The sequence below is a fragment of the Halichoerus grypus genome, chromosome 8 (genome assembly GCF_964656455.1).
Source record: "Halichoerus grypus chromosome 8, mHalGry1.hap1.1, whole genome shotgun sequence".
Classification (NCBI taxonomy): domain Eukaryota; kingdom Metazoa; phylum Chordata; class Mammalia; order Carnivora; family Phocidae; genus Halichoerus; species Halichoerus grypus.
Genome location: NC_135719.1, coordinates 125,479,712 through 125,739,303, shown reverse-complemented (window position 1 = coordinate 125,739,303; position 259,592 = coordinate 125,479,712). Strand labels below are relative to the sequence as shown.

Below are 259,592 nucleotides of genomic sequence, written 5' to 3'. Positions count from 1 at the left end.
AGTTCATTATGATAAAGAGCTGTGCCCTTTGGTCCTATTTGCATTAAGCAGGCTCCCAATTTCATTCACATTTCCGAAGGAAATTGTAGGCTACAAGCTGCCTAAGGAGTGGCTTAGGGAGGACAGTTAGCAAGGGTATTCACCAGAGCAGATAAAGGGGAAAGGAGGTAGTGGGCTAAGATTAAAGCAGAGAGAACAGATGCCCTTCTTATCAATTCCAATCTATGAAGGTAATTTTGCTTTCTTGTTTTTAACTTGAGGTTTGCATCAGTCTCTCTCTCTCTCTCTCTCTCTGGGTTTTGAAAACATATTATCGGGTCATCTAAACCTTTTATGAAACATTTCAGACTTGTATGTGCATGAGCTGGTGAAGATTTATTATATTTGACACCATAACTAAAGATTTTAAGGCATTCTTTTAAGCACAACTCGACTGAAACCCCTGAGGCTAGATCCCTATCTCTTGCCAGATGTTAACTTGGTTTCACTGGTGGGAGCCCAGGGTAAGGTTAAAACTGTTTCTGGAGACATTATTTGTGCCTCAGAATGTTTAACTCCATCAGTATATATTATTATATATCAAGAAATCTGGGATTCCCAGATCGGAATTCTCCCCACCCCATCCAGGCCCTGTCCTCAATTTATTTCTATTTCTTTTGGAGAAGTCGTGGCCTCCCTCGTTTTGAATTAAAATAGGCAAAGAGAAAAGCATAAGATTCAATGAATCCATGAACAGAAGTACCAACCCTTGTCCTTTGGGATTCTCTGATATTTGCTCAAGCAATCTGGGCATCTCTGGGTAGGAATACGGATAAATGATGTCATTCAGCAGAATTAGGACCAGACGGAAAAATGTAGCCAAATCCTGCAGGGGGTAGCACTGAATCCTGGCTTAGGTAGGAAAGGTCCGGACTGCTCTGGAGAGGGCAAACAAGTGTAACTGTGAAGGCAACACAGTCTCTGGGATGAGGCTGAGAGGGTAAGAGCATTTTTGAGATGTGCAGTGGGGTAGGGTCGGGGATGTAACACCAAATACTGGACTGTGACAGCCGCCAGGCCTGAGGGCCGTGACTCCCACAATGGACTTGGGTCACAAAGGACTTTTGTCATCTTGAGGCTGTATAATCGGTAGATGCAAGCTGCACGTTGAGCACGTTTTCTCCTGGATCCCATCCTTGGCGACGGATCCAGACCTCAACCTCCAGGATCTTTTTGAGAAATAAACAAATAGGAGACAAACAACCAAAACAGCAACACAGTACAGCGGGCGCGGGCGACGAAGCTCCGCCTCTGCAAGCCTCGGGCCAATCAGAAGCCTGTTGCTGGGGCCTGGTGTTTGGCCGCCTGACGTTCCCATGGAGACGGAGGAACGTTACACACTAAACACGGGGCGACGTTGACGTCTATGCATTATATCCATGGAGACGACTGAGTAAACGTCATCCCCCCCCTTCCCCGCCCTCCCGCCACGCCAGGGGCGGAGGGAGCGACGCAGACGCCGCCGTCACGTGCCACAGGCCCGCCGCGAGGCCGGGTGGGCGGGGCCTGTTGCTATGGCTGCAGCTGCGGCGGCTGTTGTTGTTTGGAGCTGGAATTAGAAAGTGCTGAGACTGCAGTGGAGCCAGAACCGATTCTGGAACAGCGTCTCCCGCCCCCGGGCCAGAAAGGGTTCCCCAGCCACTGGAAAGCCAGGACACCCCCTAGGCTGTCCCAGCACGCCTCAGCCCCAGGTCCTGAGCCAAGATCTGTGAGCTGCCTGGGCTCCCCACTGAGGGCCAAACCTAGACCACTCCCTCCACGCTTAGTTGGCGGTTAATTGTCAGGGTGACCTCCCAGACGGCGGTCTCCTCCAGACAGCAGCAGCCCACAGAACAACCACTGACCAAACTGCCTGGCCCGTGGCACAGGAGCAAAACCCAGCGTAGAAAACTTTCCCACTCTCGGAGTAAACTCCAGAATCAAGGGGAATCAGAAGTTTGGGTGTCTTTTAGACTTTAAAAGCGGCACGTTAGACATTCATTCCTTTAGAGCTTTGTTGGAGACTTGAGGGAGGGGTGCCTAATAACCCCATTCAAGAGCCGTCCTCCCAAAGGGAGAGAAAATTTAGAAATCCCTGAGGACTGGATACTGAAAAGTGGGAAGACCTGAAGAACCCAGGTCGGTAGGAAGTGAAGCTTTGATTTCTGTATCGCTTCGTTCTTGAGTATACAAACTAGCGGAGTGTGAGAAATCTCAGGGTGCCAGGCTCCTTTTTCCTCACGCAATTCTGGAAACAGTTATAGGAAGGTTGCAGCAACAAATTGCAAACAAAACCAGATCCAGTAAGAGGAGTGAGGAGTTGAGATGACTGCGAAGACAACCGCCCTGAACAGAATGTAACATTTGAATGATAAGGCACAGCTGAAGGGTCTAAGACTTTGAATTTTCTCCAGATATCACAGTCTTCCAGCCTAGCTGAATTTATGTCGTGTCTTATTTTTGAGAGAAAGCAGAACTATTATTTGAATGAATTAAAAATAAGCCATGGGAGGGGTGGCTGGCTGGCTCAGTTGGAAAAGCACACCACTCTTGATCTCGGGGTGGTGAGTTTGAGCCCCACGTTGAGTGTAGAGATTACTAAAAAATAAAAAATAAAAACAGTAGTATACACAAAAAAGTAACAAAAATAAAGTGAAATGCTTTAAAAAAATAATAATAAGCCGTTGGGGTGAGCACATGGTGTCTGTTCCCAATGGCAGAAGCATAAAGAAGGATTTCATTAAAATGAATGGCATCTGGGGTTGATCCGGGATCCCTCCATTCCTCCACCAGTGCCTACTCAATCCCATTTTCCATTTCTTACAAATCAGCACCTCAGGGTTCCCTTCCTATTACTCCTTGCTAGCCCTCCCTGGGCTCCCATTCAGGTATTTTACCACCTGCCCACAGAGCATATCCGTTCCCTTTCAATATTCCTTTGCTCCATCCTCTGACCTACCTATTACTCACTTCCCTGACACCCTTCTCTAAACAGTTCTCCCTTAATTCCCTTCCCACTCTGTTGCCACTCCCCAGTTGATCAGCACTCCCCAAACCCTTGCCCCATCCACTCATCTCCACCATAATGTTTTTCCTGTCTAGTCCTTATTAAACAGAGGACAACAGCCTTTTGTAAATATAGGCCAAACACAGGAAGAAAGGTACAGTGAACTGAACAAAGTCATCATCTGCACTTAAAAAAAGAAAAAAAAAAAATCCCCGGATAGTAGTAGAGATTCTTACTACATATCCAAGCATTATGCAGATTTTGCTTATTACAGGACTATGGGCAAGGCAGCAACCTACTAATTCTGACATTTTCAGGGAAGTATGATAATTTCTACTTTTTTCTGACAACTGATGATCAAGCTAAACCCCTCTGGGAGTGTCAGCTGCCCTCTCCCCACCCCCCTGTACTCCACCTAGAGCATAAGGCAGATGGAAGAGAGAGAAACCTCAAGTTCAAGGAAATGGGAAGGCCTGACTTGAGGGTAGATTAGATTGAATCAGTCTGGGCATGGGAATGAAGTGGCTTGTGTTTTGGTTTAGATGGGAAAGGAAAGCATTGATATGATTTACCCCCAGGCATATAAATAACCTATCTTACCATCTAGAAGAAAAGTGGAAGAGCAGTCCTTGTTATCTTCCCTACTTCAAACTCAGGAGTTAAGTTAGAATAAGACAGTTTTGTTTACGGTGAGATTCTCTCTCTCTCTTTCTAGGTTTCTCTTCCAATCCTTCTGGCCAACCAGGGTCCCAGCAAGCCACTGACAGAGAGTGGCGGGGGGCGGGGGGAGGGGGAGTGAGGGAAAAACTGAAGGCAAGATTTATCTAGTCCTTCAATGTACCAGGACTGTATAGAGTGTCCTCGTATATGTTATCTCATTTTATCCTCCCTACATCCCTGTGAACTAGGTCTTTTTGCACCCATTTTGACACCTGAAGAAACTGAGGCTCAAGCCTCAGTTAAGTAACACGCCCACAGATGTAGTACAGAGCCAGGTTTCCAACCCGGGTGTCGATGTCCAGAGCTTTTGCTCTTCCTACACCCCAGGATGAAGTGGAGTATGCAGCAAACCTCTACTTGGATCCCTTCACAAGTTCACTTTCCACAGGGAGACTCTAGCCCTTTTTTTCCAAATGTATTAAAAAGAAAAGGCACAGGAGGGATTGAAGATCTTTTTGCAAGCTCTGCTAGAACTTCATGAAAAGGTGCTGACACCACAAAGTAAGAACCTGGATCCATCCCTGCCTCCTGGGATTAACCTATATTTCCCCATTGGCCCAGGAGCCAAGAGACAAAGAGAGACATGCTCCAGAGAGCCCCGGCAGCAGAAAAGTTTGGGCGAGTTCTGGGAGACTCTGACTTGCCCCAGGCTAGGGAGGGCACTACCTGGAGAGTCCTGCCAGAACTCTCTGTCTGAAGCTGTCACTTGGGCCCGGCGCCTCCTCCTTCCCCTCGCTCCTCCCCCATGCCTGACCCTGCCGAGGAGCACGTCCAGCACGAATTCCTCCAACCCTCAGATGCCTTTAGGATTTTATGTGTCTAAAGAGTTCCCTCCTTGACAAGCGGCATTAGTCAAGTTGAGTGGGTGGGAAGGGCATTTCCCTGGTGATCCAGGGCTGGAAGGACAGGGAGACCCTCCTCCCTCCCGGCCTTGGCAAGCAGCTCCTGCAGAGACCCATGTGGGTGGCAGTGAATCCGGAGGAGCCAGAGGGTCTCTTGCTGGGCAGGAATGCCCACAGGCCCCACCTTCTTCAGCCCTCCTAGCAACTCATCCTGTCTGGGCCCGTGAACGGGGTGGCAATGCCAGGGAGTGGGTTCTCCCGTGTCTGACTCCAACAACCAGTTTATTGTGATGATTCTATTTGTGTTCCCTGTGTTCTGTTTGACTTGGCAGCACGGAAGGGAAAGGGCAGCAGGTTCACTCGGGTTTGTACTGGGTGGTTCCTGCAGACACACCCAGGCATTAATGCCCGCGGCTTGCGCCGGGGATGCCTTTACCTGGGGGCCCTCAGTGTGCAAAAGCCAGGTGTGGGAAGTAGTTCCTTTTTATGGACCAGCCAGGTGTGGTTGGCATTTCGTCTATTCCTGTATTACTAACGTCATTCAGAATCAGGTCAAAGGGCAGGCTGGCCAGACTCCCATCAGCCTGGGATCCAGGACCAGGGGATGGTTGATCATGTCCATTTGGGCTGGATTACCCTGAGTACCAACTACCCACGGGCACCGTAACTCCTGGATCTAAAACAAAAATCCAAAGCCTGACAATTGGGTTCTACTCTGGGGAACTCATGTTCCCAAAGTTGAAACCTGGACTTTCCTAAAGCATCCAAAGTAAGGATTCTTCTCGTACAACGTGATCCCATTCAAAGAGAACAGACTTCACGGTCAAATAGACTTAGTCTAGAACTCTGGATTTGCCCCCTTATTTACCTGAACCTTTATCTAGAACTAACATCTTTAGCACGTAGGAAATAACAGCTAACGCTTCTGCTACCACATGCCTTTCTACCAAGCCTAAAAGCTGCCCTCGCTCTGGACTCTGCACTCAAGGAAAGCCAGTCATTTCCTGGGTGAAGGTGACAGCCACGGTCAGCTGGCGCGCCTGGAAAAGGGCCTCAGAAGTGCACGAGCTTCAGTGGGATCCCCGCCCACCCCAGGAGCCAGAAGGAAGCCTTGCACAACCACACTCAGGCCTGTCAGGAAAGAGCATTCTGCTAGGCAAGCAGGCGTGGGCCTCTCTGTGCTCCTTCGCACACTGGGGGGGGGGGGGGGGGGGGGGAACGGGCGGTGGTGATGGCAGAGCCGGGCGAGGGCGCAGGCGTAACCACGCATGTCCAGCAGGCAAGGCTACAGAGCCCTTCCCTGAAGAAAGTGGCCCTGACCTAGACAGCCAGGTGATGAAACCATTTCCTCTACTGCAGAGGCCTGAGCACATGGCTTCAGGGCCTGGCAAGGCCACGGGCTTTGTTCACCAAGGCTGCCACTCCCTACCGGATGTGATAATGTACACTGTGGACTTGAGACACTTACAATTATTTCTTAAATGGAAGCAAGGTGTAGACAATTACCACTGCCCACATTTATTGAGCTCTTAGCGTGCTTTATGGGGCTGATATGGATTCATTTATTCAGCCCTTAAAACAACCCTATGAAGTACATTCAATCATCTCCATTTGTCAGATGAAAAATGGAGCACGGAGAAGTTAACTTCTCCAAGTCTGCCTAGGCAATAAGTGACTATCAAACCCAGGACTGGCTGACTTCCAAGCCTGTGTGCTCTTATCTAAAGCAAAGTGGACGCCCTTCCTCTGAATCAGTGGAGACATGGGAACAGGGAGAAGTCTTGAGACAGGTCCCATATCGGACTGGAGGGTTCAAGGCCCCAGAGTCCAGTTTACTGGGGATCCTTGGGTCTATGCCTCCAGAAGTGTCATCTGATTTGGGCCCCCAGGTTCTCACTGGCCTCTCTAGAGCAACATGGGCCAGAGACAACTCTAGTAATTCCCTTAGGCTAGCTAGATCCCATATACAAGTCTAAAACTGGGCTGGAACCTTACTGACCCTACAAGAACAGAACAGGATGGAGGCAGAGACTAAGGACAAAACTATGACTCTCTTCTAGGTATCTGTACAGACAGGGCTTGGCTTCTGTGCTATGTCTGAGAGTGAGACTTGTCCATCTGGGTTTGGGTTCTATTCTGTGACTAGGATGGCATCATATAGGGCCAAAGACAAAGCCCTCAAGGCACCTTTCTATTCCTGGCCCTTTTATGGCATCTCCTTTCCCTCTACCTCCTCCAATAACACACACACACACACACAAACACACACACACAGACATTGGTATTATTAAGTAACACTGGCCCTGGAGCCAGACTCTCTGGGTTCTAATCCTAGCTCTGCCACTTATTTGCAGAGCATTTATCTTTCAAATTATTTAAGCTTTCTGTACCTTAGTTTCCTTATCTGTAAATGGGGATGACAATAGTACCTTCCTTATAATGTTGTTAAGAGGCCAATGAGATAATGTATGTGTACAGCAAATGCTCAATACATGTTAGGCGTTGTTATTGTTGCGGTAGTTTGTTACTTCTTTGCACCCTTTTTTCTCTGGATATGAGATAAATTTGTTGAAAATTGGCTCTAAGCTATCACTTACTGGGTTACTATTTATATTCCTCCTCCCATATCCTCTTGCTGTCAATCCTTACGGAGTCCTTTCTGAAGAGATCCAGGAATGGGTGCTCTTAAAATGGGGAAGAAATCCCATTAGATTAGGTCAGGGATCTTTGGGAAATTCCTTAAAGCCAATTTCTTTGAGAATTTTAATGGGTCAACTTGGGAAGGCAGCCAAAGCTATTAATTTGTAACAGCTGCTGAGAAATCACTGTCAACACCTCGGTATAGATGCTCTCTGTTGCGCACAGAGGTTAGGTCGAAAGTCATGAAACCTAAAATAATTAATGAGCAACAGCAATGTAGGGGATTACTAATGGCAAAATAAATAACTCTTTAAAACACACACACACACACACACGCACGCACGCACGCACACAGCTGTGTCCCCCTGGAGACTCTCACCTCCTTTTCTTAGATTATCATCTCAGTCTGACTATAAACCACATCTTAATAGATTTAACTTCTGGTTGACTTTTACCGTAAGGGCAAATACAAACCCATGTGCCCTACTAAATGTAAGCCGATGATGATACGGGCCAAGGATAGAAAGTGAGCGACCCAGTGGGCGAGTAAGTGCCACGAAGCAGAGTCAAGGTGAAGGGGTACCTTATCTCAAATCTGAACAAAGGAGTGTATTTCCTGTGAAGTCTGATGAGAAAATACAAAAAAAAAAAAAGTGTGGTTTGACTCCATCACACAAAGTTACAGTGGGTCTTGCCCTGGCGTAGAACTTTAAAGACCTGAGCAGCACATTTGTGGTTTGGTTGTGTTATCCGATTCTGGGGCTGATACCTGCTGCTTTTAGTTCATGGCTGTACAGTTTCCAGTCCTCCTCGGGGCTCTTACGTTATGGTTTCGGGTTGGCCACACATCTCTCTCCACTATTCGGATGGAACAGAAGCAAGGAACCCCCACAAAGAGACCATAAGAGACCAAAGAGATAGGGACTCACCATATGCCAGACACTGCTTTATCTACCTCATTTCACTCATGTTGCCCCCTTCACAGGTTAGGAAACTGGGGCTTAATACAAGTTAAATAATCAATCCAGCATCATACGAGTAGAAAGGTGTCGAGCCTGGATTCACACATGAGACCATACCAGGTGATTGCCCAAATTGCGTCCTTACACACCAAATTATGCAGCATCACCATGGTCTTTCCCCCATCCACCTCTCTGCTTATGCTGTGCTTTGGCCTTTTCTCCTGAACAACCACTGAGGATGGCATGTCCAATTTTTCATCCCTCAAAGACCTTCTCCTCTCTTCTGCCATCCCACCCATTGCAGCCCAAAGCTGTCTCTGCCCCCTCTGAACTTTTTATCTGGATCATTTACTTTGGCCGTGAAACATGCATTACCTTGCGTTATTATTCAAGTGTTGTATTACGTAGGCTCCATCTCTCCACCTAAATTACAAGCCTCCAAAAGTCGCTCCCCCCAGCTCAGCCTAAGACCTGTGGGCACAGTAGGGGCTAAGTGTCTGAACAAATGAAAGAAAATTCAAGGTAGATATTCCAAATGGAGCCTCTACCCAGAGATCATTTTCAGCAAGTTAGAGTCATTTTGTGCTCAGCCACTTATCTATCCATCTCTTTGTAGTGCCTGGCCCAATAAATAGGTGACCAATAAATATTTGGGAATAAAACAAAAACCTTTGGAGTGACTTGGGCGTATTATCTTAACTCCTCCAAGTCTCAGTTTCCTTATCTGTAAAATGGGGCTAACGCTTGGAGTGCTTACATGCGATCGGAGACATGTGAAGCATGTCCCCTCAGAGCCCTTAGCTCCCGCGACTATCATCACCACCATTATAATTTTCTAAACCTTCCACAGGAAATGGTTCCAGCAACTCAAAAATAAAGGACTTTGGTCACTAGTCTACTGGGTAAGTGGTGGAAAATTGCCACAGGAGATGATCAAAACAATCCTGAGCAACCCTAAGACCCACAGTCTTCTGCATATTGCTATTTACCAGGTTCCGGGGTTTACGTTTTGTTTTTGCTTGTGGCCAAGTCGGAACCCCCATGGTGTCTTCCTATGGAACTCAGCGAACAGTGGCTGCAGGGAGGGGCCTGCTTTTCCTTTCTTTATTAAGAAAAGGAAACAGGAAATCGAATGTAAAACCCTCCAACGGTTAGTGTCACACCGAAGTTGTGAATTTAACCACACCCCCGCCCGGAAATGAAAGTACAGTTCTCACTGTGATGTTCCCTCTCCTTTGTGGCCCACACGGTGTTTTTCAGATTTTAGTTAGATAGTGTAGATCAAAGGGCTGAACTTGGGGGTAGGGGGCTGTCACTGGTATTTGTTGATTTGGGCATACATTAGCACACAGATTTGAAATTGCACAAATGGAGACGGGACTCTCCCTGGCTCTGTGACAACGTGGCTCCTATCAGACGTCACAACCTAAGGGGTCCGCAGACTAGATTCTGAGCCCTGGACATGTTTTTCTGTGCCAGCCCACATCATGTATTTTAAAATGCGCTCCGTTGCCAATGTTGAAACATGAAGAGGTTTCATTGCATGCACATCCAATCTGGATTTACAACCTCCCTTGGGGGGAAATAGGGTAATAATGGGGGACAGCTGCCCCCTTTAGGTGGGTGCTTGTTTCTGGTTCAGTGCAGCAGTCCACTGCAGTCATCTGCCTTCCCTGCCCTGCCTGCCCTGGGGGCATGTGAAATGCCAGGCTTCTGTCCTGTGTATCAAAGGCCGTCGCGAAGCTGCCACTCCCAAGGAGGCAGGTGTAGGTTTCTCCTCTCCAGTGTATGCAAGACTTCATTCTCACCTTACTCTTCCCTACACAAGTCTCCTGCTTCCAGGTCACTAGTCCTGGCTACTCCCAAAACAGACGATTGTTCATAATCTGCCTAGCCTGAGCATAAGGAGAGTTTGTCATTTCTTCGCTCTACTCTAGGGTTAGTCTGGATGGGAGGGATACCTACAAGGAAATTCTGGAGGAGCAGATCAGTTGAGGAGATATGGCCCCATCAGATCTTCCTCTGAACGACACATTTTCCTTTAATTGATGGGGTGGATTTCTTGTTTGGCCACCCAACACTCATTCTTGCTTCTTCTGGCAACCAAACCTCTCCTTCCATAGCTGGGTCCTAGAGCTCCTAGATGAAACCTTGCCTGACACAGGCTCGCCCCCGGACTTTCCGGTTTCATGAGCTGCTCCCTAGAAACTAGCCCTAAACTTTTCTACATGTTCAGTCTATATGTTTAAACCACCCCGGTTCATGCTACAGATTCTTTTCACAATTGTCTGTCTTTTTTTTTTTTTTAATTTTTTTTTTTTTTAAAGAGTTTATTTATTTATTTGACAGAGAGAAACACAGCGAGAGAGGGAACACAAGCAGGGGGAGTGGGAGAGGGAGAAGCAGGCTTCCCGCCGAGCAAGGAGCCCGATGTGGGGCTCGATCCCAGGACGCTGGGATCATGACCTGAGCCGAAGGCAGACGCTTAACGACTGAGCCACCCAGGCGCCCACAATTGTCTGTCTTGACTACCATCTTTGCCATCACTCCATGTCACTTCCCTGATAAGAACTTCAAGCTCTCAGAACTGCTGGGCAAATACTTCTGGACACGGGTGACTTTCAGGTATGGCAGCCCAGTGAGGTGGTGTTGAGTTGGCTCCAAGGTCTCCAGCAAACGGGAATTACCGGCACAGCTGAGGCAGGTAACAAGTAAACAACAGGTGATCATTAGCCTTTAGGATACTGTACTTTTAACCTGTCGGCTATCGGCAGAGAGGTGTCCATGCACAATGTGCTCCTTGAGGACAAGGACTAAGCCTTAGTCCCAGTTTAGTTCCAGAGCCTCGGCAGTGTGCCTGGCATGCGTGGTACAGAATAATTTATAATAATTTATATTAGATAATCATATATTGAGTAAATAAAGAGAACACCTGTTGAATACTTTGGGTCAGGGCATCTAGAAATAAGACTCACTCTGAGTCCTCTGTGGAGTTGCTGCTAAGCCCTGAGTAACACGACTGACCTGGATCCATAAGCTTTGTTAATAATGATGTCATGCTGACATTCATACAGGATTTCCACATAGTTTCTCTCATTCTTATATGCTGAGGTAAAACACACACTTTGCATGCCATCAACAGACAGTTTGAAGAGGGAACACAGTGGTATAGAATAGTGGTTACCTATCTGGGAGCTAGAGCCAGACTGCTTAGGTCTAAATACTAGCTCTTCCAGGGGCGCCTGGCTGGCTCAGTCGGGGAGCATGCGACTCTTGGTCTCGGGGTCGTGAGTTCGAGCCCCACGTTGGGTGTACAGATTACTTAAATAAAAATAAATAAATAAATCTTCACTCTTCCATTTACTAGCAGTGTGGTCTTGGGCACGTTATGTAATCTGTCTGTGGCTTCATTTCCCCATCTGTAAAATGGGGATATTAAGAATACCCATCATGGGAGCACCTGGATGGCTCAGTTGGTTGGGTGTCGGACTCTTGATGTCAGTTCAGGTCGTGGTCTCGGGGTCGAGGGATCGAGCCGGCGTCGGGCTCCACACTCGGCGAAATCCGCTTCTCTCCTTCTCCCTCTCCTCTCTCTCTCTCTCTCAAATAAATAAATAAATAAATAAATCTAAAAAAAAAAAAGAATACCCATCATAAAGTTGTAAGGATATAGAACATTTAGAAGAGCAACAAGCATGCAGTTAGCACTCAGTAAACTTAGCTAGTGTCCTCACTCTGGAGAGCCCTATCATGTGACTTTTTTTTTTTTAAGATTTTATTTTTGGAGTGCCTGGGTGGCCCAGTCAGTTAAGTGTCTGCCTTCGGCTTAGGTCATGATCTAGGGGTCCTGGGATGGAGCCCTGCGTTGGGCTCTCTGCTCAGCAGGGAGTCTGCTTCTCCTTCTCACTCTCCCTTTGTGCTCTCCCTCCCTCCCTCTCTCTCTCTTTTTCAAATAAATAAATAAAATCTTTTAAAAAAAAGATTTTATTTTTAAGTAATCTCTACACCCAACATGGGGCTCAAACTTATAAACCTGAGATCGAGAATTGCATCCTCTACTGACTGAGCCAGCCAGGCACCCCCCTGGTCAGGTAACTTTTAAAAAAGAAACCAAAACAAATGACAAATATGAGATCCTCTACAATTTCTCCCTCATCGTGCCCCATAAACCTGAATGCACTACTGATTTTGAAATATCTTATATACTGAGCACAGAATATATTGTTTTAACTTGTTCTGCTCCCTGGAAGGTGTTCCAATTCATTATCCATTTCTTGGCAGGGAAAGCACATGCCTTTTGGGCGATGGTAAGAGTGCCTAATACAGATAATCTCTTGACTACGCACCCACGGTGTAAACTGAGTCCCCTCTCCTCCTCGTCCTCAGCTGCGGCATCTGCTTCCCCGTTCTCCTCAGTGGCCCAGCGTCATCTCATTCAGAGGGAGCTCCTCTAACCTCTGCAGCTGTTCTAAACTTGTGGGCAGGCCAACAGCCAGCCTTTCTTCTCTGCCCTCCCAGCTCCCATTCGCACAGATTCTCTGCTGCCCTGCTCTGCCACGGCAGGGGGAGTGTCTGTCAGGATTCAGGAGCCTAAAAAAGGCACTGTTTGAAATTCCAAAAGTTTTCCCCAAAATGCCAGTTATGGTTGCCACCTCCCCCACAGCCAATTTATGCCTGGGTTAATAGCATTGTTATTCTATCACTGGACAATTTTGAGAACAGGGACAAAGGACTTAGGACAACCAATGCGCGCGCACACACACACACACACACACACACACACACATCATCTGTCTTCTCGGAAGATCCGTAGGCAGCTTCCAACACAGAGTTAAATGAAAATATTTGGGGCAGTGATGCCTTGAGAGTATAGAAAAGCTAGACTCTACTTTAAGAAAGCCCAATAAATGAAAATGTGAGCGTTAAAACAGATGAATTAAGTGGTAATTAACCATCTTTTAAAACAGTATTTCCTGGGGCACCTGGGTGGCTCAGTCCGTTAGGCGTCTGTCTTCGGCTCAGGTCATGATCCCCTGTTCAACGGGGAGCTTGCTTCTCCCTCTCCCTCTGCCGCTCCCCCTGCTTGTGCTCTCTCTATTGAATGAATAAATAAAATCTTTAAAGGAAAGAAAAATAATAAAATAAAACAGTATTTCCTATATGAAATCTCTTTCAGGGATGTCATGAAAGAGCCTCTCTCACTACATTTGAAGTCTGATTTACAGTATGGGGCCTCCTCTACTGTCTCTGTTTCTTCAAAAATACCAAGGGCCAGCTATCACCAGAACTGCCGAGCTCAAGTCCCTGACCGAAGCTGGCTTATCCTCATTCCGCCAGGTACGTGCGAGGCGCTCAGCGCACTGCCTTCTCGCCTGTGCCGCAGGCGGGCCTCTCCCGAGGGTGGCCTAACAGAGGAGCAGCCCCCCGCTGGGCGGGAGCTGTGAGATCCTGAGGCTCGTGCTAGAATCACAGCTATCTTGGCAGTTCTTGGTGTGACCGTGCGGAGGGCAGGGAGAGGGGCCTGAGGCCCTCCCGGAGGGGCACTGAGGTTCCAAGGCAGTCCTCCCCCTCTCCCACCATAGGCACCTGGCAGAATGGGGTGCAGAAAAGGCAGCGTGTGCAGACAGCCGGCAGGAAAGGTGCTGAGCACTGAGAGACAGGTGCCACCCTAATCGCTCTAATTGAACGGCAGCCCTACCTCGGTGACAAGGCACTGAGGCAGGACCTGCCCTCTGTCTTCGGCTTTGGAGACAGACGACCGTAGGGCCCACTGTTGATGTTCATGGTCAGATTTCCCAGGACCCGCCCTTTCCTCCTCAACTTCATTGACATTTCCTACCAGCCCTCTCCCTATCTCTCCACCTCATGACATTTGAAGAACTTGTAGCTCTGAAATGCAGCTTCTGCTCAAATTCAGTCATTCCTTCAACAGACTTTTGCAGGCTGAGTACTGGGCCAGATCAGGAGCTGTACAGTCCTGGTCTTCTAGAAGCCCATGGTCTGGGCAGAACAGACAGCGGAGCATTTCAACACCACGGTGGAGGAGAGCCTGATGCCTGATCCAGGCATGGAGGGGTTAACACAACTTCCTGGAGAAGGTGATGCTTGAGATGAGGCCTGAAGGGAGCTGGGGGGGGGGGGGGGATGACTGGAAGAGCATCCCAGTTAGATGGAACGGTCCATGCTAACATACAGAAGACAAGAGAGTTTCACACATTTAGGGGATTGCAAGCTGTTCAATAAGGTTTAAGGCGTCAGGGGGTGGAATGAAAGAGGTGAGAGGAGACCCACTTCCAGGGAGGGTTGAGAGGGTTGCTATGTGACCCAAGCCAGAGAGATAAGCAGGCCCCAGATCACGGAGAGCCTTGTCTGCCTGTGAAAGCATATGTGTTTTCTCTGGAGAGAGAAATGAAGAGGATTCAAAGAGGTTTGCGCAGTGGGGTGACCATATACAGGTTTTAGAAAGGTCACTTTGACAGTAGGGGGTTGGGGGGCAGGTAGGGGAGGTTGGGGAGCAGTGAGGTGACCACCAAGGAGCTGGAGTAGTGAGCTCCTGCCTTCAGCCAGGGGTGAGGGTGGGGGGGCAAGAGTGGTGAGATTCTGCTTAAGTCAATCATTAACAAACAAGACACCCAGTGATTCATTTACACCTTCCCCATTCCTAGCTTCGTTTCCCCATCAGGCCCCTACCAGCCTCATCTCTGATTCTGGTCCGGTTCCCTTTCCTGCTTCCTTAGCCACTCCCTTCACTGGCAAGCTCGAAGGTGCAGGTCTCATGCAGCAGGCTTCCCAGATCCTTCTGGTTTTCTACATGGAAAGCTCCTGAGCTGTTTCTCTCTAAAGTCCCTTAGAAGTGCTTTGGCCAGTGGGAGAGAAGGGTCTTCAACACCTTTCAAAGAGCAGCACAGAAACAGTGCCACGGTCAAGTTACTAGTAATGGGAGCCCCACCTGCTATGGTAGCTGCCGGTGACGGGAAAACTCGAATGAGAAACATCAGCGCCAGCCCGAGGTCTCACATTTTGTCGGAATCCAAGAGCCAAGCTGCATGCATGCCAAATCTTCACTCCCCTGGGTAATGCCTGATGAGCTCCATCATGTCAGCCAGAATACACCCTGGAGATTATATATGGGAAACACGTCGCTCCCCAAGTACAGAACATCTCCTTTCCCTGGCTTGTGTTGGGGAACAGGACAAACACCTGTGTGATAAGGTCATTGAGCTCTGTTAGGCTTGTTCTGTGTGAATAATTCATATTTTGGGAAACCTGGCTCTTTCAAATTCATAGACTAATAAGCTACATTATATTAGGATTTTGTCGTATGTTCCTTATTCAAAATTGAAATATCTAAAAATATTTATTAAGGTTCAATACTGGGAGATACAAAGATAAATTAGATACCACACATGACTAACTTCTGCAAGCACCTGTCTTTATACAATGACCACAATACCAGCACCAGAAGCGTTTTGGGATCTATAAGGAAATTTTTTTCCAGGTAAAATTTGTCCCCAACGATGTGGGAAATAACCACCTTCTGTCATCAACCCATCCCTAAATTCATGCTTTCACATTTGTGCATCTAGCTGCTGCTCCTGATTCCAGACAAAAAATCCCTGCCATTCAGAGGCCGAGCTGTTTGTGTATAATTTATGAAACTCTTGGGTTCCTTCAAAATGAAAAGAGTTACTGAAATAGAAGTTATCTTATCACCGCGCCAGCAGCAGACCCATAACATCATCTCACAAACGCGCTCTGTCCTAAAGCCCAGAGCACACACGGTCTTGTTCCTCCATCAGAAAGATCTTTCCATTTCCTTCCAAAACAATCCATCTTCGAGCGCAATCCTCCCCTCCCAGTTATATGCAGGCCTCCTCCCCCAGTGAGTTGGCAGGAGCACGCGTGCACACACACACACACACACGCACACACACACGCGCGCGTGCGCCCTGCCAGCACACACCTCCCTCCTCATTCCCCAAGAGCCCCGGGGGTGTGTGTGTGAATGTCTGAGCTGATGACATATTGTGACAGAAGGAGCGAGAGGGAGGCACAACCACAAAGCGATGCAGGTCACAGCAATAGGCTTTATATAACCCAGAGCCATGGAGAGACCCGAAATAGCAGCCTCCCTGCTGCTCGGTTAGTCTCCTCCATCAACCAGGGATAAAATTAGAGCAGGCACTGACGTGCACCTGCGTCTGCACTGGGACTCCAGGGAGACGGGGAGAACAGGCTCGACTCCCTGCCATCGGCCACGCAGACTGCCAGATCCTTCAGGCCCCATCTGTCACCATCCAGAGAGGGGCGTGTGTGTGTGTGTGTGCATGTGTGTGTGTGTGTGTGTGTGTGTGTACCCGGGCTGTACGTGCACACCATGTGGGGCCCTACTCTGAGAACATTTCAAGGGAATGGCAAGGAGCTGGTGCAAGGAGCTTGGTTCGATGGGGCTTTGAGAAGGATGTTCCAGGCCTTTTGCAAGGAAGTCAGTGTCCACACCCTCTTTTACTTCATAGTTCCTCTTCACTTCCTTCCACACCACCACTGTCTGGCCTATACGGGGTCAAGGTCGGCTGAGGTCAAGGATATTCCCCCCCCCCCGCCCCGCTTTTGAACCCCATTCTGCAAAGCAAACAACAAAACCAAAATCTTACCATGTTTATTTCAGTTCCACCAAACACACACAATCTGGAGGTAAAAAGGTGGTGCCAAGAAGTCAAGAGAAGGGACAAGGCTGAGTGATTTAGCTGATTGTTCTGTAGGCCGCCTCAGGGCCTTGACCTTATGTGGAAGCCATGATCCTGCTCACAGGTGTGATGGGCAGAACTGCTGTCCAGCCGAGGCAGCTGGGTGATTTGTTTTCTTTTTCTGCTTGAGGGAGGGCAGGGAGGTTGATTCCCCTTGCCTCCCCCCCAAAAAATATATGTATATATAGTTACAGGTTTGTTATCTTGATCCCTGAGGACCATATATAAATTCCAAGGGAGAAAATGCAGCTGTCCCCAGGAACCAGAGACCAGAAAAATGACATGAATAGTACAGAAGAATAAGACAGAATGAAACTGGGTTGCGATTTTTTGAAGGAAGTCATCTCCTGTACTAGTACCTCTGAAATTCTGCTAGTACACGTTCACCTCTGGGGGGTGAGGGTGTTTCTGACCTTTGATCTCTCTTTTAAGTAAATACTTCAGAGAGAGGTAACATGTTCAACTATTTCACACTGAGGTATCAGTGATTTGTCAGATTCTTTTCCTCTCAAGGTAAACTGAATATATCCTGGAGCTCCCATGTGGCCCAGGATATGCACCGTATCATCTCCCAAAACAAAACCACACATACACAGGAGAAATCATCTAAACTAATTAAAAACGAGTTTAAAAATTCATTCCCATTTTTATTTAAATATCAAGAAGAGAAAAAAGGGATCTGTTCGGTAAACATAGCCACACTTCTGAACCTCCCCCTTCTCTTCTCTAAACTTTATAGCTGCTCTGAACCCCCTAAAACTTCCAGACACCCAGCCCTCATGGATGTTTCTCTCCCTCTCCCAACTTCTTCTCACTTAGCTCTTCATTTTTGTGTGGATTGCCTAGCATCTCGGGCTTCCTCTAGTCTTTCCAATATGTCCACTGTTTGGCTTCTCCACACACACACAAAGGAACATCCAGAAGCTGACTCAGTAAGCAAGAATCCGGTCCCCCTTAGAAGCCTGGGCACAAGGGTTCAGTGTGGATATTCATCCTGTTAGACCAACATGACTATGAGGCACAGATGGGTAAGGTCAGGGATCCCTCGGGAGAGACCTTCAGGGAAAGGACTTATTTTTTGACAGTTTTTGTCTCTAGCCTACCTTGTCAGGTTTCAGGAATTGAGGCCCAGAACTCGTTGAAAGAACAAGGTGTTCATGACTTAATATTATATCTACTTTTTCTCCACACCCCACCCCACCCCACTATGTATGGCCCCACTAGACAATTCCTTTGCCACTGAACAGACTTCTTCATACCCTTGTACCTTTATTTATAGTCTTCTGTCCCCATAATGTTCTTCCCACCCTTCTCTCTTCCCTCCCCAACAGCCTCCCTTCCTTGGAACACTGAAGTGCTAGAGCCTGTAGCCCTTAAATCCATTCTTCGGTACTTGACATAATGGTTGCCCACCCTGGCACTTTCCTCTCCCTGCTCCCTCCCCTACTGTTGGTAGGCAGAATTCTAAGGTAGCCGCCAAGATTCCTGCCCTCTTGCATACATGCCTTGTATACCCCTGAGTGTGGGGTAGGTAGGACCTGTGGATATGATGTGATATTACCCCCTTGATTTTGGCAAAAGGGATTTTGCCGATGTAATTAATGGCCCTAATCAGTTGACGTTGAGTTAATCAAAAGGGGGATTATCCTCAGTGGGTCTGGCCGAATCAGGTGAGCCCTTCAAAAGAGGGGTTGGGACCCTCCCTGAAATCAGAGAATCTCCAACTGGCCTTGAAGAAGTAAGCTGCCATGTTGTGAGAGGGCAATGGAAGGGGCCATGTGACAAGGACTTGAGGGTGGCCTCTGGTTGCTGAGGATGATCCCCACTGACAGCTAGAAGGAAAAGAGGGACTTTTTTTTTTTTAAAGATTTTATTTATTTATTTGACAGAGAGAGAGACAGTGAGAGAGGGAACACAAGCAAGGGGAGTATGAGAGGGAGAAGCAGGCTTCCCACCGAGCAGGGGGAGCCCGATGTGGGACTCGATCCCAGGACCCTGGGATCATGACCTGAGCCAAAGGCAGACGCTTAACAACCGAGCCACCCAGGCACCCAAGAGGGACTTTAATCGCCTTTCCAACCAGGGCCCGGCAGAATGGCTCCTGAGAAGAAGGGTGGCGAGAAGAAGGGCCGTTCTGCCATCAACGAGGTAGTGACCAGAGAATACACCATCAACATTCACAAGCGCATCCATGGAGTGGGTTTCAAGAAGCGTGCCCCTCGGGCACTCAAAGGGATCTGGAAATTTGCCATGAAGGAGATGGGAACTCCAGATGTGCACATTGACACCAGGTTCAACAAAGCTGTCTGGGCCAAAGGAATAAGGAATGTCCCATACCATATCCGTGTGCGGTTGTCCAGAAAACGTAACGAGGATGAAGATTCATCAAGCAAGCTCTACACACTGGTTACCTATGTACCTGTCACCACTTTCAAAAATCTACAGACAGTTAATGTGGATGAGAACTAATCGCTGATTGTCAAATAAAGGTATAAAACTGCAAAAAAAAAAAAAAAAAAAGAGGGACTTTAATCATACAGGCACAAGGAACTAAATTCTGCCAATAACCACATGAGCTTGGAAGAGTACCCAAGCTCCAGAAAGGCATGCAGCCCAAAAGACACCTTGATTACAGCCTGATGAGACCCCGAGCAGAGGATCTAGCTAAGCAGTGCCTGGACTCCTGACACACAGAAACTATGAGGTAATAAATGTTTGTTGTTTAAGCCACTAAGTTTGCGGTGATTTGCTAGGTGACAAATTAGGAGAAAACGAGTACCAGCCCCCTCCTGAGAATGAATGAATCATTCTCTGGACTCCACTCTCGCCACTGTTATAACCCCAGCTCCTACCGTGCCTGGGTGGCTCAGTCGGTTAAGCGGCTGCCTTCGGCTCAGGTCATGATCCCCGGGTCCTCGCATCGAGTCCTGCATCGGGCTCCCTGCTCTGCGGGGATCCTGCTTCTCCCTCTTCCCTCTGCTGCTCCCCCTGCTTATGCTCTTGCTCTCTCTATCAAATAAATAAATAAAATCTTTAAAAAAAATCCCTCCCCCTCACACTATAGCATGATCTTACCCGCACTTCTGTCAACCCCATTATCACTGCAAGCCCGGTATCAGTCCTCTCTGGGCCTGGCACCCACCAGGATCTGGAAGCCAGTAAGTAATAGTGGTAGTGAAGCTATACATGTTTGTTGAATTCCCATCGTGCAAAACCAATCGCTTTCATCTCCATTCACCGACTATTTTAAGCAGCAGCAATCTTTTTGACCTCATATGTGAGCAGGCCTGGCTCGATTCTCCATGACAGTTTGTATGAATGTAATGCATCTCATAATGGCCCCTGAAACAATCTATTGTTTCAGAGCTCCCCTCTAGCTTTAGGCTATCATGTTTCCCTGGATGTGCTGGGAACATCAGATCCTCCGTAACAGCATCTTTGAAATTGCATGTAATGATGCTAATCCTTAGCAGGCTGTGGGCCCCTGGCAAGATTGTACTTAAATTCTCAGGTCTCAACTCTTAGCCAAATCTCATCTCGCCCGGGGGCCTCTAGGACCTCCCCCAAAGCACGCCAAAGCATCTCTGCTTAGCCATTAGCCAACAGCCTCGGTATCTCATGTGGATGGTATGGGTTTCATTGTTGCAAAGACGCTGACACCGGCCCCTCCATGGGTCCTGACGTTGGTTTAGAAATTACTGTCACTGAAGCCCACATATGACCATAGAAACAGGGGACAGGTCTATGAGGTTGATTTGCCTAATTCCTAGCCTGCCTTATGTACACACATAAACACATACCCAGACATGCATCACATACGCGCCTTCTTTATTGACTCCACCAATAATATAAAATACCTGTAACAGGGGACAGAGCTTTATAGTTCTCTTTGTGTAAAAAGATTTATGGAGTAAAAAGCTCCTGACTGGGACTCTGGGTACAACCAAGGCACACATTTCCATTACCACCATTTTGCAACCCTGGCCAGAATTTCCTTTGGCCCTAGGAAGAAGAAGGAGGGATTTCTCACGGATCAGGGAATCCAAGCCTAGGACCCTGGGGGCAGGGACAGAAGAGGAAATGAGTGGGGCAGGGCAAGCAAACTCTGTGCCTTTGTTTTAGACATTCCTGATGCTTACTGGGTATAGACACCTTTCTCTGAGTGGTTCCCTTGCATGCAAAATGGGCATAATAATCACTTACCTCATGGGATTGTTTGAAGGGTGACGGGAAAAAGTGAACGTGAGGCACACAGCCTAAAGCCTGGCGTACAGAAAGCCACCCAGTGCCCTTCAGCTAGTATGATCATTTGGCCCGTAATCAGGCTCAAAGGGGGTCTTCTAGGGTCTCAGACATTGGATGGTAATTGGCCTGCTCCCAGAGTTGTTGGTTGCTCGTTTGGGTCTTAGGGTCTGTCTGGAAGGTGAGCAGGTCTGACGGACACCTCATTATAGCCTGTTCCCCAGTCACCTCACCCCCACGGCGGGAGTGGCGAAGAAGGCATTGGGCAAGAACCCCAGTGAGTGAGACAATAGGTGTGAATGATGAAACAGGAAGTGTGGTTTGGAAGCAAGTACCAGCAGAAAACCACTCATGGAGAATACCTACCTCAGGCCGCTGATTGGGTCTGAGCCATCACTCGACTCAAGCTTCTATGGGAAGGTTTGTACCGTGCCCAAAAGTTAAAGAACGCGGCCCTTAGGTCACCAGGGAAATAGATTTAGTTGGAGACCAAGGACTCATTTGAGACAGCACAGGCTTTGGCCTTCTGGGTTCAAATCTTGGGTCACCCCGTTATTATGTGACCTTGGGCCCATTATTCAACCTCTCCGAGCCTCAGCTTCCTTATCTTTGAAAGAGGCAGGGCTTTGGGAAGGTTCATTACGATAACATGCGAAGAGCCTAGCACAGGGCCTGGCCCACTCCATAAACATGTGCTCCCTCCCACTTCCCCTCCCAGGTGTCTGGGACACCTCCACCCCTTCCGTGTCTCCTGGCTGAAGACAGTTGACCACTACCTGCTACCCGGGATGAAGCCGGTTCTGGATTATTTGATATTGCTACACATCTGGCCTTATCACCGGTTCTTGACTGCAATGCCCGGCTGCTCTCTGCTCCACCTGGCTCCTTCCTGCCAGGTGGCTTCTCCTGATGCCCTGGGACAGTGATGAAGGGTTGGGCCAGATCGCAGGGTGGCACGAGGATTGATGTGAAAAGGTTTCTGCTTAATATTCTGAACTTATGGGAGGGAATAACTTTAAAGATTTTTATTTATTTGCGAGAGAGAGAACGAGCTGGGGGGAAGAGCAGAGGGAGAGAGCCAAGCAGACTCCCCGCCGAGCAGGGAGCCCGATGCGGGGCTCGATCCCAGGACCCTGAGATCATGACCTGAGCCGAAGGCAGACGCTTAACCGACTGAGCCACCCAGGCGCCCTGGGAAGGAATTACTTTAAAAATGTATATGTATACCCGTGCCTGTAATACGCATCCCCTGGACAAGTCCAAGGTGCCCAGGCCCCATCCTCCTTATAAAAGCCCTGCCTGGTCCTCCCTCCACCATTTCTGTGGTTCCCAGGCTTCTCTTCAGGATTCTCTGCAGTTCCTCTTCCTCGGCACATCTAAGTGTTGCAATTCCAAGGGTTCCACCCTCAGCCCTCTTCTCATCCTCCTCCACATGCTCCCTGGGTGATCTCACCCATCACCACCACAATTCCCGCTTGATTTCCTAATCCATCTGTCCCATTCACACTCCCTTTCTGACCACAGATCTGTATATGCAGCTGCCCTTGGAACATTTCCCCCTGTGCTTCCACAGCCCCTCAGGCTCAATCCCCTCAACACCCACCTAATTCTTCTATATTTTGTGCCCCAGTAAATGGCGCTCCATGAAAATCCAGAAGCCTAAGCAAACCTCCCATTATGGTCCCCAACTTCTGTCAATTCTATTACCCTAGTCTCTCTTGAGTGGGTCCTCTCCTTTCTATCTCCATTCCGCAGCCCACACCCAGGCTGTTGTCCTTGGGGCTCCCCCATACCCCCCGCCCCAGTACTGAGACCACTGCCTGAACAGGCTCTTTGCCTCCCAGCTTCATTCCCTTTAATTGTTCCAGCCTATACGGGGCTGGTGTGGTCAGTAGAGCATGTGACTCTTAATCATGGGGTCGTGAGTTCGAGCCTCATATTGGGTGTACAGATTACTTAAAAATAGATTAATAAAAATAAAAATATAATTGTTCCTAGAGAGATCTTTCCAAAATGCAGATCTCCTCCTCAAATCCCTCAAGCCCTCTAGGTCAGTCAGGGTCCAGCCAGGGAACTGAAATCACACCAGCAATTCTAACAGAGCTCGGTTAAGATTTCAGATTAGTCTTTCAGATCAATCGTTTAGGAAGTCTAAAGTTATCAGCTAGGACACTGAAAAGACAGAAAGAACTCAAGTACCAAGGAGGTGGCGACCATCGGTAGGGGGCACTGCCCCCCCCCAGGGCTGAGAGAACGAACTGAAGAGGTTGGGATAATTTATTCCATTACCTTTTTTTTTTTTTTAAAGATTTTATTTATCTATTTATTTATTAGAGAGAGAGCGAGCGCACAAGTAGGCAGAGCGGCCGGCAGAGGGAGGAGGAGAAGCAGGCTCCCCACTGAGCAGGGAGCCCGATGCAGGACTCCATCCCAGGACCCTGGGATCATGACCCGAGCCAAAGGCAGACCCTTAACTGACTGAGCCACCCAGGTGTCCCTATTCCATTACCTTAATGATGAGAAACAAACTAGTTTGATACGCAAAACCCTCCTTATGGTGCCCACTTATCTCCCTGGCCTTCCCTCTGGGCACAGCACTGCCGCCCCCATCCTCAGACCAAGCCTGTGGTCCTTCCACTCTCAAACTTCCAAGCTTTTCAAGCACCTGGGTGGCTCAGTCGGTTAGGCGGCTGCCTTGGGCTCAGGTCATGATCCCAAGGTCCTGGGATTGAGTCCTACATCAGGCTCTCCGCTCAGCGGGGAGTCTGCTTCTCCCTCTCCCTCTGCCTGCTGTTCCCCCTGCTTGTGCTCTCTCTCTCTATGTCAAATAAATAAATAAAATCTTAAAAAAAAAAAAAAAACTTCCAAGCTTTTCTACCTGTGCTGGCACCACCTGAAATGAAATGCTGCTCTCCACTCTTTTCTGTAAGCCATCCCTCAAGAAAGGCTCAAGGAGGCTTCGTATCACTTTGAGCGCCTTTCCTGACCACTGCGCCCGCTTCGGGCAGGTCCGGCGGCCCCTTTCTTAAGGGTTTCCATAACATCCTGGTCATGTTACTGTCACATCACACTGGATTCTCATTGTCATTTTAGCCATCTATGAGTGCTGTAGGGCAGGACAGAGGCAGTCTCTTTGTCCTCTTTGCATTCTCTGCTTTCAATACAATGCCTGGCACATAGTATGTGCTCAATACATGGCTGAGTGTTAAAATCAGACCCACCGGGGCGCCTGGGTGGCTCAGATGGTTAAGCGTCTGCCTTCGGCTCGGGTCGTGATCCCGGGGTCCTGGGATCGAGTCCCGCATCGGGCTCCCTGCTAGGCGGGGAGCCTGCTTCTCCCTCTGCCTCTGCCTCTCTGTCTCTGACTTTCATGAATAAATAAATAAAACATTTAAAAATAAATAAATAAAATAAAATAAAATCAGACCCACCTTGCCTCTCTCATAGATAATAATCTCCTGCCTGCTTTTCCCATTAAATCCATCCTTGCTAAGGGCAGCTCTGATCACATCTGTCCAATGATCAAAAAGTCTTCAGTGGCTCCCCATTGTCTGAGGAATAAAGTCCAAATTCCTGAGCATACTGTCTGGAGCTTGTCTCTGATCTTCCTATCTAGGCTTATTGCCCACTACACCTCTGCACATACCATGTGCCCCGCCCATACCAGGCCACCCACTATTTCCTCAGTACCTTGAACTCTTTCCCTCCGGATCAGAGTTCACTCTGTTACCTTCACCAGGAATGCCACTGGGAGCTACCCTTGGCACCCTGTTGCAATGCTCCCTGACTTCAAACCTAGTTCATTGGGCGTCCACTTCAAGAAACCTTCCTACATCCTCCTTCGGTGGTGGGGGATAAACAGTCCACCGTTTAACAGGACCTTCATGTCCTTGTGGGGTCTGGCCCCTGTTCCCTGGTCTCACCGTATCTCTTTCCACTCTCCTCCTTGCTCTGTCTGCCCTGGAATGCTAGTCTTCTGGGCTTCCCGGGATGCGCTGTGCTCTTTCGCACCACTGAGCCATTGTGCAAGCTGTTCCCTCTGCCTGGGTGGCTGTGCCTGTCTGCCCTTCACCTCCCTCTCTTTCCTAAACCCTAGACCAAGTGAGTGTTCTCTATAACACACTCTCCCAACACCCTGTGTTTGTCCTTTTCTTCAGCTACTGTCCCTATGTCTATTGCTAGACCATATGCTGCATGAAAGTAGGGCCTGTATGTGTCCCGGTTATCATTACACCCCGGCACTTAGCACAGTGCCTGGCGCTCACTAGAGGCTCAGTCAGTGTAATAAGTGCTGGTGCATTAATAACCCCCTCATTTGGGGCATTCTCAGCAGCCTGCAGCGAACCAGTCATTTGTGTATACCTCTCCCCATCTTGAGCATAAGCTTTTTAATTTAATTTAATTTAATTTAATTTAATTTAATTTAATTTATTATTTATTTGAGAGAGAAAGTACATGCAAGTGAGAGAGCACGCGCCGGGTGAGGAGCAGAGGGAGAAGCAGACTCCCCATTGAGCAGGGAGCCCGATGCGGGGCTGGATTCCGGAGCTCCGGGATCATGACCTGAGCCGAAGGCAGATGCTTAACCGACGGAGCCCCCAGATGCCCCGCTTTTTTATTTCTTAAAAAAGAAACTTTTTATTTTGGACATTTTCAAAGATACACAAAAGTCAAGAGAATAATAGAATAACCCCCCTTTTTCCATCATGCTGCCTTAACAGTCATCAACATTCGCTCAGCCTTATTGAGATACGCTCCCTTCTGTTTTCTCTAGATTATTTTAAAGCATGTCTCGGACATAATAAGTCAAACACTTCTTGAGGGTTGATGTGTCTTGTTCATCTTTGCTTTTCACATAGCCCCCAGCTCAGCATCTGGCCTCTAGCAGATGATAAATCCACAGTGAATTAATTAATTCCAAAGAAATGTCATTCATTCATTCATTTTGCAAATTTATTCCACAAAGTCTTCTTGAGCAGCCACTATATGCCAGGCGTTGTTGGCACTGGGAATAGAGTCTAGTGGGAGGACACAGGGAATGAAGGAATGAATGAATGAATGGATGGATGAACGATGACTTTTAAAAGCACCTCATAGTGGTAAGTGCTATGCAGATCTTTAAGACAGGACAATATGGTAGCAAGTGATGGAGTGGCTACTTAGAACAGGTGCTTAGGGAGAACCTCCGTGGGGAGGTGTCCTTTAACGGAGTCCTGAATGGCAAGAAGGAACTAACGTGGGGAGCTGAGGGGAGAAAGCACGCCAGAAGTAAAGAACAGCGACCTCAGTATCCCTGAGGTGGGGCTGGCTTGACTGTAGGGGGAACAGAGAGAAGTGTGGCTGAGTGAGGAGGCCGGGGGAAGTGGCTGGAGCTGAGGTCTGAGGAGCAAGCCGCCCACATCCTGTAGGGCTTCATAAGCCAAGGCAACAAGCTTGGGTTTTGTTGAAGGTTTGTTGGGAATCCATTAGAAGCTTTTAAACAGGGGAATGCTATGATTTAGGATCATTTTGGTTAGGGTGTGGAAAATAAACGCTAAGGTGAGCAGGGCAGTGACAACAGTTTAGGAGGGAAGGGTAGTGTTTGAGACCAGCGTGGGAGCAGCGGGGCTGGAGAGGCGCTGAAGGCTCGGGAGAGGTCTCCGAGTGGGCGTGCATCCGTCTTGCTGAAGGACCGAATGCGGACATGAGGCAGCAAGAGTCAAGGAGGCTTCCTGGGAGGAGAAAGGTCACTCTTACAGAATGCGGGAGGCCTCAGTGGCCGGGGAGGAGGTGACCAGGAAGGGCTGGCAAGTGAACAGTAGTGTGGCCACGTAGGGGGCATCAGCTATGCTCACAGAGTTTTATTTCAGAAGCTTCTGCACCCGCCTCAGTTTCCTCTTTCGTCAAATGGGCATGGTGATACCATCCTGAGGGTTTCTTTTGAAAGTTAAATGAGAAGGTGTGTAAAGGGCCCGCAGTGGGCACCGAGTCAACGCACAGTGAGAGTTCTTATCCACCGCCCCAGCTGGAAACAGCCTTCAGCCGATTAGCCACAGTCTGTCTGAGGAGCCATCCCAGGGAGTGGGTGTATTTCCCTCCCTCCTCTGAGAGTGTCGAACTTCCCGGGGAGAACCCATTCACCCACTCACTTGTTGGGTAATTCCTGTACTTTTGGTGTGTCCAATAGGAAGCGACTGGGACAACAGGGACATTGTAGCCTCAGGGCTGAGGTTTTCTAGGATGAATGAGACCCAGAACTCTGGCGTAACTGAACTTCCCCGGAGAGGGGTAAGAATGAGAGGGAGTGGTAAGAGAAGGAGACCCTGCTTCTCTGTCCCATGTGCGGCCCAGGGATGCAGGACCCCCAGGGGCCTGCCGCTCTCCCCTGCCTCAACGACCCCGTGGGCACAAAGAGCCCCAGGAACTTGCCTCCACGTGCCCTTAGGCGAGAACCTAGGACCTGGGGCCAGGGCATCCTAGAGTTCCTCCTCCCATCTTACGTCTGCCCCAATGTTTAAAGTTGTGTGGGTGTGTGGGGTGCATACACACACCCATGCATATACACACGGATATGTCAGATTTTATAAGTTCATGTATGCATAGAAAGACTAAAAAGATATGCACTAAAATGTTAACGGTGAATTTTCTCTGGGCAGCTAACCTATGAGTGACCTTCTTTTTATCTTTGTGCTTCTTTTGTATTTACCACAATGTAGCACTTTCCAATGAGGGCAAAATATTACAGTTAAAGAACCTCTAAAATACCTTTCTTTCCAAGTGCTCAGAATCTTCCCGGATTCTAATCTGTTCCTGAAACGGCTCCATGGGCAATGTTTGTGTGAGAGTGAGGGTAGGATGGGTTCATTCACTCAGGCATTCATTTCATTCATTCTCGGATTGGACAGCTATTTGAGCGCATTGTGGGTAATATTGCTGAACCCCGCGGTAACACAAGACATAGAAGCCACGGTTCCTGTCCTCAGGACCTTTTTGAATTCAGATCTTAAAAACTTAAAGCTTGAATACTGCAAGAAAATGAATGAGTAATGCAGGAAATTAAGGGTCCTGAGGAGGACGAGATGACTTCCAGCTGGAGGTGTCAGAGGCAATTACAGACAAGAAACGGGATTGGAACTGGGCCTTAAGGGGTAGGTAGAGCTTGGATAAGTGGAGCAGGTAGAAGGGTATTCCAGGCAAGGTGAACAGAAAATAACAAATAAAGGACCGATGTTTCTTGGCTACCGCAGAACAAGTACAGATTTATATATATAGATAGATAGATGATAGATAGATAGATAGATAGATAGATGATAGATAGATTCACTTGAGAGTTTTGCTCAGAGTAATCCTGTGAGCAGTAGCATGCCCTCATTTCACAGGTGGGGAAACTGAAAGTATAAGGGCACACTGGCTTCTCTCCAAGGCCTCCGAGTAGCAGAGGAAGATCCCGAAAGAAAAAGTTCTGAGATTTTCTGACCCCATGGGTGCTCACATCTAGGGAAGAAAAGAACCTGCTAGACATAGAGGGTTTCCCACCAAGAGAGAAAACCAAATCACTAAGAATATGGGGCAGCATTCCATTACTCATAAACAAGTGACAGAACAAATCAGCCTCCTATGTGTCCCTAGGCTGCGCATCGTTGCTTGGGCACAGAGAAAGGTGTACGAAAATATATACCAGCTCTCAGCATTCATTTGGGTGGAGGAGGGTGCAGGAAAGAGAGAAGGAAGGTGGAAAAAAAGAAGAAAGAAAATGAATGAAAAGTTTTAGAGAACACGGTTGGGAAAAGCAGAAGAATTTCTGTACAAATATGTTTGTTGTAGGCATCCTTTATAGTGGCAAAAACGTGAACCACTAAAATGTTTGGGTAAAGATTTTAGTTAAAATAATTATGGCATATTTGTACCATAGAAAAACTTCTTAGCCCTTAAAAGTGATAGAGCATACAGTCGATAGAGCATGTGACTCTTGATCTCAAGGTTCTGTGTTCAAGCCCAACGTTGGGCGTTTAGATTGCTTAAAGAAAGATGATAGGGCGTATGTAATTGTTAACATGAAATAGTGCTGAGAAGACATTTTTAAGTGGAAAAAAATTATGTAATAGTATGTATATAAGCCCAGCTCTTTGTGCATGGAACTTATTTCAATAAATGGCTGTCAATGGCTGTGGCATTCTATTTTTTTAACAAGTAAACTGTTTTTTTAAGATTGGGAAAGTTAGCAAGAACTCTAAACTGCTTTTATTTGTTTATTTTTTAAAAGATTTTATTTATTTATTTGAGAGAGAGAGCACAAGCTGGGGGGAGGGGCAGTGGGAGAAGGAGAAGCAGACTCCCCACTGAGCAGAGATTTCCCCATGCAGGGCTCAATCCCAGGACCCTGGGATCATGACCTGAGCCGAAGGTAAACACTTAACTGACTGAGCCACCCAGGTGCCCCTCTAAACTGCTTTTAAATTACATTTTCTTATTTACTGGATTTGATCACGGGCCCTGTCCTTCATGTTCCTAATTCATCTAGCGGCCCCCATGGAGCCCTCTGGCAAGGGCTGCAGCCTGTTTCCTGAAATGCCCCACGAGGAGAAGGCTTGTCCTGCTGCCCAATCCTGGGGCTTATTCACAACAGATCCTCAGCCCCAAAAATAAACAGCCAGGGTGTTTCCTCTTCCTAAAGGGGAAGCAGAAGCCCCTGATGAGCAGAGGGAAGGGTGAGCCCTGTCTAGACCATCATCCAGGGGGAATTCTGTCCACCCAGTTCCCCCTGGAAATCCCCAAGGCCCGGAGCAGCTCGGCTGACTCAGGCCACCCATTCGGCCGGGGCCTTAGATCCCAGTTGACCTTCCTTCTCCAGCACCCAGCTCCATTCCATCCCCCTAAGGAAAGGCAAATTATCCCAGAGGCACTGTGGTGCGGGTAATCTTTCAAAGGAGAATTTGCTCTCAGATAAGGTAATGGGTCCAATTAGAGCCTCCTTGACTGATGGGCCTGTCCGGTCCAGCCTTGGGTCCTTGCCTGGAGATAATTCTCTCCTCTCAACCCTGGGAATGCAACTGTCTGGGGCTTGGCCAGAGAGATTCTCAAATAACAAAGAGACATTTCAGGAGCACAGGTAAATAGGCTCCCTTATCGTTTCTGAGTAAAAGAATTAACCATGGGCAATTTGTCCCCTAGGAGACGTTGGGCAACATCTGACATTTCGGGCTGTTACAAGTGGAGGGTGTGTATGTACTCTGCTGGCATCCGTGGGCAGAAGCCTGGGATGCTGCTACACACCCCAGAATGCACAGGACAGCACCCCCCCAAAGAATCATCCAGCCCCAAATGTCAATAGTGCTTAAGGTTGAGAAACTCAGATCTAAGGTACTTTTGTGCTTTATAAATGCAAAGAAAAGGGGTTCTGGGGAATCCCCAGACTTTGGGATCTCTGAAAAGGAAGACCTACAGGGTGGAGGATTTCCCTAAGCAGCAATGTTTCCAAACTGCTGGCCCCAATCAAAACATGCTATAGTTCTATTTCAAAATTAAAAATTTTTTTTTAATTTTTAAAAATTTCTTATTTAAATTCAATTTAATTAACATACACTGTATTATTAGTTTCAGAGGTAGAATTCAGTGATTCATCACTTGCACACAACACCCAGTGCTTGTTATACATCAAGTGCCCTCTTTAATGCCCATCACCCAGTTACGGATCCCTCCACCTACCTCCCCTCCAGCAACCTTCAGTTTGTTTCCTAGAGTTCAGTGTCTCTTAAGGTTTGCCTCCCTCTCAATTTTCATCTTTTTTTATTTTTCCTTCCCTTCCCCTATAGTCATAAAGCATTTTTAAAGTGATTGTCTTCTAAGAACGTAGGAAAGGGTAGAGGAGAGAAGGAAAAAGATCTGGATTCTGGTCCCTAGCTTTGCTCTGATTGTGAGCATTTGGTAATTACAGACAGACTCCCTGTCAGGAATTTAGCAAATAAAGCAAAAGAATAAAATCCATATTTGTCATGTTAACCCTTATAATTGTCTGGAACCTTGGAAATATCTTTGACTACGCCTGAAAATATAGCAACACGATACAAAGTGAGCTAGAAATTTAATACCACTGGAGTTAATTTAACTAATGGGTGGCCAAATATCTATGTGTAGAGAGCAAGATGGAGTCACTCATGTCAAGCAGGGGCCTGTGTCAAGCGGTGACGCCATCAGTTAAGGTGACTGTAGCTACCAGCCTATCACCGAGACCAATGTCAGCTGATGACGCCCTCAGAACTGATAACCAGGAGAAGCAGAGGAGGTCTACAGGGGCTCAAGACGGATTAAACCCCTTTACGAAGGGAGGATTTTTGCAGCAAACTGTCAGACTCTTCAGACGCTGACCCCTCTATGTGTGACCACTTCAAAAAGGCAGCTGCCACCAAAGGCCCTGCCCAACTGATCTCCAAACAGACCTAAGATCCTTCACCGCTTGAGCATAATAAGCAGTAAGTGCCGAGAATTGACCCAGACGGGACTGAGGCCTCATCTCAACTGTGTGCCCACAGACTGACTTCGAGTCTGGTTCATTAACTTCCTACCCCCTGTTCTATCTTGTTTGTTGTGTGACTTGTCTTGGGTCCTGCTTTGTGCACCCTGTGAGAAGCCAAGTTAATCACATGGCAAAATGTCACTGAATTTGGAATCCTGAGACTGCTTTATAATTATGTTAATAATATAAATATAAATAATATAAATAATTATGTTAATAATTATGTTGCTTTGCAACTGAATAAAGCCGACATTGTGGAAAGACACAACTCATGTGTGCACCTTCATGGCGTGCTCATGACACTATGGTTGAGGTTGCGTCAATGAAGATTTAAATTAACTGTGCAGAAGTTCTGCCAGACCTTCACTTTGCTTCTCCCTACAAACTCTGGGTACTTCCTTGGATATCATGAGCCTCTGATAGGATGCTATTACATGTCCTCCTTCTTAGACTCCTTCCCCAAGATCTGATTTGATTCACCAAGCATTTACTGAGCCCTTCCAAAGTACCCAGCAGTTTGGTAGCAGCTGTGGACACATAACAGCTGTGTTATGGTACTAGGTTATAGTACCCGGGTGCTAATTTGGGACTAGCATCTCTAGGATTTTGAGACTGAAGGCTTGGAAATATGGTGTTGCCTCTAATGGAAGAGGATACTTGGTGAGTGAGTGGGAGGTGGATCAGAATGAAAGATAATGCCTCAGGGCATGAGATGATCAAGGACATCCCAGTGGAAAATGTTGGTGAAGTTGTTGGAGCTGGAGGGTTGGATCTCAGGTGAGAATATGAGCTCAAGATCTAAATGTGGAAATCTTCCACGTTAAGATGAGTCCACTGAGATGGCAGAAAATAGAACAGAAGCCCAAGGGCTGGACCTTGGGGTGCAATTCATAGTTGAGAGGTAGGAGGAAGAAGAGAATGCAGCCAAAGGAGATGAGTAAGAACAATTAGAGAAATAGGAAGAAAACCAGGAGAGTACAGCATTATTGCAGTTGAGGAGGGAGAGGTTTTTGGTTTTGGTTTTGGTTTTTAAGGGACAACCAGAAAGTGTCCAAATTTTTTTTTCCGATCGTAGTATAATTGACATACAATATTATATTAGTTTCAGGTGTAAGAAACTGTCAAAGCTTTATAGCATGAACCCTGAGGAAAAGAAAGGATCCTATGGATGGAGAGTGTCCAGGTTTTCCCAAGACTGTCCCAGTTTTAGTCCTGAAAGTCCCACATCTCAGGAAACATGTCAGTCCCGGTCAAACAGGACAGTTGGGGTATGCAAAGCCCTGAGTTAGTCTAAGTTGGGGCACCAATGAAGAGTTCAGCACCAGTCATGTTAATACATACCCTCTAAGAGACCACATTTAAAAAATAATCAGATTATTCATCTGCCACATCCTCTGAGCATGACCCTGGCTCAGACACAGGCCAAGGTTAATAAACTGAACTAGTTGGATCCAGTCTTTGAAAACCTTTGAACACTTTTTGAGGTTTTTTGGCCTGGAAGCATTTCCTATCATAAAATTTAGTTATCCAAACTCTTACTTGGCTCCGGTTCTCTTTCTCTAAATTGCCTTCACTCAAGTGATTGCTTTTACTGGAAACTCAGCTGTCAAAATAAAGTTGATGGCCTTTCAGAAAAGAAAGTTACCTTAAAAACTGACATACCCGAGAGAGAGATTAAAGAAAATGAGCTCACTCCATCAGGGCTATGGATTCAATTTTGAGGAAACTGCAACAGACTTGGGGAACTACAAGGTATATCTCTGGCAACTTCCAGAAGCTCATAGCTTTTCTGAAGACCAGATGTACTGTGTTTTGTGGGTGATTGTCTCAAAGCTCTTCTATTAGTTTCCTGTGGTGCTTGGAAATCCGGGGAAACTCTGAATGATATTCATGTTTTTTGTTTTTGTTTTTCTACTTGCTTCTGGTTCTGCCCATTTCCCTTAAGCCAGAGGCCAAAAGCTGGCAGCCTGTGGGCCAATTCAGCCTGTGAATGTGTTTTGTTTGGCCCGCAGGGTGTTTTTTTAAATTTTCGATTAGTTGCCAGCACTTAAAAATATCAAGAGATTTCACCGAAAAAAAAAAATCAGGATTTCCTGCTTTTCTTGAAAAAATTAGAAGACCTAAAGACATTGGGGCTGTGTGTCCACATGGCAATAGTCCACAGGAGCTGAGGGGCAGCTGCCCCCTTGGGCAGGGCATGAGCCCTTGCCTTGGCCCCATCCCCACCTGGCCTGCTACCTTCTTTTACCTACCAGGCTCATCCTGAGACTCCACAGAGAATGAGGCTTCCAAAATACCTCGGTCATTAGTTCTAAACCACTTGCCTTGACCTGTTTCCCGTCCTACATCCCGTTCTATATCCCAACATATTCCCAAGCCTTGGATGTTCTACTGTCATCCACTGATTTCCTGTTTGTGGATTTGACTCATCTCCCCTGGCCCAATACCGGGCACCATTCCCCCATGTTACCTGTGCTTCCTGCCCATCCTGCCCCTGCTCCTCTCAACTGGGAAGACCCACCCATGTTCCATGCTGCTGGCAGCCATACAACCAAGCCATGGGCACCCCCCACTTGGTTTGCTCTCACTCTGGATCTGTTTCTGCTCTTATTCCTCACTTACTACCTCTCTCAAGGCCTCCCTGTTTGCTTCAACTTTGTCTCCTATTTCCATCCTTGAAATCATCCCTTGGGCTTGACTACAGAGTCCAGCTCTTCTTATTTCATCTCTGGGTCCCCCTCTCTTAAGCGTTGCTTGTGATTCTTCCTACTTACAAAATCTTCGACTTAATCTGGCTCCAGCTCTTGAAAGTGTAGTAGTCAGTGTAACACTAGCTGCTGTAACAAGCAAATCCCAACATTTTAGGGGTGGAAGATAATAAAAGTTTATTTCTCACTCCTATAACTGTCAAACAGGAGTTTTTCTGGCCCAAAGGCAGGACCCGGCTCCTTCCAACTGTGGCTCTGCCATCCTTGAGGCCCTCGCAATCCTCCTTATCCAGCCAGTGGGTAGCAAAAAAAAGAGAGTTGATGAGGAGCCACTGCTTCTTAACTGTCTTCCCTCCTGGAAGCAACACTGGCCATGTCCACTCACATGCCATTGCTGAGAGCTAATCACTTGTCACCAGCTAAATGTCAGAAAGGATAGGATATGTAGTGTGGGTGAGGTGCCACCCCCCAGGGCCAGAGTCATGCTATGAAAGGGAGAGCCTGAGCTGTGGGAGGGCAGTGGGCGATCTCTGGCCAGCACACAGTCCAAGCAGGGGCCTAGGTGGGTAACTCTCTGGCTGAGCTGGTACTGGTCCCATTAGGTGTAGGAAGGGAGGTGCGCACTTCTCTCCAGGATTATGGAACTCTCCACACCAACTGACAGAAACCCAAATCAGCTAAGAAAAAAGAGCATTTGGAGCTCTTGTAACTGGCAAGTTCAGGGGGTTGAAGTAGCCTAAAGGACAATTGGATCCAGACACAAATATGGATGTTAGGCCCCTCTTTCTCCATTTCCATATCCTGACTAAGGCTCCTTCTCCTGCAGATTTTTTCCACATGGGAGAGAAGGCGGCCGGCAGCTACCCTTGCATCAGGTCCTCCCAGTTCCATGTTCTCAAAGGCAAACCTCCTCCAGCTCCAAGCTTTAAAAGCCACAGAGAAGGCTGATTGGCCTGGCAGGCGTCACAGGATTACCAGGGAGGTGATGAACTATGAGCTCCTTTCCCAGCCCACCAGAGTGAAAGAGAAGCAGCTTCTTTAGGGAAGCAGGTACCGCAGGACAGAGAAAGCAATAAATACACAAACCTTTGACCGTATAGCCTCTGCTTATACGTCCGTGGTCAGCCCAGAGTCTGGGCCTCAGTGTACGTCCCAGGAAGCAGCCTCCTGAGACCAGAGCACTCACTATGCACAATTTTAGTCAAAGCCACGGTTTCCATAAGACATGATAGGATCTTCATGACTTCCCATGAATTCACCTGACTTGGAAAAGACCCATTGTTAAGTTTTTTTACAAGACCTGAAGACCTAGTAAGTTCTATCAAGTTCCACCAAAAGAATATATATATACAAAATGAAATATCATTGGAAAACGCATGTTTTTCAGGCAGAAATTTACTTCAAATGCTGAAGGACCTCCTTTATTCATCCATCCAACAAATAATTACTAAGAAACTGCAATGTGCCCAGCTTGGAGTCAGGTGCTACTTCTGCAATGATGGCTAATTTCAAGGTCCATGGCCTCAGCAGGCATAGAGTCTCTATCTAGTACATAAGGAAATACAGTTGAGGCAAAATGTGATACCATGACCAAGTCTGCAAGATAACATTGTTACACAAACAAGTAAAGAAAAGACACCCTGAGTCCCTAGTGTGGAATAAAGGGCTTCTCAAGAATGGAAGAAATTCCTGAGATGCTAAAGAAGGGAAGGTAGGAATCAGGAGGAAATTCATGATGGATGGCAAAACACTTCTGGAATGTAGGTATCACTGGTATGCTACCTGGCCAGGTTTGCTATCTGGACAAGCCACCCTCTGGCTCCGAGTGCTACTTAGTTTTGGTTGGAGATTTTTTTCCCCCAAGAACACACATTTCCAATTTTTTATTGTTAAATCAGTGGCAATTGTCCTACATTTTCAGAAACTTATAATACTATTATTACACAAAGTAAAGAAAACCTATACAGTCTAGCTCTTGATTCTTTTAATAAACTTTTTATTTTGGAATTATTTTAGATTTACAGAAAAGTTGCAAAAATAATACAGAGAGTTCCCATATACCCTTTCCCCAGTTTCTCCTAATAGCACATTTGTCAAAACTAAGAAACCAACATTGGTACATTACTAATTAAACTCTCTACTTTACTGCGATTTTGCCAGTTTTTCTACTAATACCCTTTTTCTGCTCCAGGATCCAGTCCAGGTACCACATTGCATTTTGTAGCTCTTTTTTTGAAGTTTATAATCATTTAATGAATGTTACCAACACACTTTCACTGAGCTACAGGTGAGTTTCACGATGATGGAAGCTGATGAACTACCCACCCAAGTGAGCACATGATTTACTAACGGTTTCCAAATACCTGGATATCAACCAGATTCAGTAGAGAACAGCATGATCACTCAGCCAGAGGCTACTTAGGATTCTTACTGTCCTTCTTTCTTCTCCTCTTCCTCCTTCCCTTAAGGACCTTCTGCAGGGTATGGATGCTCAGGATGGGAGAAGGGGGTTGGAAGGGTCCCATCATACCAGTGCAAATGCATTTTGTAGCTCTTGATTTTTAAGGACTATTATTCTTCAGGCATGGGTCAAGGCTGCCTCTTTTCCTGCTTGCTGCCAATGCTTTAGCCATTTCATGGTTCATTAGCACCTGCTCTAGAGTGTGAGCAGGGGAAGGAAACAATTTTGAAATGCAAATCAGCCAAATGTTGTTATTTATTGGTTGGTGGCCATTAGCTCAGTTGCTAATAAGGCCAAGGTTATTGTCAATGAGTCAGCTGGCTCTGCAATGACAGGGGAAATTTTGACCTGTGGCCATTATTTGCTCCCTCCACCCTGTCCAGCTTCTCTTAAATGCGAACTTTTTGCCAGAATGGGGTAATGATGGGTGCCTATACTATTACCTTGCTACTTAAAGTGTGGTTCATGGACCAGCAGCAGAAGCATCACCTGAAGCTTGTTAGAAATGCGGATTCTCAGGCCCCACCTGGGTCTAAGACTCAAAATCTGCACTTTAACAGGATCCCCAGGTGATGAAGAAGCATGGTCATTCAATAAATGTTGATTGAGAACCTACCCCATGTAAGTACTTGAGTCTCAGAAGACAAAAGAAGCGTATCTCGCTATCACAGAGCATACAGCCTAGTAGGGATTCTAGACAAGCAAAATGGTCATTATAATTACAAAAGCATTTGCAGGGCACCTGGTTGGCTCAGTCCGTTGGGAGTTCGACTCTTGATCTGAGCTCAGGTCTTGATCTCAGGGTTGTGAGTTTGAGCCCCACATTGTACTCCTTGCTCCTTATGCTCCATGCTGGTTGTGCTCCACACTGGGTGTGGAGCCTACTTAAAAAAAAACGAAAGAAAACACACACAACAAAGGCATCTGTGATGATAGGGTACTGCGGAGAACAAGAGAGGGCCTAATCTTGAACTGGGGAACCAGAGGATTTTCAGAGAATATCATATGAGACCTGAAGAATAAAAGATTTAGCCACTTGAAAGAGGGAGGAAGTACAGGGGGTGAGGGTGGAGGAAAAGCAGGGTGGAGCAGAGGACTCCGAGGAGAAGGAGACCATGGTGTCTCCTGAGAATTACGCATAATGTAACGTGCTACAACATCGAATGCCAACACTGGGAATGTTTGATGAGGATGATCCAGAGATTTCCTTCTCTCTATATTCAACAGCATCATCAACACATATTATTGAGCACAAACTATATGCTAGACACCGTGCTAAGTGTTGAGGATATGGATAATAAATGTCGCAATCCCATTAGATATGAGACTCTGGTCCAGGTCAGTTAGAGATTGTAATTACCCAAACAAATGGAGAAAAGAGGTGCACAATACGTCAGAGGCCTCCTACCCACTACTCAAGGATCCCTCCAGATGGAACAGTCCAAGGGAGGCCCGGCCTGTGTTCAAATAGGGTCAGGAGAGTATGACAAATATTGAGGGGCTAAAGGGAGAGGTCCCAGCTAAAGCATCCTATAATAAAAGGGTATGTAAGGGGCGCCTGGGTGGCTCAGTCGATTAAGCATCTGCCTTCAGCTCAGGCTGTGATCCCAGGGTCCTGGAATTGAGTCCCCACATTGGGTTCCCTGCTCAGCAGGGGGGGGGGGGAGTCTGCTTTTCCCTTTCACTCTTCCCCTGTGCGCTCTCTCTCTGTGTCAAATAAATAAATAAAATCTTTAAAAAAGAAAAAAGGTATGTGAGTCCCATAGAGCCAGGAGGTGATGCCAAGGTCAACACCAGGCAGGAGATGGGAGGTACATATATTAGTTTTCTATTGCTGCATAACAAATCACCACAAACTTAGTGGCTTAAAATGACACCCGTGTAGTAGCTGGCAGTTCTGCAGGTGACAAGTCCCGCAGGCGTGGTTGGGCTCTCTGGTTCCCACAAGTCAAGGTATCAAGCAGCTGAGCTTTTATTTGGAGGCCCCAGGGAAGAACCCACCTCTAAACTCCTCCAGGTGTTGGCAAAACCCAGTTCCCTGTGGCTGTAGAAGTGAGGTCCCTGTTTCCTCGCTGGCTGCCAGCCAGGGTCTGCCCTCTGCTCCTAGACAGGGCCCACATTCTTTCTCAAGCGGCCCCTTACATCTTCAAAGCCAGCAACACTGCGTCACATCTCCCTTGTGCTCTGAGTCTCCCACCTCCTCTGCTGCTGCTAGCCACAGAGAGCTCTCCTCTCCCAAGGCGCCATGAGATTAGATCAAGCCCACCTGGCTCATCTCCCTGTCTTCAGGTCCACTGTGCCATAGAATATAGACAACCACAGGCGATCTTTCATCCTGTCCAGGGGTCCGGGGGATTAGGACATCCCTGGGGGTGGGGTGGGGGGCCATTTCAGAAATGTTTTCTGCCACAGGAGCTAGGAAGGTAAATGGAGGTTTGGAATCCTAACTGGCACGCCTTGGTCAGCAGCCAAAGTTTCAAAAGAGACTTGTGGCAAGGGCAGAAATGGAGTCTGCATTCCGATGAGGCCCTGGGCGGCATGCCTGTGCACTGCTGTGATTGCACACGGTCGGCGGAGGTCTCGTACCCACCCGTGTTTTAGCCGATCTCCTGTGGGATTCTGGTGATCATGGCTACCTCCGGGGCCAAACTCTTGTTTCCCCTGAATTGGATCAGTCTGTGAATCTTCTCACCATCCTGATAAAGGGGCCCCGTTTTGTCCCACAACAGTCCAGATCTGGAGCTCAGTCCCATTCCGGCCCTGGCACAAAAAGCCACTCACTGGGCCGTGGTGGGAACAGCAGACCTTACTGAGGTTTGAGACACAGACCCTAGAGTCCTCCTGATAGCACTTAAACATCTCTCTCCTTTGAGGTCCTTCATGATGCTTGGCTGTCTCCCCCTCTCCTTTCCAACTTCTCTTCTCGCACCACTTGACTTCTTCCTTGCTCTCAGGAGCCAACCAGTCTCTCCCTTTATCATACACATAGCAGCTCCATTTCTCCCAGCTCCAGACCTTCTTTGCCCAGCTGATGGTTTGGCTAAAGCTTTGGTGTCACTGCATGGAAGTATCTACCAGATTCAGTCCTCAAGTCAAGACCACCCTCCTCCCAAGTCTTTGTCTTCCCGTGGGAGCGAGGGTGAAGGTGGTTCCCTTCTTCTAGTTTCACATGCTGTGGATGGAAGTGCCGAGTGTAACAGGGGCACAGGGCTGGAGCACCTCCCAAGCAGGTCCGAGAGGTCTAGATAGGAACAAGAGGCTGTCCTCCTTTCTGCCGTTCTGTTGACAGGACCCTGCCTGGAAAGCTGTTTCCTCTTCTTCTCCACTTACTCGACTCTTAATCTTCTTTCAAGGTCCAATTCTGTGCTCCTTCTTCACTTTCTTTCTTTTTTCTTTTTTTTTAAAGAGTTTATTTATTTATTTGAGGGGGGAGGGGCAGAGAGAGAGGGAGAAAATCTCAAGCAGACTCCACACTGAGCAATGGAGTCTAACGCTTAACTTCTGCAGCAAGAGGATGTAAAAGCATAATTTTTCACTAAATAGACTCTCAAAAAATATTCTTTTTTTTTTTTTAAAGATTTTGTTTATTTATTTGACAGAGAGAGATACACAGCGAGAGAGAGAACACAAGCAGGGGGAGTGGGAGAGGGAGAAGCAGGCTTCCCGCAGACCAGGGAGCCCGATGCAGGGCTCAATCCCAGGACTCTGGGATCATGACCTGAGCTGAAGGCAGACGCTTAACGACTGAGCCACCCAGGCGCCACCTCTCAAAAAATATTCTTATGGTTGGCATCCAAACTGCGATGTATTGAGGGGTCTGGAGCCATGTGCCTCTTAGCACATGGGCTTTTCTAGGATAATGTTCCCAAAGTATGATACATATATCCCTGATGATACATATACCTCCCTCTATGGGAGGATTTTGGATCATACACAGGTGAACATTTACAGAATTTTAATAGCTGTGTATTCATTTTAATGCATACTAGAAGAAAATTTACAGGTAGCATATCAGACCTGATATCATGAATCAGTGACTTGATGAATTACATAACATTAATTGTTCATAAACAATTATTCACAAACATTACTGTTTATGGCAAGGCTAGAGTTAGAGTGGATAGCAAGTACTCCAGCAGGACATATTAATTGATTTTATGAAAAATACTTAGTAAGTAACAGATAGATGGCACACAGCTTTGGCAAAAACCATGAGGATGGTGTTCAAATGACTGAGGTTTGGGAAACTCTTTCCCAGTGACTCATTCTTATGAGTCCCGTCACTGTAAAAAAGAGGGGAAGAGAGCAACTTGAGATAAAAAATCCTGTTCTCAGGGCAGTTGGGTGGCTCAGTCGATTAAGCTTTTGCCTTACGTTCCAGGTCATGATCCTGGAGTCCTGGGATCTAGCCCCGCATCGGGCTCCCTGCTCAGCGGGGAGTCTGCTTCTCCCTCTGCCCCTCACCCCTCTCGTGCTCTCTCTCTCTTAAATAAATAAAATCTTAAAAAAAAAAAATCCTGCTCTCCAATCTATACCAGAGCCCACTCCCAAAGACCACCATTCCTTTTAACTCCAGATATTACTGAAAGGCCTAAACTGCTCTGCAGTGTTGTAGAGAGCACACCCAGAGCCTATTAAGTAGGTTATCACACGTCAAGGTTGGATCAGCCCATTAGCGGCACCAAAGGGTGGGGTGGGGAGGAGAAACTGCAAAAGAAGTCTGGCTCCAGGAACAGCATGTATTCAGCACAAAGCCATAAGTTCAGAAATACCAGACTTGGGTGTGTTTGTTATGGAGATTTACTACCGAAAAGGCGAAAGGGAGGGTGAGAACCCAGGATTACTCTCCCCAAAGGGAAAACTGGCAAACTCATCTCCCAAGGGTCCCCATCAATAGCCACCAGCCCCAGACACACTGACAAAATAAGGGAACAGCTAGGAGCCACCCTACCTCTTTGTCCTTATTTTCATCCCTTAGACCTCAGAAGAGATACTGCTCCAAATGTAATGAGTACAAATTGTAACTACTCCAAAGCTATACCTTGATAATGCTTAACTGCAACAGCAGGGAGATAAGACAAGAAACTGGACTAGAGGACATTTAGAAAAAAGGGTCTAATAGGTCAGCAATTTCCAAACACCCATCCACAGACCAGTGTCCGGCTGGCTACAGAATAATCACCTATGTCGGGGATGGGCGTGTGTTTTTTTAAATTTTTTCCAGCTTTATGAGATGTAATTGACATATAACATTGTGTAAGTTTAAGGTGTACAGTGTGTTGATTTGATATACTTATATATTGCAAAATGATTACCGCCATAGGAAGGGTGTGTGTTTTACTCCCCGGCACCACCCAGGGCACGTTCTGGTTCAGGTTAGAAATGGACTTATGGAATCAGAGTTTTTAACAAGGTGCCCGATGGTTCTACTGCTCAGGCTTGTTTGCAAACTACTTTTTGAGCCTTTGTGCCTCACGTCTACTTGCTTCCTTCCTTTTCCCACTGGCCCAGCCTGGCTCATTCCTTCCATGTTGGGTGACTGACAGCTTACTCACCCATCTCCTACCTCTCTCGTTCTTTAAACACTTTAAAGCCAAACCAATGACTGTAAAGGATAGAAAAATCATACACGAAAGAGAAACAGGATTTAGTGTTCAAAAAGAGCTTTACCTCTTGGGAAAAGCCATGGAACCTCTCTAATCTGCAGTTTTCCTCATTTTAAAGATAGGAGTTAATAAATGTGCCCACATTACTGGGGGCCACACAACAACCGGGTTGCCCACAACAACTGGGTTGTTGTAAGGATGAAACAAACCTATTGGTTCAAGCACCTAGTGACATGTGATCTATGTTAATCACCTCATTTCTATGCTTAGAAGCACCCAGTGCCTACTAGAGCATCCAGGGGTTGTCTGGCTGGTTGCTCTTCCTTCAGGAACTCTCTTCCTTTCCCTGTTCTGCAAAATTCTGGAGGACAATCCATCCCAGATCCTCTGAGGTGGGCACATGACCCAAGCTAAGGCAATCAGACTCTTCTGGAAATTTGAATTTTGAGTGGGGATTCAGGGATGGGAGGTTTGAAGTTGAGTCACGAGGTCATCCTCTGGAGATCCCCTCTTGCCTGGTCAGTCCTTCCTTCAATTCTGTAAACTCCCCAATGTCCTTCTAACAGGTTGCCCATTTTTTCTTTTCAGTTAACCCAGAAGTGGTTCCTGCCTTCTGAAACCGGAGAGCCCTAATTAATACAGCTCATCGTCTACGGAATGAAGCATGCAAACTTCTCATCCTATGTTACAGATTCTCCACATTGTGTTTATATCTCACTTCAGGGTCTTTCCCTAACTAAGCTTAAGCCTCTATATAACAATCCCTGCAGGCTAGTTCTTATACTACTTGCATTTTTATGGGCAAGGAGAGTGTCTAACTCATCTCTGTCCCATGCTAGATGGCTTGATATATTTTGATCAGATTTAATTGAGAACCAGCTCTGACATTTAAAAATAACAAAAGGCATTCTGTGCCTCAGAGCAGAAATGGTTGCCAGAGATTAAGATTATAGAGAATCTGTATATAAACCAAGTTCTGGGGATTTTTAAAAGATTTTGTTTATTTATGTGAGAGAGAAAGAGTGCACGCACATGTACAGGGGGAGGGGCAGAGGGAGAGGAAGAAGCAGACTCCCTGCTGAGCAGGGAGCCTGATGCAGGGCTGATCCCAGGGCTGAGAACGAGACCTGAACCGAAATCAAGAGTCAGAAAGTCCAACCGACTGAGCCACCCAGGTGCCCCTCTGGGGATATTTTTAAAGCATATTCTAAAGGTATGTTCTAGTCCTTTGGCCAGAAATTAGATTTGGAAGTTTAAGATAGAGGACTCAAACGACCTAGCCCACTGAGTTGGTCAATGAGGCCAAATGCCTTTGGGTTTACATAATATAACCCTCAGGGTTATGCATTTTAATGTTCAGAAAGGTTATTTGTACTCTCAGGACATTCTGATGACCCAGGAAATCCTACTCATAAGTAGTAAGTTTTGAGAACTTAAATCAAACAAACTATAATTTTTTTCTCAAATAAAGAAAAGGAGTGCAAATTCTTAACTGATCACCAATAAAATTAAAAAACAAGATTTAAGTTGATTTTAAATTGATCTAGTGGCAAAACCATCAACAAATTCTCTTTCCTTCCCTTATCTGTTCTACTCCCTCTGCTAAATTAGCTCCAGTCACCAATTAGCCATTGTTATCTGGGTCCATATTCACCAGAGGTTTTTTTATTCCCTGAGAGTAGAGAGAGAAAATGATTAAGGTAATTTCTCTTTCCAGAATGATGCAATGAACAAGACAGCCTTGGAGTCCAATAAACTTGGGCTTATAACCTGCTCTGGCACTTGTTAGTAGTTTAACTTGGAGTAAGTAATTTTCTTTCTCTAGGTCTCGGTTTCTTTATCTGTACAATGGGGACAATAACACTGGTCCCCATCTCCAAGATTCTGATTCTGTTGGTGGCTGTGGATCCTTGGAACTTTGTTAACAGTGAGTTGTTATGAGGATCAGATGTATGAAAAGCCCTAGAACAGTGCCTGGCACCAAGTCAGTGCTCAATAAATGTTCCTTTCCCTTCTCCTTCGATGCTCTCTTCCCTAATACCTTCCATTCATTTCCATTCCAGACCTCTGATCACATTATATACAGGAAATAGATACATAAAAACACATGATTTTAACTTGTAAACATATTCTTTGTACATATTCACTCATTTGTTCAACAAATAGTTATTGGGAATCCATTTGTGCTGGGCACTGTGATAAACCAGCTGGACAAGTGCCCTGTTCTCATAGATCTTATTCTCTAGTAGGGGAGTATTCCCTCTGATGAGGAGCCACAGGTGTGGGGAAGGAGGGCCACATGGACTGATCAGGGAAGGCTTCTCTGGGAAGGAGGGCTTTGAGGCCAGAGGATGGGAGGAGCCAGCCACAAACCAGCCTGGGGTAGAGTGCCCTAGACAGAGGGCACAGCAAGTGCAAAGCCCCTGGGGGGAGGCAGCTTGGTGCTTTTGAGAAACAGAAAAGGTCCAGTGCCAGGAGGTATGAGAGTAAGAAGGGGGGAATGGCAGGGCCCTGTTGGTCATGGTGAGGTGTTGGGATTGAAATGGGACACACTGGAAGATGCTGAAGCAGGGAAGGAATGGGATCAGATTTAGGTTTAAAAAGCACCACTCTGGCTGCTATGTCTCAGAGTGGATTGCAAAGGGCCAGGATGTAAGCAAGTGCACATGACTACGCACACATGATACCAGGCATGTGGACTCCCAGAGTTAGAAAGGACTGCAGAGCGGCTCTGGCTCAGAGGCATGGGAATTCCTGGGGGTGGGGGTGGGGGCAGAGACCAGCCTGGGAAACACTGGTCCTGACCCGCACCCACCCACTGCAATCACCTGGAGGCACAGTTAAAATTCCAAGGATCTACAGCCACTACCATGGGCCAAGAGAATCAAAATCTCATAGATGGGGCCAGACTTATGGGATTTTCTTTACAAAACTCCCCAGGATATTTTATATGCATCCAAAGTTGAGAATCACAGTGTCTGGGTGAACTCTCCAGGGCCTGAGATCACTTTCTAGTGTCAGATATCCCATTACTACAATGTTCTTTTTCAGTGGAGCTTCCCTGCACACCCACTCATGGGACCAGCCAGCAACTCTCCTTCTCCTACTAAAGTTACCCCTCCCTCCACCCCCGTGGCCACACTCACCATCACCCAAGGCAAATCTCGGCAACGGGAGGGAAAGAACCTGGATGTAGATGCAGGAACCCTGGATAGGAAAGGGGTGGTCAGGGGGCTCCTGGGTGGTTCAGTTGGTTAAGCATCCAACTCTTGATTTTGACTCAGCTCATGATCTCAGGGTCCTGAGATCAAGCCCCCGTGTGGGGCTCTCTGCTCAGCAGGGAATCTGCCTGGGATTCTCTCTCCCTCTGCCCCTCTCCCTGCTCTCATGCGTACTTTCTCTCTCTCTCTCAAATAAATTACCTAATTTAAAAAAAAGAAAAGGAAAGAGGTTGTCAGGCTTCTGGGTATGCCCTCCAACCCCCTGCAGGTTTCCATTCTAACAGATACTTATACCCAGGGTCACTGCGTGTGCTACTCAGAGCCCAGTCTCTGACCAAGTCCCCCGGAAGGAAGGTGACCGGATGAGTATCCTCCCTGACCCAGTCCGCATGTATTACCAGAGAATTTGAGCGCTGGAAGGGGCTTTCACATAAGTAGTTAAATTCTAACTTAACCCCAGGTTGGTAGGGGGGTGGGGGAGGGGACCAGACACTAAATATGGTCAGTCTTGTATTTCTGGAGCATTCTTAGAAGCTTGAGAGGGGGAGGGAACTTAATCACCTGCATTCTGGCAGGCTCTGTGCTCTATAATTTATGGTCCTCACAAAAGCTCCATGAAACAGATGTTGTTATTCTTTTAGAGATTAGGTAACTGAGATTCAAAGAGGGAAAGTAACTTGGCCAAGGTCACACAGCTGGTCAGTGCTGAGGGCCTGAGGAAAACTCAGTCAGCCTTGCACCAATGCTGAGGCTCTGTCCACCACTGCACTATGCTCCCTCTTGGTATCCTTCTCTAGAATCTTCCTTCAGTGGAGGGATAATCAGCATCACCCCTTTCCCCATGTTACCCCATTTGAGTCTAGGAGCCAGCTTTCCAATTCCTGCTACTCCTCACCTGGCACTGTGTACCCCCTACTAGTACCCCACCCCTCTGTCCCCTCTGTCCTCTTCCTCCCCCCATGTTTCCTACAAACTTGGACCAGAGCACAAAACAACCCTACAGTATTAAGAACGAACAGAGTATGGAGGTTAAAAGGTGGTCCATTTTGCTGACATGTTTTGATGGAGAAGCAGAGACAGGAAACTGTTTTTACTCTTGTGTTTTGACATATCGCTGATTGCTTTGCCTGGGTTGCTGTGATTTTGCATGCATACTCAACAGTGAGAAATTTCCCAACTACTTAAGGCCTACAGTGACCTCTCATTTTAGGCTGTGCCCCCAGAGTTAGTACTTACATAGGAAATCAACTTACCCTGTAAGGTTCTCTTGTTGTTGCATAGGGACATGTTATAACTACCACCACCCCCAGCCCTTGTTAAACCAAGGGGTTTAGTTTTGTTTTTTTTTTTTTAAGATTTTATTTATTTATTTGACAGAGAGAGACACAGCGAGAGAGGGAACACAAGCAGGGGGAGTGGGAGAGGGAGAAGCAGGCCTGATGTAGGGCTCAATCCCAGGACCCTAGGATCATGACCTGAGCCAAAGGCAGACGCCCCAAGGGATTAGTTTTTTGTTTTGTTTTTTAAGATTTTATTTACTTATTTGAGAGAGAGTGAGCGAGCATGAGCGGAGTTGGTGGTGGAGGCAGAGGGAGAAGCAGACTCCCTGCTGAGCAGAGAGCCAGATTCTGGGCTCCATCCGAGGACCCTGAGATCATGACCTGAGCCCAAGACAGATGCCTAACCTAACAGACTGAGCCACCCAAGCGCCCCTCAAGGTGTTAGTTTTATACATCATTTGTGTTCCTCAGCACCCTGAGTTGCTAATGGTTCTTGTTGACTAAGCGATTGGCCGATCCTGTCATATGCAGGGACCACTCAATTTACACCTGAAAGGTGGCACCACATCTACTCCTAGACCTCACTAAAGTAGGGACTAGAGAAAGAAGCCATTCTTCACGTGTTTGCTTTCAAGGCAGAATTCAGTCCCTGGAGGAGGCCACTCCTATAACCACATTCCTCTATCACCTGAAGGAAGCCTGGGGCTCCTGGCAGACCCTTCGCCCTCCCCCAGGAGCTCTGGAGCTAATGTCTTTATCTCGGGCACTCTGCCAGGTCCCTTATGGATCTTATCTTAGTTCATTCTCGCAGCACACCTAGGCCGTGTTATTCCCATTTCAGAGCTAAGGGCACTCAAGATCGGAAAGGGTAAGTAACTTGTTCCAAAGTATAGACAGCTAATAGAATAAAGAGCAAAAATGGGATTAGAACCCAGGTGTGCTGGGCCACAAAGCATCAGAGCATCTGATACTCATTTTTGTGTTTCAGCTCCACCAGATTCAAGGTTCCTCAAGGTGGAGACCAGGTTTGGGTTCCCCACAGGACTTAGCATAGGGCAGAGGCATAGTGAGTGTTTGCTCAGTAAATTGTCAGAGGAAGTTTACCCTGATTACCTATTGTGTGAGAACCAGTACTGGGGAAAGAGGAAGTGTTTGTGTAGCGATAAGCCCTGTGTGCCTGATAGTGGCCCCATGCCCTGGGCCAGGGACAAGAAGTAGGAGGGTGGGCAGCAGAGTGGGGCAGGGTAAAAGGCCCCTCTATGACAGGGGCTGATGGAAGAGTTAGGGGTGGCAAAGAGACCTGGCATTTAGGGAAGGATGGGAGGGACATTTTGAGGGTTGACTGGTTGTTGGCTTCCCTGACATCCAGGCCTATAGGATTCCCCCACTTGAAGGAGCGACAGAAGCAAGGAAAGAAGAGAGGCACGCTCTCAGTGGATACAAGGGCCACCAGGAGGCTGTGGGAGAAACCAGTCAGAGTGGCTATGTGAGAGGCAGGGTTGGGATTTGGGTTTGGGAGACCTGAGGGCCGACTGGGATTTGAAGGGACTTCCAGGAAAATGGAGGAGAAATATGACTTGATTCAATAACTCTGAGAAGAGGACATTTTCTTGAAGGACCCCATACCAAGAAGGCAAAGCATGGAAGCATGGCTTGGAGGGAACAGAAAAGATGGGATTTGGTGTGGGCAAATTGTGAGGGAGGTTTAGGAAGCTGGTTCAGAGGGATTTGGTGTGGGGAAATTGTGAGGGAGCTTTAGAAAGCTGGGACTGAGGGCACAGGGAGTGCCTTGCTGGGGGGTGGGGTGGGGTAGGAGTGCAGGGAAGCAGTGGGAGAGGGGCCCAAAGCTGATACTTCACATCCACACCTCACCATTCATTGACTGTGGGACTTTGGGGAAATTTCTTAACCTGTCTGACCCTCAGTTTCCTTAGCCATAAAATGAGAGATAGTAGTAATACCAGCTGCCTATACCATCATTGTGCTCGTGAAATGAGATAAAGCACATACTTCGCTCAGCACGGTACCTGGAAGAGAGAAAGGCTCAGTAAATATTAGCAGTAACTGATGATGGTGGGACGATCAGGGTTTGTTCCTGGGAAGGAGGGATCTAGGAATATAGTGAAAAAAAGAAGCCCCTGGCAACCTGTTCTGTTTCATGACAACTTAGGTTCACTGAGTGCATCGTATGCGCCAGACACGGTTCTATGTTGCAGGTGTTTTATTTCACTTAATCCTCCCCACAACCTTATAAGTAGGCTTTATACTTAACCTCATTTACGTGAGGAAGCAGAAGCACAGAGGGTTTAGGTAAGCAGCCTGAAGTCACACAGGTAGTGGGCTTCAGAACTTAGGCACTCAGACGCCAGGTTCACACCCGTACATCCTGCCTCTCATCAGCTTAAATATATGTAAGACATCAGAGATACAGCCGAGAATGGGTCGTGGAGTTCACAGCATATCATGGGGCTTCTCAAACCTCTGGGACATCAGACTCTCCCAGGAGATGATCTAAAATGCACATTCCAGCACCCCCTGCCCAGAAAGCCTGCCTCTGGCAGCAGGGACGGTAATAGGGGCTGGAGCAGGGAGGTCAGAAATTTGTATTTTTTAACCAGCCCCTTAGGTGATTCTGATGCAGGTGGTCTGGAGGTAGGAAGAGAACACATGAACAGTGCAGGAATAACTAGATGGTCCAGTGGGGATAATATCTGAGTGGCATGAGGTGACCAGGTCTCCCGGATAAGGTAGCATTTGACCTAGGCTTTTTTTTTAATTGAGATATAATTGACATATAACATTATATTAATTTCAGATGTACAACATAATGATTCAATATTTGCATACATTGCGAAATGATGACCTGGGCTTTAAGGATGGGTAGGATTTTGTCCACCCTTCTACCCTTCTCCATTTGGAGGCTGTATTGGGTTAAATTGTGTCCCCCAAAAGATATGTTGAAGTCCTACCCCCGGGGAACCTGTCCATGTGACTTTATTTGGAAAAAGGGTCTTTGCAGATGTAATTAAGTTAAGGATCTTGACATGAGACCATCCTGGATTATCTGTGTGGATCCTAAATCCAAAGACAAGTGTCCTTATAAGAGACAGACAGGAAAGACACAGAGAGAAGTCTATGTGAAGACAGAGGCAGAGATGGGAGTTACACAGCCATAAGCAAAGGAATGCATGGAGCTACCAGAAGCCAGGAGAGGCGAGGAAGGATTCTCCTCTAGAGTCTTCAGATGGAGTACATCCCGCTGATTCCTTGGTTTCAGACTTCTGGCTTCCAGACTGTGACACAATACATTTCTGTTGTTAGCCATCCAGTTCCTGGTGATTTGTTTTGGCAGCTCTCGGAAACTAACACACGCTTTCATCCTACTCACACCATTCACCCTGGGGAGGTCTTGGTGATTAGACACTGAGCTGTGGAGGTCACAGCTTGCAGACAACTCAGCTGTGCTTGCTGGATCCCCAGGCAGGACACCAGGCCCTAAAGGAGGGTGGTAGAGCACACCTGTTAGTGACTTGGGGGCATCACCTTTGCAAGCTTGCAACTTCTCCATTTCTCCTTGGATGAAGGCTTGTGAGAAGTCAAAGAAAGCCTCAGTCTTCTGGCTTCACATTTTACAAAGGAGGAAGTCACACCTAGAAAGCACAATTTCCAGCCCAAGGTCACCCAGTAAGTGGTGGCAGGGCAGAGCCAGGACCCCTGTCTAGAACATACATCTATGGGATGTTCAGTCCATGGCTCTCCATGTGAGCTTGTGATGAAGCCCTGCTTATTATAATGCTGTAATGTTGTTACTTTAATTTCAATCCAAAAGACTCAATTATCTGCAAGGATTTTGCTTGGTGGTCGGTATTCTTGGCCCTGACCAACATGTGGGTGGTGGCGTTTGACCTCTGGCTTAGAGATTCTGATGATTCCCTTCCCCATAGCTGGGTCTTCTGCTTTAGGGATGCAAGTTGAGCTATCTTTGGCAGCTGCTATCTGAAATGCAGAAGTTGGCCATCTGTAGAACTGAGAGCACTGGATGTGGTCTGTGAAACACCAAATCTTGGAGAAGTACCTCTTTAGAAAGGTTATTAATACTTCCTTGTCCACGTGCCACAAGGATTTTATGCAAGGGAGAAGAAAAAGGCTCCCTCATGTGCCTGCAGAGAGCTTCCTCCTCATCTGAAGCCCTGGCTTCTCATTCCTCCCTCTCTATAACACTTGAGCTGGTAGAACATGGCCAGCCGAGGAATGAACCTTGTCCCCAAGCTGGTGTTCCAGGTACTCTACTTACCAGAGGACTAATTTCATGTTGTGTTCTAGGAGAGAGGGCAGAGGGCTTCAGCAGGAGAAATCAAGCCAAGAAATATTTATTGAGAGCACACTACTTAAAAGGCATTGAAAGGTGAGGTGTTGAAAATAGGAACTGGGTTAGAAAGGGTGAGGGTGGAGCATTTGTTTTCAACCCTGGATGCATGTTGGGTCCCAAGGAAGTTTTTCAAAATCCCAATGCCCAGGCTACAGCCCATACCATTTACATGAGAATGTCTGAGGGTGAGAGTCTGGCATCAGCATTTTTAAAACATCCCCAGATGATTTCAGTGGGCAGCAAAGTCAGGGAACCACTGAAATACGGTATCCCTAGGAATTATACCCAGCTACTCTGTTTTCAGTGGTATGAGGTGGGTTCTAGGTGAGTCCTAGGCATTGGCAGTTTTTAAAGAGCTGTTTGGGTGATTCCAGTTAAGTAATAACAGGGAAGTCATACAGGCATTATCAAGGTTCCTGCAGCTGGTGCTCTTGTCCCATCCGTACCGTCCGTGTCTCTCACAAGATGGAGCATTGGTTGAAAAATGAGTTTTGGTGGATTTCAGAGACAACTGGTGATGGTGGACACCAGATGTTGGCCGATTAGTAGCCTATCAAAGAAAATACATTGGAGAGAAAACCCAAAATGTTCTCAGAATCAAGAGAGAAGGCCGAAAACAGTGTAGTCCTATGCTCCAGGTCACCCAGCTTTAAGGTCTTAGAGTACTTTTGAAGTAATCCCAAGCCTTCTGAGGATCTGCATATGGACGAGCTTCAGGCATGGCTGTGTCCAGATGCAGTGTGTAGCTAATATTTGGAGGTAGATACATTTGGCTCTCTGTTAATCCTCCTTTGGAGGGTTTCAACTCTGGGGCTACTTGACAAATTACTCACTGAGTAATTTTCCCATTTCTTCTTTCTCAATACTTTTTTTCTTTGTAGCATATGTGGCCATAGACATAAGGTAAACAAGGGGCCCCTGCAGTTCCCATCTTACCTCCCTGACCCTACTTCCTTCTCTCCTAGAGTCCCACCTTCACAGCTCTTCTTTTCTGTCCCTTGGTTCTTCCACTCCAACTGGTCCAGTAGATTTCTTTTCACCTCATACCTGCCTTGAGATTTTGCCTTCCAGGACTCCAGGACTCCACCTCTCTGCACTGGGCTCTAGGGCTGGTGTTCTCCGTAAACAAACAATGCCTATGGGGCAGAAGAGATACCTCTCATCTTCAACTCCCAAAACTTTGGTTTGCTCTCAAGGCATGTGGGTAGTGGTGATGGTTCATGTGATGGCTCTTAAGCTTTCTGAAACTTGTTCTTTTGGGATACGTTTTATATCCTTAACTTGCATCATCTCTAAAATTCTTCTTAATAATTGTTTTTTGTTGTTGTTGTTAAATCCAGACTTCTGAGTGCTCTCAGCTCACATATATTACTAGAATGTTAATCCTGGTAATCAGGATTTACAGGCTGTAACATGTAAGGCAGGGTCCTGATAGTTTATCTTGATATGTTCTATGGACAACATTGATGAAAGACATTAATTTCAATGGAGAATTGGTGAAGGGTTCTTGTTTCCCACCTAGGAAGATAAAAATTTAGCACCATGGGACTCTGGAGAGGAAGATAAATCTTTTTTTTTTTTTTTCCAAGTAAGTGAATTGAGGGGAGATGCTAATAGATGCTACCAGTTTCACACCAACTATTGACAACTTCACGGATATTCTGGGAGACTTAAATTCACTTAAACACAAAAGTTGTATTATGAATATAAGTGAGGATAGAAAAAAGGAACCTAAAACTTCTCAGTAGCGTGGGAACTCAATAAAAATGCCATGTTTTATCAAATGTAATGACAACTATGTCTGAAAATTGGTGTGGAGTTAGGAGCTCTCGTTTCTATTCTCAACTCTAACACTGACTCACTGTATGGCTTGAGGCAAGTCACTTAACAGCTTTGGACCTCAGCTTCTCCATGTGAAAAATGGCAATTAAAATACTAGATAGAGGAACTGGCATTTATTGAGCAACTGCTCTATGTTGATGTGCTAAATGCTTTATTTTATGTTGTATTCTTTCATCCATTCACCAAATATTTGTTGAGCACCCAGTATTTACAGGGTATTGTACCTGGCCTAGGGATATATCAGGCACAAAACAAAGACCTTGTTTTCTTAGAGCTAAAATGCTAGTAGGGCTGGGTGATAATAAATAAGAAATCTCAAGATACTCTTAAATATCAACATGTGCTATATAGATAATAAAACTAGATCGTGGGACAGAAAATAACCTGGGGACAGTGTTACTTATGCAGGGTGGGCTCTCTAGGAGGAGACCTTGGAGTTGGGACCTGAATGATGCAGAGCAGCCTGCAGAGTCTAGAGTCCATGGGACAATATCTGGGAGAGAGCACTCCAGGTAGACAGTAAGTGCAAAGGCCCTGATGCCCTAGATAGGAGAGTAAATGGTTGGGTGGTGGGAGGGAGTGATCACTGGGTAAAATGAGATTAGAAAGGTAGGCAGGAGCCAGACCACAGTGGCCTTTGGGGCTGTGATAAGGTATATGGACTGTATTCTGATTGATCTGATTTACATTTTTTTTTGAAAAATCATTAAAGGTGTATTAAGGAGCATAGCGGGGGCAAGAACGGAAGCAGAGACAACAGTAGGGAGGCTGTTTTCTCACGTAGGTGAGAGAAGCAAACTCTTTCTGTAAAGGATTACATAGTAAACATTCTAGGTTTTGTGAACCACATAATCTCTTGGGTGATATAAGAACAGGAGTTTGCATGCTGGACTTGGCCTGCCTAGCTGGGCAGTAGTTTGCCAAATCTTGGCTTAGAGAGAAGTAGAAACTGATTGGCATATATTTAGGACACAGAACGGGTAGGACACGCTGATGAATTGGCTCTGTGTGGGAATGGGGTAAGAGAAAGAGGAAACAAGGACGGCCTCAGTGAAGAAGTAGAAGGTGGTGCCATTTACTGAGATGGGGAAGAAGCAGATTTGGGAGTGGGGGGAGAGGGGGAAATTAAGAGTTAAGTATGAGTTGCCTATTAGTCATCCAATTTGGAGATGTCAAGTAGGGAGCCTGATATAGACTCTGGAGTTTAGAGGAGAGGTCAGGGCTGGAAATCCACATTTGGGAGTTATCAGCCTATGGATGCATTTAAAGCCATGGGACTGGATGAGATCACCCCCAAGGGCAGCACAAAGGTTCCAGGAACAGGTCCAGGGGCACTGTAGAAATTAGAGGACCCATAGTAGTCCTTGAAATCACTCTCTGGGTCAAAGAGTATGTCACATGACAAATATTGCCAAATTGCTCTCCAAAAGGGTCTTTTGTATCTTCATAGAACCCATCTTGTTTTAGCTGTTTAAGTACACACTGTTAGTGGGACTGTACACACGAATGCGCAGGGACACAGAGTTAGGAATTCTTGACTGCTTCTGCATTGGAGTGGGGAGCCTCAAGCCACACTGGAGGATAAGGCCGGTTAAAGGAGGCATTGAGAAGGCAGAAGGCAGAAGTGCTTCCAAGGACTTCTGACCACAGAATGGCCCAGCAAGTTTATTACAAATGCAGATTTTTAATAAGAGCTTCTGATTCACTGTCTGGGAGGGGGAGGTGTATTTTAAACCTGTTCCCTCTCATATCAACGAAAGGTTGAGAAACCTGTGCTAAGGGATAGTCTGGGTAAAGAGTGTGTCCTGGTACATCTGTTTACCTCCAGGGTCTTGGGAATCTTGGGAACCTGGGTCTGGCTGGAGAAGTTTCAGGCTGATGGGATGTCAAAGACTGTGAGGCTAAGAAGAAACATTTTTTTCTGGTTTTGTGACACTTTCCATTTGCTCTCTTTTCCCCACAACAGATGTAAAATGCACCTTCTTTAATGCAGATACAGAGTTTAAAGTTTGGGCTCCCCAGGAGCCTCTACTCAGCCCTCTAGGTGCACAGTATAGAGGGGAGAATGGTTTTGGGTTTTTTTTCTGTGTTCTTATATGAAAACAATAACACATTTTTCAATTAAAAAAAAAGATACCCATTTTGTTGGCAAAACTGAAATCATACCTACACTTTAGATACGTTATGGATTAAATAAATTTGCGTGAAAACAGCTAAGGAATAATGGAAGGAATTTGCTGTTAGGCCTTTTGCTAGGAGCTAAGGAATCAATCTTGCATTTACTGAGCCAGTATTCATTGTAGACCAGGCCCTATTTTAGATTCAGAAGATAAAGCAGTGGACAAAATAGACAAAAAGCTCTTCCTCTCACAAAACAGATACCCTAGCTAGGGACACAGATTAATAAACACGACAAATAAGTAAAACGTATACTGTATGAAACAGTGGTGAGTGCTATGGAGAAAAATATGAAGGAGGGAAGGAGAACAGGAAATAGGTGGAGGCAGGCTATATGAGACTATAGGACAAGAAAGTACATGTGGGCTGCGACCTAGGAAAGTGAATAAATCTAAGTCTCAGTTTCTTCATCTGTAAAATAATAAATAATAGCACCTTCCTGAAGAAGGCTTGGGCCCTCAGACTGACTTTGTCACTTTTAAACAATGGGATTTGGGTCTGAAAGCTCTTTGGCCTCTGAGGACCTCAGTTCAGTTTCCCTCATCTGTAAAATGAACAGACTTGCCTAGCCTATGGTGTTTGAAAATGTCAAGCGAGATAATTATGTGAAGATATTTAAAAACATATAAGCTATTATATAAATGTAAGATGGAAATTAAAACACGCACACACATACCCAGGATTTTATGGGTTGCAAATCTTTGGCTGATGGTCAGCAGATCCTAAGGGCTGAGAGTAAACAATGAAGTAGATGACTCCTTGGTACTGATCCCCTGCACTGGCAGGGAAAAGGCCAATGCAAATTATCATGATGTACTGAGTAGACTAGCAGTCTTATCTTAGATCAGGGATAAAATAATCAAACTAAGTGATCCTAAATGGACACCTCATAAAATAATTATTACATGACATTTGTCAAATTTTAAAATGCTTTACAGCTCCTTTATGTTTGTTCTTGTTTTGCTTGTGGGACTTCAGTTCCAGAAGAACTAGATGGGCTGAAAGGAGTTATTAAATACTGAACAATCATTTAAATCGCTAAAAGCAGATAGTCCATCTTCTGGGTGTTTCTGTAGATGCTCAATGAACACTAATCAAAATAGATGATTCTAAACATAGGCTGTTGTGTATTCCTTTTTCATCTTCATATTTTCTTCAGCCCTGAATATTTGACAGCAATAGTGATTTGTTAAATGAATACATGTTAGTATTTATGCATAGTATAGTGTCCGGCACATAGTAGGTACTCAATAAATATTTGTTAAAGAAACACATGAGTGATTATAGTGTAAATTTACTTACTACAGACTAGCCTATTTGATCCCTAAGGTGTTTATGCATTTAAAACACACAACTTGACAGCGCTTATCTGGTAAACCGCATCAGCTCCATCTCTTAGACTGAACTAAAACACTGTTTTATTCAATTTAAATACAAAATACAGGGGCGCCGCCTGGCTCAGTGGGTGGGGCAAGCAAATCTCAAGAGTTGTGGGTTCGAGCCCTACGTTGGACGTAAGAGATTATTTAAAAGTAAAATCTTAAAAAAAATACAAAACCCAAATTCTGTTTTAATGTTACCTAACATAGTAGGCACCTAAGGTTTACTAAATAAGATGCACATTCAGAAAGCCGTCACTTTAGCCCAAATACTCTGCTCAAGTGCATGAACCGGATGCCGCCCAGCTCACATTCACCAGGTAACCCGTATACCTAATCTGAGATACTGGCCCCGCTCGCCTAATAGCCAAATTGGAGTCTTTCCGCTCAGCCTCTCAAAGTTTTCTTCTTAAGTGCTCAAAGTCCCAGTTGTCACTGAGGCTGCAAGATGCTGGGACTGCACATCTGCCTCCGTCCCGAGCGCCTTGGCGGCTGGTGGGTGGGCCCTACGAAGGGCCTTGTGGCTGTTTCCTATTGGGGGTTGGTTGCTATGGTATCACCGACCTTAAAAAAAACTCGCGGGTACTACTTCCGGAAGCTAAAGGAGAATTACTTCCAGGGCTGCCCATACTTGTTACGGCTGACTGAGCAGTCATTAAGCTCAACAAAAATAAAACCTTTGCGGTTACCTTCTAGAAAATCTTATTTAACCACCTTGACTTGTGGATACTGGGTGGTGTCGTATCCTTTCTTCCCTTTCAAAAGACTTATAATATAGTCCTCGTCTATTTGCCAGTCTCCAAAATGGCGCCCACGGCATTAGGTCAGAGGTGAATCACGTGGGCCCTCCCGGTTCCGGCGTGGTAGAGGCCCGAGGGGGTGAACAGTCTCCGGCACCATGTCTGGTTTGTCTGGCCCACCAGCTCAGCGTGGCCCTTGCCCGTTAGCACTGCTGCTTTTACTCCTGCTCGGCCCCAGCTCGGTGCTCGCCATCTCCTTCCATCTGCCCGTTAACTCCCGCAAGTGCCTCCGCGAGGAGATCCATAAGGACCTGCTGGTGACGGGCGCGTACGAGATCACCGACCAGTCTGGGGGCGCTGGCGGCCTGCGAACCCACCTCAAGGTGCGGCAGTGGGCGGCGCGGGGACGGAAGACCGTAGGCGTCGACGAGGGGAGGCTGAGGATGGGGAGGGGAGCCGGCGGGCGGAGGCCTCGGGGGCGGCCTAGTCTCGCCGAAGCACAAAGGGTGCGCTGTCGAGACCGCCCCCTCACCCCGCTCGTTGGCGTTCGCGGGGCGGGGCCGGGCGCCAATGCCAGGGAACCCTTAGAAGGACCGCGAAGCCTTGGCGGATGTGGTGGCAGCTGAGCTGGGGCCGCCTCGACTTTGGGTCGTGCTCGGGGTCTCATACCAGTTGCAGTCTTAGGTGTCTTGAACTGTGACTTGTTTCTCCAGAGAAGTCTCTGGGTGTTGAGTATTCGTGGGTATTTTCAGACTGGTACCTGCAGGAAAATCATGGAGGCACTGAAGCTTACTGTGAATAATGAAACCTGTTTTTATTGAGCATTAGCTGTGTGTCAGGTCCTGTGCCACTTTATATGCGATACAATTTAGTTCGTACTGTGCCCTATGAAGTAGGTACTCTTGGCCTCATATTACACGTGAGCAAACTGAGGCTCAAAGACGTGTAGAATAAATTGATGTCAGAGCCGGAATTTTTAGTTTGGGAGTTAAGTAAGGTGAAAGAAAAGTACTGCAATTTTATGCTCTCCTTGCTTTTTATTTGTAATTCCTGTGATTGATTAAAGTCGATCGCAAAATGGTCTCAGTCTGTAATACTTTCTTTTATGGTACCCTAGAGTCTGGATTTGGCCAATTTTTATATAAATTTCAGCGATGCTCTTGGATGGTGACAACTACTATTATAATGCCAGTTTGGTCCTATTTTGCCATTAGGTTGACCAGCCCGATCTTTGAAATGTTAATGTAACATGATCTTAGTCAAGATTTGATTGTGCTTTATTTATTCGCAATAAGCGTTTGTTTTTTTTAACAAAATGGGTCTTAGACTAAATAGGAAGAAATATTTTAATAGAGCTTAGGGTGTAATAAGACTATAATTTATGTTTAAGGTATTGGAACCCAATAGTGGTAATAAATGCAATTTATTTATGCTTTATTTGGGAGATACAGACTTTTTATTATTCTCTTCAGGTACCAAACTTCTGTCTGACCAAGAAAGCTGTGATTGTATAATTTTAGAGGTTTAGATAGACGTTTTGGAGGTCATGCTGCTGGCTCCTCAAAGGATATAGTGCATAGAATAAGAGAATTTGAGCAATGAGGGAGACTTTACTCGCATCTCCAGTGTTGCCCTTCTGATTTGTATTTCTAATTTGAAATCCTTCATTGACTCACTATTGCTAATCTGATAAAGTTTAAATTTCCCAACGTGCTCTGTAGTACTCTTTATGATCGGTTTCTGAAGTTTTATATACTTTGTTACTCTCCACTTTGCATTTTATATGAGCCACCCTGAACAATACCCTAAACTCACTTATTTTCATCTTATATTGTAGCTATTTTTCTTTATACCTTATTAGACTGTTAGTATCCCGAGGGCAGGAATTATTTTCATGTTCGTATTTTCCAGAATATCATGCATATGGCCTTGCTTCTAGTGAGCACTTACACAGGAAGCATAGTGTAGCTTTATGGCCTCATGGGAATTAATCTGTCTCCAAAGTTGCTGGAGAGACCTCAATAGCAGGAGTCCGTACATCTACACGCTAGCATTTTGCTATCACTCAGTCACCCTCCCCATGTCTGCTCTGTTCTCTTGCTTCTAGCCAGCTTAATTGAACTACTTCTGGGGTCCTAAACCCAAATGCCCACTAGGCAGTCTAAATGAGTGAATTGGCCCAGGTATGTTTAAAAACAGCAGCAGTGACAGGGCGCCTGGGTGGCTCAGTTGGTTAAGCGACTGCCTTCGGCTCAGGTCATGATCCTGGAGTCCAGGGATCGAGTCCCGCATCGGGCTACCTGCTCAGCAGGGAGTCTGCTTCTCCCTCTCCCACTCCTCCCTCTTGTGCTCTCTCTCTCTCAAATAAATAAATAAAATCTTTAAAAAAAATAAAAAATAAATAAAAATAAAAACAGCAGCAGTGACAATAAATGGGGGATAACCGGGAGTAGTAGAAACTGTTAATTTGGAGTAGCCAGTACTAATCTCTTGATGTAAACCTTGTTGCCACATTTAATTTTTCATATGAAGTCAGAAATCCAGATTTTGATGTGAAAGCTCCTGATTTTTAAATATTACTAATTCAGGGCACCTGGGTGGCTCAGTCGTTAAGCGTCTGCCTTCGGCTCAGGTCTGGGATCAAGCCCCACATTGGGCTCCCTGCTCTGCGGGAAGCCTGCTTCTCCCTCTTCCACTCCCCCTGCTTGTGTTCCCTCTCTCGCTGTGTCTCTCTCTGTCAAATAAATAAAAAAAATCTTTAAATATTACTAATTCAATTTGGCTTTGGCATTGGTTTGTTCGCAGGTTTTTTTTTTTTTTTCCGTTTTTTTTAAAGTGGGGTCCATTGCCAACGTGGGGCTTCAACTCTGGACCCTGAGATCAAGAGTCTCATGCTCTACTGACTGAGCCAGCCAGGCACCCTGGTTTGTTTACAGTTTTATAGAGAAGAGTACGGTCAGTCTACTACTGTAAATGCAGTATCCAGATTTAGTAATTATCAGGATGTGGCCACACCTTTTTCATTGGAACTGCCTCTCCCTTCACATTTTATGCTGAATTGTTTTAAAGTAAATCCCAGATATCATGGTATTTCAATCTTGCATACTTCAGCATGAATCTCTTTAAAAATATGAACATAATCACAATGTTATGTGGCTATAATCACACCTTGCAAAACTAACAGTAATGCTAATAGTATACTCAGTTCATATTCAAGTTTCTCCACTTGTCTCAGAAATATATTTTAAATTAATTTGTTGTATCTCTCTCAGGTCCCTTTAATTTAGAGCAATTCACTCACCCTCCTTTTTTTTTTTTTAATGCTTGCAGTTGTATTGTTAGAGTCAGTTGTCTGTAAAGATTTGTGGATTTGTCAGTTTACTTCCTTGAGGTATCGTTTAAACAGTTCCCCCATATTTCTTGTAAAAGGAATCAGCTGTAAAGATGTAATTAGATTCGGGTTTATCTTTTGGGTGAGAGTACTTCATGTGGCATCATGGCGGAGCACACAGTACTTTTCATGCCTCTTAGTGCTAAGATTGATCAGTGGGTTCACGTATGTGTTAGTGGCCTACTGCTGCTAGAACAAATTATGACAAACTCAGTAACTTAAAACAGGGCGCATTTATCTAAAATCAAGGTGTCAACAAGGCAGTGTTGTTTCTGAAGACTCTAGGGGAAAATCTGTTTCCTTGCCTTTTCCAGGGTCTAGACCACCTGCATTCTTTAGTTGGTGACCCCTTCCTGCATCCTCAAAGCCAGTAATTAGTATCTCTAAATCTTTCTTTCTCTCCCTCTTTCCCATCCCTCCCTCTCTCCTCTGCTTCTCTCTTTCTTTTATAAGGACCCTTGTGATAATCTCCTTATCTCAGTCTCTAATCACACTTGCAAAACCCCTTTTGCCATGTAACGTAACTGTTCTAAAGATTAGGATGTGGACATCTTTGGAGAGATGGGCATTATTCTACCTACCAAGGTGGTGACAGCCCAAAGCCTCCATTGTAAAGCTTCTCATCGATCTTTTTACCTATCAGTCCATTGATAACTGCTGTGTGAATTTATTGTTTCATTAAGGTTGTGTAATGACGATTTTCTAATTTTGTTATTCCTTCTGTATTTATTAGTTGGAATTCTTTTTTTTCTTTTTAAAGATTTTATTTATTTATTTGAGAGAGAGAGAGCGCGCGCGCATGAGCAGTGGAGAGAGGGAGAAGCAGACTGCCCGCCGAGCAGGAAGCCTGACTTGGAGCTCAATCCCAGGACCTGGAGATCATGACCTGAGCTGAAGGCAAATACTTAACTGACTGAGCCACCCAGGCTCCTGTTAGCTGTCTTAAAGAATTCATCAATTTTTTAAAAAGATTTATTTATTTATTTTTAGAGAGCAAGAGCGAGCACACGTGCATGACAAGCAGGGAGAGGGAGAGAGAATCGCAAGGAGACTCCCTGCCGAGCATGGAGCCCAGCACAGGTCTTGATCCCAGGACCCAAGATCATGAGCTGAGCCGAAATCAAGAGTCAGATGCTCAACCTGCTGAGCTACCCAGGCGCCCCAAGAATTCATCAATTTTTAAGACCATTTGGTTACCCTAAAATTTATAGGATAAACACAGAATTCATTCCTTCTTGACAGTTTTCAGAGTGAGAGATTGTTGTCCTTGTCATTTCCGATGTAGTCTGAAGAAGAAGGTTTTTTTTTTTTTTAAGATTTATTTATGTTAGAGAGCGAGCAGGGGCAAGGGCAGAGGGAGAGAAGCAGACTCCCTGCTAAGCACAGAGCCCAACACACGGCTTGATCTCAAGACCGTGAGATCATGACCTGAGCCGAAATCAAGAGTCGGACTCTCAACTGACTGACCTAGGTGCCCCAGGTTTTTATTTTGTTTTATTTTAAGTATTACACTGAAATCTTTTTTTGTTATTGTCATTGTTTTTATCAGTTGCGTTCTTTCTTTATACTCAGGTGTCCCTTTGACTCCTGTGTCCTTTTGACAACAACCCCATTAGGGTTTGATAGCTTCCCTGTTTTGTGGAACAGGGTATCCTAGGCTCATCTTTTGTTTGTCCAACCCCTGACCTGGAAGCAGTTATTCCTTCAAGGAGTTCTGGTCCATTTTGTGGGGAATAGTATTTTAGAGACCGCAAGCTGGGTGTCATTTAAAAAATTTGATATTCTGTGCAGGCCACAGAACACTTTTGTGGGCTTGATCCAGTCCCTTATCATAGTTTGCAACCTTTTTCATAGCATCTCTTCACTTTCTCTTACCTTTTGACCCTCATGTCCCAAACTGCTCAAGGATTCTCTTTGTACATCATTTCTGCTTCTGAAGTACACCTCTTGAGTGAGGGAATCTGATTGGTTTAACTCTTTTTATGTGCCAGGCCACATTCTAGGTTTCTTACAGCCTATTGATGTCTTCTCTTTGGTCATTTGTCCACCCTTGGTTCAAGCAGCATTTGGGTTGAGGTTAAGAGGGGGGCTGGAGGCTTTCTGAAGTGCAAAACCTAGCCAGCTGGACTTGATGTTTTGTTGTTGCTCTGAATGAGGCAGTCTCTTTCATAAGGATTTTTGTGAATGTAGTTGAGCAGAGACTATGTCTCATCATTGAAATGCCTGTCTAATACAGTGCCTGGCATATAGTGCATAGTAGGACTTCAACATAAAGAGTTAATGAACAAATGAATTGGCAGTGTCCTAGCCTTATCTCTAATTTTTTTCTCCTCTTTCTCCCTCTTCACTTCTTTTTCCCACTCCTGACTCTCACCATGCTGAACCCCATGCAGTTCCTTGAATACAGTGTTCTCTTAATCTAGACTGGTGTTTGCCTGTACACCCCTCCTATGTGTTTCCATTATAACCTGTTTGACATGGCACTTTTGATGTAGTATGGTGCTTATTTTGTGAAGTCTAATGTCTCATTCATCTTTGTGTCTTAAGTTTAAGTACTGTGTACTTATTGTTGTACAGCTGAATTAAATATATTAGTCGTATTAAATAGAAGTCCTTATTAAATAGAAGTATAGTGGAAAGAACCTGGATCTGGAGTCAGACAAATTTGAGTTCAAATCTCAACAGCTTCACCACTTAAAGGGTATATGGTCTTGAGGGAATTACTTAACTCTTCTCCTTGGGTCTCTGATCTGTAAGATGGGGATGATAGATCTCATAGAATTGTTGGAAGGACTAACTGAGGTGGTTCTTCATTATTCAGGGAATGGGTCATATATATGAGTATTCTTTTGTTTCCTCTCTACTGAATGAAAATTGAATTGCTAATCTGACTCCCCTGTTTTATGTCATTTTGGTGACCTGATAAAGTATAATATGAGAATTCTGAGGATTTTGTTTGTGATTCTCCTATTCATGCAAGAAATATTTTAATATTTAGTATATGCCAGACCTAGCTGGGGAAATGGGGATGAACAGCAGACAAGGTCCTTGAGCTCAACTGGCGAACAAAAACAAGTTCAAAAAATACAGACAATTGCAGGTAGTGATAAGTACTATAAAGAAAAATCAAACAGTAGTGGGTAGGGAGTGACTGAAGGGTAAAGAGTATTTGAGTGGTCAGGGAAGGCCTTTCTGAACAGAAATGATTGAAATGATGGGCGGGACTCTACTGCTAAGATTTCTGCTTCAGGCCTATATTATGTGTTTTGTGTTGGGATTTCCAGTGAATTTATCCCATATAGCCAATCCCTGTTCTTTTCACAAAGTGAGGCTAACTTAGGCTAAGTAGTATCAGATTTAAAGACTTTGCTACACGAAATTGAAACAGAAGTATTGACTCATCATTTATAGTGAATGTATACATTTTCTTCATTGCTTCAGGTCCATAAAAAGCCTCTTGTAGGGGCTCAGAATCTCAACTCTGTTGATTTTTTAATTGAAAACCACATTTTCATTAAGACTAGATGATATCATAATAGTTTAATAAGCTCCAGTACCATCTATTAGTTAGAATGCTTGTTAATAGTGGAAATTGGAGGATGAATTAGTTTTAGGGGATGAGATGAGTTGTTGCCTAAGGGCGATTTATACTTTAGAAATAGATTACAGAGAGAGAAAAGCAGTTGTGAGCAGTTGTCCTAATCATCACCCAAAAGAAAAGAAAAGCTTAATGGTGATAACTGAAATGATTTATGCTTTTTTATAGCCTCTTCCAAATAATATAATCAGTCTAACTTTTTTTCATTGTCATTTTTCAAGAGTGCTAATGCTAATTAACAATTCATTTTGCTAAGTGCAATTATTTTTCCTTGGATATTATATCCAGTTGTGGTGCCACTCTCTCCCAACTAGCGTATAGAAAGCCAAACAGATCGTTTGAAGAGTTCAGCCTTGAGTCATAGGCCTATCACAATTTAAGCCTAAAAATTATCAAGGAGCATCTTGGCAGCTGGGAAACCATTGGCTTTTAACTTTTTTTTTTTTTGCCCACTGAAAGCTCTGGAAGGATTTGTGTGTGTGTGCGCACACATGCACACATATATGCTATAGTTTGGAGATTCTTTTATTTAGAACAGTTACTTCGGTTTATTACTGGCATCTGTAGTGAGAGCTGATCTTTTTCTATTGGGAAAAATCTGTCTCTTTCAAATTGACATTTGATGTGACTATTGTCCAATGGGTAGAAACAGTTCAATCAGTAGGTGGTTTAGTACAGAAGGCTAATTGATACATTAACATTTGATAGTATTAAAAGCTAGTTTCTTTTCGTATCATATATAAGATTTCTGACCTTGTGTTTCCTTCTCTGTAAAAGTTAAACAGTATGTTACTTCATTTAAATCTCTCTTATTGGGTGAACAGTTGCCTGCAGCCTTCTGTTTTGAACTGATGTAGAGAAGAGGGCTGCTTAGAAATTGAAATGGCTATTCCATGTCTTTATGATGACTTCTGAAGACGGAGCCTAGTTTCTAGGAAAATGGAACAGATTTATGAAGGTAATCTAGCAGAGTACAGTGACTTCTCCGCTGTTTCTTGTGTGAATTGCTGACTGGTGGTTGATCTGAGCCATTGCCCCCATATGCATACTCAGCCTGGCAGTCTGGACAGTAGAGCCCTCTGTGAAATCAGCTAGCTGGCCACAGACCAGAATTTGGACTCCTAAACAAGCCTCCGACTTGAGGGAGGTTGATGTCATCTGCTTTATCCTGTGCCCCCAACCTCATTGTTCAACGTAACGTGTGGGAAATCAAGGGACTAGTTGTTAAGAAAGAACAAGGCTTTGTTTGTGCCTAAAAGGGTCACGCTGGAGGTTTTTACCGTAAATAACTTTGGAACAGTATGAAAAAAAACATTTGATCTGGCTTCACCCCCGCAGTAGTATTGTTAGGGCAGCAACTGGTCTTTTCGTTCTCATTCCCCTCCCTTCCTCCCTCTCTTTCTTCCTTTCTTCCTCCCAACTCCTCCCCCTCCCCCCACCCAGTCAAGCATGACGTTTTGCCTGTGTTGAGTTAATGTAACAAATGTTGATAGAAGCAGGAGGAGAGCATCTATCTATTACCATACCCAGTGCCTGGAAATTTTCCATTTCTAGTTTTCAACACTACTTCTTCTTTTCTTTTTAAGATTTTATTTATTTATTTGACACAGAGAGAGCACAAGCAGGCAGAGCAGCAGGCAGAGGGAGAGGGAGAAGTAGGCTCCCCGCTGAGCAAGGAACCCGATGCGGGACTCGATCCCAGGACCCCGGGATCATGACCTGAGCCGAAGGCAGATGCTTAACCTACTGAGCCACCCAGGTGCCCCAAGTTTCAACACTTCGACAAGCCTCCTCGAGCAATACTTCTGTGCTGTGCTATGTCATTGTTGAATTGTGTTGGAAATTTGAAAGAATTTAGAGTTGCTAAATGCTGCTTATAGCCTTTCTAAGTTTGACTTTGTTCTGGGTATAATGTAGCTGTGATCCCCTGATTTCAGGGATGCAATTGGTAGACTTGGTTGGTACTTGCTCTTGTTTGAAAGATCAGGGTAAATTAATGTTTTGCCCATTATACATAGCTTTTAGGCCATCGGTTACCCTTGTTCTTCAAGTTTGAAAACAGTGGTGACTTGTGGTAGCTTACCTTTCTTCTTATGATGTGAGATGATGAAATGTCTGTGTGATGAGATGAAGTGAGGTGAATGACGTAGACATTGTGAAGTAGCATTAGGCTAGTACTGATCTTCTGAACATACATCTGAAGGAGGATCATCTGCTTCCATACCGCAGTGGACTACAGGTAACTGGAACCACAGAAAGTGAAACCAAGGATATGGGAAGACTACTGTACTATTTTTCTAGTCTAAAACTACAGCATCTTCAGTGATTTGGTGTTCTTTCTCATTTTTTATGTCTCAGGGTAATAGACCCCATGGCTCAAGATTCACTCATGAACTTTTACCAAAAGAAGGGTATAGGCCTACAACCCCTAATCATGCACACGCAATACTCTCTTCTCCCCTCCTTGCCAACGTTGGGTCCTGCATGTAGTTTATGACTTATCAGGTTAAAAAACACATGCAGGAAATGCTGGGGTCCTCTTGTATTTCTTACTATCTGGTGTTAGTAGCTAAAAGGTATCATTGAACACCTGCTTGGTTAGACATTTTGTATCCCTTCAGTTTCTAAATCTTCCTGCTGCTTCCTTGAGAGTTTACCTTTTTGTCTTTTTCTGTTTCTATGTAGTAACCATTTGGCTCTAATGATCCCTGGGTTTAGTCATTTTAGTGTATTTTTTGTAATTTGCCATCCATTAGAACTATTAGGTTGGAAGTATGGTTAGTGACCTAAATGTTTATGGAGTTCTGAATTGTTACTAACAAATAGTTACCATAATAATGCTAACAACAGTGATGATACTAGTAACACTTAATGAGTGCTTGCCATGTGCCAGACACTGTTCTAGGCACTTTACTTGTATTAACTTTAATCCTCACAATAACCTCATAAAGTGTGTGCTATTGTCCTTATTTTACATATGAGGAACAGAGAGGTTAAGGAATATACCCCAAACTTTACAGCTAGTAAGTGACACAATTGTGATTTGAACACAGACCTGAGGTCTGACTCTAGAACATTCAGTCTCTTACACTGTGCTGTCTCTCAAAGGGAGAAGAGAATAGGTGTTTCTGTTTCAGTTCATTTTTATCAGTGTACAGAGCTTCTACAAGGGACCTGATGTTTCTAAGTTCCTGAGTTAGTCATTCAAGAGCTACAAAGGTTGATAGTTGTCCTTAAAATAATATGTACACATTATATACTCAAATGTTACACTACAGACTGGTTGTAAACCTGAGGAAGACAGAGTGCAAGAAGGAGCCTGTTTGAAAGAAATGACATCTTCAGATTTTCACCAGCTGCACCAAAGCTGGAAGCTAATTGGCTTCTGCTGCTATGGTAGGCCTCCTGGAAAAGAAGTGGTTTTGTTCGTTTTGTTGTTTTCTAAGATTTTCATCGACCGGTGGGGTATGGAGCTGATTGAGCACGTGAACGCAGCGTGTGGCCTGTACCAGTACAAAGACAGACTTGCCATCTTCCCCAGGCATCGTATGTTATTTCACAGGAATAAGTATAGACTTTGTCCAAAGTAACTCTTTGTATAGACCTCCAAAAAGTCTGTGAGAATGCTTGATGCAGGGCGCCCGGGTGGCTCAGTCTGTTCATCATCCCACTCTTGATGTCCACTCAGGTCATGATCTCAGGGTTGTGGGATTGAGCCCCACATCGGGCTCTGCTCAGCATGGAGTCTGCTTGAGATTCTCTCTCTCCCTCTCCCCCTCCCCCTGCTTGCATGTGCTCTCAACCAATCAATCAGTAAGAATCTTAAAAAAAACCCTATAATTTAAAAAAAAAAAGATGTTTGATGCCTGCTTGGCTCTGAGTAGACCGTAAATTTCTTGAGAATCTGGAGAGATGTGTGTGTATATATGCATTTGATTTCATCTTTCTGAATACTATTTTTTTAAACTAACTTTTAATTTCAGAACAGTTTTAGATTTGCAGAAAAAATTAAGATAGTACAGTTCCCATATTCCCCACAGCCAGTTTCCCCTACTGTTAACATTTTACATTAATATGATATATTTGTCACAGTGAATGAGCCAGTATTGTTACATTATTATTGACCTGAAGTCCGTATTTATTCAGATTTCCTTAGTTTTCATTTAATATCCTTTTTTCTGTTCCAGGATCCCATCCAAGATATATTACATTTAGTCATGTCTCTTTAGACTCCTCTAGATTATGACAGTTTCTCAGATTTTCTTGTTTTTGACAACCTTGTGAGTTTAGAGGAATATTGGTCAAGTATTTTGTAGGATACCTCTCTATTGGGATTTGTCTGATGTTTTCTTCATGATAAAATTGGGATTATGGGTTTTGGGGAGGAAGCCCACAGAGGTAAAGTGCCATTTTCATTACATCATATTAAGGGAGCATGCTATCAACATGATTTATCATTGTTGCTATTGACCTTGATCATCTGGCTGAGGCAGTGTTGGTTAGGTTTTTCTACTGGAAAGTTACTTTTGTCTCCCTTCCCATACTGTACTCTTTGGAAGGAAATCACTATGTGCAGCCCACAGTTCAGGAGTGAGGAGGTTTGCTTGGTCCCAGTCTTCTTGAGGGTGCCGTTTTCTACATAAATTATTTGAGTTTTCTGCATGGGAGACTTGTTTCTTCTCCTTTGTTTAATCCTTTATATCAGTATGGATTCGTGGATATTTATTTTATACTTATACTTTGGATTACAGTCAAATACTATTTTGTTGCTCAAATTGTTTCAGCTTTGGCTATTGGGAGCTCCTTATTTGGCTTCTATGTCCCTTTGACATACCCTCATTCTTGGTTTTTGTTTTGTTTCTGAACACATCCTTAATTTCTGGCACTACAAAATGTTGCAGGCTCATCTTGTATAACTTTCTGCCTCAATCCTAGGACCAACCATTTCTCCAAGAATCCCTGGTTCCTTTTATTGGAGAATGGTATTGAAAACTGAGATCTGGGTAGATAGTATTATTTTTAAGACCTGTCTTCCTGGCCTTTTCTTTTCTTTTTTTTTTTTTTTTTTTAACACACTTGCGATTTCAGCAAGTGGCCAAAAGTAGTCCCAGCCTTCTTGGAACTTTAGTAAGTCTGGGAATTCTGTGAGGTGTAAGAAGGGAGGTGGGATTAGGAGATAGATGGTAGTGCTAAAGGGCAGAGAATCAGGGCACTGGAGCCTTTGTCTAGATCCTTCAGGGCCCACCTCTGCATTAGGTCAGGCACATCATTATAGAGGAGCACTAAAAACACTCATTCGAGCTTTGTATGTTTAGCAAGGCCACAGTTGAATTTGGAGAGTCTAATATTGGTCACAGTCCTTGTAAAAGGACCTTCCTGATATATTGTTCTTCGTGTCTAGTTCCAGGAAAATTATCTCTGAAGGTAAATTTGTGAGCTTTGATCAGAAAACAAATGATGTATAACCAACTTGGTTCTCTTTGTAGTCTTTTAATGTTGGCTTCCAGAAAACTTAGAGTCAAATATACTGTGTGCATATCATTTGCTCAATTCAGGTTCTTGATAGTACCTATTTGTTTCTTCCTCCAGGTGAACTCTATATTCTTTTAATCCTAATTGCTTTATTTACCTGGTTTGGGCCTAAGCTGCTGCTTTCTTTTTTTTTTTTAAGATTTTATTTATTTATTTGAGAGAGAGTCAAAGAGAGCATGAGCAGGGGAGGGGGTAGAGGGAGAGAGGGAGATGCAGACTCCCCACTGAGCAGGGAGCCCGATGTAGGACTCAGTCCCAGGACCCTGGGATCATGACCTGAGCCAAAGGCAGAGCTTAACCGCTTAACTGACTGAGCCACTCAGGAGGCCTTGGCCTAAGCTTCTTAAAGATCCTTTTCAAGTAGGCAGGGTATTATCTTGACTGTTTCATAGAAGAAATGGGAGCAGGCTTCCATAGAAGAAATAGGAGCAGGACCTACTCAAGAACCTGTTTTCTGGCTGCTGCCTAGAATGGTCAAGAGAATCCAATTCTAAATGAGTTTATTTTCCCAGTGACATGTATTTTCACTTATTTGACAGTTTCAGTGTGAGTATTCACATATTCTTGACATCAGCTACTCTGCTTATACAATTAACACTTTTTCCTTACTAAGTTGTGAACTTGGTTTGCTTTTCAGAAGGTGTTATCTAGAACAAATCTGTATTACTTCCTATTCCTTGATGTCATATGAGCAAATTTTAATGGTTTCATATTACCTTTATTTAATTAAGAACTTTATAATAAATATTACAAGTGTTTATTGTTTAAAGAGAAGTAAGTACTCTTTTAAGGACTTGCTGTTACAGGAGGTAAAAGTGGCAGTTATTTATCATAATACCAAAGTACTTTAGTAGAATTTAAGAAGAAAAAATAGAATCTCTCAATTCTTGAGAAACCAGATGATCTTTTAAGGTGATCTGTAATTAGAGCATTTTTATTAGAGGAAATTTAAAACCCATCATTTCAACCTTTTAGATTTTGCCAGCTCTGGCTAGTCATGAGCTTGGCTCAGTTTTCTACTTCTTAATTTTAGCTACCTGCTGATTTATGTAATTATGTTGGGGTTAGTGCATATGATTTTTTTTTTTTTTTTTTAGATCAATGGCTTGGGTTACACACACAAAGATCAATGACTTACCTCCTAAATAGCTGCAAAGTTATGAACTACATGGGAAACCTACTGATTCTTAGAAAAATTCTAGGATCTCAGAATGCCCAGCAGTTCTTAGGAGCCTAAAATGAAAGTTAAGTTGTCATGTTGCCTGCCTGGATTTCCAGATATCTGGATAAACAACCCTCATATAGTTGTGTCAACTGAAGGTCATGGGGAATATAGAAATGTGAAGGCCCTTAGGGAATTGTGGTCATTATCACACACTTTGGGGGAGTAAATTTCATGCTAATAAAAGGTGTTGGCAGTGATGGGTCCTTTGCCTTCAGCCTCTTGTAAAGCATTTGAGTCTTTGCCCTAGGATGAATCTTTAATACATTTTCTTTCAGATGTCATGGAAAGATGTCATCTTTCAGATGTCACTTCACCAAAGCAAGTGATTCTACCATAATTGTAGTTACTCAGTACAATGTAGCAAGGGATAATTTAAGCAATTTTTACCCCTTCTGAGTACCAGAGACTTTCCGAAAAACATGGCAGACTTCTTAATTCATTTTGCAAAGTGCTCATTGGAGGATTTTGCTAATGCCTTAATAAGAGTTTTCTATTTTTAAAGATTTTTTAAATTTAAATTTTATTTTTTTTAAGATTTTATTTATTTATTTGACAGAGAGACAAAGTGAGAGAAGGAACACAAGCAGGGGGAGTGGGAGAGGGAGAAACAGGCTTCCTGCTGAGCAGGGAGCCCAATGCGGGGCTCGATCCCAGGACCCTGGGATCATGACCTGAGCCGAAGGCAGACACTTAACGACAGGGCCACCCAGGCGCCCCAAGATTTTTTATTTTTTAAGTGATGTCTGCACCCAACGTGAGGCTCAAACCCATAACCCTGAGATCAAGAGTTGCACGCTCCACTGACTGAGTCAGCCAGGTGCCCCTTAATAAGACTTTTCTGACTTAAATCTAGGCTTTTGTTGTCATCTGGAGAGGCTCCTGTCCTTAAATTAGTAAATTTTGAAAAATTTTTGTCTAGGGGCTCCTGGGTGGCTCAGTCTGCCTTCAGCTCAGGTCATGATCCTGGGGTCCTGGGATCGAGCCCTGCATCGGGCTCCCTGCTCCGCGGGGAACTTGCTTCTCCCTCTCCCTCTGCCTGCTGCTCCCCCTGCTTATGCTGGCTTGCTCTCTCTCTGTCTCTGTCAAATAAATACATAAAATATTTTAAAAATTTTTTACCTATCCCTCTATCTGTCTATTTGAGAGAGTGCGGGCACATGCAGGAGCATGGGGAGGGGCTGAGTGAGGGGGGAGAGGGAGAGAATCCCAGGTAGACTCCCTGCTGAGTGTGGAGTCCATTGCAGGGCTTGATCCCACAGCCCTGAGACCACGACCTAAGCTGAAACCGAGAGTCATATGCTCAACCGACTGAGCCACCCAGGCGCCCCGGGTGGTTTTTCCCAGGTCCTTGCCTGACTGTGGAGATGATGACATCTTTGATGACTGTTCAGTGCTGTATTCTTGATTCCATTCCCTGCTGTCCTCTACTGGTTTCATTTACAGTAAACATTTCTAATGACTTGTAATCCTCTCCTTCTGCTTTACAGATTAAATTAGGGGTGCCTGGCTGGCTCAGACGATAGAGCATATGTGACTCTTGATCTTGGGGTTGTAAGTTTGAGCCCCACATCGGGTGTAGCGAATGCTTAAAATCTTTTTAGGGGCAGGGAAAAAAATAAAAATAAAAAATAAAATCTTTTTTTTTTTTTTTTTTAAGAATTAAACTAGTGTGGTGAGCAAATCTGGAAGCTTATTTTTATGCAACTTTATTCATAGGAGCTAAACCTAAGTTAGAGTTTTTAGGTCAGCTTGGAATGTGAAAATATGTTATTCTTGCAATCTACCTTTTTGAACTTCCTCCTTGCTCTTAAGAATTGTCATTGTGCTTTTGGGGGCTAGGGAGTGGGGATGTGTGAGTATCTGATTGGTGAACAGATTCTGAATAAAGGAAGAATGACACCATACTGGTGACTACATGTTACTTTGAAATTTGATTAGTTCCCGGACTTTTTGCCCTATAATATGTGTGTGTTCAAGGTTCTAAAGAAGTCTGTTCTTAAGCCTTTTCTTTTAATTGATTCAGAAAAAGTTTCACATGAACAAGAGGCCTTTAGGAATCTTCAGGGCTAAATATTCCTTCCCCCTTGCAGATTATTTAGTTATTGCTGACTTCAGGGCCTCTCCCTTGTGAGTGCCTGCTAACCCCTCCACGGTGGAGAATGGCAGACTGAACAATGCAGTGTCCCACTTGAGAGGACTCTTCAGGCGCTCTTACTTGCACTGACCCAAAGAATCCATCACATTCTGTTAGTCTTTCTTGGCTTCTGTGCACCCCATTCTTTCAGACATTCCTTTTGTGGGGAGGCAACATGGAATGTCGGAAGAACATGGATTTTAGACTACTTCAAATCCACACAATTTATTAACTCTGTGATGGTGGGCAAAATTACTAAGTTTTCTCATCAATAAAATGTGGATAATAAGACAGGCCTCTCTGGAATTGTTGTGAAGATTAAATAAATACTATGTATAAAGTTACTAGCATAATTCCTTAATCCCTTTATCCTTTCAAACCACTCAGTTGCAGAACCTCAAGCCTAAATCACTTAATACTGTTTTCTTTGTTCCCGCATCCTGGCTGCTAAGTGTTGCCACTAGAAATCCATAGTCTATAATCTCAGCTGAGACCTCAGTGCTACCAAGCAATACTTTTATGTGATTTTTTTTTTTAAGATTTTATTTATTTATTTGAGAGAGAGTGTGTACAAACAGGGTGGGGAGGAGTCGAGGGAGAGGGAGAAGCAGGCTCCCCACTGAGCAGGGAGCCTGACGCGGGGTTCAATCCCAGGACCCTGGGATCATGACCTGATATGACCTGAGCCAAAGGCAGATGGGTAACTGACTGAGCCACTCAGGCACCCCCTTTTATGTGATTTTGGTCAGCTTTCTTCTGATGCAGAGGTCAGATGTGGGTGGCCCCAAAGAACTCGGTTCTATAGACCTCTTTTGTTTGGCCTTGAGATAGTTTTTCATATGTTGGGTTTGGCTGTGAGGATTTAAAACTTAGGAGGTTTCAAATAAAAGTTAAAATGTCTAGCTTCTTTTGAAAAATCGGATGCTCTGAAAACCCAGCATGACATGGCACTCATTGGTTTCTCTCTTGAGACAGGCACATCTTTTCACTTTGCCAAGTTGTCCACAACCTTGTGGACCTACACTGGCCCATTAGATTCAGTTACATTGCTCACTTGATCCTTGTGGGCATTGACTTTTTGGTTTTGTCCTATGGGCTCCCCCTCCTTAAAATCCCTCAAATTTGTCCCCTTCTCCTCATACTCAAAGTCCTCATCATTACTAACCTGGAGTACTGGAATAGTGTCCTAATCCATCTTCTTATCGCTAGTATTGTCCCTCTCAAGGGACTTGTCTTCACAGTATTATCAGATTCATCTTTCTAAATTGCAGACTGAATCACATCACTCTCTTGTTTTAAATCTTCATTGCCTTTCCACTTTGTACCAAATGAAGTTTAAACTCCCTAGCATGGTTTGCACTTCTACATGATCTGGCCAGTACCTCTCTAGCCACTTAACCTCTCTGTGTTTCAGTTTCCTGCTATGGAACGTAAGAGAAATAATAGTTCTTACCTATAGCATTATAATAAAGACTAAATTTTAAAATGCATATAAAGCACTTGGCATAATACTCAACCTTTAGTAAGTGCTCAATAAATATTAATAGTATTATGGTCCTACTATATTTTTGTTTTGTTTTTTTCTGGACCCCAGGTGTTCATATTTGCCTTTTCTTCTACCCTGAATGTTTTTACACCCTGTTTTTCCCTTAATTGCAGCTCATCCTTTAGGACTTAGCTCACGTGTCACCTCCACGGTACACTCCCCAAACCGCCATATCGCATGGCACCTGTGCTTTCCTCTAGTCGTGCACTTTTCACATTACAGTGAGGTCTCATTTCTTATTCGTCTTATTTAGACTTTTAAGCTCTTCGAAGACAGGAACTATTTTACATATTCCTGTATCCCCAATGACTAGCACAGATCTAAGCATTGACAAATTAATGAAGGATCAACATCATTCATGGCAGAAGATACTTGATTAATATTACTACTGTTACTTTTAGGGAATTTAGAAGATGTGCCATAAAACGTTTTTTAATTACCCCTTATTTCAAATTAGTCTAGCAGTGAAAACTATTCTTTAGTTATTATATTTTTCCTCAAAATGAAATACCTTTATTTCTGACCATAAGTGATACATGCCTTTGTAGAAAATCAAAAGAAAAATAAAAGTATAAAGAAGTTTTACTAAGAAAAAAACTAGTGTTATTAAAGTGCTTTAAATGCATAGACTTTTGTGTGCTGCTCAGTTTCCATATTTAAAATCGCACCTATAAACGAACCTTGTTTGACAGAGAGCATTAGAACATCTAGTTTAATATAAGGAAGCTACTAGTTTTGTGTTCCACATTGCAAGTAGCTTCCTGTCTTAAATAATGAAATGTGCCTTCTGCTAGGACAACCATGAACCCTAGAAAAGAAGTTGCAATCCAGTGTGTCATATTACTGTCATTTCCTCGTTTTTTTTTTTTTGTTTTTGTTTTTTTTTTAAGATTTTATTTATTTGCGAGAGAGAGAATGAGAGACAGAGAGCATGAGAGGGAGGAGGGTCAGAGGGAGAAGCAGACTCCCTGCCGAGCAGGGAGCCCGATGTGGGACTCGATCCCGGGACTCCAGGATCATGACCTGAGCCGAAGGCAGTCGCTTAACCAGCTGAGCCACCCAGGCGCCCCTGTCATTTCCTCGTTTTAAATATGACCATTCACTTACCAATGTATGCCACTTCATCTGTGCTTACAGGCCATTCTCTACAAATGGAACAGTTTCAGTTTGGAGAACTAAAGCTAACAACCTAGAAGAAAGAAATTATCACTGGTGGAAGCCAAGGATGTCTTTTTTTAGGACAAATTTCTTGTTCATTCCCCATGCTTCTCTGCCACCCCATTTGACCATTGACATAATTTATGTGAAATTTGCAGGAATAGATCTTCCAGATTTTCTTCTCCACGCATGTCCTCTTTCCTTCTCTTTTTGCATCAGGTGTCCCATTTCCATTCTCTGCCCCTACCTCCACCCCATCAAGATTTGTTTTACAGAAAAGATGTGTTCTTATGTGTCTTTCTTCTTTTTGTAGTACATTCTTCTGGTAATTGTCCATTTCATTTTTGTGACCTGTCCCCTTCTAGGTAATGAAACTGGTGTACATTTTATATAGCAAACTTTTGCTAATAAGCCCAATTTGAATCAACTGTATTGCCTTTTTGGTTATGGTAAGACATTCCATAGCAGCGACATATTTTATTTATTTATTTTTAAAGATTTTATTTATTTATTTGACAGAGAGAGACACAGCGAGAGAGGGAACACGAGCAGGGGGAGTGGGAGAGGGAGAAGCAGGCTTCTGCTGAGCAGGGAGCCCGATGCGGGGCTTGATCCCAGGACCCTGGGTTCATGACCTGAGCCGAAGGCAGACGCTTAACGACTGAGCCACCCAGGCGCCCCGGCAGGAACATATTTTAGCCTTTAGTGTGGATACTGTTTGAATGAATGAAATTTGCTGTATTTGAGTTTCATCTTCTAATCCAATTCCTGTCTTTAAGAATGAACTGAACATAGTCATCATAATGAGAAATATCAACTGTCTTCTATAGACAGTGTTTCTTTCCATTCTCCAGTTTCTATAGGTTCTCTTCCCCAGTGTTATTTGCTTCCCGTTCTTACTTACTTTTTATTTTAGATCACAGATTCTGCTGGTCATATTCTGTACTCCAAGGAGGATGCAACCAAGGGGAAATTTGCCTTTACCACTGAAGATTATGACATGTTTGAAGTGTGTTTTGAGAGCAAGGGTAAGTAATCAGAGTGTTTCCCCTGAATTAAGTGTCTCCTCTCAAGTTAGAGCATGAACTTTGTCTCTTGGGCTATTAGGAAGAGGAAATGGTAACTACATTGTTTATATGTCTTTCATACATATAAGTGAAAGTTGGCTTAATCAGCTGAGTTCTTCATGTACAGGAGTAGGCTTTTTTTAAATGCTGTGACCTATTTGGCTTGAATGATAGAGTTGAATTTCATATAGATGCTGGAAAATAGTGCATTTATATATATGCTAGTGACACGTGTTCTCAGGAATTAGAAATAAGGTCTGTCTGACAAACAGTATATGGCAAAGTTAGAAATATTTTTGGTCTCCAGAGCACTTTTCCTCGTTCCGTCTTGCTGTGGATTCTTCTGTGCGTCTCAAGGTCAAGACCCCATAGTACCCTTTAGTCTGATTACTTGATGGCTTCTGTGCTCAGTAATGGGGGAAAAGGCAGATTCCTTTTTACTCCCTATTCATTAGTTTAAAGGACGCTAGACTCTCAAAGCTTAATGCATTTATACTTGTTACGTTAGTTGGGACTCTTTTTGGGCTGCAGGACTTAAAAACTCAAACTGCCTTAAAGAAAAAGAAGGGATAGGTCATTTGACTCTCTGAACTGGGAAGTTTGCAACATGGTGCTGACCTCAGGCATAGCTGCATCTTGGGGTTTTTATGGTATCATTGGAACTCTATCTCTCTCAGTGTTTCCATTCCTTGCCTCCATTTAATTTTAGTCTCAGGCTTCCTCTGTGTAGAAGCAAAAGGACTCCTGGCAGTTTTACATTTGTAGAATGTTCAAAATATAGGATCCTAGAAGAAGAGCAAGCACCTTTGCCAACAATGCCAGTAGATGCCCAGGAATGGCAGACGACCCAGCTGCTTTTGATAGGTAATCAAGAATTGACTCCCTTGATCTAAAGTTGGTCAATTCAGCCTAAAAGCTAAGGGAGTTTGCCAGAAGTAAATGGACCAATAGATTAAAAATAAAAAATTAAAGGATTTTAATGGTGATCTCATGACTGATACCCTTCTCTCTGCTCCCACCAGTGCCAGTTCCAGTTCCAGGATGTCTCAACTATATTCTAGACATTTCCACATGGTTGTGCCACTCTTACCTCAAAACCAAGATGTCTAAGACTGTGTTCACAAGCCTCCCTTTCAAACTAATTCCCCTCTCTTATCAGTGTTACCACTATCCTTCCAGTTACTTGGGCTCACATTTTGAAATTCTTTTTGCCTTTTTCAGCCTATCATCAAGTTACACTGATACTTCTTTCAAAATATCTTCTGTATCTGTCACCACACAAATCTGAACTCTAATCTTTTATTTTTTTTTAAAGATTTTATTTATTTATTTGAGAGAGAGACAGCGTGAGAGAGGGAACACAAGCAGGGCAAGTGGGAGAGGGAGAAGCAGGCTTCCCGCCGAGCAGGGAGCCCGATGCGGGGCTCAATCCCAGGACCCTGGGATCATGACCTGAGCCGAAGGCAGATGCTTAACGACTGAGTCACCCAGGCGCCCCTGAACTCTAGTCTTTTAAATCATGGATTGTGTTGGGGTGCTTGGGTGGTTCAGTTGGTCAAGTGGCTGACTCTTGATGTTGGCTCAGGTCGTGATCTCAGAGTCCTGGGATCGAGCCCTGCGTTGGGCTCTGTGCTAGACGTGGAGCCTGCTTTAAGATTCTCTCTCTCCCTCTCCCTCTGCCCCTGCCCCCCCCAAATTGTGTGTGTGTGTGTGTGTGTGTGTGTGTGTGTGTGTGTGTATAAATGTATACACACAGTATAGTCAGCACTCAATTTCTGGTTTCATTTATCTTGATATGGAAATGTGATACCTTGTAGTCTTTGGAGCACCTTTTAAAAAATGGTCCATTTGAGGGCGCCTGGGTGGCTCAGTTGGTTAAGCGACTGCCTTCGGCTCAGGTCATGATCCTGGAGTCCCAGGATCGAGTCCCGCATCAGGCTCCCTGCTCAGCGGGGAGTCTGCTTCTTCCTCTGGCCCTCCCCCTCTCATGTGCTCTCTCTCTCTCTCTCTCTCTCAAATAAATAAATAAAATCTTTAAAAAAAAAAAAATGGTCCATTTGACAGAGAAATGCAGAGAAGTTTGGTGTTTTTTAAAATTTTGTTTTGTTTTTAACAAAGGGGACCCTTTAGGGCCATGATGTCAGCTAAGGGGATAGGCTAGCTGGTCTGTGCAAGAAACTGTATGGTCTAGACTGAGAATAGCCAGAGGTCTGTGGTTTTGTGGTTTCACTTGTGTTTGAATAATGCTAATGCTGTGCTATGGCAACAGAGAGATGGTGGGAAGAGTCTGTTAAGAAGAGAATATCTTGATCATTTGGGCCAGGTGGGTTGTGAACTGATTCAGTTTCATAATTTTTTAAATGAGGAAGGAGAAGCAGAAATCTGCACTGCATCTCTTATGGGCCAATGCCGTGATCAGGATTACACATTGGATTTGGGAAAAGAGACCTCCCTCTCTGGGTGCCACTTTTTTTGTTTTGTTTTGGAGACTTAATGCTCAGAAGGCATCTGTGACTTAGTTTCTTAGTCCTACCTAGTCTTATTTCTGTTGCTTTCTTTTTTTTTAATTTACATTTTTAAAAGATATTTGTTTACCAATTTATTTATTTTTGAAAGATTTTATTTATTTGACAGAGAGAGAGACAGTGAGAGAGGGAACATAAGTAGGGGGGAGTGGGAGAGGGAGAAGCAGGCCTCCTGCTGAGCAGGGAGCCCAATTCAGGGCTCGTTCCCAGGACCCCAGGATCATAACCTGAGCCGAAGGCAGACGCTTAATGACTGAGCTGCACAGGTGCCCCAAGGTTCTTATTTATTTATTTGTTAGAGACAGAGGGAGCACAAGTAGGGGGAGCGGCAGACAGATGGAGAAGCAGGCTCCCCACTGAACAAAGAGCCCGATGTGGGACTTCATCCCAGGATCCTGGGATCATGACCTGAGCTGAAGGCAGATGCTTAACCAACTGAGCCACCCAGACGCCCCTGATGTGCATTTTTTTTAAGATTTTTTTTTTTTTAAGTAAATTTTTAAGCCCCAACATGGGCCTCGAACTCACAACCCCAAGACCAAGAGCCACGTGTTCCACCAACTAAGCCAGCCAGGCGCCCCTCTGTTGCTTTCAAGTTGATCTTTCTGATCTATCCAGAAGAACTTCTGTACTGTCTTTTATTTTTTTTTATTTTTTTAAAGATTTTATTTATTTATTTGACAGCGTGAGAGAGGGAACACAAGCAGGGCGAGTGGGAGAGGGAGAAGCAGGCTTCCCGAGGAGCAGGGAACCTGATGTGGGGCTCGATCCCAGGACCCTGGGATCATGACCTGAGCCGAAGGCAGACGCTTAATGACTGAGCCACCCAGGCGCCCCTCTTTACTGTCTTTTAAACATGCTGTACTCATTTCAATATTTGAGCCTTTGCCTGTGCTGTGCCCTTTGCCTAGAGTACTTTGTCCTTGCCTTCAGGTGCTCTCTCTTTAGTGAAGTCTGTCCACAAGTTAACCCTTCCCTTCTCTAACCTTTACTCCATAGCTGGGATTATTTGAACTGGTTTTTTTCTCTTAAGGTTTTTAATGCTTTGCATTTTCATCGTAGCTGTTACGAATGTTTGTCTTAGATCCTACTGAATTATTTGAAGGCAGAGATTGTAATTCAGTCACCTAGTGAGTTCTCACTGAGTAGTTATTGAATTGACTTCAGTCCATTTCAGAAACCTCCAGTGTTCAGGCAGCGGGGAGTGTAGTACCATTCTCTCTGGCTTGTACTTTGAAGAACTCCAAGGCTTAAGTGGCACGGTTTCCTTAAAATCCTAATTCCATGCAGGCAGTTTGTGTGTTTGTTTATTTGTCAGAGAGAGAGAGAGAGAGAGCAGAAGCATGGGGAGTGGCAGGCAGAGGGAGAAGCAGCAGGCTCCCCACTGAGCAAGGAGCCTCATGTGGGACTCGATCTCAGGACCCTGAGATCACGACCTGAGCCGAAGGCAGACACTTAACCGACTGAGCCACTCAGGCGTCCCCCATGCAGGCAGTTTTTTATTTCATAAATAATTAGGTAAATTCCAGGGGATTGGGGCTGAGCAATTTTCTGGGATTCCTGAGTCTTTCTCTCTCTCCTCCTTGATGATTTAAGGTTAAATTCTTTTTTGATCAAGCTGAATCAGTTTACCTTTTCTGATATAAGGCTAGCTCTGTTGGCCCTACTATCCCAAATAGGCATTTCTCTTTCTAAGTAGCATCCCTGAAAACTGTACTCTTCTTTACAAGTGTTTTTCTTTCTTTTCTTTTAAGTGTTTTGTGGGTCCTATAACATTGTATTAACCTACTGAAATGGCCTTACATTGACCAAAATGTTTGAATTAAAGTGGAATATTAGCTAAATCCTGTGTTGTTTTCAGTACTCATGTTTATATTAAGTAAATCCAAGCTTAGCATATACCCAATAATCCTTTTTTTTTTTTTTTTTTTCTTCAAAATTTGACAGGGCACCCTTTTCAGATGTGGAAATGTACCTTTTCGATCTTAGTTGGTGCCCACTACCTATTGGTCTATATGCCACTCAGTTTTATACTGTGTTGACTTGAGTGTTATTTCCTAATCCAGTAAGCCTGTATGTTGTCTCTTCTGCTGTTCTGTCCCTGTGTAGTACCAGCTGCAGTGTCTTGTGTCCTGCCTGCTCAGAGATGTTTGCCAGCAGCATGCTCTCGTTGCTTTCCGGCACCCCACACAGATAGAGGCTTTGTCTGGAATGCTTGTGATTTTAGCCAGAGCCAGGAATTTTCTGCAGCTGAGTAGGGGGAGGAGTTGTGGCTGTTTCCCTCTATTGAGAGGGTAGGGGTTAGAGAGAGGGAGGGTGGGTGGGTGATTTCCCGGAATTTTAAATATTCTGCACAATGAATCTTTTGATTTCTTTCTCAGGAACAGGGCGGATACCTGATCAACTCGTGATTCTAGACATGAAGCACGGAGTGGAGGCGAAAAATTACGAAGAGGTATGTCCTGCTGTAACGGCTGGTAGTGTGCTGTGCGAGGAGGTTTCTGTGACCTAGGCAGGCCAACTGGCTATGCTTTGTCCAGAAGGCTTTTGTTTTCTCAGCAGTCATGTGACAACCAGCTACAATCTTACTGATACAAAAAGTTGTGTTAACAGTCTTGAACGATAATTCTGGCTGTGCCTTCGGCCAAATGACTGAACCAGCTATCCCACAGACATGTTAGTGTGTAGGGACACCTGGGTGGCTCAGTTGGTTAAGCGTCTGCCTTCGACTCAGGTCATGATCTCAGGGTCCTGGGATCGAGCCCCATGTTGGGCTTCCTGCTCAGTGGGGAGTCTGCTTCTCCCTCTCTTCCTCCTCCTCCCCCCTGCTTGTATGTGCACTTTCTCTCTCTCTCTTTCGAATAAATAAAATCTTACAAAAACAAAAACAAAAAAACCCAAAACCACAAGAACTATTCAAGACTGGAGGATTGATCTTTACAGAAAGGTAAGAGTATTTTTACCCAGATCAGAGTCTTCTTACAACAGTACCTGAAGGTATGAAGAAGAGGTGGGGGACAGGAAATGTAAATGGTTTTTAGAGAATGTAAACAAGGGCGCCTGGGTGGCTCAGTCCTTAAGTGTCTGCCTTCGGCTCAGGTCATGATCCCCAGGGTCCTGGGATCGAGTCCCACATCAGGCTGCCTGCCTGGCAGGAAGCCTGTTTCTCCCTCTCGCACTCCCCCTCCCACTCCCCCTCCTTGTGTTCCCTCTCTCACTGTGTCTCTCTCTGTCAAATAAATAAAATCTTAAAAAAAAAAAAAAAATAATGTAAACAAAATAAAGGAAAGTTGATTTAAGTGATTTAAGAGAATTTTCTAGGACTGATGGACCCACAGAAAGTTGCTCCGTCTTTGGTCAGGACCTGGGAAGGAAATGTCCTAAAATGGAAGAAGATTGGAAGTGACCGGCTAATTCTGCAACAGGAAGTAGTCATACAACAATTGCAGCTCTTTAAGTCTTTCCTCTGTTTCTTAGTTCAGATATCCAATAGAATAACACCAGACTGAGTTATTTGTAGGTGATCAACAAGAGCGAGGGATATGGTAGAGGTAGTGAATGGAAGACAGTTCCTGGTAGAGACTTTGAATTGCTTGTTTCTGTGTCTAAGCTGGTTTTTAAAAGAAAGCAAGAGAGCCTCTTTACTTGATGAACTGAAGAGTAAATTGAAATAATCCTTTTAAGCTTTGATGGTTGAGGAGAATCTTAATTATATTTATATAAGGTAATGTATGTTAAAATGCTATTTTAAGGTATAAAAGAGAAAAACATTGCAGTTATTCTGAGGTAGGAAAATAGGTAAGGTGATTTTCAGTTTTCGATGACTGCTGCAGTATCCTCAACTTGAGACCACTCTCGAAGCCAGCATGCATTGTTACAATAGAAATTTTACCTGTTGTAACTCTTTCCTCCTGATACGATGGCTGCCATTTATTAAATAATAAGGCATTTGATTAGACATTAGACATAATTTTTCCCTCTAAAACAGAGGGCATTATTGTGAATTTATATAGAAAATGATGTGGACATCTCTGTCACAGAGCATGTTAGAACTCCTATTCCTCCTGGAATTTCTACCATCCTTGGACTTTGTTGACATTGGGGAAGGGCCTTTATCTTTCCTGACCTTTTGCTTAACCCACGAGGGGAATCCCTAGCAGAAGGAAACCACAGCACTTCCTTTGCCTGCTTCCTGCTTTGGAAGTCTGGCACGTCCTAAGCATGTCGTTACGCACATGGTTACAACACAGCTCTAAATTCTGTTTCTTAACCAAGTAACTCCTGCTACTACTCTCTTTGGTGATCTTACCACCAACCCCACCACCGCCCCCCAAAAAAGGCAGAGCAAACTGAGACAGAGGAGAAGTGGTTTCGACACAGGCCAAAGGCAGCCCGTTTCCTCAGTCAATGGCTAGGCTCCCTTGAATCTTGCTTAGAAATAGCTGTTACTTGTCTCTCAGCAAATGCCTGTGACAAGAACATGAATAATAGAAGCACTTGTTCTCTGGTTAATTACCAGCGAGCACTGAGCATATGTAGAGGTTTTGAGGCATTTAATTTCAGGCCCTTGAGGTAATAGAGAGCTTTTATCTCCAGAGGATTTGGGCCTATTGGTATCAGCATTTGGCTTTGGGGAGGTGGCACATTTTCTTCAAGTTTTTTCATATACAAAGTATCTTCCTCACAGTTGTGGGCTTCATGATTCTGAAATCCCTTGTGGTTTTGTAAAATTGAATAGTAGTCAGTATTTCAGTAGCTGGGCAGAGTACTACAATGCCTACTAAATTGTTAGAGAGGATTTACTTAATTAGTGCATGTGGAATTGCTATGTAAACAATACAAATGTAAGATGATATTTAGAAGCTAGAATGGTTGTCCTATTGTAAAGAAGCATAGAGTCTTGTAGTTTGAATTCTTTAAAGAGTTCGGAATGCTTATGTCCTCAGAAATAAAGCACTTTTGATCCCCTGTGTTGAATTTTAAGGACCTTTCACCACTGTCTTTTGCCCATGGTGGGGGGGGGGGGCGGCATCTTTTTTGTGGTCTGTGGTACCAGAGCAGCTGCTTGTGAGGATTAATTGTCTAATCCTGCAGTTGTGGAAATGAAGGCAGTAACTGTCCCACGAAGAAGGAGCTATCTGACACATCCTCAAACTCTGGGGCTGTATATGTCCCTTCTTGATGTGGATGTCAGCATTTTCAGTACAACTAAAATCCTGTTGTGCCTGTGGGTTCTATTAGTATGTCATTTGCTATCAGCATGTATACCAGAAACACAGTTGCCCTTTTTGGAACAACAGCTTAAGACTTTCCAAAAGTTCTACTTTTTTGAATGCCCTCAGGAAGGAGGAACTCTGGTTCTGCATACTAGATCCAAAATCCTTTCTCAACATGAGTAAAGTGAAATAACGGGCAAGGCACCTGACACATTGTTGGTTAGTTCAGTAGATTTTGGCTTCCTTCTCCTACCCTTTCTGGAAACTGACTATGACAGAATAAATAGAATCATGCTAAATTTCATATAGCCCCTAAGATTGGCAATATTATCTGGCCTTATTTTGGTACATTCTTGACCTTTTGAGCTTCTGTGAAGAGGCTTGTGATTCACATACGTCCCCACACAAGTAAACTTGTCCTTGGCTATAGGTCTGCCTTCTTTATCTTGATTGTGTAGACTAGACGATCTCCACTGCTACTGCTGTGCTTCTAAAATTTGGGGGGCTATGGTGGGGAGTGTGGAGGTAACAGCAATTTGACTGAATTTGGCTTACCACAAGCAGCTTCTCTTAAGTCTCAGTGCTCCACCAAGGAAAACAATCTAGCGATTCTCTAGAGGTCGGTTTCACATGTATGTTTTAAGAAGCAGTTTTTCAGAGTTAAAACCTTTCCTAGGTGCAGTTCCATATGACTCTGAATTCTAGGTTTAAATCATCACTAGGGGGCGGAAGATTTGGATATGGCTTAAGAAGGGTAATTTCACAGTTTTTTTGAGGTGTACATGTGCAGGGAAAGGCTTTCTGACTTGTAACTTTTCCAAGCAGTCCCTTCCACCACAGATGAGAGTGATAGTGTGGTAGGGAGGACTTTCTCCTGGGCAGTGGGTGAAAATAGATACAGAGTGCTCTAAGGAAGCCTTGCTTTAGGGGACCAACAACACTTATTATCTCATATGAGAAAGTTGGCTCCTCTGAAGAAGGCATTGAATGGGCATGCTATACGAAGTTTACATTGTATTAATTTCTTTGAGTTCAAGGGCCAAACTAGTGTGGGGAAAAAGGATAAAAATCAAAACAATGTGAATATGACAATGTATGATTGTTAATTATGTGGCACAGTCTAAGTGCTGTAGGACTGGAGGAAAGAGGGAGTCGGTGTGAACAGAAGTTGTTAAAGAAAGCTTCATGGTTAAGGCTTGAAAGATAGGTAGGGGTTGGATACACTGAGTGAATATACTTTTGGAAGTCAAAGGTACGGTTTTGCTTGCATTTTACAGCGGCAGAGCTTTGCAGTTCTGATGCTGAATAAATGCTTTGGTGACCTTGGGTAGGGATTCAAGAGACCATGGTTCTGCTAGTCCTGGTCTTCCACCCAAAGGACTTGAGAACTATGGAATCTTCAGTTTCATTTGTAAAATGAAGTCCCTTGTAGCTCTAATAGTCTTTATTGATGGCTAAAATGCAGCTTACAGGGGGAATACTACCCTCTAGTGGAGAACCTATGGTACATAACATTGTCAAGTAGGCTTTGCTTTTATCGAGCTGTTGGCAAAATACATGTCATCCTTCCAGCCTGAGAAGAGAGAAGTAGACTGGAATAATGGCCTGCCATCCTGAAACATTTATAATTTCCCATTTTTTTTTAAGATTTTGTTTGTTTATTTGACAGAGACACAGTGAGAGAGAGAACACAAGAAGGGGGAGTGGGAGAGGGAGAAGCAGGCTTCCTGCGGAGCAGGCAGCCCGATGCGGGGCTCAATCCCAGGACCCTGGGAACATGACCTGAGCCGAAGGCAGACGCCTGACGACTGAACCACCCAGGCACCCCTAATTTCACATTCTTACAGACATTGTGAACACTAAATCAGACGTTCAGAAGAGCAGAACAACAGTCAGTGGGGATTTTGATACAGTTGTTCTTGTTATCTTTTTGTACTGACTATGATAAAAGTCTTGGTGATAAACTCATTGAATACTTAGTCCTGGGCAAGCGAAGAGGGTCTTCCTGAGAATAGTGATGATAATTTCCTTAAAATTTTTACTCTGTTAGTCTGTAAAAATTAGAATAATAGCAGTATGAAACCAGGGAAGTTTGACTAATAAACTGGACGACTTATCCAGATCCTTGTGGCCTAATATAGCTTGATCATTTCACCTTTGATCCAGAAAAAAAATAGTGTAGTCTACTAGTTTCCTTCATCAACGTTTTAGTACCTTCAGAATAAAATATAAACTCAGACTTGGATTCCAATCTCCGATCCACCAAGCTCAGAACTTGGGCAAGGGTTATTTAACACTTTGAATCTTAATTTCCTGATCTGAAAAATTTAGGGATAATAATATTCACCTTATATAGGGTTATGAGGATTAAGTAAGATTATAAGGTATAAAATACATACACATTATGGATATATACTGATAGGTCTAATTCATTATACTGCCTTCTTCATCCTCTTCCTCGGTTGAACTCCTCCCTAATTTTTGAGCCTTATATTTGCTATTACCAACAACCCTCCCCCAAGCATGTATAAGGCCATCCTCAATAGTAAATTTCTTTGGTTTTTCAGGTTTTAGGGCTTTTCAGGTTTTAGGCATTTGGCCTGTTGTCATTTAACAAAAAAGATGGGGAGGGTTAGAAGTAGTCTTCAAAGTAATTTTTTAAAAGAATATTTTCAGGGGCACCTGGGTAGCTCAGTTGGTTAAGATTCTGCCTTCGGCTCAGGTCATGATCCCAGGGTTCTGGGATCGAGCCCCGAGTAAGGCTCCCTGCTCAGCGGGATGCCAGCTTCTCCCTCTCCCTCTCCCTCTGTGGCTCACCCTGCTTGTGCTTGCTCTCTCTTTCTTTCTCTCAGTCAAATAAAATCTTAAAAAATATATATTTTTTCAGCTGGCAGGGGCATGGCCATAGTTTCACTTCCAGGTTTTTTTGCAAGTTTCTATTTATAGAGAGCCTTAAATCATTTATCGCTAAAGAAGTTTCATGCCATTGCTTTTATACTATCTCATTCAGGAAGCTTCGGAGATGAAAGTATAAACCAGGAGGGAAAATGTTAAACAGACTAAAGTTGAGCTTATTATATATGTCTTGTATTGATATCTTTTCCCTGGGGAATTTCTTTGCTCTGTGGCTCTATACGAAATCAACCAACAGGTATATAGTCTAGAGTAATGGCAAAATCTGGCATTTGGGCATTAAGCTAGGAGAGTTAGCTAAATGCATTAACTAACCATTAGTTAAATGTTACAGTCAGTTAGCTTCATTCTGTTTGTAGCTGTCAGTCATGCCATTAACTTTAGCCAACATTTTACAAATGTAAGAAAATATACATCCAGGGCGCCTGGGTGGCTCAGTTGGTTAAGCGACTGCCTTCGGCTCAGGTCATGATCCTGGAGTCCCGGGATCGAGTCCCGCATCGGGCTCCCTGCTCTGCAGGGAGTCTGCTCCTCCCTCTGACCCTCCCCCCTCTCATGTGCTCTCTCTCTCATTCTCTCTCTCTCAAATAAATAAATAAAATCTTTAAAAAAAAAAAAAAAAAAAAAAGAAAATATACATCCAGTGAAAGAAAACTTAGGTGGATCATTGCAAATTCATCACATTTTATGTACCTTATTTAAATATAAACTTACTTTTTATATCCCCATCCTAACAGCAATTTCTAGCTTTATTTTAAGTAACTTTTATTTTTTTATTTATTTTTTTAAGATTTTATTTATTCATTTGAGAGAGAGAGAGGCAGAGAGAGCACAAGCAGGGGGAGAGGTAGAGGGAGAGGGACAAGCAGGCTCCCCGCTGAGCTGGGAGCCTGACGTGGGGCTCGATCCCAGGATCTGGAGATCACGACCTGAGCCGAAGGCAGATGCTTAACCATTTGAGCCACCCAGGCACCCCAAATAACTTTTATTTTAAATAATTTCACATGTTCAGTGAGGAATATAGATGAGCAAAGAACATAAGAACACTCTTAAACTCTTCCTGTTCATCCCACGTTAACTGCTGTTAACATTAGCTGAAAAAGAACAAAGAAGGTGAATTGGACAAAAGAGAAGAAAAAGGGCGTTCTATAGAGAACATACAATAAATAGAGAGTAAAGAGGTAGTTATTGAAAAAGAATTTTTTTTTAAGATTTTATTTATTTGAGATAGCATGAGCAGGGGGACAGAGGGAAAGGGAGAAGTAGGATCCCCACTGAGCAGGGAGCCCAATGCGGGGCTTGATCCTAGGACCCCAGGATCATGACCTGAGCCGAAGGCAGATGTGTAACCGACTGAGCCACCAGGCGCTCCTTAGAAAAAGAATTTTTGATGAATTCTTAAGGAAAGATTTAAGAGCAACTGGTATATGAGTTTTAAGATCTAGAAAACTCTGGTGGTATATCCTCATTTTAAAAGTAAATCATAATATAAGATTGATAGGAAAAAAACAAAAACAGGCTAATGAAATCTTTGCTTTTGTCATATCTGCCTTTAGTTACTAGACACTCTTGGAGGTTTCACAGTGGTCTGGGTTGAGAAAGGAAAACAGGTCATTTCTTTCTCACATCCTTCATTCCTTAGCATACAAGGAAGTCCTCGAAGATTTCTTTTGGTAACTGGCTATGTAATTCTAAAAACAAAAAATGCAGTGGTTTTTTTTGTTTTGTTTTGTTTTTAGCAAAGCTAGGCTTCATCTGGGCTCTGGAGCTCTGATATAAACCCTAAAGCTGTTGTGGGATTTAAAGGAGCAAAGCAGAATTCTCTAATTTTATAGTTTGAGTTATTATCTTAATGTTACAGTCATACATACTCCCTCATTCCTATGCATTGTCTATTGGGAATTTAGAGGGTTTTCTTTTAAAATCACATCTGACTATGACTCTAACGCTTATTATGCTGATAATATTGTTTCTTTCTTGGACATGAGTAGAAGGGCAAAGTAAAGTGCTTTATTAAAATCAGAAACCTAGGGGCGCCTGGGTGGCTCAGTCGTTAAGCGTCTGCCTTCGGCTCAGATCATGATCCCAGGGTCCTGGGATCAAGCCCCACATCGGGCTCCCTGCTCCACTGGAGGCCTGCTTCTCCCTCTCACACTCCCCCTGCTTGTGTTCCTGCTCTTGCTATCTCTCTTTCTCTCTCTCTGTCAAATAAATAAAATCTTTAAAAATAATAATAATAAATCAAATCAAATTAGAAATCTTAGGAAAATAACATATTTTACTTTATAGCCTACTATATTACAGTACTTCCAAGGAGGTTTTAATCAAAGTATCAAAAAATTCTGAGATGGAAACACATGAACAGTTTGTGGGGAAGGGCAGAAGCCCAGATTTTAGAATATGTTAGAGTGATAACAGAAGAGGTTTTAAGTTTGGTGAAACTTTTTTTTTTTAAGATTTTATTTTTAGGTAATCTCTACACCCAACGTGGGGCCCAAACCTGCAACCCTGAGATAAAGAGTCACATGCTCTATCAACTGAGCCAGTCAGGTGCTTCGGGTTTGGTGAAACTTTTAAAAGACTCATCTGTTGCCTTGTGTTCTAGACCAGAGCAGTTTTTTCAAGGAGTAGGTTCATAATTCCTTTCTTTTCCAGATTGCCAAGGTTGAGAAGCTCAAACCTTTAGAGGTGGAGCTCCGACGCTTAGAAGACCTTTCAGAATCCATCGTTAATGATTTTGCCTACATGAAGAAGCGAGAGGAGGAGATGCGAGATACCAATGGTGAGGGGAAGGCAGCTCTTGTTTCTTCATAAAGGAGACAGAGCTCTTTTCTCAGTTTTGCCAAATGGGGATAGTGGAATGGGATGATGGGATGATCACTTACTTCAGTGTTGTTGTTTCTCCAGGTAAATGAGCTTTGTTAGATGTTCAAGGGAATAGAAATTTCTGTGATAGGCAGTTGACTATATTCTCAGCTTATTGTGTATCAAACTGATAGTACTAATCTTTGTAATTTGTAACATTTATATATAGAACAGTGAACTTTTAAGAAAAAACAATCCAAAATCCTATTGTCAGGCCTAGGGACTGAGTGAAGTTTATTAATTGCCTTTCCCCCCGGCCACTGTATAGCCCGCTGAGCCTCATTTCATTGTCTTATAACACTTTTGTTTTTTTAGAGTCAACAAACACTCGGGTCCTGTACTTCAGCATCTTTTCAATGTTCTGCCTCATTGGACTAGCCACCTGGCAGGTCTTCTACCTGCGTCGCTTCTTCAAGGCCAAGAAGTTGATTGAGTAATAAGGCCCAGTCTCCTCCCACCTTGTATCTCAGCCAGCTGAACATCACTGGGACATGTCTGACCTAAGGCATCCTACTAACAGCACCATCAAGGCACATTGAAGCTTTCTTGCCAGAACTGATCTCTTTTGGTGTGGGAGGACAGGGGTTACCACCTACACCCAACAAGTCAATGAGGGACTTCTTTTTAACTTGGTAGCATTTGGACTGGTTTTGCAACTATAGGACTATTATTAGAGTCACCTATGACAAAAAATAGGGGTTACCTAGATAATGCCAAAGTCAGCATTTGTACTGGGTTTCCTCCTGTGATCTGTTTGAACCATGTTTTCTTTCCTTTTCCTACTAGCTCACCAGCTTGGGCTTCCACTTTAGTTCCTTTACCAAGGTTTGTATGACCATGTTGAACTTGTTTCATTCTGATTGTCCTCTTTGGATTTCTTTGTGAAAACACACTTCACTTTCTCTTGACCCTTAGCTGAAATGTTTAGGTAGCTTCTGGTAATATCCTTTCATAAATTTATGTCTCTTCAAAGGGTGATAGATGGGACACCTCATAGAAATGAGCATTGAACTGTATATAACTCTTAAAGAGGACTTCATTTTAGAGAATTAAAATATTTGTGCTCAGCTGCCTGAACCTCTTTTGTGTATTTATGTGTGTTTAGTTCTATGCAGTTTTATCAGGTGTAGATTTGTGTGATCACCACCGCAAGATGCAGAACAGTCTCTATTCTCGTATCCCTGTACTACTACCTTTTTATAACCACAGCCACCTCCCTTCTTTTCCCCAAAGTCCCAATTTCTGGCAACCACTAATCTGTTCTCCATCTCTACTTTTGTCATTTCAAGAATGTTTTATAAATGGAATCATATAGTATGTACATAACCTTTTTTGAGATTGGCTTTCAAAACTCAGCATAATTCCCTCGAAATCCATCCATGTTGTTACATGTTATCAATGGCTTGCTTCTTTTTATTGCTCAGTAGTATTTCATGGTATGGATGTATCACAGTTTGTTTAACCATTCCCCATTGAGGGACATTGGCGTCATTGTCAGTTTTTGGCCATTTCTACTAAAGCTGCTGTGAACACTGATGTACAGGTTTTTATGTGAACATAAATTCTCATTTCTCTGGGATAAATGCCCAAGAGGGCAATTGCTGGGTTGTATGGTAAGCACGTGTTTATTTTTCTAAGAAACCGTCCTACTCTTTTCCCGGAGTGACTGCCATTTTACCTTCCCACCAGCAACGTGTGACCAATCCAATTTCTCGGAATCCTCACCAGTATCTGCTATTGTTTTTATTTTTTATTTTAGTCATTCTCATAGGTGTGTCTAGTAATGCCTCATTATGGTTTTAATTTGCATTTTCCTAATGGCAAATGATGCTGAACATCTTTTCGTGTGCTTATTTATCATCTATATATCTTCCTCAATGAAGTATCTATTCCTCTCCTTTTTGCCCACTTTCTAATTAGCTTGTTTTTTCTACTAAGTTTCGAGAGTTCCTTATATATCCTAGATGCAAGTCCTTTGTCAGATATGTGGTTGCTTGAATTTTTAATATAACTTCTAGCAAGGAAAATACAGGTAAAATTTACCAACTCTTCTTATGTGGCCAGTCACCGACTTAATTCCTGTCCTTTATGTGTTCCATCTAGCAAATTAAGACATGGGGTATAAAAAAAAACACATCTGGGAGGATTATGAATAGAGTAAATACTTGAAAATGAATGTTGCAAAAGCAAAGCCAAGAATTGCTGTGGGAATATAAGGTGCCTAAAGGCCATTAAGTAAGCAAAGGTATGGATACAAATGACCATGTTTGTGAACAGGAAAAATACTGTCACTTGAAAATTACTCCATTTCGCCCAGGAAAGTGGATAGGAGTCTGTCCTTTCTGTAATCTCTTTTAACCCCTGCTGACTGTTACAGGGCTTTGTCTAAGTGCAGTGGCAAGAATTACAGGACTTAGGGCATATAGCTTGCAGTTAAGAAGCAGATGTATTAGAATTAACAGAGAACACTGCTGTGATGACCAGGGTAAGGTACAAAAGTAGAAGAGGGAGTGAGTTATGTTGTTAAAATCTCAGGCTGTTCTGTTAATGTTCCAGCTACTCTGAACCCCAAACCCCGCCCCCCCCCCCTTGTGTGAATTCCTCCGGCCTGGCAGAGTGGTTCTTTCATTAATTTGTGCAACATTGCCATCTGCTGGTAGGAATTGATAGGTACGGCTTCTGAGACTGGCGACCAAATCCTCAGCATAAGGACAGTGGATGTTGAGAAAGTCCACCTGTGGTATTACATATAGTAGATGATGGAGGATATATCCCAGTAGGAAAGAGAATAACCAAATTTGTGGGTCAGATCCATTTTTAGGGATCTAAAGGTCAAATGTTGTTCTGTACCATTAGCCTAATAAGAAACTTTCATATTTCTGACTGGTGCCTTTCCCCTTTTTCAGAAGCAATGACAGTTCTTAACTTGGTTATATTCTTCTGTTTTGACAAAATGGCAAAGAAGAAGATAGGAGAGGAGAATATTTTATTTTACTGATGTTTTTGTTCCTGAATGTGACTTTGTGAAACTGGGATTTTTTTCATGTCCTTCCCTTTTACTTTCATGCCGAAAATACCAACTCAGACATTTGTGCTTTCAGTTTAAAGTTCATTGATAATTACACCTTGATTTTATCGAAAAAGTAAAAATTATTTGTCTTTGATAGAAGGCTAGTGCAAGAGTAAATCAGCTTTAAAAATGGGGATTTTATCTGCTTTCCTCCATTTTGAGCCTTTTCAACAGTCTATATAATATAGATAGGAATGATACAGTTTAAGTGCTGTTATATCATCATCATAAACTCCTGTCATAAGCCATTTTCCTGTTTGTTTAATGGAAAGAGGCATGTGGGATTTCTACAGATTCACTTGTAAATGTTGGACTGGGGATTTTTGTGTAAATTTTCTCAAATAAATGCTAGCAGAAACCATTTTAGGTGTATTTTTCTGTTCCTCTTGAGTATCTCTTTGTCTGAATTGGCAATAATTCTTCCATATTCTTCAGTTTTAAAGTATGGCAAATTATCCATGATAAATTAGAGAAAAGGTTGTATGTAATTTACTACAGATGGATAAAGTTTATTTGAGCTAATACAATTTTATTATATTTTGTAAGTATGTAAGCTATATAATATGTGTATATAAACATAATCATAATAATTAACATCTTCAGAAAGGCAAAATAGGGTTATGTAAGCCAAGCATTTTCTGTAGCTTCTTTTGGAAACTGCTATTGGAATTAGTCTTAGAGTGTCCTCTCCCTTACCCTCCATTCTTAAAATTCCCCTCCCAATTCACAACCTCTCAGGACTTGTTTTTTTGCCCATCACATCTATATAAAACCCAACCCATGGGCACCTGGGTGGCTCAGTCGTTAAGCGTCTGCCTTCAGCTCAGGTCATGATCCCAGAGTCCTGGGATCAAGTCCCACATCGGGCTCCCTGCTCAGCAGGAAGCTTGCTTCTCCCTCTCCCACTCCCCCTGCTTGTGTTCCCTCTCTCACTGTCTCTCTCTCTCTGTTGAAAAATAAATAAAATCTTTAAAACCCAACCCAGCAGGTTAGGGCCATTTTCTCCTTCCTTTTACTTACAGTTGAATATTTTTCATAAAGCTCCTTTCCAAGAGTCAACCTGAAGTGCTTTGCACATTCACAGGCTGGCATCTTATTTATCCTCAACCCCCATTCCCCCCAAAAACAAAATTTGTTGGTGAATCTATAAAGTCTATAAAGTAGAGATTCACAAATTGAGTATAACTATTTAATATCAAAAATGTCTTGGGGCGCCTGGGTGGCTCAGTCATTAGGCATCTGCCTTTGGCTCAGGTCATGATCCCGGGGTCCTGGGATCGAGCCCCGCATCGGGCTCCCTGCTCTGCGGGAAGCCTGCTTCTCCCTTTCCCACTCCCCCTGCTTGTGTTCTCTCTCTCGCTGTGTCTCTGTCAAATAAAATCTTTAAAAAAAATTTTTTTTTAATTGTCTTAATTCTCACTGATGATTTACTTTTAGAGAACATAAACAATGAATGAATTCAGCAAAACTTTTAAATGAACTTAATAGTCTCAACAGTATCATATACTTGTTAAATGGTAGTATGTGTTCTGCATATTATTATTCAGTCTCCTGTAGTGGTATCCCACATAACATAAACCCCATGTGTAGTTTTAAATTTTCTAGTACCACAATAAAGTAAAAAGAAACAGGCGAAATTAGTTTTAATAATAGTCTTACATATCCAAAATAGTATTTCAACATGTAGTCAATATAAAAATGATTAATGACTATTTTACTTTTTTTTAAGATTTTATTTATGAGAGAGAGAGCGAGAGAGAGCACGAGCAGTGGGAGGGTCAGAGGGAGAAGCAGGCCCCGAGACCATGACCCCAGCTGAAGTCAGACACCCAACCGACTGAGCCACCCAGGCACCCCACGAATATTTTACTTTTTTACCCCCATATAAAGTCTTCGAAGTCCAGTGTGCATTTTACAGCTACAACACATCTCCATTCAGACTAGCCACAAGTGTTTAATAGCTGCATGTAGCTAGAGGCTACCATATTGGAAAGTGAAGGTACAGACTTTGCTTGGTACTTTGGTAGATTTTTTAATCTTTACAGTGACTCTGTGGACCCAGGGATCTGCCATTCACAACTGGGAACTTCTGCTATATAGCATCCTAACTATTTCCTTGTTAAAATATAACATGGAAATACCCATTTTTGTCCAAAGGCATTTTGAAATCAGTTATACCTTTAGAATGTTCGGTATTTCTGGACTTGAATATTCAAAGGCCAGATGTTTCATATATATCCAGTATAATGAACTGAGCATGAGTGTTTCTGTTCTGTATTCTCTGAGAGAACAGGACATTTGTCTGTTAAGCTTGTATCTATGCATTATAACTAAAACAATTTATAATACCAGGCTAACCAAGCTACAGAAAACTATCATTCCTCATGGCAAAGATGCCAGAAAAAATAAGCTGTGGCTGAAACCTATTTACTTTTGAATTTAATTATTTTTTCCATTCTTTTAACTGAAAAAAAAAACACATTTATTGAACATATATTCTTTTTAATATGCTGAGCTAAACTCTGGAGAAGACTCAGATAAATAAGAAGCAATACCTATCCTCAAAGTGCCTTGTAATGAATAGGCGGAGGTAGATGAAATGGCCTCTGTCCAGAATGATCTTCCTACTTTGGTTAGCCATCACTGACTTAACATTTTGCTTATTTCTCCAGGAAGACTTCACCAACCCAGCAAGTTGGCTTGGAAAGATGACCCTCCTAAATACTTTTCTAGAAGCTTATACTTACTATAGCACTGATTTGTTATATGGACTGTAAGCTCCATGAGAGTAGGAACCACGTTATTTTGTTTTCTGCTGTAACTCAGCACCTGGCACAAGTTGGTACTCAGTGTTTGTTGAATGAATTAATTGAAAAATGTAAAAATATCTGTATAATCTGGCATACTGGAATGAAACCAACAAAATATGATGAGTTATCAATCGGGCTTGCATTTAGGTTTTTTTTTTTTTTTTTTTAAGATTTTATTTATTTATTTGAAAGAGAGAAAGCATGAGAGGGGGGAGGGTCAGAGGGAGAAGCAGACTCCCTGCCGAGCAGGGAGCCCGATGCGGGACTCGATCCTGGGACTCCAGGATCATGACCTGAGCTGAAGGCAGTCGCTTAACCAACTGAGCCACCCAGGCACCCGCATTTAGGTTTTAACAATGTTCTATATATAGGTGGTAATAACCTGATGTTTATTCATCAAATAATTTTTAAGCCTATAATATCGAGTATTTTTCTAGGCACTGATGCATAGTTGTAAATGAGTACAAAATCCAGGCTCTTGTGAAGTTTACATTCTAATGAATGGAGATAGTCAATAAAGAACATAACAAGACATCAGTATTTTACAGATAAGCATTGCAAAGAAGTGATGTGATCTAGTGGGAGAGCTGCGTTACTTTGGATTGCTTTGGATGTGGAAAAGAGGCTTCGTAAAGTACAAGTATGGTGTAAGCAGACCATCATTATAAAGGCTAGTATACTAATAGAAGTATTAGATCCAGATCAAGGGAGACAGAAGTCCCCGTGTGTTCTTCTATTCAGAGCCAACGTGGAATGTTATGCAGAGTGTAGGATATCATACTTTACAAGGGTCAAGCTGTAGAGAGGTCATAGGAGTGTGAACTCATCCTTCACAACTCCCCTAACCCATTCTACCAGGTGTCTTTATCCTCTCCTTGCTATCACTATCCACCTCATTAAAAATCACAAAGTGAATCTCCTGGACTCACATTTACCTCATCAACCACATCCCAACTGATCACAAAGTTCTAAATGTTCCTCAGATGGGGGGTGCCTGGGTGGCTCAGTCCGTTAAGCGTCTGCCTTGGGCTCAGGTCATGATCCTGGGGTCCTGGAATCAAGCCCTGCATCAGGCTCCTTACTCAGCAGGGAGACTGCTTCTCCTTCTCCCCTCTACCCCACTCGTGCTTTCTCCCCCTATCTCTTTCAGGTAAATAAATAAAACTTTTTTTTAAAGATTTTATTTATTTATTTGACACAGAGAGATAGAGCAGGAACACAAGGGGGCGCGGGAGAGGGAGAAGGCCTCCCGCCAAGCAGGGAGCCTGATGTGGGGCTAGATCCCAGGACCCCGGGATCAGGACCCAGGACCCAAGCCGAAGGCAGATGCTGAATGACTGAGCCACCCAGGCGCCCCATAAATAAACAAAATCTTTTAAAAAGTTAAAAAAAAAATGTTCTTCAGATGGATTTCTCAAATCTGGACTTCCTTTCTACTCACACTGATAAATACTTCAGTGCCTCTTCTCTTCTTAGAATATAAATTGCCTCTTAACTGGTCTCCCTGCCTCTGGTCTTTGTCCTCCACATTGTTATCAGAGTTCTTTGTAAAATACAACTTTGGTCTTATGTAAAGTGACTGTATTGTTTATTGTCTGAGCCGGACTTGAGCAAAATAAAGCTCTGTTAGTTATGCCTGGGGGAAAGGCATGAACTGGGACTTCCCCAGCAAATTAGGACATACAGTCACTAATAATATACTTGCCTGCTTAAAAATCTTGAATAATTTTTTTTTTTTTTTTTGCCCACAGGAAAGCCAAACACAACAGTTGAGGCCCTGTCTTCTCTTGCTTCTACCCCACATACACCCTGGCCTTCAGCTACATGACTTTCTCTTAGTCCCAAAACATGCTCTCTGAATGATGTGGATCCAGATTACTGGGTTTGACTCCCAGCTCCCCTTACTAGCTGTGTAACATTGAGCAGGTTACTTAACCTGGGTTATCTCAGTTCCTTCTGTAGAATGAGAATAATAGGAGGATTAAGTGGGATGACTCAAGGAAAGAAAACCTTTAGCATAGTGTCAGGAACATAACACTTAATAAAAGTTAGCTGTTAATCTCTGTGATGTTGGTCATATTCCTACAGCTTTACAGATTTAAAAAGAAGCTTGGAGATGTAAAGTTGCCCAAGGTCAGTAGCTGATGGAACATGTTTTTTCACTGTATTACAATTCTCTTAGTGACTTGCTGGTAAGGAGAGTCTTATTGTAGCTTTCCCACCCTCAAATACACTGGCACTTGTACTCAAAGAATGTTGCCTGAGATGAGACGGTCAAAGATTTGGAAAGATACACGAAAGGAAAATGTCAAATCCGGAAAAAGAGTGTCAGGAGAATTGACTTAAAATATTTTGTTTTTGGAGTTGTATAGAAGAGGGACCTAGGGTGGTTCTGGGAGCAATAACTGGGCCCACTGACTAAGATGACAGGAGGCAAATATTTCCGCTTACTACAGTACCTTCAATATCTCACTAAACAAAGAACACTGTCCAACGTGGAACCACTGCCCTTTAGATAGGCCTGGCGCCAAGATGCGACTGCGCGACTTCTGGACCTCGAAGCTGTTTGGAACCTGGCCAGGGATTGGGGATGGGGTCTGCAGACCGGTCGGCGACTCCCCTGCCGCGGCCAGAGGCCTTCGGTTCCACGCCGTGCACCCCAGCGACCGTGAAGCGCCGCCCGCCCGGAGGGAGGGAAGCCGGGGCCGCGACACCAAGCAAGTGGGCCAGCGAAGGCGGAGGAAAGCCCGCCGGGCCGGAAGCACCAGGAACTGTTTCCGGGTCAGGGGGAAGGAGCCACCATGGAGCCTCGCGGGGTTGCGGAGCTGTCGGAGCCGCGGGCCGGCGTCTGAAGCGAGAGAGTCGTAGCGCGGCCAGCGCCGCTGGGGACACGCAGGCCGGTCCCGCAGCCGCCATCATGTCGGTGCTGGGCGAGTACGAGCGACACTGCGATTCCATCAACTCGGACTTTGGGAGCGAGTCCGGGGGTGGCGGGGACTCGGGCCCGGGGCCCAGCGCCGGCCCGGGGCAGCGAGCCGGCGGCGGCGCGGCGGAGCAGGAGGAGCTGCACTACATCCCCATCCGCATCCTGGGCCGCGGCGCCTTCGGGGAGGCCACGCTGTACCGCCGCACAGAGGTAGCGGCCCCTGGCTCCGGCCGCCCCAGCCCCTCCTTCGCCGCCCCGCTTCCCACCCGACCCGGTCCCGGCTTTGCCTGCGGCTTGCGCCTCGTCCTCACTTAGGTTTGCGTGGCCGCAGGGTGTATGTCTCAGGGTCTTCTCCATTCTTCCAGCTCACCTGCCCTGGGAATTGTTAGATCACTGGTTTTACTGACAGGTCGTTTCTGTCGAACCCGGGGAACTGAGCAAGGCATTGAGCCTTCTCTGAGCTTTAGGTTCCCCATCTGTAAATTGGGGTTAATGATAATTACCCTAAAAGTAACCTTTATTTTTTAAGTTTCATTTTGAGACTCGAACGAAGGTACTTTGCAAACTGTAAATTAAAGTGGCATACGAATGTGAAGTGTTGTCAAAACTTCCTTCCTCTCGTGTATAGCTCTCCAAGGTCGGGGTGGAGAGGAGGGGCATAGCTTCAAAATTCCCATGTCAGTGGCAACTCCGCAGTCTTTGCCGTTATCTTTAAATTCAGGTATGAACACTTACTTAATTGGAGATTTTTCTAGAAGATCATTGGGTCGTCGTTGCTTTCTTCATCAGTGTTTATCCGGCAGTGTTTATGCATGGGAAATACCTTTTTGATATATTCTAAGCCACTGTTTCTTAACTTGGGTTGGCGGGAGGCAAGGAAGGACTCCTTTGAAAACCTGATGTAAACGTAATCCCTCCCTCCCCCATCCCCTATTGCATATATACAGATCCTTTGGAGAGATTCGTGGATCACTGACCCCCAAGTTCAGAACATATACTGATCTGAAACCCTGTAGTGGTGACTCTACTTCCAAAAACTAACCATCAGTTGGATTTGATCCCTAATGTCTTAAACTTGAAGACTTTGGATGATGATGATTCATCCATAAGTGATCCATCTGCAGTTCTGGGGTGTGTTCCAAGCCAGCATATTTCTAAGGCTAAAAGATGGAGGAGGGGGGGTTGCAAGAAAAAATCTTCAAGTGTTTTTTATCTTAAGGCAACATTAACGTATGATTTTAGGGTTATTGTTAGTATCTGTTTTTCTTATTTGTACTCATAGTATGAAAAAGAGGAGATGAGCATTGCTATTTCTGTTTTATAATTAAAGAAACTAAGACAGTATATTTAAATCACTTGACACTTAAATTAGAAGAAAATCTTGGGCTAGAACAGAGGTTCACATCTCCTCGCCCATGCCTTTCCATCATGTTGAACTTGATTACTGAGGTTGGTTTATGTTAAATTTGATTACACTTCCCAAAATTGGCATAGCATTATTCATATCACCAAATGTTTATTAGGTTTGTGAATTTACAAAGGTTTGATTAGAAGCAGCCCTTTCCCTCCAGAAGGTTATATTTCACTGGGAAGACAAGTTAACCCTGTTGGTAAGAAAATAGCATTTAAGTTGTATGTGTATATAAATGAGAAAGGATGCACAAATATCATATCAGTGTATGAGTTCTGAAAATGAAGGAATGGTTGCACTGAATAAATGCACAGTAGAAGGTTTATCAGGATATCCCCCCAAAAAGTTTTTGTTTTTTTTTTTTTAAGATTTTATTTATTTATTTGAGAGAGAGAGAATGAGAGAGAGCACATGAGGGCGGGGAGGGTCAGAGGGAGAAGCAGACTCCCTGCCGAGCAGGGAGCCCGATGCGGGACTCGATCCAGGGACTCCAGGATCATGACCTGAGCCGAAGGCAGTCGCTTAACCAACTGAGCCACCCAGGCGCCCCCCCCAAAAAAGTTTTTAAAAGGCCTGGCAGAATCATTCTAAAGGATAGGGAGAGTGATTTAGGTGGGGATGCTCCTGGGCTGGATGGAGAGCAGTATCCGTAAAGAATTTGGGTGTTACAAAAGAGGGTGAATATTGGGAGCTGCAGATAAATTGTCTGGGATAGAGGAAAACACGTGACATGTAAAAGTTACAGGAGATACAGAGTTGCAAAATAGGGCAGGTGAGGGAAGTGAACTCTAAGCCCTTAGGCATGACTTACTCCTATCTAGAAAGCATAAACAGAAATCACTAGAGAAATCTAAATTTATAAAATTAGAGGTAAGTTTAATATTTCCATTTTATAAGAAACTATGGTCAGCTCTAGATAACTACTCTCTCCAGTTCTCCAGTATGCTAGCCCTACTACAATGTTTATCATGACTAGCCCTTTGTCATGATGTCTGTCAATAGAATCTTTTGAGAGCTACCTCTAGCTCGAATTTTTACCTGGAATTGACATCATGTAAATTAACTGTAGCAACAATGTAACAGGATCTTAGTGCTTCACTTTCCCGAGTCCTGTAGTAAATTATAATGCTCAATTGTATGAAGAACCTTTAAATTCTGTTCCCATTTTCTTTAAAGGAAAAAATAAAAGAAGTCAGTCTCTGCCCATCTAGGAAGTTTTCTTTCTAGGCTTACAGATCAAGGTGTGGATTCATTCTCTGCCAGGCTAGAGGAAAGCACAATACCTCTGTTACTGTGTTGTAGGATGACTCATTGGTTGTGTGGAAGGAAGTTGATTTGACCCGACTGTCGGAGAAGGAACGTCGTGATGCCTTGAATGAGATTGTTATTCTGGCTCTGCTGCAGCATGACAATATTATTGCCTACTACAATCACTTCATGGACAATACCACTCTGCTGATTGAGCTGGAATATTGTAATGGTAAGGTAGAATTGAGTGGGACCTCGTCTGGCAAGACATTGTTGTGCTTATACTTACCTTGAAGGGGAGAAGAAAATAAGAGGCATATACGTTGATTAAAAACTTTAAATGGATTTCTAGAGTTTAAGAGGAATAGTTCATATAGTTTAAGAGAATAGTTCTTGGAGAATTTTGAAGTGATTTACAAAATAAGGGGAGGGATTTTCCCCTGCATACTCAAATTTTCTCTTAATGCTTACAGTTCCATCTTCAAATTATTTTTTCAGTTGAATTTTACATTCACTTTTCAAAGTTTTTTCACATGAATTGACTTTAGTTAGGCATTAATGTTAGACATCTAATTAGGCGCTAGAGACAGTGTGGCTTGGCACTGCTTGATGTAATATTTAATGAAATCTTACAAGTGATACTTATATTGACTCAGCCAAAACTATCCATTTGAAAAGTGGTTCAAAAAAGTGGTTCAATTTTCATTCATAGCTGAATGAAAATGACACATAGTAAAGCATGGCCTTAATTTATCTGGTCTCTGATTTCTTTGGACCATTTTGCTTGTAAGATAGCAGTATTAGCTCAGTTGCTAGGAATATACTCTAAACCCATATCCCAAGCTCTACTACTTCTTAACTCTGTAACTTTGCACAAGAAACCTCTGTGCCTCAGCTTCCTCATCTTAATATGGGTTTATTAATAACAGTACCTGTCTCCTAGGGTTGTTGTATTAAATGAATATGTAAACCCCCTAGCATAGTACTTGGTGTGTAGCAAATCTTTAATACATACTATACTAGCTGTTATCCTTATTACATAGGAGAACCCTCAAAGCCCTTTCTTAAGCTACATGCTAAAGAAGTTCCAGCATATCCTTCACTTAAATCTCTAAGAGAAAGCTCTTAGACTTCTTTCTGTCTTGTCTCTTTGTGTACCATGATTGTTGCTGGTTCTGATCAACCCTAAATGTACAAGATTATATTAGAGATTTCTGAAGTAGCAGAAGCCTCAAGCAGTTAACTTCCTTTGTGGTTAGGAGGGACTAGAACAAATGGTAAATTTGTTGAAACACTGAGTTACTAAATTGCAGAGGAAAAGAAGCTGTGAAACTGAGCCAGAACTAAGGTGTGAGTTACAGTTTTAGGTAAGAAGTAAAATGAATGGTGATCATTTGCAGTCTGTTACTTGATAAAGGAAAGGGAGAAGCACGTTCAGACTTATTCTGCAGAAAGGAGTTAGTAAAAGGAGTAATGATTGGAAACAGTCTAGGGTGTCCCCTAAATTATGGGAAACCTTTTCAGTGTGAAGTAGTAAAGAAAGGAAGTTGTCGATGAGATACCCCTGTACGTACAAAACATTGCATCATAGGTATAGCCCAAATGTTCTAATAGTCACACCAGAGTGTTGTTACAAAAATATTGCAGATTCCTTTAAAAGGAGTTCTAGAAAAGAAAATCTTCTGATTTTGAAGACATTCAAGGTATTTTGCTAATTGGGATAATACAGGAATGGCCTTTATTCTTCTCTTTTCTGAAAATGTCATACTTCCCATTTTTGCATTGAGCCTCATTTGTTAGGGAGGGGAATCTTTGAAGCCGACTTTGGATACAGTCCTCGAAGGATGGGGAGAGTTTTATAAAGAGCCAAGAGAGAAGAAGGGGATTCCTTTGGGGAAGAAGCAGTTAAAACCTGTTAAAACCCTAGTAGCTACAGGTGCCAAGCTTTGATCTTTATGAAGCAGTTCACACCTGTCTCTTGTTTAATTGCAGGAGGGAACCTGTATGACAAAATCCTTCGTCAGAAGGACAAGTTGTTTGAGGAAGAGGTAATTCATGCTTCTGTGGAAGGAAGCTAGAATTGTATTGTGATTCTTGCATTCTAGGCCTGTATTTACTCTTCCAACAATGAAGAGTGTTTTTTTCCTTTTGTTCAGACTCCTTCCAGGTTCTGGTTGCTATTCCTGAGAAAGGAAACCTCTAACAAGGAAGCTGTCTATAGCTGCTTCCTAAACGCTTTATCTCCACATCATGATTCTCTATGGGCTTTCTTTCCCGGTTCTATTACTGCAGACTGGTATGCCCAGTTTTCTATACCTTTGCATTCTTGGATTTCTTTCCACAACTCTGCTTTACCATATTATATTTTATAATGGCATTGGAACTGTTTTATGATGATCTGCTTTTTATTTTTACCCCTACCACTTTTCTTTGCCTACTCAACCTCCAAGCAAGAGATGTCAGGTCATGTTGAATCATAACCTCTGGTTGCAGCTTCCTTTGTTTTGTTTGTTTTAGTGTGTGTCTTTATTTAAGTGGAATTTTTTTGTTTCCAGTCCAAATATAATTTTTTTTTCTGTAGATGGTGGTGTGGTACCTATTTCAGATTGTTTCAGCAGTGAGCTGTATCCATAAAGCTGGAATCCTTCATAGGTAATGAGTGAAAGAATATGGGATGGAGGGGCACCTGGGTGGCTCAGTCGGTTAAGAGTCCAACTCTTGATTTCAGCTCAGGTCTTGATCTCAGGGTCATGAGTTCAAGCCCCGCGTTGGGCTCCACACTGGGTATGTGTGGGGCCTACTTAAAAAAAAAACAGGATGGATTCCTCCCCACCAATCTAAACCCCACCTTGGGTACCTCCCATCAGCACTATTATTTTTTTGGTTAAGCAGTCGAGGCTTTTCCGTTAATATAATTTAGGAAGGAAAGAGTGAGTAATGAGGGGTGTTACCTTCACTTCCTGAAGTTAAATTATGTGATCTAGGAAGAGTCTCAGTAACCAAGTACTGCTCAGTTACTTCTTTGAGAGATATTTTAAGAGTTCAGTTCATTAATTCATCAGTAAACTCTAGAAGCCACTAAGAGAAGTGGTATTAGATTGGTTGCAATTCATGGTAAATGTTTTCTATGAGCAATAATAATTGGCAAGTATTTTTAATTTTATAATTGAGTCTTAATTTAGATAAAAAGCTATTTTGTACAATTTTACCAGATCTTTGGGGAAAAACAGCTTTCTATTCATTTCTAGTATAGGAAAGAGCTATTAGAACATTTCCACATTATACCCTTCTTAAGTGAGTCATTGATAATTGCTAGAGATTAATGTTGATTCACCAGTATTTCTTTTTTTGTTGGTTTGTTTATTCAGTTAACATGTGCTTCTCAATAGCTATTGAATGGCTACTACAGTTGCATATTATTTTCTTTTCAAAAGTTACAAAGAGTATTCTGTTTTTTTCACATCTTAAGGAAGCCAGAGTGTGAACCAGGCACAGTTTACTTGTTACATAGGACCAGCTCATCTTTAGAAAAATGGCTAGTGGTTTATTTAGGTGAGCTACACAGCCTAGTCATGCTGCTGCTGGGATGTGCAGCCCCTTCCCTTGCCTTAACAGATTTGAAGCTTTAACATCAACCAATTCAAGGCACAAATGGTAATTGGAGAGGCAGTGCACCTTACAGGAATTACAGGATTACATGGGGCTGTGTTTTCCATCTGGCCCTCTCAATTTTTCCTAACATCCTCAGTGGTACAGGAGACGTCCTTGTGCTATGAGGCCCTGGAGAACGAAGTTAATTCTCTGCCTCCACTCCCCCAAATCCCCTTTTCAATGTTAAAGTACACAGGAAAGTGGTGACCACTGTTTGGGATCCCATAACAGTGTGAGCAGTGGTAACCACTCATTTTATTCTGTACTAATTCTGGGCGGAGTTGGGGATGAAACAAAACAATTGTCTATAGGAGTTTAATACACAGTATCTTTTTTTCCAGAGATATAAAGACATTAAATATTTTTCTGACCAAGGCAAACCTAATAAAACTTGGAGATTATGGCCTAGCCAAGAAACTTAATTCTGAGTATTCCATGGCTGAGACGGTAAGTATGTGTTGCCCTTGTGTTAATTTTTTTTTCTTTTCCTTTCCAGTACTATGAGATATAACCGTACACCACTCCAAATCTCATACACTTTTCTCAGTAGTCCTTGCAAGTTCTCCATACTTATAAAGCAAGTCTTCAGGAGTCTTTTTCCTGTGCTTACTAATAGGCATTTACAGCTCAGATGTTCTTTCAGGAGTCATTGTCCACATCACAGCTCTGACCTCACAGCCCTTTCCAACACTTTCTAAAAACAGGAAAAGGGGGCGCCTGGGTGACTCAGTCAGTTGGGTGTCTGCCCTCAGATCGGGTCCTGGTCTGGGACCGAGTCCCACGTTGGGCTCCCTGCTCAGTGGGGAGTCTGCTTCTCCCTCTGCTCCTCCTCCCTGCATGTTCTCTCTCGCTCTCTTGCTCTCTCTCTCACTCTCAGTCTCCCTCAAATAAATAAATAAAAATCTTTAATAAAAAAATAATAAAAAAAATAAAAACAGGAAAATGCGCTACCATTTTTTCTGGCCTAGGATCTTTAGTAGATTTCAATTTATCTCTTATTTAGTATTTGAGCTTAGGATGTTGGACATCTCTTTTTGTGTTTCCTCTGAATTTTTCTGGTTCAGAAGCCCTGTACTACAAATAAAGGCTGATGCGCAGAGAACAATCTGGTGTTAATATCATACGCCATCCCAACTGCAGGGCTCCCTTCTCACCTGATCCTAAGAAAGACCATTGGTAAAGAGTAGACATAAGTTGATCTTTAAGGACAGTGATTTCATCCTTTTAGGAATTATAAAACCCAATTATTACTCTTCTGGTTTCACAGTGCTCTGTCCTTGAAAGAACTTGAAAATGTAAGTTAATAAAATTAATTTTGTCTTGTTGGTATTTTTTGATAATGTCAAGATATGCCTGTAAGCAATTTAGAGACATGCTAATAGCCAGGGTTGGGAGTCTGCTTCAGGAACTCAGTCTGCTTGTATGATGGTGCCATATTGAGCTTCTGAGGAAGCAATCATGTCCTTATATGGATTTTTCTCATCAAGTATAATCTGGTAAAACCAAGACTTGACTTTTTTTAGCCAGTTAAATATAAAGAAGGAATGATATGAAGATTTATAAATGCCATACAATCCATCTAAAAATTGCTTTGCTTTGCTGGTTAAAGATGGCTCTCAGTTTTATTAGAACTTCTGGGGTACTCATCATTTCATCTAGGGAGAGGCACAACCTCCATTCAGGACATTTTGATTTCCAAACTCATTCCTCAAGGCAGAAGATCTTTTTCAAATTTGAAAGAAATTTCCCTAGTTGTGTTACTATTACAGAGGTCAAACAGCCATTTACAGAGTTTCAGTACTATGCACTTCGTTTAGAACTTTTGACCCCTTTATTTACTTATCATCTCCTCCCTGCCAGTTTTTTTGTTTTTGTTTTGTTTTTTCCATTGGTGAACTTTTACTAAGTATGTCTTTATCTGTATGAAGTCTTCAGTGGGCCTAAAGCCTTTGTGATCTAGGAATCACTGTTGTGCCTCTCCAAATTACCACAGTGCCTTTACCCTTTATAATTCATCCAAGAAATTTGATAAAATAAAAGATTTCTCCCCATCATCTCATAAAAAGCTTTTGGGATATGCTGATGAATATTTTATAGTTGTTATCACTAGTTCGTGAGAAATTTACTTCAGTTGTTGAAATATTAATAGAGTTACCTCAGAAATGAAGTTATTCGTTGATTGTTTTCTTTGTTGTTCAGCTTGTGGGAACTCCATATTACATGTCTCCAGAGCTCTGCCAAGGAGTAAAATACAATTTCAAGTCTGATATCTGGGCAGTAGGCTGTGTCATTTTTGAACTGCTTACATTAAAGAGAACATTTGATGCTACAGTAAGTTATATTATCCCCACCTTGTCCTTGCAAATGGTATAACTTGGTTGAGAAAATCAAATTCCTTTATCCCTGAGTTTCTGATTTCTTCATCAGAAATTAGCTGTAGGCAAAAAAACAAAGTATTCAGGCAGTGGCTTGGTATAGCATATTATTAAAATGCTGTACCAGATTTATCTTTAACTTCAGTTCCCCACTGAAATAATCTTACTCAAGTGCTTTGAGCATTGTACTTGAGTTTGTTGACTATAATTTTGAAATTGGCTCTAGGATCCACTATGTGATGCTGCTGTTTGGATAAGCCATTTCATTTCTTATGCTTAGGCTACATCATTTTTTTTTAAAGCTAAGGCAAATTATGTAATACTCATTAAAGTGTTTTGATCTTTTTATAAAAAATTATACACTGACTCTTATATTAGAGGTTGTTATTGTAATGGACAACAAATCCTTTTAGTGTTTTTTCTTTTCTTCCTAAGTAAAGCCCAGTGTAAAGCAGTGCTTCTCCAACTTTCATACACATAGGAAATCACCTGGGCACCTTGTTAAAATGCAGACTCTTTTTTTAGTAAGTCTGGAGTGGGTCCCAATATTCTGCATTTCTAACAAGCTCCCACATGATACTGATGCTGCTAGTCCATGGACCAATCTGAGTAGCAAAAGTGGATTCACATCCAATGTCCTCTACAAACCATGTGTGAGAACTTAAGCAAATCATTTCAGAATTTCTTTGGTCCTCTATTTCATTATCTATAACAAGGAAAAAATATATATCTTTCTCATAGAGATGCTGTGATAATGTATATGAAAAATGCAAATGTAAGATAATGCAAATTCATTGGCCTTTCATGAGACCTATTTATTTTCCTAATTCTAAAGTTTATTCTGGTATATCATCTAATTGTTCTAAGTAATATAGTGGAAGGAAAATGAGTTTTAGAGTCAAGACAGACTTTGGTTGGAGTTATGACGCCATTTTTTACTATCTGTGTAGCTTGGGCAAGTTACTTTACATCTCTGAATTGGTAATCATAATAACCTCCTTACAGGGGGTTTGCAAGGGTGCCTACCTAGCACACTGTGGTCTCTCAATAAAGGAGTTAATGGTATTATTATTATAATATTATTGACATTGTCATCTTATTATTTACTGCCTTATCTGTTGCAGCAGAGTATCCCCTGAATAACCATTTTTAGGGTATATAAATTAGGAGGCAGATTACTTGGCAAAGGAGGTACTTAAAGCCAGGAAGCATGGCTAATCTTGCTTGCCTTTTTTGGGGAGATTCAGTTGAAGGATCAGATTATAATGTACTCTGAGTATTATACTATTGGCCCCATAGTCATATCTCCTTGTTGGCCATTTGGCTTCATTCCTTCTGATAGCAACAGTGTATCCCTAGCCATTTCTTGCTGATGCATACTAATAGTTATAAAAGAAATCAGACCTAATGCAGAACTATTGCCATTTCTTTAAAAAAAATAGACATTTCAGAGCCCCTACTAGTAGGTTGTAATCTTTATATAACCAAGAATAATCATTTTGTCATAGAATCCACTCAACTTGTGTGTGAAGATTGTACAAGGAATCCGGGCCATGGAAGTTGATTCTAGCCAGTACTCTTTGGAACTGATTCAAATGGTCCACGCGTGTCTTGACCAGGGAAGTGTGACTTACATGTTGATTTCAGTTTAGGGTTTTCCCTTCCCACCATAGTGTTTGGAGTATGGTATGCATAGATGAACCTGCACAAAGCCACATTCACTTCCCCAGGGTAGGATATATTTGTGGCTGGCTATACCCAGAAGAATAGGCATTGGCAATTAATGATAGTTATATGTTTCAGGCAACAAATCCTTAAGCTTTATTCTGCTTTATTCTTACTTTATCGATTTGTGAAATGATTTTACCTTCTAAATTGTGCTCCATTTTTTATGATCAAGATTAATTTTCGTAGATTGATTTTACAAAATTATAGTCAGAGATAATTTAGAGTTCCTAGTGTGCAGAATATATATAGTTCTGTATATATAGTAGTGTAGCTCTAGATTGGTATTATTCAAAATATGGTTCTTGACCATAGGTATTAGAAATGCTAGGGGATGGAAGAGTTTTACAAATAAAAAATGAAGATTCCTGAGTCCCACCCCGGACCAACTGGATTAGAATCTCTGTAGATAAAGCCCAGAAATCTTTATAACAAGCACTCTGAGAGATTCTTTTGTGCCGTATATATTGCAGTTTGAGAGGCAGTGCCGTAACTGAACGAGTAAGGAAGGTGCATTGTCATTCATGTACACGTGTTGTTGACAATGAGATGATATGCATCAAACATGGAATGTGACATAAGAAATTGTTTTTTGAAACAAAAGGATAATATACAGTGATCTTTGAGTAATTAGCATACAGCCTTTTAAGAGGAAGTAAAATGCCTCTTTAGACCCCATTTTGCCCTTTTCCTTTAAATTAAAACTAACCCAGTTTGTACTTTTTAGGATCCTGAGCAGAGACCCACAGCAGATGAACTTTTGGATCGCCCCCTTCTCAAGAAACGCAGGAGGTAAAGTACAGAGAAGTCCACTCTTTGTCTTTCTATGGTTGGTTGACTGTTAAAGGCCTGATGAGAGGACCACAAGAGAGGGCAGTGTTTCCTGACTTGGCTGCTCTGGTGCCATTTTCTACCAGCATCTCTGCTTTTGCTGCTGGGGAGGAGCTCCTGACTCTCAGCTCCTTAGCCTGTGCTGTTTTGTTCTGAATTTATACTGATGAGAGCCTAGAGCCCTGCACTCCCCTCGTCTGTGAGTTTTAATCTAGAGTTAGGGCATTAGAGTGTAGTAATTAAGAGAGGAGGGCTCTGGACTCAGACATCCTTAGGTTTGTATGAGTTCTGGTATTTTCTTTGTCAAGTTATTCAACATCTCTGGTCTTTAGTTTTCTCCTCTATAAAGTCAGGTAGGGTAAGGATTAAAGGAGGGAATGCATATAAAGTGCTCAGCCCAGGGCGCCTGGGTGGCTCAGTCGTTAAGCGTCTGCCTTCGGCTCAGGTCATGATCCCAGGGTCCTGGGATCGAGCCCCACATCGGGCTCCCTGCTCCGCGGGAAGCCTGCTTCTCCCTCTCCCACTCCCCCTGCTTGTATTCCCTCTCTCGCTGTGTCTCTCTCTGTCAAATAAATAAATAAAATCTTTAAAAAACAAAAAAAAAAACAAAATAAAGTGCTCAGCCCAGGGCTCGGCACAAGAATTATCAGATAGTAGTATGGATTTAAAGTGGGCCTTTGTTTTTCAGTGCATTCGTTTAGATGGTATGTTGCAGTTGGAGGAGTCTACTTCAGAAATCAAGGTTGCATGATTGTTGACATGTTACTTCCTGAGATTTTTTTCTGTGTTAGAGGTCTCTAGAGATAGGAAGGAGGTCCTTTATCCCTCACATCCTATAGGAGGCTTCAAACCCAAACTTAAAGGAAGATGTATTCTTTGTTATTCTTTTTTTTAAGTAATCTCTACACCCATTATGGGGTTCGAACTCATGACCCTGAGATCAAGAGTGGCATTCTCGTCTGACTGAGCCAGCCAGGCACCCCTTTATTATTCTCATCCTGTTATACTGTTTTTGTCTTACTGTCCTTCTTCCTCCCCTACCAGTTCTTTGTTTCTATATCTTCCCAGTAGTCAAACCTTTGCTCTGCTCTTTTTTCAAGTCTTGCCCTTAGATACATTAAGTATATACTTAATTCCATAATCTTTGTCATTTGGTCAGTACCTTTATATTGTTGTGTCATTTAATTAATCTTTTCTGGTTCTTCTCCAGTTAAGGTCTAGCCAATGTTTTAATGTCTAGAATTACATGTAATACTCCAGAAACAGCACTGTGACCTTCCACTTATGTTCGGCACATATTCCAGCAGTATCGCCCTTTGGTACTGGTTAAACATATTTAACTTTTTTATCTGGCTTATTTCCCAACAGTATAATCACTATTTTAATTTCTTTTCAAATATTTCCATTGATAATTTTTAATTGCAATTTTTATTGAGATATTATAGATTTATACACAGTATTTCATTAGAACTTTGTACTTGATGAAAAAACATAAGACAGAGAGCTTTCTAGATAAAACACAGACATAGCAAACTGTGGAAAATATTCAGGAAACACTAAGTCCTACTTCACTAGATTAGTGGTTCTAGACCTGGGGCTCTCGATAGCAACACCTCAAGAGCTTTCAAAAACTACTGATGCCTAAGTACCACCCCAGGAATTCAGCTATAAGTGTTTTAGACAGAACGAGAACCCTGGGCTAGAATATGGGGAGTAAGTAGAAGGAAAGAAGGCTGGAAAGATAGGTAAGAATCTTGAATGCTAGACAAGGGGGTCTGTGCTTAATTCAAGCTATAGTACAGTAGTGGAGGTTTATGAGAGGGCAGTTCATGTGATAAGGGGCATGCCTAAGGAAGACTCATTTAGCAAACTAATCTCAGTGTTAAATCAGTACAGGACTGATAAAGTGGATTGGCAGTGTGGTGAGTCAGACCTATTAGGCGGTGCTGCTGCGGTCTAGGTGGGAGGCAGAGCTGCCCAGAGCTAACGTGGCAAGCCTGGAGAGGAGAGGTGAATGTAAAGGGCGTTGTATAGGTAGAATCTGTAGGACTCAAATATTGAAGAGAGGGAGACAGCTGAGTCAAAGGTGACTGAGGTTTTAAGCTTAGTCCACTGGGAGAATGGGAAGTGCCAGTTGCAGAAATAGGAGAGTCAGAAAGAAAAGCTGTATGGGAGAAAGAGAATGAGCTGAGGTTTAGAGATGGTGAGTTGGGAAGTCAGTGGGCAGCCTGGATGGAGAGATCAGCAGGTATTTAAAATGTGCAACAGAGGTTCTCTAGGTTCTCTGTTCCAGCTTGGAATGTTTCTTGGCGAAAGAAAACAAATGGCCCCAAACTGCTGGCCCCGTCATATCTAATGATTTGTCCAAAGCCAGGCCCGTATAACTGTTTGAATCGTATTGAGTTACTTTTCCAAAAGTATTGTCATGTTTGAGGAGGCATATGGTTTATAGAGGATTAAATCTGTGAAATGTATTAAAGAGACACTGGTACAATGTAGGAACCTATTCTTTCACTCATGTATCTTTGCTTTTCTTTTGGTAGAGAGATGGAGGAAAAAGTCACACTGCTTAATGCACCTACAAAAAGACCAAGGTAATGCCTAGGAGACTCATAAAAAGTGATATCTCTTAAATTACCATCAGGGGGTCTTTCTTTCTTTGGTCCATGCATTGTTTGATCCCAGTAAGTAGCCTTTGGCATCCTTTGAGAAGCCAACATCTTCGTAAATGTCAGATAATCATTTCTGAGAAAACAGAAGGCTATAATTTCATCCTCATGCTGAAGTGAACATCATTACCATGATGAATGTTGAGAAGTTGAAAAGTGTAGGTGTTATGGACCAGACTGGAATCTGATCTGGCTGAGCTGTGATGAAGCCTGGAGGCAGGAATTGCAAGGCCTCTATGATAGAGGGTTGAAATAAGTTGTCGAGAAAGAACATACTTTCTCATACCATAATTGGCAGTTCTTCTCTGGGAACAGACTGGAAGCATTTTTCTTTGATATAGTTTTTTATGTTAAATGTGCCTTTGTTCTGGGGGTTGTTGACAGGTCAAGCACTGTGACTGAAGCGCCCATTGCTGTGGTAACATCACGAACCAGTGAAGTCTATGTTTGGGGTGGTGGAAAATCCACTCCCCAGAAACTGGATGTCATCAAGAGTGGCTGTAGTGCCCGGCAGGTGTGTGCAGGGAATACTCACTTTGCTGTGGTCACAGTGGAGAAGGAACTGTACACCTGGGTGGTAAGTGAAAGCTAAGTACCTTAGAACAGTGATATAAGCCTAATTGTTTACTGGGCCGAGGCTGTCCAAGTATTTTGTTAGTTGAACGTGTGCTGCGGGAATGGCAGCATGGGGTGAGGGAATGTAAGCTCTTATGAGAGCAGGGATTTTGTCTGTTTAGTTCACTGAGTATCTTTCCCCAGTACCTGGTACATATTAGGTCTTTTGTAAATGTTTTTTGAATGAATGAATGAAAGAGAGAAAGAAGGAAAGAAAGAATGAAAAGAGCCCTAGGTTTGGACTCGGGACACTGGACTCTAATTTACAGCTGGGTGATTTCAGAAAGTCACTTAATTACTCTGTTCTATTACCGTGAGTTTCAGAGCAACTAGTATGTGTGAAATAATTTTATAAACAAATGAAGCAGTGTACCACATAGGAAAATTCTAAGACCTGTATCAGTGATTGAAGATAGCTAGGCATATCTTCAGTAGAATTTTCCTTTGTTCCCTTCTAGATTTCACCCTGTCTCTCAGCTTCTGGAACAAATTGCCTGTATTTGCTATCTCTTTTCTTATCTCCCACTCACTCCTCATTACCTACAATGCAGCTTCCATCCCTGCCACTTGATTGAAACTACTCTTAATAAAATGACCTATAAATTGTAAACATAAAACAGATACTTTGGGGGCACCTGGGTGGCTCAGTCGATTAAGCGTCTGTCTTCAGCTCAGGTCATGATCGCAGGGTCCTGGGATCAAGCTCCATGTCGGGCTCCCTGTGGGGAATCTGCTTTTCCCTCTCCCTCTGCTCCCCCCCCGCCCCCGCTTGTGCACTCTCTCTCTCTCAAATAAATAAAATATTTTTAAAAACACAGATACTATGTTGTTCTTGCTTTCTTGACCTCCTGGCGGCATTTGACGTAGTTGATCTCTACCTCCTTGAACCTTTGGCTCCCAACGAGAGCATCTTCTCTTGGCTTTTCTCCTGTCTCTTTGTGCCTTCTCACTTGGTGCTTTTCCTTTACCCGGCCTTGTGTTAGGCTCTCAGTTCTTCTCACTCTTCCTTTTCTTCCTGAGAGAGCTCATTTTTTCCAGTAGTCTCAGATAACGTCTCCACAAGGACAGGCTTTGTCCCCAGTGTGTGACAGAGTAGATGCTCAGTTATTGATAGATTGAAAGAATGAATGAAAGATTTGACCTCTGTTATAGAACATTAACTGTTACTTCCTTAAAACCCTGTCCCTTAAAGAACTAGCCCCTGGGGGGCTGCCACAGATGGAATGAAATTATTGTCCCTTAAAAAACATTTATATAAGGACTTACAGTTGAAAAGAATTACTTTTCTCTATAAAACTGTTGAAACATCATTTAGACCTATTCTCAGTGCTACATAGCAGCCTCTTTGATGCAGCCAGATTCTTTATAATGGTTCCATATTTCAGGGAAACTATGACCAAAATTTGAAAAACTTCTAGTAAGGATTTCCAAGAGGCTATACTCCTGTAGAAAACAGTCAAATCAGACTACATAAAGAATTTTTTTTCACCAACACCCATAATTAAATATAAAAGTTCACCTTAGACTTGAAGGAGAAAGACAGAATTGAGAATGTGTTCTTTTAAGTCTTGAGGGATATCAATCTGGATGCTTTTTAAATCTTTACCTGTTGGCAGGGGTAGTATAAACTACCTATCATTAAAAGGTTGAATTTCCTTACTGATTTTTTTTTCATTTCTAAATTTCTAGCTGATTTTTTCCTATGGTTTTTTGATAAGAAGTTACATTGAAGATTAGCTTTTGACATGAAAAGTTAAAACTTCACAAGACCTCTTTATTTCACAGAACATGCAAGGGGGTACTAAACTCCACGGTCAGCTGGGCCATGGAGACAAAGCCTCCTACCGACAGCCAAAGCATGTGGAAAAGTTGCAAGGCAAAGCTATCCGTCAGGTGTCATGTGGTGATGATTTCACTGTCTGTGTGACAGGTAAGTCATCAACAGAAAGCGTCCCAGTGCAATTAAATGGGGTTTTGTACTTAATGCTGTGCAGTTTCAGTTGGGATTTTATAGCAAAAGATAGTATTTGAAGAACCAAAGACAGCAGATATACACATTAATAACAACATCCCCAATTTGCTATAGTATTAGGGTGGGTGATAAGCAAGGAAAGGCACGTAGATAACAGAGAAGAGGTGGGATCAGGAGAAATACGTTGTATGTTCCAGTGGGGGCGGGGAACGTAATGTTACCACCTCATCAGATATGGATAACACCAAATCAGGAATCAAGAGCTAAAGTTTGGGTGCCTGCGTGGCTCAGTTGGTTAAGCTCCTGCCTTTGACTCAGGTCATGATCCCAGGGTCCTGGGATTGAGTCCTGCATTGGGCTCCCTGCTTGGTGGGGAGTCTGCTTTCTCTCTCTCTCTCTCTCTCCCTCTCCCTGCTGCTCCCCCTGCTTGTGAGCTCTCTCTCTGTCAGATAAATAAAATCTTTAAAAAAAAAGAGCTAAAGTTTAGTTTTTTTTAAGCCGTTTACATTTTTTTTCTCAAAATTTTCTCAAAGTTTTATTTAAATTCTAGTTAGTTACTATACAGTGCAGTGTTGGTTTCAGGAGTAGAATTCAGTGATTCATCACTTCCATACATACCCAGTGCTAAAGTTTAGTTTTCATCTTGCCCTTACTTACTTTTCCTTTTCTCTAGAAAATAGAGATGGCCCCAGTAAAATTTCAACATGGTACTACCACTTTTTAAAAATTGTTATAATAGTACCCGTGACCCCCTAAATAAAAACAACTCTAGACTTGCACAGTCTGTCCTTTGGATTTCTCTGATGTAATCATTTCATATGAGATCCCTGGCTGGGATAGTCTCATTCTATCCCTGCCCAGCTTTCTGATTGGACAAAGTCATTCTTTTGATGGGTTATGCCTTCCTTCCTTTTGCAGATGAGGGTCAGCTCTATGCCTTTGGATCTGATTATTATGGCTGCATGGGGGTAGACAAGGTTGCTGGGCCTGAAGTATTAGAACCCATGCAGCTGAACTTCTTCCTGAACAATCCAGTGGAGCAGGCCTCCTGTGGAGATAATCATGTGGTGGTTTTGACACGAAACAAAGAAGTCTATTCTTGGGGCTGTGGCGAGTATGGTAGGTATAGCCTTGTCTCTGTCCACTTATTCCCAGGAGCCAACTTGACTTCAAGCTTATATGTCTCTAAACACATCATGTAGCTAGCCTGTACTTGAGAAGTGTTGATTCAGTAAGAGAGAATGTTACAGAACATTTTCATTGGGAAGGATGACCTCATTTTAATGGTTTTCTTTCTTATGTGTGTCTCAGGACGACTGGGTTTGGATTCAGAAGAGGATTATTATACACCGCAAAAGGTAAACTCAGAAGCAGCTTCTTCCTAAACTAGGTCACACAGACTTCAGTAATAACACAGACTCCTCTTTCTCTGACTCCTCATGTCAAGGTGTTTATTTCTGAAATATTTTCTATCTGGGAGACTGACAATCCAGGATTCCTGATTTAGCACTATGTGGCCTTGTCATCTGACTAAACCATAAGTAGTCGAGAGAGAGGATACAGCCATTGTGGACACTCTGGAGTCACATTTTCCTCAGGAATGAGAGCTGAAATCGGCATGTACCATGAAAAAGTCACATCAGCTAAATACACCCCAGAAAATTCCTTGGGAAGACACTGGAAAGCAATATATTATCTCTTTACCCAATGCAGCCATTTTCCCCTCTGATTTCCACAGTTGAACACCAGATGAAATATGTGTTTGTTTGTATTTAGGGGTCATGTTGTATGAAACAGAATATCTAATTACTCTGAGCCCTGCAGGAGCTAGCTCGGGAGCTGAAAGCAGCTGCAGGAGAGCGTGGTCATCTGACTCGCCTGCCCACGGGAAGGTTGACTGTAATCAGCTATACCATTCACTGTTAACTGTGTTTGTTTACGTTTAAAAAGTTAACTTGTATTATTTGTGGGGGATGGCTGTAGTAGAAACACTGAGGTTTGAGTTTTCAGGTTTCACAGACTTCCATCCTGTCCCCTTACCATTCCCAGCCCTGTTTAGTTAGCTTAGAGGGATGTGAGCAGTTGGAAGTCCTGGCTGCTATCTCAGTACTCTGTCACCTCACTTGTAATATGACCAGACTAAGACCCTTTAGGGCTACTGAGTTCCTTCTATAGCTGTCGTGGGGCCTACCATCTCAGGGGACAAAATCAGCGATGGGTTGAAGCTTCTCCTTTCCCAGTGTTTTCTGAGAAGTCTTTCTAAGTAGGACCTGCTCTAAAACAAACTTTGACAGGGTTGTCTGTTTAGCCAACCTGGCATTGCCTTCTTTTATTTTATTATCAAACCTGAGCTCCTTGTTGAAAACCGTAGTCTTTAAGCTGCTGGAAAAATCTGAAGAGGATATAGCAGTCTTTACTGTGGGCAGTTCTCCTAAATGCAGGACATCACTTTTGAAAGAATTTAAGGGTTTTTTCCTAATGCAAGTTATGTTTGGGGATTTTTATTTTTTTCTGATTTTTTTTTTCACGCAGGTGGATGTTCCCAAGGCCTTGATTATTGTTGCAGTTCAGTGTGGCTGTGATGGGACATTTCTGCTGACTCAGTCAGGCAAAGTGCTGGCCTGTGGACTCAATGAGTTCAACAAGCTGGGTCTGAATCAGTGCATGTCTGGAATCATCAACCATGAAGTAAGTACCCTCTTTGGTGCCCTAACCACACTGTGAGAACATCTCTTAGGTTGGAATTTCTTTGGGAATGCCATTGGTTAGTGACCATGGAATTTGACCTAAGAGTAAAGATTTTACAGACATTATTATGTTCAGCAAAAGAAGCCAGCCACGCAAGAGTACACACTATGTGATTCCAATTATGTGGAGTTTTTGATGGCAGAAGTCAAAGTAGTGGTTCCTTCTGGGAAAAGGGGTATGGGTATTAACAGAAGGGATCCTAGGATCATGGAAATGGTCTCTATTTTGATCTGGGTGGTGGTTTTACACTTATAAGCATACAGAAAAATTTTCAAGCTATACAATATTTTATAGTGTATTATGCCTCAATAAATGAATTGATTACAAAGAACCAAGTGATGGAATTCAGGTTCTACCCTATCATTGAAGTAGGTACAAGAAAATTAACATTAAAAGAAATGTTTTCATGCATCACCTCCTTGAAGAGTTTTTTTAGATTTATTGCTCCCAAATCACTGATCCTGTACAGGCTTAGTGAATGTAATTACCATTCATTTCCTTCAAGGATGTCATGAAATTCACTGCTGATATTAAGTCTTCGTTTCCTCTTTGTGTTAATATGATGAGTTTTTGTTATGTTCTAAAGAACCAAATTAAGAGACAAAAGTTTCCAAGGGCGCCTAGCTGGCTCAACTGGTGGAGCATGCGACTCTTAATCTCAGGGTCATGAGTTCAAGCCCCACATTGGGCATTTTGCCTACTTAAAATAAAAAGAGAAACAAAAGTTTCCTGACTCAGTGAATAAGAATTTTCAAGCGGGTTGCTTGGGTGGCTCAGTCGTTAAGCATCTATTGGTTTCGGTTTAGGTCATGATCCTCAGGGTTCTGAGATGGAGCACCGAGTTGGGCTTGTCCCTCTCCCTCTGCTCCTTCTCCCACTCTGTCTGGCTGGCTGTCTGTCTCCTGTCTCTCTCTCTCTTTCTCTCATAAATAAATAAAATCTTCTAAAAAAAGAATTTTTAAGCCATCTCTGAAGTAATGATTCTCAACTGGGAGAATACAAATTTGGAGCAAGTCTGGGAAGGGTGTCTACATAGTTTGAAAAGGCATATTTAGAATTACCATTACTTGATTTGGGTTTTTATTATAACATTGGGTTTGTTGTGAAATTTTAAACGTACATGAGAGGAATTTTTTAATGCTAATCTAAAGGGAACATGGGTTTTAACATGTTGAGAACACTGCCTTGTAGATAAAATTAGATCACAGTAAACTGGTTGTGTTATGGGCTGGAGAGTCCTCAAGATTTTAGTTCTTTGCCCTGCCTTTGTTAGGTTTGCAGTATCTATAACCAAGACGAATGTCAATGGCTCTATCCTCATGTAGATACTTTCTGCGATACAGAGTTCACGTTTTGTATACTCTTAGATTAGGTATCTAAAACTTTTGTTGTCAGAAAGTCCTGCCTCATACACTAATTAAATTCTCTGATTACATACTGAGCTTATTTCGTCTTGTATTCTATTGGATGTAAAGCTAGCTGGCACCTCCTTCTTAATAACAAATTTGCTTAAAAGCCCTTTTGGTCACCATGACAACATTGTCAGCCTACTACCCTTTCATTTTTACCTCATGAGTCTTTGCTTTGTGTTTTACCTTGTTCCAGGCATACCATGAAGTTCCCTACATAACCTCCTTTACCTTGGCCAAACAACTGTCCTTTTATAAGATCCGTACAATTGCCCCAGGCAAGACTCACACAGCTGCTATTGATGGTGAGTTGATTTACAACTTTATACACAGGCCTCAGTAGCTCATGCTTTTTATTCTCTCAAGTGTTAGCTCTTCCTTTTTTTTTTTTTCCTTAAGATTTTATTTTTAAGTAATCTCCGTACCCAATGTGGGGCTTGAACCCACAACCCTAAGATCAAGAGTTGCACGGTCCACTGACTGAACTAGCCAGGTGCTGCAAGTATTAGCTCTTCTTAACAATATATACATTCTCCTGTTTTCCCCCGGCATCCAGTATTATCTCATTAACAAATTAGGCATTCAAGTAAATGTTTTTTTTGGTAATCATTATAAATGCACAGTCACTACATCCCTTAATGAGAATGCCATGCCCATAATTCCAGACAACTACTGCTTTTAATTAGTACCACTTATGAGTTTACTAAGTTAAGTAGTACCCATTTTCCACATTTAAAATACAGTATTAGAGGGACGCCGGGGTGGCTCAGTTAGTAAGCATCTGCCTTGGGCTCAGGTCATGATCCCAGGGTCCTGGGATCAAGTCCCACATTGGGCTCCCTGCTCAGCAGGGAGCCTACTTCTCCCTCTGCCTGCTGTACCCCCTGCTTGTTCTCTCCCTTTCTGACAAATAAATAAAATCTTAAAATAAGTAAATAAAATAAAAATAAAATACAGTAGTAGAGAGAAAATATGATATTGAGTCACTTCCTGAGTCAAATTGGTCATTGATTTAGATACCCTAGCTGCCCTAGATGCAAGATTGTGTGGCTAGCTTTCTATTTGTATACTCTTAACAACCAGAAGCTAGTCCATGGAACTCTACTTTGGCTGCATTTTCCCTCTGTTCCATGCCCGATTTGTGCCTGGTTATTTGTTTTTATTCTCTCTTAGAGCGAGGCCGGCTGCTGACCTTTGGCTGCAACAAGTGTGGACAGCTGGGCGTTGGGAATTACAAGAAGCGTCTAGGAATCAACCTGTTGGGAGGACCCCTAGGTGGGAAGCAAGTGATCAGGGTTTCCTGCGGTGATGAGTTTACCATCGCTGCCACAGATGGTGAGTCTGTACACACCATTCCAAGCTTTCTGGACGATAGCTGTATTTTAGTGTTTGCCTGGGAAGGAGGTGGACTGGTTATTTATATAGCTGCATCGTACGTTTACTTTTTATTTACGCTACATTGGTGTCCAATTGTTATACAGATGGAGCTTTCATTAACTTCTCATGTGTTCAACGTAGTGATTGCTTTTACAAAAAAACACTTCTAGATAATGGCAAAGTTAATATTCTAAGTCACTGCTTTTTTTACTTTAACTTTTTTGGTTAAATGTTTTAAGAATTATTAAATATTTCTATATATACCTGGCCCCACACCATGTTGGTTTCAATAAATGTTGGCTGGGTGGCTGGAGAGAATGACATAATGTAACTTGCTCCTTGGCCGGGGTCAGCCACACTGCAGTGATGTCCTCAGGGACTGCTAAGGCTTGAAGGGCTGAATACTGTGTGTCTCTTGGCTTCCAGAATTGGAATTGGCATAACTAAATTTTCTTCTCTTTCCTCTCATTGCTCTTTCTTGCATCTCACAGCATCTTCTTGCTCCTTTCGCCACACTTCTTCTTTACTACCACTTGAGCGAGTCTTTATTCCCTTCCCTCTCTCCTGCTTTCTTTTTTTCTTTTCTCTTTCCTGTATCACCTTCTGAACTTTTTTTTTTAGGATTTTTTTAATTTATTTGACAAACAGGGGGAGCGGCAGAGGGAGAGGGAGAAGCACGCTCGATCCCAGGACCCTGGGATCATGACCTGAGCCAAAGGCAGATGCTTAACCAACTGAGCCACCTGGGCGCCCGCGCCCCCCTTCTGAACTTTTTTGATTGTTGTAGCCACTTCTTTCTTGTGACTGGTGAACAACAAATCACATTTCATCTTTTGACTCATTTCAGCTCTTTTTGTTGCTCATGATCTAAGGTGTCTTTGTTTCCTTTTGGTGTGTGCCTGTTGTATACACATGAGGGATCCAGGGACAGTGTCAGATAAGTGATCTATTACCATATTTACTTAAGTGAACCAGCTTTTGGGGTGGCATGTTAACCTTCCCCGCTGGTCTCAAAATGAGGGATTTTAGGGAGCAAGCTGTTAAGGTCAGACTAAATGTGAAGGTCAGACTAAAATGGAAATAAATTTAATGGAGATAAATGGAAATGTTACCTACAAAGACAGAGTGAGGATGTCACTGAGGATTAAGTAAGTGCTGCAAGTCCAGTAGCACTTCCTGACAGGGCCTCGAGGAGGTGAGATTTTTTCAGTACATCTGTGTCCTTCACAAGGTTAACTTCAGAATGAGGAATGTGGAATTGAATTCCATGGTTGGGCATATTACCTCCTAATAAATGTTTCTCTACATCTCTGAACTGTACTCTTATCATCTTATTCACACAACCAACATAAACTGAGTACCTGTTGTATTCCAGGTCCTCTTTTAGGCTCTGGGAATATAAAAGAGGGTCTCAGAAAGCCCCTGTCCTTAAGGAGTTCACAGTCTAGGGTCGGGGAGACAGTCATATAAACAGTCTAGCACAGGCAGATACGTCAGGTCCCACTAATAGCAGGGTCTGACCCCTCTAAACACGGGAATGCCCAGTACTCAACCCTTCTTTCTTGCCTTGTCTCCATTAAGTGAGTATTACCTTAAATTCCCCCTATTCACTGATAGCCTTATATCACCACCCCTGAACTCCAGGTTCGGTTATTCATCAGCCCCTGGACTTAGATGTCTAAAGGTAGGGTGGCTTTAGAGCTCAATTTTCCCAAGTCAGTCCTCATTCATGCCTATTGTCCAGGCTTAATCATTAATAGTACCCCTTTTCATTAAAAAGTGTTCTGATTTGCATAAGATGTTATAGGCATCTCAGACAAACTTACTATAGTCAAAATCAGACTTTTGATTTTCTGCCCAAATCTGTTCCTCCTACAGCTTTCCTATGTCACTAAATGGCAGCTTCATTCTATACCCTAAATCCCATCCATCAGCATATCCTATTGATTATCTTCATAGTATATCTGACCCACTTCCCACCATCTTCACTACTAGAACTGGTCTCCTGCTACCACCCTTGGTCCCCTGCAATTGATTCTCCTCATGGTAGGCTGATGGATCCTTTTAAATACCAAATACTACTCCTCAGAATTTTTTTTTTTTATTGTATTTATTTATTAGAGAGCGTGCGTGCGCAAGAGAGGTACGTATAAGCGGGGGAGGGGCAGAGGGAGAGGTAGAGAATCTCAAGCATGCTCCACGCTAAGTGCACAGCCTGACACGGGGCATGATCTTATGATCCAAAACCAAGAGTTGGTTAACCAACTGAGCCACCCAGGTGCTCCTACTCCTCAGAACTTCTAATGGATTCCTATCTCAGTCAGTAAAAACCAAAGTCATTACAATGGGCTGCATGGCCCTACATGACCAGGACCGCATCTGTCTCCTGACCTCTTCTCTGACCACTGTCTTCTCCTTTATTTTGCTCCAGCTGCAGGGGCCTTCATATTCCTTGTTCATGATACTCATGTTACCCACATAGGACCTTTGCACTTGCTGTTGTTCTCTCTGCCTGGAAAACTCATCCCCTAGCTATCCACATCGCTCTTTCTCACTTCAAGCAAGTCTCTGCTCAAGTGTCAACAAGTACTTCTCTGACTATCTAAAATAATGGTACCCCACTGTTATTCTTTATTTCCACTTTTCTTTACCATTTATCTTCCTTCATAATATTTATGACTACCAGAAGTATTAGATGGTTGATTGACCAGTCTCCTCCAACTAGAATGTAAGTTCCACAAGGGTAGTGACTTTGTTTTGTTCACTGCTTTATTCCTACACCTCCAGCAGTGCATGTCATGAAGTAGATGCCCAGATATTTACTTATATCTGAGTGAATGACGAAAAAAAGTTGTTGAATGAGTGGATGGGTGGATGGATGGCAGTACGTAGGAGAAGTGGTCATTTTTACCAGGTTGGCATCAGGAATTGTTTAGGTTTTATTTAGGGAAATAAACAGCTTTTCCCTGTTTTGTACATAGTGGAAAATCTTTCTAACTCTAGGACATAAAGATGGGGAACCCAAAGAGTAGGGGAATTAGTTTTCTATTAAACTGTTTGACTTTTTCCTAGATAATCACATTTTTGCCTGGGGCAATGGTGGTAATGGTCGCCTGGCAATGACCCCCACAGAGAGACCACATGGCTCTGATATCTGCACCTCATGGCCTCGGCCTATTTTTGGATCTTTGCATCACGTCCCGGACCTATCCTGCCGTGGTTGGCACACCATTCTCATTGTTGGTAAGGGTTTCATACGTGAGGGTTGGGGTGGATTTGACAGAGGGTAGACTCACACCTGAGATTCTGATGGTCACATTCTTAGAAACACAAGTGTCCTGAAGAAAAGAGGCTGTTCCTATAAGTGTAGTAATGGTGACCTTACCTAGTGGTGGGACAGAACACTGTCATTTCCTGAGCTTTGTTGTTTGCCACCTTCTGACCATTTTTTAACATGATAACTTTGGGCTCTGCCTCCTTTGCTATAGAATTGTTATCTCTAGTTGTCCACTAATTAATTGGTTGTCTGTGTTCATACTTTTGTGAGAAACATTCAGGATACCTTTAAAAAGAAACCAAATCATAACTGTTTTCTGCATAAAGATTACTCTGTTATGAACTGAATTATAAAAGCCTGTGTGAAGGGCGCCTGGGTGGCTCAGTTGTTAAGCGTCTGCCTTCGGCTCAGGTCATGGGAGTCCCACATAGGGCTCCCTGCTCAGTGGGAAGCCTGCTTCTCCCTCTCCCACTCCCCCTGCTTGTGTTCCCTCTCTCGCTGTGTCTCTCTCTGTCAAATAAATAAAGTCTTTAAAAAAATAAAAATAAAAAATAAATAAAAGCCTGTGTGAGGGTTTCCAAGTCCATTCTTTTAGATCAGTGGTTCACAACCTTAGCTGCACATTAGAATCACCCACGGAGCTTTTAGAAATCCACTGTCCTGACCAATTAAATCAGAATCTCTGGGGTGGGACCTAGGTGTTGTTACTATTTAAAGCTTCTCAGGTAATTCCAAAGAATAGTTAAGGTGGAGAATTGCTACTCTACATAGTGAATATAGTGGTGCTTTAAAATCTAGAATAATAAGTAATTATAAAGTTACCTGGAGTGAGGGATAGCTGTTATCTTGTAGATTAACTCCCTATTCTAGTCTTCTCACTTTTCCTGCCTATAGCTGTTTACAATGCTTACCTACTGAATATTTTTCCTCAGAGAAAGTATTGAATTCTAAGACCATCCGTTCCAATAGCAGCGGCTTATCCATCAGAACTGGTAAGTAGCAATGTCTCAGGTACCAGTGGTTTTTCTGCACTTTGGGTCTTTAGGTTGGATTCCATGTAGTCTCCAAAAAAGGGAAATAGGAAATATCTTTGGGAAATGAGGAATACGGTGATCAAGAGAGAGGATCATATTTTGGTGGATTTCACAATAAGTTATGACTTTTATTACATTGTGGTCAGAGGGAGAGTGCATCTTTGCCAACCAAGCATATGGAAGTAATTAAGTGGCTTGCCCAATATTGTAATGTGGCTTGTGTATTGTTCCTTTCCTTACCATGCTAGGGGCTATGAGTTCTGTCTGCTCTTTACTTCCACCATATTCACAGGGTTATTCCAGTCTATAGAAATAGTCCTTCAAAACAAGCCCTTGGAATTAAAAGTTGGCTAAACTTTCAGTGTGGTTAGAAAAATCAGCCCAGAGCTCTCTGATAGTTTTCCTTTGGCTGCTTTCTGCATGGTTCTCTGTTATTTGGGACTATGCCAGGAAACTAAATCTGTGTTCCTTTTTGGTTTTCCATTTGCTCTAAAGTACCTTTACTCTTTGGTATCTCAGAACCTGGATTCTGATAGTTTGTAGAATCAAAGCAGATAAAGACCCAGAATAAAAGCAGTTTAATCCTCGAAAAAGAAAGGTAAATATCTGATCTGGACTTGTACTCTAGTTACACACACATACATCATACCTTTTATTAGTTTCCTTTAGTAATCTCTTGCTCAGCATTTATCTGTGCCTGTTAATATCTGTCACAAATGACAATCTTTTTGCTAAGCACAGCTGTTCTCTTACAGCTTTGTTTTGGTGGAACAGTATTTAATGGAAAAAATAAGATTAAAAGCACATATCCATTGGCTGGAAAATGTAAACTCCATAAGGGCAGGGGTTTTTGTCTTTTTTAATTCATTAGTTTTATCCACATTGCCTAGAAGAGTGCCCGGCAAATGGTGAATGTTCAGTATATATTTGTTGGTTGAGTGTGTTCTAATCATCCAATGGAATATTATAGAAGAGTAGAAATGAACATCTACAAATAGTTCCCTAATGTGAAATGTAAAAAGCAAGTTGCAGCAGACTCTGTGCCTTTTTATATAAAGTCAAAAAACAAGCCAAATTAATATATTGCTTAAGGATACATAAATATGTGATGACTTTTTTTTTAAAGAAGAAATGATAAATACAGAATTAAATCGGTAGTTACGTTTAGGTAGGAGGCCAGAGAAGGACGGAGTTCACAAGGCAGATGCGATACAGGTAATGTTTTAGTTCAGCACTGTCCCATAAATCTTTCCGCAACAGTGGAAATGTTTTATATCTGTGCTATGCAACACTTGAAAAGTAGCTACTGAAGGAACTGAACTTTTTATTTTCTTTAAATTTAAATTGCCATATATGGCCAGTGACTACCATATTGGAAAGTACAATTCTAGTTCTTCTAGTGGTAGGTTTATGTTTTTGTTTATTTTGTTAGGTAGCAAAACTTACACATATGTTAAAAGTAGTCTTATGTATATTTCAAATGTATCCTAATTTTTAAAAGCCATTTAAAACAAAACAAGCTTCAGAGCTTTTGTTGGCATCGGTGGTTCTGCCGCTTCAGTGGGATCAGTGTGGCAGTCCGTCTGTAAGCCGCTGGAGCCGGTGATCATGAACGGTCCTTTACGTTTCACTTTAGAATATACCATACAACTATTTTTTTAGCTTTGGCAAATCTACTTTCTTAAATATATATATTTTTGGCCCATACTAAAATTCAGTTTCATTTCTGACTACACATCAGCTAGTCTTCATTTCGTGACAGTTACTTGGAATGTGCGGCATGATGTGAAAGAACCAGCCATGTTTAAAAATTCTTACAAGTAGTTATCAAAGAACTTAATGAATTTAATGGTTGAAGACTTCTCCAGAAAGGAAGGTAGTGGTGAGTTTATCTGGCAGCTTTAAAAGGTGTTCGGCTCAAATGTGAAAGAGCTTTGTGTTTATATGAAACCTTGCTGAGCCTTGGTGGAGAATGCCGGAGTCTGGATGTATCAAAGTATGCGTGGTAGATTCAGTGAGCTGTGTTCGGGGTGATTGTCCAGCAATGCTTTAGAACGTTGATAATCTGCTGTGAACATAGAGATAAGTAAGTTTGGGATGTAGAAATGAGTTATCATTATGAAGATACTGATACTCAATACGTTGTGTAAAAGCTAAAAATTGAGTCCCAAATATCTGACTTACACTGTTGCTATTACTTCATGCGACTCTAGGAAGCTCCCCAGGGGTCAGCAGGGCTGTAAGATCGTAAATCTTTCTTGCTGCATAGCAAGGCTCTCTCTTTCTGTGCTGTGTATCTGTCAGTGGTTCAGAGCTCTAGCCCAGGAGGCGGCGGCGGTGGGGAAGAGGAGGACAGTCAGCAGGAATCTGAAACTCCTGATCCGAGCGGAGGCTTCCGAGGAACAATGGAAGCAGACCGAGGAATGGAAGGTTTAGTCAGTCCCACGGAGGCCATGGGGATCAGTAGTGGGGCCAGCAGCTCCTGCCCTGGCTGGCTTCGAAAGGTAATTCCTTTGGCAGAGGTATCTTCGATAAAACATTAGGCCCTTTGCAGCAACTAGAAAGGAGCTGTCGGCATCTCTCTGTGCCCCGTGCCCCATTCAAGTATTCTACAGCAGCATTGAGTCTTCTCATTTCCACCTGGAACAAAATTACCAAATCTCTGATCCTTTTTTCTTCCTGACAAGGAGACGCACAAAATGTTCTCATACCTGTAGTACTTACATGAATGTAAGTAAATTAAGAAAACCTTCCTTGAAGGCAGTTTTTGTAATGCATGTATGCAAAGGTTAAGCTTAGAGATTTTGTACTGTGGTTTGTAGAAGTGGAATATTGGGGCAGTCAGAATGTTTTATAGTAGAGAGATGGGTTATGAGAGTTGAATTGCAGACAGTAAAAATGTTAGAGTATATTTATTTGGATGGAAAGTTGGTTACAACGTATGACTGGGCAGAAAAAGTTGGAACACCTTAGCCTCAGGACCCCATTCTCTTAGAAAATACAAATGCATAGAAGAATGTCTGCTATGAAGACTGAAAGCAGTATTCCTCATTTTAACAGTGTCTATCTATGAGTGATGGAATTGCTAGTCCTTTTGCCCATCTGTATTTTCTCATTTTCTACACTGAGCATTTGTAGTTTGTGAAATTTTAAATTTTTACCAAAAAAAAAAGAACCTAGAGATTTAAAGCTGCCCTTATAAGACAACTAAACTCGATAGCCACTTAGGAGTAGGAATGGAGGAAGTTTCAGTCTCAGCCTTGAGCAGCCTGGCCACTGGCCTCACTGTCATCACCTTCGAGCTCCCCAGCTCACTGAATAGGCCGTGTAGAATAAGTGGGGAGAAGTGCCACACACTCCAAACTGTGTTCTTGAATTTGAGTTTGAATTCGAATCACTGTTACTCGTCTGAGGAAGGGATTGCCTGCTCTTGACAGGTACAGTGAGCTGCGTTGAACCCACAGCTGTCATGCCCCACTAGAGGGTGCTGATGTCACAACAGAGGGAAAGCTGTAGCCAGATGGGAATTGGGGAGAAAGAAAATAAACCGCTCAAACAGAACTGATGAGATTCTTTCTCTTATACATAGGAGCTGGAAAATGCAGAATTCATCCCCATGCCTGACAGCCCATCTCCCCTAAGTGCAGCTTTTTCAGAATCTGAGAAAGATACCCTGCCCTATGAAGAGCTACAAGGACTCAAAGTGGCCTCTGAAGCTCCTTTGGAACACAAGCCCCCAGTAGGAGCCTGGGTAACTGAACTTTTTGCCTTTAAGTCACAACTAAGTAGGCAGAGAGCTCTCCACACTTCTTCTGGCCTCGCCATCTCCTCTAGCTTCCTCGGTCTCCCACTGCCCTATATCAGCTCATTATACTGTCTGTTCAGTAGTGCTTAAAGCCCTAGGCTTACCTGAGGTTGCCTTGGAAAAAAGTATTGACCCTTTCAGATTCCTGATGGGCTAACAGCTTTCTACACCAGAGGACTGTCTTTCTTTTCTCTCTGCCTCAGGAGTACCAAAATTAAAGTTCCAAAATTCAAATCCAGTTTTTTTGACACTGCTAGTGTGGGTTGGAGGCTCTCAATATGAGTAAGAAATAATGCTTGTAGTCTAGCGAGGGAGCCACACTTGTGTGCCTAACCTTGGTAGAAATCAAATTGTGGTAAATGCCTCAATCAAATGCAAACCCCAGGGGTCATCAAGCTTTTTCTATAAAGGGCCACAGAGTAATTATTTTAGTCTTTATGGACCATACAGTCCCTTCTGCAACTACTCAACTTTGACATTGTTGTACAAAAGCAGCCATAGATAATACGGAATGAATGAGCATGATTGTGTTCCAATAAAACTTCATTTACAAAAACAGGCAGCAGTAGGCTGGATCTGGCCAGGGGCTATTATTTGCTGACCCTTCCTATAAACAAAGTACAGTAGAAGGGAGAGAAATCCAGACTAGAAAAGATGTAATAAAACCTTTGAAACTTCAAGATGAATGTTTTAATTCCTCTGTCAGTTAGCTTTCTTGAATTATTTTGGCAGTACTATTTACTGAACACCTCTCAAATGTCTTCTAAAGTGTGATCCACTACATTTCATGGAGATTGACCCTTTGGATCACAGTGTTCTCAACTGTGATCAGAAAGACTCGTTCCAAGCCAAATCATGCCTTCCCCCGCTTCAGCATTTTCAATGGGATGATATCAGTGCACTTTAAATTTGTTTGCAGAAGTTCTCCAAAACAGAGGATTGTTCTTTTACCTTAGCCTAACAGAGCCTGAGGCACTGAGAGTTCTCTTGCCCTGTTATGTTAGAGCCAAGTGCTGTTGTAATCCCAGCGTTTTCTGCTCCTGTTGCATTTACTTTGTGTTTCTGTATGGTTTATCATGTTACTTTAAAAGTAAAATCTGATAGCATTTAGAGGGAGGTTGGGTTGGGGAGCTGTGGCATCCAGGCAGAACCGCCTATGACCTCTTCCTCCTCTCCTTAGCCACCTCGGCTGAATTCTGCAGAGACATGTGCTGGGAAGGCAGCGCCATTAACTCCTACCTGTGCGTGCAGCACTCTGCAGGGGGAGGTTGAGAGATTGCAGGGGCTGGTGGTAAAGTGTCTGGCTGAACAACAGAAGCTACAGCAAGAAAACCTCCAGATTTTTACTCAACTACAGAAGCTGAACAAGAAATTAGAAGGAGGGCAGCAGGTGAGAGCATTAAAAGAATAATTCAATCTCTAATTCTGTTTTGAAAAATCACAGAAACAGAACACCAATAGACACTAAAACAGACTTACTCCTTTGCAAGTACTTATATTTTGATGATGTAACTTTTGTAATTAATCCCAGCAGCCCTGGGCCTTGTTCAGGTGCCTGCGTTAAATTATCTTTATCACCTGACTTCCATTGTTTTTTGTTACTCTATTTTTTCTTTTACTTTTTATTATGAAAAACTAAGCATTACAGTTCAGTGAACACTCATACCACCATCTAGGTTCATCAGTTGTTAACATGTTGCTTGTTTTAAATGTGTGTGTATGTGTGTTTAAAATATGTGAGGATATATATCTGTATTTAAAATATATCTGGGTGTATGTGTGTGTGTGTGTTATTATTTTGCTAAACCATTTTCAAATAAATTATAAAAGTCATGACATAGGCCCCCTAAATAGTTTCTTACACACACCCAAAAATACATTTATTCTCCCAGATAACCACCATACTATTATCACACATAACACAGTTTATGCTAATATTATCTCAATTTTCATCCAGTATCCAGAATTTTCCAAGTTTTCCCACAAAAATGTCCTTTATGACTGTTTTTATCAGATCAGAATCCAGTTAAGATCCCTATACTACATTGTTATGTCTCTCGTTTCTTTTTATCTAGAATACTTACTTCCCTCTACCACGATCAAGAAAAAAATTTTCTTTTTTTTTTTAATTTTCATGGCACTGACTAGCTAAAGAAGCAGGGTCAGTTGTTTAACAAAATGGGCCACATTCTGGATTTGTCCTCTGTTTTCTTGGGACATTATCTAACTTGTTCTTTTGTCACCCTGTCATTTCTATAAACTGGAAGTTAGACTTAAGGCTTGATTATATTTAAATTAAACATTTTTCGTAAAAACGTTTCACAGGTGTTGCTGTTTGCATTGTTGTTTTAGAGAGAGAGAGCACAAGCAAAGGGGAAGGGGCAGAGGGAGACCGAGAGAGAGAATCTCAAGCAGACTCCATGCTGAGTGCAGAGCCCGATGCTATGCTCGATCCCACGACCCTGAGATCATGACCTAAGCCAAAATCAAGAGTCGGACGCTTAACCAGCTGAGCCACCCAGGCGTTCCATTTGCATTGTTTTTAAAAGTATTGCCATAGTATATTGCTCTATTTAGAGTGAACCAGGAAAGGGAAATAAGGTTCAACCCTTGGCTTTGCCAGTTCCTAGTTTTATGTGTCTGGACAAATTACTTGGTTTCTATGAGTCCTGTTTTCTCACCTAAAAGAGGAAAATAATACCATCTACCTTGAATGGTTGTTTTGAGGATTAAATGAAATCATGTCTATGAAAGTATTTTGGAAAATAATACACTCACTTGAGGTAAGCATGGGGTGATTGGCAGCTGTAGCACACAGCATTGTTTGGCTTAGGGCTGTCTTAGTTTGAAAATTGAGAGTTCTAGGGCGCCTGCATGGCTCAGTCAGTTAAGTGTCTGCCTTCAGCTCAGGTCATGAGTCGCATGAATCCGCATCAGGTTCCCTGCTCAGTGGGGAGTCTGCTTCTTCTCCCTCTGCCCTTCCCCCCTGCTCATGATCTCTCTCTCTCTCTCTCTCTCAAATAAATAAATAAATAAATAAATAAATAAATAAATAAAATCTTTAAGAAAATAAAATAAAATTGAGAGTTTACATTCCAGAAAATGCTACAGTCCTGAGCAAACAGTTTGTCATCCTACCTGCAGCGAGTGTAAAGGTGTGGATTTTATTTAAAGTAGTATTATTAAAGTATTATCTAAAGTAGTATTAGGAGCTTGTCACAGAACTGTGGCTACAGATCCTTAGAGGTCAGCATTGGAAACCTAGTCCTGAACCGCTGTGACTGGTGACAGTATTGTTTTTTGTTTGGACAGGTGGGGATGCATTCCAGAGGAACTCAGACGGCAAAGGAAGAGATGGAAATGGATCCAAAGCCTGACTTAGATTCAGATTCCTGGTGCCTCCTGGGAACAGACTCCTGTCGACCCAGCCTCTAGTCTCCTGAGCCTGTATGGCCTCCAGGAAACTGGGATCCAAAGAACTTCACAGCACACTTACTGAATGCAGAGAGCGCTTTCCTGGCTTTGTTCACTTGCAGACAAGGAGTGCAAGGCGGAGGCTCTGAAGCACTTTCCGTGTACACTTGGAGAGTGGCATTGCCTATTAGATAGGATCTAGGAGTGGTTTTGTTTTGGAGAATGGAAGGGCCCTGTGGCCCTGGCTTTGTCCTCAGTGACTGCCATAGCAACAGCAGCTCTGTACCTCATCTGGTGATCCCACCTTCGAAGAAGAGACACAATGCTCACCTTAATTTTGCTGGTAGCAGCTTATATCCCATTTATCATTTCACCATTACTTGGAAGCTGCCTTGGGAATTCAGCACCAGGCATTGCACCTCTGGGTGGAGAGAAAAGTGTGAAACTCGAGTGGGCTGGAACCAGGTGGGGCCCAGGCAGGGTCATCTGGAGAGTGGTAAAGCGGTAAAGCCTTCTCTGGAGCCCTGAGTCTGGGAAAATATGTCAGGTGGAGTCGATCTAGGGCTTGTTTTCAGAAAGTTCAGTTACTTTGCGCAGCTAAATGCTTTAGGAGGAAAAGTGGGCTTAGATTGCTTTTCCTCTGAGGGTCAATTAAAATGTCTTCAGTGAGGAGGAGAGAAAGAAGGCTAGGGTCCCTCCTCGTCACACAGCTGGGGTTGCCGTCTGTGGCCGATGCAGGTAGGATTTCCTGACTTTGTAAGGTACCTCAAAAAGGTGAGGTGTCTCTTAGAAAATTTAATCAGTGGGGCAATAGGAATGGCCTTAAGAGAAAACCATGAGGGAGAGAGGTCCTCCTTTAGCTGCCTCTTGGTATCTTAGGAAGGTCTAGAATGCCTCTGCCTTCGTGGCTCTTAGGGTTCTAACTTTGACTTCAGCAGCCCCAACCACTCCCTTTCTGTATGTCTAGTCAGTATTTGTCCCCTTTTGGTGTTTTATGAAGCTATATCAGTGAATCTGTATCATCTTTCCTACTTGAGTGGCCCAAAGCCAGCACCAAAACCTGGTAGTCCCTGAAGCCTAACAGAACAGGTAGAAGCTGCCAAGTGAAAGGAATTTGGCTGAGAGCTCCATTCTAATCCCATTGTCATTATTATGTCCTTATAGACAAGGAGCAAGCTAGCTTTCCCAAAGAGAGAGTGTCCTCAAAGCTTTTGATGGTTTTTACTTAAGGATGTGAGCTTTGTGTTTTCACCTAACCTTATGAAATGTTCCTTTAGTATTTTGGGTCGTAGGAGTTGCCTTGATGAGTCTCACCTCCTCCCTCCTTAGAAACCGCTAAATTAATTTTTGTTTCATTTTCCCCAAACCAAAAAATGAATGTTTGATATCTCTTTAATATTTTGGAAGGACCTGTGCAATGGAAATTTTGCCATTGCCCTAAAACTGGTGGGATAAAGGCTGATGCTTGGGGAAAACCCCATGCTGGGGATGGGCAACTCTGTTCAATGGGATTTTCTTTGGTTTGATGTTCCCATTGTTTTCTCAATTCTGGGAAGCCTAGTACAATGGTACTAACGTAATCACTAAAGCCTTTTCTTAAAATAAGGGAAGGGGCCAACCCCGGATTAAAGTTACAAGTTCTGGGGACTTGGGGGTTTGCTGTAAACCCCAGCAGTGGGTTTTGGTTCATCATGTAAATGCACCTTTGATTTTTTTAAGGACTGACTGGCTTTTCACGTTCCTGTATCCCTTATACCATCTCAGCAGGCCTGAGAGGCAGGCTCAGTTTGGGTGTTAATCCTGAGTATTGCTTCTGCTGTGGAACTGAGGAACAGGGGCATGTTGCTGAGACAGGGATGGAAGTGAGCATGGAAGGGAGGAGAGAGCACTGCTCTTGTTCCGGAGGGGAGCCATTCTCTAGCAGGGGAACACTGCTCATTTTCTCTAGCATGTTCCCTCGGGAAGTCTAGTTTGCTGTTAATCTGGCTGAGAATCTGAGTTCTGTGCCTTAGAGACAATTTGCACTTTCCCAATTGTGCCTGGGACAGCCATATGATTTTTCCCACCAAATAGCTATGCAAACAGAAACCAGTTCAAAGGTGGCAGCCATGCATTAGATAAAAATGAAAGGCAGCAGAAATGCCTTTGAATGGTCTTCTGTAGCTAATTCTCTTGAAGTTTGTCCTGCTTTTCTTTCTGCAGTGCTAGGTGTTTTCAGTTTCCCAGTAGTATTGCTTTTGAGTTATAGTATAACCTGAGTTACTCCTCTGCTCTGACATTGTTGCTGAAGAACTAGCTCATTGTTAGCCAGATGTTTGAAAGGTTGAGGGTGGAGTGGTTTGGCATTTCTGTTTTAAATAAACATTTAAACTCTCAATCAGTGCTATGCCTGCGCATGGACCTTAGTTACTGGGGATGAAACACCCAGATACTAGGCCTTCATGAATCTTTGATTCAATGAGTCTTTATCTAAATAAATAAAAGACCTTGTAACAGAAACAACACAAGGGACATGTGCACAGATAATCTTTGCTTTTTTTTCCAGTTTCTTTTTCTTGCTAACAATCATTTGTGCTGCTATAACTTTTTTCCCCCCAAACTTCTCAAATATAGTGCTTAAAGTGCAGAGGGAGGAAAAAAATGAGCGACTGAAAGAGGAAGGAGCATTTCTTATACTTACTTCCTCAATCACAGTGGGCTTTTTCAAGTGATAATGTGTATCTGTGTTTACAAAACTGTTTTCCCTCAAAGAGGGTGAACTGTATTTGGTCTCCCTGGCATAGCACAGCCAAGTTATCACTTCTCTTGGCTGAGCATTTCACTAAAGTGTAAAGTAAAAGCGGCCTTAAACTCACATTTCATTTGATTTGCCATATATTTGGAAACATCCGTAATAGAAAGAACAACTCTGGAGCAAGGATGTATTATAAATAAATTCTTTCAAATGAGTATCCCTGGGCCTCCAAAGAAGTATTATTCATTAGTGTCCTGCAGACTGGGCTAGCCGTCGTCAGGACTACAAAACATGTTCCTTCCTGCCACAAAACCAAAAATCACTTATTACTTCAATGATTAACTATGGAAATAAACATGCTGATCACTAAACCTCACAGACTCAGGAACATTAGAGAGAAAAACACTATATCACATCTCTGCTACTTCCTTTATAGTCGTGAAGAATGATAAATTAATGACCAAAAGCAAATGTTGGCCAAAAGGTACCAGGCTGCATTAAATACCCTGCTGTTAAGAAGTACTATTTCAGCACATCTGCATGTACTTTTATATGAAGTGAGTTTCACCATGAGATCTTCTTCCCATTGCTTAACCTTTTGAACTTTAAAACTTGTAACATTTGCTTGTACTGAAGGTTCTTGGATAAAGTATCACACGTGGACAGTACCAAGCAGCATTATCCACTGTCATCCTCTGCTATCCAGGAAGGAACTTAGATAGAAAAAGGGTTCTGACCTCTTCCCAAAGAGCAGATCAAGCTAAATTCAAAAAGACTAATAACTATTCCTAATCTTATCAAGGCCTATGCATTATTAAGATTGGAGGGAACACTGAGGCATTGACTATTGCGTTACTTCTCCAGCAATATAAGAATGAGTAACTGCTTCCAGTGTCTACAGAAGGCATTCCCCACACATACATTTGTTCTCCCCAGAGGGCCCTGACCTGTGAACTTAATCACATCATCCAGGATCCCAAACCCAAGTGCCCATGGGGCCAGGCAGGAAAGGTGAATAAGTGCCAGCGGGCCAGGTGGGGCTGTGGTGATCGGCAAGGTCAGCCCGTCTGAAGGAGCACGCGGTTGGGGCTCTGCAGGGTTGCTGGCCTGGTATTTCCAGAACTTCCGGCTTTTCAAGAGATTCTCCATATCCCAGTTTTTAAATGTCAGATCTATGTCAAATTGTAGGACAAAGCAGTCCATAGGCTACCACTTTGCGGCCTTGGCCACAGCTCATTCTTGCCATCTACTGCTTTTACCATCAAGTGTGAAACTTAACAGTTTGTACTTCACTAGACTTGCCTGGGGAGTGTATATACTGGGTTAAATATGCAGTGGTATGTGAGGTTTCTTCAAGTGGCCAACCTAAAGCCCCACTATGTGATCCCTCTTTTTCTTTGCAACAGTTAAGAAGAGCATAAAGCAATTCAAAAGGTACTGTTTGTTAAGTATGTACATTTTTTTTTTCAGCCTAGAGCCCTGTAGCTTCACAGCTAAAGCCTCAAATTCACATTTCAAATTGGTCTGATCTATCAGCCCAACCATTCAGCAGAAGCTGCAGAGGAAATGGAACAAGAGTGAGTGATCATTTGTTGTTAGTAGAACATGGTTTTATTGTCTGCTTAGTCACCTTGGCCCACATCAGGTTGGGTGTTTTTTCTCCAGTATTTAATTTTTTTTTTTAAAGATTATTTATTTATTTGACAGAGAGAGACACAGTGAGAGAGGGAACACGAGCAGGGGGAGTGGGAGAGGGAGAAGCAGGATTCCAGCCCAGCAGGGAGCCCGATGCAGAGCTCAATCCCAGGACCCTGGGATCATGACCGGAGCCGAAGGCAGACGCTTAACGACTGAGCCACCCAGGCGCCCCTTAAACTAACAATTTGAGTGATGCTCTCAGGACAATAATCCTACTGTTATTTCAGATCTGTTGTTCTATCTTCATCCTATCTCAACTGATACTACCGCAGACAGGCATTACCTTATCATTTCTCCCATCTGACCAATCTAGGACTTACTCATTTTATTAGTTAATTTTAAATCCCCAAACCCATTGATTGAAGGTCTAATTGTGAAGAGTACCTGCAGTATGCACAATTCTGCACAGAAAAAATTTAAAAGATCCGGTATCTTTTTCATCAGAGTTTACTTTCTAAAAGAGAAGTTCACTGTGGTATAATGGCAGGGACATGTGACACGGCAATGTCCCAGCTTGCTTTGATGGTAGATTTTACTGCCGCATTTAAAAAGCCATACACCCAACCTGATTTCAAAGCAGAATGCCAGCAATAACTGAAACTGAAGTTTCTTCCTTCCTTCCTTCCTTTTTTTTTGCGGGGGGGTGGGAGGGAACATATGAAATCCTTTAGCCAAGTGCAACTACTGAGGCATACAGGATGCTCTCTCCCAGCCCTACCATGTAAAGCACATAAAGATGATGTTCCCATTATGGCACAGTACACCGCAAGGAGGGTTCAGGATATACTGGCGCCCTAACTTTACATACTGGTATTGGCTTTTGGCCAGGACCATACGTCACGGAGGTCAAGGATGAATTTCCATTTGCCTTACAGCAAAATCATATTATCTTTTATGAGATACCACCTGGGTAATCATGATCCTCTGACACCAACTCAGTCTCATGAACCGACGTCTTGCAAGAGCAAGAAGAGTGAACAGGAACCACGCATACATGCAGAGCAGGGCAGGAAGGCACAGCAAACACAGGCACTTAGCACAAACCACAGGTCAGCCTTGCGAGAAGAGAGCTTTAATGTAGCCTGCTCACTACTCCTGAGTCTTCGCCCATCAGTTCTTAGGGCACTAACAAGGCACACCAGCCTGAGGCCGTGATTTTGTGGGAAGCTGAGGCTTCCTTTTGCCTCCCGCTGCTTAGCAATGGGTCTCTCCTCACTGATTTAAGCTCTGCAGGCAGGTGTGGGAGATGTAAAAGTTTTAGTTCTATTTTGCATCAAATTATTCTACTCCCGTTTCTTGCTGAAGAGAAGCAGAGCCTTCTGAGGCTTCCAACCGTTGTCCACTCAACTGTAATGCTTCCTTGGAGGTGGAGGCCGGTTCTTAATGGTCTTACACTTGGGAATGTGCCGCTCAGCCACCTTGGGAGCAAAGTGGCGGCTACAGTGAGGACACTGAATATAATCTGGATTTTCTGCAGGCAGGATGGGAGGCAAGTCTGAGGGGTTTCCACCTTTGGCAATGACCTGCTGGACCTCTCGAGCGTGACGGAGAGTACGGATGAAAGACTCATGCTTCTGTCTCCAGTTGCTCTTCTGAGGAGGTTCAGCCTGTAAGTGTGAGGAAGACTGATCATTCAACTTGGTGTTTACCACATCTCCTGAGTCTTCATCAGAATGACAGTAAGGAAATGGAAAGGGTGTTCATCCATAAGATCAAAGAGAACAGGAAGGGAGCAACAGAGCTGACTTGCCAGAGTGGAGGCACTTAAGCTAAGGGCCTGCTTGGTGCTTACAAGTACAGGCAGTGGAGAGGGAAGAGGTGCAGGGCTGAGAATAAATTGGATCCCTGGGGCCCCTCTCCCATCTTGCACATCCAAGTGTCTGTCACTTCCCACACTCTCACAGGAGAACGGGGGTTTATTCTCTGGAGAAACTGAACCAGACAGGTTTCAGACTCAGGAAGTCCAGGCATAGTGGAGAACAGGGTAATATTGAGGCTGAAAGTTGGGATTAAGTGCAAGTATACGTGATGAATTATGGAACTGTTGGCCTCCTTCTCCCACTCAGCTCCCAGGATATCAAACACATTGGCACCCTCATAGGAGATAGGAATTCTCTGAATGCAGCAAGGAGTCGAGAGAAAAGCCATTAGATGCTGACCTTGAGTGACTCCAGTGAAAAGGCTCACTATTTGATAACCCTAATATGAAGGCCTTTAGTCAACATGCCCCACTTAAGCTTAAATATGAATGGACAACCTGGGATCATCAGATATTTGAGTAAAGCTCTAACAAGAGAGAAACCAAAACAGGTACATGAATTCTCTCTCGCTCTCAGGAAACAGGGATAAGACAGGTAAAAGAAAACTTAAAACCAGAGAACCAGAAAGAACTATTATAAATCAAAACTGTGATAGCTAAGGGGCACCTGGGTGGCTCAGTCGGTTGAGCATCTGACTCTTCATTTCAGCTCAAGTCATGATCTCGGGGTCATGGGATCGAGCCCCATGTCGGGCTCCATGCTCAGTGCGGAGTATGCTTGTCCCTCTCCCTCTGCTCCTCCTCCTGATCACTTGCTCTCGCTCTTTCTCTCTCAAATAAATAAATGAAAATCTTTATTAAAAAAAAGACCATTAAAAAAAAACAGTGATAGCTAAAAATAAAAATAGAAATGTAAAATGTCAAGAAAATTACTCAGAATGGGAAAAAAGATCAAGATGGAAAGTAGAAAAGATTAGGAAATTAGAAAGCCGATCCAGGAAGTCCAACACCTGACCAAAAGGAGTTCCAAAAAGAATTAAAAAAGCACACAGAAGAAATTATTAAATAAATAATACAATAAACATTCCTAGAATTAAGGTCACTGCTCTTGAAATAGTCTACCAAGTATCCAACACAATCATTGTAAAATTTCAGAATTTCAGAATAGAGAGAGAAGCCTGTAAGCTTTCAGAAAAAGAGAAACACCGAAAGAGGTTTCATACAGTGGAGCAGGAAGCAATATGGCATCAGATTTCTCAACAGTAACACTGGATGCTAAAAGCTAGTGGGAAAACCCCTTAAAAGTTCTAACAGAAAATAATTTTCTACCTAGAATTCTATACCTGGTCAAATCATCCATCAAATATAAAGCTATTGTATAGATATTTTCATTCATTCTGAGACCAAAAAAAAAAAAAAAGAAAAAGCTTCCCATGCACGTTTCTTGAAAGCTTCAGCAAAGCAAGGATTAAAACAAGAAAAAGGAAGACCTAAGAAGCTGGAAACAGGACCCAAGACAGAAAAGAAGCAAAGAGAAGTCCCGAAACAATAGGTCTGCACCAGGCCTACAGAATAACCAGTCCAGACTGGTGCAGGAGGAGAAAGGAGTGATGGGAGGGAAGTTTCCAGAATAAGAAAAAAAAAAATCAAACCAATGGATTAGGTGTTTGAGCATTTACAAAAACACTAATAGGTGCCTGATATCAGATGGATCATTTAGGAAAAAAAAAATTAAAACATAATAAAAAAATTATTTAAAAAAAATTAAAGACAGGTATGTAGGAAACCAAGCAAATGAAAACATGAGTCAGCTATTAATTCCAGGTACATGTGTTCACTCATCGGTGAACAAAATTTACATGGTTATTATAATGTAAAAGCTGACTACTGGTTTAACCCAAAATTGTGATTCCACTACAATGGAAGGAGAAGGAAGGAGAAAAGTAAAAGGAGAGGAGATGTGAAAGAGAGCTTAACCCGAAGCATTCATAGGAGGAAGTCAACAGATAATGTGCAAAACTGATTAATCAAGAAAATAAGCATATTACTGAGAAATATGGAAACGCATACCAGAAGAGTCATCTATCAGGAACTGAAGCTGCCACTGGGGGCCCGATTAGGCTGGAAAAGGGTGAGGCAGGATCCTACTCGTTGCCCTTATAGGTCACTTAGTACATGATTTTTTAAATGTATTCAAATATTATTTAAATTAATATAAAATGAATTTTAAAAAGAAAAAAGAAAGAAGGCGAGTAGCTGTTTGGTGATCTGATATCATTAATGATGAATGACAGGAAGAGATATTATCAAAGCAAAAGGATCCTTCAGGAGAGAGTGTTACTGAAATAGACAAGAAGGCAAGAGAATTGGTGTGTTAGAGACGGTATCCAAGAATTTTTTAAAAGAATTAGGGGGAAATTCCTCAAGTATATGATAGTTGGGGCGCCTGGGTGGCTCAGTTGTTAAGCATCTGCCTTCGGCTCAGGTCCTGATCCCAGGGTCCTGGGATCGAGCCCCGCATCGGGCTCCCTGCTCGGCGGGAAGCCTGCTTCTCCCTCTCCCACTCCCCCTGCTTGTGTTCCCTCTCTCGCTGTGTCTCTGTCAAATAAATAAAATCTTTAAAACAAAAAGAAAGAAAAAATCCAACTTATCTTTAAAAAAAAGGATATGATAGTTCATCATATTGAATGAACTATTAATTCATCATATTGAAATCTTATTCAATTAACACTTATTAATCACAAACCACAAAGATGTGGTCTCTGTGCTCGAATGAGACCAGAGCTAGGAGTCTGCTGGAAGCTATGTGAAAATTAAAGGACAGAAGGAAAGTCACCTGTTCTTGTGAATACACTAGAGGAATAACAGGGAGACACAACCACTTGGCTTCCAGAGGCACAAAGCTTTGGAATAAGACTTAGAACATTCCAAGGAGGGGAGTGCATCTCAATCCAGATCCTTTCTGCTTCGGTGTCCTCAATGCATCATATTCCCCCCAAAACTAGTTTCCACAAAGCTCAGGCGTCTGATCTCAGAAATCCAATTCCTTTGCTTCACCGTTACTGCATTTAGGAATTTAAGAAACACAAGATTCTTTCAGGGGCCTGCCAGAAACACACTATAGTAGGATGGAGAAGACCCCGGTGGATTATTGGGTTGACCAGAAAGCAAACAGGAAAGAACAGGAAGCAGTGATTATATCATTATCTGCAAGAGCAAAATGTTAAATTCTTGTTGGAAACTGGACTTCAGGTAGATTATCTCTGAACACAGAAGGGACTTTTTTGTGTTTATCTTCCAAACTGTACTGAAAGAAATAACCGCAATCAACTTCTCCTAACAGCCACCACATAAATTTGGGTTTTTAAAGGCCCCAGCAAGTACTGTAGCCCATAAACTGTAAAGTGCTTAGCGGACAAAAGGTGCTAGTGCGGCATAGGGACGATTGGAAAGAAATGAAAACAGAATATGCTCTCCTATTTTGTTAGAAAATTAGAGTTGGATGGGACTTTGAGATCATGTGATCTAGGCTTTCCCAAACTTTGGTCATTTGCATACCACTTTCACTTTATCCCCCTAACCATAAATTACTTAATATTTTTCTTTAAGTTCATGATTCCTAAAAACCATGGGCTTCATATCTTGTTACATTTTTCTAATACACACTAAAACTACTAAAATAAAAAATGTTTGCCAGCAAACTGCACTTTGAGAAACACTCATTTACAAGCCATGGGGCATAACGTTGACAGGGTGGTAGACTTATTCATGAGACAATCTCCAGATCTGACTGTCCAAATATGCCTGTGAAGTACCCCTAAACTTACCATGCAAGTGTCTCACAGTCTTTACAACCTAGTTTTTCTGCAGCTGGAATGTTAACCAAAAATAGTATCCTTTACCTTTAAGGTGTTTACACTCTAAATGGGGAGAAAAAGGATTGCAAACTTAATTGTGTTTCATGTATTTACTAAGAAGGTATATCAGAATTGAGCTAATCTTGAAAAGGTAGATACAGTTATAGGAGTTGTAATGAATCCTGATCTTGGGAGGTGGCAGAGTATATTGCAAAGAGCAAGGAACTCTCTCCCAGGGGTGAAGTGCTGCATCATTTTTTTCTTTATATTTTTCAAATCTTTTTAATTTTCTACAGTAAACATTTATTACTTTTATAATCAATAGGACATGTATTTTTTAAGTCTAGATTTTGCAGTCATTCTGACCCAGATTTATATGCTGACTCTGCCATTTATTATTATTTTTTTAAAGATTTACTTACTTATTTCAGAGAGAGTACACAAGCGGAGTGAGGGGCAGAGGGAGAGAGAGAATCCTCCAACAAATTCCCCACTGAGCACAGAGCCTGATGTAGGGCCGGAGCCTGATGCGGGAGCCCAATGTGGGGCTCGTGGGGCTCGATCCCAGGACCCTAAGATCATGACCTGAGCCAACATCAAGAGTCAGATGCTTAACTGACACTTAACTGACTGAGCCACCCAGGCTCCCCATATGTGCTGACTCTGCCATTTAAAGCTGTTTGTGATCTTAAGCAAGTTAAACTCTCTGCGACTTGATTTTTGAATTGATTAAATAAGAGACAACGAAACCCTCACAGGGTTGTGGTGAAGATCTTATGAAAAGCTCCCATCACAGTGACTGGCACACAGTTGTAATCAATAAATGTTAATTCTCACTTTCTCCCTATATGACACATGAATTTGTTCTAAAGAAAACTGATATAACATCCCCTTTACAATGATCCCCACTCAAAGTCAAATCCATAAGGCCCTTGCCTTGTTACCTTGACTGAGGCTGGTCCCTTCCAGTTCAAGTACTGCTCTAGTTCTGTGCCCTTGGCCCGGGCCCTGGAGGAGTCAAACACTTTCCTCTTGGAACCCTGCATCCTGCGGCAGACGTTGGAGTGTCTCTCCAGCCTGAGCAACAGAAACTTGCGTCCACAGTGGCTACATTCGCCAAGTTCGGGCTCTTCAGTGGAACAGCTGGAAACCGAGGAGTCTGGTACCCTAGACAAACTAGGATTGCTGGTGGCTCCCCGCAAAGCATGGCCAGGCCCTTCTGAAGACTGAGGACACTCCTCTAATGGCTCTGAGACTAGGTCTCGGATTTTGTTATTGCTTGCCACCAGTCTTTCCCTTTTGAGCTTCTGTATTCCATAATCAGAGAGCTGAAATGGACTAGAATTTTCTCGAGACCGACCCCAAGTTTTATCCTCCCCCCTGTCTCTACTGAAGACCTCCTCAGACCCGAATTCTGGGGAGAAGGTAGGTTTGTATGAGGTGTTGCTATTACCTTTACCTCTCCTCCTGGGGAGTGTCATTCTCTGTAGCTCTCTTTTTTCATTTTCCTTAGGCTGTTCCTTTTCTTTCTGGATCCTTCTGAGTTCCTCCTCTGTCTTCTTCAGCTTTTCCCTTAGAAGGGTCTCTTTTCTTCGGATTTCCTCCTGTAAGCTCTCCCCTGCAGCTTCTAGTCTTTGGATCTGCACCCACTCAGTCCTGTTGGGGTTTGCAACAACAGCACGAACCACAGCTGGATTCACCCAGTTCCTTGTATCAAAACTGCTGTATGGAAACTCTCTTGGTTCAGGGGGTCTTGGAGAGACATTCTGGTCCCCATCAATGCCAGCCTCACGTGTACTATGAGACTTCGTATGGAACACGGGTTTCAGGGGGTATGCCCGGTCTACCCCAACTCGCTTCTTTGTGAAGGGGATGAATTCCTGATTATTTGCTTTGGAATACCGGGACTGAGGACTTGATGAGTAAAACAAACCCTTTGCTTGGCCCTGGGGATTGCTTCTTGAATCTTGCTGGCTGATTCCAACACAGTGGGGATAGGAGTAGTTCCGGGCTTTTGTGCAGGTGTTCCACTTGGAGTGAGTGTAGAGATTATCCAGTGTCAGCTCTTTGTTGCTCAAAAGCTTCTGCCGGGAATTGTTCCTCAGATGCCCCATGGAGGACCGCTGAGAAGAGTCACCTTTTTCATGGGGCTTTTGTTTAGCTGAGAGGAGCCCTGGAGCTTCTGTTTTATTATAAGGAAGCATAACGCCCACAGGCAGAGGTGGTGCCAACTGGAGGCCAGCCATTCGGGGACTGGACTGAAGCCTGGAGGAGATTTAAACCAGATATATGTGAGGAGTTTGTCTGACGTTCCCCCCCACTGCTAAAGTAAAACTGTTTCTACATTTGTCCTACCTACATATTCTCTTGAACTTTTTAGGGACAGTGGTGCTGGGCCTGCCAGAGCTTTCCTTCAATAAGCATTTGGTGAATGCTCATTATTTCCTGTGGGTGCTTATTATGTCCTGAGGATAGAAAAACGAGTGTGACACGGGTGTTCCTGCCACCTAGCTTTATTCCAGTACCAGTCTCTGCCATACACAGTGATACTCCTGCCATACACAGCAGACTCCCTAGTTGGGGGAAAGATTTACTGGATCGAAAGTCAGGTTTTAGGCCTGTGACACAGGACAAGCAACTTTCCCTTCCTGGCTGGTTTCTTCACCCGTAAACTGAAGTTTCGCTCAGAGTCACATGACTGGCATTTAGGGACCTTAGGACTCTGAGTCCAGCCCTATCGGTTCACAGGTGAGCAAACTGCGGCCTAGAGGTAAGTGACTGGCACAAAGAGCTCTCCAGCTTCCCTCCTGCTGGAACCGTGCTTGACTCCAAAGAACACAGAGGCCGCTCGTGGCCTGCAGCAGGTGCCCGGCTGTCAAACCCTCACCCAAGAAGTCCCCGCGGCGCGGACAGCGAAAGGTCTGTAACCTGAGAGGTGGAGGCCACCTGACCTGGCCGCCGCAGCTTTTAGATCCAGAACGCTGAAGTCACGCACTGTCCCACAGGGTCAGCCGGGGCGCCCCCACTGGGGACTCCGCTTTGGGAACAAGCCCTCGCTCTTCTGTCCATGGGGCCCTTGGGAAGTTGAGGTGCTGACCCCATGTCTGCCCCCCCTTCCGCGTACCTGAGGCTCTGGCGGACGGTTCCTGCTCAGGGAAAACCCCAGGACTTAGTTTTCCAGACCAGACCCCCCCCACCTCAACCGATCGCCGCCCAGGCGCTCTCTGCGGGCGTCTGTTTTTCTCGTTGCCTGGAGACGGAGCGCGTGCGCGCCCAGCCCCTTCTTTAGCCCCGAACGCCGCCCGGAAGCGCGCGCAGGCGCAGCCCGCACGCGGTCCGGAGACGCCCGCGAGGGGGGTGTGGTCAGTTTGAGCGTCACTTGACCCGGTGTCCCGCCAACTCTGCAGCTCGGTCCCGCCCTGCCCTTGGGGAACGGGAGAGGGGGTGGGAGAGGCTTTCTGGGGCTCCATCAAAGAGCTTGTATTTTTCTGAGAACGATGCTCGCAGACCTTGGGGTGTGCCCTTCTCTGGCAAAAGACGGCGCCCCTAGATGTGCCTTGGAGTCATCCTGCCGCAGGATTCCGGTGTCCGCCCACTTAGCGGGAGTGGGCCTGCTGCTAGCCTTTCTTAGCACGCTCGGCTGCTTGGTACGGGCCCCAGGTATGGCTGTCCCTCCGTGCTTTTCCTAGCCAACAGTTTGGAGCTTGCGGTCAAATTTTAGCAACTTGGCTAGGTTTTGCTACTCAATATCTTTCCGAGGTAGTTTTTGTAGCCAATCTAATTATTTTGATACAATGTTTTACTCTCACGTGGTAACTCTGGCCGTCTCTTCGTGGGGCCCGAGAGTGACTCAGCCAAGTGTAATGATAATAAAGTTAACTACCAGATTGAAAATAATCTGTATAACCTGGTTTTCAACGCTAAATAATATTCTATAGCTTGTTAATATTAGAAGAGCGTTTGTCTTCATGCTTTAGTTCGTTTGTGTAAGCTGTTTGGAACAGGCAGTTTACTTTTTTCCTGTAGCTACTCAGAAGATTCAGGCACATGGGAAATAAAGTGGACAGCAGTAGTCAGTGTTAATGCTTCAACATGTCATTATTACAGTTTTACATGTTCCAGAGAAATTCCTTGGTGGGCCCTCCAGGGCAGTCCTTGTTTTCTTTCCTAGCTGACTCTGTCGCCTTCTCTATATACGCAGTTTCAGACATTTCCCCCTACTCTCAAGGTCCTAATTATCTCAGCATCTGGCCTGCCTGTCATCAACTCCTGCAGCTCCCCTCCAATCTGGCTGAATTCCCCAGAATGCCTCCCTCCATCTTGAATTCCTTCCCTCTTGTATCCGAGGAAAAAGAATCTTCCTCTTTCCGTGAGTTCTGTTGAATTAGTCCCTTCCCTTACCCTCCAGGAATTGACTCCATCACTTTATCCCTCCATCTTGTTCACTTCAAGTTGTATCTATCCACACACCCCTTCTCTTTGGTTTTAAAATGTTTAACTTTTCCCTGCAAAACAAACTTATTTCCTGTGACCTGCTGCCTCTCATCTTAAGGTCCCACTTATTTCTCCTCTTCTCCACAAGCCTTCTTAATAGACAACTGTGCATTTGGGGTCCCCATTCCCTCCTCTGCTCCTCAGTGTCCAGTCACTGTGGTCTGGCTCCCACCTTTTCCATTTTATTTAACTGCCAGGCTGTTGATGACTTCCCAATGGCCAAAGACAAAAGCTGCTATTTCTTTAGCCTACTCATTTGCCATCATTGATTTTTCACTCCCTCGGAACTCTCTTCTCACTTGCTCCTGTGCCTTCTTGGTTTCTTCTTTACGTTTTTGCTCCATCTTCTTCCAGGTCTTGGGCATTTATGTCTTTTCCTCACCTGCCCACCAAATTTAGGTGTTCTCCAAAGCCCTCTTATTTCTCATATACACACAGTCCCAGACATTCTCTTCCTTAATGATTTCAACCAAATGCTGAAATTTCAGGTCTCTCCTATGTTTAAATGATACTCAGAGCTCTCTCCTTAGTTACAGACTCAAATTTCTAGCTGCCCATTTAGCACCTCCACATGAATGTTCCTCAGGAACCTCAAACTCAATATGACAGAAAACAAACTCATGATCATCTCCCCATTTCCCCATCTACATGTCCAGTGTTCCCATTTAAAAAAAAAAAAAAAGATATTTATTTATTTGAGAGAGAGAGCACAAGTGGGTGGAGGGACAAAGGCAGAGGGAGAAACAGACTCCCCGCTGAGCAGGGAGCCCGATGTGGGGCTCAGGGCTTAATCCCAGGGCCCTGTAATCATGACCTGAGCCAAAGGCAGACGCCCAACCAACTGAGCCACCCAGGTGCCCCTTGTCCGGTGTTCTCTTTTGTGCTGAAAGCATCAGTCATCTTGCACTCCTCCCTCTCTTTGTCACCCCTTCTGTCCAATTAGTCAGCAGGCTCTGTTTAGTGTACTTTGCAATGTCTCATATATGACTGTTCCTTTGCATTTCTACTGCCCTAGGTGAGTTCTTCCTCACTTTTCTTTTGGGACAGCATCACTCTCCTAACCGCTATTCTTGCCTTCAACATCTGCTCCCCAAGCTCATTTTTTACGCTGCTGCCAGGGTAATTATCTTAAATACCTCTGAGCCCTTCATTCTCCTACCCAGTGGCTTCTTCTTTGCCTATACCTTCTTTACTTTTACCTTTCAAGTTGAAACACATAATTTAACATCGTATTTCAATCTGCCAGATTAGGTCCAGCCTACCTTTCCAGCCCTGCCTGCCCAGAGTCTAGTCCAGTGGATATCAACCCTAGCTGAGCTTTAGGACTCCCTGGAAAGCAACTTCTGGGGGTGAGACCTGGGTATTGGTATTTTTAAAAGCTTCCCCCAGTGTTCTAATGTGCAGCCGGGGTTGAGAACCCCTGGTCTAGCCACACCTGACTACTTGCACTTCCTCTCCCTTTCTTTTTCTCTCTCTTTTCTTTTCTTTTCTTTCTTTCTTTCTTTCTTTCTTTCTTTCTTTCTTTCTTTCTTCCTTCCTTCCTTCCTTCCTTCCTTCCTTCCTTCCTTCCTTTCTTCCTTCCTTCCTTCCTTTCTTTCTTCCCTTCCTCCCTTCCTCCTTCCTTCCTCGTTTCTTCCTTCCTCCATCCTTCCTTCCTTCCTTCCTTCCTTCCTTCCTTCCTTCCTTCCTTCCTTCCTTCCTCCCTCCCTCCCTTCCTTCCTCCCTTCCTTCCTTCCTTCTCAGTGGTATTACCTTGACCCAAGCTCCATGCACTGAGAGGTGGTAGAGCATAACATTTATGGGAGTGCATTCTGTACTCAGACTGCCTGGAAATAAATCCCAGCTCCATCACTTACTGGTTGTGGTTGTGTAACCTGGATAATGTGCTGCTTCCTCCAAGAACACTTTCCCAATCTTCTCAGTCAGAATGAATCTTTTTGCTCCTTTGTACTCTCAAGTATTTTCTGTTCTTGTTGTAGCACAGGGCTGAGTCATGATGAGCTCTCAATGGATGTTCATGGGATTAACTAGCATGTTGTGCACTTTATTGTCGTTATGTGCATGCATATTTGTCCCTTATACTAAATAAAAAACTCTTTGAAGACGAAGATTATATCATTCATCTTTGTATAGCCTACAGTGTCTCATATGTAGTAGACAATAGTTTTTTTTAATTCTATCGAGAAACTTGTTTTTTCAAAATGAATTTTAGGGGCACATGGATGGCGCAGTCAGATGGGTGTCTGACTCTTGGTTTCAGCTCAGGTCGTGATCTCAGGGTCATGAGAGATTGAGCCTGCTTGAGATTCTCTCTCCCTCTCCCTCTGCCCCTCCTGCTAGTGCTCTCTCTCTAAAATAAATAAATCTTTAAAAAATAAAGATAAGGGACTCTTGATTTCAGCTCAGGTCAGGATCTCGGGGTTGTGAGATCAGGCCCTGAATTGGGCTCTGTACAGGATGTGGGGCCTGCTTAAGATTCTCTCTCCCCCTAGCCCTCTGCCCACCTCCCTCTCTAAAAAGAAGTAAATAAAAAAGATAAAAATAAAAGTGAATTTTAGAGAAAGAAATAACATCAGCCAGGCACTCTGTTTAGCCATTATTTTCAAATATTGCCAAGAATAACATTCAGTCCAGCTTCCCACCCCACCCCCACTCTGGCACTGAGGTTATATGATTCTTCAGGATCTGGATCTTCACTTTTCAGTGGGGGAACAAGTGAAATGATTAATCTTTATGGCTTCCATTGCAAATCCATCTCACTTCACCAAGTCTGCCCACCTGGAATATTCACATATGGAGCCTTATGCTATGAAGGGATGTAATGTATACAAGCAATTCAAAGAAGAAAAATAAATACTACAGTTTTCCTTCATACATTCTTAATCATAAGGGTAGCTGGATTCAAATGCCTGCAAGGTAACTGTACCTTTAATAATCATCAGCCACAATTCCCTTGACAATTCCGTTTTCTCAAAAGAAATTCATGCATTTTGGTCATTTGGCTTCGATGGATTCAGTGGTGATTCTGGAGCCATGGGTTATTTTGCATGTGCTTGTGATTGATTGATTTAGATAAGCATTATTTAGAGTTTTCTTAGTAAGGTAGGGCAGCTTCCAGAAACACAGGAGGAGGAATAACCTCCTCTGGGCCTTCCTATTCACATATCTCCCTTGCTACCAATTCCAGACTGGGGCATGGCCCCAAATTTGAGGAGAACTGAAAGAAGAAGTCAGGGCGGAAAGGTACAGGCATACCTCAGACACATTGTGGGCTCTGTTCCAATCACTGCAATAAAGTGAGTCAAATAGAAATAAAACTTTTTTTTTAAGATTTTATTTATTTATTTGACAGAGAGAGTGAGAGTATAAGCAGGGGGAGTGGTAGAAGGAAAGGGAGAAGCAGGCTCCCCGCTGAGCAAGGAGCCCTATATGGGGCTCCATCCCAGGACTCTGGGATCATGACCTGAACTGAAGGCAGACACTTAACCAACTGAGCCACCCACGCGCCCCAGAAATATAGCTTTTATATGCACTGGTTTCCCCATGAACTATATTGTAATCTATTAAGTATGCATTTGCATTATATCTAAAAAAAGTACATACTTTTTTTTATAAATGTACATACCTTAATTTTAAAAAATTGCTAAAAAATGCTAACCATCATCTGAGCTTTCAGTGAGTTGTAATCTGATCATACATCGCCATAACAAATATAATAATGATGAAAAAGTTTGAAATACTGTGAGAATTACCAAGGTGCAACTCAGAGACACAAAATGAGCAAATGTGGTTGGAAAAAATGGTGTGCTGGACTTAATCAATGCAGGTTTACCAACCTTCAGTTTGTAAAAAACGTAGTATCTGTGACGTGCAGTAAGGTAAGGTATGCCTGTATGTGTCCTATTCAATTTATTTATGTATTTAATGTTTATTTTCCATCTCCCACCTCCAGAATTTAAGTTCCTCCAGGCCAGTGATCCTTTTTGTCCACTAATGTAGGTCAACCACCTAGAACTGTGTCTGGCATACAGAAGGCTTTCAGTAAATATTTATTGAGTGATTGAATTTATTTCAAGTCCTTCTTCATCTACGCCTTTCTCCCCACGAAAAAAATGAGAAAAAATGTGCTTAGTGACAGAGGTGGGGTGAGGCCTGGGTCTGTAGAATCAGAGCTAAGACTCTGGACAGATCCCCAACCTGAGGCTTGCTACTTCTCTCAGACAAGAGCGTTTGGAAATCCCACCCTCTGGGCGGGCCCTGGGCTGAGCGCGCCATTTCTGATTGGTTGCTGGAGGTGATGGGCGTGAGAGACAGCGAAGGAGGAGCCGCTCTCTAGGCTTCCGGGCGCCGAGGTTACCCGGCTGTGGGAACCGTTGGCGTGCTGGTCGCCGGTGTAGTCACGGGCGCCCGAGAGGAGGACGAGGAGGGTGAGCCTGAGCTAGGGCCCCGTAGCGTGTCCATAGTTTGATACCCCTAAAATGTTAGTAGAAGGGGATTCTGGTGGCCAATGGAAGCTGGGTCCCTGGGAAGAGGAAGGGATGGAGAGGAAGCCCGACGGGGGACGGGTGTGGGGAGGCAATTGGATAAGCAGGTCATTGCCCCAAAGGGGGCCTCTGTGGGCACTTGAGACCAAAGCTCCTTGGCCCAGGCGTCTTCCTGTTACTTCGCACACCCGGGCTTGCACGGGTCCGCTTGCGTGCTCTGGCGTTGGAGGACCATAATGTCAGGGTGAGGTCGCTGTGGTTACAGATGAAGTGTGGGTCTGGCCCTTTCTTCCTCGGGATTTGGGGTCCTGGAATAGGATAATGAGCCCTTTACTTTTCTGGTCTCTGACAGGTGTAGGCATGAACATGGCAGAAGGGGACACCCTGATATCAGTGGATTATGAAATTTTTGGGAAGGTCCAAGGGGTGTTTTTCCGCAAGTACACTCAGGTATGTGGCCTACAGGCTTTGGGGACATACCTAGGTTACGTGTAGGGGAACAAGAGACCATGTTCCTGACGAATAAATGTGCCTTGGGAGAAGCCCGCTTTTTGGTAGCTGCATGGTGGTTTGTAGAGCAGTGGGAATGAAAATGCTTTGCAGTGGATGAAAGGCAATGTAAATGGCAGAATCATGTGCTGTTATTATCGTTCTTTTCTGACAGTGGTACCAGGGTACCTAGACACATATTAATGAGCTTCTCTCTTCCCAAGGGGAATTAAGGGCTTCCCCAGTTCTCCCTGTTGTGGCCTCATCAAACCAGATCACAGTTCTTGTAGGAGGGCTAACGTTGATCAGATGGCATTTAAAGATTTTATTTATTTACTTAAGAGAGAGAGCATGAGTGAGGGAGAGGGGCAGAGAGAGAGGGAGAAGCTAACTCCCCGCCGAGCAGGGAGCCTGATTTTGGGTCCCATCCCAGGCTCCCGGCACCATGACCTGAGCCGACAGCAGACGCTTAACTGACTGAGCCACTCAGGTGTCCCAATCAGATGGCGTTTAGGTGAACTCATGATAGTTATGAAATTTACGTAATTGCTTCCTCCGTAGCTGCTGCATTTTCTTCAGACCTTTTTCATTTCTTCAACCTTCTCCATTCCCCCACTTGATTCCTTTCTATTCATTATGGCTCTGAAAGAAGAGTTACCTCTTTAAAGCTTTTCTCATGAAAATAGTTGATTTACTCCAGGGTAAGTAATGGTAACACTGAACATGGAGTCTAGTGTTCTATTACAGTAATATGGAGTACCTGTGGGGATGAACAAACCATGGACAGCCTGTACCTCTGCCTTAATGTCACTAATCTTCCTGCAACATGCACATGCAGTCGCAATCTCAATTTCCCTTCTGTCTCTATTAAGGGGATATCAGGCCATTGCCTTCCCAATGTATGGCCAATCCCAAAGATAATGAGTTAAGACTGCGGAACTTTCCAAGTGTCACATTCCTTACTGTGGTACATAAAATTCAATCCTGAAATCTTTGAAAAATGAATGTTACATGTCATTATCTCTTTTCCAATCACTTGCAAATCATTTCCTCCTGTTTCATACTCATATATGAAGTGCTTGTTGAAAGAGAATTGCTGAAAAATCATAGCAAGAGCTATGTTGCAGTTAGCTTTGGTACCAATTATGCAGGGTAAATTCCTGTGACTTAGTAAATGGGGGTGACAGCTTCAAAGATTAAAGGACCAGACAGTAGTATAGCCCATCTTTCTCTACTGTCCCCATACCCCCCAGTTCAGAGAGACAATAAAAGAAACAGACAACAAATATTGATTTGGAAAACTACAAGGAAAATGCCATCTCTGGGCTCCTGTGTGGCTCAGTCGGTTGAGCGTCTGCCTTCGGCTCAGGTCATGATCCCAGGGTCCTGGGATTGAGCCCCACATCGGGCTCCCTGCTCAGTGGAGAGTCTGCTTGTCTCTTTCCCTCTGCTTGCTGCTCCCCTTGCTTGTGCTCTTTCTCTGTCAAATAAATAAGTAAAATCTTAAAAAAAAAAAAAAAAGAAAATGCCATCTCTTTTTCTTCTTAATTAGACTTGTAGCTTATTCTTTACCGCTTACAGTCATTTAACCATGTGTTCATTTTAACAGTTTTCTTTCATGACAGTCTATATGTTGATATCATCTGGCCTCTGAATTCAATCCCATCAATCACTCATTCCCAGAATGAATGATGAGAGTACTCAAAGGAACTTTTTTAAAAGTTGGAATATAATTGACATCCCATAAAATTCACGCTTTTAAATAAAAGTGTGTAATTTAGTGGTGTTTAGTGTATTCACAAAGTTGTGCACTAATTCCAGAACAAAAAGAAATCCCATTCCCCCCCCAGCCCCTACTAACTTCATTTCTGTCTCTATGGACTTGCCTATTCTGGACATTTAATGTAAATGGAATCATGCAATATGTGGTCTTTTGTGTTTGGCTTCTTTCACTTAACAGTGTCTTCCAGGTTTATCCATATCATAGCATGTATCAGTGTAGTAGTCCCCCTTATCTGCAGGTAATACATTCCAAGCCCCCCAGTGGATTCCTGAAACTGTGGTTAGTACCAAACCCTATATATACTATGCTTTTTCCTATATGGACCTACCAATGATAAAATTTAATTTATAAATTAGGTACAGTAAGAGGTTAACAACAATACTAATAATAGAAAAATTACAATATATTATAATAAAAGTTATGTAAATGTAGTCTTTCTCTCTCTCTCAAAATATCTTATTTTACTATACTCACTCTTCTTGTGATGATGTGAGATGATAAAATGCCTATATGATGAAATGAATTGAGATGAATGATGTGGGCATTGTGACGTAGCATTAGGCTACTGCTGACCTTCTAATGACACTTCAGAGGGATGATCATCTTCTGAACTGTGGTTGACTGAGGGTATCTGAAACCATGGAAAGTTAAACCACGGATGGAGAGGGACTACTGTACTTCATTCCTTTTTTCTTTTTTTGAAGATTTTATTTATTTATTTAATTGACACAGAGAGAGAGAGAGAGAGAGAGAGACAGCATGAGAGGGAACACAAGCAAGCGAAGTGGGAGAGGGAGAAGCAGGCTTCCCGCTGAGCAGGGAGCCCAATGCGGGGCTCAATCCCAGGACCCTGGGATCATGACCTGAGCCGAAGGCAGTCGCCCAACCAACTGAGCCACCCAGGCGCCCCTACTTCATTCCTTTTTATGGCTGAATAATATGTCACTGTATGGCTATACCACAGTTTATATATCCATTCACCAACTGATGGACATCTAGGTTGTTCCCACTTTTAGGCTATTATGAATAATGATTCTGTGAACATTTATGTATTTGTTTTTATGTAAACATTGTTTTCAATTCCCTTTGGTATGTATACCTAAGAGCAGATTGCTGGGTCACCTGGTAAGTTTATGTATAACTTTTTGAGGAACTGCCAAACTATTTTTCAAAACAGCTGTACCATTTATATTCCCACTAATAATGTATGAGAATTTCAATTTCTCCAGATCCTTGTCAACAATTATTGTCTGTCTTTATTATTAGAGCCATTCTAGTGAGTATGAAGTGGTATGTCATTGTGATTTTTTGTTGTTTTATTTCATTTTAAGGTATTAATGAATTTTAAAAGATTGAAGTCATACAAAGCGTGTTCTCCGTCCACAATGGAACTAAACTACAAATCAATAACAGAAAGACAACTAGAAAATCTCAAATACCTGGAAACTGTGCAAAACACTTTCTTTTTTTTTTTTTTTTTAAAGATTTTATTTATTTATTTGAGAGAGAGAGAGAATGAGAAAGAGCACATGAGAGGGGGGAGGGTCAGAGGGAGAAGCAGGCTCCCCGCTGAGCAGGGAGCCCGATGCGGGACTCGATCTGGGGACTCCAGGATCATGACCTGAGCCGAAGGCAGTCGCTTAACCAACTGAGCCACCCAGGTGCCCCTTCTTTTTACTTTCTTGATGAAAACTTTGAAGCACAAAAGTTTTTAATATTGATGAAGTCTAATTTATTTTTTCTTTTGTTGCTTGTGCTTTAGTGTTATATCTAAGAAACCTTTGCCCAATCCAAGGTCATGAAGGTTTTTGCCTATGTTTTCTTCTAAAAGTTTCTTCTAAGGGTTTTATCACTTAAGATCCTAGCTTTAGATGTTTTATCCAGTTAGAGTTATGTTGTGTGAGGTAGGTAGATTTTATTCTTTTGCATGTGGAGCTCCAGCTGTCCCAGGATCATTTGTTAAAAAGACTATTACTTTCCTCCATTGAATTGTCATGGCACCCTTGTCAAAACTCAATTGGCTATAAACATAAGGTTTATTTCTGGATTCTAGTTCTAGTCCATTGACCTGTCCTTATGACAATACCACACTGTGTTGATTATTGTAGCTTTGAAGTAAATTTTGAAATTGGGTTGTGTGAGTCCTTCAACTTTGTTCTTCCTTTTCAAGATTATTTTTAGCTATTCTGGGTCCCTTATGTTCCCGTGTGAATTTTACCATCAATTTGTCAATTTCTGCAAACGAGGCAGCTGGGATTTTGATAGAGATTGCTTAAAATCTGTAGACCAATTTAGGAAGTATTATTATCTTAACAATATTGTCTTCTAATTCGTGAACATGGGATGTCTTTCCATTTATTCACATCTTCTTTAATTTCTTTCAACAATATTTTATAGTTGTCTGTATATAAATCTGGTACGTCTTTTGTTAAATTTAGTCCTAAGAAATTTATTATGTTCAATACTATTTATAAATGGAATTGCTCTCTTAATTTCATTTTTGGTTGTTCATTGCCAGTTTATGGAAATACAATTATTTTTGCATATTGGTCTTGTATCGTGCAATCGTGTGAACTTGTTTATTAGTTCTAATTTGTGTGTGTGTTTGTGTTTATCCCTTAAGATTTTTCTGTAAATGAGACATGTCATCTGTGACTAAAGGTAGTTTTACGTCCTCCTTTCTACTTTGAACGCCTTTTATTTCTTTTTCCCTGCCCTGGCTAGAATCTCCAGTATAATATAGAGTAGATGTGGCAAGAGCCACTTGTCTTTTTTTTTTTTTTTTAAGTTTTATTTATTTATTTGACAGAGAAAAAGAGCGAGCACACACAAGTAGGCAGAGTGGCAGGCAGAGGGAGAGGGAGAAGTGGTCTCCCCGCGGAGCAGGGAGCCCGATGCAGGGCTTGATCCCAGGACCCTGGGACCATGACCTGAACCAAAGGCAGATGTTTAACCAACTGAGCCACCCAGTCGCCCCAAGACCAACTTGTCTTGTTCCTGATCATAGGGAGAAAGTGTTCATTCAGTCTTTCACCGTTAGGTATGATGTTAGCTGTGGGTTTTTCACAGATGCCTTTTTTTTTTTTTTAAAGATTTTATTTATTTATGAGAGAGAGAATGAGAGAGAGAAAGCATATGAGAGGGGGGAGGGTCAGAGGGAGAAGCAGACTCCCTGCCGAGCAGGGAGCCCGATGCAGGACTCGATCCGGGGACTCCAGGATCATGACCTGAGCCGAAGGCAGTCGCTTAACCAACTGAGACACCCAGGTGCCCTCACAGATGCCTTTTTATCAAGTTGAGTGTGTTTCCTTCTATTCCTAGTTTGAGTGTTGGATTTTGTCAAAATTTTTTTTCATCTATGAGTTGATCATCTGTTTTCATCTGGTTTCTGTTTTATTTATTAATATGGTTTGTTATATTGTTTTATTAATACTGTGTTTTAGTTAATATGATTTTTAAACTGCGGTGTATTGATTTTTCTATGTTGAACCAACCTTGCATTCCTAGGATACATCCCAATTTTTCATGGTGGGCCATCCTTTTTATATGTTGCTGGATTTGATTTGCTCATATTTTGTTGAGTTTTGCATCAATATTCACAAGTGATACTAGTTTATAGTTTTCTTGTGATGTCTTTGCCTGGTTTTGATATGAAGGTAATACTGGCTTAATAGAATGATTTGGGAAGAGTTTTCTTCTGTTTTTTTGGAAGAGTTTGTGAAGGATTGGTGAAAGAGTCTGATTTAAACATTTGGTATAATTCACCTGTGAAGCCATCTAGTCCTGGGCTTTTCTTTGTAGGAAGTTTTAAATTACTAACTCAATCTCTTTACTTGTCGTAGGCCTATTCAGATTGCCTATTTCTTCTTGAGTCAGTTTTAGTAGTTTGAGTCTTTTTAGGAATCTTCCCTTTTCATCTAAGTTCTCTAATACGTTGGCACACAGTTGTTTATAGTATTCCCTTATAATCCTTTTTATTTTTGTAAGGTTGGTGGTACTGTCCCCTCTTTAATTACTGATTTTAGTAATTTGAGCCTTCTCTCTTTTTTTCTTTATTTGTCTAGCTAGAGGTTTGGCAATTTAGTTGATCTTTCTAATCTTTACTATTTTTATCTTTCTGCTTGTTTTTTTTTTTTTTCTTTTTCTTTTTTTTCTTCTCTTTCAAAGATTTTGTTTATTTGACAGAGAGAGACACAGCGAGAGAGGGAACACAAGCAGGGAGAGTGGGAGGGGGAGAAGCAGGCTTCCCGTGGACCGGGGAGCCCGATGTGGGGCTCGATCCCAGGACCCTGGGATCATGACCCGAGCCGAAGGCAGACGCTTAATGACTGAGCCACCCAGGCGCCCCCTTTCTGCTTGTTTTGAGTTTGGCTTGATCTTCTTTTTCTAGTTTCCTAAGTTGGAAGTCTAGGTTATTGATCTGAAGGGACTTTCTTTTTAGATTGAAACTGGAGTTGGTGATTATATTACTTAAAATAATGTTTCCAGAATATGGTTATGAGGAAAAATTAGCTTTTTGGAATTTTCTTAGGAACAAACACTATTTGCTTCTTTAGATAGATACTCAAAATGGAACATGAGTCAGCAACATTATGGTATTTAAAAATAAGAACAGAATCAAATGCACAAATAAAACCTACAGGAAATTCCCATTCTCAACACTAATCAAATTTGGGAGTGTTTTTTTCACTCTTAGGAGTTCAGATAAATCACATTGCAATTTAAAAACTTATTTGACTTTGTAAACTCCTGCTCAAAACTCAATACAATCATTATTATAGCTAGTTACCATATAAGGTAACTTTGAAGAGCTGGGGATAGCTGACTGTCCTAGGTTAATTTGAAGCAGAAGAGAGCAATTGTTATGCAAAGTAAATTGGATGTAGTCTTCCTTAAAATCCATTCTCTGCATCCTTTTTTTATGCCCCCATCTTTGGCACTTAATGCGTGCTATAGGTATCTTCTATTTTTCTTCCTTCCTTAATTTCCTCTGTATTCCTTAAATTGTTATTTGACTGCAGTCTCTTTTTGTTCATTATACAAGCATGTCTTTGCTTTGAACATAACTGATTTGATAGATACTTTAGTTTCTCATCAAACATGGTTTTGCTGTGCATAACATTTTCTTTGGCCAACTGCAGCAATTTCCCATATTTACTAGGTCACTCCTCTGGCATTTGGGCATGCAGTCATGGTAACTCCCATTTTCTTTTGTAATCCAATTCCTTCCATTTAGATAGGTTACTTAAATGATAACTTTTCTAATATTTCTGCTTGCAAATTAAAAAAAAAATTACCTCTAAACATTGCTACCTTTCCCAGTTTTCAGTCATTCCACAGTTTCATGACTTAAAGGAAAGAACATTGGAAAGGCTAAGAGAAAAGCAACTACAATGATTAGATGGTCTTCATAAATTCAACTTTAAAGGTGTGATTATTTAGACAGAAGAGAAGAAAGTCAAGTAAAAACCTAATAGTTATGTAGTCTCATGAAACTTTGATGTTCAGAGGCTGATCACTACATGCTTTTTCCTTCTGTAGGAGGAGGACAGAACGTGGGCTTTGGATGCATCATAAAGACCTTGGGTTAGACAATTTTTCTAAAGTGAGAACAAAGGAATGAGTTGCCCAGGAAATAATGATCTTTAAAGATACAATGGACACTCATTCATCTGGATTTGTTTAGGTGTGGTCCTGGCTGAAGACAAAGAGAAGGATCAGATAACTTCATGCTTTTTCTATTTAATATACCCACTAGATTCTTGATTAGGAGAAGGGAAAATGAGCAAGATACAGCCCAGGATCCTAACAACAATCAGCCTTAGGGAATCATTTTAAAGCATCTGATTTGCTTTAGTACTTAAGTCTTTAGTACTTAACCAAATTGACTACGTAGTGAAAATTTCTAGTGCCTAGGTTTTATAGGGTAGAAGGAAATGGAGTCAAATGGCCAACACTTCATGTTAAGGTCAGTGAGATTCTCCTTGCTGTAGTTCTCTTGTGACTGTTCTGGACAACATCAAATTAGTTTCAGTGGCTTGATTCTAGGCCAAGATTCTGACAACACATTGTAGTCTCACTGTTTTGTTCAATCTCACTGGATTTTTCTCTCGTATTTTTCTTGCCCTTAGGCTGAGGGTAAAAAGCTGGGATTGGTTGGCTGGGTCCAGAACACTGACGAGGGCACAGTGCAAGGACAATTGCAAGGTCCCGTCTCTAAAGTGCGTCATATGCAGGAATGGCTTGAGACAAGAGGAAGTCCCAAATCACACATCGACAGAGCAAACTTCAGGAATGAGAAAGTCATCGTAAAGTTGGATTACTCAGATTTCCAGATTGTGAAATAATGACCTGAATTTAAATTTTCTAAGATAAACTCACTGGTTTTGTTTTTATTGTTAATATAGAACAGTCTGTGTTCAGTATTAGAATTGGTCAGTAAGTTATGTTAGTATCAGATATTTGAATATTACTGTATATGTATGATAGAAAGATGACAAACTCTACACAATTCTAAATAAATAAAAATACATTAGAACCTTCTGCATAGGGTACTGTCTTTATCTTTGCTGAACTTCATTTGGGGCAAAATAAGAGGTATTTATTCAGTGAACATCTGTGGGAAGAGAATTTTGATGTAATTTAAAGAGAGCTGAAAGAGAAAACAGTTACTTTGAATCACCTTTTTTTTTAAAGATTTTATTTATTTGACAGAGGACAAGTGGGGGGAGCGGCAGAGGGAGAGGGAGAAGCAGGCTCCCCCCCTGAGCAAGGAGCCCAATGTGGGGCTCGATCCCAGGATCCTGGGATCATGACCTGAGCTGAAGGCAGACACTTAACTGACTGAGCCACTCAGGCGCCCTTGAATCACTTTTTAAAATGGTTTCCATGAAGTTTTCTTCAGGAACTTGCACACCTAATAATAACAAATACCACAATTTCAATTTGTTAGGTGTTCAAATGACATTTTGGACTAATTACTTTTACTTTTCTGGAGTTTCTGCTGTCATTCCTTTCCTCTGGGCAAGGATTTCATACAAAGCTATGTTATGGGCTTAAATTACATCACACACCCCCAGCCCACCCCAAATTCATATGTTGAAGTCTTAACACTCAGTACCTCAGAATGTGCCAATCTGGAGATAGAGCCTTTAAAGAGGTAACTAAGGTTAAACGAGGTCATTAGAGAAGGCCCCAGTGCAGTATGCCCCAGTGTCCTTAAAAAAAGAGGAAATTGGCCACAGACATGTATGTGCACAGAGGAAAGAACATGTGAAGACAGGGAGAAGACAGCCATCTGTGAGCCATGAAGAGAGGTCTCAGAAGAAATCAACTTGTCAACACCCTGACCTCAGACTTCTAGCCTCCAGAACTGTGACAAAATAAATTTCTATTGTTTAAGCCACTCAGCCTGGTATTTTGTTAGGGCAGCCCTACAAGCAATAATCAGGATTTTGCTTCATCAGCCCTTCATGTTTCCCAATTTGGCTTGGTCAGCCATTAAACAGGTATATAGGAAATGATTACTGGATTTAACAAGTTTGTCATAAATTACAATTTTTGAAAATAATAGGTTTCGATGAAAATGAGACAGAAAGCAAAAACTGAGGATTGGTTAATAATTTCCCAAACACCTATTCTCGCAATGTTCTTACAGTTCTCATTCAGTCAGAAAAGGAGCTGCGGTGGCATTAGGAACATATCAAAAAAGTAAATGAGTCTTGGTGTCTTTACCTGTAAGTTAAGAGGGTCGAGCTAGTTTCTCAGTCTTTTCCACCTCTGAAATGCTACAACTGTATAAGATGGAAGGCTGTGGATTTATTCATCCACTGAATGCCTAACAGGACAGGCACTGTAAAGTAAACAAAATGGATAAAATCCCTACCTTCAAATAGTTTACATTCTAGTGAGAGAAGACCTACAAAACACAAAATAACATATATATTGAATTAAATGGTAGTACGAAGGAGGAAGGGGGAAAGGAACACAAGAAAAGCAAAAGTGAAAATTGCTGGAAACAGCTTTTCACACCATGCTAAAGGGGTATAACTATTGCGAATTCGGGTACCAATGTGAAGAGACACCCCCCCCACATACACACACCCACCTAGTTTCCCAATCAGAGAACAGCTGATGCGCATGCGCACTTGGGTGTCACCGACAAAAGCGCGTTCCCCGCGAGTCGCCTCGGAAGCGCATGCTCGTGGCGCGTGCATGAGCCTCGCGAGCCAACGTGCCCGCGCCCCGCGTCCGAGGCGATTGGTAACCGGGAGTTGGTGAAGCTGTGTTCGAGGTGACTTGGGGGAAAGCACGCGTCGAAGGGACGGTTCCGGGAGCCCTTCTAACGGCGGAAAGGCCCTGACGCCCGCCGCGGGCGTGTTTGGGACCGAGCTGCGCAGGGGCTGCCGGAGGCCTCCTGCGTTAGGGCGGCCGGGCTCGGCCTGCGAGTCGGGGGGAGGGGACGGGGTGGAGCCTGAGCCTGAGCCTGGGGGATGGTCCTGCCCCCGCGGAGCTTTCGCCGATGGAGGCCCGGACCGAATCGTCCCCTTTGACTGTGGCCCGGGAAAGACTGGGATGTCATCAAGAAGTCGTTAAGTTGGGTAACAGTCGGAATACCAGTTAAATATTTACCTCTCAGTTGCTGCCGGCTGCAAAGTTCCCTACCTTAAAAAACATCAGATCTGCGATTATAGCTCTGGTGTTCCCGGGTTTGGAAAACTAGCCCTGCCACCTGCGAGAGGTGCAGCTCCTGCTGCTGTCTCACTTCTGAAGAAGGGAGGAGACCTTTAGTGGCACTATAATCTTAATATTTTAGACCTGACAGGAAAACGTAAAGTCAAGTTCAGACAGCCCCAGACCATCACTCTTGTGAGGGTAGTGTGTAGCCGTCTGTAAATACCAAAAGACTGTTAATACAGGGACCTTCTGAAAACTTTTTATCAAAGTAATGTGTGAACAAGATGTAAAAATCAACTGATACAGAAAAGTTGATAATGAAAAGGCAAGTCCTGCTTTACCCTTTTCCATTCCCAGTCTCTTTCCTCTGAGGCAACATTTAACCAATAATAATAATGAATAATAATCTCTTAATGCCCATTTCTTTTTGATACACAGCTTGATTTTTTAAATTTCCTCTGTCTTAACACTTCATGATGAGTTTTTACTAAAAGTCATGGTTATTGTGTAATGTATAAATATTATGAAACTAGCTTGGACTTTTTTTTCGTGAATTTCTAGCTGAATTTAATTTAGACATCTGTTTTTGGTGAAGTGATTAGAATTTTGAACACTGTCTTACGGGTCAACTTCAGTTGTGATTATGATTTCACTTTAGGGCATGTGGGATTTAGAAAGGAGCAGTGAAAATTATGAAATTGTAAATGCTGCTTTGGATATTAAATCCATTGCACCAAACATGAGCTGTATGATCTGCCTAGAGATCAAAGCTGTAATTTGTTTTGTTTTGTTTTTTACAGTGAGGTTTAATAAGAGATTTAATTTACCTCAAATGGTATTTCTTTGTAATGCTTGAGAGAAATGGATAATGCTGTGTAACTCTGAGGCTTTGATAGTGTGCGTGCTTTTTTTTTTTTCTCCCATAGGCAATTATTTCCAGTGAGGGAAGGAAACCCGTGCCTGGCATTCTTACCAGCTTTCTACCTGCCATGATCAAGTGCTTGTCAGTTGAAGTACAAGCCAGATTGCGTTCTGGTTTGGCTATATGCTCCTTAGGCCAGTGTGTTGAGGAGCTTGCCCTCAACAGTATTGATGCTGAAGCGAAATGTGTGGCTGTCAGGGTGAATATGGAAACCTTCCAAGTTCAAGTGATAGACAATGGGTTCGGGATGGGGAGTGATGATATGGACAAGGTGGGAAATCGTTATTTCACTAGTAAATGCAGCTCTGTACAGGACTTGGAGAGTCCCAGGTTTTATGGTTTCCGAGGGGAGGCCTTGGCAAGCATAGCTGACATGGCCAGTGCTGTGGAAATTTCATCCAAGAAAAACAGGACAGGGAAAACTTTTGTGAAACTGTTTCAGAATGGAAAAGCCCTGAAAGCTTGTGAAGCTGACTTGACTAGACCAAGTGCCGGGACAACAGTAACAATATATAACCTATTTTATCAGTTACCTGTAAGAAGGAAATGCATGGATCCTAGACTGGAGTTTGAGAAGGTTAGGCAGAGAATAGAAGCTCTCTCACTCATGCACCCTTCCATTTCATTCTCTTTGAGAAATGATGTTTCTGGTTCCATGGTTCTTCAGCTCCCCAAAACCAAAGACGTATGTTCCCGATTTTGTCAAATTTATGGACTGGGTAAGTCCCAAAAATTAAGAGAAATAAAATTTAAATATAAGGAATTTGAGCTTAGTGGCTATGTCAGCTCTGAAGCGCATTATAATAAGAATATGCAATTTTTGTTTGTGAACAAAAGACTAATTTTAAGGACAAAGCTTCATAAATTCATTGACTTTTTACTGAGGAAAGAAAGTATTATATGCAAGCCAAAGAATGGCTCTGCTGCCAGACAAATGAATTCAAGTCCTCGGTATCGGTCTCACCCAGAGCTCCACGGGATATATGTAATCAATGTGCAGGGCCCGTCCTGTGAATATGATGTATGCATGGAGCCGGCAAAAACGCTCATTGAATTTCAGAACTGGGATACTGTTTTGGTTTGCATTCAGGAAGGAATGAAAATGTTTTTAAAGAAAGAAAAATTATTTGTGGAATTATCAGGTGAGGACATTAAAGAATTTAGTGAAGATAATGATTTTAGTTTATTTAGTGCTACTCTTCAGAAGCATGTGTCGTCTGATGAGAAGGGTGACCAGGTCAGTTTCCAAGAGGCATGTAATAGTATTTTGGATTCCTATGAAATGTTTAATTTTCAATCAAAAGCTGTGAAAAGAAAAGCTACTGAAGAAAACAGAAGAAACACACAGAATTCTAGAGATTCGGAAGGTATCAGAAAAAAGACAAATGATTCATTTTTGCGCATTTATGAATCAGATGGCCCAGGCCATAGTAAAGTGACGGAGTCATCTTTACAAATCAAAGATAGCTCTTGCTCAGAATCAAGGATCTTGGAACAACAGACAGCTGAAGTATCAGAATCAGGAGAAAATGAAAAACATAAAAAACTTTGCTTAGAACTTAACTGTTTAGAAAATCCCTGTGGAACCAGTTCAGAAATGTTGGCAAGCCCTTTTCAGACATCATACTGCTTTGAGAAGAGTGGAGATGATCTAGAAATACAGAATGCAAGTACTATTATTAATGGCATGGCTACCAGTATCCTGACAAATAATGGAACTCGGAATCAACTAGAGAGATTTAAAGATGCTACTGAAATGGGATGCCAACCTCTGCCTTTTGCGACAACGTTATTGAGAGTACATGGTGCCCAGAGAGAGGAAGAGAAAAGAAAAAAACAACCTAGTGATTGTGGAAGAATAAACATTTTTAGTTATGGACAAGTTAAATTAGGTTCCACTGGCTTTATAACACATGTGGTACAAGATGAGCAAACTAAATCAACTGAAGGAGAACATTTACTTAAAAACTGTATTCAACCTGGTTCTGCGAGTGCCAAAGAAACATTTGTAAATAGAGCATGCCATTCAGTTGAGACTCCAAACATCAAAGATAGAACCAGCACTTTAAGTAAAGAATTTGCCCAACTGTCTAACAAAATATTGTGCAGAACAAATATAAATTTGGGGCTAGAGAACAAACCAATAGCAACTTATAAAAATGTTTCTATTTCTCAGGAAAGTGGTAAAAAACCACACGCAGGTTGCTTATTACCTGACACATCCTCTTCTTCCCTGTGGCGTACACATCTTTCAAATTGTAGTAAGAAAATAGATGAATTGATTGGTTCCTCCAAACCCATAGCCCATAAGAAGCTAAGCTTAAGTTCACAGCTAGGATCTTTAGAGAAGTTTAAGAGGCAATATGGGAAGGTTAAAAATCCTCTGAATATAGAAGTGGAAGAAAATAATCATTTTGAAATCTCTACTAGTCTCAGTCCTCAAGTTGAACCTGACATTCCACAGACAGACCAGAATCACTTAGACAACTCAGACATTTGTAAAGTCACTACTATGAAACATAATGGCTCAAATAATAGTTGTCAACCAGTAAGTCACATCCTTTACTCAAAGAAGTTTCCATTCTCCAATGAAGAAGATTGTTTGGAACAACAGATGCCTTGCTTAAGAGAAAGTCCTATAACTCTAAGGGAGTTACCTCATTTTAACAGAAAACCTTTGTGTGTCAAGCAGTCTCCTAAATCTTTAGCCTCTAAATTATCCAGAATGAAAGGTTCGGAAAGAGAGACTCAGGCAATGGAAATGATGAGTCATTTTGATGAACTTCCACTATCAGATTCCAGGAGCAAAGACCATGACTTGTGCAGTGGGTTAACCCTAGATTCTTGTAAGTTATTTCCAAATGAGTATGAAGAAACAGAGCGTGGCATCGTTCCAGTGTTGGACTCTGTCACACAGGATAATTCCTTCCATAAAGATAGTGAAACATACTCTAACAACAATACAACAGGGAATTCTGTGATACCAGAAACTCCTTTGGTGTTACTCTGTAATCATTCTAAAGTTGTCAGTAAGGATTCAGATGTTCTTGTAGCTTTGGAACCACAGAGAGGAGGTCCTGACTCTCCCCGTAGAATGTCAGTGAGTCACATAGAGGATTCCACCTCTGACCAAAATGGAACATGTTTTCAGAGTGAAGAATCTGTAGCAAGAACTTGTTCTGGAGATGAGGAGTCAAGCACATGCTCTTCAGACTGGCAGCAGCATTTTGATGTAGCCCTGGGAAGAATGGTTTACATCAACAAAATAACTGGACTCAGCACATTCACTGCTCCTACTGAGGATGTTCGGGCTGCTTGTACTAAAGACCTGACAACCATAGCTGTGGATGTCATACATGAGAACGGTAAGCATGTAGTATTCACTGGCACGAAATGCTTTTAAAGGTGGAAATAATGGGCAAGGTGTGAGATAATCATCGCCCAAAGAGATTATCTCAGCTGACAGAACATTTTGAAGTTTAATTATAAAATGTGTTTTATGGTATATGAAGATTTTCTAGGTCCAATACTATTTATATCTAGAAATACAATGAACGACTGATAATAGAATGGAAGTGTATGTATATGTGTCTATGGGTGTGTGGACGTATAGGAGGATGAGACAGTTTTTAATGAAAATGATACTATTAATAGTTGAGAAGATCCACAGTGCTTCCCTACCCCACTTTCTTCTCTCTCCTAAACATAAAATTCCTGCAATGTCAGCATGGTATTTTACTGGAAGTTGCTCTCTGCAGCTCCCAGGTAAAGGGCCAGGATGATCCTGTTATCATCCTAGGTTTCCCAGATAATCTATGGCTCAGTACAGTACTATATATTGATGAACTTTTTTTGTGTTTTTAGAAAAAAGGACTTGACCATAAATTTTTTGGAATGTAGATAAAGTATGTACTTTCCTAACTATACTTTTCAAATATAGTTTATTATAATACATATGCTAACCCATTTGATCTGTTTATGCTATAAGTAGCTGTTAGGAAGACAATGTAGCTTTTTAAATCGTACCACAAGGCTCCATCAGAGCCTACATTGGGACTCTTGAGTTCTCAGGTCCCAGTCAACATTAAAAGTGACATGGTTTCGGCAGTGCGTTGAGAGCCAGATGTTGGGAGATGGTAAAGCTGATTTCCATCTGGCTATAATCTTGGTTTGGCATCAGGAGGATAAACATTAAATGTGCATCCATATTAAAAGTCTTGAATATTGCAAAAGAATGTAAATTGTATGAATGTAATTGCAAATTAATTTGTAATTCTCCCTAGGATGAATATCTCTAGCAGGAGGCTCGATTTATCTAAGGTTAAATAAAACCTTTATTTTTCAGTGGTTTCCAGTTTTGTCCTTGTGAAAAAATAATTACTGTAGTAACTTACAAAGTATTAAGTAGGAGAAAACCCTTGTCTTTCAGTACTGCTCCTGAGACTCTCAGGTTGCTCCTAAAGACATGTATTTTTCAATCTGTGTAACTTAATGTCCGGATTTGTACTGAGTGCTTATCAGAGGTAAGCCTACGGCGCTGGCACCTCATCTTCCTGAAGTGCACCTGCTTCTAAAATGGTGACAAAAAAGGACTTGATTACATTAAACTGAGGCGGTTGTTGCTAAAACAAAGGGGGAATCTCGCCGCCATACTCAACATAAACATCTGCTCCTGTGAAATCAATCTAGATGTTTAAAACACTTCAACCTACTTAACTTTCTGGATTCGCAAGTCTTGTAGTGAACTTTGAAGGATCATGTTAACTCAATTTCATAAGGAAAAATAAAGTGTGTTGGGTATAGAAACAAGTTCCATGGAAAGATGGCCCCTAAGCGCCCTCTATTCACATGGAATGTTACCTGTCTGGAGAGGATTGATGTATGGTAGGACATTGGAACACCGTTGAACCATACGTAAAATGTTACAGAGGAATTGTTAAGAGGTAAATTAAACTGTACAGAAGAGAAGATCTATAAAGGTAATTTTAAGGAGTAGTGTCAAGTTTGCAAGCCCTGGCAGTTTTTTTCTTTAAAATGCCTTTAATTCTGTCCTTTCTATTATGGTGACACAACCTTATTTCTCCTTATCCTTTAATTTTATCATTCTGAATGAATCTCTCCAATCCTTGCTCAACAGATTTATCTTTTTGAAATAATAGTTTCATCATGTTTTGCCCCCTATTCAAAAACTGTCAAATTCAGGCATTATTTCTAAAACTCAAAATCATCGTTCAGAGAGAGGGAAGAATTTGGGCCGGATCTTACTGGACTTTGGAGTTTATATTGAGAACTTTTCATCCTCTTATCTATTCATGTATTCATTCATTTATTGACTGTTCATACTGTGCTAGGTTGCAGATTCACTGACTTGCCTTTTAGGAGTTCACAATCTATTAGGGAAGACAGCTATCTAAACATAATATGGTGAGGATAAATGTTATAATAGAAACATATTTTGCGTATAAGAGACATATAAATTGGGGACTTGTGAAGTTTGCACCAAGTAGTGAAGGATAACAATCAAGTACCACTATATATTTAATATTGGCTATCTCAACCATGACACTGTTGACATTTTAGACTAGATATTTCTTTGTCCTATACATTGTAGGATATTTGGCAGCATCCCTAGCCTCTATCTGATAGATACCGGTAGCACCCCTCACCCAAGCTGTGGCAACCAAATGTTGCCAAATGTCCCGCATACAAAATTGTGCCCATTGAGAATCGGTGATCTATTTTCGGTGCTCATTCTGTGGTATAGATGGATAATGGGACTAAGCATTAATGTAGGTTCCTAAGTTAGCAGCATAACTTCCATTAAAGAACTCTGTCAATCTAGTGTTTAGTAGTCTGCCTTATATCTTGATTTGGTTTGTGCAGAAAGATTTTTTATGCAACTTGATTTTTTAATAATTTATATTCTGAGTTCAAATGTGTAGGTTTCCTTTTTACATTTAGGATCTCAGTACAGGTGTCATCCTTTTAGAAGCGACCTCGTTCTTCCTTTCCTTCCAAGAGCTCGGGAAGAGAGGACTGTGATGAGACAGAAGAACAGAGGTAGGGGCAGTAGCAGAGATTGCTGGGACGCCTGGTATGTTCTGTAGCACCTAACTCAAAACTTTTTTTTAAAAAAGCAGGTTGTATTATTAAGCTTGATCAGCGCCAGCTGTGGAACCAGGCATTCCCCACGGTCCTATTTAACAGCAGAACTAAGTAATTCAGTGCATGCATTTAGATCAGAAATTACTTTTCCAGACTTGAAGTCAATACTGGTGATGATGCACAGTCTGTGGTGTCTCGTGATTGAGAAAATACCTCTTATTTTTAAAGATTGGAGTTGTGCTCCATATTGTAGTAGTTTTATGTAAGCAAAATTCCTATTTTCAAAAAAAGCTACAGACATTATGTTTGTTCTTTGTTTCTAAAAATACGTAAGGTATGTTTTCATCTAAAGAAAGCAAGACTACTAATTTGAACCAGTTTCTTCCTGACTTGTATTCTGAAATATATCTTGAAAATAGTTCGGAGAAAAACTATAATGCCAGAAGAGACAGTCATCAACTCTAGTTTAAAAAGTAACAGATCAAAACAATTTAGCGATCCAGCAAACACGGAGCATTTGTAGACTATTGGAACAGTATGTCTGATCTTTGGTCTTGAAGCTGCACCACACCCAATATGAGATGCCATTTACTTTTGTCTTCTGAGCTCTTGATGCCAACTATACGTGTCCCCTTTTGCCTTAGATACTGTGGATGGTACTGTTGGTAGAGAATCGCTTCAGTCTTTGTTCTCAGAATGGGAAAATCCAGTATTTGCCCGTTATCCAGAGGTGCGTGTGCAGCAATTTTTCTTTGCTTATTATTTTAAAATTTGAATTTCATTTAAGTTAGTTATGGGCATGAATGACTGTACTAATTTTTAATTACAAATGGATAGTGGGCATGTTTCCAAATAATTTATTTGGAAATACTATTTAATGTAGAGAAGAGGAATCAGAATTCATAGCATTTTGGGAGCTTACACATTTTGGATTAAACGTGTAATGTGTAATCAGTGTGTGAATAGTGAATGTGTTTGCCACTCTTAGAAAACCTGACTTGCAGCTTTGGCAAAGTATTTAGGGGGGTGATAATTAAAAAAAACCAAAAAACACGTTAAATCATTATATAAAGTAGTGAGTTTTCTACTGGCAGGACAGTTCATTGTCGGATGTGAATTTATGTTCTCTCAGTGGGTTATCACAGAATGTACTTCATGTATTGTAATGAAGATAGAGAATAAATAAGCATTTATTTACTGATTTTTCAGCTAAGATGTGTTTAAGGACTTGATGGTGGTGCATAAACAAATTGTTATTCTGAAACAATATTGTTTTGGTTAGTAATTTCATTTATAACCAAAAATTATTATTTAAGACTAATAATTCACAGAGCTTTTTGAATTTCTGTAAGTTCCCTGAATTCAACCCACCTCTAATAGGTTCTATGAAAATGAATGTTTTAAAGCACTTTCAGACCTTTAGTAAAACAGTTCTGCAGATATAAAGAATTAAAATTTAAATGATGTTTATGCTGGGTCTTTCTAGGTTGCTGTTGATGTAAGCAGTGGCCAGGCCAAAAGCCTGGTGGTTAAAATTCACAATGTCTTGTATCCTTATCGTTTCACCAAAGAAATGATTCATTCGATGCAGGTAAAAAAATTGACTTTGAAATCTCATAAAAATATATGTAAGACCTAAACTGGACTAACTCTTGTGAAACTGGATTTATTTGATGATCTAGACCACCCTGGTCAAGGCACATGTGTTTTTTAAAATCTTACTGGAACTTCTATTATCGGAAGAAAAAGCAAAGTACTAATTTTAATTACAAAGAAAAAATGTCTTTAGTAGTGTGAGCAGGTTTGGAGGGATGAATTATGGATTGAGGCTCACAGTTTCAAGGATTATATATATTGACTTTATATTTTGACAATAATTAATAAATCAAGTAAATGCTGTAGAGACATTGTCCTTAAGCGTACGACAGTGCCCCTTTGTAAACGACCTTCTATTGTGTGAGGCTATAAATGACATGGCTTAGGAGACTCCAGATTGAGGACCTCTGTTAACAGAAGGGACCCCTTGTCTCATCTGCTTTGGTAGTTTGCCCTCTCCCTATACCACTCAGGCTGTCTTCATCTCTTTATTTTCAGTATGGAAACAAATTAGGAAGTTAGACAGATATAGGTAAACTCCTAAACTGGCATTGACCTGGTGCCAGAGCAAAGTAAGCTCTTGATCTAGAATTAGGGGAGTGGGGCAGGGAAGTACGGGGAGAACCTTATCTGTACCTGGACAGAGAGGAACCACCAAGGCTTCAAGCCCCTGGTGGCTTTTAACTTACTGCTTTAAGGGACTAGCTCCTCCAAAATGGTTTTCCTTGCTTTTGCATAGATTTTCAAAATTTATTTCAGCCCCATTTGTTAGCAGTCTTTGGTCATATTAATAATTCTCTGGTCATATTACCTATTAATAAGAGTCATTCTACTGGGAACATTTCAGGTCTACTCTAAGGTTTTGTTCGCATGTCCCTTTTAGAATCCTTAGCCTGTAGTCTCCTTCCTTTATGTGTTCTGATCATTCTACTTGCCCATTTTTAAATTCTTCCTAATGACTCCCTCGGGTTCATCAGCACTTTACCATAGTCTTAGATATGAATGTTATAATGCAAATGACTCTTATTTAAGTACACTTTTATCTCTTTATATGCAGATAAGACTTCATTAATTTTTTTTTTTAGTGTTGTACCACTTATTTTAATGTATGGCAGGTTCTCCAACAAGTGGATAACAAGTTTATTGCCTGTTTAATGAGCACCAAGACTGAAGAGAATGGTGAGGCAGGTAAGATTGGAGTTTAAGGGGTGCTCAGTTGGTTGAGCAGCTGCCTTCCACATGGGTCGTGATCCTGGGGTCCTGGGATCAAGCCCTGCATTGGGCTTCCTGCTCAGCAGGGGGGTCTGCTTCTCTCTCTCCCGCTGTGCCTGCTCCTGTGCTCTCTCTTGCTCACTCTCTCTTTCAAATAAATAAATAAAATCTTAAAAAAAAAAGATTGGAGTTTAGCCTTGATTAATAAGCACCTGGTCTTCTGATAGCCTCCTTTTAAGGTATTTTTTATATACAATACAGTTGCAATGATTTGGACAGATTAAAACCAATTGGGAAAACCAATCTAAATTAATATTATGAAAGAACAGTTTTAAAGTACATTAGCTTTGTATACATATATAGAGACATACATATATAAGATACATTTTAAGCTATTAATAGTAGTGACAATGAGAGTGGGCAAAGGGGAAATTTCATCTTTTACTCTCTAAAATATTTTATACTGTTTGACTTTTTTATGATGTTTTCATGTATTCCCTTTATAATAATAGAAAGTTTATATAATGAACTCTGCTAGGTTTATCAAGAGTTACATACAATATCTTGGTGACCTGCCTTAATAAAACAATAATAGTTTGTAAACAATAACATTAACTCATCGAACAAATATTGATTGAGTGCCTATTGCATGAAAGAGACTGTACTAGGCCCTAGAACTACAATGGTGGGGAAAAATACACATGTAAGAGAAACAGATAAGTACATAAACATTAAAATTTTAATTCTAGGGGCGCCTGGGTGGCTCAGATGGTTAAGTGTCTGCCTTCGGCTCAGGTCACGATCCCGGGGTCCTGGGATCGAGTCCCGCATCGGGCTCCCTGCTAGGCGGGGAGCCTGCTTCTCCCTCTGCCGCTGCCTCTCTCTATCTCTCTCTCTGACTCTCATGAATAAATAAATAAAACAAAAAAAAAATAAAAAATAAAAAAAAAATTTTAATTCTAGCTAATGTTACAGAAGAGAGAAACAAGATGCTTGTTTTTTTTTTTTTTTTTTTTAAGAGAGCAAGAGAGAGAAAGCCCGATGTGGGGGAGGGTCAGAGGGAGAAGCAGACTCCCCGCTGAGCAGGGAGCCCGATGCGGGACTTGATCCCAGGACCCCAGGATCATGACCTGAGCCGAAGGCAGACGCTTAACCGACTGAGCCACCCAGGCGCCCTGAGAAACAAGATGCTGTAAGAAACTGTACTGAGAGATTTGATTTAGTCAGGGAAGCCTGGGAAAGTTTTCTTGGTAAAGTGGGATCTGAAGTATGAGTGTGAGCTAACTAGGTAAAGAAGGGAGGGAAGAGTATTCTAGGCTGAGGAGTGACAAATGACACATGTGATTTCCTCTCCTCTCGTGAGAGGAAGCAGGACAAGGGCAGCTGGAGTGAGAGCATGGAGATGAGGCCAGAGAAGTAGGTCGCAGCCAGATCTTAAGTGCCAGTTACAAGCTTTGTATTTGGTCTCAACACCAATTGGAAACAATGGAAAGTTTTTGTTTTCTTTTTTTATCGTTTGTTTTTGCAGTGGTACATGTCACATCACATTTGTACTTTGAAAATATTGCTCTGGTTGCAGTATGGAGAATGGGTTGGGGATGGGGTAGAGTCCCAGTAACTGCAGAGAGACTGTAGGAGGATATTGCAATATCTAAAAATGATAGTTGACAAAGACCAGGGTGGACTGGAGAGAAATGAGTGCATCGGAAAGGTATGTAGGAGATAAAGTCAGCAGGGTTTGGTGATGCATTGGGTATGCCAGGGACATCAGAGATGACTCCTCGTTTTCTGACCTCCAGAACTGAATGGATGACTTTGCAGGACCAGGTGACAGAGATCCCCAGGAGAGACTCAGAAATCTGTGACATGGAAGAGAGGGACTGAAGGAGGGTGGGGGTGAAAGGCTTGGTTTTTTTTTGTTTGTTTGTTTTTACCCGGAAGACTCTTGGACACATTTACAAGGAATGCTTGGTAGTGCGGGTGGCTGAGAGGCCTGAGCACCAGTGGAGGGTTTGGGTCCAGACAGGTAGACCTGCAGGGGAGTGCTTTGGAAGTTTGGAAGCAGTTTATTCTCTGTGTATTTCAAAGTATTCCCTTTACATTGCTTACATTGTAGATTTATTTCGTAAATGTCATCATAGATCAAAGGCAAATTAAAAGTTCTGTCAGAATTGTTATACATATAAGTGAAAGTCAAATTCTAGTAGTTTTACTGTTTTGGGAAAATAGATTTTTTCCAAGGTTTGATTACCTGGAATTCTTTGTTGTTTAAAGATTTTATTTATTTATTTATTTATTTATTTATTTATTTATTTATTTATTTATTTATTTGAGAGAGAAAGAGAATGAGCAGGGGGAGGGGCAGAGGGAATCCCAAGCAGAATCTGCACACGCTGAGCATGAAGCCAGTGCAGGGCTCGATCCCACAGCCCTGAGCTCATGACCTGAGCTAAAATCATGAGTCGGACGCTTAACTGACTGAGCCACCCAGGTGCCCCTCTTTGTTGTTTAATACCAAAATCTCTACTAATGGCACCTGAGATGAGTGTAGCCACAAAATCTGAGATGTTCAGAGAAGCAAAAGGGACCTATTTAAATTTCTCTTGAGCTTCTGTATTATCATTGGATTATAGTTGACCATTGGAACAATGCAGAGGTGCCCCAAACCCCCACGCAATCAAAATCCATGTATAACTTCTGACTCCCCCAAAACTTAACTACTAATAGCCTGCTGTTGACCAAAGCCTTACCAATGACATAAACACCTATTTTGTATGTTATATATATTATATGCTGTATTCTTACAATAAAGTAAGCTATAGAAATTGTTACTAACAAAATCATAAAGAAGAGGAAATACATTTACAGTACTATATTTATTGAAAAAAATCTGCACATAGGTGGACCCATACAGTTCAAATCCATGTTGTTCAATGGTCGACTTTAATTAGATACCACCAAAGAGTACTCTTAGATAAATACATTTTTTTAAATCAAAATGTGTTTTTACTGTCACTCATGAATACTAGAAGCAATTTATTCCTATAATTGACTTATTTTAATATTTGCACATATTTTTGTAATCAACAAATATATTGTTTTAAATTATAGTGAAATTAATGCCATATAATCATAAATTGGCATTTTATATTGCATATTTCCACCTGTGATAAAATACAGTTGTTCAGTTATGATACCCGAAAGAATAAGGGTTCATTCATTTATTCTGTAAATATTTATTGAGTGTCTGAGACACTCAATAAATGGTACTATTATACATGCTGGGAGTATAACAGATAAAATTCCTTGCCCTTATGAAACTGCTATTCTGTTGTGTTAGAATATCAAAAATACAGCTTCTGACATGTCAGATTAAATTACCTTCATATATTCTGCTTTATTCAAGGAATGGAAAATGTTGTGAATCCTATGTAGACTATAAATCAGTCTGCCACCATCAGGTACAAAATTGATTTCCTAGGATCCCTGACTCTTGGTAATTCACACCGACTCCAGTTTTAAGTTTGAGGTTACTCCCTCACAATTATTTATTTATTCCATTGTTTTGCCAATACAGGATGTTCCTTATTCATCACAACCAGCTGCAACTCCTCCTATCCTCAAAGGAATTTAAAATTCAACATTTTGGGGCCTATTCCCGTGGTTGAACATGCTGTCAGAAAAATTATTTCCTTTTTCCCCTTAAGTCTTAAGCTCTCATGCCATGAATTTGATGGTGTCATAGAAACATTAGATTCTTTAGTAGAAATAGGAAAAACAGGAATTATCTATTTTGATCAAATTCAAGAGGAGAACTTTTATTTCATTATAGCCAATAGCAATAGACCTCAACCCTTTGGCCCAAAGTAATAAAATTACAAGATAAAAAGATGTATTAACGTAATTGAGAGTCAGTCCTCCTGTCAATGAGAAAGGGATTTTCCTGTAGGTTTGGCTTTTAGGGTCAGGACATTCTGCCTTCTCTCTTGCACTTGAAAGTCAAAAGCCTTGCTACTCAAAAGCATGGTCTGTAAATAGCATCACTTGGGAGTTTGTTAGAATTGTAGAATCTCAGGGCGCCTGGGTGGCTCAGTTGGTTAAGCGTCTGCCTTTGGCTCAGGTCGTGATCTCAGGCTGCTGGGATGGAGCCCGTATCTGGCTCCCTCCTCAGCGGGGCGTCTGCTTCTCCCTCTCCCCCCCAGCTCATGCTCGCTCGCTCTCTCTCAAATAAATAAATAAAATCTTAAAAAAAAAAAAATTGTAGAATCCTTTGTCTCATCTCTAATCTGCTGAATCAGAATCTGCATTTTAATAAGATCCACAGGTTTGGATCAAAGTTTGAGAAGCCTGAGTCTAACAAGGCCAACTATGGCTGAGGGCCAAATCCAGTCATCGCCTGCTTTTGTGCACCCAGGGAGATAAGAATGGTTTTTATATTTTTAAGTGGTTGAAAAAAGCAAAAGAATAATATTTCTTGACACGTTAAAATGATATGAAATTAATGTTTCAGTATCCACAAATAAAAGTTTTATTGGAACACAAGCTACAGTGTTAACATATTGTCTATGACTACTTTGGTTCAAAAGGAACAGTTGAGTAGTTGTGACAGAAGCCGTATGTCCTAAAAAGCCTAAAATATTTACTACCTGGCCCTTCACAGAAAAAATTTGCTGACCTCTGCTCTGAAGTGTACTAGAGGGTGCCTGGGTGGCTCAGTTGTTAAGCGTCTGCCTTCGGCTCAGGTCATGATCCCAGGGTCCTGGGATCGAGTCCCACATCGGGCTCCCTGCTCGGCAGGAAGCCTGCTTCTCCCTCTCCCACTCCCCCTGCTTGTGTTCCTGCTCTCGCTATCTCTTTCTCTGTCAAATAAATAAATAAAATCTTAAAAAAAATAAAGTGTACTAGAGGGGTGCCTGAGTGGCTCAGTCGGTTAAGCGTCTGCCTTCGGCTCAGGTCATGATCCCGGGGTCCTGGGATTGAGTCCCGCATCGGGCTCCTTGTTTAGCGGGAAGCCTGCTTCTCCCTCTCCCTCTGCCGGCTCCTCCCCCTGTTTATGCTCTCTCTCTGTGTCAAATAAATAAATAAAATCTTTAAAAAATAAATAAATAAATAAATAAAGTGTACTAGATCTGGCGGCCACCTTTTTAATATGTAAATGGTTTGTGAGAAAAGTTTAAATTGTCCAGAAGAAGCCTGTTTTTTAAAAAAATTCTAATAAACTTAAATTTAAAATATATAATTATTATATAATTTAAACCAACAAATTGAATTTATATGTTTGGTTATAATGCTTCTTAAAGCAAATCACATCTGTCATTTATTAAAAGTGTACTCTCTGGGGGAAAAAAAAGTGTACTAGAATTACATTCTTCGTAGGCTCCAGAGTAGCTTGCAAATCAAAGTCAGCTGATTATGATAATGTGTTTAAGGTCCTTCATTGTATCAGTTTGAATTAATAAAGCAGGATCAGTATTTAAACATTAGGAATATAGGGCTTTAACCTTGTTTTAGAAATGAAATACAATGAACTAAAGAGTTTTTCATCAGGGATAAATTTGTTGTAGTTTTCCCCATAATTTCAATTTTTTACAAAATGAAAGATACAGTTGTTACTACTAAGTATGTATGGTTCCCTTATGCTTATGTTGTTAAATAGTTTGAATTAACCTTTTTTTTTTTCCCCTCCACACAACATGATTATTTTAATCTAGATCTGAGAATTTGAGACTCCAGTAATCCTTGCTCATCTTCTAGGTGGAAATCTGCTAGTCTTAGTGGATCAGCATGCTGCCCATGAGCGTGTCCGTTTAGAGCAGCTGATTACTGGTAAGGATCTGTTTAGAAATAGAAAAGATTTGAGACTCCCCTGCAGAACTTGAATTTGTATACTGAAGGAGTTTTTCTAACTGTGACTGTTGTGAGGAACAATGAATTATATGTTTAAAAAATTAAGCTGAAGTCTTCTGGTTTGGCTTCTTTTATAACTGAAAGAATGTAGTGATTCACTTTACTGATTCAAACTTGGTGGCATTACATGGTCAAAGATATATTTGCCATACATTTATCATTGACCCTGAGGGTTGAGTACCTAAGAATTAGGCTACTTTATCATGACATCCAGCATAAAGATATGCTCCTCTGTATGCCCATATGATCTTGGTATATATATCTTCTTCACAGTTCATCAGGCAGAGACTACCACCAGCTCAGAAGACCCAATATATTATTTTTATTATAAAATTTGTTTTGAATAGGTGGTATAATCAAATAAGTTCAAGTCTGACAGGTATAAAAGGTAATAATATAATAAAGTCTCCTTTTTACCCTTGTTCCTCATCCCACCTAGTTTCTCTCCCCAGAGACAACCAATATCACTAACTTGTTATATGTTTTTCCAAAGTTAGTATGTGCTTTTTAATCTTTGCTACCCTCTTTTCTCATCATGAGGTAGTATGTTCTCCAAATGGTAAAATCCCAGGAAGATCTTTACTCCTGTGGTCAAGTAATGGAAAACTAATGTCAAAAAGTTAGGGGAGGACCTAGGGAGATAGTTCATGGACTAGAATGGCAATGATATTACTCCGTTCACTTATCCTTATGAGATGAAGACCTAATTGCTAGGAAAGATACAGTAAAATTAGCAGTAGGAAAACTTGCTATAGGCTCAGGACCATTTGAGAACAGTACTGACCAATTGTCTTCAGAGACTGGGAAACCTTTTTGAAGGAGTGGGGAAATCTTCTTGAGCCATAGGATTTTATAGTAAACCAATGTTATTTCCTCAGTAATCAACATTATTCCCCCACCCCCCTATTATTAAAACCACATTTATTGACTATCTACAGGAACACTGCATTGTTCATTTCAATGTAAGACTTAAGTCTTACATTTCTTATTTTGGAAAATACTGGTGAAATGAATAAATGGACTGGATATTTACTAGTTTGACTTTAATAATGGAAATTCAAAGCCTATGACTGAACATTGCAGATATCATTAAGCATAATAATAATTAACATGGCTGTACCTTACCGTGCCTTATTTTAATCTGATTCTGGAAGACTTCACTTCCTACTCTAACCCATTCATCTTTTTTTCCAAAAGATTCCTATGAGAAGCAACAGCCACAGGGCTCTGGTCGGAAAAAATTACTGTCTTCCATTGTAAGTCCTCCACTAGAGATAAGAGTGACAGAGGAACAAAGGAGACTCTTACGGTTAGTACCACCATGAGGATGTGATGCTTATAGTATAAGTTCTCACAGTAATTCTGTGAGGTATAATTATTGTTCCTTTTTTCAGATGAGGCACCTGAGACCAAAGGGAGGTTATGTAACTTGTTCAAGGTTATAACAACTCTTGAGTGGTGGAGCAGGCGTCTAGATGCAGATCTTCTGACTCCAAATGCTCTTCTTTCCACTATATCACAGCTGTTGAGTATAGGATAGAGTTTCCTTGATAATTTTTTCCAGCAGTTGGCTTGGAATACCCTTACCATTTCTTGGAAAAGTCCATGTTTATGCTGTGCTGTTTCTGAAAGCAACATTACTGCAGTAATTGCTTCCATTGTGCTTTGCCTTGGTGCATTCTAGATTCTTAGTTTTCATTACCATAATCATACTGGGAAGAAAGTAAAACACTGGGCCGCAAGGAAGGGGTAAATCATATGGTGAGTCACAAGATAGGGCATTTTCCCACTTTTGAGCAGCACAGATTATTGGAAATAAGAAAGAATTGTCTCTGAATTTATGTCAGGTTTGGGAATATGCTACTGCCAATAAATCTTTTTCCCTGGGGCATAATAGAGGCAGATTCATTTATTTACATGCCGTTATTCAGGACTTCTCAGTTCCTAGGGCTGTTAATTACCTCCCTGCTTCAATGCTGATTCAAAACATTCTCAGCCCTTTTATTTGTGCCAAACTCCTTGAAGTGCCAGCAATGAGAAGTTAGCAATTCCTCAGTGAAGAATAAAAACTTAGGAACAGGACTTAGAAACAAATTGATTCTCTCAATGGAAAAGAGAAAAAAAAAAAGAGAAAGTTACTATAACTCAAAAAAGGAAATTTGATAATAAAATCCTAAACAAATGACCATAAGTATGAGAAGAACAGTACAATTTTTAAAACTTGTGGCTCGCTTCTCGGCCTTTTGGCTAAGATCAAGTGTAAAACTTGTGGCTGCTTTTGAGAAACTATTCAGTGTTTGGAACTAGTACTGAAATGCAAATGAAGTAATACTTTTGTAATTGAGGTTATCTCTCTAGGTGTTACCACAAAAATCTGGAAGATCTGGGCCTTGAAATTATATTTCCAGACACCAGTGATTCTCTGGTCCTCGTAGGAAAAGTACCACTCTGTTTTGTAGAAAGAGAAGCCAATGAACTTCGAAGAGGAAGATCTCCTGTGACCAAGAGTATCGTGGAGGTAAGACAGAGCTTCAGATGTTGAGGAAATTGCTGAGTGAAGGTAACCTCCTGTTTTCTTTAGAAATTCTCTATATTCATCTTTTATCCAGCAAGCATCTATGAGATCCCTGCTGTGTGCCAGGTGCTAGAGATTCAGTGATGAATTAACTCAAGGGGAAGAGGAAGGACATTTAAGTAATTATAAGTATAATGAAATTTGGCCAGTAGAGGTATGTTCAAAAGTGCTATGGAAATACAGAATGATTACCATGCCCAGGCGGATGGAGGTCAAGGAAACTATCACAGAAAAGCTATTTTTTTTCCTTAGGAAAAATCTTGTAGAACAGTAGGAGCCTGCCAAGTACAGAACAGTGGAGAAGGGCATTCTAGACAGAACAACCGATATCAGAAACACGGAGCAGATCCTGTGTTTAGAGAACTACCTGTATATATGGCTTGAATGAAGATATATATGTGGTGGTGGACTAGATGAGGCTAGATAGGTCATCAAGACCAAGTCATAAAGGGATTCAGCATATTCTGCTAAGTAGTTTGCATTTCATCCTCTACATATATGTTTTGGTAAAGGTCTGGAAAGCTGCTGCTGGGATGTGGCATTGGAGGTGTTGAAGAGAACCATACTTCTTACTTTATGTGTTTCACTTTTATTTTTTTTTTAACATAAGCTCCATGCCCAGTGTGGAGCCCACTGTGGGGCTTGAACTCATAACCCTGAGATCCAAGACTTGAGCTGAGATCAAGAGTCAGATGCTTAATGGACTGAGCCACCCAGGCGCCCTACACTTTATTTTTTACAACAGACAATTTATTTTGTCTTTGTTGCCTTTTCTTTCCTCCTTTATGGTTTTCTATTAGAGTGTTCTTTATTTCTCCTTTTTTTTCCCTCTGCTAGTTTAGAAGTTACATATTTCATTGTATTCATTTAGATTAGCCTTGAATTTCAGCCTTAACAAACTTTCAGGTAATTTGTTTCTCTCTTCTCCCTAAACTGTACAAAAACCTTACAACCCTTTATCTTCCAGCACTCCCCTCCCATCTTCCATGCTGTTGCTCAGTATTTTAACTCCACCTTGTTTTTAATCTCCTTAGCAGTCATTAATTTTATAGTCAATGTTTATTTTAATTTTTAAATTTAAATTCAATTAACATACAGTGTATTATTAGTTTCAGAGGTAGAGTTCAGTGATTCATCAGTCTTATATAACACCCAGTGCTCATTACATCACGTGCCCTCCTTAATGTTTATCACCTAGTTACCCCGTCCCTCCACCTTCCTCCCCTCCAGCAACCCTCAGTTTGTTCCCTTATGGTTAAGAGTCTCTTATGGTTTGTCTCCCTCTCTGATTTCATCTTGTTTTATTTTTCCCTCCCTTCCCCTATGCTTCTCCGTTTTGTTTCTTAAATTCCACATATGAATGAAATCATATAACTGTCTTTCTCTGATTGACTTATTTCACTTAGCATAATACTGCCCTTTAGGTCCATCGACATCGTTGCCAGTGGCAAGATTTCTTTCCCTTTTTTGATGGCTGAGTAATATTCCATTGTGTATATGTATATATATATATATATCACATCTTCTTTATCCATTCATCTGTCAATGGACATCTGGGCTCTTTCCATACTTTGGCTATTGTGGACATTGCTGCTATAAACATTGGGGTGCAGATGCCTCTTTGGATCACTACGGTTTGTATCTTTGGGGTAAATATCTAGTAGTGCGATGGCTGGCTCGTAAGGTAGCTGTATTTTTAACTTTTTGCGGAATCTCCATACTGTTTTCCAGAGTGGCTGCACCAGCTTGCATTCCCACCAGCAGTGTAGGAGGGTTCCCCTTTCTCCGCATCCTCGCCAACATCTGTTGTTTCCTGAGTTGTTAATTCTAGCTATTCTGACTGGTGTGAGGTGGTATCTCATTGAGGTTTTGATTTGTATTTCCCTGATGCCAAATGATTTTGAGCATTTTTTCATGTGTCTGTTGGCCATTTGTATGTCTTCTTTGGAGAAATGTCTGTTCGTGTCTTCTGCCCATGACCTGATTGGATTATTTGTTCTTTGGGTGTTGAGTTTGATAAGTTCTTTATAGATTTTAGATACTAGCCCTTTATCTGATATGTCATTTGCAAATATCTTCTCCCATTCTGTCAGTTGTCTTTTGGTTTTGTCAACTGTTTCCTTTGCTGTGCAAAAGCTTTTTATCTTGATGAAGTCCCATAGTTCATTTTTGCCCTTGCTTCCCTTGCCTTTGGAGACGTGTCTAGCAAGAAGTTGCTGCGACTGAGGTCACAGAGGTTGCTGCTTGTGTTGTCCTCTAGGATTTTGATGGATTCCTGTCTCACATTTAGGTCTTTCATCCATTTTGAGTCTATTTTTGTGTATGGTGTAAGAAAATGGTCCAGCTTCATTCTTCTGCATTTGGCTAGCCAATGTTTATTTAGATTAACCAAAATATTCACCAGAGTCTTTGTTCACTGTTGGTCCTTGAATCCCACTGTTCATTCCGTGTTCGGCTTTCTTTTTACCAAAATCTTTTAAAAGTTCTTTTAAGAGTCCATAAATGGGGCGCCTGGGTGGCTCAGTCGTTGGGTGTCTGCCTTCGGCTCAGGTCATGATCCCAGGGTCCTGGGATCGAGCCCTGCATCGGGCTCCCTGCTCAGTGGGAAGCCTGCTTCTCCCTCTCCCACTCCCCCTGCTTGTGTTCCCTCTCTTACTGTGTCTCTCTCTGTCAAATAAATAAATAAAATCTTTAAAAAAAAAAAAAGAGTCCATAAATGATAAATTGTCTTTGAAAATGTCTTTTTTTTTTTTTAAAGATTTTATTTATTTATTTGAGAGAGAGAACATGAGAGGGGGGAGGGTCAGAGAGAGAAGCAGACTCCCCGCTGAGCAGGGAGCCCGACGTGGGACTCGATCCCGGGACTCCAGGGTCATGACCTGAGCCGAAGGCAGTCGCTTAACCAACTGAGCCACCCAGGCGCCCGAAAATGTCTTTATTTTTGCCTTCACATTTGCATGATTGTCTAGCTAAAAACAGAATTCCACATTGTCAGTCATCCCTCAGCATTTTGAGAACATTCCATTACTTTGACATTCTATATGCCATTGGAGTCCATTGTCAACCTAGTTATCATTACTTTGTAGGTAATCTGATTTTCTCTCTGGTGGATTTTAAGATTTTCTCTTTGCCTTTGGTGTTCTGCAATTTCCCCATGATATATCTTGTTTCCATTTCCTCCTTGAGATTCATCATGCTTCTTCCATTTGGAAAACGTACAGTTATTATCACTTCAAGCACTACTTCTTCCGCCATTCTCTCTCGTCTCCTAGAAATCCTGTCAGATGTCTACTGGACCTTACCTTTTTAACTTCTCTGTCATATTTCCCATTGTCTTACCTCTTTGTGATACATTCTGGGAAATTCCCTCATTTATCTTCTAGTGAACTAAATTCTCTCTTCACCTACTGTTTAATCAGATGTTTAACTGATCCACTGAGTTTATTTCAGTGACTGTATTTTTTTACTTCCAGAATTATGATTAGGTTCTTTCTCAAATCTATCTGTTCTTTTTTCATAGTGTCCTGTTTAATTCACTGTGGTTTCTACTCCTTATTTATTTCTAACTCTTTCTGTTTGGAGCACAGGCAAATCCACATGAACTCAGTCTACCATTTTTCCAGAAATCTGAATTGCTTTAGTCATATCTAAAAATAAAAAAATTAGAAGATCAATTTGGATAAATTATGTGATAGATTGATACGGGAAAGGTTTGAGGCAGGGAGAGTAGGTGAGAGGCTATTGCACTGGTTCAAATAGGAGAGGATGAGGGCCTAAGTCAATAGCATTGGGAATGGAGAGGAGGGATATTTGAAACATAAGATGGAAGGTAGAATCAAGAGGACCTGAGCAATAGAAAGTATAAAGGGGATAAAGGAGAAAAGATAAGATAGGATTCTGAAGGTTCTAGCTTGGATGACTGGAAGGATGGTGGTGCCATTGCCAGAAGAAGGAAGTAGAGGAGGAGGAGTACACCTGCTGGGGAGTTAGATTATGAGCCTGGGTTTAGACGCAGTGAATGTGCCTTCAAATGGGGATTTGCTAATGGTTAGGCAGACTTACAGATCTAGTGCTTGGGAAAGAAGCCTGGGCTGTATGTACCTATCTGGGAGTTAACAGTGTATATATTTTGATGATATCAGAAGCTGGAGAAGGGTCTAGAGGAAGTGAGAGTATCTAGGGAGAATATGAAGAATAAAAAGAGGAGAGCAAAGGGTGGAGTTGATGGAACACCAGCATTCAGGGTGCATATGTTTTGGCAAAGGTCTGGAAAGTTACTGCTGAAAAGAAGAAACTGGAAAGGATGATTGAAAATATTTGGTCAGAGAGAAAGGAAGAAAATCAGGAAAAAGTAATATTGCTAAAGCCAGAAGGAAGAAGGAAATGGTCTACAATAGCCATAAAGCTTGAAAAGTTGGATTTGGCAGTCATGAAAACAGTGGTGCCATGGTGGAATCTGTTCCTGGGAGTGGGGGTGCAGAAGACAAATTGCTATGGGTCCAGGAGGGAGTGGAGGGAGAGGAGACGGAGCTAGGTATTGCTCTTTCAAGATCTTTGGCTGCATTCAGAAGAAGAGAGAGAGGGTGATAGCTAAAGGTTAGGGGTAGTCTGAAGAGTGGGGCAGGACACAGGGTTGAGGAAAGATTTTTGATTGTTTTCAGATGGGAGAGACTTAAGCATGTCTGTAGGCTAAGGGTGAGAAGACATTCGAGAGGAAGAGGCAGTTAATAGTGCCAGCTTTTGGATTACCAAGAGTTTAGCCCTTCCAAAATTGCCCTTTGATCAGACAATCTTTGCTTTGCTTTCTGCAGTGCTCTTTTTCCCAACACAGCCTTGTTCTCCAAGGCTCCTCCTCCAAACTGTCTTAAATCCAAAAGATAGGATCTGTTAGAATCTTTTATTGTAATTCAATCCCTAAGTATTTAACCAGAAAATTATAATAAAAACTTTTCCCAAAGTGACTTCAAAGACTACTGGTAAGGAGTTTACTTCAAATTGAAATAAAACTTATGGCTTCAGAAAATCTTGACTATGTTAAGTCACACTGATCAGGAAAGATTTTGTTGATTCTGGAAGAAGCTGGAAGTTTTGGTGTCTTAAAAAAGGAGGTAGCTACTTGGATCTTAACAGTTGAAAGCTCATGAATATTTTCTATAAAGTTCTGTCCTCTAGCCTGATGAACAAGCCTTTTTAATATTATTTAAAATATCTAGCATTAATTGAACCATTAAAATGTGAAATGAACAGAGAATATGATCTATCTCCCCCTCGCCAGGCTTAAAAAACGGTATTTCATATGTCCCAGATGAACAAGCACAAGAGAAAATGGCAAAGAGGTTAGGTTTGATCACTGTCCACATTGAGCTCTGTTAGTGGGTCAGGTATTATGAGACATCTTTCTGTGTAGATTTGTTTGGAAAAGTACATGGCTTTTGAAAAATACATGGTATCTATCCCCTAGCTCTTAGTAACTGTGCTCATTTACGAGCATGGTGGACTAGAATGTATATGAGGAAAGGGGGAGAATTTTCTGAGTCTGGTTTAAAAAGAAGATCTATCATGTTGTACTCTTAGGAAGGTGATTTATACATCACCAGTTCTAGGAGTAAAAAAATCTTGTGTTTTCTTATGAAGAAAGTATTAAATGTGCCTTATCTCAAAACAGTTTTTCATCTCCAGAGGTTAAACAGATTGGTAGCATGAAAAATAGCGTCTGCTTTAAATTTCTTTGAAGTCCTTTTGTAAATATTAACATCTGCAGGGATAACTATTGAAAAGGCTACCCGAGGGACAGAGATGCTAGTGAGGAGAAACTTCTGAACAAAATGCCTCAGAAAATAAGCTTTTTGACCTGAAGGGAATTGTCAAAAAAAAAAAAAAAAAAAAAGCCTGTGGGAACTGAAGTGACTGTTTATGTTTATGATATATCTAAGTGAGTGTCAGACTCAGTGCCCAGTCGTGTTGATGATCGTTACATATTTATTCTGTTTGTGTGTAATATTATACTCGTTCTGGCTAAGATCATAAATACAAACAGCCTCTTAGTGAGAAGCCTCCCTGATATTTAGACTCAGTTGAATCATCAAGGCTGCTCTCAGCAGTTACATAACCTCATGAGTTATGAGTGATCTCTGGAGGAGGTTTCAGTAGCTAAATATATTCTCCTATTCAGTAGGAGTTCTATTAAATTGTCTTGGTATTTTCATACTCAGAGTGCCTCACAACAAATAAATTATTTGCACCTAAGTGCTATATCGCTGGAATTCTCTTCTTTAGGAGGTGTATTTTAAACTATAAAAGGATATAAAAGGACAATTATAACAGTAGAGTAAAGCCTGTTTTTCTTTCTGCTTTGTAGGAATTTATTCGAGAACAAGTGGAGGTAAGCCTTTCTCTTATTTTGGGGTTTCACACAGAGGCGCCACACACAAAAGGCTCTGTGGTCCCATTTCCTTGTCCCATTAATGAAGAACGTGTTTATGCATTAGCTACTCCAGACCACGGGAGCCATCCAAGGGACTTTGCCACTGACGGTCCAGAAGGTGTTGGCATCCCAGGCCTGCCACGGTAAGACTCAACCCACCAGCTAGTAAGTGCTTCCAAATGCTAAGCGCTGGCAGGGGTGTAACAGTTATGAAAGAAGTAGAAGGCACATTTACTACTCACTTCTTGGAGGGTACAATTTGGATCAAGAAGCTGGATACACCAAAAGTGAACACTAAAAATTGCTTTTACAAAGCAAAATACCAACACGTACGTTTGACCATAATTCTGACTGACATATATGAGTGGAGGAGTCACTCATGGAGGAGATGCATTTTGAGTCAAGCTTTGAATGAGCTGAGGGACATGGATTCACAGGATAGAAGGGAAAGTTTACCACAAGAGGTAAAAATAGCCTGTGCACAGACTCAAAGGCAGAAACAAATTAGTTATATGAGGAGCAGCAAAGAATACCAAGGATACCAAGAAATTAGGCTGGTAAGAAAAATCAGAAGCCTACAACAAAAATTTATAATTATCGTATAATTACTTGTTCAATGTTTGTCTCTCACCTATTAGACCCAGTAGATCATAAGCCTGTGAGGGCAGAGACCATTTGTCTCATTCACTGCCTGCTAGGAAGTCTATACTTATAAATATTGGTTGACCGAGAGAATTAATGCATGCATAAAGGCAGGTTCTGACCACATGAGAGTTTAGATCAGGAAGATTATTATGGAAATAGAAAAAAGCAAATAAAATGGACATTGTAGGGCACAATCAGAGATCTTGGTGATAGATTGGCTAAAAGATGACCTTGATTTCACAGCCTGTAAAAAGTAGGAAAATATTGCCCCTGCCTCTTGAGAAAAACTCTGAAAGCAAACTCCTAACAAGTTAAGGAATGCCTCCTCGAGGGATTAGAAAGACAATGACTCCATAAGGAAAAGCTGAGAGACAGGTCGGTCCTGAAGCCTTAGTTTCATCCATGGTCAGAAAGCGCCAATTTCAAGCAGTGTTAAAGTCACATGAAGAAGCCTAAGAAACCTTTTACTTTTCCCAGATATTTGGCTCTGGCCCAGGGTCAGGATTGGTTTCCCACTATACACACCATAACCTTCTTGTTTCTGTCTTTCTTTTAGGGGCCATTAAGTTTAATGATGGGCTGAGCCCAGAGGAGAGCCGCCGCCTTATTGAGGGCCTGTCCCGGTGCCAGCTACCATTCCAGTGTGCTCATGGGAGGCCCTCGATGCTGCCACTGGCCGACACGGACCACTTGGGGCAGGAAGGACAGGTACAGTGACGGCCGGCAGGAGAGGAGGAGGCAAGGCTTCGCTCCTCTTTCCGGTCCAGCTCCTGTTTGCCAAATGCAGTCTACCCTAATCCTCTCCAAAGTACGAGAGTTTTGAAGGGTATGCATTGAAAGTTTATTTATATAAAATCTCACCATTTCATCTTCTCTCTCAAATTCAGCACGGAGCTTAGGCTGCACTGTCATATTACACACAGGATGCCTTTGTATTTTATAAGCTTAACACATGGACAGACTGACATACCCTGAACATCTGTTGCCTCCTGGCTGTCGGTTCAATAAGATGTAGAAGTTCTCTGTGGGGCTCCAGACAGTGGGTAGAAGCACAGCAAATCCACTGCTAGCAAATACAGTCTCAGCAGCCGTGTGCTTGGCGGTACTTGCTGGAAGTGGTGCCCTTGCTGGGAATGGTAGCCATCTCCAAGGATCTCTAGAGTTATGATTTGGGGATCATCAGGCAGGAAACCAAGCTTAGATTTTCACATTATGGTTTGGCCTTGATTACTCAGCAGCTCAGGAACAATGATGTGGATAATGCAATAAAGGCCCAGAGTGGTTTAAATTAAAGAACATTTTCTGTTCTTGTTATAATCTTAAATGAAACAGAACATGAGAGCATCATAGGAATGTCCGTGTTGCTGCTTTCCAAAATCTTTTCTTTTGCTTGCCTCTCCTTGTAAGGGCTAGAAAGTCTTTCCTTCCATGGAGTTTTCTGGTACTTTTGTTTTCTGATGCATCCAGTAGACTTTACTCCATTAAAAACTTACTGTTTCACATCCTAGTGAAAAAAAGTTTTGTCCTCATTCCTGAAGAAATGGAAATGTAGACTTACAGTTTACAGTCCCCACTTATCGTAAGGAAATCTCTCACCTTTTCTGAAGCCAGAAATTAGAAATCTGAACAGATTGGAATAGCCATAATTAGGAAATTTTTATATGCTCCTTGGCTTTTCATGCTGCATACGGGAGTTATTCTCTTTCTTCCCACAGATTAAACCCAATCTGGCTAAACTTCGCAAAATGGCCCAGGCCTGGCATCTCTTTGGAAAAGCAGAAAGATGTGACACAAGGCAAAGCCTGGAGGCGTCCGTGCCTCCTTGTGAGCCACCATGAGAACAGATTTACTGATCTGTAAGGAATCAAAGGGATGCTCCTATATGCCTCTGCAGAGATCATGAGCCGCAGGTACCAGCAGAGTCTTGAGTTGGCCTGTGCCCCCAGGCAACGTGACCGGTCAGTCTTGAGCAGATGATCCCTTCAAGCTAAAGCTAGTTCGTTCATCTGCAGCCCTGGACACAGGAGGTTGCCCTATAATATCTACTTTTTATAACTTATTTAGAGATAAAATTTAATGATTAATTGGTTCATTTGTGGAGTTTTTTTTGGGGGGGGTGGAAGTGGTTTGGTTTGGTTTTGCAATTTTTTTCCAGCCTTATAGTTGGCATTGATGTGATTTGCCTGACGCTGAACTCCCCAGGATCCTATCTGCCTTCCTGCACAGCCCAAAGCCGCGCTGCATTGGTCCCCTCCTTCCCCCCAGTCTTCTTCACTTCCTGCTCCTGCTGCTGTACGTTCTAAATCTCAGACTTAAAGAGTTTCTCTACACCCAATAAAAACGTCCCCTGCAGTCTTCCATCAGGCCTATAGTTAGATTATTTTAGGGATAAAAACTATTGGTAAAGAGAAACAAGGACAAGGATAGAATAGAGAAAATTTGAAGTCCCGTCCTGGTTGTTTGTCTTATTGCCTCTTTAAAATCTCATTCAGAATCTGATACTGTTCATATCCCAATTGGTAAAATGGTGAAAATACTACAAACTTGTTTGTTTTTTTTTTTAAGATTTTATTTATTTATTTGACAGAGAGAGATATAGTGAGAGAGGGAACACAAGCAGGGGGAGGGGGAGAGGGAGAAGCAGGCTCGCCGCCGAGCAGGGAGCCCGATGCAGGGCTGATCCCAGGACCCCGGGATCATGACCTGAGCCGAAGGCAGACACTTAACGAGTGAGCCACCCAGGCGCCCCTATGAACTTGTTTTTTAAAATACAATTTTGGGGGGTACTTTAAAAATCTCTCTATGTGAAAGCAATTTTCATATCAAAATGCAGCATTTATTCTTTCAACCTAACCAGATATGTTCTCTACATTTTTTCAGGAGACAATGGTTCTTTTGGTCCCTTCCAAATCCTATCTTGGTTTTATTACACTATGCCTATCTAATGACCTCATAATTTCATTTGGGACCAGAACTGATCTTTGCTTGTTATGCCATCCTTAAGCTGTATTTCCTCTACCTTTTTAGAAGGTTTGATTTCTGGTTAATAAGACTCAACAGACTAAAGTTTTATAGAAGGACAAAAAGAAAAGCAAAAAACCAGCTGGCAGTGTTTACTGCAATTGGGATACCGTACAATGAGAAAGACGTTGCAGTGAGAATTTCCACTGTTGTATTTTGCAGCCGGCTCAAATTGGCCTTTGTATCAATGGAATGATTTTTCTCATTTTTAATACAGGAAACAAATTTGTGCTCATGGAAGAAAAGTTTGTTTGCCAGTAGCCCTGCAGTGAATCTTACAGGAGCAATGAAGTATTGCATTCATTAGTGTGTGTCTCAGAGAAGGTTCAGGAAAAGCCTTCACTGGTTTTCAAGGGGATCCTTGTAGAATTACGTAATTGGAATCCTGAAGAATAGGCACCACTGTCTAAAAATGGCCTTTATTCTTCTAAATACATATAAACGGTTTCATAGACTGGGAGACATGACCTTCGAAAAGGAGGGTGTTTTCAGGGGATTTGCAAGGCTCTCAGGGACTCTGCCTCCAGGCCCAGTGGGGTGCTGTGGCCTCTGGACCTCTGTCTTCACTCACCAGAGCTATACGGAGGCCAGCTGTCCTGGGAGTTTAAAAATTTTTTTAGGTTAGACCAATTTGTGGGATTAAAAAAAGTGTTATGATACCCCTTATATTAGGATGATGGGGTACAGTTTCAAAGAGTTTTGCTATAATCCCAAATCACCGTGTTTTTTTGTTTCTTTTTTTAATAGCAGAGGATTAGAAAAAGTTCTCCATAAATTATGTAACCAATCTTCCTGGCTAGCCTGACTCAAGTAATGGAAGAGATAATTATCCTATTTTAATAATTTATAAACTCAGTTGCATACATCAGCATAAAACCAACCTCTTAACCAAAAATATCTAACATTACTTTTGTTGCCTATTAGGATTTTGTTTTGTTCTGTTTTGTTTTTAACTTACCTGCCATAGAGCAAAGATATATTTAGTTTTCTAACACATGATAGTAATCATTAACACCTTTATGGTGCCTTAAGGTTTATAAAATAATTTTTGCATATGTTATTTGAATTTCTTGGCAACCCGTGAGATAAGATGATGTTATGCTCCCCATTTTACAAAGGCTGAAATATATTAAGTGATTTGTCTAAGATCACATAGGTACTAAGTGTAAGTAGTAGAGCTGAGAATGGTAAATAAATTTTCTGGCTTCAATAACAAGAATAAATATACCCAACGCTTTGTGTACATTATTTCTAGTCCTTACAACAGTTCTGTTAGCAAGCTAGTGTCTCTTTTACAGTGAGACCGCTGAGCCTCAGAGTAGTTTCCCCTTTCGTTAAGAGAGTCAGAATTCAGACCCAGGTCCATGTGGCTTCACGTGGCACTCTCCTTCACGTGGCTTCCCGTTGTTAACCCATACTGCCCATATATTTCTAATTTGTGAGGGACTTACCAGTTTGTCAGCTTAGTTCAACTTTATTAGAGTCTGGCTGGTGGAGACTTCATTAATTTCAGGGTAAAACTTGACAGATGCGATGTGCAATGAAGCCACCCTCCAGGGTTCCTTTTTTGGGAATATTCATCACAATTTTAGTGAGCAATAAGGGTGCATGCCTGCAAGAAGCTTAACTTTAGTCAGGGAGAGGACAAGGAAACTGATGATTGAATGCGATAACTTCCTCTAGGTTTAGGGGTCACTCAGTTCCAGCTATGTAGCTTTTACTGGGATAAGGGGAGATAACAGTTCTGTCAGAAAGTAAGGCTATAGATGGTAATAGGAACTAGTATCAGAAAAGCTTAAGGCGGGGGCGCCTGGGTGGCTCAGTTGGTTAAGCGGCTGCCTTCGGCTCAGGTCGTGATCCCAGGGTCCTGGAATCGAATCCCGCATCGGGCTCCCTGCTCGGCAGGAAGCCTGCTTCTCCCTCTCCCTCTGCCTGCCTCTCTGCCTACTTGTGCTATCTCTCTGTCAAATAAATGAAATCTTTAAAAAGAAAGAAAGAAAGAAAATCTTAAAAAAAAAAAGGTTAAGGCAAAGCTTAGAGTATAGAAGGGAGGGGAGAGACTGAGGAGAAGGCTAGGGAAAGATCCAGAACCTAGCTGGGGATCTGTAACTCCATGAGCAGTTGAGAATGGACAGGTTCTAGCAATCACACATCAGAGCAAGGCAAAGAAAAGGTCAGACACAAATGAACAGATGGGATCTGAACCTAACAGTGGAAAAAAACAAAGCAGCCAAAACGGGCGGAGCAGGAGGGGGCCCAAGACCCAAGTTCTAGAGATGTGTAGGGGGCCGAAGAAGCCATGCCCGGTGAGCAGAACAGACGCAGCCTCTCAGTTCCTAGAACGCACTGACAGCCATGCTTGGCTGGAGCCTCAAGTGGGCGCCCGCAGGCGCGTATCCGGCGGCATGTCCAAAGGAAGCGGGACGAGCCGTTTCTGGAACAAAGAGCCAGACTCCTCCTACCTGTTTTCTACCTGAAGTACCACCCCATTCCAGGAAAACCTTTACACAAGCAGGCTAGCGAACTGACCGCTGGGTTTGCCATTATCTGTCATGCCCTTTCACCCTTTCTCAGCTGAAGCTGCTTAGCGACAGGAAGATAGCAACAAGGTGGACTCAGAAGGAGGAAGTCTGGGAAACCGAAAATCTAGATAATCGGTACCAATTAAACCTTTCCTTCTCTTTCTCCACTTATTCATCATTCAGTAACTAAGTGTATGAGTCCCTTCTAAATGTATCAGAATTTGTGGGGATATAAAGAAAAAAAGAGGCTCTCTCCTGGCTTAGGATTTTTCAGACCCCTGGATCATTTTCACCCCATCCCCGTTTGTCATAGAGCACTCTGTGCTCAGAAACATCTGATAAAGTGCAGGCGACCGGATCCCGGGCTGGGGGATCTGAGTGTCGGTGGCGCCCGCAAGCTAGCGGGACTGCAGCAGCCGTATGAAGGAGCTAGGGTTGGCCTGACTTTCCCCTTACAACTTGCCCGACTAAACAACTTAATCTTATTTACTGCAAAAGCAAGGAGTATGCAGTGGTGGTGGCCTGTCCACGCCCCCGCCCCCACCCCCGCAAAAGGGAAAAAAAGGTGGTTCAGAGTCGGAGTTCACTACTGCTCTTAGTGTATCATTTATTCAAGGTACTTGGTCGTGCCTCTTTTTTTTTTTTAAAGATTTTATTTATTCATTTGACAGACACGGCGAGAGAGGGAACACAAGCAGGGGGAGTGGGAGAGGGAGAAGCAGGCTTCCTGCAGAGCAGGGAGCCCGATGCGGGGCTCGATCCCAGGACTCTGGGATCATGACCTGAGCCGAAGGCAGACGCTTAACGACTGAGCCACCCAGGCGCCCCTTCGTCGTGCTCTTACAGTAAACGGCAGAATTTTACATACACATTATGAATTTTAGGAATCTTGTCACGTTTTCGAGTAGCTTCCTTCTTCTCGAGGCAGGTCTTAATTCTAAATGTAACATGCCTGAAAAAACACTCCCAAAAGGCTCCTTCTCTTCAGCTCAGTATTTAATATAAACATCAGGCAGTCAGAGTTGTGTGGTTAGGCTCAAAGGCGGCCCTCCATCGTGCAAAAGACTGAAAGCTTAGACTATAAGCTCTTTATTAATAATAATTGCTTAGCCATTGCACAATAACCTGGAACAGCTGTTTGGTGAATGAAAGAATAATTCAAAGCGAAGTAGGCCAGATATAAAACCCTTCCAAACCACATTTCAGAAGAGCTCCTTTGTGTCAACGAGGTGCATGTCTGCAGAAGGAGTTTTGCGAGGACAGGTGGATAGTATGGGGCCTTTACAATAATTACATCACCGTCTGGTACTATCTTTATGGCCAGTTCGGATGTACTGAGTTCTACATATGTGGTGTTATAGAGTCACGTAGCTCGATGATGGAACCGCGGGACTGGCAGCCTTCATTATGCCAAAGACTGGTACGACGGATTGCTTTGAGAAATGATTTTCGAAGCACATCTGTGAAATGTATGATCCTACGGGTACCGGCATGTATTTCTTTGAGGTATCACTTTACGCTGAAGTTTTCCTTGGTGGAGTATTTTTCAGAGACTTCTCTTCTGAGGCTAAATTAGGAATTTCTGTTCCTTATTTGAGTTCCAAGAATTGTGCCTTTCCTGCCCTCCGCCCAAATTGGAAGATATAAACCGTGGGAAAAGTGTCTTTACACACTGTATTGAGTAATTCTCTAACTTGGTTTATTTAGCATATCCAGGAAGGCTTTCACATCCACGGAATCCTCTTTCTATTAATTCTCTTCAAGCTAAAGCTACAAGTTTTTGTCCTTAGTTTCCGGGTCCCGCCTGCGAAAGCAGGGGCGGGAGACAGGCACAAAGGCCAATAGGTATAGGAAGTTAACATGGAGCCGCTGTCTCTCCCTGTTCAGATCAGGCTCTCCAGTTCCAGTATTTACTCTTCCTCAAACAGGAAAAGGGAGAGAGGGAAATACAAAACTGAGGCCTATAAATAGCTTTGTGGGATTTGCTTAATTGAGGTCCTAAAGAGCCTAAAGAATACACATTGGTGCAGTTCTTCTGTCCCAGGAACTTCAAGAGTTGACCAGAACGAGACAGAGCCTCTACCCTTGTAACCTTCGTCCATCCCACTTACGCCTGGGAAGAATGTGGGTGCTAATTTTAGACCCAGAGACTAAGATGCACAAAGGACAAGTATCATAAAGCATTTTTGGAGCCAGAAACAGATTTAAGTTCCTTGACTCACTGCTGCTTTTACTCCAGACCACACAGTTGTACCCAAGTGAATTGCTGTAAGAATTGGTGCCTTCAGAGACAATTGCTCATAATTGGTAGCTATAAGCCACTTCACTGAGAAAGCACGGGGTCTTAGATGCTTTAAGAAATAATTGACAGACTGAGGCCTGAGTGAGTCAGGCTCTTCTGAGTCATAGAGCTTTTAGGTCCATCTTTCAGACTGACCTCTTCAATCTTGTTTTCACCCTCTTTCGGGGAAGACAAGGACCCTAAGGCAAAGATATACCTCAAGTTAATGTCAAAGAGTAGGGGCCTTTCCCTCATAGCCTACCTCTGGCCATTGTTTACCAAAGTGTGGTTATCAAATCACCTGTTAAAATCCCTTGGCGTGCTTGTTAAACATGCAGACTCCTGGTGCTCCCTCCCTCCACCCCATAGACAATGCCGCAGGAGACAGGAAGCTGGCCTCTGACCAGCATCCCAGGGGTTCCTCAGCACACCAAGTCTGCCTTGGACCTCTGGACCAGTGGTTCCCAAAAATGACAGATCGTCTGGATTACCTGGGGAGACTTTTTTTTTTTTTAAAGATTGTATTTATTTGAGAGAGAGAGGGAGAATGAGCAGTGGGGAAGGGCAGAGGGAGAGAGCTAAGCAGGAAGCTGATGCTGGGCTCAATCCCAGGACCAGATCACAACCTGAGCCTAAACCAAGAGTTGGACGCTCAACCAGCTGAGCCACCTGGGTGCCCCTTCTTCCAGACTTTTATCCTACTGCAGGAACATAATGTTTTGTTTTAATGAAGTAAAGGTCATATTATGCATAGTGCTCTGCAGCTTGACTTTTTCCTAGCTTGTTCTATCTGTCCCATTCTTTTTAACAGGAGGCTCACAAAGCAAATGCCTACAGGGGTTAAGCAGGTAATGTAAATGAGTTAAATGGGAGAGGGGTGGAGCAGGTAACCTAAATGAGTTAAATGGGAGAGGGGTTAAGCAGGTAACGTAAATGAGTTAAATGGGAGGGACTGCAGAAAAGGTTTTTCCATTTAATGGAGTCAGAAGCTGCCCAGCTAGTCAGCTGCTGCCATTTGGGAAATTGGGCCCAGAATTGCCAAAGCTTCTGTTTTCAAGAGAAGCAAGAAATCTGAATTTGTTTAATGTGCAAGCTCCACATTTTTCTTTTTTCATTTTTAAATATTGGTAACTAATTCAAATTAAATACAGAGTGAACCAGCCAAAAACGTCTTTAATCCAAACACTGCCCTTAAGCCACCCTTTTGAAACCTCTACTGCAGTGTATACATAATGTTCCACAGTATGTCTTACTTGCTTTAAGCAGATTCCAGGTGCCATCCCAAAGATCAGATGAGGTACGTCTGGGATAGAGCCCAAGATGGTACATTTTTTTAAGTTCCCAGATGATTCTGATGATCAGAGGTTTTGGAACCACTGTCTTAGATTACTAACAAGTTGTTTGGGACCACTGCCAGTGAATTAGGAAGGAAACTGTAAATACTTTCATTTGCATTTGTTTTAGCTGGCTCCCTCTAATTACAGCACTCCATGAAAGCACAAAAAGGGCTCTGCGCCACTGTTTCAGGCAGTTCAATCACAGCAGAACAATAAATAAACCAACTCAGGAATCTTTAAGAAGCTTTTATTGGCACAGCCCAGGAAAAGGTGTGGTAGCCATTTCTGAGCAAAAACCTGTATCCCAGCAAGGTCTTCAGTGTTAAGTTTAACACCCCACTGAACCAGAAAGTTTAAGTTCCTGAAACTTAAGTTCCAGACTCCCCAGGTCATAAGAGGTTAAGAGGTACCCCCACCAAAAAAAATTTTAAGTAAACTCTATGCCCGACGTGGGGCTCAAACTCACGACCCTGAGATCCAGAGTCACATGCTCTACCAACTGAACCAGCCAGGTGCCCCAAAAGACTTCCAAAATTTATAGGTCAAGCCCTGCTGCTTCTGTTAAGATCAGAAAGGCAAGAGACAGTCCTGAATGTGCATCCTTGTCATGGGATGACTAAAAGAGCAGGAAACAGTATTAAGTTTTTTTAGATTGACTCCAGGTCACTCCCCATTACAAGGACGATGTTTTCAGCAGTCACACTGAAGGTCTCTCCATTCTGTATTCGGCTAAGCAGCTTCTGCTTAGGACAGGTGGTGGTCATAGGACATGATCATCAGGATGGTAGAGTTCACTCATCAGGCGGTAGATGTAGGAAGGTGCATTCCCACCAATGTTGGAGATAAAGAGGGTAATGAGCTCTGGGGGGACGTAGTCAAACACAGGGCAGTGAACGCTGACCTTCTCCAGAATGTCCCCTGAAAGGCAATCACACGTGCTAAAGATAAAACCGAGGTCCTGCTCTAGTAACTAAGCGCACAGATTGGAGGCTCAATAACGCAGGCATACTTGCTACCCCAAGAAAGGGAAGCTGCAGCAAAGCACAAACCAGAAGAGGACTGCACGGCACGGCACCCCTGCTTCAAACTCTCCGATGCCCTTCCATAGCCCTGGGAATAATGCCATCTGGGGAGAGTCGCCCTCAAGATCTGGCCCCTCCCCACTGTGCTACACTAATTATAACTTATCCCACTCTCCCTCGTGCTCACTATTCTCCAGCCATATGGCCATCTTGTTCCAACTGGCTAAGCCTGGACCTAACTCAGGCCTTTTGCACCAACGCCTGGGAGACTCTCCTTGATCTTTACATGGTGGGGCTCTATTCGTTCTGCACTCAGCTGAAATGTCCTCTCATTTAGACCCTTCCCCCACTAACATAGTCTCCTACCGCTTTCCATCCCATCATCCTTATTTGTTTTCTTCCCAAAACATCCCATGACCTGACATATTCGTGTCTGTCTTCTGCAACAGAACATAAGCTCCGTGGGAGCAGGGCCTGTGTTGTTCATTGTTACATCCTTAGTACCTAGAATAGTGCTGTATACATAGTGGGTACTCAAAAGATACAAAGAATCCTTGAAAAAATGCATGTGTGAATAAATGGATGAAGTTATTCAACTTCTAAGAATTAACACCCCAAGTATGGTGCCTCCCAGAGGGCGTTTAAGGCCATCTTATGTTGATGAGGTGGCAGGCTCACTAAGCACAGCTGCTGCCTTCAGAAGTCAGAGAAAAGGACCCCAACACATGAAGGTATCCAGGTTACAGGCAAGTTTTATATTAGGAACATTTAGAGCATGCTTCCTTTGGCAGCCATGTCACCAAAACGACTCCCTACAGCAAATGAGAATGAGTACATTTTCCCATTGGGCTGCTGCGTGTGTGTCAAGCAATGTGCAAAGCCAAACCCCATCAATGCTGAATGATCCAACCCACCATAGCCCCAGTACTCAGTGAAATATATTAGTCTCAGAACAAAATGAACATGGACTAGATGAGGTGCCCCCACACTCTAAGATGCTAAAGAGAAGTCCCCACGAGAATTACGATAAAAAGCACAACCGGGCAGCATTCAATCCCCACTGACTACTAAAACAAAAGCAAAGAGACCAAAACACGTACACGTGCACATGCACGCGCACACGCCCCCCCCCCCCCCCCACACACACAACACACCCTTCTGTACCTTCTGTGAAAGGCAGGACTTCTTCAGGAGCCACAAACTTGTGAAATGAATCTTCTTCATTGGGGAACTAGACAAGAAAAAAATTAAAAAAAAAAAAAGAGCGAGAGAGACCCAGCAAATTCCAGTTTTAAGTATACACCCAAGGGAAATAAAAAAGGTATGTCCACACAGAAACTTGTACACCAGTGCTTACAGCAGCATTATTCACAAAAGCCAAAAGGTTGAACAGTCCAACTGCCCACCAACAGGTGAATGGATAAATTGTGGTAGGTCCCTGCAACCGAGTATTATTCAGCCACAGAAAGAAACCAAGTGCTGTGCTACAGCTAGGAACCCTGACAACATGCTAAGTGAAAGAAGTCAGAAACAAAAGGCACATATTATGATTCCTTTTATATGAAATATCCCAAACAGGCAAAGCCACAGAGACAGAAAGCAGATTAGCGACTCCTAGGAGGTGGGCAGAGGGGGCAACAGGGAGTGATTACATAATGGGTACGGGATTTTTTCTAGGATGATGAAGGTTTGAAACCAGAGAGTGGTAGTTGCACAATGCTGTGAATGTAATAAATGCCCCTGAACTGTACATTTAAAATGGTTAATTGTATGTTATGTGACTTTCACCTCAATTTAAAAAAGAGAACTGCAAATAGGTTGGTATTTCAAAGCAAACAGCTTCTATTGCTAACGAAGTGGCTCTTCACTTTGTAATACTGCTTGTATTAGGCTATGGGGAAAGTCCCTCCAACGATGAAAAATAAAACCGATTCTGTGTTCTGGGTTTCAACTTGTTCGGCATTTTCAGAAATGATCAGCGTGATGGGCAATGGTGGCAATGTCAACAAAGGGCCTTCCCCAGCTACGTACTATCCTGACCTTACAATTTTGATTTCTCCAAACTGACAAGTTATAACTATCAATTTTTTTTTTTTCCTGGTTCAAGACTTCTGTGGCTTTTTCTGGCCTCTATGGGGTCTAATCCATTTAGTAAACGCAGATAAAGAGAAGCCCCAGAGTGAGTAGGCTGAAGGCCCAGAGTTCAAGCCTACTCCTTGGCTTCCTTCTCTCTGCTGGCTACAGACAGACATACCTGTGGGGAAAGCTTGAACATGGGAGCACACACGATGAGCGGCGTGGAGTGGTGTTTTGCTGCCAGTGCTAGAGTGTGAGTTCCTGTCACAGCTCTCAGGGCACCGTTGGCCAGGATGGTCTTTGTGCCAATGATCACCTTTGGAACAGGAAGCAAAATGTGAGTCATCCTAGGGATGGAGCCTTAAATGGGCCATTGGGCACCACAGGCTAAATGCTCAGGCCTCAGTCTCGACATTGTGAGGGTCACACACTAGTCAGGGAAAAGGGATTCTATGGTAAGGACCATGAGTTCTAGCTCAAGAGTGGCTTCCCAAAGAAAGAATGAATATTGTATGTGACAGGAAGCTGCACTATCTCCTGCTCTTAGCCCTGCCTTTTCTGGAAGCTATTTGCCACACCTCCTGAGAAAGCTAAGAGCCTTTCTATTCACCATCCATCACTGTCAAGCTCTCTGAGCAGAAGGCAGGGACCCTCTACCCAATCCCTAGCAGCTGCCACACTTAGCCTTATTTCATTCTCTTCAATGCTTTCACCAAAAAGAAGCTACCCTGGGGCACGTGGCTGGCCCAGTCAGTAGAGCATGGACTCTTGATCTCAAGAGTTGTGAGTCTGAGCCCCATGCTGGGTGTAGAGACTGCTTAAAAATAAAATCTTTAAAACAAAAACAAAAAGAAGCTACTCTAAGTGAGGAACAATGATATAGATAAAGGGAAAAGAACTCAGGTTAATATATTAAAAAGGCCCAGCCTGTAGTTTTAAAAGGCGCTAGAACTTTTCTTCTCTTCTCATGTATATTATAGGAGGGAGAAAAAAAAAATGAGTATTTTAGAAGTATAATCTTCATGAATTCAGTATAACTCCAAATACACCCACCTTGTTGACTCTTGACATAACAGCAAAAATGGCAGCATCAGTCATGACAGTTGTCTCAATACCTGCTTTGGATAAATTGACTGCCATTTCATGACCCTACAATAGGAGAGAAAGGCCTGATGTTAGGAGAGAGGGTGAGAGAGAGTGGAAGGCATCTCCAGTGGAACTGGATCTGGAGAATTCTGTGACACTGGGCACAGCAGACACACACCTGCCAACAGGTAATTCCTTTTTCTACTCATGGTAGGTATTCTCTGGTCCACTGCAGAGAAGCCCAGGAGAAGCCAATAAATGCTGAATTTCCCACAGGAGCACTAGCACAACCAGAAAACTGGAAATACTGCTTGCTTGTGTAATTAGGGAGCGCTGACAGCACAGCTCCTGGCTCATTCTTTTATGACCCCCTGCATCCTTACATATTTCCTTTCTAGAGACCTATTATTTACGTAGGGATTGACTGAGGTCAGAGCAAGCATCAGTCATCCCCAAGGTAATTTACCCTATTTTGATTCCTAAAAGAACCAATATATTTCTTTTCTTGGACCCAGCATTTCCTCTAACTTTCCTAAACCAATGTTTAAGAATGTTGACAGGATGAGGGCACCTGGGTGGCTCAGTCGTTAGGTGTCTGCCTTTGGCTCAGGTCATGATCCCAGGGTCCCGGGATCGAGCCCTACATCGGGCTCTCTGCTCAGCAGGGAGTCTGCTTCTCCCTCTGCCCCTCCCTCTGCTTGTGCGTGCTCTCTCTCTCTCTCTCTCTCTCTGTCAAATAAATAAATAAATAAAATCTTAAAAAAAAAAAAAAAAGAATGTTGACAGGATGAACAACTCGAAAATTCCCTTCACGGTTTTGTGTTCTCAATGTCTTACTTATCAAGTCAAAGTTGGCATGGAGCCCATCTATCACTTCTTTATTCCCTCCTCATTTTTCACTTTTCTTAGCAGCTCCAGCAGTCCCCCTACCTGACAGAAAGGAGCACACTCTGCCACAATGACATGGAATTTCCTCTTTTGGGCAGCCTCTTTGAGGAAGGCTTCTACTGTCCGGGAGAAGCCAATGGTCATGATCACCTCATTGGAGTGGATGTGCTCCAGAGCCTGGGCCGCAATGTTCTCTGTAGTCCCTTCTGCAAGAACAGTCGGTTTGGCAAGGAAAATGTGAAACTGCCATATGCCACAACACGAGACAATCGTGACAGAACATGGAAAGAGACAGGTGCCCTTCACACAGACAGCCCACCTAGCAGACCTAGTGGTAACACAGGGTGAAGGGACTTAATGTGAAGGTCACCTTTTCTTAAAAGCCACGCTCCTCTGGGATCTTCTACTTCCCAAGTTCTCAGCCTACCTTCTTTCCCAGCAGAACCCCTACTCATCCACTTACCCCCAACTCTGCCCCACACGATACCAGCTCCTTAGAATTCATTTTGAAGACAATGAATTCAGGCAAAAAAATGGCCCAATTTGAGAAACTGTAAGGTGCTGAGAGTGGGGTAAACAGAGTTTCCCCCTAAAAGAACTCTAAAAGGTGGCTGCAACACCCCCACCTGAAAAGGAGGCCACAGAAGAAAAACGGGAGGAATTTGGAAGCAGCAGCTACAGACACACAGACCCAGCTTCTTCCTCCCTTGGGGAACTCTGATTGTAATGAATACATGCAGGTCTCCTGGGTCACAAAGACAAGGGGAAAGGAGGTGGTGCATCTGTGTGTATAAAAATTCAAGAGGAAATTTAGGGAAGAAGAGTCTACCATCTGTGGTTTTGGGGAGTTCATCTTTAACATGAAAATAAAGCTCTGTCCTAACAGTCTCTGCAGCAGTGGATCTGCAATCTATCAAGGGCTGGTCTGTAAGGACATGTAGAGAGGGCTATCTTAGTCCTGCCACCCGTTCCAACCCTTTCTCTTAATCAGGATGGAGCACAAAGCTCAGAGAACCACAAGACTGGTTATCTCCTATCTCTACTGATGAACAACTTCCAGGGTCTTCTTTTCCCTCATCTGCCTGTCCATCAGGGATCAGGACTCTTACCCAGTTCCACAAGCAGCTCATTAATTGCCTCAATGATGTTGGACTGGAGTTGGGCATAAGGGAAGCTGAAATCCTCGCTCAGGCCTTCGGATGTCAAGAGTTTGTGCAAGGACTCCTGCTGATCGCTCTCATCGCTGCGCCCGTGGAGTCTAGGGAGGCAACAAGACGCAAACAGGGAGGGGGGCGGAGGTGTAGTAATTTAAGTAAGAGGAGCTGCTCAGCTCCACTAAAGGCTTCAAGCAGGGAGAGGGGCTTGTGCAAAAAGGCCCACATCCTGACCTGCCATACTCCTCCCGGATGATCCTGAGCACTCTCCGCACCATGTTGCCCACTGTGGTCTCTGAGGGCTGCGCAGCCGTCATCCTCTGGCCCTCTCGGCGGATCAGTTCCATCAGTTTCTCTGCAGTCGAGGGAGAGAGAGAGGGCACGAGCGCGATGAGGCTGGGCGACTCTCCGCCTGAGGATCGGGGTCGGACAGTGGCTAGGGACGCGACAGAACTAGACCTGCCTTACCTGCGTTGCTCCAGCGGTGGTCCGTGATGATCCGGCGCAGCAGCCCCAGGGTCTCCCGAGCCATGTCCTCGGAGCTGCGCCGCCCGCCGTCCCGCTTCAGGGCCTCCACGAAACTCTCGATGCTCTCGTACAACTCCGAGCCCTTAGCCGCGGCTCCTGGCATCTCGAAAAAAGCCGCCTCGCCGGCGGAATCCACACCTGTACGACCTCAGTCCTTGCACTTCCGGGGCGGGTGAAGTCGACTTCCGCTCCGCGAGGAAAACGCCAGTTTAAGGGTCCACAGGCCACGCCCCCTCGGTGCCACATCCCGCCTCCTCCATCTGCCTGAGCCAATCAGAGGCTAGGAGCTCGAGTTACTGAGTTACAGCAGAGCGACCACGAGTCTCGGAGGCGGGAGGACCGGAAGTGGCCTTTAGTGCCTCTTCAGACGCTGAATAGAGGTGAGGAGTGAGGCCCCGTGAGGGTGGCTTGTCTCGTTGCTGTGGAAACAACCAGTCTCGGCGTCCCCCTACCCCCCAAGACCCGGGGCTGCGCTGCACAAGTTGCCGCCCTGGTCCTGGTCCCCAAGCGAACACCCGCTCTCCTGACCGAGACGCTCAGATTGCGGGTCCAGGACCCGCTGCATTTTGGGCAGACGCGTCATAATGCTCTTTTACTGCATGGAACTGGTTCGTTTGCGCCTTTGTGTTTCTGATAGATTCAGCTCCCCGAGGGCGGGGACCAAACCTTTTTTGCCTTTGCATTCCCAACGCCTCACACACCTAATGTAAGACAGGAATCAGGGATGAGACCGAATACTCCCCAGTAAGGAGATTCAAAGGGGGAGCTTACATGGGAGCGAAGATGATGTCCTTCCATTTGGACAGACTACAGAGGCTGGGAAGCATAACAATACCAAGAGCTACTATTGACTTAAAGTTCACTAGGTGTTGAGCACTGTGTGTGAATGATCTCATCTATTGCGATTTATGAGGTAGGTCCTCTTATCCTCATTTTACAGGTTAGAAAACAGCCACAAAATTTAAGCAGTTGGTAAGGGGATGCATTCGTATTTAAATCTCTGTCTGAATCCAAAGTCTGTGTGTAATGAGAATCCCTATTTCTTTAAGTTCTTAGAATCTTTGGACACACACATTTAAAAGACATTTGTTACTATTGACAAATTGCCCTCCAAAAAGATACATCAGTACCAAAATCAGACAAAGCTAGTACAAGAAAAGAAAGCTACAGACCAGTATCCCTCACGAACACAGATGCAAAACCTGTAACAAATTAGCAAATCAAATCCAGCAATGTATAAAAAAGATTAAGACATCATTACCAAATAGAATTCAAACCCAGAATGCAAAGCTCTTTTAATATTTAAAAATTAATCAATTTAACAAGCCATATTAACAATATAAAAAGTGAAACCACTTGATCATATCGATACAAGAAGGATTTGACAAAATTCAACAGCCATTGAATTAAAAAAAAAAAAAAACTCAGAGAACTAGGAATAGAAGGGAACTTCTTTAACTTAGTAAAAAGCATCTCCAAGAGCCTGCACTTAACATAATACTTTATGGTGAAAGACTGCCTTCTTTCTAAGATCAGGAACAAGACAAGGATGTCCACTCTCACCACTCCTATTTAACACTATACTCAAAGTCCTAGACAGTACAGTAAGAAAAGAAAAAGAAATTTTACAGACAGACTAGAAAGAGAGAAAACTCCCTATTCACAGAAGACATTGTCCACCCAGAAAATCTGAAGAATCAATAACAATGACAAAAAACCTCCTAGAACTAGTAAGTGAATATAGCAAGGATACAAGGTCAACACACAAAAATCAATCTTATTTCTATATACTAGCAATGAATAATTGGAAACCAAAACTGAAAACACCATACCTCCCAAAAGCTATAATATATTTGTCAGTTTTGTTTCTGTTAAGTTTAAATTGTCCTAAAAATTGTACCAGTTTACATGCTTGCTGCCACCATGTTCTGGCCAATTTTGGATATTGTTCTTTATTTTTCCAGGCATCAAGCCATTACAAAATAAGGTATGTACTATTTTATATATACAAAATAATACATGTTGTGTGTATATATAATATATATATATATACAAGTTATGAAACATGACAACAAAATGAACATACATGAACCCATCTCTCAACTTAAAAACAAAGATTCTTAAATACATAGACATAGGAAGTAGAATGGTGGTTTTCAGGGGCTGGAGGGAGGCATAAGTTGTTTAATGGGTACAGAATTTCGGTTTTACAAGATGAAAAGAGTTCTAGAGATGGATGGTGGATGATGGACGTACATTAATGCCACGGAACTGCACACTTAAGGGTTAAAATGGCAAATTTTATGTTCTGTGTATTTTACCACAATTAAAAAAAAATATGTGACATATACGAAAAAAACCCTGAAATACTGCCAAAACCATCCCATTGATGGGTGTGTTTGTCTATTCCATTTCCTTGTCTTCTCGAATACCCAAGGATAACCACTAAATTTTGATTGATTTTGCTTTGTTTTATAAAAAAAATGTATTATATATTTATAATCCCTAAACAACATATTGTTTAGTTCTGCTTGGTTTTGAGGTTTTTTTTTACAAATGACATTATAATGTAATTTTCTACAATTTGCTTTATTCACTTGATATGACATTCCTAAAATTCATCTGTGTTCTTACATGTATCTGTGGTTCTCTCGTTAGCACTGCTGCATAATATTTCATCATGTGACCATACCACAATTTATGTATTCGTTTTTCTTCAACAGATATTTGGGTTGTTTCCAATCTTTTGGGGGGAGGGTGGGAGAATATAAACTATAAATATTCTTACGTGTATTTTGGCATACGTACAAGTGGAACAGCTAGGGCATAGTCTATATGAATAGTCAGCTTTACAAATAGTGCTCGTCTTCCAAAGTGGTTAAATTAATTAATGCTCTCTCCAGTAGGACTTAAAGAGTTCCAACTGATCTACCTCATTACCAACACTTGGTATTATCAGTTATTTTATTTGGGGGAATCAGATAGATATAAAGGATGTATCATGATCTTAATTTGTTTCCTGATGAGGCTGTTAATTGTTTCGTATGTTTATTGGCCATGTGTTTTTCTCATTTGTGAAATACCTGTGTGTGTCTCTTGCCTACTTTCTTAAAAATCCTTTTTAAAATACACTTGTAGGAATTCCTTATATATTCTGAACACTAATTTTTTTCAGTTATTTGTTCTATAAATATCTTCTCTCAGTTCATGGCTTGTCATTTTATTCACTTTGAGATGTCAAAGACATCTTGTCTTTGTATAGTTAATGCTTTTCATGTTTTATTTAAAAGATCCTTCCCTAATATAAAGGCTTAAAGATAATCTATCTTTTTCTTCTAAATAATTAAAAAATTTAAATTTACAAGTAATTTTGAGTTACTTTCTGTGTAGGATGAAAGGTGGGAATCCAATTTTCTTTTCTTTTTCCATTCTCTTTCTATTGATTTTATTTTTTCTTTTTTCTGTTTTTAAAGATTTTATTTGAGAGAGAGAGTGAGCGAGAGAGAGCACAAGCTGGGGGAGGGGCAGAGGGAGAGGGAGGAGCAGACTCCCCGCTGAGCAGGGAGCCCCATGTGGGACTCCATCCCAGGATCCTGGGATCATGACCTGAGCTGAAGGCAGATGCTTAACTGACTGAGGCACCCTCCATTGATTTTTAATGCTACCACTGTAATATGTCAAGTGTCTATAATGTGTGAGTCTGTTTGGGGACTATTTTGTTCCATCGCTAAATTTGCCTATCCCTTACCCAATATCACATTATCTGTTTTACTCTTGTCTTATTTTATGAAAAGTCTTGCTATCTGGTAAGAAAAATTCCCTTGCCATATTTCTTTCTTTTAGAGGGTCTTAACTAGTTTGGGGCCTTTGCTCTTTCATATATATTTTAGAAATAATTTGTCTATTCCTAAAAACAAAACAAACAAAACAAAAACAAAAAAAACCCTAAAGATTTTCCTTGGAATTACTTTAAATCTCTAAATTAATTTGAGGAGAATTGACATCTTTAGGATACTGAGTCTTCCTATCCATGGCCATGGTATATATCTCATCTCCATTTATTTAGGTCTTCTTTAAGGTTGTTCAGTAAAATTTTATAATTTTCTCCCTATAGGTCTTACACATCTTGTGTAAGATTTATTCCTAGGCACCTTGTATATTTATTGCTGTTATAGATGATTATCATTCTTTTTCATCATTGCCAAATTGATAGAGAAAATACAAAAACTTTTAATTCGCATTTCTTTGTTCATTAATCAAGGTGAACATTTTTTTCGTGTTTATTTGCCTTTGCATTTCTTCTCTTATGAATTGCTGGTGCGCGTGCATTGCCCATTTTTTTCTAATATGATACATGACAGATATTCTGGTTGTCCACCCGATATCCATTTCTTTCTTCTTCCCTGTTAAAAGAACTGATTTTGTTTGGTTTCTACCCACAGGGAAAGTGGGTTTTAGCTTATGGGTAAATCCTCACTGGTCTAAGCCAATCATGGCAATTCCATTCTCCTTTAAAAAAATTTTTTTTAACAGGTTGGTGTTGGATAACCCATTTTCTAGCCAGCAGGATATGAGGGAGATCTGTTTGGAAAAGTTTCTTTGTTCTTAAGTAACAGAGAAGACTATTTTGTCTCTTCTATCTCTGATTGTCTGAAATATGATGCCTAGAATTACTGCAGCTATCTTGTGACCATGAGGTCTCAAGACTGAGGATAAAGTTAACATGCCAAGGATGGCAGAACAGAAAAACAGAAAGAATCTAGGCTCTTGATGATATCGACACTTAATGGGTATTTTACATATATAAACTCTCTTCATTCTTACAGCAATCCTATGAAATAGATACTACTAATATAACCGTTTTCAAAATAGGAACCTGAGGCATAAATAGGACAAGTAATTTGCTTAATGATACACACCTAGTAAGTGGAAGAGTTGAGATGTTAATCTAACAGTGTAGCTTCAGTGCCTGCACTGTTAGTCTGGGTACTGTGGTGCCTTTTATTAAAGCTGTGTGAAATCAACAAATCCAGAAGTTGCCCTACTTTTAGACTTCTTATTATATAAAGTGATACATTTCTCTATTGATAAAATTTTGAATTTTGAGTTTTCTATCACTTGCAGTCCAAAGCATCCTGATATTGGGTATTTAATCTTCTTCTGGTTGATATGTAAGGTCTATTTATATATTAAAGATACCAATCATTTGCAATTTGTGTTGCAATATTAGTAGTTTTACAAACTTTGCCCAATTCTCATATATTGCTGTGGGATTTTAAATTGAAACGCCTTTCAGTAGGACAATTTGAAAAAAACGTAGCAAGAGACTTTAAAATGTTCATTCATACTCTTTAAGCCAGTATGTGTAAGTGTAGAAATTTATCCTAAGGAAATAATCAGAAATAGGCACAAAGATTTATTCAAAATCACATTTTTCACTTTATTATTTATAATATAAAAATCAGAAATATTCCTAAGTATTCAAAATTAGGAAATTGGTTTGGAAATTATGTACTGCCATCCACGTTTTAGAAGAATATTTAATGACATAGGAAATAATGATAAGAATTGCTGACAACATATTGTTAAGTTTAAAAAGTAGGTTGCATGCAGTCACTCTGGAAAACAGTTTGGCAGTTCCTTTAAAAACTGAAAATGGATTTATAATACAATCCAGCAATTGCACTCCTGGTCATTCATCCTAGAGAAATGAGCACTTGTGTCCAAACCACATGAATGTTCATAGCGGCTTTATTCATAATAGCCAAAAACTGGAAACTTCCCAAATATCCTTCAGTTGGTTGATATTTAAACAAACTGTGGCACATCTGTAGCGTGGGATATGTCTCAGCAATAAAAAGGACCAAACTGTTGATATCTGCAACAACTTAAATAAACCTCAAGGAACTTACGCTGAATGAGAAAAGCCAATCTCAAACTATATTTTCTGCATAATTCCAATAATGTATCATTCATGGAGTAACATATAAAGAGAGATAAAGAATGGATTAGTAATTGCCAGGGGTTAGGGATGGGTGGGGGGCATGAGATGGGTGTAGCTATGAAGGAGCGACACAAAGGATAGTGCAGTTGAGTCTCTGGATGTTGTGGGGATGGTTATGCAAGGCTACACATGATAAAATTTCATAGAGCTACACACACGAGTGCATGTGTAACTGATGAAATCTAAAACTATGGATTATATCAATGTCAATATTTTGGTTTTGATATAGTACCATAGTTGTATAAGTTGTTACCATTAGAGGAGGCAGGGGGAAGGGCACGTGGGACTTTGGTATACATTCCTTTCAACCTCCTGTGAATCTACAATTATTTTGAAATAAATAGTTGAACAAAAACTTCATAAACCAAGATTTATATAATAAAAGCATCTATTTAAAAGAAAATTATAGGGACGCCTGGCTGGCTCAGTTGGTGGAGCGTGCGACTCATGATCTCGGGGTTGTGAGTTTGAGCCCTATGTTGGGTGTAGAGATTGCTTACAAATAAAATCTTTAAAAGAGGGCGCCTGGGTGGCTCAGTTCGTTAAGCAACTGCCTTCGGCTCAGGTCACGATCCTGGAGTCCCGGGATCGAGTCCCGCATCGGGCTCCCTGCTCGGCAGGGAGTCTGCTTCTCCCTCTGACCCTCCTCCCTCTCATGCTCTCTGTCTCTCATTCTCTCTCTCTCAAATAAATAAATAAAATCTTTAAAAAATAAAAAAAATAAAAAAATAAAATCTTTAAAAGAAAATTATAATGGATTACATTACATTACTCTAATTGTTAAATGACTCAGTGCTAAAATAGATAATAAAGGAGACTGTTTAAAGTGCAATTTTTCAAAAAAGCAAGATGCAAAAATAGTATATTTGGTACGATCTCAATTTCACTTAAAAATATTTATACATTGGGGCGCCTGGGTGGCTCAGTCATTAAGCGTCTGCCTTCGGCTCAGGTCATGATCCCAGGGTCCTGGGATCGAGCCCCGTGTCGGGCTCCCTGCTCTGTGGGAAGCCTGCTTCTCCCTCTCCCACTCCCCCTGCTTGTGTTCCCTCTCTTGCTGTGTCTCTCTCTCTGTGTCAAATAAATAAATAGATCTTTAAAAAATATATATTTATAATACTCATATGTATTATATATAAATATATATTCACACACATACACACCCACACACACATATATAAATCTATACACACATATACACATCATATATTTGTGGGTATATATATATATATATATATATATATATATATATATATATGGGTGTGTGTGTGGATATCTGTGTGTATAAATGGCATACCAAGATGTTAACAGTGGCTCTCCCTGGATAGTATGATTACGGGTTTATCAGAGACCCCTAATTGCCTCATAAGCCGTTCTTCTATAGTGATAGAGTTTTGGCTTGGCAAATAGGCACCCAAAATAAAGACTACATTTCTTAGTCTCCCCAGCAGGTAGGTGTGGCCACATGACTACGTTCTTACTATTGGGATGGTGTGGAAGTGTTGTGTTGCCGCTTCTGAGAAACTTCCCTGGAAGATAACTGGCATGTGTCCTTTGGCCTCTTTATCCCTTTCTCTTTCTGGCTGCCTTTCTGCTCTGCAGCCTGGATGATGAGGATTCAGGCCACACTGCAGGGATGGCAGAGTAGTGAGCTAGAAGGAGCCTGGGCACCCTAAGGCCTCTGTGGAGCAAAACTATCATACCAGCCTGGACTTTTCAACTTCATGTAGCTGCAAGCAAAATAAACTTCAGTCTTATTTGAGCCACTGTTATCTTGAGGTTTCCATCATTTGCAGTCACGCTCAATCCTAACAAATACAAGAGCGATTTATATTTTCATTTGTGTTCTGTATTTCCCAAAATTTTTAACAGTAAACACATCCCATTTATAATCAGAAAAAAAGTTATTTGTAAGAAAAATAAGTCCTTCCATCAGGCCCGTTCTCTCAACCAGGAATAGGATTATGTTGACCCGATCTTCCAGATTTTCCCAGTGTCCCAATTTCAGACATTCTGGCTAATTGCCTGCAAAGTTACCAGATCACAGTTTCTGAACTTAATTTGGAGATAGGGTGGTTACAATGATAATTCTCACCTGTGAGGAGGGAGGCTGACCAAAATATTTGCGTCTTTCTTCTTCTGTTCCAAAGAATCTCTTTTATGCCATCAGATCACTTCCTTTTCCTGAAAGGCTTTGACTCAACACTGTGGCATGTGAATACACTACTGTTTTTATCCTTCTCTGATTGTTTTGGTGGATAAGTCATGTCTCTACGCAACCTGAGAACAAGTGCTATTGTCATGGACACCTGTTGTTTTTGTCTGCCCTGCACCCCCTTTCCTCTGGGAACTGTCCCTCCTTGTGTCATTCAGGTGGAACTGTCAATCTCAGAGCCTCCTAACCACAGGGATGACACACCATCCAGGTCTGGGCAGTCACCCCAATTCCACACTGTTTGTATAAAATCATTCAGTCCTTCCCTGTGATTTGCTATACGGACCCCAGAAGAAAGCAGGTTTCTTGCCTTTAGATCATCTGCTATAAGGAGGTCGGCTTGGGAGTCTTGGTGGCTGGCTTTCCTGTTTCATGGAGGAAGCTTATCTTTAGGAGAAAGTCAGGCAACTGCTCCAAAAGAAGTAGAAGTGAACAGAGGCAGGTCTTGGAGTGAGAGAGAAAGGGCAAATGAGCTGATGACTTGAAATGAACTGATGTAGGCTTAAAAAACTAGCCAGGCTGGAAGGTAGAGCCATCCTTGGACTTCTCAACAAATCCCCCCTTCGGCTTAGCTTTTTGAGTTACTAGAGGCTTGACTAAGCTTTTCTTTTGTTCTTCAGGGAGACCAACCCTCTTCTCAGCCATTATTTGATTGATTCTGCGAGACTAGAAGCTGATCTTGGTCTAAATGTAGATTTACATTTTAGTGATACCTGGCTGTGTTTTGAATTCCCTGCCACATGACCTTGTCAGTTGCTAGGAATTTGGAGGGAAATTCTAATGGCAGACACAGGTAATGGTACCAGGGCATGTGATTAGGAAAACAAACAAACAAACACCCTATTGTTATTAGGACTGCCTGGTAACAGTTGGTCTTCATAGATCAACATATACAGTATATAACAAATATTTGTTGAGCATCTTTTCATACCAAGCACCATATTGCATATTGGAAAAGAGCCCCTGTACTAGGGGAAACTCAATAATAAAACAGCATCATCCTTTAAACTTAGAGGATTTTGCCTTTTAGTTAAAGATTTTCATATTCCTTATCTCTTTTGGTCTCTAAAGAGCCCTAAGCAGTGAGCTGGTTCTGATCAAGAGATCAGTTATACCACAATTGATAGGTTCGTCATAAGTGAGAATAGTACCAAGTACATAGGTAGACAAAACAAATAGTCTGTGATTCTGAAAAAAGAAAAATGTAGAGACTAAGGCCACTAGCCAGTTATCCTCTCATGCTATGTTATACTGTTTAAAGTTTGGGCTTGGAAGTCAGATGAATCTCATTTCAGATCATAGGTCTGCCCCTCCCAAGCTGGGTGATCTTGTCTGTCAGCGGAAATGATAGTGACAGTGACATTTGATAAATGGTAGTGACCTCAGCGATTTAGAGACATTGTACGACTACAGATCTTTATTTTTTTTTAAGATTTTATTTATTTATTTGTCAGAGAGAGAGCACGAGTAGGGGGAATAGCAGGCAGAGGGAAAAACAGGCTCCCCGCTGATCAGGGAGCCCAATGCAGGGCTTGATCCCAGGACCCTGGGATCATAACCTGAGCTGAAGGCAGACACTTAACCGACTGAGCCACCCAGGTGTCCCTACAACTAGTGATCTTTAAAGTAGTAGGTCTGGATACCCATTACCTAATCTGGAGAATTAAAAAAAAAAAAATCTCCACAAAAGTATATTTTAATATACTTAATAAAGGTCTGGTTATATTTTTTAAAAAATTTTTTTAATTTAATTTTAATTTAGTTAATATTAAATGTATTATTAGTTTCAGGGGTAGAATTTAGTGATTCATCAGTTGCATATAACACTCAGTGCTCATTACATTAAGTGCCCTCCTTAATGCCCATCACCCAATTACCCCATCTCCCCACCTCCCCTCCAGCAACCCTCAGTTTGTTTCCTAGAGTTAAGAGTCTCTTATGGTTTGCCTCTCTCTCTGTTTACATCTTATTTTATTTTTCCTTTCCTTCCCCTATGTTTATGTTTTGTTTCTTAAATTCCACATATGAGTGAGAAAGCATATGGTATTTATCTTTCTTTGACTGACTTATTTCACTTAGCATAATACCCTCTAGTTCCATCCATGTTGCAAATGGAAAGATTTCATTCTTTTTGATGGCTGAGTAATATTCCATTGTGTGTGTGTGTGTGTGTGTGTGTGTGTGTGTGTGTGTGTGTGTGTACACACACCACATCTTTATCCATTCATCTGTCGATGGACATCTGGGCTTTTTCCATAGTTTGGCTATTGTGGACATTGCTGCTATAACATTTGGGTGCAGGTGCCCCTTCAAATCAGCATTTTTGTATCCTTTGGATAAATACCTAGTAATGCAATTGCTGGGTCATAGAGTCATTTTATTTTTAGCTTTTTGAGGAACCTCCGTACTGTTTTCCAGAGTGGCTGCACCAGTTTGGGAAGTTTGCATTCCCACCAACAATGTAAGAGGGTTCCCCTTTCTCTGCATTCTCACCAACATCTGTTGTTTCCTGCATTGTTAATTTTAGCCATTCTCACCAGTGTGAGGTGGTATCTCATTGTGGTTTTGATTTTGTATTTCGGTCTGGTTGTATTTTAAAGACCAGATAATCCAGATAAAAATAACACCAGCTTTTATTTCTAGAACTCCTCTCTTTCAAGAATGAATGAGTTATTGCAACTACCTGAGAGCATTTTAGAACAGCAACAGACCTTGCATGAGGCTATGTCCCAGTCAGGAAGCCTGGGCGCTCCACCCGAGTAGCTTCCTGCCACCCTTGGTACATAGTGACACTCACTGACTAACCTGCAGACAGAGGCTGCTGGTAGCTCTCAGAGGCCAGAGGCCAAGGCTTACCCTCTCCCGTCTGGCTCCCCTCCTTCCCTGAAGTAGTTTCTAGCCCTGGTTTGATGTCTGTGGCTGGCAACATCTTTAAAAACAGACAGTCATTGTCTAGCTTCAGAGGGTAGTTTGATTAACTGGTTCCTAACCAGAGTGGAAAAAGAAAAGGTGGGGGGACTTCTTAAGAGTGCTGTCTACATTGTGCAGAATGCCATGGGTCGGAAGAACTAAGTTGACCATTGAGATCAGAAAGTTCTTTCCAGTCTCAGCTAATCTCATTTCTTGGGGCTTGTGTATTAAGAATTACAGTGTCTTCCCCTTATTAAGCAGTCACATGTGCCAGAGACTATATATACTACATCTAAACCTTCTGAGACTCTACGGTGGAGGAAGCCAAGGCTTGCAGGGGTTAAGGGACATGCCCAGTCATATCGCTAGTGGGGCAGAGCCTAGGTTCTAGCCCAGGTTTGTCTGTCTCCAGAGACCTCCCAGTGCCTCCTAATGCCACACTATCTACACCCTTTCTGTTAAAGTGGCAGGAGTGGCCTTTAGGGGTCAAACAGGGGCCAGGCTTCCAACAGTCTTTGAGGCCTTCGGGTTCTTAGGGATATAAGCTCTGTGTCCCTACTCTGTCACATGAGTAAGGAGCCAGTGGATGAGACTGGAGTGGGTGCTGAGAGCGCTGAGTAGCAGGCCTCTGAGAGCTGTACCCCAGCCTTGCTGGGATGCCCAGCACACACCTGCGGGTGCTGGGGGCTAGACAGGGAAGAGCCCTGCTGGGTGCTGGATCTGCCTGCCAGCCCCTGTGCCCTGAAGGGAAGACTGCATGGAAAACTCCCAGGGTTTACAGGCCCTAGCCTGGGGTGGATGGCTCTGTAGAGCCCGGTGGCCAGTTGCACCCCGTGGGAAAGCCTTGGCCCTGGCCTGCCTGGGAGCCACGGTGGTGCCGCCTCCTGCCCACGGCTTGGCTCAGCTTGGTTCAGCGGGTTCCCAAGTGGCTTGACTTCCTCCCCTATACCTTCCCCCACCCTGCAGTCTCCAGGGAGCCAGGGAGGCCACTGTCAGAGTTGGCTGTCAGTCTCCCAGTCCCCAGGCCTCCCCAAGCCCCTTCCCCACACACCTGGGAGCCAGGTTTCCCCAGAGAGCAGGAGGGGACCCTCCAACCTCCTGGGAGTACCCCTGCCCCTAGGTCTGTTTAGAACTGGCAGGCCCCATCCCCACTCCTTCCGCTGCATGCTGAGGCTCCACTCAGGGCTGCAATAACAGGGCTTGGGGTATGGGCTGTTGTTTTTGCAGCTGGGCTGGGGCGGAGCGGCAGCGGGAAGGCAGCATGGGTACTGACCGTCTGAGAAAGCCCCGAGCCCGCATTCCCACTAGAGCCGGGACAGCCCCTTCAGGCTAGTGACTGCTGTGCCTGTGGAGAGGCCCCTAGGCATGGCTGGAGTGTCGGGGGAAGGCAGAGAGAGAGGGGGGCCAGCCAGGAGGGGGACGAGAGCTTGGGGGGACCCCAAGCCTTCTCTGAGCCAGCCCTCCCCAGCAGGCTGTGCTTCCCCCCTCATTTCCAGCTGCAGCTGCACCGAACCTCTCCCCCACCCCACCCCCGCACATCTGGGAGATGCTGAAGCAAGCTTCCTTAAAACAAACAACAAACAAAACAAAATATCTCATTTACTAGGGGCAAATGTTAGAAACTAAAAAGAATAAAGGTCACACGTAATCCCTTCACTCAAAAATACCCATTAAGAACATTTGATGTATTTCCCTATGACCTCTTTTTTTTTATTGTGATAAAATGTACATACCATAAAATTTACCGTGTTAATCATTTTTAAGTGTACAGTTCAGTGGCGTTAAGTACATTCACATTCTTGTGCAACCATTACCATCTCCAGAACTTTTTATCTTCTCAAACTGAAACCTTGTGCCCATTAAAAAATAACTATCCATTCTCCCCGGGCGCTGGCCAGCAAGCACCCTTCTACCTCCAGTCTCTATGACTTTGACTCTTTTCTAGGAACCTCAAGTAAGTGGAACCATACAATCTTTGTACTTTTCTGTCTGATATATTTCACCGAGCATAATGTCTTCAGGATTCGTCCGTGTTGTAGCGTGTGTCAGAATCAGATTTCATTCCTTTTTAAGGCAGATTAATATACCATTTTATATATATGTATAAATCATATATATATATATCACATTTTGTTTATGTACTCATAACATATTTTCACGTAATTAAGATTATACTTTGTCAGCAGTTAGATATCCTAATTTTTTTTACTCAGATATTGCTATGTCATTAAAAATTTTCCCTAAACATAATCTTTAGTGCTTACTCTAATTCCTGATGTGCATAGATATAGCGTAATAGACTTAGCTAGTCTCCTGCCATTGGCTACTGAAGTATCTTCTTTGTTTGTTTCATTGTTTGTTTGTTCTTATAAACAAAACCGAGAAGAACATCTCTGCAGACATTTTTATGGGCCCTCCTTGCAGCCCTGTCTGCCTTCTGGCATTTCAGATTAGTCCCCAAGGGAGAGTACCAGAAGTGGAATTGCTCACCGAGGTAATAAACACTCCTCAGTCTTGATAACTATCACCCCAAACTTGCCAGGAAAATGATGCCTATTGCTCTTCCCACAAACAATGCAAGAAATCCAGAGCCTTTTCCTTCCTTCGCCACACATTTGGCAAATTTCTGAGCACTCATGTACTTGACACTGAGGAGCCAGATGCCTGTGCTCTGCCTTCTCTTTTCTTGGAGAAAGGTGAGGACTTCCACAAACAGGGCTTCAAGGTACCCAGCCATCTTCAGATGCCTTCTGACACTGCTCTGCCCTGGCAGGTTGGCCTGTCCAGTTGAGGTGGCAAGTTCTTCATGGCCATGGAGCAAAGTGGCCCAGAAGAGAGCCATCCCAGGCCTGCAGCCTCCTCAGGGAGATGGCAGTGCAGAACCAGCCTGGGAGCAAAGAAGCAATTAGTGGGGTAGGGGTGCAGAGTCTCTATCCTATGTGTGGCCTAGGCTTGGCCCAGGATAACTCTGCAGACTCTAGTGACTGCTCAGCCAGCCCCATGCAGATAGATAGCTATATAAATGGTAGCCATTTATGGAGGGCTTACTATAGGTTAGGCCCAAAGGCTCTGGTAAGATTCTAGTAAGGCTAGGTTCCTCTCACAAACCCTATGCTGTAGGCTCCTCCGTTGTCACCGTTTTACTGACAGGGCCGCTGAGTCCCACAGCCATTTGGTACCTTGTTCAAGGCACACAGCTGCGTGTAGTAGAGCTGGGGATTTGTACTCCAGCGTCTCTAGCTCTAGGCTATGTGATTTCCTGCTTCGCAGTGGGGCTGTGCTGGCACCCCAAGGCCGGGGAGGAGAGAGGAAAGAGCTGTAGCTCAGTGACGGATGGTCTGTGGGGTGGGGTTTGGCTCTGCTCTCTCTGCGGGGCCTTGCCAAATCCTAGGCCAGAGACCCCTGGCCACTGGGAATGAGGAGTGCTTCATGCCCCAAGGGGAGGGGGTGGCTGGGACTGCACTGCACACAAAGAGCCTGATTGTGTTACAGACTCTACTCTTTGGGAAAATAAGTATCACGAAGTTGTCTTGTTTGGGACAATGTGGTGTCCAGAGAGGCAAGCCAAAGAAAACATGGACTGAGGAATAGGGGCTAGCAATGCTGAAGCCTGCAGGTGAAGCCCGCACTTCCGGGGCTGAGGAGGGGAGCTCCCGTGGGTTCCCAAGCTGGAACCAGGGTGCCAATGTCCAGAGCAACCTCCTTGCTCAAGGCTCCCTGGGGTCCAGGCAAAGGACAGGCCTTGGGCTGGGGAAATTTTTCCACAGACAGATGGCAAGAGGAGATCAGGGGAGACCAGAGCCCCCTGTGGAACCTCGGCCTTGGGGGCCTGCATGCAGAGTGGCCTCACCACACCCAGGAAGCACTGGGGGGCTCAGAGATCTACAAATTCTGTGGGCTCCATGCCCAAGCCAGAGGAACATGCACTGAGATGAGCCAGGTTGGGGGCTGGCCAGGCCTCTTGTGTCAGAGCACCCTACAAGGCAAGGGAAGGCAGCTCAGTGGGAACCCAGGCCGGGAGGGGTGATCTTTTTTTCCGGAACAGGATTCCCTGTGGGGCACAGAACAGAAGTCTGTGGGCTGCAGAGTCTGGGACGTGCTTGTTGGACTGGGCTGGGGTCAAGAGGGCGGCCCACTGGCCTGGCCTCATCGGCCAAAGCCAACACAGGAAATGCCAAGCAGACCTCAACGTCCGGGTACCTAATTTGCTCTGGCTGGCAAGGAGCACTGCCTCCCCAGCTCGGCCTGTGGGCAGCACTGGCGGCGGGGAGGGAACAGTGGCCTCCGTGCTCAGGGGATGCTCAGTCCCCGGGCCGTCCTCACAGGCCCTCGGCGGCTGCGCTGCTGGAGGAGCCGGGCAAACACTCAGGAGGCCAGCAGGCAGCACGAGGAGCCAGGCGTTACCCTGGACGGCGGCCACCGGGTTGTTGCTGGGATCCAGTTTCCTGCTCACGCTCCTCCGAGGAGAGCTGCAAGGGGTCAGCCCCTCCGCCAAGCCCCAGGAAGGAGCCTGGTGGGCAGACAGTTGTTAACGCCGCTGCCGCCGGCCACCGGGGTGATCAGGCCGCTCTGACGGGCCTCACAGCCGGGCGGGGTCGGGCCTGCCAGCCGGGCCGCCGGGCCGTGGAGGAGCCTGGGAGGGAACAGCGAGTGCTGCAGCCGCTCGCGCTGATCCAATTAGCTGGTGCATTGACACTCCCCCTTAATAATTTCCTTTCCGCGGCCGGCCGGGGCCAGAACTGTGGGGGTGGTGTGGGTGGTGGGCAGAGATGAGCCTTCGGCCTTCCCGGGGCTCCTTTAAAGCGGGGCACCAGCTGGCGCGGGTGCAGAGGGTCTTCATCCTGGCTGCCACCTGAGCTCTGCTGAGAACCAGTCTGCAGCCCCTCAGTGACTGATCAGCCGCTCTCTTGCCAGTCAGGGACCGTCTCTCCCGTTTTCCCGGTGGCGCCTGGTACGGTGGGGCCTCGCAGGTGCCATCTGCTCCCCCAGGCTCAGCTGGGGCCTGGCACAGAGCAGGTTTGGCAAGGATATTGGCAACACGAGTGGGTCAGCAAGTGGATTAGTTTTCCCCAATTGGCCTGACTGCCTTGTGGGAGAATCTCTGTGATCCCCTCCAAGGTCTGGGTGGTCCTTGTGAGAACATCTTTCCAGACAGTCTTGGGAATGGAGAGCTCTCCCAAGGCCATCTGATCCATTCCCCTGCCTCTAAGGGCAGCATCCCCTAAGCCATCTCTGATGGGCAGCTGTGCCCCACTTTGGCCAAGTTCCTGCTTTTGGCATGAGTGTGTGTGCAGGCACATGAGGGTGCATGCATGTGCCTGGGTCTGAGCACCTATGTCTGCCCAGAGGGAACACTGGATGTTTTCTTCCTTACCCATCCTCTGTGTTCTTTCGTCTTCCCGGATTCCCTCCTTTGGAGGTCCCAGGCAGGGAGGAGGAAGGCTAGGGGTCTGGTGGGGAGGCTTTCTGGGTCACGACCTTTTCAGAGCTGGTCTTGTTTATATTTCAGGCTGAGGCACAGGCTGGGCTGGCCTCCCACCTGCCTGTCCCCTCAGTCACCTTCCGAGGGGGTGCCCTAAGCCCTCAGAGTAGGAGATGGTCCTGGCTGCTCAGGATCTGGGCTGGGGTAAGGGGTGCCTCCCTCCCCTCACTGATGGACATGCTGGAGGCCAGGTAGCTGGTGGCCACAGAGGAATATAGGATGGTGGTCCTGGAGGGAAAACAGGCCCACCTAGTCAGCATTAGCAGGCGGGAGCAGTGGCCAGCACCCACCAATAGTGTTAGGAAATGCCCCTTGAGGCCAGGGGAGGAATATATGTGTCCCAGGTACATTAGGGGCGGAAATGCAATCCTTCCTTCCCTCTTGACAGGTTTGGTTTGAAAACTCCTCCACTACCAGCTAACCAGCCCTGCTCAGCCCAGGCCTCTAGGGCGCCAGAGCCACAGAGGACACTGCGGGATGCTGGGGGACACTGAAGGAGGGGTGCCACTGCATCCAAGCAGACCTAGTACCCACTCCTAGCCCACTGCTTCCTTCTCAATGCTAGTCCCTCTCTCCCATCCCAGCCCTCCCTCAGGGGGTTTCCAGCCTCTCTGCTCTATCATATCCACCCTCTGCAGGGAAAACCTGGGAGCTCTGGCAGAGTGAGAACAAAGCCAGGCTGTGCTGTCTGGGACAGCCACTAAACCTTTCTGAACCTCAGTTTTCCTCATCTTTAAAATGGAAGTGAGGAATAGCCATACGCTACTTACTGCCTTGGAAGGATATTAATGATGCATTGTTGAATCAAAATGGCAGGATGTAGTACAGAATGCACTGAAGATGGTCTGGAAGGAGATCCAATAAACTGTAGACAGAAGGTATCCCTGGAGTATGGGAGTAGTGAGGGAAGGACCGAGTGGTGGTGTGGCAGAGGAGAATTTTCACTTTTACTTAATATACCTTGATATTGCTTAAATCTTGTGTGAGCAAGTGTGTGCCTCTTTTGCAATGAAAAAAAAAAAAAACATAAGGGCTCTATCTTAAAGGGTTGTTGCCAGTTTTAAATGTTAATGTAGATTTGTGGAGTGGATGAATGAATGAATGAAGGCCTAGTACATATCTAGCCCAGTACATGCTTCTCTTTTCCCCTCTGAGCCGGGACTCAGGTTCTCCCTCCCCGCTTATCCATTTTCTTACACTGAAGGAGTTAAAAGAGCAGCGCTTCCAAAGCAGTGTAAAGGGAATTCCGAAGCCCCAGTGAGGCCACAGTGGGATGTGTGGCGCGGCATGGAGGCAGCATCCCCCTGCCTCTCCTGAGTCCCCAGCCCCGCAGGCCTCTAGAGCCAGCCCACTCTGCTCAGCTCAGGACCTGCTTCCAATTACCCATGAAATCTGAGCTGGAAGAGACCTATTAAAGCCCCATTTAGTTTGATCCCTCTAGGGGCCAGGGATCTTTTCCGGCGACATTCCCCTCCTTGTCTGACTGGGACTGCAAACCCTTTGGATGTTATCTCCTCCTGGGTCAATATGTTGACAACTCCAGCTGTGACCCAGGCCACCCCGGAGCCAGAGCTGATCTAGGCCTATTGTTGTTCAGGGGGCCCCAAACACAGCTCCCTTCCTACCTAGGGCTCCCTGAGATAGCAGGCAGCACAGCAGGGCTGACCTACCTCCAGCCAGAGCCCGGTCCAGCCTGCTCCCCTCCTTCCAGGCTGGTCTGCAGGCGGCCCTGTGGTTCCTGAGCCTACCTGGTCATCCCACAGGAAGCTCTTACTAGTAGGGGCCATCTTGCACATATTCCCGGTTGTGCCTGGTACAAGGTCCCATGTTTCATAACACCGGTTACATAAGAAATAATAAATAATGGTGATTAATGACCTCCTCCCCTCGTCCCTGGGCTCGCCTGGGTCAGACCTCCCAGGGAAGGCATAGGAGCTCCAGGAGGAGGAGGAGGAGTTGGGGAGCCCAGGGTGTGTGGGGGCATTCACCCTCCCTCCCCATCCTCCCCAAGCACCTCTGCATATCCTCTCCCATGGCCACTCCCTGGGGAGCCAGAGGAAGCCACCAGGAAAGGCAAGGTGGGGAGCCCAAAACCCCTCGAGAAGGGGGATCTCCAGCACCAAGGGCTCCTCTGACCCATGCCAGGGTACACTCTCACATCCAGTTGGCCTTAGCTCCCTGAGGACCACCCAGGTGAGGGATCTTGCCCACCAGGCCTGCTGTCTCCCTGCCTCCACCCCCAGGGCCCCTCCCAGTTTGAGCCTCTAAGCACCTCTCCTCTTGGGTGGGAGGCCCAGGGCTGCTCTCCAGGGACTAGGCAGGATTGGGCTGGGCCTTTGGGGGTGGTCTGCTGGGAGAATTCTGGAGCAGCAGGGAGGGAGTGAGGAAGCCACTTTGGGGCCAAGGCTGGGGCAGCCGCTTGGAGGTGAGAGGAGAGAAGCAGGAAATGAGGGATAAGAAGGTTCCGAAGGAGGGACGGATCTTGGGAGCAGTGCACGGAAGTGCGTCTCACTAGTTCTTGCCCCAGACGCCCCTGTGGGCCCCCTCAGAGCTGCAGAGGACAGAACCAGGACAGTGGGAGGGCACACTTCTAAAGGTCACCCACGCCAGTCTCCTGTCTCTGACCCCCTCCACCAGCCCTGTGGGTGGATATGGATCCTGTTGTTGGGATCTTTGAAGGCATAGATTTTGTGGCCTTTGTCAAGGAAGGGTACTCCTTCGTTACGTCTCGCCTAAGCTTCCTTGCTGCACTTTAAACCAATATATCCTTGTTCCATCTAAAGTGAAATCACATAATGGACTCTCCCTCAGCATTAACCGGGTGCTTTATTTTTTCAAAGTTCGGTCCCCAGAGGAAGGAGGACCAGAGACCTGGCATTCTCTGGGTACTCTGGCCCTGTCACTGTCCCCACTGCCATGGCCCAGCATAGGCAGCGCCTCACAGGCCTGGGGTGGGGTCTTGTTGCCTGAGGCCCAGGACAGAGCCATTATCTCTTGCTGGACCCCTCCTGAGCCCTCCTCATCTTGATTACCAGCTCAGTGGGGGAGAGGGGATCCTGAGGGCTGGAGCCCAGGGGCCAGGTCCCCACAGGGTCAGATCCCTGACACTCAACAGCTGCTCATCACCACAGCCCAGCAGCCTCACAAGAATGCCGCGTTTATCTCTGTCATAAGTTAGGATGCAGTGTACAGCCCCTCCTCATGCCCCTGGAGGCTGGGCGGTTTGTGGAAGGCAGACTGACTGGCCTTGGCCCTCCCTGGGGCCCCTGGGCTGGGCAGAAGCAGGTGTTGCAGGACACATACAGCCATGCACACGTACGGATTTGCCTGCATACGCAAGCACCCAGGTAGGTTTACACGTGCGCATATGCTGTGGCATACGGGCTCTTGTGCACGCCCATGCTCACACAGGCCTGACACACCTGCTTTCACACATGGAGAGGACATTCATTCCTCCGCATTTCCGAACACACCCTGTGCGCTCCCTGTGTGCGTGTTTGCTTGTATCTTCCCATGAACATGTATGTGTTCATTCACACACAGGGACACCCTCATTTGTGCTTACACGGGACATTCATGGGAGGTTGTCAGCTGCAGCTTGGTTCAAATTATAGAGTATATGATGCAGGTTGATCAAAAGTCATTGGCTCTAGAGATCAGAGAGGGGGTGGAGGAAGAACCCTGGGTCCCCCAAGGGCAGTTTCTCTTGTGCCCTTTCGAGAGCTACCAGCCTCCCAGGGCCACAAAATGCAAGAGTGGGTAGGATTCAGTAGGTGAGTGTGATGGTGTGTATTCTAGGAAGAGGGGATGGCCTGAGCAGGGGAGTCTAGAGGGGAAGGTTCAGACCAAGTTTGAGGAAGGCTAAGGGACCACTTGACTGGAGTGGAGGGTTCTCTGGCACAGGCTAGGGGATTGATGAAGCCCAAAAGGGCAAAAGGCTTTTTCACAGTGGGGAGCCATGGAAAATGTTTGAGCAGGAGACTGTCAAGACCAGCAGCTTTTTTTCTCTTTGGGGAGCTTCGTTCACTCAGTGCTCTGTGCTAATGAAGCACAGAGCAGGAAATGAGTGATTCTGCCTGAAAAGATGGGGGTGGGGTGGGGTGGGGAGAACAGGAGCTTCACATCCGACCTGGGCCTCAAAGGATGGATAGGAATTGTCTAGACAAGGAAGGACAGAAAAAAGGACCAAAGCTGAACCTGGCAGCTAGGGACTGTGGGGAGGACGGTGTTATTATTCACATATGCCCTGTAGACCCAAACAAAGGTTGTCTTGAGGAACTGAACACAGTGTCTAAACCAGAATCAGGAGTGCAAGCAGCTGTGACCAGGTCTACCAGGATGTTCAAAAGGAGACAAGTGAACAGTGTCAGATGTTACCCTGGGGCAGGCTGACCTGACCCCAGGGAGGAGGGAAACTATTCTGAAAAAGTGAGAGCCGTGGGGTGAGGACAGAGAAGGGAGTTTCAGAGCCAGCTGGCTGGCCTTCCAGAGGGACCTGCTCAGGTCCCAGAGGCACCCAGATAAGGAAGGGGTGGAGGCATGGGGACCACCTGGTACTAATCCTTTGACATATGCCCTTGCTGGGAAACCTCACTAAGGACAGTCCATCCAGCCTCCGCCCACCCATGACCCCACCGTCCTGCTGAGATCCGTCGCTGAGGGGCCCAGCACTTCAGACTCCAGCCCCACCACGGCCCCATCTCCAGCCTCTGTCTCTTCAGAGCGGGAAACACCACATCCCAGCTGTCTGTCCCAAATCCACCTGGAGGCCAGCCAGCTTGGCTGAAGCCCAACTTAGTTAGGCCAGACCCTAGAGACACTGCCGGGAAGAGGCCAGGACTAGAAGGAAGTAGCTGGGCCAAAGTCAGACCCCTTTCTGGGCCCAACCCTATAGGGTTCCCCCTGGCACACCCAAGAGCTTGCCCATTGCCACGTACTAATGAGCCTCTGGTCCCCTGGGCTGCAGACTCTAGGCCTCTCTATGCAGTTCTAGAGATACAGGTTGCCATGACAGCTGGTGGTTGGATTGCACCCTGATTGCCAGAGACCCAGAGGCCTGGCTTTGAGCCCCACTCAGGATAGCAGTGAATCTGTTGAGAACCCAGCATCCCATCTCGCAGACTTGAAAGCTTGTCAACAGGCTTACGAAGAGACCCTCACTCTGAAACCAACTCCCTTCTTCTTCCTGCCCTCCCATCCTTGGCAGCCCACAGCTTGCAACGGCAACCACAGTCCTCAGTGAGGCCTGGGGTCGCTGCCACCACTGCCGAAGGCAAAAGGCGCGTGGGGGCCCAGGGCTGCTGCCCTCTCCCTAGTCCGCCTTCGTCCTCCAGATGCCAGCTCCACTGGTCCCCCGGCCCCTGAACTGGCTCCTCTCTCCCTTCCCCTCTGCTTTATTCTCTACCCATTCATCTCCCAGCTGGGAGACACTCTTCTGCTGCCCGTGGCAACTGGGTGCCACAGTTTGTTTGCCACATTCCATGCGAATTCCCTCTTTGTCCCCTTTGCCTGCCAGAAGAGCCAGAGAAACCCAGAGTCAGGGCAGGATGGAGACAGCCAGAGGACACAGCATCTGAGAGCCGGTCTCCAAGGACACCTGGGCGGGGGGGTGCGCGGAGACACAGAAGGGGATGGTGAGACAGAGGCCTAGGGGCGGGGGACTCCTGCTGAGCAATGCCACATGAGGAACCGGCTTGAGTGCTCCTGTGGGGACCGGTTGTCGGCTGTGTCGGGGGAGAGTTAAGGGTGTGATTTTGCAGTCAGACATGTAGGTCTGCCTCTTACAGGCTGTGTGATCTAGAGCAAGTGCCTTCACCTCTCTGAGTTTGGGTTTCATCAGGGAAAATGGGCCTACTGTTATACCTGCTATTCTTGTGAGACACGAATAAGTTAAAACATTGGCAACGCGTGCAGCAGGGTTCCTGGCACCTAATAAGCCAACGCTAGGTTAGGCTCTTATTACTCTTATTTTCTGAGCTTTGATTTCCTTTTCTGCCAGAGGAAGATAATAGTTCATACAGCCCAGTGGCGGTGGGGAGTGAGGGGTGCTTTCAGTAGGTGTCAGCGCAGGGTCCCAGTCCTAGCTTGCCGGCCCCAGGCCAGGATGCACCCCGGGTTCCAGCCCCACGCCTCACGCTGTGGCCGAGGCTCCCGGCAGGCCCCAGGTCAGGCAACAGGTGGCAGGGCCAGCGGAGCACAGGTGCAGCCTTGCAGGGGATGTGGGGGGTGGTCCCGCCTGTTTCCTCCCCACGCAGTGCTTCCCCCAGCTGCTGGCGGGGCAGGCTATGCCTGGGAGGAAGGCTGGGTGGAGGGAGGTAGCAAACACAGCCACGTGCAGCCCTGCAGCCGGGGCTGAGTAAGCTCGGCTTCCTGCAGCCACCGTCAGCAGCTTCAGCAACCGTGGCCAGTGGGCGGCTCACAATGCTTGCTGGGGCAGGAGCTCGGCTACCGGGCAGGGTCACTTCCCTGAATTGTCCTCTCCACCGGCGCTCCCCAGCACATCTGGCCGGCCGGCCTGCCGGGGAAACCATGGAGTGCCCGGCTGGAACCTGACTCCACCATCCTGGGTGGCAGCCAGCACCCAGGCCTCCACAGGCCAGGAGGCAGGGACGTGGCTGGCACTTGCTCTGGGGTCTGGACACAACACGAGGCTGGGGCCCACAAGAGAGCCAGGCTAGGTGTGAATTGGGCCCAAGCTGACCGTATTCTCAGGCAGGCAACAACATGAGCATCTACTCTGCGCGGGGCTCTACACCAGGACTGGGGTCAGGCCACCCTCTCTGCAGTCCTCAGTGGCAGCCTCTCTCCCTGTCTCAGTGGGGGTAACCTGCCGGATGATCTTGCGTAGGCCCTGCGACCTCTCCCTGAGCTTTCTCAGCCAGGGTGTAAAAGAGCCCAGCAGACACACAGCGAGCAGAGGTGCAAATGGAGTATTTCCAATACTCATATGGAAAAATGTTCAACTTGACAGCCTAGTAACAGGGAAACCTATCCAGAGCCAACCCTGAAATGCTCCTTTCACAGCAATGATGGCAAAGATGTCAAAGAATGATAACACCGAGGTTGCCAGGGTGTAGGGATCTCATCACTCTTGGACATTGCAGGGTGGAGTGTAAGATGGAACAGTCTTTCTGTAGGACTACTTCACAATAAGCGTCAAAAGTCCTTGACCCAGAAATTCTACTCCTAGGAATTTAAAGGACACGAGCAACAAATAGGTATAAAGATGCTTATTATAATGTTAATAAGAGAGGAAACATTAGATATAACCTAAATGCCCAGTTATAGGTAGATTTGAAAAGAAAAACTTAGCCACACAGTTGCAAGTATCCCTTGGGAGTACGATCATTAAAAATGACATCAGGGGCACCTGGGTGGCTCAGTTGGTTAAGCGGCCGACTCTTGGTTTCGGCTCAGGGTCCTGGGATCCAGCCTTGCATCAGGCTCCACACTCAGCAGTGGGTCTGCTTGAGGTTCTCTCTCTCCTTCTGCCCCCCCCCCACTCATGTGTCCTCTCTCTCTCTAAAATAAATAAATAAATCTTTAAAAAAAAAGACACCAGGGGCGCCTGGGTGGCTCAGTCGTTAAGTGTCTGCCTTCGGCTCAGGTCATGATCCCGGGGTCCTGGGATCGAGCCCCACATCGGGCTCCCTGCTCTGTGGGAAGCCTGCTTCTCCTTCTCCCACCCCCCCGCTTGTGTTCCCTCTCTTGCTTTGTCTTTCTCTGTCAAATAAATAAATAAAATCTTTTTAAAAAGACACCAAATAGCACTCTCATTACCTGGGGATCTTGTTAAAATGAAGATTTTTATTCAACAGGTCTAATACCAGACCTAAAATCCTACATTTCTAGCAGCCTCCCAGGCAATGCCAGTGCTGCTCTTTCCATAGAATTTTCACTACTGATATGAAAAGGCATCACCAAAATATGATAAAAATGGAGAAAAGCATGCTACAAAACAATAAGATGCCATTTTATAAGAAAAAAAGATATGTGTGCATAGAAAAAACTTAGAGGGATATCCAACAAAATATTAATAGGTGTTTTCTCTGACTGATGAGATTGGGTGGGTTTTATTTTATTCTTTATGCTAATTCATATTTTCTACAATGGATTTATGTTGTTTAATGAAAACAAAGTGTGTATATACTGCTAGGCCACACCCTGAATATGAGAGGTGGGTCTCGTTGGAAGGGGAGGCATTGCTGAGATCAGTTATAAAGAATGTCCCTTGGTGCAAGAACCAGCCCTGAACTGGAAAGGCCTAGCCAAGCAGCCTGGGAGTGGGGTTCTTTGGACCTGGATCATGAAGGGGGACAAAGTTAGGGGGTCCCCAGGTGGTGGGCTGGCAGATGAGCCATCCACGGGGAGGCAGGCACAGGCCGGGAACCGAGCCCACCAGGACTTTGACACGGGGACACAGACATCTCAGGTTCTCACAGTGACCCATTCCTATTCCCTCAGTGTGTGTATCCCCTTTGTCCTTCCTTCGTCTGAGTACCCACTGGAACCGACAGGGTGAGAGCAGTGGGAGTCAGGAAGAGAGACACCCCCAGGGGAAGGTGAACCCAGTTTCAAGGGTCGAGATCAGACTTCCAAGATGGCTCCTCCAGAAGCTCCTCTTCCGGGACCAACCTCCAAGGTCTGTCTGGGTTTTCTTCAGTGGGGAACGGGTTTTCTGCCCAAAATGGATGCTGTATTCACCTCCGTGAGGATAGGGGTTCTCTAGAGAGGACCATTAAGGATTTGCTCAGTATTTTGTGGAGTAACCTGTTGGATGACCTTGGGTAGGCCCCGTGACCTCTACTGAGCTTTCTTGTGGGCCTCCCAAGGCTATGAGCTTCAAATACTTAAAAAAAAAAAAAAAAAATTCTCTTTGCAAGTTGTAAAAGGATATACCTAAGCTGAGAAGCCCAGCTATCCTTTTGTTCTTTTTGCAAGAGAGGATGACATGACCCTTCCATATTGCCCCTGTGAGGTCCATTCTGCAGACATCAGACCTGCCTTGACCACAGGCACTAGAATGTTTGTTTTCCTATGCCACTGGTTCTTAAGGTATGGACATATGAGATGATTTGGGACATGTTTGGGATAATTTTGGCTAGTCTTTAATAACATTGAAATGATGGAGAAAGGGGCGTCTGGGTGGGTTAGTCGGTTAAGCGTCTGTCTTCGGCTCAGGTCGTGATCCCAGGGTCCTGGGATGGAGCCCTGCATTGGGCTCCCTGCTCAGCGGGAAGCCTGCTTCTCCCTCTCCCTCTCCCCCTGCTTGTGTTCCCTCTCTTGCTGTCTCTCTCTCTCTCAAATAAATAAATAAAATCTTTAAAAAAAAAAGAAAGAAATGATGGAGAAGAAAATTGTCCCCCTTCCAATCCTCTTTTCCATCCTTCTAATAAGTCTAGAAGAAAGCCCCAGCTAGGGGCCAGTGTGTCTCTAATACCTCATAAACACTTGCTCTTTTAACAAAAAGAGAGCAGGCCTCAGGCTCAGAGTCGTCACCAGCAACATCCACCTAGAAGTTAGTTGATTTTTACGTTTACCTTTCTAATGTTTCCTTTGAAACTAGTTTTTTAAAGTTAAAATGAATCAATATACACAACTAAATAAATAGTAGCATAGGTGACATTTGGATATGGCAAGCATCAGGGATGTAGCATGATGTTATGGAAGATTTGTGGTTCCTGGAGAGAGGTGGGGCGTGGTCCCTCTGATGGACTCTTCTGAGGGAACCCCCCCCACTGCTATTTACATCAGCTCTGGGTCTTAGGGGTGATGCCTTAGCTTTTCTTCCTAGTACTGCTGGTTTTGAGTGTCTCAGTGGCCAAGAATGTGTGTTAGGCCCCAGTACCCAGCACAGGGCCTGGAACAGTGTAGGTGTCATTCAAGAAGTGCTGAAGGGCCTGAGGTGAGAGGTCAGGGCCGAGAAACTGAGTTTGGTCTGGGTCCCTTGCCAGCTGTGTGGCTCCAGACAACTCACTTCCATCTCCTCACTGGACTGCCTTCACAGGGGTGCTTTCAGCACACTAAGTATGCTGGAATTTGGAATCATCAAATCTCTATAAAGGATTATTAATATTATTATTGGTCGAATTACAAATCTAGTGTCACTGAAAAACTGAGTGAAGACATGGCTGGAGGAAAAGAGCGGGTGGTGAGATGGGGTGGGATGCAAGGGAGCTGGGAAGATCAGGACACCCAGGACCGTGCCCCTCCTTCACAACCCGATCTAGGTTTGGAACGACCTGGAAACTGCCCTCTGTGACTTCAGGCAGAGGCAGCCCCCCCACACACATCCCCCCTGGGACTCCCCAGCAACGTCCAGCACAGAAAGCTGGTCTTTGGAGTCACGTGACTAGTGTTCATGGTCCAGCTCAGCCGCTCATTGGCTGGGTGACCTGAGACAAGTTACTTAATCTGGGGCCGATGCCAGCTCTCAGGACTGTTGGGAGGATGGGATGAGGTCAGACTTGTGCACGTGAGACCTGCCATATACTAAGTGCTCAGTAAGTGTGCGTTCCTGGGAACTCCCGCAGGTTCCTGGCAGAAAGATTGGGAAGTGATTCAAAGTATTTGAGGTCATCTAGAGCATTCGATTAGTACTTGGGGAGAAATCGACTCCCCAGAGCTTTCCTGACCTAAAGCTAGAGCTTGAAAGTCGGAGAGTGCAGCTGCAGATGTCCTTTGCAGCCCAACTGCCCCCCTGCTCCCACTCCTTCCATTTTACCCTAGGCAGGAGCCAGTGCTGCCCCTTAGGGCCTCCAGGGCTATACACTCAAGGACCCTGTTCTTCTCCAAGATGAGGGGAGCTGGAGGCAGAGAAGGATCTTTGGAGAAGCAGCCAAGTGTTCTTTGACTCAGAGAAGAGCCTGGGGCCTGGAGGGCCAGCCGGAGGTCCACTGTCTGTCTGCTGAAGACTCTGCTAGACATTCTGTCTCCTCCACCCCTGGGAATCCAACCATAAGAGGAACTAATCTGGCTCCCCTCTGCACCCCTTGCCCCCAACACAGTTTCCTTCCTGTGCTCTCTGGGAGAAGATGAGCGCTGGGAAGGGAGGGATGTGGCTGCGGAGGCGGGTCCAGCTCAGCTAGGCCCCAACATCTGTATCCTTAACAGTGGCCTCCCCGTTCCTGCTTTGAACTGTGGGGGAATGGGAGAGCCCCGATTCTCCCCAGGAAGCAGTGATATTCCCCAGGATAAGCCATGGGAGAATGCAGTCTTTTTTCTATAAAACCCATGTAGAACTGTGGAACTCATTTTTTCACCTTTATGAGGCAAAATGGGAACAGCCCATATGTTAACAGAAAACTCCAAAATAACTGTGACGTGAATGAAATAGAAGCTTATTTACCTTTCACATAAAATCATTCTGAATATAAGCACACCAGGGCTTATATGGTGACCCTGAACATTTTTAGGGACTCAGTGTCCTTCCAACTCATCTTCCTACTCCAAAATGACTGCACAAACTGCTAACATCATATTTGAGTTCGAGGCAAAAACTTGGCAGATAGAAATGCCTCTCTCTTTGAAAAGACTTCCCAGGGGTCAAACCCAACGCTTCCACTTATCCCCAGTGCCCTAAGAAGCCGTAAGGGGCAAAAGCTGGCCAGAACTTAGTCATCAGGCCATAGCCAGCTCTAAAGAAGGCCTGAAAACGAGCTTCTATCTGGGTAGCATTGGCCCCTCCCATCGCCTCCCACAGCCACTACCTGATTCAGGCCACTCTCAGTTCCGTGATAATGACAGATCCGGTCTTCTTGCCTCCAGGCTGAACCCTCCACCTGCCCTGAGTTGCTTCTACAAAATACACATCTGGCCATTTCACTCTCCTGCTCAAGAACTTGCAATGGCTCCCTGGAGCCCTTGGAATAAACTATGAACCCTCAACACTGCCTTCAAAGCACTTCACAATCTGACCTCAGCCTTTCCTTCTACATCTTGCTCAGCTCCAGACACAGTCCTCCTCCCCTGCTCACAGTCGAGCCCCACCAGATTCCTCAATGTCCCTCAGCTAATCCATACCTCTCCAAGCTACTCCCCTTGACTGCAATGATCCTTTGGCCCTTTGATTCCTGATAAACTTCCATTCATCCTGTAAGACGCAGCATAAGCATTACCTTCTCTATGCAAAGCCTTTCTTGCCCCTCTGTAGACCTCCTGGGAATTCTCTGGAACATTCTCTTTCACATGCCTGAAAGTCCTCAAGAGGATAGGCCATCTGAGATTTAGAGCTGCTCACCTGCCTGTGATCGTAAGTCTGTGGCAGAAGCCTTGTAGGGTTTTGTTTGCCCAGATTTGGTATTGTTTGAGACAACATTAAGCCTTTCCTGCTGGACCAGAGGCTCCTCAAAGGCCACCATCTTGGTGTCCCCAGCGCTGAGCCCAGGGACTGGCACTGAGTAGGGCTGAGTGCACAAAGAACCTACAGAAGATGCAGTCCCAGCCCTCCCCTCCCCCATCGTTAGCTTGAGTCCTGCTGATTCACCAGCCGCCCCCCTCCCTCTGAAGTACAGAATGACAACTTGACCAGTGGTTAACACTCCCAGAGATGACATTAAAATGGAACAGATATAAGCCCTCATAGGGATCCTCACCCACATCCACGCTGTTCCAATTATGAGATGTTTAGTCTGTACTGTCTCCCCCGGCCTTTCGACCCACGACAGAGACAGCGTCATTCCTGACAGAAACAGAAGCCCCCTCTCCCCCCACCCCGGATTCTCTGCCTCGGGGTGAGCACCAAGCAAAGACTCCAGGCCTTTGGCCCACTGCCGGTTCTGGGATGCTGAGCGACTGGCTGCTTCCCTAAACTCTGCAGTCTCTGGACACAGTGTCGTGAGGTCGAGGGGTGAGGATGGGTCTTTTGGTTGCTATTTTCCTCGACCTTCCCACAAGTGCTCAGAGAAGTCCTTCAGTGACTACCTGGAAAGCAGGCCTTATGTTTTTGTTGTTTTGGGGTCTTTTTTTCCTTTGGGGGAGTCCCTGCAGAAGATTTTTGTCACATTGCCACCTTGAAGAAATGGCTGGGGCATGAAGACCTTCTTCCCCAAGAAGCCCCAGGCGCTGGTTCTAGGGCCCATCTCCCTTTCCCTTTCACAGAATCTTCCAGTTTCTGGGGTGAGTGCCTTCCCGGGAGAAAGGATGACCAGGATTCCCAGGCCAGGGAGATCTAATACTTATTTTGATTCTCCACCCCCATCCACACATGCCAGCATCATGTTCCCCACTCTTTATGCTCCCAGAGCGCTTTGCACCTTGATTCTGGTTTTTCAGATGTGAATTCATAATTATCTGTGATAATCTATGAATGAGGAGCATCTCTGCCTCCTTATATGAGTGACACAGAGAAGGGGCCCAATGGTTGAGGAGGACCCCTTCCCTCCCACCCTTTCCCTGGATTCCACTCTATGGAGAAGGAGGTCCCTGAGGCTAGCTCCACCGCTCGGAGGGCAGAAGAATAATCTAGAAGCCTTACCTCCTCCGGGATGGCTTTTCTGCTATCCACGGTGATCATCTACTTGCAACTTGACAATTCCCCTTTTTGCAGGAAATGATCATAGTAGCTGAAGTCATTAAGCACATACCGTGTCCCGGGCACTGTGCTACATGACCGACTTCCACTTGCTCATTTAAATCACACAATCAGCCTCTGAGTTGGTGTTGGAAAGCTGAAAAGACTTGCCTAAGGTCACGTAGCTAGTAATCCCTGCGCAACACTGCCTCCTTGTATGGCCTCAGCTGGTCCCAGTCCGTCCCTCTCCCTCCTGCTGTTTGCTAGCTGAGGGAATTCACCTCTCTGAGCCTGTGCTTCCTCATCTGAAACGTGGGAAAAACAATACTTCCCTCGAAGGTGGTTGCGGGATTCCCAGATACTCAGTGTGTCACACGCAGAGCCTATTGCGCAGCGGTGTTCCCACCCACCATCAGCCCTCAGGCCTCCCCGGCAGGGTGGGGGAGGAGAAGGGTGCCCTGCCGTCCCCAACCACCCAGCTGTCGCAGTGGCGGGACAGCCCTGAGCTGTCGGCTCCCTGAGCTCCGTTCCACATCACAGCCGATTAGTTACAAATAGCTTCCTCTCCTCGTGTATCACTTACACAACAGAGAGAAAGGGGCGATTGTTCCTGAGGAGGAAGGTCTCCCAGGCCCCTCTCACCAGGGCAGCTGAGAGACGCAATGGGGAAAAGATGAGGGCCAGGAGGAGAATCAGGGCATAGTCACAGGAGATAAGGATGCGGAGGGGTCCCTGCAGTTGGGAAGGGACCAGCTGAGCCTCCATCCTGGTGGGCAGCGTGCAGGCAGGGGACCAAGACTTAGCAAGGCTCCTGGGCTGGGAGGGCAGGAAAAGGAGGCAGCTCCGGCACCCGCTCGTGAGCCTGATTCCTCGACATCAGCTTGCCAAGTGGCCCCAGCTGGGGAGGGACTGCCCCCCCGCTTTGGGTAGCCGGAGCACAGCAGGTGCCTGGCCTCTGGATGTCTCGAGAGCTTTGGACACCACCAGGATCCAAACAAATGCCCTCCCTCCAAGCAGCCGTGGCTGGCCAGCCCTCCAGCCCCTCTGGTTTCAATAAAGCCCCGTCTGGGACCAGGAAGGAGGCTCAGCGTCAGAGAGGCTGCTGAACACGAGGTGCTGACTGTGGCCCCAGAGCCTCCCTTTGCCCTTGGTGGTCCTTGACTCTGCTGTCACCACTAAGCGAGGTCCCTCCATTAAAGTGGAGGGCCAAGCACACACAGAGGACCCCTTTGTCATCCTCTTAGCACAGCTGGGACCAGCTGGCATTTTCACAAAGGGCTTTACTAAATACTAAGGGAGAACAAAAGGGAAATAATTACAGAAAACACGAAAAACCCAGCCCTGACTGCCAAGTTCCCAAAGTACAGGTTTCCGATCCTCTGGTGACGACGCGTCGCCCCGAAGGCCTGGGACAAGGCGGCGGGCACCTTGCCTGGCTTCCCTTGTTCACAGCCCTCGTGCTGATGCCATCTTGTTTCCCGCCCCCCGGGAACCACTTGGTCACCCGTGGGCTCTACTTTTGTCTCCTTTCCAACTTGACCCCACCCCAGGCCCCCCACTGGGTTCTGGTCTCTGGCCAGAAGCATGAGCCTTGTCCCCTGGGGGCTGGCGGGGCTGTGGTGACCAACCCAGGGCGTGATTACATAGTAATGGGAGGTTGTCCTCCCACACTTGCCCCTACCAGAGAGGCCCACCCAAGTTGTCTCGGGCATGGGGTCTAGGAGGGCTACCTCTGAAGACTGAAGGACAATTGGGTAAGGAATGGGCAGACTTGGGACATAGTCCCTGTGGGGAGAGGAGAGAGTGCTTGGAGGAGTGATCCAACTCAACAAACATTAAGCCCTTATTGTGTGCCAGACACTGGACAAGGTGCTGGCGATCCAAAGGTGAACAAGTGCCTGCCTTCTCAGACCTACAGTCTGAGGGAAGACAGACAAGTAGCTAGGCAGTGATGAGACTGACGGCCTGGTGCTATGATGGAGAAACAATTCAAGGTGCTGGGTGCTGGATGAGGGGTGTCTCACCCAGCGGTGGTGGCCAGCCAGGCCATCGCAGCCCGCCCGGAAGAAGTGCGTGGAGAGAAGGAAAGGGGCTCAGTGTTAAGGCTGGGGTGGGCCCACAGGAAATCCCAGCCCGAGGGGAGGAGGAGAAGGTAGAGAAGGCCAACCAGGCAGCTTCCCGCTGATGACCTTGGCTAGCTGGTGGCTACAGCTCATCCAGCCTATAAAGTCGAAAGGCCCTCGGCCCCAGCTGCCCGCTACTGCTGTCCCTGCCAGCCAGGAAAGGAGAGATTCTAGTCCTTGGATACTCTACTTCTCACCCACCTCTGGCCATACCCAGGTCTGGGGCTCAGGGACAGTGCTCCAGAGGCAGATGCTGAATTGCCATCAAGGGAATAGGAAAAGGTCATAGTTAGGAAATAGTTCAGAGGGTCAAGACAATGAAGAGGCTAGACCAAAATGGGAAAATGAGTCAGGAAGCTGAAAGACAAGAAATTGGGATGGGTTGAGGCAGGTGTTTCAGGCTAAAACTGTGACTAATGCAAGGTGTGGGAAGCTGAGTGTTTGGGGGCAGCCTTGGGAGGAAGGGGCTGGCCTGGCAGCCTGACATGCAGGACTAGACCCCACAGCTGCTCAGGGTGACTATTGTCATGGCCTAGACAGTGTTTCCATGGCCTAGACCCCTGTGTTTACCTATATTTGCCTGACTCCCTGTGACAAGGTCAGCTCCAGGCCTGGGATGAGGGCTTCTCCATCCCACACATCAACGTTTCAGAGTCTGCCAGGCATCCACTCTGCTCCGGCAAGGGGAAGACTCAGAAAAGGTTCAAGACATGGACCCTACCTTCAAGGTATTTGCAATATGGTTGGCAGAGACAGCTTATGCTCACTGGAAAGAGCTTGGAGAAAGACCTAGGTTGACCCTCATCTCATCACTTCTCTAGTAGCTAAATGACCGTGGGCAAATTACTTAAACTCCCTGCACCTCCATCTTCCCATCTTCAAAATAGGAATAATTCAAACTACCTCCCAGGGCTGTGGTGGAATTCAGCCAAGTTGAAGTGACTCAAGCACCAGGCACAGTGCTTGGCCCATCATAAGTGCTCACTAAACGTCATCTCTCTCCCTGCAACACCAACAAATGATTGCGACGATAAACAGTTCAGTGTGGAGTTGTGGCGTTGACTCTGCTAGTGGATCTGCTCCGAAGGCCTCGATGACAGCTGGGACCTGACCGCCTGGATGGTGATGGTGAGAATACGGGGGCACGGGAGGTGGAGGAGGCTGCACGCACATGCGCCTCCCCCCATCGTTTGCTCCTTGCAGTTAGCAGAAGCATACAATTCTTTATTTTCCATCTGTCTCATGTCCGTGATGGCAAGGACCCTGCTCTGTAACTGGAGTGTTTTTGTATCTCTAGTAAGAATCAAAAGTTGAATCAGAAATCAGGCGATCAATAAAGAGGACTGTTATTATTCCCACTTTGGATGGAGGCAGTGGGGGCTCTGAGAAGCAGAGGGAGTGACTTTAGGTTATACGGCCGGTAAGGGCTAGACTCGCAGCTCAGGAGGGCAGAGCCACCAGCACACCTGCCCTGGACTGGACGTGAACAAGAGCAGGCTTCTATCTAACCCGTGGAAATGTTGGGTCTCATTGGTTTCGGCCCCCAGCCTACCCTAGCTATTTCATCTCACGACGCAAGAAGCCAGGTTTAGAAGCCTATGGTCCCCAGGTTAGTGACAGAACAGGCCCACTTGTGGGAACCGCAGACATTGTCCAGGTATTTTTTTTTTTAAAGATTTATTTATTTGACAGAGAGAGATAGCAAGAGAAGGAACACAAGCAGGGGGAGAGGGAGAGGGAGAAGCAGGCGTCCCGCAGCGCAGGGAGCCCGATGTGGGGCTCGATCCCAGGACCCTGGGAACATGACCTGAGCCGAAGGCAGACGCTTAACCGACTGAGCCACCCAGGCGCCCCAGACATTGTCCAGGTATTGAGCTCACTCAAGAGTGTAGAAAGAGAGGAGACGCCTCAGCCGTCTGTACCAGCCCCCACGAACAGAAACTTTGAGGGAACCTCTGCACCGCATGCCCCCGGGGGCAGTGCCTAAAGCACAGTAGGGCTGAAGCTTTGCGTCAAATGAAAGAATGAATGAACGCAAACACATGCACATAAACAATATATGCACACCTCTACATACACAGTCACAGGCAAACATGCCCAATGCATGAGTGCTCAAACCCTTCAGTTACAGACAAGCAGATACAATACAGATATTTAAATACACATACTCATGCACAACACACACCTGTGCCCACATACACAAATCCAAATCCAAAATAAAGACACACATAAACGCATGTACTACGCATACACAGATGTTATGGGCAAACATACATGATCGAGATATGCACAAACACACATCTACTCACCCCCATACACATACACAGCAATGCCCAGACAACCCTCCACCATGACCCTGGGCCCAGGAAGGAGTCTGTCTGCTCCACGAGCCCTAGCATGTTGGAGCTCGTCGGAATGTTCTTTGCAGCCCCCGCTTAGCTGGCCGATGACTGGCCCCTGGCTCTTGGACCTCCGGGCTTGGCCAGGCAGGGCGGCAGTCTCTCTGGCAGGCCCGCGTGGGTGGGCAGGCAGGCAATGGACACAGAGGTCACTGGGGTGAGAGTTGGGGCTGCCCTGGCCTCTCTGCTTCTGGCTGGAATGTGAGCGGTAGGGGCTGCCTCCCAGGCCTCCCCCTCTCCCACGGCGCCCACCGGCCCCAGGCCCAGGCCAATCCTTGACTCCTGCCAGGTTCTTGCAGCCAGGGGGCTGTGCAGGGAGGGCAGTGGGGGTGATGAACACGCAAGGACTGCAGGAGGGCACACACAAATGCCCAGAGATGCACAGTCTTTCACGGAAGCCAGTCCAGATATTCACCCACACAGAAAGACACACAAAGACAGGCAGGCATACAGACTCACAGTCACACTCAAATGCACATTCAGACACACTTGCAAACACACCTAGAGACACAGCGGACACAGACACACAAAATCACGCAAGCATACAGAGCTACTGAGAGGCCAGACCCACACACAAGCCGCACTTGAACATACGGCAGACACACGCAGATAGACAGCCAGACCACATAGACTCCTGGCACACGTGGACCTCCACAGTCACACACAAATGCCCCTACACATGCACACCCACACACCCACACACACAGACCCCTAGAGGCAGACCCCTGCCCAGTTAGAGCATTTCCTCCTCCTGGACCGGGAGGAAATGCAGCACTAGGCCACTCTCCAAACTACATGTGGCAGCCTGAGAAAGCCGCTTCCCACAGGAGAAAATGGTGCTGGACCCTCAGCCAGGTGCCCACAGCTGGGGTGCCCTGCTGTCTGCGTGCTAGGCCAGAAGTATGCCTGGGGTGGAGAGGCGGCTCTGGAGCCCCACGCTTGTGTGTTGTCTCTGTCAGTTCCTCAAAAACACACAGACACACACGCATACCCTTTTCCAGAGTGCATATGTATGTACAACATATACAGGCAGGGGCACTCTGGGAACCTCGGTGTCTTCATCTATAAAATCTGTAAAATCCTCCTTTCACCCCTGAGGACTGTGGGGATGGCACAGGGGGCACGCTGCTGCCTTCCTAGGGTTCTGGAGCTGCAGTTTCTGCAGGGGCCGCTGAAGTCAGGAGCCTCGTGGCAAACGCTGGGCTCCACCACCCGGCTGCCCGCAGCCACGCCGGCCTAGAGGAGCGGGAGCGCAGCCGTCGGCCCCTCTGCGGGTCGGCACCGGGTGCCGCCTAGGTCACGGGCGCCCCGCGGGGCACCAGGCTCCGAGCGGCCCCGGGGGCAGCTGCGGGCTGGGCGGCGGCGGCGGCGGGGCGGGAGCCGCAGCGGCGGGGGATGGGGGGTGGGTGGGGTTGGGTGGGGGGCGTCCCTTCCGCGCGCTGCGGCCCGGGCGCGCTCGGGTCCGCGTCGTCGCCGCCGCCGCCGCCGCCACCCCAGCCCCGCGAGGCGCTCGGCCGCTCCCAGGCCTCGTCGACGGTGGGCGGGGCGGGCCTGCAGCCCCGCCCCACTCACGGCCCTTGAAACCCAGTCGCCAACAGGCTGCAGTCCCAGAAGGGAGCTGCAGTCTGAAGAGGAGACTGCGTCTCCACTGGCCAGCCAAGAGAGGCCCTGGGGTCGCGCTGGGCGCCCGACGGGCCCTCCCCAGGGACCCGCCTGCCCCACACCGCCCCGCCCCGCCGGGCGCTCCGCATCAGGTGCCCCGGCCCCAGCCCTGCCTGCGGGCTCCAGGCTCCTGGGGCTTCCAGAGGATGCTCGGGCCACCTGCGGGGACCTCGGGGCAGCAGTGAGGTCCTCTCCTCCTGTGCCAGGGGCTCCCCCAGGGGGCCGAGCATGGTGGTTTTCCCTTGGAACCTCCTGGCTTGGGACGTCTGAGAAGATGCCTGCCATGAGGCTGTTCACTTGCTTCCTGCAGCTCCTGGCTGGGCTGGCACTGCCCGCTGTGCCCCCCCAGGTAAGACCTATCCCAACCCCAGCCTGGCCCCCCTAATCTTCCCAGCCTCCAGCACTCGAGGCAGGGGTTCTGAAATCACAGACCCCCTTGGGGGAGCGGCACCTCCATGGATGTCCACACACTTCCCAGGAGCCAGGCTGGACCACGTCTTCTGGGAGGAGACCTCAGGCTGGGCTGTCCCAGACTCCAGCTCCGGGGTCTGTCTTGGCGGGGGCAGGGAAGCCACAGGGAAGGGAGGGAGGTTTCCTGTCTGGCCCCTGGAGCCCTGGTGGCTTTGCTAAAAGCATCTCTGCGCTAATCCCTGGCGGGTCCCTGGCCTTGTGGTCAGGGTCGGGGCCCCATGACCAGGCAGGCGCCCCCAGGACCTCTGACCTGGCCTGGTGGCGGGGAAGCCAGCTGAAGAGGCCATTGGTGGGGAGGCTGGGCCCTGCCCCCACCGGGGCTCTGGGTGAGCCCAGGGCTTCTGGGTGGGCTACGGGTGAGACAAGAGGTCCTGCTGTGCCCTCTTTCCCCGAGTGGGCAGTCACAGTTCCTGCGTGCAGGGCCTGGGGAAGCGAGCAGGGCTCTTTTCCCAGGAGCCGGGTGAGTCTGGCTGGGAGCCAGCTTGGGCAGTGAAATCCTGACAAAGCCAATGAGATCCCTTCCCACTGCACTGTCCTGCTGCCCCAGGAGTCTCCAGCTCCAACCGGGGAGCGGGTGGGCTGGGCAGCCCTGTGGGACGGAAGAGCCCCACTACCTACCTGCCGCTGCCTGTCCGCTGTGGGGCTGGCCAGAGGTGTAACCTTACCCGCAGCACTGGCTCCTGGCGCCACCCGCTCCAGCCCCTCAGCTTCCACCAGCTGATCACCTCCCCCGAGCTCTGGCGCCCAGCCAAGGCGTGTTGCACAGGGGCCCGCAGGGCTGGCCTGGGGCTGGGGAGAAGGGAGACCCCGAAGGATTGCAAGATCTTTGAGACACAGAAGGCAAAGGGTCTCCCAAATCCTCTAGCCTCCCACTCTTTCCAAATGAGGAAACTGAGGCCAGAGAGAGGGATGGGATCCATCCAGGGTCCAGGGAGGTTTTAGCTGAGCTCGGAAAGAGGCGGCTCTGAGACGGGGCAGGGTGTGGGCAGCGGGTGGCAAGGAGCTCAGAGGGGCCTCTGCCCTCTCGCCAACTCAGCCACAGAGTGCAGAGGCCCCAGGTGGACCCCCCTCACCTCTGCCCCTTTCTGTCCGCAGCAGTGGGCCTTGTCTGCTGGGAATGGCTCATCAGAGGTGGAAGGTAAGCACACTGGGCTGGGGATGCACATGCTCACCAAACCCGCTCCTCCCAGTCCTCTGCACAGAATAAGAAGGGATTGGCGTCAAGGATGGGCACGGGCTGATAGGAAGTTCGGGAGAGTCTGCACGCTGGCTGACATCCTGGCTGACAAAGTTGGCAGGACCTGAGAGATCCTTCATTGGGACCTAGAGGTCTAGTGAGGTGTGTTCCTGGGCCAGGGTCACCCAGCCCACAGAGAGTGAGGCTGGGGCCGGTATACCCAGGGTTCGTCCAGTTGGCTCGGAGCCCCTTCCCAACGTGATGTAAGGAGGCAGATGGGGTCTCGGAGGGCAGTGCAGGCAGTGAGAGCTAGGGGCTGCACTAGGGGTCTGGGAGCTGGTTGCAGTGGGCAAGCAGTCAAGAGGATTAGGGAGGGGTGAGGGGACCTTCCCAGAAGCCCAGCCCTGGCGGAGCTGCGGGGATCTGACCAGGCCTTTCCATTGATTACAAACAGACAGAACATGAGTCCTGCCCTCCCAGGCCCCTCCACTCCCCACCCTGGGTTGCATCAAGAGGCAATCATCAAAGGGTGTGTCATTTGCCAAAGAGACATACGTGCAGAAGGCAGGAGTCCCATGCCAGGCCCCCTGCCTCGCTCCTCCCTCCCTGCCTCTCTGGGACGTGCAGCAAAGCCACACACCACTACCGAGCCTTCCTATCGTGCCGTGGGAGAGGGAGCGTGTAGGGGCGTGCACACGCACACTTGTGATAGCCTCCGAAAGCGGGAACACCCTCCCTCTGCTGCCCTACCCGCCTGGTGGCCAACCTCTCCTGGGCCTGGCTATGCTTCTGGGCCTCTTGGGCACAGAGTCCCAGGCCCCTCGGGCACTGAGAAGGCGGGGGAGGTAGCAGCCCTTAACTTCACTGACACTCCCCCCCCTCCCTGCTGTGCCCCCTGGGACTGGCACAATATCATGCTCTCGGGATTTGGGGAGGGGCCCATCAACCATCTCCACCCCATGGCCTCTTTGATGCTTTTAGTGTATTTCAGGCAACAGTCACCAAAGAAGTCTGAGCCTCCGTTTCCTCATCTGTAAAATGGGAATATTAGATTACATGATATCCAAGGTTCTTTCTCTAAGATTGTGCACTTCTCTGACTCCAGGGAGGAGACACAGGAGTATATGTCTCCCAGGAACAGGGGTGAGGAGGCTTAGACGTGTCAGTTCGTTAGGGCAGCTCACCTGTCATCCCAATCAGTCAGGGATCTGTATTGTGGCCAGGGCAAGTACCATGAGTTTGGGACCCCAGTCACCACCATATGGAAATGCCATCCCCTCTCGCTAACACCAGACAAGAGACAGCATGCTCTGTATTTTGCAGCCATGGACGTTGATTTTTACTATTACTATTCATGGTACTAGCATTGGGCACTTACTGCAATTCTGAGCTGCCCACAGGCTGTGAACTGGGAAGGCATTCATATGCTCTACCTTTTATAGAAGGAGAACCTGAGGCTCAGAGAGGCCCTTGGGGTCTCCTAAAGCCTCAGACGCGCCTCAGTATATGTGGCAAAGTCGGTGTGCATAGCACCAGGCCTCCCCGTGGCTCACGGCTGAGCAAGCATGAGCAGGATGTCCCTTTCGGCAGGCTGGCTGTGTGCCCTGCCAGTGCATGGAGGGGACACCTGCTGAACCCAGGCTGGTGGCCCGTGGCTCCGCCCAGCCCTGTGGCCCCTCCCTAGGAGCTTGCTCTCAGGATTAAACACTTCCCTTCCTGCGATTCCTCTGTCCTGGCTGCTAGGCAGCTGGAGCAGGATGGGAGGCTCGCCCCTGGAGCTGGTGAGAGATTGCGGAGAGCCCATCTGAGGCCCCAGCAGCAGCCCATGGGACCGGCCAGCCCTGGCCAGGAGCCTGACGGAGCCACGGCCTCCAGTCCATCTTACCTCACCCTGCCTCTGGAGCAGGTCTGGGGCCAGAGGAAGTGCTCTTGGGGGCTGCTGAGCAGAGTTCTCTCCTGAGGGGCTCAGCCTCCATCTGGGAGCAGTCCCCATGCTCCAGGAGCCAGCCCCTCACAGCCCGCTCTGTTTCTCCCACATGCCCAGACTGTGGCCTCCAGGGATGAATTGCCCTCTTTCCTGGTGGCCGCCAGATAAACCAGGCCCAGCCCGCCTCCTTCTTAGCCCTCTCCCCCTCCTCCTCCCCACACGGTCTGGCCATGTGGCCCACAAAGTGGCAGATTCCGCGGCCCTGGAGCATAGCGGGGTGTGGGGTAAGGAAAGGAGATCCATTCTGCCGCCAAACCCAGGCAGCTCTACTTGACCTGGCCGTGGCCCTGCCTGCCCAGCCGGGTGGGGGTCCGTGTGGAGAATGGGAGGGGGTTGAGGTGCCCCTTCTCTGCTGCTTACCTCCCCCCCCTCAATGGCTGGTCCCAGAGCAGGGGCCTGAGCTTTCCATGGCACTTTGGCAGCTGGCTGTCCCTCTGCTGTTATTTATGTTGTCCGTGGCGGAGATTAAACACTCCGAGTTCCGCAGTGTTCGTGGATTTCAGACTGAACACGCGCTCCTGCAGTTACAATAGGGACAGGCTCGCCCAGCCTCAAACCGCACAGGCCAGCTTCCCCAGGGCACCGTGGCTGCTCACAGGGAGAGGGCTTGTTTCCCACTTGGGTCCAGGGAGAGTATCCCTGTGGCCTGGAGAGGTGGGACCAGGGGAGTCATCTGGCAACCCGCGGGTCCCCAGGCCCAGCCCCTAGTACCCCCTAAGCAGACAGGGCAGAATGGAGCGGCAGACACCCAGATAAGCGTGGTTTATTGCCTCTGTGCTGCCTTGGCCAGCTCCACGGGGACACACCACCTCTTGGGTATTTTCCACCAGCTTGCAGCCCTTACCAGAGGGCCTCTGTTAGGGCTGAAGTTTATTTTTCCTCTAAGATTACCCTGAGACTAGGCCTTGCAGGCTCAGTGGAATGGACTTTGGCCCCTTCTGTCTCCTAGGAAAGGCCGTGGGGAGAAGTGAGGGGCTGTCAGGAGAGGCCACGGCTCTGGGACAGAGGCTGTGGGGTCCCCAGGTGATCCAGCTGCCCTATCCTCCCCCATCAGCTGATGACAACTGTCAGGTATAGGGCAGGATGACCCAGTGTGGGAGAGGTCTCTCTGCCCACAGTCTCAAGGCTGGGCAGGGTTGCACGCACAGAATCCCAGACCGTCTGTCAGAGCCAAGAGAGGCCTTAGCAACCATCTAGTCCCAACCTTTTTGTTTTCCCCTGGCTGAGGAAACTGATATACCCAGAAAGGTTAAGTGACCTCCCCAAGGTCATACAGCCCAGGATAGGGCCAGGACTAGAAGCCAGGTCTCCTAGCTCTAGCTACTCACTTCCTATGAGCCTCTGTTTGGGACCAGGCCCCAGGCCTTTCCCTGAAGGAGCAGCATCTTTTGAGAGATTCCAGATCAGCCCACACGAGATCCTGGTCATGACCACACCAGGACCTAGAAGGGGTCAGGGGTGTCTGTGATAAGTCTCAGTGAACTATCATCTAACCAATCAGACATTACTTAGCCTGTGTTCCCCATGGTGCTTGGGCTCCTGTCCTCACGGAGCCTCAACTTGGTTGTAGAGGAGATAAGATCTACTAGTGGCCAAGATAGGGCAAGGCCCCAGGGGCCAAATTCTGCTGCAAGGAGGAATATTGTTCAGACTGGGGAAGTTGGGGAAGGCTTCAGAGAGGAGGTGGGGTGGTGGGCTTTATTTGGTTAGAAAAGGGAAGGGGACACGGAGCATATCCCAAAGGTGGGAGTTACAGTGATGCAGCCGGGCGTGGTGTGAGGGTGATGGATACGGAGAGTGGGCTCGGGGCACATTGCTGGCTGTGGCCTTGGCTGCCAGGTAGAGGAGCTGGCTCAGAGCGGGGCAGAAAATGAGGACTAAGGGGAAGGCTAACCCTCCCTGTGGGACTCTACAAGCCAGTCATGCTGAACTGACTGCTTTCTGCAAATTCCCCATGATCGAGAAAGCACTCGATCAGGCCTGAGAAAGACCCAGAGGGCCTGAGGAGCTGCCAAGACACGCTCCTCCAAGCTCCAAGGGCACCAAAGCCGATTTGGGTGCCTGCGCGGAGAACAGAGTGGAGAGCCCGGCACTGAGCAACTCCACGGGGCTGGGATTTCTGTGCGGCAGATGAGCTGCGCAGCCAGCAGTCACCCCAGAGGCCTCGTGTCAGGGGTTCAGAGCACAGGGAGCTCACAGAGGCTGGGGGCTTTCTGGAGGAGGGAGCGTGGCTGAACCTGCAAGGCCCTGCAGGGCCTGGGGAGCAGGGACTGGAGCCCGACGCGGCCGTGTGTGCCTCCTTGTAGTGGTGCCCTTCCAGGAGGTGTGGGGCCGCAGCTACTGCCGGGCACTGGAGAGGTTGGTGGACATCGTGTCGGAGTACCCCGGCGAGGTGGAGCACATGTTCAGCCCGTCCTGCGTCTCCCTGCTGCGCTGCGCCGGCTGCTGTGGGGACGAGAACCTGCACTGTGTGCCCGCAGAGACCGTCAACGTCACCATGCAGGTAGGTGCCCCGGCCGGGAGGCGGGCGGGCCGCGGTCCCCGTCATGGGCCCCCCCGGGCCAGCATGGGGCCCACTCACGTCCTGCGATACCAGCTTTCCCCAGGCTCTAGCCTGGTCCCACCCCGAGACCCAAGGATATCCGGTTAGCTTGGAAAAGAAGTCTGTTCAGAATCAAGAAGTCCCTGTGTGTGTGCACCAGGAGCATTTGACACCCTGGGCTTTGCGCTCATGTACACACACACACACACACACACACACACTCTGGTTTATTGAGCCCTTGCTAGTGAGGCCGAGCCCTGCACAAGGCGCCTCCTAAATGTGACTTCTGTTACCTCAACATTCAGTCCCTCAAGGCAAGTGTTAGGTACGTTGCACCGAGGAAGAGCTTGAGGGTCAGAGCTGCTCTTTCACTTGCTCAGCAGGTAGAAGAACCAAGATGGCACACAGGTCTCTCTGACTCCAGGGCAGGGCACCCCCTTCCTACGCTGGTGCTATGCTGGTGGCTCTGGGTGAGGAGGGACAGGGGCCTCCCCCAGACCCCCACACAGGTGCAAGGGCTGTTTGCCCCCCACTCAGAGCAGAATGAGAGTACGCCATCCAAAGGCTGGTGGGAAACAAGAGTCTGGCCCTCCTTGCGAGGAGAGGGTGGAGAGAATGTTGGAAACCCACAGCCATCCCCAATCCAGGCATCAAACTCTTCTCTCCCTGAAGCTCCTGAAGATCCACTCTGAGGACCGGCCCTCCTATGTGGAGCTGACGTTCTCTCAGCACATCCGTTGTGAGTGCAGGTAGGTCCTCAGGGAGCAGCTGGGACAGGCCCTTCGTACTTGGCAACCTCAGCCGAGCGGCTGCCCATCCCTCCTGCACCTTCCTCCTGCTGAGGAAGACCAAGGAAGTCGGGGAGCAGCGGCAGCTGCCTTTTATCCCCCACATGGGCCGGGTTGGCCTGGGGAAGGGGTCCCATCAGCTGGAGCACAGCTGCCCCAACGCCGTAGGGGCAGCGGAAGCCTGGGTCCGTCCTAGACGTGCAGGGGTGGGGGGCACGCTGTCCCCCTCCCTGAGATGGGAGGGAGCTGCCACAGCCCTGGAAGAGGTGTGTGGGCCAAAGACATTGCTAGCCTGGACTTCATTCCGGGCCCGGCTGGCTCCCCGGGGGAGGGGACGCTGGACTGCGGGGCACAGAGAGGGATGAGCTCGGCAGGAGAAAAGCAGCAGAAAGAAGGAGTCAGTGGGCTTTCTTTAAAGTCATGCCTCTACCTGGCGGAGACTGCCCAGCACCGGTCTCACCACCTTTGCCCAGGGCACCCTGAACATTAGTTACCAGGAGTAGCAGGCCCAACACTTTAACCAGGCTCAGGGAGGAGAGAGATGGGCTGGAACCTGGTACTCTCCTGGTACCCCTGGGCCATGGATGGAGGCACCGGACCAGACGTCCTGAGCCCTGTCTTGGGGCCAGAAGACAGGGGGAGGACCATTATTTATCGTGTGCACCTCTTCTGTGCCTAGCCCCACACGAGGCCCTTAAATGTTTTCTCAGTTATTCAACAAACATTTATTGACTGCCTACTGTATGCCAGGCGCATCCTAGATGCTTAAATACAGTAGTGAGCAAGGCAGACAAGGTCCCTCCTCTGGTAACAACCCTACGAGGTAGTAGGTACTATTGTTGTCCCCATTTTACGGATGAGGAAACTGAGGCTTGGAACAGTTACATTATTTGCCACAGCTAGTGAGTGAACCCCCGCCTATCTAACGCCTGAGCCTGCCCTTTCTCATGTTTCTTCAGGAGCCCCAGCACTGCCCTGGCCTTGCCCTGCCTACTGTCCAGGGCTCTGGCCACCCCTTTTGGACCTGAGCCCAGGCTCTAGGCCCTCTTCACTGTACCTCTGTTGGAGGCCCTGCTTTAATCCATTGCCTCCCTTCCGTCCTAGCCAGGGCTTAGCCATGTAACAATAGTTCAGTAGTGAGCCCTCCCGGGCCCAGTGCCACTCAGTGACCCTTCACCTTCTATGTCACCTTTGCCCTCCAACCACTCTTTTGGGGCAGGTGGACTGGGGAGACTGAGGCTCCAAGAGTGTCTCTTACAGGCCCAAGATGGCAGAGACATGACCAGGCAGTCCAAGAGGCCCTGACTGGCCCGGGCCGTGCCCCGCGCTGGCTCCCAGGGGAGATACCCAGGGCAGCATTCCCTGGCGCCAAAGCGGACGGTTACCACACTGCCCACGCCCCCACCCTGTTCCCAGGGGAGACTGAGGCCCTGTCCCCTTCCAACGGGCTGGGCAACAGGGACACCTTTCTTCTCACTTCTGGGCCACCAGCCACAGCCCCGCAGGCTGAGCCAGGGCATGCGTGGTGACTGTGGGGCTCGCGCTCACCTCCCTTCATTCCACCCCCTCACGCACTCCCCCTGCTGTTGCCAGCAGCGACATACATCCCCAGGGTGGGGGTGGCGGTGTGCGCTGACAGGCAGAGCCTCAGCTGGTGGCAGCCATCCTCCAGGCCAGGGCCTTGCCCCTCACTCACTGTCCTTGCAGAAACTCCCACAATGCACTCTGGGAGGAAAGGCAGGTACAAGGGAAGGAAGTGAACAGAGAAAGTCAGCAGAGAACAAACTCACAAGTCCACACACTTAATGCCAAGAGGCTGAGGAGTGCAGAAGGGTGTGGAAAGGGACCCCAAGAGGAGATTCCTATCTCTCTTGGTGGGATCACAAGAGCCTAGAGTGGAAGCTGAAGCCCAGAGGCCTCTGGCCATCCCTCCCTCGCTGGCTCCATCCTGCTCCCTAGTGGTGTCAGCACTAACTGCAGAACCCAGGCTCTGGAGGTCTGAGAGATGTGGGGGTGGCAGGGAGCCCCACTTACTGGTTTCCTGACTCTCCCCTGGTCTCTCTATTTTCCCAGGCCTCTGTGGGAGAAGATGAAGCCAGAAAGGTAAGTGGCCTGGCTGGGGCTCCGGGCTATTCTCGGCCCTGCTGGCCCCTGTCCTAGCATGGGGGCCCCCCCAGCCACTTTGTCTTGACGCTTTTGGCTTATTGCAGGAGGAGACCCAAGGGCAGGGGGAAGAGGAAGAGAGAGAAGCAGAGACCCACAGACTGCCACCTGTGAGTGTGCGGAGACGGGGACCAGGGATGGCAAGGAGGCCGGGCCAGAGGGGAGCCCCAGCCCTGCCGGCAGGGATCAGTGGTCGGGAAGGGAAAAGCAAGGCCCAGGGCAGTCTGGGGGCAGAACAGGGAGCCAGCATCTCCTGGAGAATCTAGGGCCCAGGAAGCATCAGGGGACCTTGGTTCTTGATCAGGCTTAGCCCCGAGTCTCTTCATGGCCCCGAGCAAGTCATGTCACCTCTCTGAGCCTCGTTTCTCTCTCTGTGTAGAAGGAGGGGAGCCCTCAGTCATTCTGCAGACATCTACTAGGCACTTACCGTGTGCCAGGCACCTCAGGGAACAGACCCACACCACACTTGCTCATGCTAGTGATGACAAGTCCGACACTGCAGACGTACCCAGGCCTACTTCCTAGTGGCCCCGGGGAGGTGCAACCCCCCACCCCGACCGGCTCCCAGGCCTGTATTTTTGCCACCCCTCCACTCCCCACCCATGCAGGGGACCTTGGGGGTCCACTAGCTTCCTCTTTCCCTCTCAATGTTGCCTGCTCATCTTGGCTTCACACCTGGAGGCCCAGGCTGGAGCCCAGGCCCGTGTGTGTCTGGGGGAGGATTAGAGCGGGAAAGCCCAAATCTGTGAGAGTAAATAGTAAAAATATTTCACAGGCACAGAAATTCAGCCGCACGGTGGTTCTCCTTTAGAGCCTGCCTCTTCCCCATGCCAGACTCCAGGAAATCATTTCATACCATGGGACTGGAGCTGACCCATGTCCTACCCCATGAGCCCTCCCCTCCGTGAATGGAGACTTCCACCCCATTCCATGAGGACAGGGATTCTGGGGATGTTGGTCCCCTGAAAGTGTGTGGCCCTCATTTCTCCCTTGGGCCCAGGCACAGACTGGAAGGAGAAGCCAGCAGTGAAGTCAACGTGGGGCTCCCCCAGCCCCTGCCAGGCAGCCCCAGACCGAAAGTGTCTCGTTGCTCCATTTGCCGGGACAGTGGTGCTCAAACATCCATTTGGGAATCTCCTGAACAAATTTTAAAAACTCAGGTGCTCCCTTGCTTATTTTTAAGTTGATGTTGAACTTTTTCATCAAAATTATAAACAGTTGCAAAGGGTATCGTTTCTGGTATGTTATAAATGTTAATATTTTAGTAAAGTCATTATATGCCCTCCACGTTACCCCACAGGATAAGCTATCCTAATACTCACCATCATTCACTTTTTTTTACAAAAAGATTTTATTTATTTGACAGAGAGCACAAGTAGGGGGAATGGCAGGCAGAGGGAGAAGCAGACTCCCTGGGGAGCAGGGAGCCCGATGCGGGACTCGATCCCAGGACCCTGGGACCTGACCTGAGCTGAAGGCAGACGCTTAACCGACTGAGCCACCCAGGTGCCCCCTCATCATTCACTTTAAAAAAGAAATGTGAACACTCTGCTTTAGTGGTTGCGTGTTTACATTGCTTCTTTTTCCCTTGACCTTGTGTTTCCCTTCCACTCCCCACCCCCAGAGTGGCCTAGCTTAGTACGTTTTAATGTTCAAAAGTCCCTGATCTATCACCTTATTGTATTTATCTGCCATGACAATGGTATATAAATTTGAATGATTTTTCATTTTCCTGTGAACAGAAAACTCTAAGTTCTCCCCTGGAATAAATCGTCACAATAATTATTAGTAGTACCAATTGATCAAAACAGCACAAATACATCATATTTTAATAAATGCGAAACACAAAAGTATAATCAATCTTACCGGGAGTGCATCTCAATGAGATGGAGGTGGCTACCTCTTTTTAATTAGTTAGTGAATCCATTAATGAATGTTACCTCTTGCCAGACTGAGACAGGATTCAGCATTAATTCCATTCTCATTTTTTTAATAGATGGAAAGGTTGAGAAACCGTGCTCACATAAATAAATAAATGGGACTAGATGTCACACAGTCACTTGAACTCCTTCCAAGTTATTTGCCAAAAGCCTCAAGGTGATCTGCTAACAAAAAATCGCTCCTCTTGACATATTAGCTGACAATTCCGTTAAATTGTTCTTCAGTTTTGTTGAAAGCAGAAGACTTGGAAACCACTTGACTTGCAAAAGCCTTGGTGGCCCAGTCGTGGGCCCTATCTCCTTTCCTAACACTTACCTCCCTAATATCTCAAGTTGTCCTTTCGTTCACTGTCCCCACCCCAGTACTTTTACCCTGGGGCAAAGTACTGACCCAGTTTAGGAAGGGGCAAGATGCTCCTTTCCTTCCCAGAGGGAGCAGGGCAGTTGTGGGCGAGGCGGTGGGAAAGCAGACCTCAGGCACTTTCTCACGCAGATGGTCTTCAGGCAGAGGGTATGTGCAGGCTGCAAACCCATTCTCTTAGTACCATCAGTACTCACACGCCCCTCGGACAATCTCCATGCACATCTAGGGTTGCCTAGACCCCCCGTTAGGGGACTGCTGTCCTAGAGTAACCAGAGGCATTATTGCGTGGAGCCCAGACTGGGTTCAAAGTTCGCTCTGTGACTGACTAGCTGTGTGACCTCGGGCAAGTGTCTTAACCTCTCTGAGCCTGAAGTTGGTTTTGGGTTTTTTTTTGTTTTTGTTTTGTTTTGTCTTCGAAAGGGAAGTGACAATAGGGTCTTCCTCATAGGCAGTTGTTAAAGGGCAATGAAAAAGTGCTTAGCATGGGGCTGGGCACCGGGATAAGTGCTTGGTGAAGAGTAACTCTTAGCTTCTTGGCCTCGGTGCAAGCAGACACCCAGGAATGCTGCAATCTCCCTGTGTTCCCTGTCCAAGCTTTCCCTCCAGGTTTGCCCCCCCCTCCCATAGGAGGGACCCCCGCCCTCACGGGGTGCTGATACCCCGTCTCTGTGTTTGGTCTCTGGCAGGTGCGGCCATACTGTTCCCCGGAGGTAACCGGCCCCTCGGAGGAGAGACGTCTCACCCCCGGCTCCTGTATTTATTACGGCCACACTCAGTTACCTCCCTGCTGACACCTGCCCTCTATTTATTAGCCAATTGTATCCCTGCTGAATGACTTGCTCCCTCCGCAATGAGGGGCATGGAGGGACAGGACCCTCAGGAATTCAGTGCCTTAACCAGAACGTGAGAGAAAGAAGGCAGCCCCAGACCCACGTGCGCTGCAGCTGGAGAAGAAGCAAGACCTGGGGCTTCGTGAGGGGCCAGCGGGGCCCCAGCGGGCTTCCCTGCACTGGGAAAGGGAGCGGGGACGGTCGCCGGGTCCCGGGCCTGGGGCTCCGCGTGCACAGGCATCCCCGGCTCCGGGCGCTCCTGGCCGACGTAGGGCTGGACGGGCCTGCTCTGGAGCCCTGGCCCAGGCTGGGGAGGGGAAGGGGAAGGCGGGGAAGGCAGGCAGCGGGTGGAGGAGGCCCGCGGCGTCTTCCTCCGCCTGGCAGCCCCTGGGCTCCCTGCAGAGCCAAAAGCTCCGCTCTGGAGACCGGCGGTTGCCCGGGGGCCTCTGCCACTGCTTGTCCCCTAGGTCTCTCTCCACGTCTTGTCACTGCTCGCGCTGGGACATTGTTCTTTACGGTCAGGGCATCACCGCCTGCCCCTCTCAGGGACACAGGCAAAGAGGGGGCCTGTCCATTGACTGGACGTGGAGCCAGCTGCCCCTGACTGCGTCTGACCGCCAAGCCAGATTCTCTTGAATAAAGTATTCTAGTCTGGAGCCGGCTTTGCGGGGCGGCGCGTCCGCGGGGCACAGCAGATCGCGGGAGCGGGGCGGGAAGAGGGGCGGCGCGCTCGGGGCGGCTCCCGCAGGCCCGGCGGTGGTCCCTTCGCAGCTGCTTCGGGCAAAAGCCTGGGCTCCACTCCTGCCGTGCTGAGGGGTTCCCAAGATGTAATCTTGGCCTCAAAGGGGGGGGCCCTGGCCCCAGCCACCCGGAACAGCCTCAAATTCAAGAGCACCCTCCTCTTCCCCTGCCCCCAAGCCCCGCCCCCCACGCAACTCCAGTGCCTGGCCCCCACCCCCATCCCGGACCCTGAGTGAAGGGGGGCTCCCGGGCTTCTCCCAGCCCTTGGAGGAGATGTCCCAGCTGCAACACCCCCAGCCTGCTTGGGCGGCTGAGGGCGGGGATCTGCAGATGCCCGATTTCTTCTTTTTACCTCCCATCTTCCTCTGCCTTCGTCCTGGACACCTTGGCATGAAATGAGAAAAAGTTCCCTTTTTTTCTTTTTTCAGTCCAGACCGCATTCTGTCAGATTCCCACCTGCCTGTGACCTGCAAGGCGCACGTGTGTGTTTCTGTCCTATGTGTTGCGGGCGGGGGACTTCCCCATTTCTGTCATCTGAGGCTGCTCAGGACAAACCCACAGGGACCCAGGGGGCAAGGGCTGGCCTCGGGCTCTGGAGGGAAGCCAGGGAGGGTAGGGCGCGGTGGGGTGGGGTAGGGTGGGGTGGAGCAGCCCTGCTGAGGCAGCTGCCCTTGGCAGTGTGTTCACGGAGGCCTGGGCCCTCCTGGAGGACACTCTGGTTCTGGCCTGGTCACGGAGGAGGTGTGGGCCAGCCTGGGGGGACATGCTTTGCAGGAGAAATGCACTTCTCTCCTACTTCTCCACGTTAGGGCTGTAGCCATCCTGAGCTACTGCCTTTGACAGACTGAAAGCTGGGAAGAGCACCGCTTCCCCTTGGTCAGGCCTCTGGCTCAGCTCCAGGGACCCCAGCCCAGCCCCTGCAGCATGTCCAAGGCCCTCAGCCTCACAGGGCCGCTCACTTGGACATCAGCCTCCCCTCCCAGGCCAGCAACCCCTGCAGAGAGCTAAACAAAGACCAGAGAAGCTCCTGGAGGCCAGAAGTGAAAATCAGCATTGGTGGCTGGGAGGCTCACAGCAGGAAGGAGCAGGAAGGGAACTGACTGGTCCGTTTGACCATATTGGGTGCCCTTTAGGCCTCAGAGGGCCCTCTTCATTTGCTCATTATATGTTTGTGGAGCACCACCTGTGCGCCTGACGCTGTCCCCGGCACCAAGGATTCAGTGGGGAATAAAGCACGCAAGGCCCCGCTCTCACGGATCTTAGATTTGAGTGGAGAGACAGACTATGACCGTATGTTGCCAGATATTGGGTGGACTTTTCCGTTGCTCAGATTGATGACGGGACTCAGGGCCAAGGAAAAGGGTCTTGAGTATCCCACACTCTAAAACAGAGGGAAATAGTTTGGGGCGGGACACCTCTGCCTACAGAATTTATCATGAGATGGCTGGTATTTGTGAGTATCAGACACCACCCAGCACCCCCTTCCTCAGTCTTCGTAAGCAGAGACCAGGGAGGGGGGAAAGGGGGAGGAGGTGAGGTTAGCGGAGACCTGGGTTGCCGGCCCCTTCCCCTCCTCTCCCTGGGGCTGGATTTGCCGCGCAGATGAGCCCATGTGCTAGCTGGATGGCGGCTGGGGGGAGTGGAGAACAGAAGCATGACAGGACAGAGAGAGGGGCAGCCAGCAGGAGTTTCCCATGGGTCAGCGGGACAGGGTGGAAGGTGAATGGCCCTAAGCTGCCCTCCCATTTTTCTGAGAGGAAAACCCACTGGTGAGGAGGCTGTGGGCTGTGGGTGGAGGGTTGGGGCAATCACTGAGTGGGGGCTGTCAGATATAGAGCTGGAAGGCGAGCACATCAGGGAACAGTGCTGTGGGGTGCCTGGCGTTGTGCCCCACAACGGAGTTGGCCTCCAGATGCCCATCATGGTAGCTGCATTCACAGCCGGAGAAGACATGGCCACAGCTAAGTAGTCCTTTCCCCAAGTCACTCCTTCCTGACCCCATGTGAAAGAACAGAAGGGAGCCGTAGGGAGGGCAAGGCGGGCACAAGGGCCAACTGTGCCCTCCCCACTCCCTTGGGCCCAATCCAGGCCCTGCCTGGGGGAGGAAAAGGGATGGGTCTTCAATTGGGCAGAGCAGCCTAGATGGGGCTGGACCTTTCCTAAATTAAAGTGACAGGAACATTAGAAAGTCTCCCCAAAATGCTATTAGGAGACAGGAAAAGGACAATCAACATAGTTCATCTAGAAACCATGATGAGAGAAAAAAACTAGTTTGTTTTATACCCACCGTTTGCTCAATGAGCAAGTTACACATGTAAACAAAGAAATTAATAAGAAAATGTCTTCTTGCCAAAATGTGGCTCTGGCAGATTAGAGATGGCCTTGAATTCTTTGACGTTATGTTCCTCGAGGGGTAACGTCTCTGTTTTCCTCCCTCTGAATCTGAATTGACCTGGGTCTTCTCCCTAAGGTGGAAGAGACCCAAAATGGTTCCTTCTGAGCGGACTGGCAGCTTCTGCCTCGGTCTCTTGGGAGACTGAGCTGCCACATAAGAAGTCCAGTTATGGCGAGGCCACCATGCTGGAAGGAAGCCCAAGCTGCCATATAAAGGTGGAGAGAGAGCGCCTGTGCGAGCAAGAGCGAGTGAACTCAGCCGGCCTCCAGCTCTTCTAGCTCCCAGCCATCATAGTCCCTTCAGCTGAGGCTCCAGACCCCATGGAGCAGAGAAGAGCTATACCCACCGTGCCCTGTTTGATTTCCTGGCCCACAGAATTATGAGATACATTAATAATAAATTGTTTGGGGCCAGCGTGTCATGCGGCAATAGGGGCTGAATAGAATATAAGGAAAACAAGGAAAGGGGATGAGATTGTGTTTGGGGGAAGGTGCTCTAGACCAGGAGGCCATGGAGGGCCTCAGTGGAGGTGACACATATGGTGAAGTTTGAAGGACAGGAAGGAGTTGGTCCTGTGAAGATCATGAGTAAGAGCACTCAGCCAGAGGACACAGTGGTGCAAGGGCACGGAAAGAGTTCCAGGCAGCGGGAGCCTGACGAGTAAGGGGGGAAGGGCACGCGAGGGGATGTCTGGGGTAGGCGGGGGTCGGGTCATAGGGTCATGACGGGCTTTACAAGACAGGGTGAGGAGCTGGAATTCAGTTATAATGTGGAGGGAAACCATTGGAGGGTTGCAAGCAGGGGAGTGAAGTGATATTAGGTACGTTTTTTAAAGATCTAGGGACTCCAGGGACACCAGACTTCGAAGGCTGTAGCAAATCCAGGCAACCCATTACAGTGGCTCAGTCTACGAAATACTGGGAAGCAGAGAAGTAGCGTTTGGTCTTCATCATGCATGTGAGCTGATTATCCTGATCATTCATTCACTCATGAGCATTCTTTGAGGCTCCTAGGAGCAGGCATTCTGTGGTAGATACACGTGTGAGGGGCAAACGATATTACCCCGTGAAAGTCTTCCCAGTTTCCTGCTTAATAGAGAAAATCCCACTCTCCAAGACAGAAGGAGGATAAGGAGAGACGTCTTAGCTGGAGAGACTACGTTGATCTACCTACGAACTAAGAGAGAGAACTACGGGAAGCTGGGGAAGGGAAATAAAGGCCTCGGGGCTGGATCTGGAGAAAGAGCTCAGGGTTTTATTGTAGAGCTCTTGAAGGCTTCGGGTCCTTTGGGAAGGGAAGGAAGGGTTTGGGGGCGTGTTCCTCATGTTGAAGGCCCTAATGTTCTTTGAGAGATGCTCACTCCGAGAGACACCAGGCGGAGCCCGAGCCCAGTGGAATACTGGATTCGCTAGGGTTACACAGAGAGAGGTAAGACATTGTTTCCGACCTAAAAGCCGTTGGTGAAAGGAATCAGATATGTGCAGGTGATTATAATAGAAGGAAAGAAGGCCGGGTAGCTTAAGCAAATGCAGATGAAGTGCTACTAAAGAAACCCGAGATAGCAGGCATGATTGGCCCACGGGCAAAGCCAGGGCCAGCTTTGAAAAGCCCGTGGCGCTTGAGCTATGACTTGAGGAAAGGCAAGACTGAGTGTGGGGAGATGACCGGGGAAGGCGTCTACTGGGAGGCAACCCATTAACAAAGAACCCAGAGGTGGAGAACCCATCGTGCTTTGGGATTTTCGACTGGTGCGGTTTGGCTGATGCTTAAGGTACGTGAAACCGAAGAGTGATGGATAAGGCCAGAAGGTAGCCCGGGCCCTGGATGCTATCCTAGGGAATTAGGGCTTTGCTAGGCAGTGGGAAGCAGCAGAGTGACACAATTTTGCATTTCAAGGCTGAAAGAAAATTTGCAAATAATCTATTTCCACCTCCTTTTTTTTTTTTTTTTACAAATTAAGAACCTCAGGCCCAGGCTTGTCCAAAGCCCTGAAAGTTAAGTGAGCCAGAATTTAAAAATTTATCAGTGAGTGAGATGAAGGAGAGGAAACGGGGAGGAGAACTGTGTCTACTCCAAGCCTGAGGAGCAGGCCAGACATCTGCGAGGTGGGTCGGGTGGGTCGACGGAATAGGCCCCTCCGCAAACTCTGGTGGGAAATCAAGGCTCCAGACAGGGCAGTGACAGGACAGAGGCTTGGTGGGGAGAGACGGCTGTCTGTCAGCACCAGAGCCCAGCAGCTGTTTTCCCAGAGAAGGCTGACCCTTCCCTTTCCTGAGGGAAGCCTGGAGCGCTCCCCCTCCCCCGACATTGGCTGCGACTGAGGCAGATGAGGGCCCGGGCCCCCGCTAGCCGTCTGTGGGCCCCACCTCAGAGGCCATGGGGCTCCAGGCCAAAAAGATGGTGTGTTTCTAGTCCCTGAGGTAGCTCGTTACCACGGAGACCACCAGGCAGGAAGGTTGGGCAGGGAGGAGGTTGAGGGCTTCCTCCCGGAGTTGGGCCCCCTCCCTCCCTGTTCCTCCCACTGAGAGGGTGTGACCTGGGTTGGGGGGGACAGGGCCCTTCCACCCTACTGACCTCTCATGGAGGCCCTCTGGAGAGTCGGGCCTGGTCTCGGTGGGACTCCCCGACCCCCATGCTGCAAGTCCTCCCCCTCTCCCGTCTCCTCTGCGGGCCCCCGCCGCCAGCCGGGACACCCACGGGGGCCACGCGGTACCGGGAGGCTCTGTGCTCGCGCAGTGCTGCTCGTTCACAGACATGGGGCCGCCTGCCGCCCAGCCGGGGCCTGAGGCTTAGACTGTAAGGGTGATGCCCTCCCCTCCTTGAGCTCCTTATCCCTTCCACAGCGGCTCCACCACAGTCCTCTTCTGAGGCCTGTGAAGCCTTCTCCCTGGCCGGACAAGCTGGAAGGAAGTACTGAGAGGGTGAGAAATGTGCCCAGAGAACTCGAGCCCCGGCCGCTCGGAGGCCCGGGGAGCTGACAGCTGGCCACGGGGGCCTCGCCGGCCGGCAGGGAAGGCAGAGCTGAGGCCTCGCGCTCTGAGTCACTTGTGCACCCAGGCCGTGGACCAGGCCGTGGACCCAGGGCCAGCCGTGTGCGGTCATGGAAGCCATCACCCAGAGGGAGGGCCCAGTCAGAAGCTGGGGGTGCATCCGGGAGCTGTCCCCAGCTCGACTGGAAATACAACTGCTCACCAGCCGTGGGGAGGCTGTGGAGGCTGGGGGGGTGGGGGGACTCTTCTCTCACAGCCAAGTTCCAAGTCCAAATCCAGGAGACTCCGGGGGCCTTTGGGATCCACTAGAAACCGGTCCTAGCCAATCAAGATTAGCTGCAGCAACAAAGGCTCCCCATGGGTTGTCTCACCAAGACCCTGCGTCTTTGTGTACGTGTAGACTTCCCTGCCGTCCCCCGCCCCCTGTCGGTTTCCCCTGAGAATAAAATGTCCCCGTCCTCTTGGGAGAAGACTAATTGTTCTGTGGCTATAACAAGCAACTCTTAGAACCAGTTATAAACCCGGCTTATTCGACCACTCGTTCCAGTAACCATGTTCCTAAACCCGTGTGCTTAACCAGTAATAGCACGCCGTGAAAATAACCAGGAAGCACCAGCCTCACGCCATGGACCA

General features: G+C 44.7%; 7 protein-coding genes, 1 non-coding gene and 1 pseudogene across 19 annotated transcripts; 6 read left to right on the top strand and 3 right to left on the bottom strand.

The window, feature by feature from the left end:
• Positions 1–13,377: 13,377 nt before the first annotated feature.
• LOC118523294 (large ribosomal subunit protein eL31 pseudogene) lies at positions 13,378–43,724 on the top strand (annotated as a pseudogene). Of its 2 annotated transcripts, none has more exons than XR_004911043.2 (2): positions 13,378–13,526; positions 43,034–43,724. The product of XR_004911043.2 is annotated as a large ribosomal subunit protein eL31 pseudogene, transcript variant X2 (transcript). The 2 variants fall into 2 exon arrangements; XR_013450198.1 differs by lacking the exon at positions 43,034–43,724 and adding an exon at positions 18,826–19,597.
• Positions 43,725–57,550: 13,826 nt separating this feature from the next.
• Positions 57,551–94,055, top strand: TMED10 (transmembrane p24 trafficking protein 10). The gene is made up of 5 exons (XM_036072785.2): positions 57,551–57,837; positions 76,955–77,066; positions 82,012–82,085; positions 90,415–90,541; positions 90,940–94,055. The coding sequence occupies exons 1-5, from the start codon at positions 57,613–57,615 to the stop codon at positions 91,059–91,061; spliced, it is 660 nt and encodes a 219-aa protein (XP_035928678.1). The 5' UTR covers positions 57,551–57,612; the 3' UTR covers positions 91,062–94,055.
• A 5,158-nt stretch (positions 94,056–99,213) lies between these two features.
• Positions 99,214–135,942, top strand: NEK9 (NIMA related kinase 9). The gene is made up of 22 exons (XM_078053975.1): positions 99,214–99,640; positions 102,144–102,321; positions 104,082–104,137; positions 104,671–104,741; positions 106,082–106,187; positions 107,940–108,071; positions 109,624–109,735; positions 110,569–110,632; positions 113,215–113,265; positions 113,725–113,917; positions 115,741–115,885; positions 116,846–117,046; positions 117,239–117,285; positions 118,460–118,615; positions 120,281–120,389; positions 121,258–121,419; positions 124,534–124,704; positions 125,671–125,730; positions 128,077–128,276; positions 129,362–129,523; positions 130,758–130,967; positions 132,890–135,942. Exons 1-22 carry the CDS (start codon positions 99,422–99,424, stop codon positions 133,010–133,012), a joined length of 2,928 nt encoding a protein of 975 aa, XP_077910101.1. The 5' UTR covers positions 99,214–99,421; the 3' UTR covers positions 133,013–135,942.
• Positions 135,943–138,075: 2,133 nt separating this feature from the next.
• ZC2HC1C (zinc finger C2HC-type containing 1C) lies at positions 138,076–146,312 on the bottom strand. Its single transcript, XM_036072789.2, has 3 exons — positions 146,164–146,312; positions 143,984–145,304; positions 138,076–139,030 (listed from the first exon to the last, which is right to left on the bottom strand). The coding sequence occupies exons 2-3, from the start codon at positions 145,283–145,285 to the stop codon at positions 138,767–138,769; spliced, it is 1,566 nt and encodes a 521-aa protein (XP_035928682.1). The 5' UTR covers positions 145,286–145,304; positions 146,164–146,312; the 3' UTR covers positions 138,076–138,766.
• A 134-nt stretch (positions 146,313–146,446) lies between these two features.
• On the top strand, positions 146,447–160,832 carry ACYP1 (acylphosphatase 1). 2 transcript variants are annotated; one of them, XM_036072793.2, is made up of 3 exons: positions 146,447–146,699; positions 152,370–152,467; positions 160,421–160,832. In XM_036072793.2, the coding sequence occupies exons 1-3, from the start codon at positions 146,537–146,539 to the stop codon at positions 160,634–160,636; spliced, it is 477 nt and encodes a 158-aa protein (XP_035928686.1). In that variant the 5' UTR covers positions 146,447–146,536; the 3' UTR covers positions 160,637–160,832. The 2 variants fall into 2 exon arrangements, with proteins under 2 accessions (XP_035928686.1, XP_035928687.1); XM_036072794.2 differs by lacking the exon at positions 146,447–146,699 and adding an exon at positions 151,823–151,960.
• Positions 160,833–162,434: 1,602 nt separating this feature from the next.
• On the top strand, positions 162,435–190,441 carry MLH3 (mutL homolog 3). Of its 5 annotated transcripts, none has more exons than XM_036072799.2 (13): positions 162,437–162,582; positions 163,892–167,252; positions 169,849–169,947; positions 170,637–170,722; positions 171,479–171,583; positions 172,704–172,776; positions 178,555–178,626; positions 179,905–180,016; positions 181,066–181,225; positions 187,641–187,664; positions 187,771–187,849; positions 188,908–189,059; positions 190,067–190,441. In XM_036072799.2, exons 2-13 carry the CDS (start codon positions 163,955–163,957, stop codon positions 190,187–190,189), a joined length of 4,383 nt encoding a protein of 1,460 aa, XP_035928692.1. In that variant the 5' UTR covers positions 162,437–162,582; positions 163,892–163,954; the 3' UTR covers positions 190,190–190,441. The 5 variants fall into 5 exon arrangements, with proteins under 5 accessions (XP_077910100.1, XP_035928692.1, XP_035928690.1 ...); XM_036072797.2 differs by having other exon boundaries at positions 172,674–172,776; XM_036072803.2 differs by having other exon boundaries at positions 162,475–162,582; positions 167,039–167,252; positions 172,674–172,776.
• Positions 190,442–197,745: 7,304 nt separating this feature from the next.
• On the bottom strand, positions 197,746–204,458 carry EIF2B2 (eukaryotic translation initiation factor 2B subunit beta). The gene is made up of 8 exons (XM_036072805.2): positions 204,207–204,458; positions 203,973–204,093; positions 203,694–203,842; positions 202,627–202,790; positions 201,664–201,759; positions 200,789–200,926; positions 199,699–199,765; positions 197,746–198,430 (listed from the first exon to the last, which is right to left on the bottom strand). The coding sequence occupies exons 1-8, from the start codon at positions 204,367–204,369 to the stop codon at positions 198,273–198,275; spliced, it is 1,056 nt and encodes a 351-aa protein (XP_035928698.1). The 5' UTR covers positions 204,370–204,458; the 3' UTR covers positions 197,746–198,272.
• Positions 197,954–198,026, bottom strand: TRNAQ-CUG (transfer RNA glutamine (anticodon CUG)). The gene has a single exon. It is a non-coding gene; the product is annotated as a tRNA-Gln (tRNA).
• Positions 204,459–204,608: 150 nt separating the features above from the next.
• Positions 204,609–253,489, top strand: PGF (placental growth factor). Of its 5 annotated transcripts, XM_078053971.1 has the most exons (9): positions 204,609–205,179; positions 206,231–206,253; positions 237,549–237,638; positions 242,138–242,180; positions 246,513–246,709; positions 247,421–247,497; positions 249,610–249,639; positions 249,747–249,809; positions 252,690–253,489. In XM_078053971.1, the coding sequence occupies exons 3-9, from the start codon at positions 237,630–237,632 to the stop codon at positions 252,715–252,717; spliced, it is 447 nt and encodes a 148-aa protein (XP_077910097.1). In that variant the 5' UTR covers positions 204,609–205,179; positions 206,231–206,253; positions 237,549–237,629; the 3' UTR covers positions 252,718–253,489. The 5 variants fall into 5 exon arrangements, with proteins under 5 accessions (XP_077910097.1, XP_077910098.1, XP_077910096.1 ...); XM_078053972.1 differs by lacking the exons at positions 204,609–205,179; positions 206,231–206,253 and having other exon boundaries at positions 236,736–237,638; XM_078053970.1 differs by lacking the exons at positions 204,609–205,179; positions 206,231–206,253; positions 237,549–237,638; positions 252,690–253,489 and adding exons at positions 240,378–240,920; positions 251,696–251,926.
• Positions 253,490–259,592: the final 6,103 nt, after the last annotated feature.

Excerpts from the sequence above, each read along its gene's own strand:
- PGF (XM_036072806.2), top strand. The coding sequence starts at position 240,846 with ATGCCTGCCATGAGGCTGTTCACTTGCTTCCTGCAGCTCCTGGCTGGG. Across the intron at positions 246,710-247,420 it reads CCGTCAACGTCACCATGCAG|CTCCTGAAGATCCACTCTGA; the intron begins GTAGGTGCCCCG and ends CTCTCCCTGAAG. Across the intron at positions 249,810-252,689 it reads AGACCCACAGACTGCCACCT|GTGCGGCCATACTGTTCCCC; the intron begins GTGAGTGTGCGG and ends GGTCTCTGGCAG.
- ZC2HC1C (XM_036072789.2), bottom strand. The coding sequence starts at position 145,285 with ATGGCTGGCCTCCAGTTGGCACCACCTCTGCCTGTGGGCGTTATGCTT. Across the intron at positions 139,031-143,983 it reads AGGGACCAGCCTCAGTCAAG|GCTGAACCTCCTCAGAAGAG; the intron begins GTAACAAGGCAA and ends TCACACTTACAG.
- NEK9 (XM_078053975.1), top strand. The coding sequence starts at position 99,422 with ATGTCGGTGCTGGGCGAGTACGAGCGACACTGCGATTCCATCAACTCG. Across the intron at positions 108,072-109,623 it reads AGAGAACATTTGATGCTACA|AATCCACTCAACTTGTGTGT; the intron begins GTAAGTTATATT and ends ATTTTGTCATAG. Across the intron at positions 121,420-124,533 it reads TACCATCGCTGCCACAGATG|ATAATCACATTTTTGCCTGG; the intron begins GTGAGTCTGTAC and ends ACTTTTTCCTAG.
- MLH3 (XM_036072797.2), top strand. The coding sequence starts at position 163,955 with ATGATCAAGTGCTTGTCAGTTGAAGTACAAGCCAGATTGCGTTCTGGT. Across the intron at positions 172,777-178,554 it reads TGAAGAGAATGGTGAGGCAG|GTGGAAATCTGCTAGTCTTA; the intron begins GTAAGATTGGAG and ends CTCATCTTCTAG. Across the intron at positions 187,850-188,907 it reads GGCATCCCAGGCCTGCCACG|GGGCCATTAAGTTTAATGAT; the intron begins GTAAGACTCAAC and ends TCTTTCTTTTAG.
- ACYP1 (XM_036072793.2), top strand. The coding sequence starts at position 146,537 with ATGCTCGCAGACCTTGGGGTGTGCCCTTCTCTGGCAAAAGACGGCGCC. Across the intron at positions 146,700-152,369 it reads CTGCTTGGTACGGGCCCCAG|GTGTAGGCATGAACATGGCA; the intron begins GTATGGCTGTCC and ends GGTCTCTGACAG. Across the intron at positions 152,468-160,420 it reads TTTTCCGCAAGTACACTCAG|GCTGAGGGTAAAAAGCTGGG; the intron begins GTATGTGGCCTA and ends TCTTGCCCTTAG.
- EIF2B2 (XM_036072805.2), bottom strand. The coding sequence starts at position 204,369 with ATGCCAGGAGCCGCGGCTAAGGGCTCGGAGTTGTACGAGAGCATCGAG. Across the intron at positions 204,094-204,206 it reads CCACCGCTGGAGCAACGCAG|AGAAACTGATGGAACTGATC; the intron begins GTAAGGCAGGTC and ends CCTCGACTGCAG. Across the intron at positions 200,927-201,663 it reads TTATGTCAAGAGTCAACAAG|GTGATCATTGGCACAAAGAC; the intron begins GTGGGTGTATTT and ends CCTGTTCCAAAG.
- TMED10 (XM_036072785.2), top strand. The coding sequence starts at position 57,613 with ATGTCTGGTTTGTCTGGCCCACCAGCTCAGCGTGGCCCTTGCCCGTTA. Across the intron at positions 77,067-82,011 it reads AGTGTGTTTTGAGAGCAAGG|GAACAGGGCGGATACCTGAT; the intron begins GTAAGTAATCAG and ends TTTCTTTCTCAG. Across the intron at positions 82,086-90,414 it reads AGGCGAAAAATTACGAAGAG|ATTGCCAAGGTTGAGAAGCT; the intron begins GTATGTCCTGCT and ends TTTCTTTTCCAG.